Source organism: Podarcis muralis, chromosome 15 (assembly GCF_964188315.1).
Source record: "Podarcis muralis chromosome 15, rPodMur119.hap1.1, whole genome shotgun sequence".
Taxonomy (NCBI): domain Eukaryota; kingdom Metazoa; phylum Chordata; class Lepidosauria; order Squamata; family Lacertidae; genus Podarcis; species Podarcis muralis.
Window position 1 is genome coordinate 44296514 of NC_135669.1, and position 240805 is coordinate 44537318.

Sequence of the window (240805 nt, forward strand, 5' to 3'; positions counted from 1 at the left end):
CTGCAGTTTGGGCAAAATTTGCTCTGTACATCATGCTTTCGAGATGTTGACAGAGAGCAGGAGGGCTTTTAAAATTGTGACAGAAAGGAGCTGAGGTGCTCAGCCTTCTACAGATTCGCTCATTACAGCAAAGGTAGTGAAGCCCTCTGAAGAGCAGCCAGGACCCCCACCTCCAAACCTGACCTTTCATAGGAATGTAAGAAGTTCCCTGACACTGAGCCATCCCATTGCTCTTTCTGGCTCAGTACAGTCCACATTGACTGACAGCAGTTGGCTTTCCAGGGGTTCAGGTGGGAGTGTTTTCCCAACCCTCCCCCAAAACAAAGTAAAAAATAATTTTTTTTTTTAAATGATAGGGTGTGCAGAGTTAGCAGCTCTCCCTCTGTTGTAGACTTTGCTCCTGAACAGCAGTCAGACTCTGTTCCTGCGCGGTGGGGCAAGCAGGACTATTTGCGACTGCCAGCCAGGAGAGCAGATCTCGTCTGCTGACCAAGCACTGAAGCTCACCTGTTTGGTGCCCTTGGCAAGCCAGCATCTCTTGTCCTGCTCTGCTTCCTAGGGTGGTTGCAAGGTGAAGTGGAATCATCCCCCACAAGTCTCATTGGAGGCAGTGGGAGAGGATGACAATGTAAGTGTGATCAGCTACCCCTCCAGGCTGTTGTAAATTGTGAGGGTGTCAACTTACTGGCACATTGAATCAGCTTGCAATATTAACGTTGGGCCGTTGAAATCCGGAAGCCGCAACTAGTGGAAGGGCAACCAACTCAGGTTTCTTCTTTAAAAGAAAAAGAAGTTGCCAGGCGTCAGAAAGAGCCTGTTGATGTGTTTGTAGCAGACGTCCTGGTTGAGGTGTTGAGTGTTGTATGCAGCTGACTTTGGAGCCACAGGAGCAAAGGTGGGAGCAGGTGAGATGGGGCAGGTATGTGTGATCAAGCAGCTATGTATAATAACCCTTCTCCTCTCCAACTCATGGAAACACATCCTTTCCTTAGCTGGCTGGAAGAACAGCTTCAAATATATTGGTGATCTCCTTTTGCTTTTCCCTCTCTCTCCCACTGCCTTTCCTTTTTTCAATTCACATCTAAGATGATAAATTCAGCTCCCTTGAAATAGAATCTGCCAGAGTGGATGTGGGGTTTCTGCAACTGGCAGTGGGAGTTATAAAATCAGAATTGTCAAGTCGGAAAGGGACCTCAGGGGTCATCTAGCCCCCTGCACTACAGGAGTTACTGCCTTCACTGGTTCTGATTTAAAAGAGAGGTAGAGCTGGGTACCAACCTGGTCCTCTCCAGGTATTTAGGACCACAAGTCCTGGCTGGACTTATTTATTTTTATTGTTATTTTTTCAGTTTATATGCTGCCGGTTATTAAAAGATGTCAGAACGGTGTGCAGCATTAAGACTCCCTTATGGGCGTTTAGTCCCCAAACATCTGGAGGTCACCAGATTGGCAAAAGATGCAACCACTGCAGCATCACAAAAGCAGAGAGGCTTGTAAGAATTCGTATGGCCTAGTAACTTTTGTGGCCTTAACAGCAAGACTGACCTCAAAAGAATCTCAGCAGTATTGTGCACCCTTGTACGTAAGTCCACAAAAGTTACTAACCCACTTTTAAAAAGAAAAGAAAGAATGAATGAATTTAGTGGTGCCCTAAATAGAGAGCCAGCTTTTGTGAAATTTCCCTTCTTTAGTCTCCTGGCCATGACTCCATTCTCCGTAGGCAATCAGGCAAGCAATGATTTGCAAAAATTGTTCCATATGAAACTGTGAGGCAAGAAGGCTAAGCTGTGGCCATCCAGGATGTTGTTGGATTCCAGCTCCCAGTAGCCAGCTTGACTGTTGATCAACTATAATGGGAGCAGAAGTTTAGCCCAATATAGGGCAGGGCACAGGTCGGACACCCCTGCTGAACAGTCTTAGGTTGCAGAGAAGATGGGGACAAAATAATGATTCATGCTCCCACTCAGTGTCCAAGAGAGTAACTGTCTGGTTAAAAAGTCATGCTCATCATTGCAGCCTGTCTTCATCAGTGGCCTTTTCGTGAGAACACGACTTGCCAGGTAGTTTAAGTCTTCCCTTTGCCTTTAAACATTAGTGGTTTGTAACGTTTGTAAAGGAAAGAAAAAGGCCTGCTACAGCTTTGAGGTTCTTTCTTATTGTGTTTTGTTCCCGTCCCTTTTAAAGTTGTCATTCGGGGGGGGGGGGTTTACATTTAGGTTCTGCAATTTTTGAATAGCTTGTAGCTTCTGCTGCTTCTGACAGTAAATGCCTGTTGCATTTGTTTAAGAAGCAATCAAGGCCTGGTTTTATTTATCTTGTAGCATCTGTAGGGAAGAAGTATGGGAGAGGAATGCACAAAACTTCCTGTTCTGTGTTAAAGGGAAGATGTAATGGTCCTTCAGTTCTTTCTCTCCCATGTCAGAGGTGGTTTTAGGGTCACATGACTGAGGGCTCTTGGTCTTGTGGTTTGCAATCAGGGCTGTGTGTGTCCCCTCATTCACAAGAAAGTGGAACATATTTATGGTTGTCCTGGAGATCACTTTCCCAAGGATCTAGGAGCACAGGAAGCTGCCTTACACTGAGTCAGACCATTAGTCCCATCTAGCTCAGAGTTGCCTGCACTGACTGGCAGCAGTGTCTCCCCAGGATTTCAGGCAGGAGTCTCTCCCAGCCCTACCGGTTGGTGCCACTGGGGATTGAACCTGGGACCTTCTGTTTGTGCAACAGATGCTCTGCCACTGAACTTCTTCTCTGCTGCTGAAGGTTGCAGAGATACAGACCCGATGAAAGATATGCTTGGCAAAATCACAGGTGCCTGAGGTGGTAGCCCCAACAGGGTTGCCAGTAATCAGGACAGAATTTAAAGTAAGCAGGATAGGGTTTCCAGTAATTGGGATTGCACCTCATTTGCATAATTTATAAAGGTTGCGCCACTTGCCCTGCCTGGATTGCATTGGCCCAGGTTGCTCTGCCAAGCAGGGTGGGGCTCTGTGCAAAGTGGCGGTGGAGACACGTGCTGTAATTTGGGGAGTGATTCCCCACCTTCAAAATCACGTCAAGCCTGGAAAACTTCAACCTCCAGAATGTGGCGCTTTATACCCAGCCAGACCCAACTGCATAATTAACGGCGTAATGTATGCGCAATTAGGCCTTGGAGTTGCTGCCGTCAGGCTCTCTTCCCCACCCCCTCCTTGCCTTGCTGGGAAGGAGCAACGGCCTCAGAAGCATTGATCATCCAGCAGCAGCTTGGCTGAGTAATGTCAAGGGCGAAAAACAGAGAAGGCAAGGGAGTTTTTCAGGCACTTTGGTAAATATTAATTAAAGTGATTCATAGTCCAGATAGCACAGCCCAGAGGTTCTGAGGATCCCTGAAGCGGAGGGGCTGGTTGCAGCGGCCCTTGTTAATGCAGCAGAACCGAAGAGGCCTTCTGGTGGAATGGACTTTTCCTTCACTCTTTAACATTCTCCACCCCCAAAAGGTTTACTTTTAGGGCATGTAAGCATACAAAGTGCCTGCCCTCTGAAGAGTCCCCCCCTGCCTGCTATGTTCTCTGTGCGAGTCCCTGTTCTGGGTGTGCCTTCTGATGAGAGTGAAGCCGAGCGCATGGCTTCCTCTGAGGACAGGTAATTTTGCTGCCTCCTTGCGGGGAGTGGCTGTAGCCTCTTATTCAGCTCTCCAGATATTTCTGGACTCCTGGCTCCCATAATCCCTGGGACGAGTGGGCCTTGGGGGTCCAGCTACACCTGGGGGGGGGGGCACTTGCTCAATGCCCTTGTCAGCAGAGGTGGAGGAAGGTAGCTTTATCACCACTGCACCAAGGAGAAGAAAGCTAGAAGGCGCCGCCTCCCCCAAGCCATTGGAGCAGGAACAACCTATTTCCTCTTCTCCCCCCGCCCCCCCCCAATTCGTTTGAGCAGATAATAATAAAACAGTGAGTTGTTTTTAAAATCTTGACACTGAGAGCCAGTGTGGCATAGTGGTTAGAGTGTCGGACTAGGACCAGGGTTCAAATCTCCACTCGACCATGGAGCTCCCTGCGTAACCTGGGGGGCCAGTCCCTGTTCCTATCCCTCAGCCTAACCTACCTTGCAGGCTTGTTTGTTGTGAGGATTAAATGCGGGTGGTGGAGGGAGGCTATCCGCCACATTGAGCTCCTTTGCAGGAAAAAAGGTAGGGTAGAAATGCAAGAAATAAAAGCATATGAGAATAAAGGCTTCCTTCTGAGGAGGACTTAATTTTCACCTCCTGACATAGCTTCTTCATCTCAGGAAGAAGAAGGGCAGTGATTGGAAACCCCCCCAAGAGGGAGGTGAGTTGCCGGACAGTGGGCAAGCAGGAAGCACGGCTACTGCCTGTATTTTGTTAAGTTTTTTTAATGGCCACCTATGAAAAGCTGGGCCTGTGCGGTCGTTGGGTTGGAGCGGATGGTGACTGACACAGGTGCTTTCTGAAACTAGATAACATCTTTTTGAGGTTCAGAACTTGTGGGAGGTCTGTTTATGCGAAGGGAGGCAGCAGGGACTGTGTGTCTGTTTATATCCCTCCCAATAAGGAGGATCAGTAATAGTGCCCCCTGCCAGCTTCTCAAATCAGTTTAATCCTCAAGATGTCCACTTGCAGCCTGGCTCCGCGATGCCAGTTTGTGTGTTTGTTTTGTTGCCAAAGCAGCTTAAGTTAACAGGCTTGTTTCTGGGGATTGTGGGGGAGGGGGTGAGCCTGGTGGGCGCCCCACTTCCGAAACCCCTGACGTCATCCCCATTTCCTAAGTGAGATATCGGAGAATTAATTCAGGAAGTGGCCTGCGGTCCTTGCACCTCTCCTTCCCCCGCCCCTTGCCATCCCAGCCCGCAGAGTGGGGGCATTTGAGCTCCCTTGCCTGAAGGAAACGTGGCTCAATATCCTTCCTGTCTGGACTCCAGTTCACAGGCAGCGCAAGGGAGTGAGAGGACCCCTGAGAAGATCCTTCAGTGTATCCCCAACTCCTAAGCAGAGCTCTGCTGTTTAGACCTCCTGCTAGCCTGGAGCTGTTTGGGGCTGGCAGAGAACCCTCCCCTGTTGCGTGGCATGCACCTGCTATGGGTCAGGGCTGGCTAACATGAGGGCTGTATAGGGAGTGGGGGTGCTGGAGAGCATTTGGCCTCAGGTGTGCTTTCCCACTCCTGGTGTCCGTCTCCAGGGGACCACAACCTCCTAGGGCAGGGGTTGTGGGAGCTCTGGTGAGCCTCCAGATGTTGCTGGACTCCAGCTCCCATGTTGCTCCTTCCGGGTTGCTGGGGCTGATGGGAGTCTTGCTTCTTTTACTTCACGAATTTATGTCCTCCTTCATACCTAGGATGTCTCCCCAGTCTGTAGGAACCACTAGCTTGTTTTCAGGGCAGCCCTTTTTGCTTCCAAAGTGATGAGCTTCTCAGCTGCCCATGTTTGCTCTTGGAAAGAAAGAAAGAAAGAAAGAAAGAAAGAAAGAAAGAAAGAAAGAATGATATTTTCAAATCAGAGAGATGCTGAGGCTTGCAGGCCCTGCTGGTCCTGGGAAGGAGGGAGGGCGCATCCCTGTATATAATTTGCCTCCAAGGTGCTTTCCTGGGAGCAGCAGCTGTTTGCCAGGGGCAAATTATCAGGCAGAATTACTCAGTGGTTGTCTAGCCCTCTTAGAACACGCCATCTGTGACCAGCAGTGTTATTTCAAACCCTTTCCATTCAACAGTGTCTGCAAATCAGCAGCCAATTACTGCATAAATTGACTCCATTCCGCGGAGGTGATTTTTGCTGACTTACCGAATGGGCAGAGCGAATGCCAAGAGTTTATGCTGTAATACCTTCCCGCCCTCCTCTGACACTTCAATAGCTTTCGGCATGGATCAGCTGTAAGAACTGGACTGGGGCTGGGGCTGTTGGCATTGCAGTAAGAACATATGAACATAAGAAGGTCCTCTGGATTAGGCTGGAAGGGGCCCACCTAGTCCAGCATCCTTTTGTCACAGTGGCCAACTGGGTGCCTGCGGGAAGCCCACCAACAGCACCTGAGCTCAAGAGCAACTCTCCCCTCCTGTGGTGTCCGGCTACTGGTACTTAGAAACATGCTAGCCCTCTCCTCCATGAATTTGTCTAATCCTCTGCCTCCTGTGGAAGTAAGTTTCATAGTTCAGCCATGTGCTGTGTCTCAGCATTTCTTATTCTTTTCATCCCCCAAGCTGGGCTCCAAATGGAAAGTATTCCAGAAACGAGCATGCAGTAATTTGGTCACTTGCATGCTGATCTCATCTGTTTGCAGAGTCTGGCAGGGGATAGCTTGCCAGAAACTGGAGTCAAACCCTGACTTCCTGTGCCAGGACAGTTTGCACCTTGATGGATCTGATGGGTAGCCAGCCAGTCACCTGCTTCATTTTCTAAAAAGGCCCCAGGTAATGATTGACTGCTCTCTCTTTCTACCTTGGGGCTTGGGATTAGATTCCCCGCCTCCAAAGCCTTTCTCCTTGAGAGTGTCCCTTTAAGCATCAAGGGGTGGTGTGAACATGTGTTAAGAGACAGATCCAAGTCTTCAGAGCTGAGCTGATAAATTGCTTTTCATTAATGGGCAAGGAGGGCCCAGGAACTGAGGCTGGCTTTCCTGCAGAAGCTTTTATGTGTATATATCCATCTTGCAAATCGTGCAGGTGCCAGGAAAGGAGAGCAAGCCTCTTCTGTCACCTCCAGAGAAGCCAGCCTATGGGCCCAGCAGGTTTGCATGGAAGCCCGTGCCTGGACAAAGTCATTGGCCTGTTGGCTCTCTTGTCTCTTCCAGGACAGTGCCGTCTCTCTCAGGAGGAGTTTTGCTTTTGACCTTCCGTGGATTGCGCTTCTGTGACTTTCAGACACGCAAGGGCAGAATTGGGCACTTGTTGTGGCATTCATTTGCCATCTGGGGGCCAGACTGCTCAAAAGTCATCTTTTTCAATACAACATTTTGGCTCCTGAAATTCGTTCTGATTGTACACATAAGATACCAATGATAGAAGTTTACAGAATGTGTTGTTAGTGTGTGAAAACAGGCAAAGCCCAAGGAATCTCCAGGCATGCACCTCCAGATAGCGGAGACGTCAGGTGGCAATCCTGGCGCCTGGCAAATTTCAAACTCTGGTGTAGACAGGTGAGCTATTAACTTTGCTGGACTGAACTTGCAAAGTTGTCGTTGCAGCTTTGCAGAGAAGACATGGAGGGCTGAGAAGGGCTCCCACTGGCAGAGGGTGGGGGAGAGAGGTATCAGTGCTTGGCAGGGGAAGCTGGTCCATTTGGCCAAGTGGGGCTCTGCCCTTAGCCAGCCCTCCTGTTCCTGCCTTCTTGCAACCAGCCCTGGAGGTAGCCCTGCCTCTCAGCTTGCTCCTCCTTCGCCTCAGCACTGGAGCCTTCTCGAGGAGGAGGAGAACTAGAATTACGTAGTTAAGAGCTTCAGAAGCACCCTCCATCTTGCAGAATCCATCTCTGAACAGCCGTGTCCTATCGAAGTACCAGCTGGCTTTACTTGAGGCTGGTGTGCAGTACTGCCAGAACAGACAACAACTGGGGGGCGGCCAGTGCTGTGTGGGTTCTGGGTTCAGCCACTGGGGGCTTACCTGTTCATGTGCTCATGGCATTGGGATGGTGGTGCAGGCCAGGCTTTCCCCTCTGCAGAGTGCTTTGAACCATTTATCTGGGAAGAGCAGGGTGGTGTTAATAATTAAAAAATTAAAAGCCACAACTCGGGTGGGAGGGGGTGAGCAGCTATTTTCTGGTCTGTCGGTTAGCAAAAAACGAGGTGTGTGGGCAGAGAAGGAGGCCAGAAGCTTCCCACAGCCCCAAGCCACCTGCACCCAGAGCATGAGAAGGTGCTAATGTAGCTTCCTGTTCTCCACGGAGAGTGGGTGAGAGGCAGGCAAGCACTCCAGGCTTTCTCCTTGACAGATCATACTGTTTTCAGCATTGACCTCCCCGTCACCAGCACCTCTCAGACCCTTTCACGATATGGAGACATCCACATTGTGCATCATTTTAAAAACTTCCCTCACACTCAGGATGCTGCGCCTTTGGCTTGGTTCAGCTGCCAGGCTGTCCTTAGAAGCAAGCAGCTCAGGAGGAAGGGTTTCTCGGCCCCCATCTCTCCCTGCTTGTCAGTTTATGCATTTGGGCAGTTTTCTAGGGAAGGGACTCGGGTAGCTTGAAGCTACCCAGCAGAACTTTAAATAGCTTCCCTCCTGATCGCCTCTGGTGAGTAAGAACTGCCTTTGGGCAAGTCGGAAGGGGAGCTTTTGCAAACTGGTCTGCGTCTGTCTTCCTTTGCTCCTTCTTTCCTGGCCATCAGAATGCCAAAAATGTCATTGACGCAGATGCAGGAAAATAGTTTGTTTTATGGATGAACTCCCCCCCCCCCCAACTCCCCTTCAGATGTGAATTGATTTGCAAGGCTAAGCCAGGCAAGCACTGTGCCTTGGAAACATCATAAAGATCTAATGCTGCCACGTCAGGCAGAGGCTGAAGGAGGAGATAGCATCTCATTCAACCTGACTGCTTTCAGGCACCCCCACCTGGTGGAAACATCAAATAGGTTTCAGGGTTTAGGAGAACGGGGCGTGGGGGCTGCTGCGGCTTCCATATTCAGTAACCCCGCTGCTATTCAATCTTGTCATCTCAAACACCTTTATTTTTCCCAAGTCTGAACTTGGATCTTTCATACGCTCTTTCCTTCAGTGTGCTGCATTTCTCTCTCCCTCCCAAAGCAAATGCATTGATCAATGTTGGGGTGTTGAAAGTAAGATTCTTCCCTCGTTCTGTAACGGGAGATTCCGGGAGAAATCTGCAGTGGACCATGAAAAAATAATGTGTGAAGAATCTTCTGCTTTTTGCATACATCTTCACATCTGTAGAGACTCAGAAGTTGATACTAGATCAATAATCATCTAGAAACTGTGTGTGTGTGTCTGTGTTTGTAAGTAAGTAAGTAAGTAAGTGTAAATGTGGTCCTTTTCCTTCCAACCATCAGCAGTAGCTTCTGTTTGTTTTAAAAAGCAAATTAGATTTACTGTCCCATATATAAAAAAGGCACCTATGTTCTTGATAATAAGCAAATACAAATTGACCAATGAATTTAAAGGCAGATAACATTTTTGAAGGGAATCTTTCCAAAGAATGAAAGCCTTTATAATAGCCTGGCGGGCGGGCGGCCCTTGTTCCCCAGGCTGGACTGGATTCTCACCTGCCTGCCTTCTCTCTCTCCTTGCAGTGTGCAGAGGACTGAGGGCCCCATGTGCTAGTGACCGCCTGCCATGCTGGCCTGTCTGCCGGGACCAGGCGACCTCTCCTTCCAGCTGCTTTCTTACCCGCAGATGAACGCTGGACTTCAGAAATGTGAGTAGCTGCCACCACCACGAATCTGGACAGTGCGGCCGTGAGCTGGGAGAACCCACAGGAGGGGAGAATTGCTGTTGCGCTCAGGTCCTGCTCCAGGAGTTCCCATGGGGGCATCTAGGGGGTCACTGTGAGAACAGAAGGCTGCACCATGGACCAGTGGCCTGACTCAGCAGGCTTCTCTTAGAGTCTTCCATTCATTGTGGGTTGAACCCGGGTCCTTTCTCTGGGGTCCTTTCCAGCACTCACCCAGATTGACAGCAGCCACTCTCCTTGCGGCCAACGCAGACAGAGAGAGGTGGCCTTTGGGACCCTTCTTAGCAAACTCCCTCCCTGAGTGACTCTCCCATCATTTCAGAAGCCAAGATGGGGGCAGCCGTGACCCTTGGTCATGCTGCCTGAGGCTGATGGGAGTTGGAGTCCTCACAGTATCTTGGGCAGGCAGGACATACTTTCCTCCATCTCTATTCTAAAGTTGTTTTTAAAAGGAAAAAAAAGCTGTTTTAGTGAAATCTAAAAAAGAAGCAGGGGGTAACGGAGGAAGTGCTTACTGTTCTCACAGCTATTATTCCCACCGTGCTTTTCAGCACCATTGATGTGCTATAACAGTTGCCTTTGTCTTGCTGACACTGTGAAATGTGCTTTATCTGGGTTTACAACCCGCCCTGAAGCTGCAGTGCTTCGTGGCGGGTTGACAGCTTCCATACTCCCAAATCCTGTGCTGCAAGAAGGAAATAAGGCATTAGAGGCTCCTTTGAGCCCCAGCTACTCTTCCTCTTCTGGGTATGTGTGGACACAGAGGAGACTGCCCACCGCAGCTCTGTGTGCCTCCCTGTCCTCTCCTTTTCGATTGGCTGTGCCGGTAATTTTTGCCCTATCTGCATGTCCACTGTGGCTGGGGTGTTCAGTCACCCCCAGAGGGGTGAGAGGCTTGCCTACCGATGGGGGAGGCTGCCCATTGCCTTCTGCCCTCCCATCTGGGAACGGAGTGTTTTTTGTTCTTTTTCACACACCCGTTGTCTGATTCCAGGCAATACCTATGCTTGAAATTCATTTTAATCAGCGGGTAGTAACCTAAACTGCAGCTGCAGGGGGTGGAGTTAAGTCCTCATCCCAAATAAATAATAATAATAATATTTTTTTATTATTTGTACCCTGCTCATCTGACTGGGTTGAAGGAATGCTTCAGAGGAGGTTGCTTACATTGAGACAGGATGGTTGGATGGCTGCCTGTCAGGGTTTCTTCAGCTGTCTTCCTCCATTGCAGGGGGTTGCACTGGATGACCCTCTGGAGACCCCTCCCCACTCTACAATTCCATGATTCTGTGAAGCTGAGGAATGTCCCACCAAGAAGGGCTGGTGGGCTGCTTTCTTTTTGCTTTTGATGGGCCGATCTGATTCAGATTGAATATCTTCCTTAAGAGTTACACGCCTCCTCGTTTAGGGAAGGGCCAGGGAGGCAGTCATTGTGGGGCCCTCCAGGCATTTCTGGGCTCCCAACTCCGTGCATGGCTGCAGGATACTGATGGGATTTGGGAGCCCAGCAACAGTATGGGCGAAGGCACCGCCTTGGCTGCTCCTGCCTTAGGACTCCTGATCTGTCCTGGCCCAGCAGAAGTAAGCTTTGCTCCGTTTCTGTTGCCTCAAGCAAGAAGAGAGCCTCCATGTACAGGCGCAGTCTACCTTAGGGGGTGGTTGCCAGGTGCTGTGGGTAAACAATGGGACCGGGGTTGGGGGACGGAGAGCATTGCCATCTATGCCCTGCTGGTGAGCGTCCCAGAAGTGTCTCTCTGTCTATATCTGGACTAGATCAGGGAACCTGCAAGGCTCTCTGGACTGCAACTCCCGGCAGCCTGAGGATGACTGATAGCAGGGGACGATGGGAGTTGTAGTCCAGAGACATCTGGAGGGCGCAGGGTTCCCCACCCTTGGCCTAGACGGACCTTTCTGGGAGGGGCAGTTCTTTTTGTTCTTAAGAGACAGCACTGGCTGTTTGTTGAGTCAGTGTTGATGGCGTCTCTTTTCTTTCTCTCGTTTTCTTTCTCTCTCTCTCTGTCTCTCTGCCTTTCTCTTCTCCCTCTTCCTGCTTCTCTCCTTCCTCCTCCTCCTCCTCCTCCTCCTCTTTCCCACTCACCCCTCCCTTCCCCCCAACCAGGGGACACTCCACAGAAAATGAGAGCCGCACAGCAGCACCCTACTCCAGCAGAGTTGGACGCGTATGCTAAGAAGGTGGCCAGCCATCCTCTGACTATCAAAATTTTCCCCAACAGCGTCAAGGTCCCCCAGCGGAAACACATCCGCCGCACCGTGAACGGGCTGGACACTTCCGGGCAGCGCTACAGCCCCTACCCGCCGTCGCAGGCCTCCGTGAAGACGGGCCTCCTGGCCATCGTCCGGTCCCCGCCGGCCAAAGGGATCGTCAAGGACTTTGACGGGACCCGGACGCGCCTGCTGCCGGAAGCCATGATGAACCCCCCCTCTGCCCCCTACGCGGCACCCAGCACTTTAAGCCACCCGCAGGCGTTGGCCCGCCAGCAGGCACTGCAGCACGCCCAGGGCTTGGCGCAGCAGCAGCACCCTCAGGGGATCCCCACGGCCCTGCAGCAGCCGCAGCACCCGCAGAGCATGGCCCACCCGGCCCTGCAGCCTCCGCCCCACCACGCCAACCACTTGCTCCAGCAGCAGCAGCAGCAGCCGCCGGCAGCGGGCCTGCACGGGGGCCGGAAGATGGCCGACGCTGACGCCCCGCCGAATGTGACTGTCTCTACCTCAACCATCCCCCTCTCCATGGCTGCCACGCTGCAGCAGAACCAGCCCCCGGACCTGAGCAGCATCGTCCACCAGATCAACCAGTTCTGCCAGGCCCGCGCGGGCATCAGTGCTACCTCAGTTTGCGAGGGACAGATTGCCAACCCCAGCCCCATCAGCCGCAACCTCCTGATCAGCGCGAGCACCCGGGTGTCGGCCCACAACGTCCCCACGCCCCTGCCTTCCTGCGTGGTGGACCCTGGGGTCCCCCCCTCGGGCCCCGGGGCCATGGGTGTCCCACCGCTGGGGGGCGTCGTCGGCCGGGGGCCCCCTGCCTACCAAAGCGAAATGAAGCAGGTGGCAGCCTGGAACCAGCACCAGCTTGCTCACCTGCAGCAGATGTGCGGCGAGGCCGTCGGCCCCTCGGGCCTGATGGGGAAGCCCCCCGGGCGGGAGCTGCCCGGGCAGGGCTTTGCCGGCAAGGCCCCCGGCTACGCCCTGGACCTCTGCATGGGCCAGCCTTTCAACGTGAAGCCCCCGCTGGAGAAGCCCACCCCCTCACCGCCGGTCAACAGCTTGCCGGGCCCCGCCCCCTACACCAACGGGCACTACTTCCAGCCCCTGTGGAATAACATTCTGCCCACGCCCAACAGCGACAGCTCGGGCTCCCAGGACCTGGCGATGCCTTTCCACGGCGGAGGCGGGGGGCAGCCCCTGGGGGCCGGCCTGGAGTGCACAGGCGGACCTCACTACAGGGCCGGGGCCGGCGGCCCGCCTGCCCAGGGCGGCCTGATGCAGACGATGGAATACCTGAGCGGGGACTTCCAGCACTCCTGCCTCCGGGAGCAGCAGGGGGGCGGGGGGGTGCTGAGCAAAGCCCCCCGCCCCGCCATGAACCGAGCCCACGATCCCGCGGATAGTCGCAGCCTTCATATTCAGCACCCAGGGTATAGATAAGGCAGCCGTCACTTTTCACTGACCAGAGCGAAGATTAGGGTTAGTCTTAATTTGAATTAATAAGCAAAAGGTGTGTGGCTGTTTGTTTGGTTTTATTCCTTTTGGTTTATTGCTTATTTTTTTTAAACGTGCAAACTTTGGTGATCCCGGTGACCAACTGCCGAAGGAGGTTTTTAAGCGGAGGTCTAGCCCCCTGCAGTGCAGGAATCGTAGCTTGAGAAGCCCTGGCAGGTGGCTACCCAACCTCGGCTTAGAAACCTCCAGCGAAGGAGAGCTCACCCTCTTCCCAGGTAGTCCATTCCACTGTCAAACAGGTCTTACCCTCAGGAAGCTATTCCTAATGTTGAGCCAGAATCTCCTTCTTGTCATCACTTTGGGTCCTCCCCTCTGGAGCGGCAGAAAACAAGCTTGCCCCATCTTCCACGTGACAGCTATCTTGTCGCCTCTCAGAGCCTTCTTTTCTGCAGGCTATACATTCCCAGCTGAACTGTTTCTTGTAAGGCTTGGTTTCCAGGCCCTTTATCACCTTGGGATGCTCAACATGTTGATGCAGGCTAGACTAGCATTTGCTTTTTTTGCTGCTGCATCACACGGTTGACACATCTTAAGCTTGTCATCTACTGTGACCCCCCCCCCAGGTCCTTTTCATAGCTTATACATACAGCCCTGCAGTGCCCATTTGTGGGGAAGGCTGTGAGCTGGCTATTTTTGGAAGGGGTTTGTGCTGTTGGGGCACAGCCCTACAAGAAAACACCCACGCCCCAGGGTCCTGTTCATCCCCCAGACAGGCTTGTCATGGTCGTCATCATGCGTTTATTTGTATGTTGCTTTTCCATGACAGAGCCACACTCAGAGCGGCTCACGAGAACATGCAGAATACAGTGTTTCAACATAATACAATTAATACAGTGGTACCTCTGGTTATGTACTTAATTCGTTCCAGAGGTCTGTTCTTAACCTGAAACTGTTCTTAACCTGAGGTACCACTTTAGCTAATGTGCCAGAGGGGGATAATATTTTCCCAGTTTTCTTGCGTCCTCTCACAGCCTTGGCCTCCAAAGACAGAACTTGAGCATACAGTGATCACCATGAAGTTTGCAGTTTAAACAAAAATAATAATAATCACAATAATGATTAACAGCTGCATTTTTTAAAAAAATTCTTTCTCTGTACACTGGCTAAAGCGATTGCTGTACACTGTAAACTCGGACGTGTAATATTTCTGTGTGAATGTTACCTGGTAGCGTGGTGGGGTCTGAGTAGCACTCTGGGGGTCAGCCCACTGCCCCTTCCCCCCTCTCCCCCCCTTTCCCTTCCCACAGCCCCATGGGGGCTAAAAACACATTGATGACAAATTAATGAAGCCTTAAGCTGTTGCTCCTCCGGTTCTCCCTAACGAGCATGGATTAAACTCTGAAAGCTATCAGACAAAAACTTCTTTTTTAAAAGAAAGAAGAAAACCACGACAAAATTTCCAAATGTTTAAAAGTGACGTCCTAGTTGTCTTAGAGGTTCTTAAGGATTTTTCAGAAGTTGGGGAAATTAGGATCAGTTTTTAAATCTGTGTATCTCTTTTGATTTAGGTGTCTAGTTCTGGGCTGTAGGAAACCTCGGTAACCTTCTTGAGCTTAGCTGCCATCTCTCTCCGCCCCCCCCCCCCCGCCCCCCAACCTAGTGCAGGATCCTTTGGCTACTTTAAAAATCCCTCAATCAGGGTGTTAGAAGAATCGTGAGGTCCTTCCTTTTTTAAAGTGCTGTTGCGCTGTCTCCTTAGGACAAGATTCAGTGATCTAAAATACTTTTTTTTTTTAATTTAGTGGATTAAATTATGCGCCGGCTTGCGTTGCCTTAACAGGATGCCTGATCTGTTACGCCAAATCCTAGCGCCACAGAAATCCTAATTTATTGTTCTTAGAATCTGACCCCTGCGGCCTTTTTGCTTGCTTTTTTTTTAATTTGCTGGGGAGAGGGAGGAAGAAGATGGGGTCCACACATTTTGGTGAAAAAATGGGTGGTCTCCAATCTCACTTCTGCCCCCCATCCTACTCCCAGCAAAGGGTACTCCTGCAATCCCCCCCCCCCAGCAACAGGGCCAAAGCGCTCTCCCTGCTTCCCTCCTCAGCCTGTCAACCGCTGCTGGGTGCTCTTTTGTTTCGTTTCGTTTTTTAAGGTTCCTGTAAACTTCTGGTACCTGGACAGGTTTTTACTGAAAACCTTCCCTGTCCTCTGTCACCTCTCCAGGTACCAAGCTTAGACTGTTAAACTGCAGCTCCTTTTAACTCCCAGAGCAGTGCCAGAGCTAGCCTCCAGACCGACCCCCCCCCCCCCGCACGGCAGATCTAGTGCCCAGTCCTCTCCCCCCTCTCCCGACTTATCACTGTTGTTGCCATCGTTTTTGTGGAGAGGCACCTCCATCTACCTTCATACTTTTGTTTTTTCTGTTGTTTTCTGAGCTCCTAAATCAGGGGTCCAGCACAGCTCGCTTAACCACCGTGGCCCCTTTTTCTCTGGTGATGGCCAGGGCCTACACTAGCTCAGCTTTGAGGTGCTCCCTTCCCCGCAAAGTACCCACATGTTCTCCCTGCCCCCCCTCCTTGCAGAATTTGGGCTGGAAGTGAAGGGCCTGCGACCTGCTTTGGTGCTGCCCAATTCCCTCCTCTTTTCCCCAGCACCATCACTACAAAGAAACTAGTTTTAAACAGACTTCCTTTAGCAAAGGGACGGGAGCATTGGCTGTTGACCACATTGGCTGTTGACCACTCCGTTCTGGACCTGCAGCCATGTTTTTACAAGCTTGGTGCGGTGGGCATCATGCAGCGTGTTCACCTTGAAGAGGAGGAGGGACACGCTACTGTCCCTTTGCGCCTCCTGCTATTCCTTACAGCCCCCCCCCATTCATCCTCCTTGGGCCACTACTCAGAAACATGTGGGCCTCCTAGGAATGGGGGGAGAAGGATGTAGAGGCCTGTTGGAGCACTGTAGGAGCCCCTGTCCTATTTCATCGCAGTTCCAGTAACGCCAAGACAGCACCTCCCTCTTCTCTCCCCCCACCCCCCCTTCCCAGAATCAAGCTACAGGCCCACAATTTTGCTCAGAATGCAGAAAAGCCCTGCAGCTGCCACTTGGGAGAGATTCCCCCGTCTCTCTGCAGGTTGGGGTGTGAGGGGAAGCATTTGGGGAGCCCTCAGAGCAAAAGCAGTGACCCTTGCAGGTTCCCATGGAGTGTTCACAGTGCCCCTCACCCCCCAGGAGCAGGGAAGATCTTCTGCATGGGGGGGGGGAGGAAGGTTGATGGTCTTAAACTGCTGCTGTATTTTCCTTAAAAAACACTTCACTGATTATAATTACTGTTATTAATATAAGCTGCTGCTCATGTGCTACGGGTATCCAAACTAGAGTTTCTTCTCTCTTTCTCTCTCTCTTTATTTTATTTTTTTTGGTCTGCAGGAACAAAAAATAAAAAAGTGAAGCCAAAAAAACCCTTAAATCTCTGGTCACGCTTTCTCTGTCTCCCGCAACCCTTTCTGAAGGGTGCCTGAGTGTGGTCCGCCCACCTTGCCCAAAGCCCACCTGCGCTGTTGTGGGTGTTCTTGGAAAGTTGGGGGTGGGAAGTGTCTCTGTGCCATGAGGGGTTAAAGTTAAAAGGACCCCTGACCATTAGGTCCAGTCGCGGACGACTCTGGGGTTGCGGCACTCATCTCGCTTTATTGGCCGAGGGAGCCGGCGTACAGTTCCGGTCATGTGGCCAGCATGACTAAGCCGCTTCTGGCAAACCAGAACAGCGCATGGAAACACCATTTAACTTCCCGCCGGAGCGGTACCTATTTACCGTATTTTGCGCCCCATAGGACGCTCCGGCCCATAGGACGCACCTAGTTTTTTTGGGGGGAAATAAAGAAAAAAATTATTCCCCCCCCCCCGGTGCGGGGCTGGAAGAACCAGGTCGGTGAACAGCGGGAAGGCGCGCTCTGCCTCCCCACTGTCCCCCGAGCTTGTGGGGCTGGCGATGGGGAGAAGTGCGCTGAGCCCGGGACTGCAGGCAGCTCTGCGCAACCCTCGGAGCCGGTCTCCTGAGGGTTGCGCAGAGCTTCCTGAAGCCTGGAGAGCGAGAGGGGTCGGTGCGCACCAACCCCTCTCGCTCTCCAGGCTTCAGCGAAAGCCTGCATTCGCCCCATAGGACGCACACACATTTCCCCTTCATTTTTGGAGGGGGGGGATTGCGTCCTATAGGGTGAAAAATACGGTATCTACTTGCACTTTGAGGTACTTTCGAACTGCTAGGTGGGCAGGAGCAGGGACCAAGCAACAGGAGCTCACCCCGTCGCGGGGATTCGAACCGCCGACCTTCTGATCGGCAAGTCCTAGGCTCTGTGGTTTAACCCACAGCGCCACCCGCATCCCACCCATGAGGGGTTAGGGACCCCTTTACAGCCTGAGAGGACCCATTCCCACAAGCGCAAACAGGGAGCCCACCTGTCCTCAGGGGAAGTTATGGAAGTGACTTTGCCCTTTGGGTCCAATCACTCCAAAGCTGGAGTGGTTTTCCATGACTCGTGCTAACGCCGGCACCTCTCCCCACCCTGGCAAGTGAAAGAAAGGTCACCATTCAGCAGCACAGACCAGCTTGACAGAAGCATGCAAGGAACAGGGGGGAGGCCAGTGAGGCAAAAGTCCCAAGGGTGGCATAGAGAGAGCCCTGATCCTGACACCCCGCCCCCTTGTTGCACAGAGTATGAAAAGAGGATTGGACACATCCATGGAGGAGAGCTATTGAAGACTACCAGCCACAATGGCTGCGCTCTTGCCTCCACAGCTGGGAGGCAGCCATGCTTCTGAATTCCAGTTGCTGGAAGCCGCAGGAGGGGAGAGTTGCTCTTGTGTCAAATTCTGCTTGCTGGCTTTCCAGCAGAGGCATCTGGCTGGCCACCTTGAGAACAGCTGGCTGGACTGGATAGTCCATCTTGGCACCTATTCCCCCAATGGCAATTTGTTTGGAATAATTGGATTTTATATTATTGTAACCCACCCTGGGGTCTGCTGGTAAAAGGTCAGCTAACTTGAGTAATAGCAGCTCAGCTGTGCCTACACTGACTGGCAGCAGCAGCAGCTCTCTGGGGTCTCAGGCAGGGATGTCTCCCAGGATGCCGCTGGGAACTGAACCCGGGAACTTCGAGCCATGCTGGCTGCTGGGCGCTGACCACTTGATTTCAAGAAAATGCCAACAACATTTGGAGGGCCAGGCATTTCCCCTGTCTCTGCCTGAGCCGTGGCATGTGCTAGACCAGGACACTGAGTGTCAGCACAGACCGGACAGTGTTTCTTGGGAGTGAGGAAGCTGAGAGCTGCATTGTGTTGGTAGGAGCAAATTGGCAGAGGTCAATGATGCAGGGGAGCCTTTTGACTTTCTCTCCATCCAAAATCTTCCCCTACCCACGGCATCAATCATTCAATTGCATTTATATCCTGGCTTTTTCCTCCAAGGAGCTCAAGGAGGCATGCTTGCTGCTCCCCTTCCTCATTCTAATCCCCACAACAGCCCTGTGAGGCAGGTTAGGTTGAGAGGCCGTGACTGGCCCAAGGTCACACCCAGTGCGTCTCACAGCGGAGGGGGGATTTGAACCCTGGCCCTAGTCAAACAGTCTAACCACCACACCACACTGCCTCTCAGCTGCCGCCCAGGAGCTGCAGGTTTCCTGGTTCTTACTGCAGGAATCCTCGGCTTCCGTGGCCTCTGTATCAGAGTGTGAGCTTTGCGCACAGCGGGGTGTGGGCCACCGTGCACAAGCGCATGGCTGTTGCTCACTGCAGCTCTCAAGCTCGTACGCTAGAGGGCAGGCTCGCCTCGCACTGCGCTGCTTCTGCACTCTCCAGAGGCTGCCTCCAGCCTTGGGAAGCAAGCACTGCTCCATTCCTTGTTCACCTACCAAATGCCTTGTGACGTGGCCTTCTTTCAACCGCAAGCCAAGCCTCGCACTCGGCTCTCAAGCTTCTTGGTCTTCTGGGAAGTAAGCAAGCTGCCAGCTCTGCTCCGCTTTCCCCAAGGGCCTGGCTCCTGTGCTTGTACAGGTTTTTGAGCGCAGAGGCCCCTTTTGAGAACTCTCGCCAGAGGGTTGGACTAGATGGCCCTTTGGGTTCCCTTTCCAGCTCTACAGTTAGGCACATGGCCAGGGACAAGGAGGTTACGTGAGACAGAGAACTGCTTTTGGAGGCCCCTGAAGGAACATGGCAGTGTGAGTCGGTGCCACCCCAGGGGGGCAGCTGGAAGGGGGACAAGGGCTAATGCAGACTGTTTTTTAAATGGTTAAGGATCCACTTGCCACCTAATACGATTCCAAGCTGGGATTAGTCCAGAGCTGAGCTGGCCAGGCTCTTTGCTTATAGCTGTAGAGGTCAGTGGGTGGTTAGAGGCCTGGTGGTCCCATTCTGCCCATCTCTGCTGGCTTGGAGACTTGCTTGGCACAAGCCTCAAAACCTGCTTGGTTGACGAGAGTCCTAGGTTCCCAGACATTTTTTGAGCCGCTGCCTCCTCGGTTCCCACTTCCCCCTACCCTGTAAAAAGCATCATTCAGAACAGTGCTTTGCCCCAATAACACAATACAACTCAAAACAGTAGCGATTAATTGCCCATTTGTTCAAACCCCAGTTAAAACGATTTAGTTTAAGGATTTGAACAAAACGGATGAACTTTATCCTGGGACAGCAGCTTTTCAAAGTCTGATAGTCATGTATCCCTTCAACACCTCCTTGCCTCTTAGTGCCTCCCAGAAAATTCCAATACCCCACAGGGGTCAGTACTTTAGAAACCGCTCATCTAGAGGGAAGCCTTTGCAGCCTCTTCCAGGAAACCAAAGCTATTCTCCCTCTTCCACCACTTCAAATCCTAGTCCTCGTTGTTCCAAATAGAGGGGGACAGAGAAAACTGCTTTATACAGGCTCTGGCTGAGGTCTTGGTTCGCATTGTGAGACTCGGGCTCTGTTGCACGCAGGGCTATTAGCTGATGCTTCTCTTCCACCCATGGGCAGGTGATAGTATTTGGAAGATGCTGAACCTGAGATCTTCTGGACTGAGCAACAACCCACCCCAACTGTAGCTTGCCCCATCCCTGCCCATTTTACTGGTCTCCTTAGCCACCTGCTGCCTCTAAAAACAGATAATCTCCTGGCCAGCAGTTTCTACTAGCCATAGTGGCTTGGCTCTGCCTCCGCAGTCAGTCTGCAACACTTTGGAGCAGCAGCAGCAGCAGCTGGAAACCTCAGGAGGGGGCAGCCTGCTTGCGGGTTTCCCTGGATGGCCACTGTAAGAACAGGATGCTGGACAAGATGGGCCTCATCCAGCAGCCAGGCTCTTCTTGCCTTCTGGTAACCAGGGCAGGTGACTCCACAGTTGCTCACCCGGTGCCCTCCCCTCCAGGTCTGCAAAAACCGGGCTGCACTTCAAAGGCCTCTTTGGAGAAGAATATTGGCACCCAAATTCACACCTGGAGAGAAGGCTGCCAGGGATTTGATTGTCTTTCTCTAGAGCCGCTCCCACCTTCGCTGGCTCTGGTTTCAGCGAAGGAATAAAGCTGGAGGAACATTAAGGAGCAGCAAGACTTGCAGCCCCCAGCCAGCGCAGAGAGCCTGGAGGTTCTGGCCACCTCCCCTCCCAAAGGATATTGCAGAGTTGGAAAAGATTCGGAAAACAGCTCCCTTGGGAAGAAAGGTCCCAGAGTTTGGGGCTTTTTAGTTCAGAGGAAAAGCGAAGGAGAGGAGACAGAATAGAAGTTCACAAAATCACACATAGCCTTGGGAAAGGGGATAGAGAAGAGTTTTCTCCCTCTGTTGTAACACTAGAACTTGACGCTGAATGTTGGAAAATTCAGAGTGGAATCAAATAAAGGCAGGGCTTTTTTCCCCAGCCAGAACTCAGTTCCAGCAGCTCTCCGGTGGGTGCATAAGAGAACGAGGGAGGCGTTTGTGGCGAGTTCCGGCACCTCTTCTAGAAAAACAGCAGTGAATAAAGGACTTCATTACAAAGTTAAACTATGGAACTCCCTGCTGCAGGAGGCAGTGATGATCAACTTGGATGTCTGTAAAAGTCATCCATGGAGGAGGAGAGGGCTATTGATGGCCACTAGCCAGGGTGGTCTGCCTCCACCATTAGAGGCAGTGATGCTTCTGAATCCCAGAGGCTGGAAACCACAGGAGGAGAGAGTTGCTCTTGCACTTGGATCCCTTTGTGGGTCTCCCTTTGGGCATCTGGTTGGCCCCTGTGAGAAGAGGATGCTAGGTTAGATGGGCCATGGGCCTGATCCTGCACAGGCTCTTCCTGTGTCCTTATGGGGACATTGGTGGAGAGAATAACTGGGTCCGCTCTTCCCACCTTGGATCAAATCTACGCTTCCAGGTGCCATAAGAAAGCTGCAGAGATAGCGCAGGGTAGTGCGCACCCCGGAAATGATCTCTTTCAGCTTCTGCCTTCTGGAAGAAGGTCCAGGGTTATAAGGGCCAGGACTAGCCGCCTGAGAAACAGTTTCTATCCAAATGCAATTTTGGTTTTAAATGCAGTGTAAGGAGTCCCTATGGGAGTATATTGTATTTAAAAATGGGGTATCAGTTTTTAGGGCCTTAACCAGGCTGGGATAGCAGGCTTGTTGGTTTTTGAGTGTCTGGTGCAGATTTTTTCAATTTCGTTGTTCTGTATGGGACAAGGACAATAAAGATTATCGTATTGTGTGTGCACTGGGGGGTGGGATTCAAAGCTAGGGATCAGTTGAGGCAGCCCCCCTCCTGCACATCTGGGAGGGAGGTAGAGCCCAGCAGGGCAGGTTGCTTAAGGTAAGCTTGGCAGGGGATTGGGGGGCAGTGCTAGGCATATAAAGATGATTTAGTAGTGGCTGCCAGGAACCCCTCCTTGCCATCCCACTGCCGGAGGGTTGCTGTCATCATTCATTATTGCTTAAATTAGATTCTTTGCTCCATTTGGCTGCAACCTCCAACCCCCTGCGGCTCTGCAACCCTATAATCTTGGGGTGAGGACAAATGGGATCATCAGCACTGTCTCTTCCCCTCCTCCAAACACACACAAACATTATCTGGGTCTGGCGTTTCCTAACCCCAGGAAGGGAGACTTTAGACTTGCAGTATCTACTTAGGGTGGCTGTGGGGTTTTGTTTTGTTTTCATCAAAATCCCAAAGGTTTGCTAACCAGAGCCCGTGTTAATTACAATTAAAGAATTGTGAGCCCAGGAAGCTGCTGTTGTTGTTGTTTGGTAAAGTGGTAAAGAATAGCTGAAAATTCAAGGGTGGGAAGCCAAACTGTGAAACAGGCGCACAGAATGAGTCCAGTTGCACACACGGGAGTTTAAATAACAAAGTCCAAGTAAAGAATATTACCTGATTTATCAAATAAAGATCCAGGTTTGGGATAAGGGTTGCCTTTAACATGATGATTCCACCCCATGTCAAATCATATGGAAAGTGCCTGGGGGTTCTCAACCCTGTCAAAATCTCAGATTATAATTTCCTCCTTTACAGCTCTGTTCCAGAGTGAGGGCTGTCAAGTGTCCAGTGTTAAGATTTTGGGCTCTTTTCTATCAAGTTCAGGAAGTTGCTTTGAGCTCCAGAACTGAAGCGACTCCTCCGTCTTTCTGTACTACCACTTCTTTGTTAGTTAGTTATGACATTTGTAACCCCCCTTTCCTCCCAAGTTTCTCAAGGAGGAGTACATAGTTCTTCTCCTCCCCATTTTATCCTCAGAACAACCCTATGAGGTAGGTGCGGGTGAGAAGGAGTGGTTGTGACTCAAAGTCGCATGCAGGGAGTTTCATGGCTGAGTGGGAATCGAACCCTGGTCTCCCAGCTCCAATGCTAACCCAGGGGTTAGCAAACCTTTTCAGCAGGGGGCCGGTCCACTGTCCCTCAGACCTTGCGGGGAGCCAGACTATATTTGGGGGGGGGGGCGGGAATGAATGAATTCCTATGCCCCACAAATAACCCTGAGATGCATTTTAAATAAAAGCACACATTCTACTCATGCAAAAACACGCTGGACCATCCGAGGGCCAGATTCAGAAGGCGATTGGGCCGGATCCGGGGGTCCAGGCCTTAGTTTGCCTACTCATGCTCTAACCACTCCGCCACACTGACCCCCCAACACACTAATACCTCCCCAACTGTCTTCATGTAAACAAAATAATTGGGGGTGGGGAATCAGTGGTGCCATTGCTGAAAAAATGGCAGGCATTCATGTCTATAAATTCATGTATATAAAATCAATTAACAACAACAACACTTCAAATTCCTCCAGAGAGCTACCAGGAGAGCCCAGTCTACCTTCTGCACCCCACCCCACCCCACCTGTCCTAAAAGAAAAAAACACAAGCTACTGTCTTATCTTTATTGGGTTTGCCAGTGGCAGATGCAGGGAAGAGGAAGGGGCGCCCAACTGGGCCAAGAGACCAGGGTCCAAAAATCCCTATTCAGACATGAAGGCCGTTCTCTCCCTCCCTTGCCTGCCTCACAGGACAGGCCTGGAGAAAGCAGGCAGAGAAAAGCTTTTCTCCCTCTCTCATGGAAACTGAATGGTGGAGGGTTCAGGACAAAGGAACTCTGGAACTCCCTGCCACAGGAGGCAGTGATGGCCACTGAAATAAAAAAAATAAGGTTTATATCTATATAATAAATGTTCATAAATGCGCCAACCAAGCACATACATCGATATATAAACCACATGTCTGAAACCCCGCAGAAAGTCCTGAAACCATTTTGTCCCTCCCAAATTGACCTCAGACATTTCTCTGCAAGGTCAAAGGAAAATGGAAAAGCCTCTCCACCCCATTGTCTTTTCCTCCACAAATCCTGTCTTAAGGGTATGTCTGTGTTTGAATAGGGTGTGAGCCTGTGACCTGGCTCAGCAACTAAGTATTTATCATTACAAAAGACTGGCCAGTTACAGATGGGTAGCTGTGTTGGTCTGCCATAGTCAAAACAAAAAAAATTCCTTCCAGTAGCACCTTAAAGACCAACTAAGTTAGTTCTTGGTATGAGCTTTCGTGTGCATGCACACTTCTTCAGGCTCCCCAGGGTATCCAATCAAGTGACCATTAATAGGTAACCTGCCAGACAGGAGATAAACAACGCACTCAGATTTCTGTTGTAGACCACCCTTTCTGTGATGTATCTGGGGGGTGGTCTTGAGGTACACGCCTTTCTGTGATGTATGGAGGGGTGGTCTTGAGCTTCAGGGCGGGCAATTTAAAATGTCTATATAAGGGCGGACACACTTTTGTTCTGGGCCCCCCTCCTTCTCCTGCGTGTGAGGGGAGCACCCTGTTGCAACAGATCAATAAAGTTCAGACTTACGAGCTGCTTTGCTTCTCAATATTCTCTGGTTGGCCTCTGTTATTTTCTCCTACCAATAGGGAACCTACGTAAGGACTCTATATGGGCTCTTGGATACCCCTAAGGGGAAAAGGGCAGATTTCTGAATCCCAGTTGCTGGAAGCCCAAAGGAGGAGATCCTGCTTGTGGCCTTCCCCTGGGCCATTGGCCGGATCCAGCAGGGAGGTTTTTAAGCAGAGGTTGGGTGGCCACCTGACATGTATGACCTGGCTCAGATTCCTTCATTGCAGGTGGTTGGACTAGATGACCCTCGGGTCTCCCTCCCAACTCTACGATCCTAGAATGCTGGCGTTCTTATGGATGATGTTAGACACATTTGTGCAGGATGAGTCTATCAGTGGCTACCACATTCTCCCTCCAGTTCCAGAGGCAGACTACCTGGGAGCACCGGTTGCTAGGAATTGCAAGAGGGGAGATTTCCTGCTCTTGTGCTCAGCTCCTGCTTGCAGCCTTCGCAGAGGATTGGGGCCAGTCCCTGTGAGGACAGGATGCTGGACTAATAATAATAATAATAATAATAATAATAATAATAATAAAATTTTATTTATACCCCGCCAGAGCCGGGCTCAGGGCGGCTAACACCAATAAAATCACAGTAAAAACATAATAAGGGGAAAGGGGGGGGGGCAATTTAAACTACAGTGGTAACTCGGGTTAAGTACTTAATTCGTTCCGGAGGTCCGTTCTTAACCTGAAACTGTTCGTAACCTGAAGCACCACTTTAGCTAATGAGGCCTTCTGCTGCTGCCGTGCCGCCGGAGCACGATTTCTGTTCTCATCCTGAAGCAAAGTTCTTAACCTGAAGTACTATTTCTGGGTTAGCAGAGTCTGTAACCTGAAGCGTATGTAACCCGAGGTACCACTGTACAGGTTAAAATGCAATTTAAAATGCACCCTCATTTTAAAATACAGTAGCCGATAAATCAGGATGGGCCCCCTTTGGCCTGATCCAGCAACCAGGCTCTTCTTATGTTTTTATGGAACCTCCAGGTCCAGAGGCAGTCTACCTTGATTCCTAGGAATATACGGCCACTGTGAGAACAGGATGCTGGACTAGACCGGCCAGTGGCCTGATGCAGAGAGGCTGAGCTTGTGTTCTTACGAGAGAGAATTGTGGATGCCACCTTGAGCCTGGAGGAAAGCTGGGGTAGAAACGGGATATCAACTGAGAAAGGACTTGCCAGGCTAGCAACAACCTTGGGCTGCTTTCCTCAAGGGCTTTAACCCCCCCTGGAAGCTGGACTGCAGCAGCAAGAGCCCCAGGCTGTGCCCCAAGGATGCCCCCCACGGCCTGGCCCATGTTGCCTAGTTAGCAGCTTTAAAAATAGCCTCGTGATTGGATGATGCTAATCGGGCTTTAGGGCACCAAGGGGCACATCGCCCCGGGCAGCAGCCTCTGCGTGGCACAGCTAAGTCTCTCTGCTCAGAGGAGACACACCACCAGCTGCCTTAGCAAGACTGCATTCAAATAAAACAACAACAACAATTTTAAAGTCATATTCATATGCTGAATTAAGGTTTATCTATTGCTAGTCTGTCAGGGAAGGTCCGTAGCTTAGTGACAGATCATCTGCTTTGCATGCAGGAGGTTCCAAGTTCAATTCCCAGCATCTCCAGGTACAGCCGAGACAGACTGCCTACCTGAGATCCTGGAGAGCAGTTGCCAGACATGGAGCAAGATGATCCATTTATAGGGACGCGGGTGGCGCTGTGGGTAAAAGCCTCAGCGCCTAGGGCTTGCCGATCGAAAGGTCGGCGGTTCGAATCCCTGCGGCGGGGTGCGCTCCTGTCGTTCGGTCCCAGCGCCTGCCAACCTAGCAGTTCGAAAGCACCTTCGGGTGCAAGTAGATAAATAGGGACCGCTTACTGGCGGGAAGGTAAACGGCGTTCCGTGTGCTGCGCTGGCTCGCCAGATGCAGCTTTGTCACGCTGGCCACGTGACCCGGAAGTGTCTGCGGACAGCGCTGGCTCCCGGCCTATAGAGTGAGATGAGCGCACAACCCTAGAGTCTGTCAAGACTGGCCCATACGGGCAGGGGTACCTTTACCTTTATTGCTAGTCTAGTAATCCAACTCAAAGCATTAGTCAAGATTTTGCATTCTATTTTTGGTTTTGGTTCATTTTTTATAGCATCGTGATTTATTATTATTTTTTTCCTGCAGTTTGATTAATTTGCCACATTCTTCTATGGCTTGGCATGTTCTGTTGGCTTCACACCAGTTCAGTTACTGCATATGTTACTGCAACAGAAATTCCAGTCTTGGCCTTTTTACAGCTCCTGTTTTGGATATGTGATGTTTGTTGCTCTTTTCGTTACAAATGTAATTTAAAAATATATTATTATTATTATTATTATTATTATTATTATTATTAAATTCAGAGAGCTGAGAAACAGCAGGATGAACCACTCTGCAAAGTACTTTAGAAGTTGTAGACTGATGGGGGGGGTGGCTTTTAAAATTAAGCCTTCTGGGACAGTGGCCGGAGTGCTGGACTAGGACCTGGGAGACCAGGGTTCAAATAAATCCACACCATGCTGGGTGACCTTGGGCCAGTCACTGCCTCTCTCAGCCTAACCTTCCTTGCAGGGCTGTTGCAGGGATAAAATTGGGGAGGAGGGAGGCGAGGAGGGAGGCAAACTTGCTGCTCAACCCACCCTGTTAGATGATGAGACCACTGAAAGGCTTCCATCCCTCAAGTAAGTAAGGGTACCCCTGCCCGTACAGGCCAGTCTTGACAGACTCTGGGGTTGTGCGCCCATCTCACTCAAGAGGCCGGGGGCCAGCGCTGTCCGGAGACACTTCTGGGTCACGTGGCCAGCGTGACATCGCTGCTCTGGTGAGCCAGAGCTGCACACGGAAACGCCGTTTACCTTCCCGCTAGTAAGCGGTCCCTATTTATCTACTTGCACCCGGGGGTGCTTTCGAACTGCTAGGTTGGCAGGCGCTGGGACCGAACAACGGGAGCACACCCTGCTGCGGGGATTCGAACCGCCGACCTTTCGATCGGCAAGCCCTAGGTGCTGAGGCTTTTACCCACAGCGCCACCCGCGTCCCTCATCCCTCAAGTATTCAGGCCATAAAAGGATTTTGAAAAGGACCAGCCCTTTGGACGTAATCTGGATCTGGGTGGGGACGGATCAGTTCAGATATATTGTGATACAGACAGAACAGGTTACTGGTAATCAGCCTAAAGGCGGGACCCCTCTAATGCAATTGGGAGATTAGCAGGGCAGACATGGGACCAGGGTGCTCAGACAGATTTGGGGGGAGAGGGTGTCTCTGCAAAACAGGAAGGGGGGCAGAGGCAAAGCGAGAGAGGGGCTCTTGGAAGGGAAGTTTGCCCTCTTCTACGAAACCCTTGTGCCTTGCTGGCCTCCTTGGGCTTTGGGCAGGGGCTGAGGGTGGCTATTTGCTTCCCAAGCCGAGGCTGGCATCCCTAATGCCAAATATTTGCCCTTCTCCATCCCACCCCCCTACCCGTAAAATGCTGGAATTGTCACGACTTACGCTGGAGAGACAGGCCTCATCCAATTCTCCCTCCTTCCTCACACCAGGCAGTCATTTCCTTCGTCCTCACCTCCATCTGCTGTGAATTAGCACCCAGCTCTCAGCAAAGTGCACCTTAATTACAGATCCGGCTAATTAGCTGCTGGGATTTCAAACCCTGCACAGCTGCTGCTGGCTGTGAATTTGGGGAAATGAAGGAGGAGGGGGGACCACACTGAGTTCCAGCTGGTGACGCTGGAGAATTTCGGGGTGTAGAAAGGAGGAAATCATTTTCTGACCCCTTCCAACACTCTTCCAAGCCGCTGGTTGTGAATCTGGATTTTCCCCCTTAAAGTTAAAAAAATAAAGGGGGAGTTTGCTGGCACAGACAATTTGCAAATGACTTTTGCGCGATATAATTGGGGGTGGGTGCCGAGTGGAATTGAAAGCAACCACATTCTCTGTACATTAATGCACCAATTTCTTGACAATTACAGGGGGAGGGCTATATCGACTACTTCTACAGAAGCCGCATCACTGGGGGGAAATTATCACTTTTGCACTACAGAAAGAGGGGGAAAGGCCTTTCCTAGTTTGCCTTTCAAGAACGGAGATTTTATCCCCCACCTCCCTGCCCCCATTTGAATGCTTGTCAGAGGCTCCAAAGAACCATTCCCCCCTTTCTTCCCATACTGGGGGGCGGGGGCCTCCGGGCAGGATTGACTTACCAGCCATCTCCTTGTCTAAGCCCCTGTTGTCTGGGGCTGTATGTGGGTCACCGATTAAGGCAGAGCCTTTTGCCCCAGTTCCTAAGAGTAGGGATGGCAGGAAGCAGAGACACCCTTCTTTTCCAGAACAGGATCCCCATCTGCCTCTTAAGCCCACTGGCTGGGTCAGGGAGAACAGCACTCTGGGTTGCGACAGGACCACTCTGCACATCGGCAACAGCGGGTCTTTGAATGCCTTCTTGGCCATTCCTTCTCTGACCGTCCCTATAAACACCACGCGACAAATTATAGAGAGGCAGGAAGATGCTTGAGGCAGAGTCAGACCACTGGAGCCACCGAGCATTGAGTGTGGTCTACAGTCCTGGGCTGAGACCAGGGTTTGAATCCCTACTTGGGAAGAAGGCTGGGATTTAAATTCAAAATAGCTGTAATCATTTAGTGTCTGTCACAGAGGGCAAGAGAACTATCAAGGGAGACCTTAGCCCCTGAGAGGGTCTGTAGGCAAGGAGGCACTGGTGGCCTGAGTCGTTTAGGGCTTTAAACACTAATGGGAGCATCTTGGATCGGGCCCAGAAACCAGCTGACCGCTAGTTGATTTCGCACCCTTGAGGATTTACGATTGTGCCAGGAGACAGACAGGAGATTGCACGCCCTTTGAATGGACTGTTCTGGATGCATCCTGCGACAAGATGCAACCTGTGCCGTAGTATAATTCTGCAAGGAAAAGAAGATTCACCACTAAGCGCCTGGGTGGGGCTGCTTCGTTCCGTTTCCTCATTCAGTAAACTTTGTATCAGCAGTGGCCTAGGATTTTATTTGAGAGAGATTTGAATTCCCCCCAGACACAACCTGCTGCAAACACACCTTCTGTCTTTGCTGCTCTAACAGGCTCCCACGCCACTCCTTTGGCTTCGGAAAATAGAATAATAGAACTGTAAAACTTGGAAGGGACACCCAAGGCTCATCTAGTCTCACCCCATTGCAAGGCAGGATTTCAAAGCTTGTCTGAAACAACCTTCCTGCATTGGTTTTACAGATCACCTGATTTTAGGAATCTAGGATGCTGGTTTATCCAGACCTTTGGTCCTTCTGGCCCAGTATTGCCTGCTCTGACCGGCAGCTGCTCCCCAGGGTCTTGGGCAGAGAAGGGTCTTCTTTAGCACCTGAGACCTGATCCATTTCAACAGAACGTGAAACCTGCCTCCAGAGCTCATATTTTTTTAAAAAATTGTTAACCTTTCATGGGGCAAAGGATCAAAATGGCAAGGAACTGGAATGCAAAGGAATAAGTACGCCGACCGCAGGAATACCACCTTCGCACTACACAAAAATCAAAAACTGTTCCACCCAGGTCTGCCTGGCAGGTGACTCAGAGGTGAAGCATCTGGCAAATGCGGAAGAGGAACCTGAAGGCGGTGGCTGGATACACCCCAGGAGGGCAGAACCCACAGGCCAGGCCAGAGTCCAAAGAAACAACCACCTTCCTGCCTATAAACAGGAGATTACGCACACAAGGAGAGGGTAAAGGCTGGGGCACACAGGTGATCCGTCATAGATGGCCCAAGGCTACCTGCTGGCACAGTGAAGCTTTTCTTTCCTTCCTTGCTCTCTACAAGAAATTTCTAACCCTGCATGACAGCACCCAGGCAGCTCTCTGCACGCTGCACCCATTCACCTAACTCCAAGAATGTTGGGAACTGTAGTTTACAGGTGTGGGGAACTGCAGCTCAGAGAGGGGTAAGCCAAAGTGCCCAGGATTCCAGGCTACTCCGCAACAGATCTTCAGGGTCTCAAGTGGAGAGGGACCCGGTACTGGATCCCTTTTAACAAGAGATTGAACCTGGCACCTTCTGCATGATGCGCAGTAGCTGCTCTGAGCTACGGCCTTTGTGGGCCCCCACTCTGGGGAGAGGAGGCCCAGACACGCATCCTGCACCAATATGTTGCTGTGCAAAGCATGCCACAGACACATAATCCTTTTAACCAGTATTATTATCCCCATAGTATAGACAGGAAGGTCGAGGCAGGAAGGACATGTGGCTGGCTGGCTGGCTGCATTTCCAAGGCCCAAGAAACCCACACATTGCAGCGGCAGCTCGAAACACAGTGTGATATATTTGGAATTAAATTGCCATTTCCAGAATTAGAAGACCAAAGGCCACAAAGGCAGTTATTGCCTGGCACAACCGCTGCCGGCCTGCGGCCCCTTGGCACAGAAGCAGGAGGAAATCACAGCCCAAGGAGGTTCTGTAATTTAAGGAGCAGGATGTCAACCTCCCAGCCCCAAGGCAGGAGCAACAATGGCCAGCGCGGAGGAGCTGGGAACATGGCTGGCCCCCTCTCCCCTCTTCCTCAACACACAGCTGGAGAAAGGTCTGGCAACGGGGAGAATTAGGAACACGGGAAGCTGCCTTCTCCCAGACTGCCAGTCCATCTAGCCCAGTGTTGTCTACACTGACTGGCAGCAGCTTTCTGCAGTGACTCTCCCAGCCCCCTGGGATTGAACCTTCTGCACACCAAGACACATGTGCAAAGCCTGGAGGCAGCTCCCTTTACTGCTGGGAGCTAAATGGGCTGCCCCCCCAATGCAGCACAAGGGGGGGTACAGCACGACTACGAGGGCTCTCCCCCCCCCACTGGCAAGTCATTGGTAAAGGTAAAGGGACCCCTGACCGTTAGGTCCAGTCGTGGACGACTCTGGGGTTGCGGCGCTCATCTTGCTTTACTGGCCGAGGGAGCCGACATACAGCTTCCGGGTCATGTGGCCAGCAGGACTAAGCTGCTTCTGGCGAACCAGAGCAGTGCATGGAAACGCCGTTTACCTTCCCGCCGGAGCGGTACCTATTTATCTACTTGCACATTGATGTGCTTTCAAACATCTAGGTTGGCAGGAGCTGGGACCGAGCAATGGGAGCTCATCCCATCGCGGGGATTCGAACCGCCAACCTTCTGCTCGGCAAGCCCTAGGCTCTATGGTTTAACCCACAGCGCCACCAGCCAAAGGCCATCTAGTGCAGTGGTTTCCAAGTGGGTGCATCTTGCCTCCTGGGGGGGGGGCAGTGGATGACCTTGGTGGGATCTAAGAGGAAAGGGGTCGGCTGGAGGCATAAATGCCTCTCAGACTTTGAAAAGCTGGTATTACCGGATCAACTTCATCCATTCTGTCGACTTAATTAAACTAAATAGTTTTAACTGGATTTTGAGCAAATGTGCAATTAATTGTGACCGTTTTAAAATTTTATGGTGCTTATTATCCTCCTCAGTGGGTAGTAAGACCACTGTTCTGAACAATGCTTTTTTCAGGGTAGGGGGCACTGAGTTTCCACCCCCTCCCCAGCTGCCCAAAAAAGTTTGGGATCCACTGGTCTAAGTCAGACCTTTCAGAGTCAGCAAGCAGAGTAAGACCCTCACGTAAGGAAGAAGAGCCTGGTTAATAAATACACGAAATTGTTTATTTTAAAAAAACACACAGAGACTGAGAGAGGCAGAGAAAGGAAGTCAGGAGCAGAAATCGCAGCTGCTCCTCCCTAACACCCCTGCGGGAGAAAACTGATTCCAAAAACAGGACAGAGGATGAAGAGGACCAGATCCACTCAAAGACTCTGGGGCTCCCTGTACAAAATATGGCTCTGTGATGGAGTAGGGGGGCGGGGGGCTCCTCTCCCTGCCCTACTGCTCCCCCCGCTAAACAGGAGATCAATCCAGGCAACTGAGTGGGAGGCAAAGGGGTCTAGGCACAAGGAGGGAAGATTATTGGGGTCAGTAGCCTCGAGATGCTGACCGGTGGCCGTACCTGGAAGGTAGAAGGGGCCTCAACCTTCTCCAGTGTCCGTCCAAAGCAATTGCAGGGCATCCCTGAGAGACCACCGAGGGAGACAGACAGAAAGAAAGACAGACAGACAGACAGACAGACAGACAGGCCCCCATTTTGGGACACATTCTTCCCAGGACTATGGCTAGGAAAGCTGGCTTTTTTGGTGGGGGGAGAGAAGGAGGATCTGGTGGAAGACTGGCCCATCACAAAGCCAAAAGCCCCAGTGCTCTCTCACTGGGGGACCCCCCCTCCCCCCTGCACCCCCCAAAGCCAACCCCGGCGTTTGCCATGGGGGAAAGGGTCAAGCATTCTTCCTGCCTCTTGAACCCAAGACCCAAAGGAGAAAGACCAGGGCAGGATGCTCTGGAAGGAGAGCTGAGGAATTATTATTTTTTGGGGGGAGGAAAACAGAGGAGCTGAGGAATTATTATTTTTGGGGGGGAGGAAAACAGAGGCAGCCCAGCTGCTTTGGGGGGTGGGTGGGGGGGTGGGGAGGAGATGGTCTCAAGGCAGGCAGGATTTCCTCGTTGAGCTGTAGCAAGTTAGCACCATTTCAGGAGGTGGGGAGGCTGAGAATCCATCCAGAGGTCAGGATTACAAAGGGCAAGTTGGGCAAGACAAGAGTACAATATTTTCAGATGCAAAACTCCGATGCAGCACTCCGGAGAATCATAGTCTGAAGGGACTTCCAGGGTCCATTTAGTCCAATGCAGGAATCACAGCTAGAGAACCCCCCTACCCAAAAAATCTCTGCTTAAAAAGCTCCAGAGAACCATATAATCACAGACTTGTAGAGTTTCAAGGGCGCACCAAGGCTCCTCCAGTCTGACCCGTTGCAAAGCAGGAACCGATTTAATCCCGTCTTTCCAGGGACGAAGGCGCTCAGGAGATGATTTTCTGGGGGATCTCCACCGAGGCCTTGATGAAGACGGCGTTGTCCCTCACGTAGTTGCGCTTCTTGATGTCCTCGTGGGAGATGAACTTGGGGTACCCGAACCCCAGCAGGCTCTCGTCCAGGGACGTGCGCCCCGCCCCGGGCTTCTGGAAGTTCTTCCAGTTGGGGTCCGGCAGGAAGGTCTCGGTGATGTGCTGCGGCTTGGAGAGCGAGGGGTCGCTCTGGTCCAGCAGGGAGAAGGTGACCCGGTAGGCGAAGGGCCACTCCAGGAGGTTGTCGTACTGGCCGGGCAGGACGCGGATGTAGACCGAGAGGTGGCTGCCCTCGCCGCTGCCGTTCCCGTTGAGGAAGGCAGAGACCTGGAGCCGGTAGCCGTAGCGGTGGGTGTAGAAGGGAGGGCTGAAGGACTCGAAGTTGCTGCGGGCCTTGGCCTCCTGCAGCTTGCGGGCGTAATCAGCGATCTTCCAGATCAGGACGCCCTCGCTGCCCACCGCCAGCTCCTCCACCTCGCGGCGGAGGTCCCCCAGCTCCTGCCGCTGGCGAGCCACCAGGGCGCACATCAGGCCAAGGTGCATCTTCGTGCTTTCGTCCAGGTGGCGGCTCATGGAGAGCTTGGGGCACTGCGGGGAGGAGGAGAGAGACCGGGGACAGCGTAAGAACGAGAGGCCAGGCTGCCGGGATCACGGCAGCGGCCCGCCTGATCCTTACAGAATCACGAGGACTAGGAAACCGGACAAAAGCAAGCGTCTCCAAACACTGAATTCTGTAGTTCGGGTCAAGGGTAAGAAGAGGAGCCCGGGCAGGATCAGCCATGGTCCCACCTAGCCCAGCCTCCTCTTCTCACAACCAGATGCCCCCTGGAAGGAAGCCCGCAAGCAGGATTCGAACACAAGACCGACCTGCGTGTAAGAACAGCTCGCTGCTTCAGGCCAGTTGCTCAGCTAGCGCAACATTCCTGTTCTCACAGTGGCCAGCCAGATGATTATTATGGGAAACCTGCTAGCAGGATCTGCCTCTGACTGGTTGGTGGTCATCAGCAGCCTTCTCCTCCTCCCTGGATCTGCCTAGTCCTCTTTCAAAGCCAGCCAAGATTGTGGCCACCGCTTCCCCCTCCTGCCTTTCTTGCGCAGGGACTACTGCAATGAGCTCTAACCAGGGCTTCCCTCGCTCCTGATCCGGAAGCTTCCATTGCAGCAGGATGCTGCAGCCCAGTTGCTGACAGGAGGGAGGCCTTGTTGGCACTTAACTCCTGTGCTCAGAGAACTGCACTTGCTTTCGGACCAAGTTCAAGGCGTTGCTATTAATATACAAAGCCCTTAACAACTTGCGGCCAATTTGCCTGTGAGATCCGTTTACCTCATCCAGGCCTCTTCGATTGGGAGAACCAGAATTGCCACCTCTGCCATGTGAGACCCCTTCTGCATTTATAAGAACGTGGTCCTTTAGTGTGGCAGAACCTGCACTTTGGAACTCCCTGCCTCTTGAGATCAGGCAGGAGCCTTTGCCGTCCTCTTCTCGGCGCAAGCTGGAGACATTTTTGTCTAAACAAGCCTACCCAGATGTTTAGAAAGCTGGGAGAAGTTTTAACTTGTTTCTAGTTTGTTGTTGATTTTATCTTTGGGGTGTTTTAAAGAGCCGCTTTAGTGATAATTTTATTGTTTTATTTTCTTTGTAAAGGGTTGTTATCCAGCAACCAGACTCCTCTCGTTTCCTCCAGTGGCCAAGCAGCTGCCTTCTCCTCACTTGCCCCAGAATCTGGCATTCAGAGGTAGACTGTTCTGCGTCCTGGCGGCTCCACTGAGCCTCCACACCAAGCAGCCTTTGATTGCCTCTTCCCGTTCCACAAATTTGCCTAACCCCCCTTTATTAAAAGCCCTCACAGCCCACGGCCATTGTCAGACACATCCTGAGGCAGCAGCGGGGTCCAACAAGTCAACGACAGCCCTGCGGTGAAGGAGGACCTGTCCCAAACCTGCAATGATCTTTAACACAGTCCTCAAAAACCCTTCTAGTTAATTGAGAATGCCCACAAATAAAATGGGAACTGGGCACCCATTGCTAAAAGAAGGAAAATTGCTTCTGGGGACCAAGAAAAATGGATAAAACAGGTTTCAAAAATGGACCTCCCCATTTCAGAAAACCTGTCCCCCTTTTTTTTAAACATCCCTCTCATTCTCTGTTATTACATTCCCCCCTCGGAGCTGAAGGCAGTGTACACAGCTCTCCCCCTTAAACTCACAACAACCCTGTGAGGTAGAGCTGGCCATGGCAATGACTCTGAAAATAACACGGCAGTAACTCTGAAAGGGCAGCAGAGAGGGTTTTTGGATGCCGGGCCTTGTCAGAGAGCGAGACTGGGGTGAGGGGCAGGCACAGCAGTAAAGGAAAGGCTGCGCGAAGGGAGGAGGAAGGCCTTACCCGGTGCTTGCAGCCAGCTTCCTTGAAGGGGCAGAGCGCCAGCGCCGTGGTGCAGTTCTCTTTCAAGTGCCCGCTGAGGTCTTCCCTGGCGATGCTGGGCACCCCACACTGGTTCGGGCAAGGCACGGGGTAACGCGGGCACTGGTACTCGTGGTTCTGGGGGAGCGGAGGAAGAGGATTCAGACAAACTCCGAGACAGTTTGCAAGGGGGGTGGAATAGGCGACCCCCTGGGGGGGGGGTTCCCTCTTCAGCTCTGCAATTCTAGGATTCCTGGGAGGTTTCGAAGGTTGGGAGGCTTCTCTAGCTGCAAATCCTGCACTCTATTAACAGTTCTACTAAATCCTGATGCAAGATTTTTGTTAAGGTTTTTCATAATACAGTAAGATTTAGAAAACTAATGTAAATAAGAAAAAGAAAACAGCCCTGTATTAGGAGCTTTTTAATGCTTGATGTAAGACTTTTTTTATTAAAGTTTTTCATAATACAGATGAAATAATTTTTTTTAAAAAAATGTCCAGTAGCACCTTAGAGACCAACTAAGTTTGCTGGACAATTTTTAAAATTTATTTCTTCTGCGTCATACCAACACAGCTTCCTATCTGAATCTAAATTCATAATACAGTAAGATTTGGAAAACTAATGTAAATAAGGAAACGAAAGCAGCCCTGTATTGGGAGGTTTTTAATGCTTGATGTTTTTAGAAATGTTGTGAGCTGCCCAGAGTGGCTGGGGAAATCAGGGTATAAATAATAATAATAATAATAATAATAATAATAATAATTTAAAAGAGCAAATTAAAGGGAAAGAAGCCATTCTGCTATGTTCTGGAGCTTGCCAAGGGCTCCTCTGGTCCTCCCACCCCCCGGCGCCCCTGGCACAGCTCCCGCCTTCTCCCGGCTCCCACCTGGATGGTGTCGTACAGGAACTCCTTGCTGCAGTAGCCGCAGGGCTGCGTGCGCTTGGGGCACTCAGAGAGCATGTGCTGAGACAGCAGCCGTCGCATCATCCGGGCACCACACTTGTTTTCACAGTAGATGCTCTCCTGGGGACAGAGGCCCTGGTGGTTCTGGGGGGGAAGAGGGGGAGAGGCCACGGGGTTAATACAGAGGGAGGGGCACCAGAAGGACCCCTCCTGCCTGGGCATCCTCTCTGCGGGAAGGGCCACAGCTCAAGGGCAGAGCGGCTGCTTGGCAGGTTCAAAACAACTCCAGGCAGCGCTGGGGAGAGTCCCGGCCACAAACCCAGGACAGCTGCTGCCGGTCAGTGTGAACAACATCTCGCTAGGAGGGCCAAAGGTCTGGCAGCTTCCTGTGTTCCTTAACTGAGACCCATGAGGACCAGGAATCTCAATTATTATTATTTTTTTAGGCGAAGGTCTGTAGCTCAGGATCTCTCCCTGGTTTTCCAGCCACCCCCCCATTTATTTACATTTAAATATATGTTAGATCACTGGCATGCTGGCAGTGAAAACATACAAATAAAAATTTACTAAATCCATTTTTTAAAAAAATTCATTAAAAGTGCACAATAGCGAATCACTGCATGACAGTTATTGCACAGACATAGACCTGTTTTGTCTTTCTGACCATTTGCTCAACTCAAAAATCAGAAAGTAAACATACAAACAGACCCTCAAACTCCAAGCACTGCATTGTGACATTTTAATGAATTTTTAAAAAATAAAAATGGATTTAATAAATTTGGAAGATGAACGGACTTCTGGAGGTGACAGAGCTTCTCTTCTTTCTCTGGGCTAAATCTCAGCCAAACTGGCCTCTCGCCCCTTGCAAAACAAACCAACCTCACAACCCGTCTCCCCATTCTAATACCAAGCCTTTCCTCGCCTCTTAGATGCTCCTGACATTCCGAGGAGCTCTGTGACATCACAGCAGCTCAGCCAATGGCAGCAGCTCAGCAGGGCTGGCGAGTGGCCTGAGGCGGGTGCCTTTTGGACGAGGGTCTATCCTGACAACGGAAACGGGCCCCCCAGTTTCGCTCCACGGCTGCCCCATGGCCAAGAGGCCCCGCCCCATTTCCCAAGCCCCGCCCCTCCGGCCCCGCCTCCTCACCTCGTAGGCTTCCCCCGTGAAGTCGGCCCCGCAGAACTCGCACTTGAGGTGGCGCTGGGGGCAGTCGTGCTGCACGTGGGGCGGGAGGTCCCGGCGGCTCAGCTTGGCCCCACAGCGGTTGGGGCAGGGCACCACGTTGTAGCTGCACGTCCCAAGGTGCACCTGGGCAAGAAAGGGGGGGCGCAGGATTGGGGGGGGGGGTCAGCCAGAAAACTTCTTCCTTTCCCCAGCCCTCTTCACACAGGTCAGGGAAGCCAGGGCCACCAGGTTTGATTCCCAGGAAGGTCTAAGCTAAGATATCCTTTGTGGAGGGCTGCTGCCAGCCAGTGTAGGCAATATTGAGCTAGACAGGCCAATGGTCTGACTCTGCCAAGGAGATCCTATTTCAAACCCTTAATCCAGAACCATGAGGACTACCACCTTAACTTCCTAAAAGTTTTAGGACTTATAGGGACAGAACTACCTGAATTGTATAGAAATTTATTCATGTCAGCTACTACAGCAGCAAGAATGTCACTTGCCCAAAATTGTTAAAAAGATGTCCCAGCAAATGAAGAATGGATACAAAAACTTATGGAATAATGCAGAAGTGGCGAAACTCACTGGAAGAAGAAGAAATCAAGATAACAAACTTTTTGTAAAAGAATGGAAATGGTTGATTGAATATTAACAGATAAATTGTAAACAGAGAAAAACATTAGCAGGATTAGTGTAATAACCTGCAGTTTTAAAAGAGTATATATCTGCAGTAGATAATAAAATGAGCAAGTTAAACAAACTTGGATATGCAGAAGATATGAAGAAATAAATTTAAGGAACAGCCGAAAGAGGGGGAAGGAAGTCAAATGCTGGAATGTCAAATTGATTGTAAAACTAATGAAATGTATAAATTGGGAAAGTATAAATAACAACCTAAAAAAACTTCCTTTTTAAGGAATGGGCCCCAGCTCTGTGGTCCAGAACCGTGGGGACGACAGTCGTAACCTTACTTTTAAGGACTGAAGCCCAGCTCTCTGATCCACAGTGCTTTATGCAAAACCATGAGGACTACAACCTTAACCTTACTTTTTAAGGGCTGGACCACATTAGGTCAAGGGAAGACAAGCGCCATACCACACCAATACCAGGAGGGCTGAGGGCTCCCCATCTCTGGTTTTTCCAGCCTGTCTCCTCACCTGCAGATGGCGGACGGTCCCGCTCCAGCGGCACCCCTCCTCGCTGTGTATGCACCGGATGGTCAAGCTCAGGACCTGGGCCTCCAGTTCTGGGTCTGGGTAGATCTGGGAAAGGAAGGGGGAAATATGAGACGCAAAAAAGCACTTGCAGGATAGCCTTCTTTCCTTCTTTTGATTAAAACAATTATTTATTACAAAACAATTTACACGTAACACAAACAGGACATAAACTCCACAGAAACAAACACAGACACTAACTACCGTATTTTTCGCACCATAGGACGCACTTTTTCCCTCCTAAAAAGCAAGGGAAAATGTGTGTGCGTCCTATGGAGCGAATGCAGGCTTTCGCTGAAGCCTGGAGAGCGAGAGGGGTCGGTGCGCACCGACCCCTCTCGCTCTCCAGGCTTCAGGAAGCTATCCGCTAGCAGTGGGAGACCCAGCTCTCCCACCGCTAGCGGAGCGCTGCATTAATCCCGAAGCTTGGGGCGTGCGGAGCTCAGCGCGCCCCAAGCTTCTGGGTGCCGGCAAGGTCTCCGCTAGCCCTGGGAGAGCCCCGCGACGTCGCGCGGCTCTCCCAGGGCTAGCGGACCACTGCGCTAATCCCGAAGCTTGGGGCGTGCGGAGCTCAGCGCGCCCCAAGCTTCTGGGTGCCGGCAAGGTCTCCGCTAGACGGCTAGCGGAGACCTTGCCGGCGCCCAGAAGCTTGGGGCGCGCTGAGCTCCGCACGCCCCAAGCTTCGGGATTAGCGCTCTGCTAGCCGTGTCTAGGCTGCGGATAGCAGCCTGCTTCCCGGAGCGTCGGGCGCCCTGAAAGCAGAGCTCCCGGCGCTTCGGGAACACATCCGCAGTGTGGGGACCCTTGCAAGAGTTCCCCGCAAGGCTCCCCACGCTGCGGATAGCAGCCTGCCGCCCGGCGCGAGGGGCGCCCTGAAGCAGAGCGCCCCTCGTGCCAGGCATACACCCGCAGCTTGGGGAGCCCTGCAGCAGTTCCCCGCAAGGCTCCCCAAGCTGCGGATAGCAGCCTGCTTCCCGGAGCGTCGGGCGCCCTGAAAGCAGAGCGCCCGGCGCTTCGGGAACACATCCGCTGCGTGGAGAGCCTTGCAGGAGTTCCCCGCAAGGCTCCCCACGCTGCGGATAGCAGCCTGCCGCCCGGCGGGTGGGGCGCCCTGAAGCAGAGCGCCCTGCGCGCTAGGCAGACATCAGCCAGCCCCACAAGCTCGGGGGACAGCAGGGAGGCGCAGCGCCACTATCCCGCTGTTCCTCGACCTGGTTCAGTTTCCCTGACCTGCTTTTGGGGGGGAAATAAAGGGAAAATTTTTTTCCTTTATTTCCCCCCCAAAAAACTAGGTGCGTCCTATGGTCCGGTGCGTCCAATCGTGCGAAAAATACGGTAACAACATCATCTCATTAACTTCCGATTCATCTCATTGTACTTTTTACACTTTATTAATCTATACGCACTTCATTATTATTACTTTTCTGTTACTTATCAAAAGAAATTTTACTTTTATAATTTCCTTATACTTCAAATCTGTCAAGAGATTTGCATTATCATAATACTTTCTAAGGTATTCTTTCAATATTATCCAATCTTTGTTGACTTTCTGGTTTAAGTCTCCTCTTATTCTCCCAGTCATTTTTGCAAGTTTGCTTGCCACTGGGGATTAAGTCGCCTTTCCAGTTTTCGCTATTAAAATCCTAGCCACTGTGGTTGCGTACATAAATAGGGTTCTGTGGTGTGTTTTTTTGTATTTCAGTGGACAATACAATACAAAATACAAAATGCAGGACAGCTTTCAAGGGGCAGCCGGAGATGAGTTCTGAATGCAGAACCCACCACACGCAGAGTGCCTTGTTTCATTGATCCATTTATTTGTTTAAAAGTATTTATATATATATATTTTTTTCCTCTTTCCTTCTGTGACGGAACTCCTACTTGGGGACTTCCCTGGCTTTTTTCTGGCCCAAGTCGGACCAGTCTGGATAGTTGGCCTTGGTGAAGACTTGACGTTTTTATCCCCCAAAAAGTTTTTGAGTTTCTGCTGAAATGAGGCTGCATTTTAATGTTGTATTTTAATCTTGTTTTCAAGTTGTATTTCAATCAATTGTTTTATATTTGGTGTTAGCCGCCCTGAGCCGAGTCTTGGCTGGGGAGGGTGGGGTATGAATAAAAATTATTATTATTATTATTATTATTAATAATACAATCTCTCTCTCTGTCAAGAGTGACTGACAAGAAGCACCTTCTGTTCTAACATTTAAATGCCTGACAAAAGCGCTTCTATTCTGAGAGGCAATTAAGAATAGTATCTTTCCACAATGGTTAATTTTTAACTTTTTAAATATGGATTTTACTGTACAATCCAGGTGTCCTTAGGCGAGGAGAGAGGGAGGCAAGTGGGGGAGAGGAATAGGGCTCCCCTTGTAGCCCTCGGTGCCTACCAACGTTTCAGCTAGTAGAAGGAAGGGGTTCTTTGGGTGGGTGGGGGGCACTCACCTTGGCGTAGTCAAGGGGCAGCTGGTCCTCTGGACACTTGAAGACCCCCTCGCTGCAGGAGGAAAAGGAAGAGGTTGAGAAGCTGATCATCTCAGGAGCTTCTGTGACATCACAGCAGCTCACCCAATGGCTCTTCCAATTAAGCTACCCCCCCCAATAGACTATATTCCCCACTACAAAACCAGGCATCTCCCACATATAAAGGTAAAGGTAAAGGTACCCCTGCCCGTACGGGCCAGTCTTGCCAGACTCTAGGGTTGTGCGCCCATCTCACTTAAGAGGCCAGGGGCCAGCGCTGTCCGCAGACACTTCCGGGTCACGTGGCCAGCGTGACAAGCTGCATGTGGCGAGCCAGCGCAGCACACGGAACGCCATTTACCTTCCCGCTGGTAAGCGGTCCCTATTTATCTACTCGCACTCTGACGTGCTTTCGAACTGCTAGGTTGGCAGGCGCTGGGACCGAGCAACGGGAGCTCACCCCGCCGCGGGGATTCGAACCGCCGACCTGACGATCGGCAAGTCCTAGGCGCTGAGGTTTTACCCACAGCGCCACCCGCGTCCTCCCTCCCACATATATCATGCCAATAAAAACACATTCACCAATTTGTCCTCATTTTGCACGAGTTATTACTTTCCTTGGAAACATGAGGAATGGGAACTTGTTTTATCGGGGGGAAGGGCCAGTGTTAGGACACGTGTTCTGCATGCAGAAGGTTCAATTCCTAGCAGCATCTGCCAGTAGAGACCGCCCTTCCCATCTGTGCCCATGCACCCGCTTCGATTGGCGAAACTGGCACTGTTAACGGGTGCCACACAATGCCCGTTCCACATTTGCAAGAACTCAAATCTTTTTGGGCAGCAGCAGCAGCTGCACTTTGGAACTCCCTGCCTATTGATACAAGGCAAGCCCATTCCCTGTACCAGCTCAAAACATTCTCACTTGCTTTTCGGTCTACGGCTGTTTTAACTTTTTGAGTTGTCTTCAGCTATGGTTGTTAAATTTTGCCTATGTGATAATTTTACAGGTTTATCCTTTTCGTAAACCACTCCCCCCTCCCTTTACAATCATTTATAAACAAAATGAAATATAATAATACACGGAGACTGGCAAACGTCCCCCTGCCTGAAACCCTGGAGATTCGCTGCTGCCAGTCAGTGCAGGCATCACTGAGCTCAATGGACCTAACGGAAGGCAAATTCTTTCTAAAAGTCTCCCGAAACCGCTCTTGTGGCAAACGCTCCCTGCCTCTCTACCTGGGGAGGTCTCTGCCAGGGAGAGGAAGCAGCCGGGCTCCTCTAATCCCCTCCATCTGTCTGAAATCCTCGCTCGGTGGGGGGACACAGCCGGCCCCATAAACCACCTGCCGCGGCGGCAGCAGAGCCCCAGGAGTGGCACGCAAGGGTGGCGGGGCAATAAAACAAACAAACCTCAATAGTCGGGAGCAACCGGGCGGAAGCAAGAGCGAGCTGGGAAGAGGGCCAAATCCTGCTAATCCCAGTGTCACATCTGTCAGGCCAAGCCCTGCCCCATTTCCCACTGTGTGTCACCCCCCAGCTTCACGCCACGGGGGCCCTGCAAAGTTAACACTCCAGTCCTGGCTTTGCAGAGGAAATGGGAGACCCAGGGGCCAAAGTGGGGCATTTAAAGCCCACCTTTAGTCCCCAAGGAGCTAAAGCTGGTGTACAAAGTTCTCCCCGCTCCTCATTTAATCCACCCAACAACCCTCCAGGGCAGGCTGAGAGGCCGTGACTGGCTTCCAAGGTCTGGCTTCTGAGTGAGGATTCGAACTCAGGTCTCTCCCAGGTCCTAGTCTGAGACTCTTAACCACTAGGCCACCCGGGCTCCAAACTGTCTCGTGAGATGTTTCCTAATACACGCCCCCCCCCCCCCCCCAGGACTCTCTAACAGGGATTTCCTTTATTTTCTCTGATCTGTGTGGGGTTTTTAAAAAAGTGGTAACAGCAACAGAAAGTGCACACAAAACAGAAGCAAATAATTAAACCATAAAGCGTCACAGCCTGGAAGGACAAAAGTACTAGGATACAGCAAAGCTCCAAAAGGATAAATAAATATCAACTCGTACAACGATTCCTTTTACAAGGAAGATTAATATTCAAAAAAGTATTCTGCACCTGTGAGCTCCATTATTCTTGAGAATAAAGGTTCTATATAGTTTTAAATAAGCCAGACATTTGCATATACTGTACCGCAATATTTGTATAAGAAGTAAATTCGTGCCGTGTATTTGAAAAACGGTCACTCTGACCTATTTGTTATCACGTCTACATCCCACCTTCACACCAAGGACCTTAGGGGGCTGCCCCACAGAACTCTCTCCCCATTTCACAACAACCCTGTGAGGCAGACCAGGCTGAGAAAGCCCAAAGTTGCCTTGGCGAGCTGCCAGATGGGCGGAGTGGGGATTCGCACCCGGTCTCCCAGAGTCCTATAATCCATCGCTATCTACTACGCCTGCTGGCTAGGCACAAATTGGGAGTCCGCTGGGGTGCTCCTGGCATCTGAACTAAGCGGTGGTCAACCAGACACATTCAAAGCAAAGCAAAACAAAAATACTACATTTTAAAATTTTGCTACTGCAGCAAGTCTGAGGTGACCAGAACAATGCTGGTCTTTTGAAATTGCCACCCTGTAGATCAAGACCACCCCCAGAAACATCATACATACACGACAGAAGGGGTGTAACCCAAGACCACCCCCCAGATACATCATACCTACATCACAGAAAGGGCGGTCTACAGCAGAAATCTGAGTGCTTCGTTTACCTCCTGTCTGCCAGGTTACCTGTTTAATGGTCACTTGATTGGATTGCCTGGCCAGTCTTTTGCAATGATAAATACTTAGTTCCGGAGCCAAATCCTGTGCCCTTAAGACAGGATTTGTGAAGGAAAAGACAATGGGGAGGCATTTCCATTTTCCTTTGACCTTGCAGAGAAAACATTTGCTCAGTTTGGGAGTCAAAATGGTTTCAGGTCGGTCTTCCTGTGCTGATCTATGTACATGCTTGGTTGGTACACTTATGAACATTTAACTTATATATAAGACCTCCAAATTCCTATCACACAGGTGGGCGGCCATCTCTGCCTCCTGTGGCAGGGAGTTCCACAGTTTAACTCCGTGCTACGTGACTAATTCCTTCCTTTTCCCTCTCCTGGATCTTCCAGCGTTCAGATTTGTTCGACGGCCACATGGTTCCGGTGTTATGAGAAGAGCTTTTCTCTCTTCGCATCCTCCATTCGTAAATTTCCCGTCGTGTTGCCTCTTTACTCGCCAAACCCAAAACTCTGACCTCGCCTGGCTCTCACAATGTTCCGATTTGCAGGGCAGGCAGTTGGACTAGAAGACCTTTGGGGTCCCCCTCCAACACTCCGATTCTAGCACTGCTTATGGCTGTGTGTTTTAGAGCTGCTGAAACAAAGCCGGCCCGACAGATGATGAAAAACAACTTTGCCGGCTCCAGGAAACTTGAAACCGGGGGTGGCAGCTGTGGGAAAAACCAGGCAGCTGCTGGGGGCTGGATCCGAGAAGAGGCTGCCAGCGCAGGGAGAGAGCCAAGCCCTTGTCTGTGGTTTGGCCAGGAGACAAGAGAGCTGCTTCACACCAGAACAAGACGTGAGACTGCGGCAGGATGGAGGGGAGCCTGACGCCTGGATCAGGCCAAAGGGGGCCCCACCCAGTCCAGGATCCTGTCCTCACAGGGGCCAACCAGACACCCCAATGGGAAACCCACAAGCAGGATTCGGGCGCAAGAGCAACTCTCTCCTCTTCTGCGGCTTGCAGTAACAGGGCTAATAAATAAATAATAATAATAATAATAATAATTTATATTTATACCCCGCCCTCCCCGGCCAGAGCCGGGCTCAGGGCGGCTAACACCAATAAAATCACAGTAAAAACATAATAGGGGGGGAAAGAGGGGGGGACCAATTTAAAACACAGGTTAAAATGCAATTTAAAATGCAGCCTCATTTTAAAGTAGCCGATAGATCAAGACCATAAGGGGAGGGAAACATAAGGGTCAGACTGAGTCCAAACCAAAGGCCAGGCGGAACAGCTCTGTTTTGCAGGCTCTGTGGAAAGATGTCAAGTCCCGCAGGGCCCTGGTCTCTTGTGACAGAGCGTTCCACCAAGTTGGGGCCAGTGCTGAAAAGGCCCTGGCCCTACTTGAAACCAATCTAACCTCCTTGAGGCTTGGGACCTCCAAAGTGTTGTTATTTGTGGACCTTAAGGTCCTCCGCGGGGCATACCAGGAGAGGTGGTCCCGTAGGTACGTGGGTCCTGGGCTGCATCACCATCGCCGCCTCTGACCGTGGAGCCATCCTGGCTTGCAGCTATTAACAGTCTCCTCCTCTTCCATAAATTTGATCCTCTTTGAAAGCCATTCCGGTGGGTGGCTATCGCTCCAGTGGCAGGGAGTTACAGAGTTTAACTGTGCGCTGCATAAAGAAGGGTTTCCTTTTCTCCGTCCTGAACCTTCCAGCGCTCAGGTCCACAAGTTCTGGTGTTGGGAGAGAGGGAGGAAGACCCCCCCCCCCCGGTTGCGATTCTCAGTAACTTTACTGGGAGAGTGGAGCCGCTGTGGCTCTTGCCCAACAAAACACCAGCCGGCCCAAAGTTCCTCTCTCTTATTTGCACCCGGGGACTCTGACGCCGGCAGCCCCTCCAAACGGCATCGCCAAGCACACCAGGTTGCGCCACTTGTGCATGGTGCTGCCCTCAGCTTCTCCTCTGAGCCAGGGAGCCCATGACGGGCAGGACACCTGGCCCAGTGGGCTGTGGACCAAGCAGAGAACTTGGCTCCTGGGGGTCATGTGATCTGGGTCTCCACTAGGCCTATGTATCCATCACAGAGAAGCCACGATGGATCAGCAGCAGGGATCAAGCTAAGTCTGCCATGAGCTGTAAGCTCCCTGGGGCAGAGATTCCTCTGGAACTTAAGAATGTAAGAATTCACTTCGAATTGCACTTCGATTGGCAAGTCCTAGGCACTGAGGTTTTACCCACAGCGCCACCTGCGTCCAGGAGGGACCCAACGTTTATTTCTACAGCCGTACCTTCTCGAACGTTTTGGCTCCCGAATGATCAAAACCCGGAAGTGACTGTTCCGGTTTCTGAATGTTCTTTCGGAAGCTGAACGCCCGACAGGGCTTCCGTTGCTTCTGATTGGCTGTAGGAGCTTCCCGCAGCCAATCAGAAGCCGCACAGACTTCCAGAACGGATTCCGTTCGACTTCCAAGGTACGACTGGATTGCAATAGGACAGAGCTCAGCCCAACGTGCCAACAGAGGTGTGCCTATAAAAGATTATATAGTAGTTCAAACACGGCAAAGAGTCATAAAACATCTATGCATTCTTAAACATACGTCAGGAAAGGTTACAGGTTATGAGATACAAAGATCACAGAATCACAGGAAGGGATCACAAGGGTCATCTAGTCCCACCCCCTGCAATGTAGGAATCTTTTGCCCAATGTGGGACCCGAGATTAAAAGTCTGGTGCTTGACCGACTGAGATACAGGACTCCACACTGGCGTCAACTTTCTAGCAAGGTCCCAAAACATTTGGTCTCAACATACAGCTTATCGGACAGTTGCGTCTAGGCAGCCAGACCTTCAGTAAGAAGGGAGCAGCGTCATAAATTTCTCTCCCTCTCCTCTTCCTGCGTCTCACTGAGAGCTTCAAGGAGAGCAAAACATCCTTTGCCCTTTGAAGGTCAGGTAACGTGGGAATGGAGGTGGCGGGAGGGGGACAAACCGCAGGCGACAAATTCAAGCTGAATGCGTTCTAAAACTTACATAATCAAAACAGGAATTTGTTTCAAAATGGGAGGTTTTCAAAGAATATTTGAAAGATAAATATAGTAGTTTAAATTCTGTTGCAGCATTCGAGGAACTTCAGTAATAGTTGCAAGGTAGATATAAGGAATTAGATATATTAAGAAAAAGCTTAATTATGATAAAAGTTTGTATTGGCAATAAGTAATAGGAAATCGAAATATGGAATAGATGGGAGGCTGGGTCTTTGGTGTTAAGACCAATATATGTTTTATTGTTTGTTAAGAAAATTGTGTGTCTATGGTCATTCCTGTGTGTAATTTGGTATTTTTGTTTTTTCTTTTTTTCTTGCTTTATCAATAAAAATAAAAATAAATAAATAAACCGTTATATGCAAATAAAGTGAAACACTGAAATGTTATTAAAATAAAAAAATTACATCTTGGGTCTCTAATCCTTATATCACTAAGAAGAACCAATGGCCCACCTTGGCCAGCCTCCTGTTCTCACAGTGGCCAACCAGATACCCAAAGGGAAACCCGCGAACAGGATTCGCACACAAGAGCAACTGTCCCCTCCCGTGGTGTCCAGGAACTGCCATTCAGAAGCAAGACTGACTGTGGAGGCAGAGCAGAGCCACCCATCGCCCTCTTCTCCAGGAACTGGTACAGTTCACATTTAAAGCCACCCCAGTTTGTGGCCGTCAGTCCCTCCTGTGGCAGTGAGTTCCACAGTTTGGAAACTACACTCTGCATGACCAGGTCCTTTCTTTGACCTCTCCTGACTCTTCCTCCACGACTTCTAAGGTTATGAAAGAGGAAGGAAAACTTCTCTCTCTTGTCGCTTTCCTTGATGCCATGCAGAATTTGATAAACTGCCATCGCGTTGCCTCTTCCTCGCCTTTTCTCCAAGCTAGAAGGTCCCAAACGCTGCCCCCTTTCTTCAGAGGGGAGCCGCTCCCTCCCCTCAATCATTTCGGTCTCCCCTTTCTGCCCCCTTTCCAACTCGACAATCTCCTTCTTGAGGCGAGGCGACCAGGATGGTCCATGGCGTTCCAAACGTGGCTGCACCACAGGTCTGTGCGATGGCATTACGAGACGGCCAGCTTCATTTTCAGTGCCAGTTACTGCTCTGGCTCAACTCTGTCAGATCAGCTGCCACCCATGCTGCCCTCCCTCCCATGCCAAGCAGAGCCTGGCGGCCAAACGGGAAAGCGCAGAGGTCCTTTGGGGCCACCTCTGGCCGGGATACGCTGTGCCAAGCAGCTATGATCCTTGGCAAGGAAAAACTTGCAGCAACGGCCTGCGGGCACAGCGTGTGTGACCTGTCTGGGAAGGAACACACACATGTAGCCGGGCGACTGCCTCTCCTCCCCAACCAAGAGATGTGATTCAGCTGGGATTCCTGCGCTGCAGGGTGGGTTGGACTAGATGACCCCCAGGGTCCCTTGCAACTCCACAATTCTTTTTTTCTTCTTCTAAATCTTATTAATTTTTTTAATTTCACATAATTGTTACAAAATATAAGCAAAGTATTGCAGATGATAATGATGATGATAATAATAATATTGTTTATACGCTGCCCATCTGGCTGAGTCTCCCCAGCCACTCTGGGTGGCTTCAAATCAAGTGTTAAAAACAATACAGCATTGAATATTAAAAACTTCCCCTAAACAGGGCTGCCTTCAGATGTCTTTTAAAGAGAAGCTAGCTGCTTCTTTCCTTCACATCTGGTGGGAGGGTGTTCCACAGGGCGGGCACCACCACTGAGAAGGCCCTCTGCCTGGTTCCCTGTAACTTGGCTTCTCGTAGTGAGGGAACCGCCAGAAGGCCCTCGGTGCTGGATAAATACATACATATATATTTCAAATAAGCACATATATATATATATATATGAAAAAAGGAACAACAAAAGAAAAGAAAAAATAAAGAGAAAAAAAGAAAAGTTGGAAGAATTTTTTCCAAGTTTATTCTACAAATATCTCAATATGAAAATAATAAAATTTCATTGATTGACTTCCATCGCTTACACTGCACTTTCTATATACATTTTAAGCAACGCCACGATTCTTTGATTCCACATTTGTTTGAGTGTGATGACGGCAGCGGCACGGAGAGGCGGCAGGTTGCCCCAAAAGTTTGCTCTCTGAGGCAAGCCAGGCAGAATAAGAGAATCATGGCTGAGAGGGGCCCACGGGTCATCTAGTCCAACCCCCTGCAATGCAGGGATCGGGGCAAAGCTTTTGGAAGAATTGCTGGGGGGGGGGAAGACTGGAAGCCTTGGCTGAGCATAAAAGGACTGGCTTGGGACTAGCTAAAGGCACTAGATCAGGCTTCCTCCAGATGTTTTTGGCCTACAACTCCCATGATCCCTAGCTAGCAGGACCAGTGGTCAGGGGTGATGGGAATTGTAGTCTTCCTCGCTCCCTTCCCCAAGCACTTCGCACCTTGAAGGAACAGAGCACTGGCCTAGGGGTGTGCCCCCCACAATCTGCAAGTCCAGCTGGGTCTCGGGGCAAGGGGGCACCAAAAATGTGGGGATGCACACAGAGCTATGGCCCTTTCCTTTTTTTTAATAAAAGAGAGAACTAAGGTTCTAGTCCTCATGGTTCCGAATCAAGGCCTAATTGAAATAGGAACAAAGGACGCTGCCCGTGCTCAGCCTGGGGGTGTGGTGAAGCGGCCCCAGGAAGCCTCTGTGCGTATGCAGAGTGCATCTCCCTGAGCCGATGCAAACATGGGAGGGGAGAACTGCTGAAAGGCAAGCTGGAGGGAGCAGGCAGCCCAGCTGTGGGGCAGAGTGACCTCCATCTGGCATGGCTGAAGGTTGGGGAGGGGGAGAACCGGTTTTTCTGCCCTTCCCAGGCTGCTGCCTCAGCGCATTCCCTGCCCAGCCAAGTGTGATGGGCCCAGCAGGCTGTGGTGGGGATTAATCCGCAGCACCCCCACCTTGGGAATTTCCAGACCCTCTAGATTTAACCCTTTGCACCCCTGGAGCTGAGCTCTGCAGGGGGAGAGACACTGCCCCCCTCCTTTGAGCATAAAAATCACCTCCTAACCATTCCTTCCAGGTAAAATACCCCAGGAAGGGAGCCTGATTACATCCATTTTCCAAGTAGGAACAGCAAGGTGGCTCAATCGCCTGTCTTCAGGGTGCCAGGACAGCTGCTTGGCATGCAGAAGGGCTGGGGGTGCCCCTTGCCTGAAACCCTGGAGAGCCTCTGCCAGTCAGTGTAAGCAGTTAAGGAGCTAGCTGGACCTATGTGCCATTGAGGCAGCTTCCTTTGCTCCTGTTCAAATCAGTCGCCTACTCACAACGACCATGAGGACTAGAATCCTGCGTTCTTTTTAAAAGGTACAGGAAGTAAAGCACTTTCAGCTTTGCACACAGAAGGTGCCGGGTTCAACTCCCGACAACATAGCCAGGCAGGGCTGGGGAAACCCCGGAGAGCTGCTGCCAGTCAGTGTGGCTGGCGCTGAGCAAGATGGACCAATGATCTGAGTTGGTCTAAAGGCAGCTTCTTCTCTCCCCCTTCTTTCCACCTTCTGTGTCCTGACTCCAAGCTCAAGCCCAACCCACAAGAGGGGGCTGGATTTCAACTGCAATTCAGGGGGTTGGATTGGGTGACCCTTTGGTGTCCCAGGCACAGGATCTCCTAGCCTATGGGTGGAATCCAGCTCCTTGGCTTTGGGCTCTTGACTCTGCCCCTCCCCACACCTGTGGGCCTCTCCCCCTCCAATCAGCCCCCTATGGATCTGCTCTCTCTCTGGGGAGGCCACAGTGGAATGAAGGAAGTCAGGGGAGAAAAAATGCCTTCTGCATTCTTGAAAACACAAAACCCTTTTATGTCTCCCTCATTATCTCTCTCTCACACACAGTTGTGCATCAAGGGCCAGGCAAGCACAGACATGCCTAGTCAAATCCCCTCACCCCGCAAGGCTTGAACCCAGAACCCCAGGAAAACAGCAGCCAAAAAGGAAAGGTTCAGGGTGTTTGCAAAGGAGCAGAAAAAATTAGCTAGAAGGATGTTTTAAGAGAGAGAGACAAGAAGTGTCCCTAGGAAATTGCACACACCGGTTCACGGAAAGCCAGTGTGCAGTGTTCAGAGCATTGGATGAAAACCTGGGAGAGACCAGGGTTCAAATTCCCCCCCCCCCCTGCCATGAAGCTCTCAAGTGGTGACCTTGGGGGCCGGTCACTGACTCTCAGCCTGACCTCCCTCGCTGGGTTGTTGTAGGGACTAGATGAGGAGTAGGACCTGGGAGACCAGGGTTCAAATCGCCACAAAGTTCACTGGGTTTGACACTGGGGGCCAATCACTGCCTCTCTCAGCCTACCCTACCTTGCAGGGATGTTGTTGTGGGGATTAAATGGGTGGGGAGCCATGGGTGCCACCTTGGGCTCCTTGGAGAAAAACCCGGGATATAAATGCAGTAAATAAAACAAATGAACAAATGTATTGCATCGATTCAGCCTCAACACTTTGGGGAGAGAGGGTTGGAAACACGCAGAACTCACCAAAGGAGTGCCAAACCTGAGTCCCCCAAGGTAAGAGGAGGCTTGCAAAGACAGCTGTGAAATCGCACGAAACTGCCATGACCCAAACACACACGCAGAGTGCACCGGCCGACCCAAACGCCTGTGCCACACCCGGGAGACTAACGCAATTATTCTAGCAAAGGCTTTCCGTGGGTTTAAAAGGCTCGCCGGCCTTCAAGGTGCGCACAAGAACTCGGTTTTTGTTTTCGTAGCAACGCTCTGGAAACGGTTACGCAAGGACGGGGCTCTTGAACTGGAAAAGCCGCTGTCAATCTGCCTCGCGGGCGTCTTTTCCGCTCCGTGAATAAGTAGGCCCATGGATCAGACGCACACACTCATTCTCCGGAACACCTGGAACGGTCCCCGGCTGACTAACAGTTCTGTGAAACTCCGAAAGCTTGCCTACGTGCCAAGCAAAGTTGGAGCAATAAAGAAGCTTTGTGCATGTCTGCGTCCCCAAAGTGGAGGGGGGGGTCTCTGTTTGACTGCACCCCCAGATACCAGTTCCTGGGGGCAGGACGAGTGGTCTTGTGCTCACGGCACACTTCTGGGCTTGCCTTCGTTGGCTGCTGGGTGCAAATGTATCCTAAGGGGAGGGAAGTCTTCTAGATATATGGTTTTATTGCATTTTTATCCCCCACCACCCCAAGGAGCTCAAGCCGGTGTACCTCACAACAGCCTTGCGAGGTAGGCCGGGCTGAGAGTGAGTGACCGGCTTCCAAAGTCACACACCCAGTGAGCTTCGTAGCTGAGTGAGGATTCGAACGCTGGTCTCCCTGGGGTCCTAACCGGACATTCTGACCCCTGTACAACTTAAGCATAGGATTTAAAGGGGCTCGCAGCATTTACACCCTGAAATATCTCACTTAGTCGCAGTTTTGGGCCCAGCACAGAGCAAGCAGGTCTTTGTATCTCCAGCTGCTTCCATCTCAGCTCAGACCCAAAAACTCTGGCTATTGTTCTGCTACCTGGCAGCCAGGTGAAGCGGGTGGGGAGGAAGGGCCCCCGCCCAGTAGCCTGCAGGGTCCCCTGAACTAGCAATCCCAGGTGCAATGCTTGATTCTTACCCCACCTGCAGCCACAACAGCTGTAAGTCCTTCTCCCCTCAAATCCCTGGTTAATGCCAGACATCTAAGAAAGTTAAACATTACAGGAATGCAGGCGGCTTATCAACTTCCCCCCTTCTCCACCAAAGCTCAGATTCTGAGAAGATCAGGAAGTTTTTTTTGGGGGGGGGAGGAGCGCTGGATGATGCTCAAATACTGCCTCTCTTCTTTCCTTCCCTGCCTCTAAAATGCAAACAGCCAAGGCCAACCTGGCAGGGTTGTTGGGAAGCTGCAAGGAGGCTAACTGCAAAGCGACCTTTGTGCCAATATGCTAAGCACCTCTCCCGCCCGCCCCCCCTTGCCAGTCATGCAAGGGCCCCCCCTGCCTCGCAGGCCTCTCTGCCGTTACATACCCCCCCCCCCCCTAGCAGCTTTTCTACAAAGGCCAGAAAAATTCACTTAAGCAGACAAGCAGTCCCTGCTTGTTAGTTAGAGAGATCTTATTACAAGAGAGGTTGGCAGAAAGAGAGAATTCCCAGCTTTTTGAGGTGGGGGGTGGGCAGAGGAGATCAGTCGCTACAGCCCCTCCCAGATCCCCAACACTTAACTATTCAACGCCCAGGGAAAACTTACTGTCTTTACCCAGGAAACACAAACATATACAGAGTCACGCCTTTGCAGAGTCAAGGGAGCAGCCTGACCAGAGGGCACCTGAGCGGCGGGAGAGGCTTGAACCTTGGACTGGAAGGGAAGGGGAAAGGCAGATGTTTGTAATTGCAATGGGAAATCAGGGGTGGGCAAGAGCTAAATGGGATTAGGTGGTCTTTACGGGGTGGCGGGGAGGGGGATTAGAGGGAAGGAGGGAGCTAGCTGGTTAGCAGGCCAGGATTATTATTATTATTATTATTATTATTATTATTATTATTTGTAGAGTTGGAAGGGACCCCCAAAGGTCATCTAGGCCAACCCCCTCTTGCAATACAGGAAATGACAGCCAAAGGAGCCCTGACAGGTGGCTATTAAATCCGTTCCACTCTTGAACAGCTCCCTTCAGATATCTGAAGGGGGCTCTCGTATCTCTTATTATTATTATTATTATTATTATTATTATTATTATTATTATTATTATTTCTTTGTTGTCTTCCTTACAGAAATAGCTTTGCAACTGGGTTGTTTGGAATAGATCTGAAACATTCTTTTATATTGTCTGAGTTGACTTCAGAAGCTGCCTCAAGAGGGCTTTGCCCTGCATTTTTTCTGAGATTAAATATCAATAAATATTTGCCAGCCAAGAGCATTCTCATCTTCCCAGAGGACGGGGGAACAGCATGTGGCCCTTTGGACATCACCAGGCTCCTGCTACCCCATGTAGCTAATGTTGGGGGTCAATGGGAGCAACAGCTCTCCAGAGTTTCCTGAGAAATAAAGGTGCCAGTCCTCATCGTTCCAAGTAAAAGGGCTTATTTAAACAGGAACATGGGAAGCTGTTGTGTCAGACTGCTATTCCAGCTAGCTCAGCCGTGTCTGCCGACACTGACTGGCAGCAGTGGCTCTGCAAAGTTTCCTCCCCAGCCCTACTTAGGGATTCTGTGCCTCGGACCTTCTGCATGCAAAGCCGGGGCTCCGTCACTGAGCTACGGCCCTTCCCCAAACCAGACACCTGATCCATCTAGCTCAGTATTGTCTGCACTGGCTGGCAGCAATGGCTCTCCTGGATTTCAGGCAGGGAGGGTTTCCCAGCCCGACCTGGAGATGCCAGTGGGGACTGAAACTGGGTCCCTCTGCCTGCAAAGCAGAAAGTGCTTCATCACTGAGTTACGGCCCTTTCCCTAAAAAAGAATGCAAGACACTAGTCCTCATGGTCCTGAATTTAAACAGGAAGGGAGGACGGAAGCCGCCTTAATTATACGCAGACAGATCCAGCTAGCCTACTGCAAAAGGGGGGTGGGGTTCTGCACTGAGGACCCAACTGTGGCTCTCCGGCTCTGCTGGGTGGGTGCTGCGTCCAACCCAGCCGGACTCTGGTTCAGAGGTTCAAATCACGGAGTTAAGGGACAGATAACCCCAAACCTCAGCCACGCCCGGGGGGCTCAGAGCAGCCCCCAAACCTGTTTCCCAAGGCCCAGAACACACAAAGCAATGCTTTCTTTGGCTTGTCACCCTCGGACGAAAGGAGACGTCAATCCTTGCTGGCTTCAACAGGCAGAAGAGACTTATTGGATCAAACAGACCCCTCCGCAAAAAAAACCCACCCCGCAACCTAGCCCAGCATCCCGCTTCCAACAGAGGTCAGCAATAAATCCACAAACAGGCCCCAGCGTTGGCTCCCAACAGCAGACAGTTCGCGGTAGACTGCCGTTGCAGACAGAGGCTTTATCTCAGCTCATCGCCGACCATCCGCGAAGAAGGCGCCCCTCTTTTTCCGAGGCCCTTGACAACCGAGGACAGGAGGGACCCTTCAAGGTGAGACAACAGCAGGCAGAACAATAGAAAAGAGGGAGGTGGGAGAGGGAGGCAGCCCAGCAAGACTCCGCGCCGCCGCACTCTGCACACGCTCAGAGAAGCGGCCTATCCCGCTTGCCGCTGCCGAGCCAAGTGTTGGGAAATGGGGGGAGCCCCCAGCGAGGGAGGCGGGGGGGGGCCCCTCCAGTTCTCCCGAGGAATGAAGCGGGCGCGGAACAAAGGAGGCGGCGGCGGCGCGGTGCGCCCAGGGCGCGCGAGCGGGGCTCTCCAAGCCAGCGCGCTTTGGAGAGGCGCTCAGGGGCCGTGCGCCTCCGTCTCCCTGCGCCCGGATCGCGCCCCCTGGCCGGCCCGGCTCGGCTCCTCCTTCCGCGGGGACTGACCTGAGGAATTCCTGCAGGCAGGTGTCGCAGAAGCGGTGGCCGCAGGTGGAGACGCGGACGGGCTCGCGCATGGCCTTGGCGCACAGCGGGCACAGCAGCCGCCGCTTGGGCTTCTCCAGGAACTTGTAGTCGAAGCCCGGCATGGTCCCGCCGGCCTGGCGGGGAGAGGCGCCTCCGCAGGCCCCGCGCCGCCCCTGTCGCCTCCTGCGCCCGCCGGCCTCGCAGGTCCTGCCGGGCGACCCCTCTCCCTATTGTGTGCAGCGCCGACTTAGGCTCGCCTAGGCAAGGCAACGCCACGCCTCTCCGCCTCCTTCCCCGCCCCGCGCGCTCTCCGCCTCCCCTCCCCGCCTCGGGAGGGTTGCCAACTTCGCTCCTTTCCTCCGCTCCTCTGCCGTCGAGGGACGCTTCCCCGCTTCTATTGCAGGCTGAGCCTCCCCTCGCTTTCTTTCTTTCTTTCTTTCTTTCTTTCTTTCTTTCTTTCTTTCTTTCTTTCTTTCTTTCTTTCTTTCTTTCTTTCTTTCTTTCTTTCTTTCTTCTTTCTTTCTTTCTTTCTTTCTTTCTTTCTTTCGGCTTGGGAGGGCTGCCAACTTTGCTCCCCCCCCCCCGCTCCCCTGCTTTTGAGAGAGAGCATTCTGTTCCCCAGGTTTGGAGCGCTGGGGTCTTTCTTTTTCCCCAGCTGCAGGCGCCATACCCGGAAGGCAAGGAGAAGCAAATGACTCTTGAGTAGCAGTCGCGGGGAATCTCAATGGCAGAGAGTTGCTGCTGCTCACTCTGGTCCCTCTGGGGTCACCGTGGGAGCAGGAGTCAGGACTAGGTGGGCCATGGGCCCGATCCAGCTGCAGAGCTCTTGGGGCAAATGGGGAGGATCCGCCAGAAACAGAAGAAAAACCAGCCCTCCAAATCAGAGAAGCGTCCCTCTCCGCTGGCCAGTAATGGCCCACATACTACCAGTTGCTAATCCACCACCCAGAGAGGCAAATCTAGGCTTCCTTGCTCCTTTGGCAAAAAGCTGTATCAACATCCCTCTCCCTGGTACCTTTGGCAATTGCTGGCTCTCTTAAATTTTTTTGTGATTTTTGCGTCCCTGTGCCCTTAGCAGGGTCCAGCCTGGCCAATGCCTAGGTATGTCCCTGCCTCCAAAGGCATTGGTCAGGCAGACCCTCCTAAGGGCACAGTCCTGGGGCCGCAAATACCACATGGTTCCACCCTGGCTTGCATCAGGAGGTGACTTGATGTCTAAAAACAAACTGGGGACCCCCTTCACGTCCTCCTACTTCCCTACACTCCCATCTGTAGATAAGCAGACTCTTAATCTCAGGGCTGGGGGTTCGAACCCCACGTTGGACAAAAGATCACTGCATTGTAGGGAGTTGGACTAGATGCCCCCAGGGTCCCTTCCAACGATTCCACGGCCTGCGGAGAAGACAGCTGCTTCTCACTGAGCTTGAGTAAAGAGCTTCCCTTGCCGCCCCCAGTTTCTCTCTCTCTCTGTCTCTTGGTGGCTCAAGCACATGTGTGTGTGTTCCTCATCAGTGGTTGCCGTGGGAGGACTGCACAGCTGCAGGATGGGTGTCTAACTCCTCTCCAAGCCCCCACCCCCAGACCACAGCAGACCACCAAGGCCATGGAAACAGTACACAGCTGCTCTTGATTTCAGCTGGTGCAGGGGAATGTGGGGGTGTGTGTGCAATGTGGGCCCCCTGCCCTGTTTGTGACACAAAACTACATCTACACACAAAAACACAAACCCCCAGGGAAGAGAAGATGCAAATCTGCTGCAGTTTCCCTTTGATGCACCAGATTTCTGCTGCCTTCCTCTCCTGCTTCTCCAACTCTCACCTACTTTCTTTAATTAGCTAGCAGGAGATTCCTCTCCCCACCCCCATAGCAGGAAGAAGTTGGAGCCCCCAGATGCATATAGCATCACATACACACTCCGTTGCTGAACCATGTGATCTACTTAGAAGGAACCATCTTCACAACATGTATAGATTAGAAACTAGGAATTCGGATGAGTCTGTGGCCCTGGGCTCACTTGGAAGTCTATCAAAACACCCAGCAGAGGACAGATGCCACGGGGGCCAAGTCACTGCCCCTTGCCCAAAATTCCCCCAAAAGCAAAATTATTTTCTGATGCCACCACCGTCCAGGTGTGTTATTTCTGTTTTATTTATTGGGTTTATATTCCACCTTTTTCTACAAAGTGCTCAAGGTGGTTCATGTGGTTCTTATCCTTCCTCGTTTAATCCCCTGTGGTCTAGGTCAGGCTGGGAGGGGATTTGAACTGTGGTCTTGTCCAGGTCCAGGTCCAACACCCCTACCCTACACTGCACACGCTCATTAAGGATAAATTATTATTTGGAACGTCTGTTTTCATTGGACCCAAACAAGCCCGAAGGCATCAGTGGCGGCGAGGCAGGATGTCCCCTCACTTTTTCTGCAGCTCAGACACCAGCTTCGAAAGCAAAAAACGAGGCCTTGCGGATCACAGAAGCATAGCTGGAAGGGACCCTGGGGGCATCTAGTCCAACCCCCTGCAATGCAGGAATCTTTTGCCCAATGTGGGTCTCAAACGCACAACCCTGAGATTAAGATGCTGTACCAACTGCGCTGTTTAGAACATCCTGCTGGCAAAGTCAATGCAACAATGGACGTTTCATATTCCAACTCAAAGCCTATGTCCATCTAGCCTAGTTCTGCTCTCTCTGACTGGCAGCTGCTCTCCAGGGTCTCAGGCAGAGAAGGGGTGTGTGTGTCTTTTGCCGCTAAGAGCCTTTTAACTGGAGAACCTGAGGACAGGTGCTCTGCTACTGAGCCCTGGCGCACACTGACCAATGTGGCAGCCTTTTGTGGTCAGCAGCCCAACCTGGCAGCTTGGAGAGGCCGAAAGATGTGTGGAACAGTCTCAATTGTTCAAGAAAGGCCTAAATAGCGCAATAAAAGCCCAAGCTGCTGGATCAGGCCGGGGGGGGGGGTGGACACTTAGCCCAGGATCCTGTTCTCACAGGAGCCAACCAGGTGCCCACATGTAAAACCACCAAACAGGACCTGAGCACGACGACAGCAACTCTTCCCACCTGCGATTCCCAGCAACCTTAATCCAGGCGTACACTGCCTGGAGACACAACGCAGCCATTGTGACTGGAAGCCGCCGCTCGCCCTGCCCTCCAGGAGTTGTTCTGAGCTTTGTACCTCTTATCAGCTGGCCGTGCTGGAGGGGTCTGCTTGCTCAAAGTCCCTTGACCTTCTTCCGCTCGCTCCACACGTCGGTCGCACAGGGGGATCTGGGATCCGTGTCGACACACAGCCGTCAAAGCACCAGGCTCCATGCGCAGCTCGGGCAAGTTTACCCAGTTCAGCCTCCCTCTCTCCTGTCAGGGCAGTCCCAAGCACATCTCTCTCTCTCAAGCCCAAGAAGGGGAAGAGAAGCACGTCACAAAACGGTCCGATGGCAGCGGGGAAAGCTATGCAAATTGAGCATAGGCCTCGTGAGTTTTGACTAGTGTCTGGGTCTTGCAGCTCCAAAGAGTAGCAGCCTCCGCCCCACTACTCAGGGAATGAATGGGGCCTCCCCAAAAACAGGCCTGGACAGGACACTGTGGCTTGGGGCCTTTCCTGGGGTGGCCCTGAGGCCCGGTGGGGCAACACGGAAGTTGGGCAGTAGCAGAACGGCTTCTCCCTCTCTACGCCTCCTGCCCATCCACTGCAGCTGAAGGTTGGAAAAGTCAGGGCAGTTAAAAGGAAGTCCTTCCTCACGCAGCACAGTTAAACGGTGGAACTCACCGCTGCAGGAGGGAGGAACCTGGATGGCATTAAAAGAGAGTTAGACAAATTCATAGAGGAGGCGTATGGGTGGGTATTAGCCACAACGGCTCGTCAGAGGCAGCGATGCTTCTGAATGATGGTTGTTGGAGGGGAGAGGGCTCTTGTGGTCAAATCCTGCTTTGGGGGCACCTGGGAGAACAGGGCCTGCTCCAGCGGGATCTTCTAAGGTTCTGGTGGTCTCCTGTATGCACTGCGTCACTTTGGGCTACAGCAGTCCATGAGACCTCTGGTTCTTTCCCCCCATGGACAAGGCTGGAGCCTTCTTCCTTCCAGCAGTGCCTTTGCCTTGCCACTGAGCACCTGAAGCAAAATGCCTGCCTGGGTTTCCATGGTGGCCGAGACAAAGAATGTCTGTATGTGGGAAGGGGGGAGGCCGCTCCTCCACCCCGGCCAAGGATATGCCTCAACTTGCAGATCAAACAGATCCCTTTGCGGCTTCTCTCTCTCTCGGCAGGTTGCTGGGTTAGCCGACAACAGGCGGTTAATTTGGTCAATGGCCTCCGCCCAGGCTCTGCTGACCACATTTGAGGGTACAGAAGAACCTCTGTGCTGGGTCAGGCCAAAGGTCAGCCTGGGACAGCGCCCCGTCCCATGCCTTGGGGAGGCTCACAAGGGAGACAGAACAGATGAAAACCTTCCTGCTGGATCAGGCCCATGTCCCCTCTAGTTCAGCATCCTGTTCCCACAGGGGCCATCCAGATAGCCATTATGGGAGACCAGCAAGGAGGATGGAAGCGCAAGAGCAACTCTCCCCTCCTGTGGCTTCGAAAGCATCCCTGCCTCCAACTGCAGAGGTAGAGAGGGGCCATTGTGGCTAGTGGCCTCCCCTCTGCTGTGTTTGCCCGGTCGTCTTTCAGAGCCGCCCAACTTGGCAACCATCACTGCCTCCTGTGGGAGAGAGTTCCAAAGTCTATGCGCCGTGTGAAGCACTTTCTCTTTCTTGTCCCGACTCTTCCCCATTCAACCACATGGGATGCCCACGAGTTGGAGTGTTAAGAGAAATTTCTCTCTCTCCACTTTCTCCATTCCAGGCATCATTTTATAAACTTCTATCCTGTCGCCTCTTCCTCGCTTTTTCTCTCAACTGAAAAGTCCCGCATGTGTCCTCATAGGGGACTTGTTCTCCTCACCCCCAGATAATTTGGGTTGCCCTTTCCTGAACCTTCCCAGCTCTTCCTTTCAGAGGTGAGGCAACCAGAGGCCCCTTGTCCCACCCGCCACCTGCCAATCAGAGGCAAATGTGAATGACACAACCGGGGATGTTGGAGGGTTTAATTGTGCAGAGGAGGAAAGAGTCTCAGAGCATGTACAGAGGAAGCCGTTGGTAACTTGCAAAGCCACTGCTATCTTCCAGAATGTGGCAGCTAGACTGGTGACTGGGAGCGGCCACCGAGACCACGTAATACCGGTCCTGAAAGACCTGCATTGGCTCCCAGGATGTTTCCGAGCACCGTTCAAAGTGTTGGTGCTGACCTTGAAAGCCCTAAAGGGCCTTGGTCCAGTAGACCTGAAGGAGCGTCTCCACCCCCATCGTTCTGCCCAGACACCGAGGTCCAGCACCGAGGGCCTTCTGGCTGTTCCCTCCCTGCGAGAAGCCAAGTTACAGGGAATCAGGCAGAGGGCCTTCTTGGTGGTGGTGCCCACCCTGTGGAACGCCCTCCCATCAGATGTCAGGGAAATAAACAACCATCTGACTTTTAGAAGACATCTGAAGGCCGCCCTGTTTAGGGAAGTTTTTAATGTTTGATGTTTTATTGCTTTATTTTTATTATTATTAATATTCTGTTGGGAACCACCCAGAGTGGCTGGGGAAACCCAGCCAGATGAGCAGGGTATAAATAATAGATTATTATTATTATTATTATTATTATTATTATTATTATTATTAGTCGGTTTGGGTCCAGTCAATGCCTGGATGGGTGGCCCAAGCTTAGTGCAGAAGGTCCCAGGGTCAACCCCTGACAGCATTTCTGGGTAGGATTGGGAAGGACTCCCTCTCTGACACCCTGGAGAACTGCTGCCAGTCAGTGTAGACAATACTGAGCTAGATGGACCCCTGGTCTCACTCAGCGTAAGGCAGCATCCACTGACCACCTGGGAATGACCTCCATGCCCCCTGGGGTTCTGTGAGGTGTGGAGGGTGGCGGCAAAAGGACGCGGCCTTTTCAGCTGCTTCTGGGGAACAGGAGCAGTCAATTTGATTCCCTCCCCCTCTTTCTTTTTTCTTTTCCTTTCTCCACCTGCAATGAGGCTACATTTTTATATTTTAATGTTTCAATATTTAATGTTGTTTTTAAGTTGTTTTCAACTTGTTTTTATTATTGATTGTTAGCTGCCCTGAGCCCGGCCTTGGCTGGGGAGGGCGGGGTATAAATAATAATAATAATAATAATAATAATAATAATAATAATAAGCCACCTCGCACTCCTTGGAGGAAAGGGGAGATATACATGTAATAAACCAACAGAATAAGAAGATTTCGAGACCCACAAGTTTGAGGGATTGTACCCACAATTTGTTTGTCTTTCTTGAATTCATATACAAAACCATTAAAATTATGCAAATATAAGAATAATCAGCAACATGTGTTACAAATTGGAATTTTTTTAAAAAAAATACTTCTCGCTGTAAAAGCTTCATATTCAAGAACTATGTACATAGAGGCAAAGATCAGTAAGAAAACTCAGCTGGAGAGGTTGAGTCCTCATATGAAGGCTTAAAATAGGGAAAAAACAAAACATCCCACTTTTTAAACTCAGGGTGCTTCTTGATTTCAAACATTTGTCTTTTGTTTGCAAGCTTGTTTAAGTTTCCCTCCGACAAATGTGCTAATACCGTGACAGTTTGTGCTTGCTAATTAACTTGCATCCTCTCCCCATTTGCTTGCTCAGCTATCTCAGCTCCCCCCCCCCATGGCTGTGCTACATCAAAGAGAACCTTTTTGGGACCCCCTTCCTGGCTCCAGCGGAAGAAAAGCCGCTTCCTTTTCATGTCAAGGAGACTGAACAGGGAATCAAAATGTCGCTGGCTTTTCAAGGGAACTAGCTAGAGCTGGAACGGAATGCTGGCAAATCACAGCACAAGGGACCCTCCAAAGGTCATCCAGTCCAACCCCTGCAATTCCAAATCGTCCCAACGTTCTCCTCGAGGCCGGGCATTTCCCAAAGGCCCCTTTCTGCCCCCACAATTCACTCTGCTGCAAGGACACTTTGCCGCAGTGAGTTCTGAGCGGTTTCAAGGCCGGCAGGGGGTGAAAAGGAGAAAACTTCACAAGCAAGTTCATGGTCAAACGCATCCTGTGATTGAGACACAACACCTGGCCAGGTAAGACAACAGATGTGGAACTTGTCTACAAGGATCCATTACAATTGGAACAGGAGCCCTGAGTTAGGAGGCGCTGCTTTTAAGGAGAGTCCACAAGACGAGCTGAATGCCAGAGAAACGCAAAAAGAGAAACACAGAAATCCTTCTCCTTGTCCGCTCCAGGGATTTGATCACAGCATCATAGAGTTTGAAGGGATCCCAAGCGTTCATCTGGTCCAGTGTTTCCCAGCCTCGGGTCTCCAGCTGTTTTCGGACTACAAGCCCCATCATCCCTGACCATTAGTCTTGCTAGCTAGGGATGATGGGACTTGTAGTCCGAAAAAAGAGCTGGAGACCCAAGGCTGGGTCTGATCCAGTCCAGCCCCCTGCGATGTAGCTATCACAGCTAAGGAACCCCTGAGATAGGGCCACCCGGCCTCATTGCCTTAAGCAGGGATTAGCCACAGTGTGGGAGCTGTTACGGAAAAATCTGGGTGTGAGGCTGCTCAGTCCCCCAGCTCGTCGGACAGAGCCCCCGGGTCCCTGTGGAATAAAGGAAGGAGTCCAGCCACCAACCGGAGCAAGTAGCTGTAGACCAAGGAGTTGATTTTATATTATTTTTAAAGCTAGGTAACTTCCCTGAGCTGTCAAGTTGAAAGGATACATTCAGACATAATATTTGTAACACTGAACAACTTTAAAGATGTGCCCCCCCCATAATTTCCATAACACAGCAAAATATAAAAGTACTGTACAATAAAATGTCAAACATTAAAAACTTCCCTGGGGCCATGGGCTGCAGTCAAAGATTGACAACCCCTCGTGCGAAAAGTGAGCTCGGCTGGCAGGGGGCTGGTGGGAATTTGTAGACCAAAACATTGGGAGGGTGCCAGGTTTCTGACAAAACGTTAGGTGGAGAAAACTGTTCGATCATGGAGTGGACACCCTTGGAAATGGGCTCGCCTTGAGGTTGGATGGCCATCTGCCATGTATGATCTAGTTGAGATGCCTGTCTTGCAGGGGGTTGGACTAGAGGACCTTTGGGGGTCCCACCCAACTTTACAATTCTAGGTTGGCAAAGGCTGTTCTGCCGGCCGAGCGACCAGGATTGCAGACATTTCGCCAGGACTCTTAAGTATGCAAAGTCGGCATGCTGAAGGCACACATTCCTTTCCTTTCATAAATTCAAGCAAACAGGTGTGCGGCTGAGCACGGGCAAGACGGCTCTGTATCAGCTCCAGGCACTGGAAACAGAAAATAGGCCAGCGAACCCTCCGAAAACACGCACAGCTGCAGAGTGACGCAAAGGTCAGCCTCTGCCCTCTCCCGGACCTCGCCCTTTGCACCCGCCCCTCTGCTGGTATCCGAAATAGTCTCACCCAGCACCCCCTGCTGAGCTTTGTGTGGGGCCCAGGGCAGATCAACAGAAAAGTGTATTCCCTCCATCATCCACGGACTCCCTTGGAAGGTGGCAGACTCTCCTTCGTGGGGGGTTTTAAACAGCCACGTGTCGGGGATTCGGTAGCTCTGTTCCTGCATTGCAGAGGGTTGGAATGGATTATCTTTGGGGGTCCCTGGCACCTCTGCAATTCTATGGTAAAGGTAAAGGTAAAGTGGCCGACTCTGGGGTTGCGGTGCTCATCTCGCTTTATTGGCCGAGGGAGCCGGCATACAGTTTCCAGGTCATGTGGCCAGCATGACGAAGCCGCTTCTGGCGAACCAGAGCAGCGCACGGAAACGCCGTTTACCTTCCCGCCAGAGCGGTACCTATTTATCTACTTGCACTTTGATGTGCTTTTGAACCGCTAGGTTGGCAGGAGAAGGGACCGAGCAACGGGAGCTCACCCCATCGCGGGGATTCGAACCGCCAACCTTCTGACCGGCAAGCCCTAGGCTCTGTGGTTTAACCCACAGCGCCACCCGCATCCCGCAATTCTATGACTCTCCCATTATTTGAGGATGGCTCTCCCACCCGCCGCTTCCATCGCCTGTTCTCCCAAGCTCCTTTCACCTTTCCTCAGAGGACGGGAGGCTCCAGGCCCCCCCCTTGGGCAGAGCAAAGGCAGCAACATGAATCAGGGTCAGGCCTTGGAAAGCAGGAGGCGAGGGGGAAAGGAGGGTGGGGGAGAAGAGAGAGAGAGAGAGAGGCTTTCAGTGCCTCTGAAGAAGCCTGGCATTGACTCATTCCCCGAGAGCGCCTGGGGCTGTGACAAGCGGCGTTCAGCTCGCCCCCCCCCCCCAGCCACCTGGGCATGCAAGATCCCACGCAGCACAGCCTCTGAGTCAGCTCAAGAGGGAGAGCAGTAAAAATAAACCCAGGGCCCACTTCCTTGCCCCCCAGCCAAGTCACGCTGGAGAAGAGGCACAGAGAGAGAGAGATGGCTCAGCTGCGTGCAGAGAAGGGGCACAGCTTCCCAGCATGCACTGCTCCCTCCTGGGGGTGGCTGCCCAGGAACGCCTATGGAGCTGGATCCCCCTGTTTGGGGCAAGGCCCTGGGGAGGAAGAGGGTCCCGCCAGGTACCTGGGCCTGCAGGCAGGGGCTGAGTTCTCTCGGACTGAGCTTGGCCAGGCACTCCGCGTCGAAGGTCCAAAACAGGCCGCCACGTAGGCCAGAGGGGGAAAGGCCCACAAGAGGGGTGTCTGAGAAAGGAGGGGGCGACGGGGCCCTCTGGTTTCTCCTCAGTGAGGACTGGGTTCCTCTGCCGCAGCTGAAACACAAGAGACACAGAGGCCCAGAGTCAGTCTTGAGGGTGGGAGGGTTATAGATTTGGTCCTCCCTTTTAACATAATAACATCTAGTCCAGCTTCCTCTTCTCCCAGGGAACTACCAGGTGCCACTTCTGGAAAGTCCGCGAGCAGGAATTGAGCACAAGGGCAGCCCTCTCCCATCCTGTGGTTTCCAGAAACTGGTATCTGAAAGCCTTGCTGCCTCCAGGTGTGATTAGACGATTATATGATAATCTTTATTGTCACTGCCCCATACAGAACAACAAAATTGAAAAAATCTGCATCAGACATTCAAAAACCAACAAGCCTGCTATCCCAACCTGGTTAGCCCCCTAAAAACTCTGATACCCCATTTTTAAATACAATATACTCCCATAGAGACTACCTTACACTGCATTTAAAACCAGCATCGCATTTGGGTGGAAACTGTTTCTCAGACGGCTAGTCCTAGTCTTTATAACCCTGGACCTTCTTCCAGAAGGCAGAAGCTGAAAGAGATCATTTCCGGGGTGCGCACTATCCTGCACTATCTCTGCAGCTTTCTTATGGCACCTGGAAGCGTAGATTTGATCCAAGGTGGGAAGAGGGCACCTGATTATTCTCTCCGCAGTCTTTACAACCCTGGACAGCATTGTTTTTTCCCTGACAGTGCAGCTCCCGAAACACACACAGACCATAAGTTAATACACTCTCCGCAGTGCAATGGTAAAATGCCATCAACAGGTCCTTTGAGAGACTGTTTTTCCGGAGGATTCTCAGATCCAGCCCAGCCACCGATAATCCTCCACAAATTTGACCGATCCTCTTTTAAATCCGCTCCAGTCAGTGGCCGTCCCTGCCTCCTGTGGGAGGGAGTTCCACAGTTTAACCCTACAGACTTTCTTTGCCCTGAATCTTCCAGCTTCATTGGACGCCTACGAGTGAGAGCTCATGTTACGAGAGAGGGAGAAAACCGTTTGCCCATCCAGTTTCTCCACGCCATGAGTAATTTTATAAACTCCTATCGTTTTGCCTCTCACTCGCCTTTTCTCTCAACTAAAAAGTCTGTAACGCTGCAGCCTTCCTTCACAGGGGAGTCTCTCCCTCCCTCCCCTCGATCCTTTCGGTCGCCTTTTCCGGGTCCTCTTCCAACTTTCTGAAGTGAGGCACATCACTCGCATCCGAGGCATCGGAAATTAGCCTGGCACGAGGACAGTGGTTGGCACGAGCCTTGGGGGGGAATCAAAGACAGAGGGGCTTTGTCCCTGGAACTGGGGCTAAATGATTCTTTGTGGAATGGGGGGTTTGCTTTCTCTCTCTCTCCCCTTCCCCCCGCCTGGCCTTCCTTTTCACTCCCAGCCATCTTCCCCCCCCTTGCAAGCAACGTCCGAGTTACTGGGCAGCCTTCCCAGCCTTCTCACTGCCCCTCCATTCATGGGCCGCTGGCTTCTTGGCTATATGAGGTGCTGCCGCCTTTCGCAGCCGAGAGAGAATGTAAGAACATCGGCACCTGCAGGATCAGGCCAAAGGCAGGGGTGTAGGAAGGGGGGTTCAGTGGGGGCGGATCTTCCCAGGTGCCCTCACCAAGGGGGGTGACATTTGGCACACCACTCACCTGCGACTCCCAAGCCTACCCCAAGCTGTCGGGTTAAGGCAGGGAGATGCGCTGCTTTGCTAGCGACATTCCCCTCTTCCCACTTTGTTCTGACAGCTTGGGGGAGGCTTGGGAATCGCGGGCAGGCAGCACACCAAATGCCCGCCATGGGCAACTCACTATGCCCCCGTGAGCATCTTGCTCCGCCCCCGGCCGCAGGGCGCGCACGCCGCTTTGGGCACGCCCACCCCTACTCCACCACTGGCCAAAGGGAGCCTGTTTAGTCCAGCCTCCTGTTCTCCCCGTGGCCAGCCGGATGTCCCCAAAGGGAAACCCGCAAGCAGGATTCGAGCACAAGAGCCACACTTCCCCCTCCTGTGGTTTCCATCGTCAAGGATTCAGAAGCACCGCTGCCTCCGACAGTGGAAGTGGCTGGTAGTGGTGTAGTGTAGTGGTTAAGAGCGGTGGACTTGTAATCTGGTGAACCGGGTTCGCTTCCCCGCTCCTCCCCATGCAGCTGCTGGGTGACCTTGGGCCAGTCACGCTTCTCTGAAGTCTCTCAGCCCCACTCACCTCACAGAGTGTTTGTTGTGGGGGAGGAAGGGAAAGGAGAATGTTAGCTGCTTTGAGACTCCTTCGGGTAGTGATAAAGCGGGAGATCAAATCCAAACTTTTCTTCTTCTCTTCTGATAGCCACTGAAAGCCTTATCCTCCATGAATTATAACCACAAAAGAGCCTGCTGGATTAGGCCAAAGGGGAGCCACATAGTCATAGCACCACAGAATGATAGAATCGTGGAGTTGGAAGGGACCCCCAAAGTTCATGTAGTCCAACCCCCTGCAATGCAGGAATCTCAACGAAAGCATCCAAGACAGATGGCCGTCCAACGGAAGTCCAGCTTCCTGTTTCCCCAGTGGCCAACCGGAATCTTGTGGGAAACCAGCGAGCAGGATCTGAGCACAAGAGTGCTTCTCCCTCCTGCGGTTTCCAGCCCCTGGTATTCAGAAGCAGCATGGCAGAGGTGGAGCATCTATCAAGGCTGGCAGCCACCGAGAGGCCCATCAGGATCTTCCTAGAAAGCCTTCCTTGCCAGAGAGGGTGTGGGCCGGAGTGTTCCGCTGAGCCCCTTCTGAATCTCCTTCCTCCTCCATTCACCAGCCCCACTGCCAGCTGGCTCACTGCTGCCGCCACGGCTCCACGTGGGCAGGACTGTGGCAGGTACCAGAGGAGGGAGGGACGTGGCCCGTGCCTCTGACTCAACTCTCCAGCTGGCAGCAAGCGAAGCTGCAGCAAGGAAGCGTGAGGGCCTCTCAGGTACCTGCCTCCCGGGCCAAAATGCACCCTCGCCCAGAAGCCCCACACGAGGGGCACTGGAAGAGTCAGACGCAAACAGGGATGGGAGCAGAGACGGCTTGTGCTGGCTTATTCCTCGCTGGCCCTGAAGGGAAATATACCCAGCAAATACAAATGAACCGTAACCGGTTGTGTTTTTATCCCTGTTTGCAAGGTGTTTCCTTTGTGTTGAAATGAACAGTCACATTCACACCATGCACTGGAAGGGCTACGATGCGGCTTTAGATGGTTGCGGCTTTCCCCAAAGGATGCTGGGAAGTGTAGTCTGTTCTCGGTACAGAGAATCATTAGGAGAATCCCCAAAACCCACCCCGTTCGCCTCACAGAGCTAAGATTCCCAGAGTGGTTTTAATAACCAATTCCTCTTTCCCAGGGAACTCTGGGAATCTTAACAACTCAGTACCCTCAACCGACTACAGCTCCCAGAATTCTTTGGGGGTAGTCACGACTGGTATCACAATGCTTCAACTGTATGGCCTGAATGTGGCCCTAGTAATTAAGGGTGTCGGACCAGGACTGGGGAGACACGGGTTCAAATCTCCACTCTGCTATGACGTTCACTGACATTCAAGAAGCTTCAGGCTTTACCTTGGCTGAAACTGAGAGTTGACTGAGAGCTGTTTGGGGCTCCAGAGCTACAATTCTCAGAGTGGTTTAACAATCAATCTCTCGGCAATGGAACTTACAGAACTTTCCCACAATGGGACAAACCATGGTGCTTTTGGCGGAAGGCGCACTGCAGCGGAACGGAAGCAGCGCCGCACCTTGTGAATGCCGTGCAAATGGAAAAGGACACCTTCTTCCACCTGTGCACCCTTCGCAGACACACTTACGTTTCACGGCCAGCAGGGTGCTTCCGTGGCAGCAGGAGACGGAGGCCACGAGGCTGGGGTGAGTCTCTCCCAGCTGCACGGGACGAGGGCTCCGGGGCTCTTCATCCTTCCGCCCCAGGCGCCCCCTGGCACTTTTCCCCCAGGTGTACACCTCGCCATCTGGGGAGAGAGGACGTCCGCAGCAGGTTATGGTGACAGGGAGGCCAGGCCAGACCCCCTTGGGGCCCACTGCACCGGAAACCAAGCCCCAAACCCCGCTCCACCCCATCAGCTCACCTGCTCCCACAACGGTGGTGAAGGCGTCGCCACAGCCCACCATGGTGACTCGGACAGCCTGGAGCCCCTCCACCAGGTAGGGGGTGCGGCTGGCACGGCAAGGGATGGGGCCCAGCTGTCCGTGTTGATTGCTGCCCACAGTGTAGCACTGGCCCGTGGCTGGCAACAGAAAAGGCAGAAGGGCAGGGAATAGAGCAACTCCTTCCTGCTCCTGGGTGATTTCTGAGCCTTCACCCTGACTTTGCCCGGCGGGCTGCAATTACTCCAGGGCGAATTGAAGACTCTGCACATGCTCAGAGGCACCCTGGAAGAACCTCCAGCCAACGCGCCCCACCAGAATGCCGGCATCGTCCCGGCTGGCTGCCGCCACCCCCCAAGCGAGGTGTCTTCACCCGATGCTCACCTGTGACGACTGCTGAGTGAGCCGTTCCAATGTCAGCCCACACAATGGCCTCTTCACTCAAGGGTGCTGAGCAGGCACAGCTGAAGACAAGGGCTTCCTCCACCTGGTCGGTGGCGAGGGGCTCCCCCTGGGGCAAGATCCTGTCCAGGCCTAGTTTGTTATACCTGGAGGGGAGGGGAGGTCAAGGGAGGGCCAAGCTGCAGAACCACCCTCTGTTTGCAAAACTCTGCCTCCTCTGGATTTGGGAGACTCTGGCCTAGCAAAACACAGGATCCAACCAGACTTTCCTTGCCCCAATCCAGATTCAGGAACAGGAGTGAGCTGTGTCAGGTCCTGGAAGTAGCTGTTGATATGAAGCCTCTGGTTTGGCCCTGCCTGCAGGCCTGGCTTCCCACTCTGGCCAGGTCAGCAGGATCGGACCTTCTGCTTTATGGCATTTGTTTCACTACCCTCCCTCCCCGATACTCCTGTGACCCCACCACCACCACGACACGGTCCCCCCGCCCTACCTGTTGCTCCCACAGGCCAGGATCTGGTTCCTTCCCGTCAGAATCATGGAGGCGTCGATACCGCAGAGAACTTTCTGTGCCTCGTGGTCTGGTGGGATGGAGACCTGCTGCGGGGAGTTGTGGGACTCCTGTGTCCCCAGCCCCAAGCGCCCTGGGAAGAGAGGGAAGGGGTGGGAGGTAATAATAATAATAATAATAATAATAATAATAATAATAATAATTTATTTATTTATTTATTTATTTATACATACCCCGCCCATCTGGCTGAGTTTCCCCAGCCACTCTGGATGGCTTCCAATCGAGTGTTAAAAACAATATAGCATCAAAAATTAAAAACTTCCCTAAACAGGGCTGCCTTCAGATGTCTTTTAAAGAGAAGATAGCTGCTTATTTCCTTCACATCTGGTGGGAGGGCGTTCCACAGGGCGGGTGCCACCACCGAGAAGGCCCTCTGCCTGGTTTCCTGTAACTTGGCTTCTCGCAGCGAGGGAACTGCCAGAAGGCCCTCGGAGCTGGATCTCAGTGTCCGGGCTGGACGATGGAGATGGAGACACTCCTTTAGGTATACAGGACCGAGGCCGTTTAGGGCTTTAAAGGTCAGCACCAACACTTTGAATTGTGCTTGGAAACGTACTGGGAGCCAATGCAGATCTCTCAGGATGGAAGGGAGCCAAGGGAACAGGCAGCCCCACCAACCCAGTGCGCCACTGCCACTCACCATTGTCCCCTCTGCCCCACGCGAAGATCTCCCCTTCATTGGAAACAGCCAGGACGTGCGACGCCCCGCAGGCCACGTGCGTGATCTCGTAGCCCAGCAGGGCCTCCACAATCTTGGGCTGCAGAGGGGGAAGGCAGCAACTGTTCAAGCAGTCTCCCCCCACAAGATCCCCCTCTCTCTCCCCACCCACCCAGCCCCTTTCCTCCACATCCCCAGCTGGCGGACCTGCAGCCAAATTTGCCGGGGAAGCATTGCCGCCTCCCAGACACAGGAAACCCTCGTATGCCAGGCAATAAAACCATCAGTTCAACGTGTTTCTATCCTGCCTTCATTCTGTCTTTAAAACTGTGGAATGGCACACTAAGGAACTTGCTCCCGTGGGAGGCAGGTATAGCCACAAAATAGGATGGGTTTAAAATTCACGGGTTTGGGGGAAATTCATGGAGGAGACGGATAATGATGGCTAGTTGCCAGGAGGGCTGTGCTCTGTCCTAAGAAGAGCCGGCTGGATTAGGCCAGGGGTCAGTCCAGCATTCTCTTCTTCTTCTTCTTTTCTTTTAAATACTTTTATTTTGCTTTAAACAAATACAGATAAATATAAACAACCAAAATTACAAAAGAAAAATCCTTAATAATAATGATGATGATGATGATGAAAAAAGCTAAAAAACTACAAAAAATATCAAAGTACATGGCATAGAACATAAGCCATTATGGGAAAGAAAAAAGAAAAAGGAAAGGAGGAGAAGGAGGAGGGGGAAAAGGAAAAAAAGAAAAAAAAGAAGAAAAAGAGGAAGATGAGCCAAAACACAAGAAGGCTCATCTATTGTATGCTTCTGTCAAAGTCACAACAGATCATTATTCTTATCAATTCTCTCTATCTGCATTCCATAGAATCCCTCATCTTGGTATCAGGGAACATTTCCCTTTGCGGTATCATTCTAAACATAACCCGGTCTTTCTTGATGAACCCTAATCAAGAACCCATTTTCTTCTGACAGCCGCCAATCAGATGCCTGCAGGAAACCAGCAGGCAGGATGTGAGCACAAGAACAACTCTCCCCTTCTGGGGCTTCCAGCAACTGGCATTCAGAAGCATAATAATAATAATAATAATAATAATAATAATAATAATAATAATAATAATAATTTTTATTTATACCCTGCCCTCCCCAGCCAAGACCGGGCTCAGGGCGGCTAACACCAGGTATAAAAACAATTGATTAAAATACAAGTTAAAAACAAGATTAAGTACAACGTTAAAATGCAGCCTCATTTCAGTAGAAACTCAAATCAAAAACTTTTCGGGGATGAAAACGTCAAATCTTCACCAAGGCCAACTATCCAGACTGGTCCTACGTGGGCCAGAAAAAAAGCCAGGGAAGTCCCCAAATAGGAGTTCCATCACAGAAGGGGAAAGGAAAAAGGAAAGCGGGGAGGGAATCAAATTGATTCCAAGCCCAAGGCCAGGAGGAACAACACAGAACAGCCACTGTGTCGAGTAGCCATCGAGAGCCCTCTCCTCCACCCTTGGCAGGCACCCCTGCCACCTGTGGGAGTTTCCAAGTTGAACTATGCGCCACGTAAAGGACTTTCTTCTATCTGCCTTCAACCTTCCAGTGTTCAGTTTCCCTGGATGTCTCCAAGGTTGGTGGCAATAGATGCTTCTGAGTACCAGTTGCTGGAAACCCCCGGAGGGGAGAAGGCTGCCCTTGTGGCCATGCCTTGCTTGTGGGCTCCCCTTTGCGGGCATGTGGCTGGGCGCTGTGAGAACAGGAGGCTGGACTGGATGAGTCCCCTGCGGCCAGACCCAGCTCCTGTTCTTGTGACCAGGGTACAACAGCAGCCACAGGGAGGAATTCTGGCCTCCAGGGAATCTGGGGGAAGTGGCCAAACCAGCCCACCAGCCGAACGATGCTCAGAAATTGAGCCCTGGCCAACCTGGGTGACGTCTGTGAAGGTCTCGTGCCCCAGGCACCCACTGCTGCCGCTGCCAAAGGTCAGGACGATCCCTCGGTCTGCAGGGGGAAAGGAGAGCTGTCAGCACAGTCAAGAGCAGAGGTTGCCAAAGGAAGGAAGGAAAAATGAACCACCTTCGCTTCCTCATGATCAAGGGGGCAGTGAGTGTGAATGCATGCAATCCCCAAACAGAAATAACGGTGGGGCCAGATCCCTGTGCAACCATCCCTTACACAACTGCTGCCTTCCACTGACAAGCAGGAAAATAATAATAATAATAATAATAATAATAATAATAATAATAATAATAATAAAAAAATTTATTTATACCCCATCCTCCCCAGCCAGAGCTGGGCTCAGGGTGACTAACACCAATAAAATTTCAGTAAAAACATAATAAGAAAAAAGAAAAAGAACAATTTAAAATACAGGTTAAAATGCAAATCAAAATGAAGCCTCATTTTAAAAATCAAAACCATAAAGGTGAGGGAAACATAAGGGTCAGACTGCATCCAAACCAAAGGCCAGGCGGAACAGCTCTGTCTTGCAGGCCCTGCGGAAAGATGTCAAGTCCCGCAGGGCCCTAGTCTCTTGTGACAGAGCGTTCCACCAAATCGGGGCCAGTACTGAAAAGGCCCTGGCCCTAGTTGAGACCAATCTAACCACCTTGTGACTTGGGACCTCCAAAAGGTTGTCATTTGTGGACCTTAAGGTCCTCCACGGGGCATACCAGGAGAGAAGAAGAAGAAGAAGAGTTTGGATTTTATATCCCGCCTTTCACTCCCTTTAAGGAGTTTCAAAGCGGCTAACATTCTCCTTTCCCTTCCTCCCCCACAACAAACTCTCTGTGGGGTGAGTGGGGCTGAGAGACTTCAAAGAAGTGTGACTGGCCCAAGGTCACCCAGCAGCTGCATGTGGAGGAGCGGAGACGCGAACCCGGTTCCCCAGATTACGAGACTACCGCTCTTAACCACTACACCACACTGGCTCTCACACACTCTCCTCTCCTGTGCCCAGACAGCCCCCTTAGCTTGTTTTTGTCGTACCTGTCAGGCAGGTGGTGAAAAGGTCCCCACAGGCCACGAGCTTGATGGTCACCCCGGACTGGCCCTCCAGGAAGCGGCAGACAAACTGGGGCTGCAGCTGCTCAGTGGCCCCGGGAAGCGAGGGCCCCCCCGCCGTGCCAAGTGGGGGTGGCTGGTGGAGAGAGAGAGAGAGAGAGAGAGAGAGAGAAAGGGGGGGGGGAATAGCGGGAAGAGGGTGTGTTACATTCCTGCCCTGGTCAGTCGGAACAAACTGGGCTTAGTTTGAATGGGAGTTGGTGGCAACAGGGTCAGGGCTCAGCGATGCAGCATCCAAAGCAATAAGATGCTTGAGCATGTGCAGAACGCACTGAGGTGTCCTGGCTGCCACAACCCGCCCTTGGGGGGGGGGAAACATCTGGGGCTAACAGCAAGAGAATACAGGCCACGAGACATTGCCGCCAGGCATGTGTGAACCCCAAGGGCCTAGAATGAATTTTATTTATGCAACCTTAACTGGCTAGAGGGATGCGGGTGGCGCTGTGGTCTAAACCACAGAGCCTAGGGCTTGCCGATCAGAAGGTCAGCGGTTCAAATCCCCGTAACAGGGTGAACTCCCATTGCTCAGTCCCTGTTCCTGCCCACCTAGCAGTTCGAAAGCACGTCAAAGTGCAAGTAGATAAATAGGTACCGCTCCGGCGGGAAGGTAAATGGCGTTTCCGTGCGCTGCTCTGGTTCGCCAGAAGCGGCTTAGTCATGCTGGCCACATGACCCGGAAGCTGTACGCCGGCTCCCTCGGCCAATAAAGCGAGATGAGTGCCGCAACCCCAGAGTTCTCTGCGACTGGACCTAACCGTAAGGGGTCCCTTTACCTTTACCTTTAACTGGCTAGATTTCAACCACACAAGTTAACATTGCTCAGGTTAACTGCGCATAAGATGCGATCTTACTGTACAACAAAACACAGGGCCCAGGAGTTTCAAGCAGAAGGACAAGCTGGTCTAATGTAAGGCATATTTAGAGATTCTCAGTCAGCTTGCCTTCCTCCTTCCCATGATCCCCAGAGCTGGGAGGCGGATAGCGATGGGCTCCTCACCCACCCACGAACCTGTGGGACCCCTCCTCGGCCTCTCACCTCCCACAGGATCAACCGGCCAGATTTGGTCACGCCTGCCTTCTGGGTCCTTCCGGTGGAGACCTGCACCACTTCGGTGTTCAGCATGGGCAGGCGCAGAGGGAGGGTGATCCCACCCCCCCAGGTGTAGACGGAAGATGGGGCGGGGGGGATGCCTGGCCTCGCCGAGCCGGCTCTGGAGCCTGGGTCCAAGAGAAAAGCCCTGTGAGTTAGTGGACCTGGGGGGCAGGGGAAGTGGGGAACCTCCAGACTCAGGAAAGGGGAGGTTGGTGGTGTGGAAGGCCATTGTTATCCGGTTGGCCATTGTGAGAAGAGGATACTGGACTGGGTGGGCCATTGGCCTGATCCAGCAGGACAGAAAATAACAGCAGATAATAATAATAATAATAATAATAATAATAATAATAATAATAATAATAATAATAATATATTTATTTATTTACTTACTTACACACACACACACATATATATATATATATAACCCGCCCTCCCCAGGCTCAGAGCGGCTAACAACAATAAAAGTAACACAGCATTTTAAAATCAATTAAAAGATAACTTTCGATATGGGAAGGATGCACTTGTCAGATGTGGTGCCCCAAACTGAAGCCTTCACACACACCCCACCCTGGTCGTGCCCTCTGGTCCACTTCAGAAGGACCCCAGACAATGTCCCCCCTCCAAAAAAAATAAAGGGTGTGCAGCCCTCTTCCAAAGGCCTCCCACCTTACCTCTGGCTCTAGGGCCGACGGCTCCTGCGCCCACCCTTCCATGGGTCACTGGTGGCACAGCGGCCAGCGGCTTCTCGGGTCTGAGATGGGAGAAAGAGGGTGAGCTTCTCTCAGACAGCGGTGGCAGGGAAGGGCTGCAGCTCAGAGGCAGAGGATCTGCTTGGCATGCAGAAGGTCCCAGGTCTAACTCCCAGTGGCAGCATCTCTGGGTAAGGCCCGGGAAGATTCCTGTCTTGAAACCCTGGAGAACTGCCACTCAGTGCAGACAGTGCTGAGCTAGACAGGGCAATGGGCTGACTTAGCCTAAGGCAGCCTCCTATGTTCCTATTTCTAAAAGGAAAACGGAAGGGACTTCTGTTGAAGGATGTTGATAAGAGCTGGAAGGTGTGCAGAGGAGGGCGACCAGGATGATCAAGGGTCTGGAAACAGAGTCTTAAGAGGAACGGGTGAGGGAGTTGGGGATGTTTAGCCTGGAAAAGAGGAGACACTGAGAGCCATTTTCAAATATCTGATTCTAAAGGGCTGTCAAATGGAAGAGGGAGCAAGCTTCTTTTCTCCTGCTCTAGAGCAGGCATAGACAAACTCTGGACCTCCAGATGTTTGGGACTACAACTCCCATCATCCCTGACCACGGGTCCTGTTGGCTAGGGATGATGGGAGTTGTAGTCCCAAAAATCTGGAGGGCCGGAGTTTGCCTATGCCTGCTCTAGAGGGTAGGATTTGAACCAAGAGCAGTTTTTAAGCAGAGGTTGGATGGCCAGCTGCAACTGATCCTTTAGCTGAGATTCCTGCATTGCTGGGCGTTGGTCTAGAGCAGTGTTTCCCAACCTTGGGCCTCCAGCTGTTTTTGAACTACAATTCCCATCATCCCTGACCACTGGTCTTGCTAGCTAGGGATGATGGGAGTTGTAGTCCAAAAACAGCTGGAGGCCCAAGGTTGGGAAACACTGGTCTAGAGGACCCTGGAGTTCCCTTCCAACTCTACGATATTATGACTCTATGGTTCTTCATGCAGTGCATGGCTTAAGGACGGAACTCCCTCCTGCAGGGATGGCCACCAACTTGGATGCCTTAAAAGAGGACAAATTCCCAGAGCGGAAGGCTATCAATGGGCACCAGCCATGATGGCTGTGAAGCAGCCATGCTTCTGAATCCCAGCTGCTGGAAACCACAGGAGGGGAGAGGGCTCTTGCGCTCACGTCCTGCTTGTGGGCTTCTCATTAGGGCATCCGCTTGGGAACAGGATGCTGGGATGGATGGACCACTGGCCTCATCCAGCAGGCTCTTATGCTCTTCGTCTGGAACCATGAGGACTAGAATCTTACTTTACAGCTCTACAGCAAAGGCCCTTCTTTCAAAGCCCTGGGCTTGATCCTTGGTGGCATCTCCAGGAAAGGATAGCTCAGTTGGTATAGCATGAGACTCAATCTCAGGGTTTTGGTTTTGAGCCCCACACTGGGCAAAAGGATTCCTGCATTGCAGGGGGTTGGACTAGATGACCCTCGGGGTCCCTTCCAATGCTACAATTCTATAATTCTGTGACTAGGAACATCCCCTGCCTGGGAGCCCAGGGAGTCGCTGCTGCCAGCCAGTGCGAGCCCTACTGAGCTAAGTGGGCCCATGAGCTGAGTGTTCCTGGAGGAGGGGGCCCAGGACTTGCCTCCTCATCCTGACACTGCCGACGTCGGTGTAGAGGTTCAGGAGGGGCCGGGCGCAGATGGCCTCCGCCATGATCTCGTTGAGCTGGGGCCGCTTGGAGGGGTCCAGGTTGAGAAGGCTGAGGATCAGCTGGCGCAGTTCGGGGCTGTAGCGGTCCGAGATGGGGGCGAAAGTCCCACTCATGATCTTCAGGACCAAGGCGGGCAGGTTCTGTGTGCGAATGATGGCGGGACAGTTAGGAGAGAAGGCATGGAATGCCGCCTTGCCATATTGCCTTCCCCAAGAAGCGATAGGCAAGGAGCGGCCAGCGCCACCCCTGCAAGGCAGGGCACATAAAGGAGACGCTCTTTAGCTTATGAAAAAGAAAGGAAGGAAGATGATGATGAGGGGACGTTTGTGAAATCATTGACTAGGTTAGTGGTTCTCAAAGTGGGTGGTACTGCTCTCAGGGGAGGCGGATTCCCTGGGGGAACCCTAAGGGGCAAGGGGGGCACTGGAGGCGGGGCCCTCAAGGCAGGCTGATCACTTATTTACGATTGACCAGGCTGGAGCCTAGAGCGAAACACCTTCCTTGCTTTCTATTTAAAGGTTTACTGCTTTTATCACTTTCAAAGCTATTTCTTTGGGTCACGTCTGTTTGCCACAAGTCACAAGATAGCCAATTATTGCTAACAGATTGATTTTCTTAATAAACTAGTTAGAGCACATCTGTGATAGGTGAAGGTTTGTGTGTACCGTAACTTATATATTAAAAATTTTATGCTATAAACCTCCTTCATCCTTATGGTTTCGTTAGTAAGAATGAGCCCAATTTTTTCCATGCAGTATCTGGTATCAATGGATCAAGTTCATCAGTTCCGAAACGAAATAATTATAATTGGATTTTGAATAAACATGCAATTAATTGTTACCGTTTTGAATGTTCTTGCAATATCTTCCTCATACCGCAAACCAGTATTCTGAACAATCCTTTTTTATAGGGTAGGGCGGGCTGCACTGGGGAATAATTTAGGGAACCATGGGGTCAGTGGCCCCAAAATGCTTGGGAACCACAGGACTAAACTGAGGGCCGGTTAATCTGACCTGGCTGTCAAGCACTCTTCTGTCCAGGGGACCAGCTTCCTAGAGGCCTGAAGCTGTCCCCTCTCGGAGACAGGATGCTGGGCCACTGCACAGACCACAACACAATCATTTAGGGGACCAAGGCTGAGTTCAGGACACAGAGACTGGCCAGCCCTGCACTCCAACCAGATTTCGAAGGTGTCTCCTTACCGCGGCCTCAAAAGCCCTCTTCAGGCTGGCCAGCTCGTAGAGCACACAGCCCAGAGCCCAGATGTCACTCTTCTGGTTGTAAGGTTTGCCCTCGCAGAGCTCCGGGGAGATGTAGCAGGGGGTGCCCACCACCTAGGAAACAACACAAATGTATGAATGAGGCCCAGAACAAATGTGGAGGGGCGGGTATTACTTTCTATTTTTTCTTGAATAATGTTATTAACGTTCTAATATTACAATGCCAAAACTATTATATATCAAATATCCTCGTTTCCCAAGAAGAAAATGAATGAAATAGAAACAGGGGGAAAAGGAAATGACGTGTGTGACAGAAATTGTGTAACAAAACATCTGATAGTGCTGAGAATAAATTAAAAAGATATAATCATTTACAGTGTCATGCCAGAAATGTAAGAATAGGACCCACTTTTCAATACGTATTTGTTATCTTGATTATTTTTCTTATGTGTGAGTTTTACCCTTAAAATAAACTTTATCATTAAGTTTTCCTTAACCAATGCGTTATGGGGACACGGGTGGCGCTGTGGGTTAAACCACAGAGCCTTGGGCTTGCCAATCAGAAGGTCGGTGGTTCGAATCCCCACAACGGGGTGAGCTCCCGTTGCTCGGCCCCTGCTCCTGCTGACCTAGCAGTTCGAAAGCACGCCAGTGCAAGTAGATAAATAGGTACTGCTCCGGCGGGAAGGTGAATGGCGTTTCCATGCGCTGCTCTGGTTTGCCAGAAGTGGCTTAGTCATGCTGGCCACATGACCCGGAAGCTGTACGCCGGCTCCCTTGGCCAATAAAGCGAGATGAACGCCTCAACCCCAGAGTCGGTCACAACTGGACCTAATGGTCAGGGGTCCCTTTACCTTTACTAACCAATACGTTACGGTAGAAGGATTGTATTTTTCCATTTCTGTGCAATACTCTTTCTTTCGGGAGGGGGCAAAAAGCCCCTGCATCCAGAGACAGGATCAGTTTCTCCCACCCCAAGATCCATATCCACATTCAGGACCCTCACAGTGTGAGATGACAGCAGGCCTCCCAGCTCAGAGAGATCCTGGTGGCTCAAGCTAACTTTGGGCTATTCTATATTCATGTATTTATTAAAAGGTCTGTTCCCAAAAGATCTCAGGTTGGGCAAATGATAAAACAGCAAATAAACAAATCCACACCCCCCCATAAGAAATAATAAAAGCTTATCTAAAAGAATTTATAAACAATCAAATACCCTCACAGCTAATAATTTCAAGGCTGCTAGAAAAGTCTCTTTCACCCATTCAGTGCCTGTGAGAATGTTTGTTCTTTAAAATTCCTCTTGAATTTTTGATAATACGATTTGTTTTAAACCCTGGGACCATGCAGTGAAGGGCGAGTAAGAAACCAAATGAATTAATCCAATAATAATACCAAATGGCCTCATGAGGGAGAGCATTCCACAAACAGGGACCCACCGCTAAGAAGGCCCTGTCAAGGTGCAGTAGCACATTGGCTGCCCTGTGAATGACACCAAACCTGGCCAGTCCAGAGGATTCAAATCACCGGCCAATCGCAGGGGAAGGGATGTGGGAACCAGGAGTTGCTATCAGTTGTTCTCACTGTGTAAGCTTTGCTCTTGCTACTGAGGATCTTGGAGATGCCAAAGTCCCCAATCTTGACGATCATGTGGTGCTTGTCCAGGAGGATGTTCTGAGTCTTGAGGTCCCGGTGGAGGATCTGCTTGGCGTGGACGTGGTGGAGGGCCAGGAGGATCTGGACAAAGAAGTGGAGGATGGTCTCCTCGTCCAGGAGGGAGTTGCCCCTCTTGTGGATGAACTCGGCCAGCGTCCCACCTGGCAGGGAGCAAGCAGAGAGAGGCCAGCATAATACCTGGGGCATGGTGGGATTCCGAGGGGGCTGCTAAGAGCCAAGGGGCTGGCATTGGGGCACGGGAAGTGAAAACGACTACCAGACTTTCTCTGAAAAGCTGGTATCATTGAATCAAGTTCATCCATTTTGTTGAATTAAACTGAATAGTTCCTAAATACAGTGGTAACTCGGGTTAAGTACCTAATTCGTTCCAGAGGTCCGTTCTAACATGAAACTGTTCTTAACCTGAAGCACCATTTTAGCTAATGCTGCCGCCGCGCCACCGCAGCACGATTTCTATTCTCATCCTGAAGCAAAGTTCTTAACCCGAGGTACTATTTCTGGGTTAGTGGAGTCTGTAACCTGAAGCATATGTAACCCAAGGTACTACTGTAGTTTTAATTGGATTTTGAATAAACGTGCAATTAATTGTTACGGTTTTGAACTTGACTGTGTTATCAACTTCCCTACAAGGCTGTTATGTACTGAGTTGAATAGGATCCAAAAGGCAGCAGTCTAATTGGTCCTAGAACTATAGGATCCAGAATGCAGCAGTCTGATTGGTCCGCAGGAGCCACCCAATCCACCTCCGGGTGGAAGTGAATCTGCAACCTGATTGGCCTACAGGAGAATCTCAGAATTAGCCAATCAGGTGGGGCCCATTGTGTAAATAATGTGTATAAAGCAGACATTTCGGGGGAACTTCCATTCCTCACTACTCTGAGCTGAATAAAGAGCATGAAATCCACACTCGACTCGGAGTATATTTCAAGGGCCAAGCAAACTGCTCAGGGACGCGGACTTATAAAAAATATTGGGGGGGCCCGGGAAAGCTCATGAATAATAAATAAGCTCATGAATATGCAAATAAAGTGGCGCCGCCTCCTCGTGAGCGAATAGGGGAGAGCGTGCTGCGCCTATTAATCAGCTCCAAAGGAAATTGGGTGGAGCTTTTGCTCGGGAGGGAGGGCAGGAGGCATGCAGCCCGCCCCTCCCTGTGCATTTTGGGCTGGGGGAGGGGCGGCGATGGCGCTCTGCTGGAGGGGCGCCGGAGATTATTGGGGGGGCGGAGCCCCCCCAAACGAATTTTTGAGGGGGCTCGGGCCCCCTCAAGCCCCATGGAGTCGGCGCCTATGAAACTGCTATTGTGAACCATGTTTTTATTAGGGTAGGGGGCAATGGGGATGTGTTTATGGAACCTAGGAGGAATGGCCCCCAAAGCTTTGGGGCCTACTGGTCTAAACTGCTTTTGATATTGCATTTTAAATTGTTGTGATTTTAGATTTTAAATTCTTATCATAGAATTGTGGAGTTGGAAGGGACACACACAGGTTCTTCTAGTCCATCTCCCTGCAATGCACCATATTTTGAAGGGCTAGTGATATATTGAATAATAACAAAAATAACAGAAAGCCCCCCCCCCCCCCGGAAAACTACAGCACTTTCTCCCCTGAATGGGAGCAGAGCTACAGTTGTCCCTAAACGGGTTAAACCCTGTGCTCCTTGACAAGGGTGGAACCGCAAGGAAGAAAGCCATTTTTTCTCCAAGGGCAGAGCGAGCTGAACCTGTTCCTTCTGCCTCAAAGATATGGGGGTCTGTGGATCCTCCTAGTCCAGGAAGCACACCCCTGCCCCCCCCCTTGCGAAAAACAAACATGCCAAACAAACCCTGCGCTCTTTTGTTTCCAAACCACAAACCCAAAGCCAAATCTCAGGTTTGCAGCTTCCTTGCCACCTTTGGTGGCTTTGAAACCTGAAACCTCCTTTTCACCTGCCTGAAGGTGACCTGCAAAGAAGAGGGAGGGGAGGGGGAGGTGATGTGCTGTGGGCCAGGCCCTGGGAACAATGGTGTTCCTCTCCAGCATTCTTCCCACTGCCATAAGCCCAGGTGTTGCTAGGAAGCCGCACTTCCCCTCAAAGAACGCCTTGACCTGGAGGCTGGAGAGTGAGGGCTCCGTGCCTTTCCCCACAAACAGTTTTGCTCGAGCTTTAGCTCTCGCAGGAGAAGGAAGGCAGATGCTGGAAGTTCCTTTTGATTGTGTCAGGGCATTGGTCCATGTAGCTCAGTGCTGCCAGCAGCTCATAAGGAGAGCCTGCTGGATCAGGCCAATGAGCGGCTGCCGAGACCACATAACACCAGTCTTGAAAGACCTACACTGGCTCCCAGTACATTTCTGAGCACAATTCAAAGTGTTGGTGCTGACCTTTACAGCCCTAAACAGCCTCGGTCCAGTATACCTGAAGGAGCGTCTCCACCCCCATCGTTCTACCCAGACACTGAGGTCCAGCTCTGAGGGCCTTCTGGCAGTTCCCTCTCTGCGAGAAGCCAAGTTACAGGGAACCAGGCAGAGGGCCTTCTTGGTAGTGGCACCCACCCTGTGGAACACCCTCCCACCAGATGTCAAAGAGAAAAATAACTACCAAACTTTTAGAAGACATCTGAAGGCAGCCCTGTTTAGGGAAGCTTTTAATGTTTAATAGGTTATTGTATTTTGGTGTTTTGTTGGAAGCCGCCCAGAGTGGCTGGGGAAACCTAGCCAGATGGGTGGGATATAAATAATAAATTATTATTATTAATATTATTATCCCATCTAGACCAGCATCCTCTTCTCATAGGGGCTAGCCTGAGAGCAACTCTCTCCTCCTGTGGTTCCCAGCAATGGGGATTCAGAAACATTGCCGCTTCCAGCTATGGAGGCACAGCATAGCCATCATGGCTGGCAGCCATCGGCAGCCCTCCCCTCCATGAGTCTTTCCCAGTTTGGTCAAGCTGAGATTAAACCCAAGCGCGGAAAAAATGTTACTGTTTTCAAACCAGGTCAGCTCAGTCAATAGGGCACGAGACCCTTAATCTCAGGGTCAGGGGTTTAAGCCACGCACTGGGTAAAAGATTCCTGAATTGCAGGGGGTTGGACTAGATGACTCTCATGGTCCCTTCCAACTCTACGATTATATGATTCTAAGGAAATAAAAACAGACCAGGGGTAGGGAACCAGGGGCCTTCTAGGTGGGACTCCCAATTCCCAGCAGACCAGTGTCCGGGGATTATGGGAGTCCAGCAGTTTCTTGAGGTTCCCAATTATTTATTTATACATACATACATACATACATACATACATACCCTGCCCATGTGGCTGGGTTTCCCCAGCCACTCTGGGTTGTTCCCACCAAAAGATTAAAATACAATAATTCATCAAATGTTAAAAACTTCCCTAAACAGGGCTGCCTTCAGATGTCTTCTAAATGTCAGGTAGTTGTTTATCTCTTTGACATCTGGTGGGAGGGCGTTCCACAGGGCAGGCGCCACCACCGAGAAGGCCCTCTGCCTGGTTCCCTGTAACTTGGCTTCTAACGCGGTGAGGGAACTGCCAGAAGGCCCTCGGAGCTGGACCTCAGTGTCCGGGCAGAACGATGGGGGTGGAGACGCTCCTTCAGGTCTACTGGGCCGAGGCCGTTTAGGGCTTTAAAAGTCAGAAGCGACACTTTGATTTGTGCTTGGAAACGTACTGGGAGCCAATGTGTGGCGTTGAGCAGCTGCCTCGAACCTGGTACCCTCAAGACTGAATGATTTGGTGGGGTAGGGGAGCTGGCAGAACCACAGCTGTACTGGCTGGGACTGATGGGAGTTGGAGTCCAAAACATCTGAAGGGTGCTAGGATAGCTGAAGGGCAGCCTTCAGCCTGCAGGGCCTGTATTGCACCCCCCTTTCCTTAGAGATACGAGCCTTTAGGTGGCAGGAGTGCACCCTAAAGCTGCCTTGGGGACCCACAATCCTCACCTGGTGCATACTCCATGGAGATCATGAGCGCCTTGTCCTCCAGGAAGTTCTCGTAGTATTCGATGACGTGGGGGTGGTGGAGCAGCTTCAGCACTTGGCACTCGTTCTGGGCGGCCAGCCGCTCGTCCTTGGTCATCTGCTCCACGGGGATCTGCTTCAGGATCACCAGCTTCTGGTCCATTTTCCGAAGGCAGAGGTGGACGATCCTGAGGGACAGGGGAGCACAAAAAGACCAAGAAGGAAGTCAGCCCCTAAACATCGGAAGCCATATTGGTACACAGTCAGGCCATGGTGGAGTCACCCAGCCCAGGGCTGTCAGTTTTGACTGGCAGAGGCTCACCAGGGTGTCAGGGACAGGAAACTAATAATAATAATAATAATAATAATAATAATAATAATAATAATAATAATTTATTTATACCCCGCCCTCCCCAGCCAAGACCGGGCTCAGAGTGGCTAACACTGAATATAAATACAGTAAAAACATTAAGAACAAAACAAAACAAAAACAAAAACAAAAACCCAACAAACAGTTGATTAAAATATAAGTTAGAGTACAGTTTCAAATGCAGCTTAAAATGCAGCCTCGTTTTAGTGGTAGCCCATAGATCAAAGCCATAAGGGGAGAAAACGTCAGCTATTCACCGGGGCCAACTATCCATTCTGGTCCTACATAGGCCAGCAAAAAGAGCTGAGGGAAAAATTATATACAAAAACCTATATGAGGGGTTCCATCCAAAAATAAATAAATGAGAGGAGGGCTTAGACTGAGTCCAGCCCAAAGGCCAGGCGGAACAGCTCCGTCTTGCAGGCCCTGTGGAAAGATGTTAAATCCCGCAGGGCCCTAGTCTCTTGGGTCAGAGCGTTCCACTGGGCTGGGGCCAGAGCTGAGAAGGCCCTGGCCCTGGCTCTGGCTGAGACCAATCTAATCTCCTTGGGGCTCGGGCCTTCCAAAGTGTTGTTATTTATGGACCTTAAGGTCCTCTGCGGGGCATACCAGGAGAGGCGGTCCCGTAGGTAAAAGGGTCCTAGGCCTCATAGGGTTTTAAAGGTCAAAACCAGCACCTTAAACCTGACCCTGTACTCCACCGGGAGCCAGTGCGACTGGTAAAGCACTGGATGAATGTGATCTCGCAGCAAGGACCCCGCAAGGAGTCTCGCCGCGACATTCTGCACCCGCTGGAGATTCTTAAACAGTAGGAAGAACTTTCTGATGGTATGAGCCATTCAGTAGTGGAATGGACTACCATGGCCTCTCCTGCATTGGAGAGTTTTCAAACAGGTCGGTTGGCCAGGGATTCTTTAGCTGTGATTCCTGCACAGCAAGGGACTAGATGAATCTTGTGGTTCCTTTCCAGCCCTACAATTCTATAGCAGTAAGATCCTTTTTGAACCTGGGGTCTTCAGGACAAAAAGCAGGCATCTCCACCATTGCAGGGGGGAAAGCCTCAAAGCTGTGCCATGGCTGAAATATCCTGGATGAGTCATCATCAGTTAGCTCAGTTGCCCATCTGTGAAATGGAAGCAGTAAACATGGCCTACTTTCCAACTCTGGAAAAGCGTACAAATGAAAATGTAATGCACACATAATTAGAACACCCCCTTAGGACATTTTGCGTCACGGCTGTTTTATCTGGGAAGGGTAACATGTGAATGTGACTCACGCAGGAGAGAAGCAATGGGACACTCTTTTTTTCTAAAAAAAGTCGGAATGCGGAATCTGTGGCCCTCCAGATGTCATGGCGCTGTGACCCCCATCAGCCCCCAACATGGGATGATGGGAGTTGTAGTCCAACAACATCTGGAGGGCTGCAAACCCCCTGCTTTAAAACTGCTGCTGGCTTTATGGCATTTTGCTTTCATTATTGTGTATAATTTTTATTTCTTTTTAACTCTTAGCTGTCTTTATACTGATTGTATATACTAGTGTAGAGGGAATGCATTAATGAAAGAAAAGGTGAATTTAAGGCCTAGGGTCACACGATTCCACATGAGCTCAGCCATAGGCTGGCTCCAATTGCATTTTGTTCAGAGTAGACCTACTGAAAGAATGAATGGACCTCAGCCCTGAGGCAGCCTGCTGTGATTTAAATGACATCCAGCTTAAAATAACCACATACAATGTAAAATGCAGCAGATAAGCCATGCAGTGTTAAATGGGGAGAATATAAAAGAACCTCCTGAAATTAAGTGCAATTAAGTCTGGGAACGTAAGAGCGCCTTTAACGGGCGCCAAAACATCATTAAGGGTGGGGCTCAAACTATGCTCAGAGGAGACTGTTCTACTCAATACTTCCTAAACCTTCCTATCCAGTCATTTCCCTCCAAAGATAGGGAGGCTAAACTGTGCCAAGGTGACCCAAGGAACTTCATGGCTCCTTCAGTGCAGGATTTGAACCCAGATCACCCTGCATTCCTTGGCCACAATGCCACACTGGCTCTTATCCTCTGCATGCTTCCTTGGGAGTAAGTGCCACTTTTACTGTGAGTGGGTTAAATTGTGCATAGAGAATGGCAGATTGAGAAAATGCCTGGCCAATGGGAGAACGTGATTTATTTCATCCTAAATTGGGTTTTTTTTAAAAAATGCAGTCATATGCATTATACATATACATCTATATAAGCTCCTTTCATTTGCATATGCAATACACGCACATTAATATGCATATGCATATTTTTGTAGCTTCTTTCATTTGCATAGGTTCATTATTCGAAAATAGCATTTTTTTAAAAAAGGCTTTCTTAGGACAGGGCTGCGACCTTAGCAAGAGAGAGATGCGAGGGGGGAAAGGGGTGCTTCGTCGGGACGCCCCTTTCAAACTGGGGGTGAGGCGCCCCCAAAACCCTGATTGGCTGGAGGGAGGGGTGCGCCCCTCCCATCACCATGGCAACAGGGTCAGCGTGCCCCCGCAAGTGTGAGAGAAAGAGAGAGTGAGTGGGTGTGTTTTCCTCCCGCCCGCGCGCCCCGGTGCTCACCCGAACGCCCCCCTCCCGACCACCCGGATTCGCTCGTATTTCTCCATCGCGCTTCTCCTCTCCCCGCCAGGCCGCGGCCACGGGGTCTCGCGTCGCCATGGAGACGCTTCCGGGATGAGGGTTACGGCGGCCACCGAGGGACAAGGCTGGCCGGGCAGCGCCGTGCCACGTTGCTTGGCGGGGAATAGGTGGGTAGCAAGAGCCGCCGGCAGCGAAAGAGTTAACGGGAAATTCGCTCCTAAAACGGCCCCCACCATCGGGAATTGGGATTTAATAATTATTACATTTAATTTTTATTTAATAATTATTGCATTCGTATTGATTGAATGATTATTGCATTTCATAGAATCATAGAATCCTAGAGTTGGAAGAGACCACAAGGGCCATCGAGTCCAACCCCCTGCCAAGCAGGAAACACCATCAGAGCACTCCTGACATATGGTTGTCAAGCCTCTGCTTAAAGACCTCCAAAGACGGAGACTCCACCACACTCCTTGGCAGCAAATTCCACTGTCGAACAGCTCTTACTGTCAGGAAGTTCTTCCTAATGTTTAGGTGGAATCTTCTTTCTTGTAGTTTGGATCCATTGCTCCGTGTCCGCTTCTCTGGAGCAGCAGAAAACAGCCTTTCTCCCTCCTCTATATGACATCCTTTTATATATTTGAACATGGCTATCATATCACCCCTTAACCTCCTCTTCTCCAGGCTAAACATGCCCAGCTCCCTTAGCCGTTCCTCATAAGGCATCATTTCCAGGCCTTTGACCATTTTGGTTGCCCTCCTCTGGACACGTTCCAGTTTGTCAGTGTCCTTCTTGAACTGTGGTGCCCAGAACTGGACACAGTACTCCAGGTGAGGTCTGACCAGAGGAGAATACAGTGGCACTATTACTTCCCTTGATCTAGATGCTATACTCCTATTGATGCAGCCCAGAATTGCATTGGCTTTTTTAGCTGCTGCGTCACACTGTTGGCTCATGTCAAGTTTGTGGTCAACCAAGACTCCTAGATCCTTTTCACATGTACTGCTCTCAAGCCAGGTGTCACCCATCTTGTATTTGTGCCTCTCATTTTTCTCCCTGTTAAAGTTCATCTTGTTTGTTTTGGCCCAGTTCTCTAATCTGTCAAGGTCGTTTTGAAGTGTGATCCTGTCCTTTGGGGTGTTAGCCAGCCCTCCCAGTTTGGTGTCATCTGCAAATTTGATCAGGATGCTATTGAGTCCATCATCCAAGTCGTTGATAAAGATGTTGAATAAGACCGGGCCCAAGACAGAACCCTGTGGCACCCCACTAGTCACTCTTTAAATTATTTAATGATTTTAAAAATTATTGTTGTTATTATTAACAAGACAAACCTGAATGGTATTTTCTTTTTCTTTCTCTGCTTAAGGGACCCTTGCTTAACTTCAATAGTCATAGCATGAATAAATAATAAACCAGCTTCCAAACAGTAACAGCAAGATGACCATAATCACATAGCTGTCAACTTTTCCCTTTTCTTGCGAGTAATCCTATTCAGAATAAGGGGATTTCCCTTTAAAAAAGAGAAACGTTGACAGCTATGCATAATCAATCAATAACATAACAATCAGAATCGCAACAGCAATAGCAAACACTAGCAAAACGCTGACAGCAAGATTTTTGTTGTTGTTTAGTCGTTTAGTCGTGTCCGCCTCTTCGTGACCCCATGGACCAGAGCACACCAGGCCCTCCTGTCTTCCACTGCCTCCCGCAGTTTGGTCAAACTCATGCTGGTAACCTCGAAAACACTATCCAACCATCTCGTCCTCTGTCGCCCCCTTCTCCTCGTGCCCTCCATCTTTCCCAGCATCAGGGTCTTTTCCAGGGAGTCTTCTCTTCTCATGAGGTGGCCAAAGTACTGGAGCCTCAGCTTCAGGATCTGTCCTTCCAGTGAGCACTCAGGGCTGATTTCCTTCAGAATGGATGCGTTTGATCTTCTTGCAGTCCGTGGGACTCTCAAGAGTCTCCTCCAGCACCAGAATTCAAAAGCATCCATTCTTCGTTGATCAGCCTTCTTTATGGTCCAGCTCTCACTTCCGTACATCACTACTGGGAAAACCATGGCTTTAACAAGACAACAAGATTACCTTCCTCCCATTCTCGTTCCGTTCCCTGCCGACCATTCTCACAGCAAGCCTGTGAGGTAGGCTCACATTGCTGAGAGGTGGTGACTGGCCCAAGGGTCCCCATCGCGACCAAAGGCTTGCTTCTGTGAATTTGAAGACCCACCCGAGGGTCTCTCTGGAGCCCGAGGGTGCAAGCCTTAGCTGCTGCCCTCTTGCTCCTGGGCCTTGGAAGCCTCTTCACCTTCCTGTTGCCCTCCAGATGTTTGGGACTACAGGCAACCCAAAACATCTGGGCCAGCAAAGGCTGCATTCGGACTTTTCTCTAGGGTGCATAGGCAAGGGTGGGGCGCTCCAGATGCAGCTGGACTCCAACTTCCACAATCCATAGCTGTCAACGTTTCCCTTTTTTTTTAAGGAAAATTCCCTTATTCCGAATAGGATTTCTCGCAAGAAAAGGGAAAAGTTGACAGCTATGCCACAATCCCTGACTGGCCAGAGGCTTGTGGGAACAGGAATCTAGCCGCATCAGGAGATCCTGTCAGGTTCCCCACAGACTGAAAGATAAAATTGCTTTCCGTGGGGCTTGGTTCGGAGACCCAGCTGTTCCAAAATGCCACAGCTAGACTATTGAGGGGGGCAGACCGTCGCCAGCACAGAATTCAGGTGCTCAAATCTCACAGAATTTGTGATTTTGACAAGGGAAAATCTGGATGTATGGCAGCTCAGAAACTTTGCCAAAAAAAAAAAAGCAACCAGATGTTCACTTTAGCAAACCTATTAAAATATGATTTGGCATTCCTTTATTACATGTATGACAGAAACATCATTTTCAAGCCAGGAAAGTCTGGAACGAGAGCTGATAATCAGATGACACTAACATTCTTTACTTGGACTTTTTTATTTGAACCCACATCCTGGTGGACTCACTCTACGTGCCCATTTTATACTTCTGTTTGCCATCTTTTAATTTTCATCTGTTATTATAACTGTTCTCTCTGTTTTATATACATTATAAAATGAAATATCTTTACTTAAAAAAAAGGTCTGCATTGGCTGACCATATACTCCCTGGGCAAGTTCAATAAATAAACAAATAAATAAATGGTTCTTCTGACTATTTTTTCTTTTTTGTGGTTCTGACACCATTATAATTATAATTTCGATAGCGCCCTCCTGGAGCAAAGCACTTTACTAAAAAGAAACGAAAAATGAGAGGACAGGTCTCTGCCCCAAGGGGCTTCCAATCTACAGACTGACCCCAGGGAGTCAACAGAGTACAGGAGAGAGAGTCAGGCTAGAATGTGCTGTTTACTGTAGTTACATGTACTTTGCAGTTTTATGACTAAGGGGAACCTTTGCCCACCCCAGTATGGTCCTAAACCACAACTCTCATGAGCCCCAGAGCAAGCATAGCCAATAGCCAGGGTTACTGGGAGTAAAAATTCAGCAACATCTGAATGGCCAAAGGTTCCCCACATCTGGACAAGGGGATTAACTATGGCTATTTCTGTTGCAAACTGGTTTAAATATGACAATTAGCATGGTATATAAAGCATTTTAAAGGCACCACTCAGGCCCTCTGTGATCCAGGAGGTTCATCGCTAATTATTTGCCTATTTTGCCACCTCTGCACCTAATGGCTAGGTCCCCCCCCCCCAGGAGACAGGTCTCCCTCCCCCAAACACAACGCAGCTGAGGTCCCTTTCAGGCAAATTAAATGCCCCATCCCTTTGGGGCAAGGAGGAGCTGTTGTTGAGGCATAAACAGCTGGGGAGGTGGTTCCTCTCCAGACAAAGGAAGCTTGTTGTTGGGCTCCTGGTGGGAAGGATGCAAAGAAAGAGGGATCTTTGGAAAGTGGGTCTCTGCAGGGACCAGGTTCGAATATTGGGGACAGAATGAACCATCCACACCATCCATCTCAAGCCCTCTTATACCACTTTAACAGTCATGGAGAAGCCTGGGAACTGTAGTTTGTTAAGGGTGCTAAGAACCTAAGAAGAGATTGCTGGACCAGGCCGAAGGTGGGCCACCGTCCAGCATCTTGTTCTTACAGTGGCCAACACAATGCCCAAATGAGAAACCTGCAAGCAGAATTCAAGCACAAAGTTTTCTCCCCGGCTGAACAGAGCCATCATGGTGCCGGGAATTGTACGTGCGCGCACTCAATGCCCTTAATCAGCTAGAGTTCCCAGTTTTCTCCGTGACTGTTAAAATGCTTTAAGTGTACAGTGTGGATGTGATCTTCACTTGAACACACCAGGAGTGTGCAAGCTTTGGGGCTTAACAGACCTTTTCATCAGGCGCTAAAACAACAGAACAATTTAATCAAGCATATGTTTCATAGCTCTCTCTTTTCTCTTTGGCGATCACTCGTAGCCGAGTAAGATTGTCTTCTATAAACACGGTTTTAACAATGAGTCTGTAAGTGGCTGTGGAGGCCAGTTCTGGATCCACACGTCCTCACACAGTGGAGACGTTGGTTTCCGGATTCCGGACAGGAGTTGATCACAGTGTGGATTTGCCAAGCATGCCTTCCTCTTAGTGCATTTCTTCCTTGCATCCTGAGTTTGAGTGTCTTCAAAGCCCATGACACTTTTGGTAAAGGCTGTTCTCCAATTGAAGCGCTCAAGAGTTTCCTAATTGTTTCAAAGCATCTGGATTAAGAACATAATCACTCGATGTCAGGGGGGGCAGAAACACCTCTCTTCCCTGATACAGTCATTCCTGGGCCAGTACGGCATGGCCATAGCTGTTTATGCCCTTTGTGTGGGGCTACCCTTGAAGATGGTCCACAAGGTTTTGCTCTAGTGGCTAACAGCAATTGATAGCAGATTCAGGTAGGTAGCCATGATGGTCTGATGCATGCACACGAAATCTTATACCCAGAACAAACTTAGTTGGTATCTAAGGTGCTAAGGGATGTGGGTGATGCTGTGGTCTAAACCTTGCAGGGTGAGCTCCCGTTGCTCGTTCCCCGCTCCTGCCAACCTAGCAGTTTGAAAGCACGTCAAAGTGCAAGTAGATAAATAGGTACTGCTCTGGCGGGAAGGTAAACGACGTTTCCATGCGCTGCTCTGGTCTGCGGACAAACATCAGTTCCCTCGGCCAGTAAAGCGAGATGAGCGCCGCAACCCCAGAGTCATTTGCGACTGGACTTAACTGTCAGGGGTCCTTTACCTTTTTAAAGGTGCTATTGGACCATTTTTTATTTATAGCTTAATTGATCTCCCTGCAAGCAACCCACAGCTTATATATGAGGAGTTGGAAAGCCTTATCAAGTCTAGACCTATTTACCAAGTCAGGGCAAACAGCAGATTTGTAAAGAACACTGGAAGTGCTTACGAGGGGCATTTCCTACAAAGCAGTCAACGTTTGCAAGAAGGGGGGAAACAAAACTCTGAATGCAACTCACTAATCTTTGGCCTTGATTCAAGCTGCCATCTGCCCTGTTTGGAGAGGCAAATGTTTTGTTTCCAGGCACACCTCTGGAAGGGAGATGCATGGATTTCCTTTTCCAGCAAAGCCCACAGAGGCTTTCAAGGTCTTGAGACAGATCCTCTGAGATAAGGTGGATGGGGTGGCTGATTCTCCCTGCAAGGTCATTCCCAGCCAGCCAGGTGTCCTGCAAGGCTGGTGCTGTCTCTGAGAAAGAGCTTGGCTTCCCCTCTCCTCACCTTAGAATCATAGAGTTGGAAGAGACCACAAGGGCCATCGAGTCCAACCCCCTGCCAAGCAGGAAACACCATCAGAGCACTCCTGACATACGGTTGTCAAGCCTCTGCTTAAAGACTTCCAAAGAAGGAGACTCCACCACACTCCTTGGCAGCAAATTCCACTGTCAAACAGCTCTTACTGTCAGGAAGTTCTTCCTAATGTTTAGGTGGAATCTTCTTTCTTGTAGTTTGGATCCATTGCTCCGTGTCTGCTTCTCTGGAGCAGCAGAAAACAACCTTTCTCCCTCCTCTATATGACATCCTTTTATATATTTGAACATGGCTATCATATCACCCCTTAACCTCCTCTTCTCCAGGCTAAACATGCCCAGCTCCCTTAGCCGTTCCTCATAAGGCATCCTTTCCAGGCCTTTGACCATTTTGGTTGCCCTCCTCTGGACACGTTCCAGTTGGTCAGTGTCCTTCTTGAACTGTGGTGCCCAGAACTGGACACAGTACTCCAGGTGAGGTCTGACCAGAGCAGAATACAGTGGCACTATTACTTCCCTTGATCTAGATGCTATACTCCTATTGATGCAGCCCAGAATTGCATTGGCTTTTTTAGCTGCCGCGTCACACTGTTGGCTCATGTCAAGTTTGTGGTCAACCAAGACTCCTAGATCTATTTCACATGTACTGCTCTCAAGCCAGGTGTCACCCATCTTGTATTTGTGCCTCTCATTTTTTTTGCCCAAGTGCAATACTTTACATTTCTCCCTGTTAAAGTTCATCTTGTTTGTTTTGGCCCAGTTCTCTAATCTGTCAAGGTCGTTTTGAAGTGTGATCCTGATAAAGGGGTGTTTTTTTTAAAGCAAAACATAGGAGGGAGGAAATCATGCTGAGTAGTGCATGTTTTCAAAGGAAAGCTGGGGAAGATTCTGCATATATACACAAAAATAAATATCAGAATTCATCAGAAAAGGAAACCAAGGGGTTAGCTAATAATAATAATAATAATAATAATAATAATAATAATAATAATAATATTACTTATACCCCTACCATATAGCCGGGCCTCCCCAGCCACTCTGGGCGGCTTCCAACAGAAGAAAAATACATTAAAACATCAGTCATTAAAAACTTCCCTAAAGAGGGCTGCCTTCAGATGTCTTCTAAACATCAGATAGTTGTTTATTTCCTTGACATCTGATGGGAGGGCGTTCCACAGGGTGGGCGCCACTACCGAGAAGGCCCTCGGAGCTGGACCTCAGTGGGCTGAACGATGGGGGTGGAGATGCTCCTTCAGGTTTCACATTTAAACATGCACTGCTAGGGTTTTGATAGCACAAAAATGGAAATCATCAGAGATCCCTACTGTTATGGTTTGGCAAGTAAAATTTTTGAATATGCAGAATTAGCAAAGATGACACATAAAACTAGACACGAAAAAAGGTACAAAGTTTATTGAAGAATGGAGTAAATTTGTAACATATATTGAATATAATTGTAGAAGTTTAAGAACTACAGTAGGATTAACATAAACCTTGTGATGCGTACATAATTGGGAAAGAAACTGTAAGAGAAGAGGTATACCAAGAAACCTGCAACTGGGAGGGAAGGAAGTCGAGGCGTGATATAACGCAATGTAAATAAGATGAAGATACCAAAGAATGAATGTAAAGATGATTTTATTATAATTTGTTTGTTTTTGCTTGGTTTTGTTTGTTTTTTGTTTAAATGAAAAAGCCAATAAAAAATATTTAAAATAAACAAATAAATAAACATGCACACACACCATTGCTCCAAGGAACCCAAAGCAGCAGACACAATGTCTTCCCCTTCTTTGATTCTCACAACAAACCTGCAAGGTAGGCAAAGAGGTGGTGTCAGCCCAAAGTGAACCAGAGGGAGCGCAGATCGGACCTGGTCTCTGCCACCAAATAGGACAATACGTTAGATCAGGAATGAAAAACCTCCATCCTGTGTGCTCAGACCCTATGAGAAGATGCTGGACCAGAGGGGCCCTTGGCCTGATGCTCTCCTGATGTTCTTATGTAGCCTTATCCCCCATGAATTTCATCTAATCCTCTTTTAAACTGCTCAGGCTGGTGGTCGCTGCCAATATCTCTTTGCAGCAGATTCCCGAGTTTACGGCTGAGGGGCATTCGGCCAGGGCAAATCGAGTGAAATAACTATCCCAGGTGCCTCGCAGAAGCCTTATCCTTCTTCTCCAGCAAGGAAAGGCTCCGAATAAACAAAAAAAAAAAATGGCCCATCAAATATTGCGGTGTGTTGCTGCCACCCAGTGTCAAAGGGCCCACTCTTCACATCAGTGGCTCAGTGACAACTCAGGCTAACGCTCTGCGCATCTGGTGACGTGGACTGTCGCTCTGGCCGTAATAAAAGAAGCCATTTTCGACCTCTAATATATATTTATATCCTGCTTTCCCCGCTGACAAGGCACTCAAGGTGGCTTACAGCCAAAATAGAGACAGCTAAACAAATGGGGTGGGGAAGCAATCCTTAAAAAAAATTAAATAGTTACAGAGTGTGTATGCATTATAATATGTTTACAACATACAGATCATTACAACAAAACAGCCCTTTCCTTAAAAGCAGTCAGTTGCCAAAAGCCTGGTGGAACAAGAAAGTCTTCAGCTGGAAGGAGAACAAGGGCCTGTCGCAGTATACAATTTAATTAATAGTCACCACAATACTGTTAGCATTCGTAAGTATCACAAGGCTAGTTTCTATTTTTAAAAAAGAGGTGTTATTGCAGGGCCAATTCCATATGGCGAGGCCACTAGAAATAAAGCCATAAAATGATAATAAAGTCCTTGTTATGTGGCAGCTTGAGGATGAAGATGATACTCTCCTTATCGCTGGGGTGATGATCAGGGCTAGGTTTATGTATAAGCTAAACAAACTATAGCTTTGGGCCCCCCCAAAAAAACTTAAAGAAAAAATTCTGGATGTACATTTCCAAAATATAAGACAAAAACAAATAAAATAAACCCACATACAGCAACAGTGGCAAATGGCTTTAGATACCTATTAGGTCCATAAATTACCATATAGCATATATTCAACACAAAAAACAGCGGCAATTTGTTGTTGACAAAGGACAGCTGGACATATAAAGGGCTCCATTCCCTTCAGTAGCTGAGGGCCTCATCAAACCTAAATCCGACCCTGGTTATGATGGGGGAAAAAGACTAATAATAATAATAATAATGATGTTATTACTCCTTGGCAGCTTGAGGACAAAGCTGCTAATATTACTGGGTGATTAATAATAATAATAATAATAATAATAATAATAATAATAATAACAACAACAACAACAACAATAATAATATTATTACTCCTTGGCAGCCTGATGATGAAGCTGCTAATATTACTGGCTGAATAATGATAATGATAATAATAATAATAAATTTTATTTATATCCCGCCCTCCCCAGCCGAAGCCGGGCTCAGGGCGGCTAACAACAATCAAATAATCAAACAGTCAAATAATCACACATTCTAAAAAGATTTCATTATAAAATTAATTAAAATCAAATTGATGGCAACCGATTAAGCAAAATTCTGTGCAGGTTGCCAGAGGAGGGAGTCAGGCTGCGCCCTGACCCTGATAATGATAATAATAATAATAATTATTAATGATGATGATGATGATGATGTTATTGCTCCTTGGCAGCCTGATGATGAAGCTGCTAATATTACAGAATGATTAATAATAATAATAATAATGATGATGATGATGTTATTACTCCTTGGCAGCTTGAGAACGAAGCTGCTAATATTACTGGGTGATTGATAATGATGATAATAATAACAGTAATAATAATAATAATACAGTAGTGCCTCCGTCGCGATAGGGCTGCAGCGCCGCCCACCAACAATGGGGCGACGGTGACAATCGCGCCGCGGGCGGGGGGCGGGGCCTGGCGGCGGGGGCGGACCTTCCGGGCCCTCCCCGGGGCGTGGCCTGCGGGGCTCCTCCCCTGGGCGGGGCTCCTGCCGGCGGGCGGGCGCGCACGTGGGCCGGGGCGGCGCGCCGGGAGCGGGGAGGCCGGCAGGCGGGGAGGCAGCCGGGCGGGCGGGCGATGGGCCCGTGGCTGCGCTCGGCGGGGCTGGTGGCGGGCTCCACGCTGGCCTTCGCCGCCCTCCGCCAGGGGCTCCGGCTCAGCCCGCTGCCGGCGCACGTCCGCCTGGACGCCACGCGCACCTGGCGCTGGAGGAACCTGCTCGTCTCCTTCGTCCACTCGGTCGTGGCCGGGATCTGGGCCGTGGTCGGGTGAGTGCGGAGCAGGGCCGCCCTCCGCTCCGGGGGCCGGGCTGCCTCGGAGCATGCACAGAGAGACCTCACCGCCGGGGGAAAGGGGTCTTGGAAAGCCCGGGTGGGGGTGGTCTCTGAGCATGCACAAAGTGCCTTCCCCCCCGCCGCCGCCGCCGCCGCCGCCCCTGCCTTTGCACTTCCTGGAGCCTGCTTGCCTGTGGACATGCCCAGAGAATGCTCCTTACATAAACAGCTCTCAGGAATGATGCATTTTGCAAGGCTGGCGTTGTGGTGGCTGGGAGTGAGGGGGTGGTGGTGCTGGTTTCTGGGCATGTACAGAGTGCCCTACCTCCACGAGCGGCGCCCGGGGCGAGGCTGCCTCTGAGCATGCACAGAGAGACACCCCCCCTTCCCATCCCCCCCACCAGTCCACCGCCGGGGAAAAGGCGTCTTGGAAAGCCGGGGTGGGTTTGTAGCTGATGGTGGGGGTGGTCTCTGAGCATGCACAAAGTGCCTCCCCCGCCGTTGCCTTTGCACTTCCCGGATCCTGGTTGCCTTTGGACATGCACAGAGAATGCTCCTTACATAAACAGCTCTCAGGAATGATGTATTTTGCATGGCTGCCGTTGTGGTGGCTGGGAGTGAGGGTGGTGGTGGTGGTTTCTGAGCTTGTACAGAGTGCCCTCCCTCCTGCAGCCTAGACAGTGCATTGCAAAACAGAGGACATTTTCTTTCTTGTCTCTTTTTGAAAGAAGAAGTTGCTCCCCAGGGTGGGGCTACCAGATGCGGCTTCTGTTCCCTGCCCTCCCCTCTCCCAGGGCAGCAGCCTGGCGCCAGCGCCGCTCAGGTTAAGACCCGGCTCCTGTTCTCAGCCTCCTGCCAAGGGCTGCCTGCCGGGGCCTTGAAACAAGGCTGCTTTTGTCCTTGGAGATGATGGATCTTCCCTTTCCTGGTTCTACCTGTTCCCTAGAAGGTGCTTCCTGGCGAATTTCCTCGAGGTCAGCCCTGTTCCAGGAAAACTGGAGGGACCAGAAATGCCTCTAATAATTCTGTGGAAGGAGAGGGTGCCCCTGAGTGCACGCAGAGTGTGGGCTGCCCTTCTCTCAAGGAAGCCCACACAGATTTTGGGAGGGAACCTGGCGAACCTCAGCGGGGTTTTGCAACGTCCAAGGAAGCCTGCGGCTGGCCAAGCCGTTGCCTGATGCCCTGCTCTCCCACACTGCCAAGGTGTGGCAACCTTCACCTGTTCTTTCCCAGGTTTCCTAACTCACCTCCGAAGGAGAAAACCGGTCCGTCTCCCCAAGAGGAGGCCGCAGGCGGTGCCCTGGATGTGTCGGTCCCTGCCTTGGCACAGCCTCTCTTAGCAGGCTGGGGTTGCCCAAGGGGGCTGGCGCAGGTGGTCGCCCCCTGCCACTAAGCACCTGTTGTGGGTCTCCAGCCCCTCCTCCTTCCAGCAGGTGCTGTCAAGACGCCAGCCAGAATCTCTCGGTTGCAAAAAAGGACATCTGTCCGCTTGTGTGTGTGAACGCAAAGAACCTGGTTTCGGATATTCGTGCATTAGGAAATCCCTAATAATGGTCTTCGAGAGAGAGAGGCCATGAAGTTCCCCACGCCACCCCATGTTGCAATAAGTGGTTATTCTTCGTAATGCTGTGTTGTTTTTATTTAGCAATATTTATATACTGCTAAAAAAAATAATCTTAAGCATTTTACATAAAACGGGGCAAAACATCCATTTAAAAACAGCAAATGAAAACAGACTTTAAAGAGTGGCAGACATTGTGCTAAAAGCAGACTTGGTTTATTTAGTAGCAGCTAATAACGACAAACCAATTTATTTGTTTTTTGGAGTTTTCTCTGTTTCTGTCTGTCTCTCTTTTTAAACACTTGGGATTTTGGAGAAGGAAAGAACACCCCATTTTGAATTTAGGGAAATTCTAAATGGTATCTGTGCTGGATTTGAGACATCTAATCTTGATTATTTTAGTTTGCATTTGTGTCTGTGTGCAAGAGATCCCTTTTTGGGTCTGGGAAAGAGCCTAGCTTTCCCTGGCCAGTAATTCTGGTGGTCTGTGCCTGTCATATATCCCCTTAGTTCCATGATCTACCAGTTTTGCTCAGGGATCTCTTCCTTGTAATATGACATGGATTTTGTGGGTTGATGAAGGAACGGGACTGGCCCTTAAGAGTGTGTGACCCTGGTAAGGCTTAGGTCAGGAGGAACTTGTATCTCCTGAATTTACTCTTTTAAAATGGCCTGTCCTAACTTGTGAATCTCTTGTTTTCCATCCCAGGGTGTGGAAAATGCCTGGGGCTTTTGCCGACCTCATCAACTCAACCTCTCCATCCGGGCATCTGCTGCTGTGTGTTTCCGCAGGTGAGAAGCAGGTGACGCTAGTGGTGCCGGGCTCAGGCGGGCAGCAACCCAGTGCCTTGTCTCTGATGGAGTAAGGCAGCCTAATGGGCAAAAGACGGCGCAGAGTAGATTTGCCAAAAAAGGAAATAATAATAATAATAATACAGTGGTACCTCGGGTTAAGAACTTAATTCTTTCTGGAGGTCTGTTATTAACCTGAAACTGTTCTTAACCTGAAGCATCACTTTAGCTAATGAGGCCTCCTGCTGCTGCCGCGCCGCCGGTGCACAATTTCTGTTCTCATCCTGAAGCAAAGTTCTTAACCCGAGGTACTATTTCTGGGTTAGCAGAGTCTGTAACCTGAAGCGTAGGTAACCTGAGGTACCACTGTAATAATTATTATTATTATTATTATTATTATTATTATTATTATTATTATTAATACCCCGCCCATCTGCCTGAGTTTCCCCAGCCACTCTGGGCAGCTCCCAATTGAGTGTTACAAACAATAAAGCATTAAATATTAAAACTTCCCTAAACAGGGCTGCCTTCAGATGTCTTCTAAAAGTCAGATAGTTGTTTATTTCCTTGACAACTGGTGGGCGGGCATTCCACAGGGCGCCACCACTGAGAAGGTCCTCTGCCTGGTTCCCTGTAACCTCACTTCTTGCAGGGAGGGAATTGCCAGAGGGTCCTCGGCGCTAGACCTCAGTGTCCGGGCAGAACAATGGGGGTGGAGACGCTCCTTCAGGTCTACTGGGCCTTTGAGGCCATTTAGGGCTTTAAAAGTCAGCACCAACACTTTGAATTGTGCTTGGAAACGTACTGGATTTCAGTAGCGACAAATGTAATAATTGGGAATAATCACATGCGCAGATATAGGATGGAGGACACCTGGCTTGACAGCAGTCCCTGTGAAAAGGACTTAGGGGTGGTAATAATAATAATAGTAATAATAATATAGATGCTATTCCTGCATTGCAAGGAGATGGACTGGATAACCCTTGAAGGCCCTTTTCAACTCTCTGATTCTCCAAGATGCAGATCAGAGAGATGGAAGGTTTAGCAGGCTTTTCCCACAGAAGATGAGCAACTGCTGGATATGTGGTTTTTGGATTGGGTAGATAGGATAATGGCTCACATTTCCCGTATTTTGATGCATATACACTTAATGCCTTTGCTCCTAAGTTAAGAGCAGTTGTAAGCTGAAATAATGAGCAGGGCTTTCAGAAGCTTTTAAACTGCAATGTACCTAAACATTAGTCGGATTGATTGCCAGTGGGGGGGGGGCAAGAATCGAGGGTGGCTTTTGCCAACCGCCTGACCTCCAGATGTTTCTGAAACGACTCCCAGCTAGCGGTCAGGGACGATGGGAGTCTGTAGAGGAGAGGGCTATCGAGGGCTGTTGTTCTTCTTGTTGTTTAGTCGTTGTGTCCGCCTCTTCGTGACCCCCTGGACCAGAGCACGCCAGGCACTCCTGTCTTCCACTGCCTCCCGCAGTTTGGTCAAACTCATGCTGGTAGCTTCCAGAACACTGTCCCACCATCTCGTCTTCTGTCGTCCCCTTCTCCTTGCGCCCTCCATCTTTCCCAACATCAGGGTCTTTTCCAGGAAGTCTTCTCTTCTCATGAGGTGGCCAAAGTCTTGGAGCCTCAGCTTCACAATCTGTCCTTCCAGTGAGCACTCGGGGCTGATTTCCTTCAGAATGGAGAGGTTGGATCTTCTTGCAGTCCATGGGACTCTCCAGAGTCTCCTCCAGCACCAGAATTCAAAAGCATCCATTCTTTGGTGCTTTTCAATTCTGGTGCTGGAGGAGACTCTTGAGAGTCCCATGGACTGGGCTACTAGCCGCAGTGGCTCTGCTCTGCCACCATGGTCTGAGGAAGGGATGCTTCTGAATACCAATTGCTGGAAATGTCAGGAGGGCAGGGCTGCTGTTGCGCTCAGGATGGTGGGTTTCCCATTGGGGCACCTGGTTGGCCGCTGTGAGAATAAGAGGCTGGTCTAGGTGGACCTCTGGCCTCATCCAGCAACCAGGGTCTTCCTATGGTCTTATGGAACCTCCAGGTCCCAAGGCAGTCTATCTGGATTCCTAGGGTCTTTGGGGCATTTGGCTATGGTGGGAACAGCATGCTGGACTAGATGGGTTCCCTTGGGCCCGATCTAGAAGGCTCTTCTTAGGTCATGGAGGAGAAGGCTCCCAGGACGTTTGCGAGCACCATTCAAAGTGTTGGTGCTGACCTTTAAAGCCCTAAACGGCCTCAGCCCAGTAGACCTGAAGGAGCGTCTCCACCCCCATCGTTCTGCCTGGACACTGAGGTCCAGCGCCGAGGGCCTTCTGGTGGTTCCCTCCCTGCGAGAAGTGAGGTTACAGGGAACCAGGCAGAGGGCCTTCTCGGTGGTGGCACCCGCCCTGTGGAACTCCCTCCCATCAGATGTCAAGGAAATAAGTAGCTATCTTATTTTTAAAAGACATCTGAAGGCAGCCCTGTTTAGGGAAATTTTTAATGTGTGACATTTTAGTGTATTTTTGGTCTCTCTGGAAGCCGCCCAGAGTGGCTGGGGAAACCCAGCCAGATGGGCGGGGTACAAATAATAAATTATTATTATTATTATTATTATTATTATTATTATTATTATTATTCTGACGCTGCTTTGGGTTGACCTTACGCGCCCCCGTGATTTCTCCGTGCAGATATTTTTCTGCTGTCCCTTGGCGTGCAAACCCTCCCGATAATTGCGTGCTGCAGCAAGGTAGTTCTGCAGGTCAGCTGTATGGAAATGAAATCCACCAGACACTCAGGGCTGCTGCCAACTTCCCTTTTTGCTCAACAGCGTAACGGAAACACGGCTGGTGTTGCTAATTTTCCCCCAGCTGAGAGTTGGGAGCTGCGCTCTGTATTGTGGAGTTTGAGGCTGCCCTGATTCTGCTGGGTGCCCATCAATATTTGGAGCCTTCTCTGTGAATGGGAGGTTTTCCTGGGCCCAGAAAGAAGGGATTGTGAGCAGGCTGGACCGCTCCCTCATGTGCCTTCCTTGAATACAGGGTAGCTCCGTGGCAGAGCCTCTGCCTTGCGTGCAGGCGATACTAGGTTCAATCCCTGGTGTCTCCAAGTAGGCGAAAGACTCCTATCTGAAACCCTGGAGAGCTGCTGCCAGTCAGTGTGGACAGTACTGAGCTAGGTGGATGACGAATGGTCTTGAGTTAGAAAAAAGCAACTTTTGTTCCGATTTAAAACCAACTCTGAGGACTGGAGTCGATGTATTTTAAGGCTCAATGGCAGAGGCTCTGCTTGGCATTCAAAAGGTTCGGTGGCATCCCCAGGTCGGGCTAGGAGGGACCCTAGAGAGCCGCTGCCAGTCAGTGCAGGCAGTACTGAGCTAGATGGGTCAGTGGTCTTCGATGTAAGGTACCTCCCCGTGTTCCTCTGTTTAATACCCCAAGGTCACAGTGTTGTCATTTTCGTCCTTTTATTCACAACGTTTTCACAAAATAATAATCTCAAAGCGGGTTAGATCATTTTTGGGGCAGGAGTTTTAAAAGAGCTGAAATTCAAGGGGGTTGGGGTGCTATCCTTTCAGGGTAAAAGGATAAAAGTTTTGGGCCTTTTCATAATTTTAGGTGATGGTAAGATGGGAACTGGAGTCCTAGCACCAGATTTAGAGCAGTTCCTCCACACAAAATGGAGAAGATTCGTTTTGGGGCACCAAATTTTGGCCTTGCTCAGGGCGCCATATTATCAAAAATGACCAGAGTCTGCTCCTGGGCACCCGGAAGGCCACACCGCAGGTTCCCCCATCCTTGGGGGGTGCAGAGGGTGGGGAGAGCGAACCTCTTCCTGCTGGGGGTTGGGCTGGATGACCCACGGGTCCCTTCCAACACTATAACTCTTCTTATTCCTCCCCAGGTTATTTCATCCATGACACTCTGGACATCATCGTCTGCCGCCAGTCTCGGGCCTCGTGGGAGTACCTGGTCCACCATGCCATGGCAAGTACCGGCCCTCGTGGGCCAGGCGAGGCAACTCAGAGGCCGGTGGCCGCCCTCGGCTGGCTCTGAGTCACAGAGATGCGAAGCAGGAAATTTCCCTGGTTTTTCTTTTTTTCTTTTCCCCTGCTGGAAAAAAAGTCCCGTTTCACGAGTTTGTTAGTAAACATGAATGGGTGCCGTTTGCAAATTGTGATATAAACGAGCTTGGTATTGTCAGCGTTTTTAAGCTTGCTTTACTAAATATGAAAAAAATAACTTTTAAAAAGGTAGAATGAGGTCACGCAAGGACAGAGTTTCTGCACATGCTCTCCACCCTCTATCAAAGCAGGCAGGAGGTTTTGGCAGACTCCAGAGTTTGCGGGGCCTTATCTGCTGTGGCTTCATCCTGTGTTCCAGATCTTCCCTTGACCAAGGGGGTGAGCTGGATGCCCTTTGGGTTCCCTTCCAACACTACAGTTCTGGGAATCCCTTGATTTGCTAATCTCTGCTACTCTGATAGACCAAAACGATCAAGGGAGTGGAAGAGCTCTCTTCAGAGGGATAGTCGCTGCATTTGGGACTTTTTAGTTTAGAGAAAAGGTGAGGCAGAGACAACGCAATAGACATGTATAAAATCATGTCTGGAATGAAGAAAGTGGATAGTGAAAAGCTTTTTTCTCTTAACACTGGAACTCTTAGACATCTGTGAGAACAGGCGGCTGGGCTGGGCCCGGGGACCCCTTGAGTCTGATTCAGCAGGCTCTTCTGATGTTCTTTGACACTGCAGAATTCAGCTTTCAGAGAAACTTGCTTTTGTTTTTAAGTGGCGAGTTCCTAGTCCTCATGATTCCGGGACAGCAAGAGCGCTGGGCAAATGAGCCCACTTTGGCCTGATCCAGCAGGGCTGCCTATTATTTTGTTTTGTTTTGATACAATTTATTAATTTTATGATAACAAAAGAACAGACTAAAAAAATCACACTTCTTAATTGACTTCCCGCATACTCCCCCTCCTGGTTCCATTTTTTCTACTCATTCATACACGTCCACTGAGTCTTATACACTTAACTATCCAATTTTAAAACCTTACGCATATTATTACAAGTGACCTTTAAGAGGTCAACTAATGTAGAAGCCAATACGCAAAGCTTACTAATTATGCCTGAACATTTCTCCCTTTTTTTAAAGAAGAGAGAAAAAGGAAATAAAAGAAAAACAATGTCCTTATTCTTTCTAGGGTTTCAGATTGTCTGGTGTGTCCTGCATAGTTCATTACAGTGGTACCTTGGGTTCGAAGGGACGTGGGTGGCGCTGTGGGTTAAACCACAGAGCCTAGGACTTGCAGATCAGAAGGTTGGCGGTTCGAATCCCCACGATGGGGTGAGCTCCTGTTGCTCGGTCCCTGCTCCTGCCCACCTAGCAGTTCGAAAGCACGTCAAGTGCAAGTAGATAAATAGGTACCGCTCCGGCAGGAAGGTAAACGGCGTTTCCATGCGCTGCTCTGGTTCGCCAGAAGTGGCTTAGTCCTGCTGGCCACATGACCCGGAAGCTGGACGCCGGCTCCCTCGGCCAATAAAGCGAGATGAGCGCCGCAACCCCAGTCGGCCACAACTGGATCTAATGGTCAGGGGCCCATTTACCATTTTATTTTACCTCGGGTTACAGACGCTTCAGGTTACGGACTCCGCTAACCCAGAAATAGTAACTCGGGTTAAGAACTTTGCTTCAGGATGAGAACAGAAATCGTGTGGCAGCGGGAGGCCCCATTAGCTAAAGCGGTGCTTCAGGTTAAGAAAGTTTCAGGTTAAGTATGGACCTCCGGAACGAATTAAGTACTTAACCCGAGGTACCACTGTAGTTTGTTTTGCCAGTCTCCTTCATCTTCGCCTATTATTATATTTAAAGACATGATTCCTCCCTCTCCTCCTCTTTACTTCTCAGGCCATCATGGGACTGTTTTCTGGGATCCTCCTAAACCGCTTTGTGGCCGCCGGCCTAGTGACCCTCTTTGTGGAGGTGAGCAACATCTTCCTGACGCTCCGCATGATGATGCGCCTGGGCCACCTGCCCTTCCCCACCCTCTACCTGGTCAACAAGTACGTCAACGTGGTGGTCTACTTCCTCTTCCGCCTCGCCCCCCAGGCCTACCTGACCTGGTACTTCGTCCGCTTCGTGGAGATGCGCGGCCAGGGCGCTTTCCTCATGGTCAACCTGGTCCTCCTCGACGGCATGATCCTCATCTACTTCTCGCGCCTCATGCGCTCCGACTTCTGCCCGGGCGCCCGGGGCCCCGACAGCGAGAAGAAGTTCCTGACGGACTGAGTTCCTGACGGACTCTCGTGGTCTCTCCCGGACTCCTCGGCGGGTGGAGAGGACGGTTTGGGCGGTGCCAAAGGGAGAGCCGTTGTCGTCGCGCTCCTCCGCTGCCCGTGTGCCTTATCCGCTGAGGACCGCGCTGTTCTCACTGTGATGTTCTTTCCAAGCCTTTTCCTGTCCTTGTTCTGGGCCCGGTGGGGTTAGGGGGCTCCCCACCCCACCCCACCGGGCCTTGCCTTACTAGATGAGGGTGACGCCTTCCGAATTCAGATCCCGAGCCGATCTGAGCTCAGCAGGAAGCAAGAGAAGATGGGAAGATTTGGCGGTTGGGGTTGTGTTTTTGCCTTGTTCGCTGTTGGTGGTTTGGAAAACGGAAGGGGAAAGGGTAGTTTCATGCATTAAAAGCTGTTCTCGATAAAAGCCACCCCCCCCCCCCGAGGTGTTCTTTCAAGGGGGCAGCGATTCCACACAAATGGTCTCACACGTGTCTCGCCATCCTCCGTCCAGACAAGAAAGGGGTTGGACTGGATGAGACATGGGGTCCCTTCCCGTTCTTTAAGTAGTAATAATAATAATAATTTTTATTTATACCCCGCCCTCCCCAGCCAAGGCCGGGCTCAGAGCGGCTTACAAGCAATAATAAAAACAAGTTGAATGAATACAACTTAAAAACAAAATTAAAATACAGCATTAAAATATTGAAACATTAAAATATTAAAATGCAGCCTCATCACAGGAGGAAAAGGGAAAAAAAAGAGAGGGAGGGAGGGAATTAAATTGGCTCCAAGCCAAAGGCCAGGCGGACCAACTCTGTCTTACAGGCCATGCGGAAAGAAATCGGATCCTGCAGGGCCCTGGTCTTATGGGGCAGAGCGTTCCACCAGGCTGGGGCCAGTGCTGAAAAGGCCCTGCCTCTGGTTGAAGCCAATTAAGCTTGGTCAGCTTCAAGGACACTTCCCAGCCTGGCACTTGGGGGGAGTGTTTGTGGCCTGGGGAATGTCTCAAGGGCCTGATGGAGGGGAGGGCCACATTGAGCCCCAGGCTTGAGGTTCCCCACCTCAAGCCTACAATGTTTGGAGATTCTTTTAGTTTAGTAGAAGAGTAAGAAGAGGAGGTTTATAAAACTCCCCAATGAAAAATATAAACTTCCCTCACCCAAAGCATAACAAACTTTTAGAATTGCTGCCACCAGGTAGCTTCAGAGGTCTAGACAACTCCGATGCGCAGGAGAAGGCTCTTGAATGCTTCCGGTCAGGCTGGCTAGATGGAGCCTCCATCTTCAGGAGCAGTGTACCCCTGAATTTCAAGCTGCTCTGAAGCAACAGCGGGAAAGTGCTACCGCAGTCAGGTGACCTGCTTGAAGGGTTCCCATTGGACCATCTGGTTGGCCGTTTGAGGAAAACGGGATGCTCATCAAGCGAGGTCTAATGCGGTCTTCCTGTTCATTAAAAAAAAGTTTAGGGATTTTCACATTTTTCTGCAGTCCTGACAGTGGGACCTGGGAAGACACCTGGAGTCCTGTGTCCAGTTCTGGGCACCCCAGTTTAAGAAGGATATTGACAAAGCTGGGAGGTGGGCAACCAGGATGATGAAGGGTGTGGAAACCAAGCCTGATGAGGAACAGGTGAGGGAGTTGGGGATGTTTAGCCTGGATGATAGGAGTCCGAGAGGAGATAGGAGAGCCATCTTCAAATATCTCACATGGAAGAGGCAGCAAGCTTGTTTTCTCCTGCTGTGGTGGGTAGGACTGGAACACATGGCTTCAATTTAAAAGGAGATTCCAGCTCACCATCAGGAAGAACTTTCTGAGAAAAGTTGTTTGACAGTGCAACAGACGACGTGGAAAGTGGTGGGTGCTCCTTTGATTGAGGTTTTTGAGCAGTGTTTGGATGGCCTGGTAGGGATTCTTCAGCATTGCAGGGGGTTGGACTGGATGATCTTGGAGGCCCCTTGCCAACCCTACAGTTCTAGGATTCTATCAATGGCTCCTGGCCCTGGTGGCTATTTTATCTGGAGGCAGGGATGCTTCTGAATGCCAGCTGCTGGAAACCCCACTGTGAGAAGGGATACTGGACCAAATGGGCCCCCTTTCCCCCCAAAAAAGTTTTATTCATTTTATAACACAACTAAACAACGCAAACAGAAAACCAGACAATACAAGCAAATTCTTGTCTTACCCTTATTTTTTCTAAACATTGTCAGGTGAGCTTCCCCAAGTCCCCCCTATCTGATTTTCATTTTACCTCCTCTTTAGCAGTTTACATATATCATACTTTTTAACCATATTTTTTTTAATCGCACTTACTTTTACCATAAAAACCTTGACATTTTACCCCTTACAAGTAATACTATTTTAAAATACACTATCTCCTCCTCCTAACCCTACGGCCTATATCCACTTCCAAAGCTACTCTAAGATTTAAATATTAGTATGTTTTTTCAAATATTCTTTCATCTTCTTCCACCGTCTCTTCTCTCTGGTCTCGGAGTCTCCCGGTCGGTTCGGCAAGTTCCATATAGTCAGAGGGGGCCCCCTTTGGCCTGACCCAGCCAGCTCTTAGGCTCCTTTTGGACATTAGCGGTGGCGCAAAGGAGGGAGCGCAAGCCTCTTGTCAAGCAGCAAACTCTCTGCTGCCCTGAAAATGCGCCTCCCAGCCGGCCTCTTGGGGCTGAGCAGAGCCGACAGGGTGCTGCCGTTGCCTTGCAAACGGTCCCACAGCGAGAGGCAGGATCTGCTTGGCTGGCCGGCGCCTCACCTGAGACGCCCATCCAATCCCTGCCTTGGGATCCAGGCCGGGTTGAGTGGAAAAACCAGCCGGTTGCCATGGGGAGGGCCTCGAAAGAGGCACTGCGGGTTTTGAGGCTGGGGTGTGTGTGTGTGGCAGCAACAACAAAGGACTCTCTTGCCCCCCCCCCCCCACAGCATATCCCCGAGATCTCGGCTGCTGAGCCACAATGAGCTGTGCTGGGAATTGGAAACTGTTTTCTCCAGGAGGGGGTTGTTGCATCCCTGCCGGCTCTTCTCCCTGGGCATGGTGCCAGCTAGCAAGGGCACAGCTCAGGCAGAGAAGCACACCTGGCAGCAGCTGAGTGGTGGAGCTGCCCAGGTTTAGTCCACCCTGAAATCTCCAGGGAGGGGTGGGAGGGACACCGTCTGCCATAAATCCCAGAGAGCTGCTGCCAGTCAGTGTAGGCATCATCATCATCATCATCATCATCATCATTATTATTATTTTATTAATATCAGTGCTTTTTTCTAAAAAAAATGTTTAGGGGTACTCTCACTTTCCTTCTCGTATTGAAATACTGCCCCCCAATGAGGCCAAACTTAGATTCACAAAATATTTAGGGGGTATGCGTACCCCCAGGAAAAAACCCCCATGGATTATTATTCAATTTATATACTTTAAAGCCCTAAATGGATTTGGACCTGCATAACTAAAGGAGTGTCTCCATCCCCATCACTCAGCCAGACAGTGTGATCCAGCGCCGAGGGCCCTCTGGCAGTAGCCCTCGCTGTGAGAAGCCAAGTTACAGGGAACCAGGCAGAGGGCCTTCTCGGTGGTGGCGCCCGCCCTGTGGAATGCCCTCCCACCAGATGTCAAGGAAATAAACAACGACCTGACTTTTAGAAGACATCTGAAGGCAGCCCTGTTTAGGGAAGCTTTTAATGCTTGATGCATTTCTGTGTTTTAATATTTTGTTGGAAGCCGCCAAGAGTGGCTGGGGAAGCCCAGCCAGATGGGCGGGGTATAAATAATAAATTATTATTATTATTACTATACCACCCTTTATCAAAAGATCTTGGGGCGGTACACAACATTAGAAATACACTACAAAACATCAATGATCGAACAATAATAAAAAGCATGCTGACAGCCTAATAGAAAAAATAATCATCAGAATAACAGCCTCCCCCTCCACCTTTTTACAGGCTTTAGATTATTTAAAGACCGAAGGCCTGGGCAAAGAGGAATGATTTTTCCTGGCACCTGAAGGCATGCAATGATGGCGCCAGGCAATCCTCTCTGGGGAGAGCATCCCACAGTTTTGGAAGCCACTACCCAAAAGGCTTGTTCTTGTGTTGCCACTCTCCGAACTTCTCCAGGAGCGGAGACCTCGGATGACAAGTGCAGGGTCAGGGTTGGACAGTACGGAGCTGGATAGACCAATGGGTCTGATTTGGAATAAGGCAACTTCCTATGTTCCCATTTAAGTCACTTCCTTATTCCAGATCATGAGGACTAGAATATTTATTTTTTTAAGTGAAGAGCTGCTGCTTAGTGGCAGAACATCAGCCTTGCATGCAGAAGGACCCAGGTCCAAACCCCGGGGCATCTCAAGGTAGGGCTGGGGGAGGACCACCCCCAAAATATGAAACCTTGGAGAACTCCTCCAGTCAGTGCAGACAATGCTGAGCTAGCTGCAACTCAGTATGCCTTCGACATTTAATTTTTTTTTTAAAGACTCCTTCCTCATTTCTCAACCCTGAGTATCTGACAACAACAATGTTGGCATTGCATAATTATTTTTGCTGCTTATGCATTTGCCTGAAACGAGTTAACTTCCGAAAGTCTCTGCCGCAAGATGTGACAATGGCCATGAAACTGAGCAGCCTTAAAAGAGGATTAGACAATACAACATTGGTGAAGGCCGTGTCGTGCCTCCAGTGTCCAGCACAGTCTATTCTGAATAGCAGTTGCTGGGGATCACAAGTGAGATTAGGTTTATGTTTCCATCCAAGTATTTTTAAATTGAATGAATAGAGAAGGGGAGAGAGCCCAGTTAAATACAAAGCAAGTTTGCGGCGTACGCAGTGGAAAGACTATAACCTTCCAGATGTTTGTGGATTGCAACTTTATCTGCCCCAGCCAGCGCTGGCAATGGGATCAGAGAGAGCAGGAGTTATAGAAGGTAGGAGGATAAGGCCAGAGAGTGCATTAATGGCTTTGGCCAGATAAAAAGAGGTGGAATGCTGCTATCACACCAGTTGTATCTCAGCACAAGAAGTTACTGGTTGTCTGCACTAAAGCAGGGCAAGTTATTCCCATCTGGGTCCCAGCAGGAGCTCAGAAACAACCACCAAGCGAGGTAGATCATTGTGAGACCCAAGGAGCAGAGAAGGGACTGCGAATCCATCTCCCAATACATTTCCCGTTTCCCAGCATAATCATAAGGACAAGGAACTTGCAGGAAGAAAATGAAATGTTAAAAAGTTCGGCTGATTCAAATTACAAGGAGATTATGACTTGAAAATTAGGAATAACTTTATGACGGTAAGAGCTGTTTGATGGTGGGACTGCCACAGAAGGTGGTGGGTTCTTCTTCCTTGGAGGTTTTTAAGCAGAGGGTGCATGGCCTCTTTAGCTGTTATCCCTGTATTGCAGGGGTTGGACTGGATGACCTTTGGAGGTCCCTTGGAACTCTACAATTCTGCAACGGCTTGTTTTGGAAGGATCTCTGCCCAGCCCAGCCCAGCCCAGGCAACCCATATTTGTGTTGAATTTGGACAGATTTCTGGCTCCAAGGATGGGGAGGACTTTATGGGAAGAAAGCGAAGATTCATCAGGGAACTTTGCAAGCCCAGCTTGTGCAAAAGGGACACTGGCAGGCGGTCTCACCCCCCCCCCAAGTCCTTTTCCCACCAAGACTGGCCAAATAAATCTGGCCCTGGCGCTCTCTGCATGCCTGAACTGCTAAATGGGATGTTAAGTTTTCTTTCTTGAACGTCAAGGAGGTTTTGCCATGGACAAGGCTGCCATGCAGACGCAGCTCCAGGAGTTTGTTCTGGGTTCACGGACTCATGTGACCACGGAGAGCGCACACAGCCTTCATTGAATTGCTTCTGGTTGCTGTCAAGGGCGACTGAAATGGTCCGAGGGAAGGAAGCAAATCCCCTGCTGGAATCGTAAAACCGTTGGTTTGGAAACTGACCTTATCGGAGCGTCAGGAAAAGCAGCAATTGGCTGTGATGGCTTTTTATAGCATTTATGTACGGCGCAAGCAAAGGGCAGGGAGAGGGTTTTTCCTGTTTTCTGAACCTAAGTGCTTGCTGGATCAAGCCAGTGGCTCAATTAGTCCAGCAAGAATCCTGTTTTCACAGTGGCCAACCAGCTAGGGTGGTATCCTGGTGGAAACTGACCAGGGTTCAAATAGCTGCTCAGCTATGGAAGCCGCTTGGGTGACCTTGGGCCACTCAGTCTCTCCTACCTCACAAGGTGGTTGTTGTAAAGAGCTCCTTGCACGAAAGGTGGAATATAAATGCAATGAACAGAATGGAATGGAGGAATCCACAAACAGGATTCAAACACAAGGCCTCGAATCCAAGGATTCGAATCCGAGGTCTCCAGCACCTGGCATTCGAAAGCCTTGCTGCCTCTGACTATGGAGGCAGAGTAGTCTCATCCAGGAATTTGTCCAATCCTCTATTAAAGCCATCCAGGTTGGTGTCCATTATCCCTGCCTCCTGTGGCAGGGAGTTCCACTGTTCAACTCTGTGCAGCGTGAATGACTTTCCCCCCTTTCCTTTCCGTCCTAAACTCTCCTTCCACAATAACAGAACATTGAATCATCTAACGAAAACAAGAGATTCAGAACAGAGAGAATGAAATGGCAGGGCGTGGAGAACCTGTGGAACTGGCTGCCACAAGGCGCGCTGCAACTTGCTTGCCTTGATGGTTCTGAAAGATTAAGATAAATTAACAGAGAAGAAATCTGCTGGTCACGAGGGCTGGATGCTCTCCAGCATCAGATGCAACCTGCCTCTGAACACCAAAGACTACAGAACAGCAGGTATTTACTGTTCTTTGTGGAGATTGAACCTCCAAAACAGCCTGCTCAGGCATGTGACCCCTTCAGCTGAGAGGGTCCTTGTCTCAGTCAACTTGGTGACGCCTTGTTCCCATCCTGGGACTCTTGAGGGCCCCAGAAACCCAGGACGTGGCAGTGTTCCAGCTGCAAGCTTTTGCCACAGAGTGATGGCTTTCCTTCTCTCTGCAGTGTGTTAAGAGGGTGCTCACAACCTGCATCTGATAATAATAAATAATATTTTTATTATTTATACCCTACCCACCTGGGTTTCCCCAGCCATTCTGGGCAGCTTCCAGCTCGGTTCCCCCACGGTTAAGCGGCTCTGTTCCCCAGCGCTTAGTTCAGCTGTGGAACTCCCTGCCACTGGAAGCAGTGACGGCCAACTTGGATGGCTTTAAAAGAGGATTGGACAAATTCGTGGAAGAGGAGAGGGCTCTGGAGGGCTGCTAGCCATGATTTCTCTGCGCGGCCTCCACAGTTGGAGGCAGCAATGCTTCTGAATACTAGCTGCTGGAAACCAGTGGGGAAAAGAAGGCTCTTGTTTCAGGCCCTGCTTTCGAGTTCTGCTTTGGAGCATCTGGGTGTCCCAACAGGATGCTGGGGCCCTTTTCATGAAGCTGTAGCTGCTGCGAGGATCTATAGCAAATCCACCTCCTTGCACACAAGCTCCTTAAAATGAAGCGATTTGGCACAAACCCATCCAGGGCCCCCACTCCAACAGCTCCACTTTCACCCCACTCCAAACTCTCTCCCCCACCCCACGTCCCAGATCCAAACAGGCACTGCCCTCCCTTGCTAAAGCACCCAGCCCCACTTGCAACATGCCTCCCACTTATGGGGAAATTCTTGGCAGCCAAACCCATTGCCAAATGGAAGGCAAAGGATCTCTTGTCAGTTAATCAAAAGAAGTTTGCTCTTCAGGCTGAGAGAGCTCCGAGGCACCAACGCTCCAGGGAGTCCTTCAAGAGGCGCTTTGTTAAACTGTGGAACTCACTTCCCCAGGGAGGGGGACCAACCCAGTGTCTTTAAAAGAAAAGGCAGATTCACAGAGAATGCTATGAATTGCCACTAATAATAATGATTTATTATTTATACCCCGCCCATCTGGCTGGGCTTCCCCAGCCACTCTTGGCGGCTTCCAACAAAATATTAGAATACCGTAATACATCAAACATTAAAAACTTCCCTAAACAGGGCTGCCTTCAGATGTCTTTTAAATGCCAGATAGCTGTTTATTTCCTTGACATCTGATGGAAGGGGGCCACCACCGAGAAGGCCCTCTGCCTGGTTCCCTGTAACCTCACTTCTCGCAATGAGGGAACTGCCAGAAGGCCCTCGGAGCTGGACCTCAGTGTCTGGGCAAAACGATAGGGGAGGAGACGCTCCTTCAGGTATACAGTGGTACCTCGGGTTAAGTACTTAATTCGTTCTGGAGGTCTGTTCTTAAACTGAAACTGTTCTTAACCTGAAGCACTTTAGCTAATGGGGACTCCTGCTGCCGCCACGCCACCGGAGCATGATTTGTTCTCATCCTGAAGCAAGGTTCTTAACCTGAAGCTCTATTTCTGGGTTAGCGGTGTCTGTAACCTGAAGCGTCTGTAACCTGAGGTACCACTGTACTGGGCTGAGGCTGTTTAGGGCTTTAAAGGTCAGCACCAACACTTTGAATTGTGCTCGGAAATGTACTGGAAGCCAGTGTAGGTCTTTCAAGACCAGTGGGCTGTGCCCTGCGTCCCCAGTTGGAGTCAGCAAAGCTTTTTGATACCAGTGGATGGCAACTGCAGGAGGGAAAGAGGGCTCTTAGGATCAGACGCAGCTTAGGTGGTTTCCTTTGGGAGCCTCTGGTTGGCCCCTGTGAGGGTGTGGGAATAGATAGGCTATTGACTCGGATCTGGCAGGCTCTCAGGTTCAGAAAAACGTCTTCCTGTCCTCCTCTTGCACCATACAGAAGTTTCATAAAAGCCATTGCATCCTCGCTTATCACTGCTGCTTTCCCCAGCTCTTTCTATGATCTTTGTTCTGGGTAATGGTACCAGGATGTCTAGGGAAAAACTGGGTAATGGGCCACAGGGAGGGTTCAAGCTTCAACCCCGGCGTCCCCGAGTAAAACAGCACCTTGGAATAAATGGCAAACTGAAGGCATGTGCAGATGAGCAGATTTCCTGCTGCTGCTGCATTGCTAACAAAGCGATTTGGGTTTCCAATCAGGCCAGGCACAAAGGCAGATGGGAAGGGCCTCTTGCATTTCGCCCCAAGACAGCTGTTGACTAAAGCGGCGTCTTCTCAACTCTCCCACGGGTACAATGCGTTTGGCACAATGGGAGAAACCGTAGCTTTGAGACGGAGCCCCACGTTGCAGCAGGAAGAGGGTGCCAGGTTCCACCCTCAATAGCATCTCTAGTTAAAAAGGCTCTGGCGACGGGAGAGTTGGGAAAGGTTCAGAAAAGGGTGGCTGAAACAGACGGAGGGAAGGCTGCGGTGTTTGGGTTTTCTCTAGTTTAGAGAAACAGTGAGGAAGAGGAGACATGATAAGGAATTTAGCATAGCATGGAGAAAGTGCTTTTCTTCCTCATAAAACTGGAACTCGTGAACAGCCAATGAAGTTGAAGACTCAAGATAGAGAAAAGAAAGTCCTCCTTTCTTTCTCAGAACAGCTAAACTGTGGAACTCCCTTCCGCAGGAGGCAGTGGTGGCTTTAAGAGAGGATTAATATTATCATTAGGGACGCAGGTGGCGCTGTGGGTTAAAGCCTCAGCGCCTAGGGCTTGCCGATCGAAAGGTCGGCGGTTCGAATCCCTGCGGCGGGGTGCGCTCCTGTCGTTCGGTCCCAGCGCCTGCCAACCTAGCAGTTCGAAAGCACCCCCGGGTGCAAGTAGATAAATAGGGACCACTTACAAGCGGGAAGGTAAACGGCGTTTCCGTGTGCGGCTCTGGCTCGCCAGAGCAGCGATGTCACGCTGGCCACGTGACCCGGAAGTGTCTCCGGACAGCGCTGGCCCCCGGCCTCTTGAGTGAGATGGGCGCACAACCCCAAAGTCTGTCAAGACTGGCCCGTACGGGCAGGGGTACCTTTACCTTCACCTAATATTATCGTTATCATTATCGGACACATTCAAGGAGAAGGCAGCTACTTATGGCTAGTAGCCGTGATGGCTATGGTCTGTCCCCACAACCAGATGCAGTAATGCTCCTGAATTGTGCTTGGTGGACCAATGAGCCTCTGGTCTGATCTAGCAGGGTCCTTCTTAAGTTCTTATGACTTTTGACCTGTAAAATTCAGGGGGAGCAAGAATTGCACTCCAGCAGCATCCAGAGGGTAAAAGCTGTTCTCCCACCCTGACAGGTACCCATGGAAGAGTTCTGACACGGTATACCAAAAGGCTATATGGTATATTGTAACTGTTTCTGGCAATATTATATAATATTGGATGACCCAGAAACTGCAGTTAGTGCAGAATGCTGCCCCACTGATGCTGATAGAACATCTGTGCTCCAAGAACATCTGCACTGGTTGCCAGTTTGCTACCAGATCAGGTCCAAGGCATTACGGCTAGAATCTAAAACCCTTCACTTGGGACCAGGTCACCTGCAAGATCGCATCACTCCTAGAGCTCAAGCGCTCTGATCTTTCCAATACCAGCTCTGCAGTTGTAAGGAAGTGGCGCTCTAGTGTGGTGGCACCTGCCCTCTGGAACTCCCTGCCTCTTGATAACAGGCAGGTGCCTTTCCTGAACTCTCTGCCATGTCTGCCTAAAAAGTTTTTGCTTAGGGAACCCTAGCCACACACAGGTAGATGCTGGCATGCATTTAATCTCTTTTACTTGATCATTTTTATCTGTAACTGTCATCTGCTTAGAGGCTTTACTACAATCAAGCGGCATATACATTTTGCTAAATTACATATAGCTAGACGGACCCTTTCTTTATTCCTTTCCCATTTTCTTGTGTGCGTGTCTGCATGGCTTATTTTATCAAAATGCACGTACCTGGTTGCAGAAGAGTGTGGGTGGGCCATATGGCCCCAGAGGAACTGCAATGAGCCCATGCAGCCCTTGGGCTAGAAAAAGGGCTAACCACCTCAAGGCTCCAGTCTTTTGCCAAACAGATTTTGGCACTAGCTTAACTGCCACTGAAACACTGGGTTGGGGGGCAGACAATGTTGTTTATGCTTGAAAACCTGTGTGGACCCACAACCCTCCTGTTTTCCAAAGGAAAGTCTCTTTAGTTCTTCACCCTTATAAAAAGAAAACACTAAACGGCTGCGGTTTCAACCTGCTTCCGTCTCTCGCAACATCTGCCTCCCCGTGGTCAGAAAGTGGAAGTGCCCAATTTTGAACAGATTTAGAAATGGCTTTAAGTTGAAAACGGCAGCTTCCGTCTTGGATTTCTGCAGACAGGCAGCCATCATTCTGCTCCCAAAGAACGAGAAGACACATAAGCATTGGTTCAGATGCCTGCAGACCCACAGGCCAAGCGCTTGCCTGGTGACAAAGCTGACCCCTTCTCTCCCCCCCCCCCCCAACTTTGGCATTTGTTTGAAAGCATGTCTGGAGTTACTTATGGAGCCCAAGATGCAATTTATTGCAAAATCCTTTTACAGACACTGGTGGGATTAGACTCAGGAGTCTATAGGAAACATTTTGTACAAAATGCATTTCAGAGACGGGAGGTCTTTTCGTACAATGCTGGCAACAGGCCACTTAGATGATACCAATCTGGAAACACAAAAGAAAAAGCGAAGAATTGCATTAGCCGTCTGATCTACCCCAGCTTTCCTGCCCCTTGGGGATTCACACCCACCCACTGCGCTGCTCCCTCCTTGGGGGGGGGGGGGGACCTGACATCTTCTAGCAAAGGAGCTTCACAGCGGCCTATACAACTCAGCCTCATAGTGCAAAAACTGTCCAAGAATTTGAGATCTGGGGCTATTTCCTAGAAACCCAGTAAGTATTCTCAGCGATAACACAAAATCTAGCAGTAACGACCAGAATAACAGAACTGTAAAGGTGGAAGGGACCTCCAAGGCTCATCTAGTCCAACCCCCCCACCAAATGCAGGAACCACAGCTAAAGAATCTCTGACTGTTTTAAACCCCTCAATGAAGGAGAGTTCATCACCTTCTGAGGAAGTCTGTTCCAACTCTCAGAAAGTTCTTCCTAATGTTTACTAAGGTTAGGCTGGCCTCAACCAGAGCCAGGGCCTTTTTGGCCGTGGCCCCGATATCTTTCCGCAGGGCCTGCAAGGCAGAGCTGTTCCACCAGGCCTTTGGCCAAGGCACAGTCTGCCCCCCTCCTTTGGTAATCCTCACAGAACTCTAGTCCAATGGTTGCCATTAATTTGATTTTGAATTGATTTTAAAATGAATTGATTTTAGAATGCTGTGTTACTTTTATTGTTGTTAGCAGCTCTGAGCCCGGCTTCGGCTGGGGAGGGCGGGATATAAATAAAATTTTATTATTACTATTACTCAAAATTTCCTCTTTTTCAATTTGAACCCATTGGTTTACACTGTCCATGTGACAGCCCTTTCGATATGTAAAGATGGCCATTCTGCCTCCTCTTCTCCTGGCTGGTAATTCCAGGACTCTCAAGCGGGGAGAGCGCTCTTGCACTCACGTTCTGCTTGTGGGCTTCCTTCTGGGGAATTTGGCTGGCCTCTGCAGGGACTGGATGCTGCTCTAGCCAGGCCCTCTTTGGCCTGATCCAGCAGCCAGGCCCTGCCTGCCCTTACTCCAAGGCCCCATTATGGGGAAAGGGTCTATCAGCCTCTCCCTCCTTACCTTGTTGGCAACATCTAGCGCGTCATAGTCTGGAGCAAGGCGGACATAGGCTTTCTTCTCACCGTCAGGCCTGGAAGGAGACAGGTGGTGTTAGCTCTCAAAAGCAGTGGTGCTGCACCATTCCTACTCTCCAGCCCTGGTGCACATTTGTTCCCTAGGATAAGTGTGGTGTGTGATATTCTTGCTTCAGCTTATTTTACTACCTTGAGCAATTAGAACTTTTTTTTATATTAAAAAAATCAAAATCCATGCTCTTCCTCTTAACAGCACCTGTTCCTCATTTAAATTTTAGGTGTGTGCTTTGAGTTACTTTACACTGGCAAAAACAATCCTTTCCCCGTTGCAAGATGCTAAGATGTTCAAAGAAAACCTTATCTTCCGGTCCAAAACCTTACACTGGACGCTTGGTACCACCCACTCTGGAATATAGTTATCAGGAGAAAATTGTGCATAATCTGAGATGTCGATAAGGACTAGAACGTCCAGACACTTTTTATATGATTTGGCATTCCTTTTATGACATGTGCAATGGAACCATCATTTTCAAGACAACCTCGTCACAAGCCTGGCAAATCTTGGACAATGCTTGACAATCAGATAATATTCTGTACTTGGAATGTTGTTGTTTTAACCCACGTGCCACTGTACTCATTCTATGTGCCTGTTTTACAGCTTTGTTTTCCATCTTTTTAATTTTAATCTGTTATTATTGTTCTCTGTTTGATATACTGTAGATTATAAAATGAACTAAAGCTTTACAGATGGCAAATACCCTCCCCTGAGAATTCTTACACCTCTGTCGATCCCTGGAAGGGCATTTTTTGTGCATCAGTGGTTCCTTTGAAAGCATCACTTTCTTCAGTCGATAATGTTTCCATCATTTGCACAAGAGAACCTGCCTCTCCCTGCTTGCTTGCGCGCTCTCTCTCTCTCTCTCTCTCTCTCACACACACACACACACACACGGTCTCTGCTCACCTGATAAGCGTGTTGACCTTTGCCACGTCAATGTCGTAGAGCTTTTTGACAGCCTGCTTGATTTGGTGCTTGTTTGCTTTCACATCCACGATGAACACCAGGGTGTTGTTGTCTTCAATCTTCTTCATGGCCGATTCAGTGGTCAGGGGGAACTTGATGATGGCATAGTGGTCCAACCTGGGAAGGAGGGCAGCAAAAGGTGGATTTATCAGTTACTCACAGAAGTGGTGAGGGTGAGAGGTCCTCAAATACAGATCCAGGTGCATCAGTCACTATTAAGCTGTAATCACAACCAATCAGGCTTTGGTCGCTAAATCATCATCCTCTGCACCTTTGATCCTTGGCCAAAGGGGAAGGCCATGGGGAAGGCTCAGCAATGGAACCCCTGCTCTGCATACAAAAGGGGGTCTCCAGTTCAACCCCCAGCATCTCCAGTGGGGCTGGGGAATAGCCTCCCTGCCTGAAACCCTAGAGGGCCTCTGCCAGTCTGTGTGCTTAAGATAGATGGGCCAAGAGCCCGACTTGGCAGAAGACTTGGGAAGCGCCGGAGGTCCCAGATTCAATCCCCAGGGGAATCTCCAGGTAGGGCTGGGAAAGTCCCTCCTGCCAGTACCTCTGCCAGTCAGAGTTGACAATGCTGAGCTAGAAGGGTCAGAGGTCTGACTCTGGATAAAACTGCTTTCAACATGCCTGTGTAGCATTCATAAAGAACTGAGATGAGAACATAAAAAGAGCTCTGCTGGAGCAGGCTAACAGCCCATTTGTCCCGCATCCTGTTCTCACAGTGAACACCTGGATGCCTGTGGGGAAACTCTCAAGCTCCCTCAACAATTTGGGGGAGGAGGAGAACAGGAGCAGCAATCATCATTCATGTATCATCCTTAAGTAACCATAAAAATAGACTACATCTAGTTTTATCCTCCAAATATTTTACTAAAGACATTGCACTCAATTATTTCGATGATATTTTCTATGTGTAAATGTTTTACTTTTCTTCAGAACTGTTTTTTTAAAAATAAACAAAACTGTCAAAATAGACTGGAGCTGAGAGGGACAGTGCAGAAACTGATCAGCAATTTTTAAAGGAAGACACTGTGGAACTCTTTGCGGGAAGATACTATATGCCATTAAAAAATCCATTTTTAATACATGAGTAGACAAGTCATGGGTATTTTGCCTGGCTACCAGAGCTTGGCGGGCCATGTTGAGCATCTCTTGGGCCGACTTACTTGTTCCTCCTTGGCGCGCTCTTCCTGGGATACTTGGGCTGCCTCCGTAACCGCAGTGTTTTCGGCCTTCTGAAGGTAGGGGACGTCCGGATCTTCTTCTTCTTGTGACTGTGGACACCTTTCAGGACTGCCTTTTTAGCTTTCAGGGCTTTGGATTTTGCCTCGGTCTTGGCCGGGACAGCTGCAAGGAGAAGACAGAGCTGAGGATGAGCAGGGAGGTGGGGGGAAATTCCTCTGCACATCCCATACAGCTTCAACAGGATTGTCGGCACATGGCCTTTAAAGCCTATGCAATTTACTCCACATCAATTCAAGTAACAGAAAGACTGCTTTTAGTGACCCACAGGGGGAAGGAAATATTTGCATAAACTAACGGGCTCTGAACTAGCAGTGAATGGTCAAGAGAGGTCTTGTGGTTGTGGTACCACAATGAAAATGTTGACCCAGCGTTGAGAGGCTGTGGAAAAGGCAAATTCCACATTAGGGATCATCAGGGACTGAAAATAAAACTGTCCTTATACAAATCTATGGTGCATACTCTATTGGAATATTGTGTGTTGTTGTGGTTGCCCACCCTCATTTAGAAAGGTGGGTTACCCCAACGTTAGAGGATTCAGGACAGGCAAGAGTACTTCTTCACCCAGAGCACAGTTAAATTATGGAACTCATTTTCACAGGAAGCAATGTTGGGCACCAACCTAGATGGCTTTAAAAGAGATTTGGTCAAATTCAGAGGGCTCTGAGTGGCTATTAGCCAGGACAGCTATGTGCAACCTCTTCTGAATACCGGTCACAGGAGAACACAAGTAGACAGTGCTGTTGTGATCATGGTCTGGTTGCTATTTGGTTGGCCACTGTGACAACAGGATGCTGGGCTGGCTATATGAATGTTTAGTCTGATTCAACAGGTCTCTTATTATGAGAACGGGAAGGGTAGATTTATAGTGTTTGCCTCAACACCATCTTAGTCCACTGGTAAGTCAGGATCTATTGGGTCACAACCTGATTTAGGAGTGGGCTGCAACAGCAACACTGCAGCTGTACAAAAAAATATTTCATGAAGTTAAAAAGTGGGTCCCTGGGTGTCTCTTTGAGTAAAGGGGGGGGGCAGCATTTCTGAAAAGGCCAGATTCTACTGATCTAGAACATGCAGAATAACATGTAAAGAAATCTGCTCAGGGTTAATAAAGATTTGGGGGGTGGGGGCGAAAGCTACCTGTTGCTATAAAAACATATTTTGAAAAAGAAGGAAGCCTACAAGCTTTCTAAAAGCCAGAAATGAAAGCCACTCAACAGTAGGTCAACTCTTACTTCACTTGTTAGATGGGTCTGGCTGCCAGGTAGGTATAAAACACAAACACATGTCACCCTACAGCCTCAGCCAGGGCTGGGTGTCCCTCAATGCCCCTTCCAATTTGGACTGTCCTGAATCTTTCAACATTCAGCTTCATTGGGTTTCACCATTACAAGAGAAGGAGGGAAATCTTCGTATCCCTGTGATTCCGAGCAATCGAGCAATCATTATTCAGAGGCACTTGCTGCCTCTGACTGTGTGGCTAGTAGGCCCAGGTAGCCCCCTCCACCCTGATGAATCTGTCAAAATTTCTTTTAACGCCATCCAAGCTGGTGGCCAATACTAACTCCTCTTCTTTATAATTTTTTCAAAATATAACAGTAATTTTACTGTTGCTACGACAATTGCTTTGGACCTGTTTTATATTTATTTTATGGTTTTCTTTTGTAGACTATAAAATAAAATATTTTTAAAAAATCAGAGGGGGAAAAGAAAGAAAGAGAAAAAAGAAAACATTTCAATCTATTCATTAAATAATTTCTTTTTAGGTCGACTTCCATTCCATGCTTCCATGGTTTCCTCAAATCATCTATTTCTGCTGCATATTCTAATTTTTCTAATCATTCTCACATCCAAATGTGGTGGCCAATACCATGTCAGTCTTCCCAAACCACTTCATCCAAACCACCTTGGGGGGGTGGGCAGTGCTAAGAGAAGGGTGAACGAACCAGCAGCCTTCCCCCCCCAGGAAACAAGCCCTTTTGACCCCCCCCCAATTCACCACCTCCTCCCTACCCATAATTTAGCCCCCTCCCCTATTTGAGGGCTGCCTTGCAGCCAAACCACTTCCAACTTAGGGGGGGGGGAGAGAAACCAGCAGCCCCCCCCGACAGAGAAAGTTAAGTAACAGAGCTATAGCAATTATAGGAGGGTGAAATAATAATATAATAATAAATTTTATTTATACCCCGCCCTCGCCAGCCAACTCCCTCCCCGCATTGCAGCCCCCCCCCCCAGGTCCACGGCTGCCCCAGAGAGGGCGCCCCCCCGAGCCCCCACCACGAGGCTCACCCTCCTTCTTCACTTTCGGCGCCATCTTGGAAAGGAAGGCGAAAAAGAGAGAACCACGTGAGCCCCGCGCCAGCTTATAGCGCCAGCTCTCGCGAGGCTACGGCGTCCAAAGGCCGCGAGAAGTCCCGCGAGCTGCCGGGCGGAAGAGATTTCCGGGGCGGGCCTCCCGCACCCCAGCCAGGCTGGAGGGAGCATGCGCGCCACGAGGCCTCGCGAGGCTGCGGAGCGCCGCGGTGCGCGACGGGAGTTGTGGTTTAGCTCGCCTCCCCGCGGCCACGTTTGGAGTGGCAGTCAAGAGCGGAGCCTTGGAAATCAAGGGGCGCAGACAAGGCTTGTTCATTTATCTCAAGTAAAAGAGATATGTAATATTCGTCAGGGGAAAGAAACATGAGCATCATAGCATAAAACACCAAAGCTCGAGGCACAGAAGGTTAACCCTTCACTACACCCAACAAAGTATAAAACAAAAATCAGTATTTTAACACTTTAATTGCTTTAACCATGACACTTGTCATTTATGGATGTATGTTAATAAGAATAATTAATAATAATTTATTATTTATACCCCGCCCATTTGGCTGAGTTTTTATTTTTATACTTTAAAAATAATAATAATGGTGATGATTTTTATTCAGTCTCTTCAAGGACATACAAAACAAACAGCACCTGCCCTGTTTTCTGGAATGCCAAATATACCACCAAATAAAAGTGATCTAAAATAGGACAGAGAGCAAGACTGCAGCCATGTCTGACCCCTAGTCCAGGGGTTTTCAGCATGGCACCCTGGAGTGCTTTGAATGATGGGATGCCGCAGGCAACTCTGGCCTCTGTCCCTCTTTCCTTCCTTTCCTCCCTCAAAGCATAATAGAGCATTAGAAATACAGCATAAATCATACCTAAAATTTAACAAATCATCAATAAAACATTTGCAATCCATTCACAAAGGGGCAACTAGAACCTTGTCTCAGGCAGGAGGAGATAGACTGCTCCTGGCCATGGAGGCACCACTTTCCGCTATCATAGTTGGCAGCTACGTCATAAAGATCTTAGGGATTTATTATTATTCAATTTGATTTGAATTAAGTTTATAATGAAATGATTTTAGAACGTTGTATTATTTTATTGTTGTTAGCCGCCCTGAGCCCGGCTTCGGCTGGGGAGGGTGGGATATTATGCCAACGTGAATAAAATATTGGGGGGGGGGGGCTGGTAAGCACTGCCCCGCATAATCCATCACAGGATGTGGAGCACGCACACTATTTGAATAGTAATGCCCATCAACTTGGGGGCGGCTCCCAAAATGTTTTATCGGGGGGGCCGCGGCCCCCTCGGGCCCTCAGAGTTGCCCCCTTGGAAAGATCTGCTGCCCCCGCGCGCCGGGGGAGGAGCTTTCGGGACAGTGACGTAAGTTGCAAGACACTCTGCTTCCGGAAGTTCCTTCTCCGAGTTGTCAGAGACCCTTCTTTCCCTGCCTAGCTCTAAGCCCCCGGCCGTGACGCAGAGCTATGACGTTTCAGCAGGATCTTCTCTCTCTCTCTGTCCCCTCCCCCCCCGCCCAGAGGGCTTCCGGTCGAGCCCACCGTCACTTCCGGGCGGTGAGGCGCGGCGGCGGCCATCTTGGGCGGCTGGAGGGCGGGGGGAGGGAAGCGGCGGCGGCGGCGGCGGCCGGGCTTGCGGCCCCTCCTGCTCCTGCTGGTGCGGCGGCGGCGGCGGCCCGAGGCGGCGCCCATGGCCGGGCAGTTCGACGCGGAGGACCAGGCGAGCTGGTACTGGGGCCGCCTGAACCGGGTGGAGGCGGTGGGGCTCCTGCAGGGGCAGCGCCACGGCACCTTCCTGGTGCGGGACTCCAGCAGCATCCCCGGAGACTTCGTCCTCTCCGTCTCCGAGAGCTCCCGCGTCTCCCACTACATCGTCAACAGCCAAGGTGCGCCCAGGGAGGAGCGGGGGCCCCGGGGCCGGCCTCCCCCGCCTCCGCCCCTCTATGTGGGCGAGGGGCCTGCAGCTCCAGCGGCGCGGCTTGAGGCCTTGTCGGGCGCTGCCTTGGGCGGGGCCGCCCCAGCACGAGGCTGCTTGGGCAGACCGACGCCTCCTCGGTTTCCTGGCGGGCTAGGCCGCGCCTCCGTTTGGCCTGAGACGGGGTGGACCCCAGTCCTCAGTTAGCTGTATACTGGGAGAGAGGGAACTTTAATCTTCCTGACTCCACCTTCGCTCTTCTCTTATCCCCCCCCCCAAACAAAATTAGGAGCGACCAGAGGGTCCGCAAAAGGATCCTGCCTCGCTCCAGCCAGCAATGTTTCTGATTCCTTGCTTTCTGCTGGGAACTTCCTGCTGTTGCGATTGGCCCCCGAAAAGATGTGCGCTGCTCCTACGCTTGGCTTTTTATAATTGTTTCAAAGTTCCAGTGTTGTGTTTGTTGCTGCTTGCTCGGTTCACCTGCACCTGCTTTGAAGGCATGAAGCGCCTTTGAAATCTTTTGGAAGAGCAGCAGTTGCCGAGTTTGCAATCAAGTGTTTGTTGACAGTGCTGTAAAACCGCTTGGCTTGGTTACTTTGGTGGTTGGGGCTCAGATGGTGCCCTGTAAATTGAATGCACAACTTTATGCATGCATTCTCTCCATAATGCATTCCATTATGGAGAGAAGATTGCGCAAGTGATGCTTGCTTTGAGGATGCAGGACAAGGCCCATTTGTGTGGTGACCCTCCATAACACTGGAGAGTTTTTCTGTTTGCTTTTACAATGAGGTATTAGATATTTTTAAACCCTGCCTTAGTAAAAAAGAGTGCTTTTACATGGTTGCATATAAGGTAAATATTTAAGACGGTCACAAATTGAAAAGTTGATTGTACTGAAAGAAAGCTAGTTACAGTCAGAGTTATCTGTTTGGCCATGCTCATAGCTTTTGGAGTAAGTAATCTGTAGTTTTCTTTCTCCCCTCCTCCTCCCAGGGTCAAATAATCCTCCTAGGTTTCGAATAGGGGACCAAGAGTTTGACTCCCTGCCAGCTTTACTGGAGTTCTACAAAATACACTACTTGGACACTACAACCTTGATAGAACCTGTTTCAAAATCCAAACATAACAGTGATGTGCAGCTGAGGCAGGAAGAGGCTGAGTATGTGCGTGCTCTCTTTGACTTTAATGGCAATGATGAGGAAGATCTTCCATTTAAAAAAGGAGACATACTGAGAATCCGGGAAAAGCCTGAAGAGCAGTGGTGGAATGCAGAAGACAGCGAAGGCAAGCGAGGGATGATCCCTGTTCCGTACGTCGAGAAGTATAGACCTGCCTCTGCTTCAGTATCTGCTCCGATTGGAGGTAACCAGGATAGTGCGCTCCCACAGCCGCTGGGTGGGCCGGAGCCAGGTCCCTATGCCCAGCCCAGCATCAACACTCCGCTCCCCAACCTCCAGAATGGCCCCATTTTTGCCCGGGTTATCCAGAAGCGGGTCCCTAATGCCTACGACAAGACAGCCTTGGCTTTGGAGGTACATAATGGGCAAAAAGAGATTGGTTCAAGCAATTTCTCTTTCAAATAGCCTTGCATCCTAAGAGGTTAAGAATCCTTTTGCTGTTAATCAAAAGTAGTCATGTTTTTCATGCATTCTTTGTTTAAAATATATGAAAGGGGTGGTGAAAACATACCATTAAGGGGCCAGTCCTCACCTTGCAGCAATATGTTGTCCTGTATCCTTATGCATCTACAGTGCAGTGGTGCCTTGCAAGATGAAATTAATTCGTTCCGCGAGTTTTGTCGTCTTGCGATTTTTTTCGTCTTGCGAAGGACGGTGTCGGGAAAGTTTTGGAAAAGCTTCAAAAATCACCAAAGTCTTTAAAAACCTCAAAAAAGGCTACCACACCGCGTTCTATGAGTTGCTCCTCGAAGTCGCAACTGTATTAACAGTGTTAAGAAAAAGGAAACAAACTTGCAAGACGTTTCCGTCTTGCAAAGCAAGCCCATAGGGAAAATCGTCTTGCGAAGCAGCTCAAAAAACAAAAAACCCTTTCGTCTAGCGAGTTTTTTGTCTTGCGAGGCATTCGTCTTGCGAGGTACCACTGTACTAAATGTAAATGGCGTTTCTGTGTCTCTGGCACTTGTCACGGTGCCCCATGCGCTAGAAGTGGTTTAGTCATGCAGGCCACATGACCTGGAAAAGCTGTCTGCAGACAAACACCGGCTCCCTAGGCCTGAAAGCAGAGATGAGCGCCATGCCCCATAGTCAAATTTGACTGGACTTAACCATCCAGGGGTCCTTTACAAAATGTGACACGTGTCTAATGTTGGAGCCTTGGGCAGGCAGGGTGTGCTTGCCTGCTGTCTCTAGTGCATGCGATGGCCACTTTTGTTTTTTCCTTAAAGGTTTAATTATGCTGAAATCTGGGAGCAGCCTATACTGAACTTTAGAATTGTTTCATTCTGCAGGCTTGTGCATCCAAAAGAATGAGGATTCTGTGTTGTTCAGAGACAAGGGGGTTCTCTACATCCATGCAGTTTTCTGAAAGGCCTGATTAGACACATTGCTTTGGCAAACAGATTGCTATGCCAAATGTTGTGGGTAGCACACTGCTATGCAGTTCAATAAGGTCTACTGTCTCCTTAGAGGTTTATGTTTTCATACTACAGTGGTACCTCGGGTTACAAACGCTTTGGGTTACAGACTCCGCGAACCTGGAAGTAGTACCTCGGGTTAAGAACTTTACTTCAGGATGAGAACAGAAATCGTGTAGCGGCAGCGGTAGGCCCCATTAGCTAAAGCGGTACCTCAGGTTAAGAACAGACCTCCAGAATGAATTAAGTTCATAACCAGAGGTACCACTGTATACAGCATTTCCCTTATGTGAGTAGATAAAACCCTAACTTCAGTTGTTCAAGAGCAAGAGGTTGGAGCAGTAAATGGCAAAGCAGACTTTTGTAGGGCAGCTGCTTTGGGAGAGGCTCTTTGCTCCGTCTTTCAGGTGACCCAGGTGATTTGCAAGGCTTTGTCCTGCTTCCAGGGAGGAGTCTGACCGTAGAGAGGCCTGCCTGACGGGAGTGTTACTGTTTCCACTTAATATTATTGGGAGGCTACACTGTTTCCTTAGGCTCACCAGGTAGTTTTCATCCTGATCATAAATTTGGCGCTAAATCCAAGCCCCACTGGGATTTTCAGTTCCTGCAGCAAGTGGGATTTGCCTTCTGCTCTTTGCATGTAGTTAATCATTTGACTGAGTGGTCCTTGGCTTTATGAAAGCAATAAAATGGGCCAGTTCAAACCTGAAACCTTTTGTGATTGTAGGCTGCCTGTTAAATGAGCTTAATTTTTCCCCAAGTGACTTCACTTGCTTTTGAGCAGCACCTGAGATGGTGCCGCTTTGTGTTTTCTCCTGGACACAGTGGAACGGAAATATGCAAGCAGCTGTGCAGGCTGCACCAGGACGGCCATTCTGTGGTCTTGGAAGAGTCAAGCCAAGAGTCTCCACTGATGCTTGGCTGGTTGTGTGACTGAATTTCACCGCTTCCCATTCTCCTTGGTGCTTTTGGAAAGGGGTTATTGGCTCAGTATAGTGTTGTGACTGACTACTTTGACCAAATAATTGTGGACTCTACTTGTCCAAGGAGTTGTTAACAGTGGTGCTTTCATTCTTGGCTGCAGGTCGGTGAGCTGGTAAAGGTCACCAAGATTAACATGAGTGGCCAGTGGGAAGGAGAGTGCAATGGCCGGAGAGGACACTTCCCGTTCACGCACGTACGGCTGCTCGATCAACAGAATCCCGAGGAAGACTTCAGCTGAGTATGGCTCAACGGTTCTGCTTACAGATGGGAACAAACACACTGTGTTCCACTGCAGCTGCCATAGACTGTTCCTAGATGTCAAAAGCAGTGTCGCTTCTGCAAGACACTGATATTGTTGAAATATCCCTGGGACCCGACACTTAAAAGAGGCTTGTGTTTTCAGGGTACGAAACTCAATGGCTTCTGTGCCAAAAGTGGCACATAAGGATAGGTAAATCAGAGACATCACTTCCCCTCTCCCCTCCCCTCCTCCCTGCTGGAAGTAGGATTTGGCCACCTCAAGAGGGTTCTTGTGTATGGCTTTACCAGTCCCATTGCTTCGTCTGTAGGCAGCAAACCTGAATGGTTAAGTAGGAAGCTCACAACTTGCTAAGCCAAGAAAATTTCCTCTCTTTGGATTTGATTTGCAACTCCTGCATCATAACTGCTTGTTGCATAATAAGTACAATTTGCACATTGCAGGTGACTGTTTAAACATACTATTTTGATACTGGGGTAGCTGTTGCATAACTACCACCATTTGAACGGGTTAGCTATTGTATAACTATTCTGTGTTTTGGCTATTCCCCAGAGTTCCCAAGAAAGGGGGATTCAGAAATCAGTCTCCAGTACAGGCATAGCAAGTTACTGATTTAATTCCAGAAGTAGAGATTAAAACCTAAAAAATTAGGTAGACTGACTGGCCTTCTTCTAAGTGCAGAGAACTATGTTTGTTGCACTTTATTCACTAATATGGGTAACGACACAAGTTGCTGAATCTGTTACAGATCTGAGCACTACACTCCAGATGTAACCTTTGATGCGCTGCAGGAAGGAATGGAAGTGCCTCAAAGTCTTTGCGTGCTTTTATTCATTCAGTATAGTAAGATAAGTATTGCCAGTGCTTTTTTCCTAAAAAAAAAGGTTTAGGGGTACTCTCATTCCGTCTGAGACTCAGGAAACACCGTGACAGGAAATGAGGCCGCCATCGGGGGTACCAACGGAACGGACGATTCACCGTGCTAGAGAAGAAACAATTTTTTTTTTTAAAAAAAGTTTCTTTTCCTGTTAGATTCACAAAACGTTTAGGGGTGTGCATACCCCCAGAAAATAAGCACTGAATATTGCCATCAGAAATCAAAATGCCAAAACCTTTTTTTAAAACCTGCTATTTAGGTCTGTTTGTTTCCATTTGTAAAGCATTCACATGATGGCTCCATGAAGATCTTATTTTTAATAAACTAATGGAAATACTTAAACGCTTTGGGATTGATTCTAATACATTCGTAATTCACAAAATTAATTTTTATCCCTTCACTTTTTCCACTACTTAAACATCCAACTTTTGTGCTAATATTTCCCAGGCTGCTTTCCCCCCCACATCCTTTTTTAAACAATCCAACCATCCACCCAGATGCAGCAATTGTAAAGAAGGCTTTTCTTCCTAAAGGATAAAGAACTGAAATGTCCTTTGGAGGATCCCATATTGTCTTGTTACACGTTGCAGTGGAGTAGCTGGATCCCAGTATGGAGACCATGTGCAGAATACACCACTGTGTGTTAGGCCCTTGGGGCTGGAACACTGCAGTGGTCATGTTCTTCACTTCTGCTTAAGTGCGATTGCTTTACGTTGAAAGGGCAGTGCCTGCAGAGTAATGCAAATTGGCTGTAGATGTGTGACAGCATCAGACAGTTTTTAGCAAAATGCTCTTGCTGATCAATAATTCAGGTTGGCAGGTAATATTCCTTCTGATGGTGCTTGTTGCGTGTTTTATCTAGATCAGTGTTTCCCAACCTTGTGCCTCCAGATGTTTTTGGCCTACAACTCCCATCATCCCTGACTAGCAAGACCAGTGGCAAGGGATGATGGGAATTGTAGGCCAAAAACAGCTGGAGGCACAAGGTTGGGAAACACTGATCTAGATCATGCTTCCAAATTATTGGGCAAGCCGTGAACACAATCAGTTGCCTTCATGAACCTTCTTGGATTTCTATGGGGAACGCAGATTATTATTATTTAATTCTGCTCCTTAACTGGAATTTGATAGTTGAGACCTACCTGACTGTCTCTGTAAAGTTGACCAATTCCTCAGCAAGTTCCTCCCTTTTCTTTTTACAGCATTTCCTGTAAGATAACATAACTCCTTATTAAACAGCTTTAGTACATGCTACAGTCTTAAAATCCATAGACCTTTCTTTGCTTTTGTTGATTTTAGTAGTTCCTCTTTCACACTATTAAATTTTGTCATGGAACTGTATTTTACAGAGAAATGCAATATTTTTAATTAAACCTCGATGTGCTGCATTTTTAAATAAAAAATATAGGTATTACAGTCCATTTCAGTTTGGAACTGATCAGCTTGGCAGAAGGAAGGGAACCAGCTTTTGTGCCTAAGTCAACAGTCCTCCGGATGTTGCTGGCATTCAGTTCCAGTCAAGCCCAGCAAACCCACCCAGTAGTGCAGAGGTGATGGGAGTTGTCATCAAACAACATCAGGAAGACCCCCCCCCCCCTCTCTTAAGTTGTGTGGGGAAAGTCCCTGTGTTTAAGAATGCAACAGTGATTGAGACGGAACAGAAAAAAAACAAAATTCCATTTGCTTCAATGTTTGTGCTGAGTAAGGCTGGAAGGCAGGGAAGCATGGATGACATTAAACTCCTGCACAAGATCGGAGGCTGCTTTTTCTTTTCCACAGTGAAGCTCCTTCCTTCCTAGTTACTTCAGAGATTTAAGACTGCGTCACTTGGTCAGTGTTGGGTGGTTAACTTGTGCTACAGCTAGCGTAACTCATAAAGGTTTCTAACTACAGCACCGCCAGCGGCTGCCCTGTTTTCATTCTCTTTGGTGCAGTTTTGCATCGGTATACTGAACTCTCTTTGAATGGGCTGCTGTGTATCCTGTCTTCCATCTGTGTCAAACCCAGCCTTTCATACTAAAACTTGCTGTGGTTTAATCTTGTTAATCTGTTGGAATTCCTAATACTGCAAGTATTTTAATCATCTTTAATAACATGCCATTTGGATGAAAGATACTAAGTAAGCGAACAAGAATCAAAAACATGTAAAAATGTGCCACTGTATTATATAACACTACACACTTTCTTGACAGTTACTTTTTGTAGTATGTAATTGACATGTGCATAATACGTGAAGTAAATAAAAATTGCAAAAACCGTATTTGTGACTCATTGCTTTAAAAATATAGACGTATGGATATGTGAGATACCTAGGGTGATTGTAACAAAATTGAAAAGGTACCTCAATATTTTCTTACGTGCGTTGCACATTAGGATCAATTTCTTGGTAGATGTAGGATGCAAATTGAATTGCTATTAAAAGGACATTATGTGTCCCCAAAGTTGATGAGTTTCAGTTTTCCTGCCAGTTTAAATTATATATAACTCACATGGCATATAAGAGTTTTGACACCGCTTTGATGTGCTTGAAAATTTAGATTGCACTGTGGCTATTGGGACTATAGCTGACAAATAAACTAGTTCAAACCAACTTCTCCCTGTGGACATGCCAGCTGCTCACGGTACCGAATATTCACTGTAACTGAGCTATTTCTACCTCTTTGCAGCCTACTTGTGCACTGCGCTAGTCCAAAGTTTCTATGGGCCTCTTGGCAGGCGTTGGCATCGAGTGCCTTACAGATGAAAATTATAAAGATACACGTCGGGGAAGTCTGAAAATTTGTGCCATTGGGCTCTCCACCCTCCTGAGCTCTTTATGTTGTGTAAATCACCCTGTGATCCTCAGATGAAGGGTAGTACAGAATAATTCTTGTGGAAAGCTTTCTCCATCGCACTTATGCTGCCAACCAGGTTTGAAGCCAGTCTGCCAATATTAAGTCAACTGGTTATTTTTATTTAAAAATTCTAAATTTATTACAAAGGTGTACCCAGATCTGGGCAGCAGATCTTTTGAGAAATAATTATTTACTACTTTGCCAAAGTATATATTTGTATACGAAGGGACGCGGGTGGCGCTGTGGGTAAAACCTCAGCGCCTAGGACTTGCCAATCGAAAGGTCGGCGGTTCGAATCCCCGCGGCGGGGTGCGCTCCCGCTGCTCGGTCCCAGCGCCTGCCAACCTAGCAGTTCGAAAGCACCTCTGGGTGCAAGTAGATAAATAGGGACCGCTTACCAGCGGGAAGGTAAACGGCATTCCGTGTGCGGCTCTGGCTCGCCAGATGCAGCTTTGTCACGCTGGCCACGTGACCCGGAAGTGTCTCCGGACAGCGCTGCCCCCCGGCCTCTTGAGTGAGATGGGCGCACAACCCCAGAGTCTGTCAAGACTGGCCCATACGGGCAGGGGTACCTTTGCATTTACCTATATTTGTATACATTTGTATACCTCCCTGCATCCAACAGAAAAAGTGTGAGTCCTTTTGAGAAGAGCAGGGGCAAGCCTCCTCCCTGACATTGCATTGCCATTTGAGCGGGGGTGGGGGGGTGGCTGTGCAGGGTGACAAGGGTCCAGCCAGCAGTCGTGTGCCTGGGAAGGATGCAAGCGGGGCTGTGAGGCACACCAGTGATGCCGAATGCAGATGCCGCCCCCCCTCCCGAATGGAGTGCTCTTCCCCAGGACACACCTGCGGGCTTGATTTCATTTATTGTATTTATACAGCACATTTTTCTTCAAAGGAGCTCACAACAGCCCTGTGAGGTAGGCTAGGCTGAGAGGCAGTGAGTGGCCCGAGGTCGCGCAATGAGTTTCAGGGTTGAGGGACGGACTCGAACCCTGCTCTCCCGGGTCCCAGGCCGGCCCTCTAACCCTTACGCCACAGGCCAGGGCGGAAGCGGACGCCGCGGCTCTCGCGGTTGCTAGGGAGCCGCTGTTGCTATGGACGGGAGGGGGGAGGGAGGGAGGGAGAGCGCGCGTGCATCGCGGAGCGGTGCGCCTGCGCGCGCGGCCCGGAGTGCCCGGATGTAGCGGGAGGAGGCGCCGCCGCCATCTTTGCCCGGAGAGCAGCGAGAGCTGATCGTGGTTGAGCCCCCCCCGCCGGACCATCGGTCTCCATCCGCCCCGCGCAGCCCCCGCCGCCCTCGCCCGACGGACATGGACGACCGGGAGGACCTCGTCTACCAGGCCAAGCTCGCCGAGCAGGCCGAACGCTACGATGGTGCGCGCGGGGGGCGACGACGACGCCGACCCTCTGGCCGGCGGAGGCGGAGAGGGACGGAAGGGAGGGAGGGAGGGAGAGACGGAGGCAGCAGGCCGGGGAGCCAGAACAGACAGGGCGGCGGCGACCAAGGGCCAGCGGAGGGAGGGAGGGAGGGGCGGGCGGCTGCCTCGCTGGCTGGCGGAGGGGAGCGCCGGGCACAAAATGGCGGCGCGGGCCGGCAAGACGGGGCGGGCGGGTGGGGAGGCGGCGGCGGCGGCGACAGAGGGAGAAGCGGCGGGGCGTGGGGGGGGGGCGCACACAAAATGGCTGCCGCGCGCGACAGGCGCTGAAGACGCCGGCGGGGGAGCGGGGCGGGCGGGCGGCGTGAGGGTCTCCTGGGCGGGGAGGACAAAAGCCCCACGCTGGGCCTGGGCGGCTCCCGGAGGTCTCGGCGGCGCAGAGGGGCGTGGCGGGCGGAGGCGGAGAGCCAGCCGGAGGGCGACGCGGCTCCTTGTTCCGGGCGGGCAAATGGGCTCCCTCTCTTACGTCCACCCATTTCCCCGGTTCCCGCAGCCCCCGATCGCCTGGCGGGGGGGGTGTGTGTGTTCACTGGGTACGGGCTCCCGAGGGGGGTCTTTTTTTTGCCCCAAGCTGGTTAGTTCAAGCGAACCCTCTCCCCCCCCCCCCAACGTGTTCCCTTGGAAAAGACCGGCAGAATTTTTGGGTATTCGCCAGGCTCCACTGCCCGTTATTGGGCAGGGGGAACAACCATTCTGAGACTCGCAGGAAGATAATCGGGGGGGGGGGGTACTGGGAAATAATAGCATGCTTGGTTAGCTGCCATCACTGTCCCTTGCTGGGGAACTGAAGATGTGGGGATTGCTTAGGTCCATTTGCTCTAGTATTTAAAAGCATCTGCTGCTGTGAAACCCGGAAGCAAAAGTACACTCTCCGCTTCACTCAGTTTCTCCTTAAGCTTTACAACCTGTCGGGAGTAAGCATTTACCTGGGTTTGTGTGACACTGGCCCGTATCTTTTCTCCATGCTGAGGGGCAGGCAGAGAGTGTGGGGTGGTGCCCTCGTTCCTGTGGATAGCACACATTGATCGCAGTGCAGGGAGGTTCTCTCCAAAGCAGGGGAGGGTGGAGCTGTCCAAGGCAGAAAGCCACTTACTATTAGGTGGCCTGTTTCCATCCCATCCTGGCCCTGACGGCTGAGCTTACAATACAAGGAAGGCTGTATTTATTGAAAAGGAGCTGGGCTATTGGCGGTGACGTGTGGACACTGGGAGTTGTAAACGCTTGACCCAGCCGGCTTTTTGCAGTCTTTGCATAAAGTGCCTTTTAGCTCCTTGTAGACCATGGAAGCCGCCACCTTTGGAGTTTATCCCTTGCCTGGGTAGCCGCAGCTTGGGCAAAGGAAAGTGGCAATGGCTTAGAGTGCTGAACAGCTTGTGACTACCACTCTTGGGCATGCCTGTGTGTTTTTTGTGATGACCTGGTTCCGTTTCCCCTGTCTGCTTGAAATGTTAAGGCTGAGCTGACTTCAAAGGCTCCCTGCAGACCACAGGAGCTGAACATCACAGGTGCTCTTCTTCCTCCCCCTGCCCCTTCCAGGTTACAGCTGCTCTCCTTCCTTAACACCAAGAGGCAAGAGGTTCTCCCAGAGCAGGAGGCCTTTCCTGATTTTGAAAACTGAGCTTCAGAAGTGCAGTATAAGGTCAAAGGCACTCCCTGCTTGGCAGTGGCCTGGCAACCCCAGATGTTTGGGTGACTTCTAAGCCTAAATGGGCATGAGACCATGAAGGTGCCCTGAATATACTTCATTGCCCAATGTCTTTCAGGTTAAAACCTGTACTCAACTCTAGAAACATGATACATGCATATTAGCATATTTTCAAGACTCCCGCCTGAATAACAGTATTGCTTTAAATTCTTTGGGGTAAATGTCTCCTGAGCATTCTTAGTGTCTCCCCTTTTGGTTCCTGCATTTGTTGCCTCTTCATCTTTCCTCTGCTAAAGCAGCCAGGTAGCGCCTCTTGTCCCCTGCTTCTTAGCCTTTCCAATGCTTCTGTTTCTGCCCTCTTCCCCTCCAAATTTAGAAACTTATATTTTGGAAGCAGAAGGAATTATGCAGTGTAAACATGTGACAACAGATATCAGAATACAATCCGGTCATTTTCATCACTGTTCTCCAGCACACATCTGGCTCAGCATAGCTTGGAATGCCTCATCATCTATCATATAGCAGATCTTCACTGCAGCTGGTGCCCAGTGATATGTGATGGTTGCCCCAAAGCAGCTTTACATAAAGGGCTTCCCTTTTAATAGGGATACAATTTGGAGTTGGTTGATATATTTGTGCTCCATTTCTGATTATTGTTCTTTGCTACAGTGTGTATAAATTCACTGTAGTGAAGGCACCTTCTGTTTTCATACTACATGTGCATGAACAGGAGAACACTTAAGGGCTGAAAAAGTTGTATGATGTACATCTAATCTTGAGTAGCTGACCTGAAATCACAGCCCTGGTGGTTTGTAGCTCAGCACGTCAATGGTGCAGCTCATCAGTGCCCTTTCCTGGCTCCTTGGAATAGCATAATGGATGCAAAATGAAAGTGCTTTGGTGATAACAATGACACCACTTGAGTTCTTGTAGGTCTGTGAGGCTGTCCTGGGTTGTGCAAGTGGCTGCCTGCCTCCTGCCTCCCCTGCTCAGGTTTGTCCAGACTGACATTAATTCAAAGCCAGGCTTGTGTCTGGTTTGGTGATGGTTTTGAATGGAAGGGCATGGAGAGCAACTCTGCTCAAGCACACACAGACACACCTATTCTCTCTTTAGAAATGGTTGAGTCAATGAAGAAAGTAGCTGGGATGGATGTTGAACTGACCGTCGAAGAAAGGAACCTGCTGTCTGTTGCATACAAAAATGTAATTGGCGCTAGAAGAGCTTCTTGGAGAATAATCAGCAGCATTGAACAGAAAGAGGAAAACAAAGGTGGAGAAGACAAATTGAAGATGATCCGGGAGTATCGGCAAATGGTGAGTGCTCAGGAGAGAAGGGACCCCTGGGACGCTTGAGGGGCAGCTGGCGGGGTTTGCAACCCTACATGCAACACAGTCCAGTGGGTGGGGGGCTCACAGAATTCTGTTGTCGTTGAAAGCATCAGTGTGTGAGTTTTGGATTGTGGAACATAACTTCTCCAGCTGCACAGCCATGCTGTTTAGGGTAGCCCCCAGGTAAGGGTTGCTTCCTGATTTCTCTGTGATGGCTGTGTTTGGGATTGAGCAGGACTTTTCCCAGTGTAGACTGAGGCATGGGTGAGCTTGGGGATTCCCCTCCCTCCCCAACATCCCAGCTGCATTGTTCTGTTGGGCTCTTTGCCAGCAAAACTGTGTGGACCTTGCACTGGTCTTTTGCTTGCGCTCTTCAATCCCATTCAAGGTGCACTTGGACCTTTCCTTGACCTGGGCAGCTGCTTCTTGAGGCACCTGCTCTCTTCCTGGTCTCTGCCTGTTCCAGTCAAGGTGCTGGCTATAAATGTGAAAGAGGAATGAGGAGCTGTCTTCAGGGCTGCTGGTTATATCACAGGCACACATTTCATCCTCCGCTGTGTAGCAAATCAACCAGGGTTGCTGGCGTTCATACTAACAACCGCAACTTTCACAGAAGGGACAGATCAGCTGGTTTGAGGGAACCCTAAGATTTACAGAACTACCAAAGAGGGTAAAAAGCCCTGAAACAGCCCATTGGGAACAAAAACTTCCCAGCCGCTGTTTTATCTTTTTCAAGGGATGGGAAAGATGGAAAAGTGATGCTCGGGTACAGGGGTGGGCAGAAAGGACCTTCTTAGAAAAGGGCTAGAACCCGAAACTGGAATCGCTTCACCTTGGAGAGTGTTGCTGCCCATCCTACTTGCTTAGACTGAATCCTGTAACAATAAGGCTATCTCTGCTTGTGAAATGCCTTTTCTGCTTTTAGAAGACAGTGGATTTGGTTCTTGGGCTTCTGGCCCTCAAAGGCCTTGGGTGCTTCTCTAGGAGCCCCAGTAGATTCAGGAAATGGGATTCTTAGAGCACAGGGCAGCTGCAAGGCAAGCGTTCATTCGAATAAAAAAGGAATAAAAAAACCCCTTCTGAAATCTAACGGACAAACAAGCAAACCCATGACTATCCTCTTCCAGTTAAGCATACATTTTCTGAACACAACTGCCAGCTTTATGGGGTGGCTGTGAATTTAATTCTTTATATTTGCAGCCCTGTAACAAGGTCACATGGTGTCTCATTAAATAAATAAATAAAAAAGAAAGACATTGTGTTGCATCTGATACAATAAAATAAGCCATTAATAAGCTCCAAGGATAGCTCAGTTGGTTGGAGCAAGGTACTGATAATACCAAGCTTGCAGGTTCAGTCTCCATATGGGACAACCGCATATTCCTGCATTGCAGGGTGTTGGACTAGATGGTGCTGGGGGCCCCTTTCAGCTCTGTGCCTATGATTGGATGAAAACCATGGGCAATATAAAAGTCAAAGCAAAGAGCAAATCATGGTTCTGGAATTATGTGGAGGAGAGAAAAGTATCCACTCCCTTCACAGCACTTGTTACATTTCTCCTTATCTTTTCAGCTCTCTAAAGGCTGCATCCCATGGTGTCTCTTTCACATGGAGGCTTCTATGCATTGGAGGGAATGGGTGGTTCCCTTTTCCTCTGCACCCTCCTCCTTCTCACATTGGCTCCAGAGGGGCAGTATTCATGGGGCATGCAGGAGAAAGGGGGAATTGCAACAGTTGGCTCCTGATCCTGGAAACCCCTGCGGGAGCCAAGTGTAAAAGAGCACAAATGGTTAGCCAACCTTTTGGAGTGTGAACCTTTCCTCCTTGTGAAGATCTGCCCACTTCTCCAGTGCTTCGATATCCTTTTTGAAACCAGACAACCAGCCCTGTACCTGCATTTCAAGCACAGACAGATCATCTCTTTATATATAAGGCATTTATTATATCCATCCCTTTCCTCATAATGCCAGATATTTAGTTTGTCATTGACTGCTGCAGCACAGAGTTTGGCCAACCATGGAAAGCCTGCAAGCAGGACATGAGCACAATAGCAAACCCGCCCCCCAGTGGATTCCACCACAGCACCAGGCCCGAATGGTCTCATTTTGTTCCAAGTGGACAATCTTTGGGGTGGGCGATCCTTTGTTTGGCACCCATACCTACAATCGAGCATGCTGCCCTTTGCATAAAGATGATGGGAATCGCTTGAACTGGAATTGTAAGGGAATAATGGTGGTGCCTCTGTGCTGTGGAAATGAAGCTGCCTAACAGTGGGCACCCATAAGTCTGCACTGGAGCACAGTGAAGAATTTGCATCTTAGGCAAACCAAGCTCTGAAAAGTTCCCTGGATCTTTAAAGGGCTTTGTGTGTTGTATTCAGTTCATAACAGTAGATACATTGGTAAGGTAAAGGTACCCCTGCCCGTACGGGCCAGTCTTGCCAAACTCTAGGGTTGTGCGCTCATTTCACTCTATAGGCCGGGAGCCAGCGCTGTCCGCAGACACTTCCGGGTCACGTGGCCATTGTGACAAGCTGCATCTGGCGAGCCAGAGCAGCACACGGAAACGCCATTTACCTTCCCGCTTGTAAGCGGTCCCTATTTATCTACTTGCACCCGGGGGTGCTTTCGAACTGCTAGGTTGGCAGGCGCTGGGACCGAACGACGGGAGCGCACCCCACCGCGGGGATTCGAACCGCCAACCATGCGATTGGCAAGTCCTAGGCGCTGAGGTTTTACCCACAGTGCCACCCACGTCCCTAGATACATTGGTACCTCGGGTTATAGACGCTTCAGGTTACAGACTCCGCTAACCCAGAAATGGTACCTTGGGTTAAGAACTTTGCTTCAGGATGAGAACAGAAATCGTGCGGCAGCAGGAGGCCCCATTAGCGAAAGTGGTGCTTCAGGTTAAGAACAGTTTCAGGTTAAGAACGGACCTCCGGAACGAATTAGGTTCTTAACCCGAGGTACCACTGTAGTGTCTCAACCTTGGATTCAAATAAGAGTTTAGGGTGAGTTGCTGGATCAAATAGCAAATCATTCAGTGGTCACTGGGAAATTAGGAATAACTTAGATCGCCCTATTGCAGTGATCAGTTGGGCATGCATTTGCACTACAGTGAATACACATATAAGGGGGTATTGTTTCTGAAAGCCGAAGATTTTGGGATCAGGGTGAGGTGGAAGGATGTCGCTGTGAACAACAGCTGGGGGGAAAGTGGGCAAAAAGAATTCCCTACAGGCTCCTAGGTTGAGATCTGTGGGACACCTGATGAAATTTGGGCATCTCCCCACCCAATCCCCGCCTTGGATTGCAAAACAACAGCTAGCCCAGCAGGCCTCTTCCTTCAGACCCTCCATTCTGCCCCCTGGTGCATTTAAGTGGGGCACGGGGTGCATCGTGGCCTCTCTGCTCCTACTTTGTAAACCTCTTGGGCTTGTAGGGGAGGGAGGTAAATCCTTGAGTCAGAAACTTTACCTGGGCTGGAGGCAGGGATTGGAAGGCAAAGCAGCACACTTTTCCACAGGAGTGAGACTGATGATTATTCAAAAATTCTGTTAAAGTTCTGTTTGTTTATTCATTGGCAGCAGTTTTCTGAACTGGCCATTCTTTTTTCCTCTCTCCCCCAAGGTTGAGACTGAATTGAAACTAATCTGTTGTGATATTCTGGACGTACTGGACAAACACCTCATTCCAGCAGCCAACACTGGCGAATCCAAGGTTTTCTATTATAAAATGTAGGTGTAAAATGGGGAAGGTGCCTTAACTATGATGCTTGTGGGTAGAATGGGTTCTTCTCAAAGGTGACGGGATCCTCCCTAGTGGTGTAACATGTTGGGAGGCAGGGGCAGGAGGGGATGAACAGTTCTCCTCCTGCCCCCTCCAGAAGGAAGCAGAAGTCCAGAGAGAAATGGAAGCGTTTAGTAATATTTTTCATCAGTTCTTGTATAATATTGTTAAGAACATAAAATGTATTGTGAACAACATAGCAAGCATTAGTTAGCACATAAAGTTATACTCCTATATTTATTAAATTTGACATGAATGAACGCCTTGCCTTTATTCAGACAGTAAACTAGCTACTTCACCATAAAGGAACAAACATTTCATGCTTTTTTCTTGGGGGGGGGGGGGGAATTATGTTTAAGGCAGAAAACTATCAGTAAAGAAAAGGAAATTGTATTATTTGAGCTTAGAAACAAATCTGTCTCTACAGTCAACAGCCTGCATAGCTGGTTATTTATTTATTTAACTTATATATTTAAATTTCTGCTTAAATGTTCTATATAGAATGCTATGCCAGCTGGTAAGCTGTTGAAGTAAGCAATGTTTTCTTCTTTCCTTCCACCTGCCCCCAGGAAAGGGGACTACCACAGGTATCTTGCAGAGTTTGCCACAGGAAACGACAGGAAGGAAGCTGCTGAGAACAGCCTGGTGGCTTACAAAGCTGCTAGTGACATTGCAATGACAGAACTTCCTCCAACACATCCCATCCGCCTAGGACTTGCCCTCAACTTCTCTGTTTTCTACTATGAAATCCTTAATTCTCCTGACCGCGCCTGCAGGTGAGGAGCAGCCCCCCGCATGGGAGGGTTGAGGGGAGGTGCAGCTCTGAGCAGGGGTGAGAAGCAGAAGATGTCAGGGCAGAGGGGCGGGTGTTTCAGCTGCCACTGCTTCTGGGACTCTGGGCCTGTTGGAGTGTGCAGCCAGGTAGGCATGCAAAAGGGTCGCCCTTGTGTGCCCGCCCATACACCCCTGGTCATCTTTGTGGGTTAACACTTTGCTCCCCTGGTAAGAGGCAAAAGGTGGAGAGAATCCTGAGAGTGCTGTAGAAGTGGGCAGTGGCACCTCAGTGGCGGTTTTGCATAAGAGCCCTGCAGCCAAAGGGAGGCCGCCTATTCTAGCCTCCTGTTCTCACAGTGGCCCAAGGGAAGCCCACGAGTAGGACTTGAGTGCAACAGCTCTCCCCTCGCACAGTTTCCAGGAACCGGCATTGAGGAGCATTGCTGCCTCCGACCATTGTGTAGCCTTGTCCTCCGTGAATTGGTTTTGATTTGTTAGATCTGGTACCTTGGAACACTTTGTCATCTGTCTCCTTGTAGGTTGGCAAAAGCAGCTTTTGATGATGCTATTGCAGAACTGGATACGCTGAGTGAAGAAAGCTATAAGGATTCTACACTTATCATGCAGTTGTTACGTGATAACCTGACACTATGGACTTCAGACATGCAGGGTGACGGTGAGTAGCTGATGATGCTCCAGCCTTAATCTTAACATGGGAGAGAGCAAGTGGGGCAGGAGGTTGCAGTGCGTCCCCATGGTTCCAGCTAGCCTGGAACAGGAAGTCTGTCACATTGGTTAGGCCGTTGTGGGGGGCACGGTATTTATGAAGTAGGGAAGAGATAGGGGACACTTTTTCTCTCTCCCAGCTGAGCACCTTGGGACTGTCAGCCTCAAAGCTGAGTCTTTTAATGCTTATATTTTGGAGGACATGCAGTTGTGATTCCCCATCTAGGATTCTTACTGGCATGACACCAGAAATGCTCCAGTTCTTCTTCTCCATATTTCCAACTGACACATGGATAGTCTCTTGTCTTTTTCCAGGTTTCAACCATAAATGATTGATTGATTGATTGATTGATAGATAAACGGACACAGTCTGGCTTCCAGTTTATGTTGACCCCTTTCCCTTTCCCATGGGCTCAGCTGCAAGCATTTTTTAAAACTACCTTTTCCTTTTAGTTTTTCCACAGTTTTTAATTGCATACTTGCATACTTATGTGTGCCCAAGGATCTCCGTAGTATGTATAAGCCTCTGCATTGATATATGCTCAGCCACTTGAATTTACTGTTGGAGGGGTGACTGCTGTGGCCTCCCCTTCTAGCAGGGCAGCTCTTGTTCAGGGTGCCAGACATCTGCTCCGCCCTCCAAGTTACTAGGAACTGTCAGGAGCCCAAGCAGGGCTTTTCCTCAGCACTCCTCATTTTCTTTTCCAGCTCTTCAATGTGCTCATGAGACTGTTTTTCTGGGGTTGCATTTGCTTTTTCCTTTCAGCTGCACTCCTGTGAGCCTTGTTCTCATTCTTCTGTGGCCTTGTTTTGGGCTCATTCAGTGACTGCATTTGCTACTGCAGTGAGTTGTCATCTCTGGGTGACAGGCAGGAGGAGGGTGTTTCTTATGTACCTCAAGCATTTAGTTTGAGAATCACAATTTTTAAATTCATTACAAGCAACCCACTCCCCCACTTACGCAGAAGATACGTCCCGAGGCACTGCACTCATCTGCAAAATTGCATATATTTGAAGCACCATTGAAAAAGCCTGCAAACACCACCCCCACCCCCCCGGCCGCCTGTGATGCTTTTGAGTCACTTCTGGGTTCAGTGTGCTCCACTATTGCACACACATTTAGCACGTGTAAACGGGTGGGGTGCCTGTATTATGCATATTGCTGATTGCCTCAGAAAAACATTTCTCTAGGCAAAAATACATTGGGTACAAAACAATGTTAAGGCAGCAGAAATGCAGTCACTTCAATATTGAATCCAGGCCTAGCATTAAAAAGCAAACAAGGACAAGCCACAAAATACGTCTCAGATAAAAAGAGTTCAAAAGGCCATGAGGGCAGAAAGCAGCCAGTTGCCATCATGAACTTTGCATGTCAGCTGGGGTCCCACGGAGAAGCCTTGGTTCCGCATAGCGGGCAGTTTGATTCCCTCAGTTTAGCTGTGAATGCTGGAAGAAACTTGTTCAGTCCCAGACTAGTTGCAAAGCGTGAAGTGAAGTGAGGAAAAGAAAACGATGGTCATGATCGCATGAGATGTTTCTGTTGAGACCACCAGCCTCATAACGGGGTGTGTTTATTTATAGGGGCTAACCTTTAGTTTCAGAATTATGATCAGTCTTTTGAAAAAGACAAAATTCACTTTCCCAGCTGGAACTTTGCTGCTGTTTAAAATCAGGAATGCCTGGCCATCATTGGTTTGGTCCTCTGCAACAAAATAAAAGTGATGAGATTGTTTCCTCTTTGTTGAAAAAGAAGCATCGTCATGATTTTTCACAATTCACGTGGCAGATCTTTCATCTCATGAGATGGAAAAGTGTTCTGGTAGCTTGACTTGGCATTGGTAAATGCAGAAGTGGTAACAGTGCAGAATGTTGGTGGCTGGAAGGCGGCAAATGCGCTTGTGCTTGGTACATGATCCAGACAAGGTGTGGGGTGGCATCGCATGGAACCAGAACAAGTGAAGTGGAGCTGAGCACCTTGTCTTGGGTCCTGTAGGAAACCGACCCTCCTAGCCACTAATAGTTGGAGTGCTAATGTGGCACCCAGCATGCTCAGAGGGGTCCTGAAGTTTTCAAGAGTACAAAGCAGCATGTGTTGCTGATAACCCACCCCCCCCAAAAAAAGAAGCCCCAAGGCCAGTGATGAGGGGGAGAGGAGCAAAAGAAGCTCCATACTGCGTCAAACCATTGATCCGCCTAATTTGATAATGTCTGCGCTGACTAGCATAAGCTCAGCAGGGTTTCAGGCAGGGAGTCTTCCAACCCTACTTGAAGACACTAAGGATTGAATGTGGGGCCTTCTGCTTGCAAGGCCAGGTGCCCTGCCACATTTTTACCCCAAATGGACTACATGTTTTTCATCACAAACAGGGAGCACTCCATGCTGCAGATGCCAGTGCAATAAACGTAGCAGTATTTGGTGTCAGATACTTCCACACACATTCTCAGGTAGTCAGCAAATTGTCCAGATTTGGATTCCAACAGTTATTTTTTCTAGACGGTTGGTATGTTAAAAAAAGGGGGGGGAGCACATGGCCCTTTCCCAGGCAGAATTAAGGAAAAGCGCTTTTAGGACAGGTGGCCTTGGGCTTCTTTTTGTCAGACTTGGACGCCCCACTCCCAGCTAGAGAACAGACCCCGTCTCCAAAACCCTGTACTGGTTCTCCACCCAGCTCTTCACTGTTGCAGCACTCCCTGAGTCTTACCACAGGCACACCATTCAGCACCAAGGTGGGGTTCATCTAGCAGAAATGGTTTTGGTGGTGAAGCCAGTATTTCTCTTCTCAGGGAAATCTTAAGTGTTGCTGTCAGCCCTCATTTTCATTCAGCTCAGTATTAAAAGGTCCAGTACCTTTCTGGGTCAGGAGTGTGAGGCGGCAGCAGGAGAGAAGGGCTTTTTAAAATCAATTTTTATATGTCCTAGCTTTCTTTGTATTTATGCAACACATAAAATTTATGCTTTTTGTATTGTGTACATACCATTGTTTATATGGTTTTGTAATTTTTGCAGAAGTTTTTCTATGTTGTTACCCACTCTGGAATTGGTTGTGTTTTTTTTAGTGGAGTGGACTATAAATACTGTAAACGAAACAGAACAAATCCAAATTAGAATAGTTTAACAATAATAAATCAAAAAGTTAAAACCACTGCAAGCACAGCAACTTAAAAAATAAAATAAAACCAGTATGGAGCGTTGCATGGTGCACAGATCCCAAATCACTAAAATAGATGCACCCGTTACAGTGAAAATGCCTGGGAGGACGAAAAGGTATTCACTGGGTACTCAAAAGGTCATCCTGTGGACTGCCACCTTCCAAAGGCCCTGCCCCCACCTCAGCTGCTCAAGGAAGTATCAGAAGAGCAGCAAGGGGTAATCCATTCCTCCTTTTCAGCTTTTGGGGGAAGTTAATTGGTTTTTCATTCAGTAGTCCTCTGTATTGTGAAATACAGGCAGCAAGCATTTCACATGGGGTGTCCTTTCCCAGCCCCTATGCTCTGCCCCACTCCAGTCTTCTTTCGGGTCCAAAAGGACCAGTGCGCCTGCGATCGTGTGTCAATTAGACCTGCTTAAAGTGGACACTACCTGTGTGCTAAAATGACACCCAGGGGAAAGATGCATTCTTAGGAATCCACTTCAGGATGACTGATTCTACCTCAAAAGTTATTGGTTCGAGTTGTGAGAAAGTGTGAAGGGTGAAAAGGGAGCATCAGTGCACAGTGGCAGTTCCCAGATGTGCCTGACTTTTGTGTGTGCTGGTATCTTTGCAGTCCCTTTCCTAACCAGCCATATTGGGCTTGCCACATTCCCATCTCCTGCTTTCCGTCAACATTGTACCTGGGCTCATTTGCTGCCTTTCTCTAACTCCTGTTTCCCCCCCCTTTCTGTTGTGTAGATTCTTAAAAGGAACTTCACCTGTTCATTTTCTAAAACTCTACTTTGTAAGTCTTCATGGTTACTTGGGGAGTGACTGTTTTCCTCCTTGGCACTAATGCTCGTGGTCCTGCTTGCATATCTTGATTCTTTCAGGGCTGTGCACCAGCTCACCTGCTTCCCATAGGTTCTGAATATGGGCCATTGGCATTGGGTTTCTGGAGACCTGGGCAGGCCCCCTTGAGCGCTTGCTCTTTGGGCAGTTTTCAACACGTTTCTGTGCCTCTCAAAATGGCAAAGCTTAACTTCTGCACTGCCAGGGTTCCCCTGAGCTTATCATTTCAGTGGCCCCCATGAAAGGGCCTGGCACGTGCAGTGACGCATCCCTTCCACCTCTTGCAAGAGGAGTGCCAGGAGGGAGAGGCACAGATGGCATTTTGGCCATCTTGTTCTACTGGTTGATCCAAGTCCTGCATGTCTGGGGCTAGATCTATGCCATGTTAGGCGTGTTCTCCTTTGGGTGTAGGGGTCCATGCTTGTGTGTGTAAGGTCAGGCACCAACTGGTTAGTGGCAGAGGGCAGTGGAGCAGTCTGTGTTCATTGCATGCTTCAGTCTGAGGAGGTGGCTCCAAATTAACGCCAAGCATGTGAACAGCCTTGGTCAAAACAACCCTTTCTGTAACCTTTGGCACAAGGCTGCTTGTGTTGGAGTTGCAAAGTAACCATTAAAACAGTGTTTGCCTTCTGCAGAGCAGGTTTGCAGGGTAGACTAACAGTGTGTTGCTGTAGAGATAGGAGCCACTGAAAAGAGCCATGGTCCTAGGGTGAAAGGAGGAAGGCGTTTCTTTTGGCTGTAGAAGTTACTTGGTTATTTTGGATGCTTGTTTTGATGGCCAGCATTTGAGATTTCACCAATGCTGTGGGGGGGGGGCTGCTCTCGTCACTGTCAGGCACTGCCCACTTGTCCTGCCGCTGCTGTGAGGGGCCAAGCTCTGTAGGTGAATCCTGGCAGGCAGAGGCCTCAACGACAGGGTGATCTGCTGTCCTACAGCCATGGCCTAATTCTGTTGTTTTCCTTCCCAGGTGAAGAACAGAGTAAAGAAGCGCTGCAGGATGTGGAAGATGAGAACCAGTGAGACATCAAGGCCAATAAGAGACCCCCATCTTTGTCCCCCTTCTACCGCACCTACTCCCATAAGCCCCTCAGTGTCCCTGGGAACCATCTGATCTGACGTTTGTGATGGGCCCCAGAATTTAGGTTCCTACCCTGTTGGTTTTTTTACACAGTTGAAAAGTTCTTTAAAAGGCAAGAGTGAATGTCTGTGGATTTTACTGGTGCCAGCTTTCAGTTTCTTTTAAGACACTAACCGGACTGGCTGCATAGAGGCTTTTTCTGCATTCCTGTGTTGTCTTCTGTCAGTGTTGGAGGTGACATCTGGAAGCCATTAGAATTCTAGCAGAGGCTTGCACTGTAGAGTGCATGTGTTGGCATTTTTCATTTTTTATAATTGTTTAAACAATTTTATATGAGTGTTTAGAATTGGGCGTTTAGCTTGAAGTTACCGGTTTCATTGGGACAGTTCTTGTAGTGGTTTTGCTGTAAAAGAAAAAACAAAAAGCAAAAAAAAAAAAAAATCCAACTGTGCTGAGATGATGTTGCTGCAACAGACGGTGCTGGTAACGGTTCAACAATCCGTGGCTGCTCATTCTTGCCTTCTCTTTACTTTCCCTCCAAGCAGGTTAGCATTGAAGGTGGCGTTGAAAGCCTGCATGTGTGTTCAATATTTTTCTCTCCCTCCCCCCTCCCTTTTCGCTAGCTCAACCTCTTTTGTTCAGTATGTGTAACTTGAAGCTAATTTGTACTACTGGATATCTGACTGGAGCCACAGATACAGGATCTGTATTGTTCTTACTGAAACACAGCATGGAATTAACATTAAACTTAAATAAAACAACCCTAAATTAAAATGATGCCAAATACTACTGCTACTTTACCCTGGTAAATGTTTAGCAAGAGCTGCAGACCGAACAAGTAGCAGGAAGAAAAGTGTTACTTAATGGAAGAGAGGCTGGCTGTAGCATAATGGAGAGGGAGGCCATCACCAGAATTTGTGGGTCTCAATTGGCAGCTGCCCAGAGAGCGCAAACTTGGGCACTGAATCAATCTGAGGTGGATCAATCTGCTTAATTGTTGCATTGCGAGGAAACAGTTTTTATCAGGGAAGCAGCAAGGCAGACGCCTGCCTAACTGGGTCAAAAATTTGTACTCTGGTTGAGCTAGAACACCTTTTTGAAAACCAAGCCATGCTCCCTTTCATTTCTTAATGGCTCTGTTTCCTTTCAAAGTTAAACTCCGCTGTTAGCTGTGCTCAGACCTTTTGGTCACATGCTGACAAAACACTGAAAGGATTGTGGGGAAGCCTTCCGGCCCCCAAAACTGTTCCTTGGCTGCTTCAGCCTCCTTCTGCTAATGCCTTGTACTCTCCTCCTTCTGGTCTGAACTGTCTCCTTGCCTTTTAGCTTCATCTGGGCTTTCCCCTCTGGCTGAGCAGTGAGTCTGTTGGATAAATAAAATACTGTGTCAAGATTCTGCACCTCAGGCTGCTCTCTACTGAACCCTCTCAAAAGTGGGAAATGCTTCAGCACTCAACCAGCATCTGCCAGGCCCCCATCAGTCTCCATCCCTTCCAGTAATATGCTTAGTGATGCCTTTCGGTACCCTTCTTGGTGAGTGGGTAGGGGCTTGGGGCTCTTAACAGTGTTTCCCTCTTGAGTGATGCCAAGAAGTGTAGTTGGTACTGGAGGGTTAAAATGGATTGCTTGATTCAAGTGCCCATTCCTTTCAGCAGCCGCCCATTTTCATTTTTGAGAGCTGTTCCCTTCTCCCACCCCCCCATTTCTCAAAATGCCAAATGAGCCAGTGGTACGGCGAGTCTGCACATTAACGGATTTGTTTGGGGCAAGCGAGGTTCTGGCATTGCCCTTGTGCTAACAGCTGCTACTGCTCCTACCTGCAGATAGAACTGAGGTTAATGGATCCCTTTCCTAGGGGGATATCTGAAAAGAGTGAGCATCTAGCCTGCCACAAGAACCACCCGTCCGTTGAAATGCAGTCTGGAGCAAATGCCTGGTCCCAGGACCCCTTTTCTTTGTATTGGCCATGGAGTGGCCATCTTGGGTGCCTTGTTTGGCGATCAGAGCCAGGAGCCTGGTCCTCCTCCTGTGTTCCTAGGGCCTTCAGCCCCCTCCAGTCCACAGAAACGCAATGAACAGATCATACTAGTGTTGTGTGAAAGGTGTGCAGTTGCACAAACGGTTCCTTACACTTGCATGGGCTCTTCATACTTTTTAGCTATTTATACTTTAGTGGGTGCAAGATGAGGGAAGCTGCTTTGCAGCACCAACTGTACTACAGCTCTGATGAGAAACAGGTCACACACCCGTAATACTTGTGCCCTCCCCTTTCTGACTGAACAGGTGACAGCAGACGGTTTCTACCAAGGACTGCACAGCAAGGGGGATTGCAGTAGTTTGCCATTAGGCCTCATTCTGAGGCTGCTTGCTTCCTCTTTCTTTGCTGCTAGCTGGAACCATGTTGGACTCTATAGAGGGAGAGGCTGGCACGCCAAGCTCCAGGAGCAGCGAAGTAGAGGCAGACAAGGGCAAGAAATTTTCTGCTCAACATCCACCCCATCCCTGGCTGCCATTGCAGGCACCCTCACTTAGCGATCTGCCACTTCCCTCAGTGCTGGGCAGCAACGGATCTTGTTACAGTGGTGCCCCGCAAGACGGAAAAACTCGCTAGACGAAAGGGTTTTCCGTTTTTTGAGTCGTTCCGCAAGACGAATTTCCCTATGGACTTGCTTCGCAAGACGAAACGTCTTGCGAGTTCTTGCGAGTTTGTTTCCGTTTTCTTAAAGCCGCTAATAGCCGTGCTTCGTAAGACGAAAAAACCGCAAGACGAAGAGACTCGCGGAACGGATTAATTTCGTCTTGTGAGGCACCACCTTACATGAATTTTTGATACAAGGAAGGAAAACACCAAATGGTGCCCAGCTGCTGGCTGCTATTGCATCTTTGGGGTCCCCATCAACTATTCCCTAGGAAGAGGTTGGAATTGGGAGTTTCTAGTTTCTTCACAGGTAATTCTGCTTCATGGGACCAGTTTTCAAAAACTCAAACCAGAAAAGAAAGACCATTGCCACTTTTGGGTTATCAGTTTAAAGCAAGAATTGAGCACACTAATGGGAAGATTTGAGTTGCCACCACTGTCCATCCCAAAATGGGTTGTCTGTGAAAGTCACCCCAACTCCTCCTCTTCTACCTTCAACTACCCTCTGAACTTGTATTGTGTACTGGTATATATATTTTACAAAATAAAGGGTTTTCCAGGCCAATGAAAGCCACACAGGATGCTGCCTTATGTAAGGTGAGAGTAATTCTCCATCTGGAGTATTTGGCATTGTGTCTGTTTCAGGGGTGGTGGGCTTCTGGCCCACAAAGCCAAGGTAATGGTGGTTTTGCGGGGGGGGGGGGGGATGCTGCAGCCTTGGGCTAGGTGGACAAAGCCCAGCCCAGCCCCAAACTGCAACGATGAGGAAAATCATCGAACTCTGAAGGAGGAACAACGAGGGTCATTTCCTTTATTGGATGAGGCTGGGTAGGAAAATGGTCTCCTGGATGTGCATCTTAAGAGCCAGCCAGCTCTACTCCAGTCTGCCTACCAGTGGCTTCTCTGGATTTCAGCTCCTTTTAAACTGACAGTGCTGTGATTGAGTAGCTTCCACAGAGCTGTCGTTTCTAGGCTAGGCCAAATGCACACCTCCTCCTGCAGCTTTTACATCTGACCCAGGCTAAGAGATCTCCATAGCTAAAGCCACAGTCTGCCACCTGTCACTCATGGACAATGTCCCAGTGCACTTTAAAGCTAGTTCGTAATGCAAAGAAAAATCTGATTTTAGTAAAAATTTATTTGGCATTTATATAGCAATAGTGCATTAAATCTTATATACACTATAGCATGGACAGCATTCCAGGCCTGGTGCAACATTTATTCCCGTCGGAAAAGAAAATCTAATGGGGCTTCTGAAGGTCAGCAGCAGCAGCAGGATGCTAAGGATACAAGCACACCAAGTTCTACATCTTGCCCATCAGTAATGCAAAATCAAATAGTGCCTTTAAGCTTGTCCAGTCCAACCACAAAAGTGACTCGTATTCACATTTTTACACTAAAGAAGTTTTTCCTTTATCTTGAGTAAATTGTCCTTGAAAGCACTGCAGCTGCTGTTACTGATGACTTGTAACTACCTTCAAAAGATATCATAGCTCCTCCTTTTTTGTTTTATGGGATTAAAGAAGTGCTCAAACTTTTGTGGGTCCTGTAAAAGACAACTCATGCCTCCACATGGCAATTAAGAAATGAAAAGAATTCTGACTCAATGAATAGGGCTTTTCATATAATTTGAACATTCAGATTTAAAACGATATTTGGACACCAGATGGAACTGTTTCACAAAAAGCTTACCAAAACCAAAAGGTTGGTTTAGTGTCTTAATGGTGGTAAAAAAACAATACTTTTGCTTCCAAAACCCAGGGGTTCCCACTGCAGCAGCCAAACACTAGAGCCTAAATTAAGCACCTTTGCATTCTTAAAACTGCACTTTATTTGAAAAGGCATTTAAAAAGCTCTGGTTCTGTTTCCATGCTTGTCACTTCATGATAAAATACCCTGCAAAGGCTGGGGGTAGATGGGATGAAAGTTCATAGCGGGGAGGGCAGTAACTTACAGGGGGAGAAACCCCAGAGGTAGCATGTGGGGGAAGGAAGCCATCATTGCCAACTGTCCCAACTAAGCTGGCTGCAATAAGGCCTGGGGCAGACAGATATTCCAGGCAAATAGCCACGAAGGACCAGAAGCCCCTCCCAGCACAAATGGATAGAGGTGCAAGCATGCCAGTCCTCTCTTGCAGCAAAAGCAGCCCACGTTTTTGATGCAAGATGCCACAAGACTGAACTGAGGAAATGAGAAGGTCAGGGCAAGGCAGACGGGCATTGATTATAGATTGCTATCACAGCTCTTCCAATTAAAAATAAGAAAATAGTTTTCAAAGTGCAAACATCCCATACAATGAGCTAGGGCATACTAACAGAATTACACACATGTATTATGGCTTTTACATTTTCATACAAAGCATCAAAAAATCTAGGAGAAAACATCTTCATAAAATATTTTTAGTATAAAATTTGGCATTTCGTTTAGTTGGCCGGCAGCTCTACAGGTTCTCTCCCTGCTGCTGCTGCTGTTCTGGGTCTGGCCTTGATGTGGCACACAGCCGTTCGATGCCCAGGGGACAGAGCAGCCACCACTGCTGTGACAAAAGGTTCCTGCCTGGTACGATGGAAACCAAAGGACATAATTAGAGGGTAATTCTTTGGATCTGCAGGTCTTTGGTAGCTAGAAAGAAGGTCTGCAAAGCAGCCCCCACCCCCAAAAAAGTTGGCAGGGAAAGTGTCCAGCCAGGATTACAGAATGTCGTCCGACGAAGAGGTCCCTTGCGGAAGGGCAGCTTTTGTCATCGAGAATTCAGACGAGGAGCCACCTGAGAAGAAGACAAAGGTCAGGTGTGGAAGGAGAGCGGCAGCTAGCCCAAAGCAGCTATTCCTGCTCAGAACTGAACAAGGTGAGCTGGCAAGGAGCCGGGTCAGCACTGAGCAGGAAGCGAGGCAGGGCTTTGCCAAGAGGGATGAGAGGCTTCTGGTGCAGCAGGAACAGCTGCATGAAGCCCATGGCACCTGCAGGGTCACAGGGGAGGGGGGGGGAAAGCTGCCATCATAGCACCTCACAGAGACTGGCTTAGGAGCCGCATGGAGTGACCCCTGGGGGGTGGGCAGGAGGGTGGAGCCACTCCCAGCTTGGCCAGCCCAATGCTACTTACAACCGCAAGATGGCCGTTCTTGGCTTTGGCGACCAGCAGTTCGGATCCCGATGTGAAATCAATGATGCCCTCTTTGCCTTGCCCAACAGTGAACTTTATGCTGTAGAGAAAGGGAAGGAGAAGAGTTGGGGCAGCTCTATTGAGGCATCTTGGCTCCAAGCACAAAAGCGGAACTTGGGACCTATAGCTGAGCCACGTCAAATCCATGTCACCACATACCCAGGGGTGGGATTAATAGATGGAAATTGGTATAATAATTTGACAATAAAAGGCAGGATTAAAATCAAAACCAACAAGCAAGTCTTGTCACTAGTACTGCCTCTTAAGTACAGTGACCCAATCTTCAACATGCTTCTCGTACATTCTTTTTGCAGTCCTAACATCCCTTTAATTCAGGCCATGGCTGTCTGCAGAGGAACAATCTGAGGCTGAGAGACTGGCCTCTGGTGAGCTGGGATTTGATATCAGGGCTTCTTGTCTGCATTGCCCAATGGCCTGGTGTGGCACTGGCTTTCCACAGCGGTGCAATACACAGGACATTCTTCTGGCAAAGCCGCTTGATCTATAGACTGCCCCTTCCCTTGATAAAGCAGGAGCAGGCCTGGAGGCCTTTACTCTTAAGAGAAGCAGGAGGGCGGTAGCTCATATGACCCACATCAGACAGGCACACATTTGAAAATAAAAGTATAGCAAGCTCACCTGCCCTGGTTGATATTCACACTGTTTACTTTGTTGGCACAGATTGCAATTTTGGTCAGAGTCTCAATCACAAAATCACTCTGTAGCACCACGTCTCCCTGGAAAACAAACCAAATGTCTTTCAGAGAGATTTTCGAATTCCCACAAGGTACAAATCTGTTGGGAATCTGGCTGCTCATCACTGGACTGAGCCACCAAACCCCAAATCCAGCATGTGCCTGGTCCCTCACCCAAATTCCCTCCCCTCCCAAGCCCACAGCTAATAGAGCAGAGAAGCTACCTTCTGCTTGTTATCCTCCCGGACCACGTGGAGAACGAAGAGGCTGTCACTCAAGCTGCTGACGGACATTCCTGTTGAGACAAGAAAGGGCCATTTTGCTTGGCAAAGTGGGCTCACTCCAGGCACGGCCACCTTTCTCTTCTGTGGCAACACTGGCAGCTCCAGCCCTCTGGGCAGAACAGGCCCCCCTTGCCACCTACAGAGCTCCAAGCTAGGAAGCTCCGTCAGGGACCTGGGCAGGGGAGAGAGGCCCACAAACAGGCCCCACAATGCCAGCAGCCAGCCACGTTCTGGAAAGTGCATCTAAAATCTCAGAGGACAACAAATTTCTCTGAGTTGGCCGCATGCATGTTTGGATTTGGATTTGATATCCCGCCTTTCACTCCCTTTAAGGAGTCTCAAAGCGGCTAACATTCTCCTTTCCCTTCCTCCCCCACAACAAACACTCTGTGGGGTGAGTGGGGCTGAGAGACTTCAAAGAAGTGTGACTGGCCCAAGGTCACCCGCAGCTGCATGTGGAGGAGCAGGGAAGCGAACCCGGTTCACCAGATTACGAGTCCACCGCTCTTAACCACTATACCACACTGTGTCACAAACAACAGCTCCCAACAATGGGGACCAGGCAACGCTTGCTCCAAAAGCAGCTTCTCTCTCCCCCCCCCCCCAGCCTCCAGGCCAGCCAAGCGCTTGTTGGTCACCATCTCCGCACCTGACAGGTTGCCGTAGTCAATCCGCTGCTTGACCTTGGCCTCTTCAACCAGCAGAATTGCATTCTGGGTGAGCAGCAGCTGCCGGGGTCTGGCCTTGTAGCCTTTGCGGTCGTACTTGGTCACGGGAACGGCATACTGAAAGGAGCAGCGAGAATCCCAACAGCAAATTTCCACAGTGCCTGAAGCAGCCTCCAGACAAGAGGCTACGGGGGGCAGCAGGGAAGAGCGGCAACTTCCATCCCGGCCAGCCCTTCTGGGCCGGCTCGGCCTCCTTGCGCCCTTCCTTCAGAGCCCCTGAGCCGCGGCCAGAGAGCCTCCGGAGCCCTTAAAAAGGATCCCCCGCGAGTAGGGGGGCGCTCCAGGTGCCCTGCCGAACCCCCACGTTCCCGGGCTTCCTCCACCTGAGATTTCTGACGGGTCCCCGCCTTCGCCGTGGCGGGCGACCCAGTTTTCATGGAGCTAGTTCCTCCGCTTAGAGGAGCTCCGCCATTAGCCGCTGGCGCTGTCCCCGGAAGTTCCGGCCAGCCCTTCTGGGCCGGCTCGGCCTCCCTGCGCCCTTCCTTCAGAGCCCCTGAGCCGCGGCCAAAGAGCTTCCGTGGCTCACTTACCTTGAGTGTCTCATTTCCCAGCACTTGAAGGATTTTGGCATTAATCTCTTCGCTACCTGCCGCAAAAAGGAAAGAAGGGGGGCAGTTGGAAGCAGCTAGCTGGAGAGGGCAGCCCCACCCCTGGCCAGCCTGAGAAGCCCCACTCACCAAGGCGGGTGTTAAGGAAGAGGCGAGGGACGCTCTGAGGATAGTTGTCCTTCTTCCCCTTGAAGATCTCGCTGGCCACCACTTTCTGCTCCAGCTGCGGGAGAGACAGGCGGAGTCACAGCGCTCCCCAGGGAAAGGAGGAGCCACTGGGAAGCTGCTCCCAGAGAGCCCTTCTCCTTGGGGTGGGACAGGCAGGGAAGGAGCCCCAGCGCTACCCACCTGCAGCTTCCACTCGGGGCTGATTCTCTTGCAGTAGCTCCACACCATGTTCTGCATGCAGAGGTCTCTCAGCAGCTGAGATGCCTGAAGAACAAGGAGGAAAGGCAGCTGCCAGATGGAAAGGGAGACCACAAGGGGCAGCAGGAGGGCAAAGACATCCCCCCGTCACACCATACGAGGAAGGAGGAGCAGCTTTTAAGCTCTCAGGACCTACGCAGACACCAGCTCACAGATTTAACTGGCCCCAAGCTGGGAGGGCCCCCTCTGGACATTTGCACAGGGTTCAGGGCAGCCTTGCGGCCTGAATAGGAGGTGGTGGCAATGGCACAACTTCAAACTTAAAGGTTTCCTTAGATAAAAGCTCCCTGCCAAGAGGACCATCTCTTCCTCCTCCTCCTGAGCCAGATATTTTGAGGTCAGAGCAGGAGCTTTCTCCCCGCTTCATGCTTTTGCCTGCCTGAATAACACTTTGAGAATGAAAGCAGGCCTCCACCTCTTGAAGAGATGGGCCTGGCACTTGTGGGGTCTCCAGCTCCTTGTACATCACATCTGAGGGAGGGAGAGAGAGGAGGGAGGGGCGGTGTCTGGCACCAGGTCAAAGGCGTCAAGAATCTTCCCTCTCCTCTCCCTGCCAAATGTCCCACAATTCCCATGCTGGGTTGCAGAGTCTGTTTTGCTGACTCCCTTTGGAACATTAACAACAACAACACAACATTTATAAACTGCTTAATATTTGAAAATCTCTTCGGACTGCAAGGAGGGGGAAGCACTATCACAATGATCCGGGTTTGTCCATTCGAAAGCAGAGCATCTCATTCAGCCAGGAGATGGTGGCCTAGACACTCTTTTGCTGTCACCCACAACTGCTGATGGACAAAGGACGTGGGACATGCAGGCCCCTGCTTGGATCCAGGCCCGGGACAGCAGCAGGAGGAGGAGCTCCTTGGGCGAGGCAGGGCTCCCACCCACCCCACCCCACTGCACTGCCCCTGGAGCTACCTCTCTCAGGGAGGGCGGAGGCACCGGCCAGGACTTGTCCAGAACGTTCCGGGGCAGGTTCCGCTTCAAGTTCATCAGGAAGGAATAGCGGATGTAGTCAAGGAAGTATTCATTCTCGGGGCAGCGAGCATAATTCCGGTAAATAAACCCCTTGATGAACCTGCAGGGAGATCCAGGGAAAGGCTTCTTAGGAGAGCAGAGTGGCACTAACCCCCCCCCCCCCAACAGCCCCCACCTCCCCTCACAAGCCCTGCAAGGGGCAGGGTGCGCCCGCCCCCCCCCCCCGGCCCAGGGAAGGGAAAAGGGAGCCCAGACGCACCGCCGGACGGTCTCCACGGCCCGCTTCTTCTTGGCTGCCTTGCGCCGCCCCAGTGTCCCTCGCCACCAGGACTGGATAGTGATGGCTGGAGGGAGCAAAGAGGGGGAGACGGGGGGTCAGGGGCACAGGACAGTGCTGGTGAGGGGGCAGGAATGGTGGAAGGAGCCTGGAGAAGGGCGGCCTGGGAGCCTGGCACAGAGGCGGCCACTCCTTCTCCCCTGCTCCAGAGGGCACCACCTGCAAGGGTGTGGCTGGTTCTGGCCAAAGGGAGGGCAGAGAAAATCCCTAAGAGCAAGGGCTCTTCAGTGGGAGAAGAGGCTGCCGCAGGAGGTGGCCAGGGGGGTCGTTGCCAGAGATGCAGGAGGCTACCCAACACTCTCTCTCTCTGGGCATTTTGCGATTCCCAACCTTTCCTCCTGAAATGTTGCTGGCCGGCCTTTGCTGGACCCGCAAGGGAGGTATCTGGGCTTCCTGAGGTGAATGAGATGAATCCCCGCTCCCTGGCCGTTCCAGATGCAGAAGCCAATGGGGCTGGGCCTGGACTCTTCAACACAGGCCAGTCATGGGCGGCAAAGCAGTGGGTGTGCCGCCCTGTCCCTCCCTGCCTCTCGTGGCAGGAGCTGCCCTGAGGAAAGGCGCAGAAGCAGACCCACCGCCTGCCCCACCTGCAAATGGCTGCTGGAGCAAGCAGAGCACAGGGCCCAGAAACGCCCCTGGGAGGGAGGCCCTTGCCCTGCCCACCCCCCTGCTGGCCTCAGGGGCTGCTTGGAGCGCCAGCCCTGCTGCTTAACTGGGGCCACCTTGAGCAGGACTGCTCCTGCAATGGACGGGAAGGGAGGGTCTGTCCCTAGAGGAGAAGCCAAGAGCCGTCGCTGCTTCTTACCTGACAGCTTCATCTGCCGAAACTTCTTCCGCCGGTAGTAGCCTCTCCAGCCTGCCTGGAGCTTTGTGGCTGAAGCCAGGGAGGGAAGAGGCACATTGAGCACAGAGATGCACCCCCCCCCCGGGCAGCCTCAAAGGTTGCTGGGGCCCAGCACCCACCTTCCTTGACCCCCGGAGGGCCCCAGGCATTCCCTGCCCCCAGACTCCCCGATGGGCAAACTCACCCAGACTCTGCTTCCGGATCTCCAGGCTGTCTTCTGTCGCAAAGAGAGTCTTGGGGAAACGAATAAATATTTTTGTCCTAGAAGGGAAATTATCCGTAAGAGAGAGAGAACGTTTACCCCCCACCCCCACCCGGGGCAGCACCCCAAGACTCAGCCCCCTACCTGCCCATCTTGAACTCCTCCTGCTTGTAGCCAAGGTGTTTCACAAGCACAGCCACGCCGTCGTGGGGCCTCCCGTCCCAGGTGGGCCACGTGTCGGGACACAGAGACTTGTACCTGGCCAGGGAAGGGATGGTAGCCTGGTCACATGACCAAGGGAGCGCCAGGCAGAGCCCCAAAGCCCCCAGAAGCTGTATGAGGATCTTGCTGCCCTTCTCCTCTGAGGGGGCTGGAGCTGCCACAGCACAGCAAGCAGACACAGCCCCCCTCCCTTGGCGCAACATTGCAGGCAGAGTGACCACCCTTCATTTCGCCCCCAGGAGCCACCTGCTCCCTCCGAATCCGTTCCTGCGCTGTAATGTTCCTGCACAGGGTTTGCACGCACACCTACCTCTGGAGGAAGACTTCGTATTTTCGCCGATAAGCAAAGCCAGCCCGACGCACTCTCAGGTTCTCCATCAAGCCCAAGTACTTCACCTGATGCCGGATCAAAACTTCATCAAAACGGCCTAGAAAAGGATCAGAATGAAGGAATAAAGGTAAAGGGACTCCTGACCACTAGGTCCAGTCGTGGCCGACTCTGGGGTTGCGCCGCTCATCTCGCTTTACTGGCTGAGGGAGCCAGAGTACAGCTTCCGGGTCGTGTGGCCAGCAGGACTAAGCCGCTTCTGGCGAACCAGGGCAGCGCATGGAAACGCCGTTTACCTTTCCGCCGGAGCGGTACCTATTTATCTACTTGCACTGGCGTGCTTTTGAACTGCTAGGTTGGCAGGAGCAGGGACCGAGCAACGGGAGCTCACCCTGTCGTGGGGAATCGAACCACCGACCTTCTGATTGGCAAGTCCTAGGCTCTGTGGTTTAACCCACAGCGCCACCCGCGTCCCCAGAATGAAGGAGAGTAACCCGTAAAAAAGGGCAGTTGGGCCAACGCCCTGCCCAGCGCCTGGGTTGCCCTCTTGGTGTCCATGGAGCTATTCTTCCACAGTAGACAGTGCCCCCCCCTTCAAGAACAGGGCAGTGCAATCCAGGCAGCATCAGAGGAGGCCTAGGCGGCAGCCAGAGCTTGTAAGTTGGGAGTTTTTGAGAAACTTCAGAGATGAGAAACCTGGAAAGAGTGGATTCCAGCCAAGGCTCAGAATGCCCCCAGACCCCCAGACCAGCACTCCCCGCCCTCTGGGAAGGAAGCGGGGACAGAGGCTGAGACCCACCCGCCTGCTTGGCGTCGTTGGGCTTGATGCAGCGGATGTAGGAGGGGTCCTTGGACATCAGGATTTCCATGAGCTTCGCGAGGCTGTTCTTGAACTGTGTCACTGCCTGCAATGGAGGAGAAGAGAGGAATGGAGCAGAGGGAAGGATCGCGGCCACCTGGCCTTGCAGCAGGGCCACCACCCACCACCCTCCCACCCTCTTTCGGCTCTTACTGTCTCTGGCCTCTTCTTGTCCGTCAGCTCCGACCGGTCAAAGCACTGGTTGACAATGGGGTTCTCTGAGTTGCACATGGCCTGTGGGGGCAGCGAGAGGGAGTCAAAGTGGGCCTGGCTTAGCCCCAGGAGCCCTTTGCATGGACAGGCACCTTCCTGCCCAGGGCACAGGCCCACTTCCAGCCGGGACTCACCTCTTTGAGGTTCCTGAAGAGGAGGTCGTTGTTCTTGTCCAGGAAACCTGGGGAAGGAAGCACAAAACCAGTGGCATAAAAGACCCTGCCAGGAGGAGCTGGAGGGAGGGTTTCCTCCTGAAACAGCGTCTGTATGGGAAGGGGGGCACAGGCACAGACGCCCCTCGCTGCCCAGCACCGCTGCCTGGAGACGACCGCCATCTACCTGCCACGTTGTAGGTGACGTCCCCGGCGTAGTGCTGCAGGCGGAACTCCTCTCGGCCCAAGGACTTCCGGGTCTTGGCATCTGCCAGCTTGTGTCTGTGGAGAGGGAAACCCCATTAATAATAATAATAATAATAATAATAATAATAATAATAATAATAATAATTTATTTATATCCTGCCCTCCCCAGCCGAAGCCGGGCTCAGGGCGGCTAACAACAATAAAATAGTACAACATTCTAAAATCATTCATTATAAAATTAATTCAAATCAAATTGATGGCAACCATTGGGCTAGAGTTCTGTGAGGATTGCCAAAGGAGGGGGACAGGCTGTGCCCTGGCCAAAGGCCTGGTGTAACAGCTCTGTCTTGCAGGCCCTGCGGAAAGATGTCAAGTCCTGCAGGGCCCTGGTCTCTTGTGACAGAGCGTTCCACCAGATCGGAGCCACAGCCGAAAAAGCCCTGGCTCTGGCTGAGGCCAGCCTAACCTCTCTGTGGCCTGGGACCTTCAAGATGTTTTTATTTGAAGACCGTAAGTTTCTCTGTGGGGCATACCAGGAGAGGCGGTCCCGTAGGTACGAGGGTCCTAGGCCGTATAGGGCTTTAAAGGTTAAAACCAGCACCTTGAACCTGATCCTGTACTCCACCGGGAGCCAGCGCAGCTGGTATAGCACCGGGTGAATGTAATCTTGCAGTAAGGACCCCGCAAGGAGTCTCGCCGCAGCATTCTGCACCCGCTGGAGTTTTTGGGTCAGTCTCAAGGACAGGCCCACATAGAGCGAGTTACAATAATCCAGAATGGGCAGAAGATGGGAGGGAGGGAGCCAGAACCAGTGGCTCAGGGTCCCAGAGGACAAGGTTGAGCTGGGGGGGATTGGGTCCCTGTAGCAGGAGCAGATTGGCTGCTTCTGTTCTCAAAGAAGCTGCTGAAACCAAAGTGGAGCCTCCAGTCCTGGGCTGAAGATGGAGGGGCTCCTCCGGCCCCCAAGGTGACTCACGTGAGGAAGTGGGGGTGGTTCTTTATTGTCTCCTCCAGTTTCACCAGGAAGGTCGTGTCGGTGGCGTCTCCAGGCCGCAGGCACTCCTCATCCTGCAGGGCGGAAATGGAAGGACTTGGGGGTCTAGCAGGCAACACCACCCTCCTCCCCCCGCAAGACCATCACTGGAGCCTTTCAGAGCAGATGGAAGCCTCCAGAGGATCGGGGGGGGGGCTTGCAGGTGTCCCCAGGAGTCTGCCCGCTGACCAACTTGGCTAATGGGCCCAAAGGAGGGAGCAGAGCAGTGGGGGTGGGGGCCCAGGAGGGCATTTCCTGTGCTGTGGGGCTCCCTCCCAACAGAGGGGCCTCTCTTGTGAAGCTGCAGACAGACAATGTATGTTTTCAGAACCTTCCCTATTCCTTTGACGGTAAATTTTTTCCACCGATTAAAATCTTGCCTTTTTGCAGCCCTGGGACCTTTGGGGAAGGACGGGACAGAAATGCTATTCCACCCCGCAACAACAACAACAGCAGCAGCAGCAGCAATAATAATAATAATAATAATAATAATAATAATAATAATAATAATAATAATAATAATTCTTTTATTTATACTGCAAGCATCTGGCTAGGTTTCCCCAGCCACCCTTGGCGGCTGACAGCATATATAAAAACATACTAAAACATCAAACGTTAAAAGCTTCCCTCTGCAAAGCTGCCTTCAGATGTCTTCTAAAAGTCAGATAGTTGTTTATTTCCTTGACATCTGAAGGGAGGGTGTTCCACAGGGAGGGAGCCACTACCGAGAAGGCCCTCTGCCCACAATCTTCTCACACGTCCTTGAGGACTTACCAAGACTGAAATGATGCCTTTGAATTTCTCTTCCACTAAGTCACAGATGATCTTGTTGTTGAAGTACTGGACAGGTTCCCACTGCAAAAAGGAAGCGAGAGAGTCTGAGGGAAATAGGCCCCGCTCGGGAGGAGAGGCGCATGGGGGAGCAGCTGGAGGCACCAGCCGGCTGGTCTCCCCCTTTGGCCTTAGGGGGCCCAAGGGGAAGCCCCTCACTGACAAGAGTCAGGCATTAAGGCCTCAACTCCTTGCCCTTCAAAGGAGAAGTGATGGCTGCCATGTTCTTAGGCACCTCTCATTCAACAGAAACGTGGCCAGTAATCCAAAGGGCAAGGGCTCACCAGAGGCCGGCTGGCCAAAGGGCTGACTCTTTTCAGCCTCCTCAGGTGTAAATGGCAGCCCCTCCCTCGCTGGGAGAGCAGAGGAGCCCCCCCCATCACCACTCCCTGCTCTTACCGCAATTCCCTCAGCCTCGTATTCCTCCTGCTCCGACTTCAGCGTGAGCTCGATGAAGAGCTGCTGCAACTTTTCGTTGCAGTAATTGATGCAGAACTGCTCAAAGCTGCAAAGGAGAGAAGGCAGAAAAGAGCTCTTGGCCCCAGCCGAGACTCTGACCCCCCTCCCCCTCCAAGCAACCACTTTTACTGAAAGGGGAGTCACAGTCCCCCCTGCCACAGTCATGGGTGGCAGAGCGAGACCCACCTCCCTGCTGGGGCTGGTTCTTCTCACAGCCCTGCTGGCCTGCAGCAACCGGAGTTTCAGTGGCACAGCACAAGGTCAGAGACAAACCCTGGAGGAGAGCAGCCTGAGGCCAGCCCTGTGCCAGGCAGCCCCTCCTCTTCCTCCACCTGGGCAGGAGCCAGGAAAACCCACCTGTTGTGCTGGAAAACCTCGAAGCCGTAGATGTCGAGCAGACCCAGGACGGAGGCGCTGCTTCTCCAGCCCAGGCGCTCCGTCTCCTGCCAAAAGGCACAGGGGAGTGAGAGGCCCCCTGGGAACGGCCCCCTCCCCTGGCCCCCCTGCCCTGCCTGCCTGCCCCCCCCCCACCCTCCCCTGGCCCCCCTGCACTGCCTGCCTGGAAAGCGGGGACTCTGCTCCTGTCCCAGCAAAGCCACCCTTGCAGGAGGAGGCCTGCTCCTTGCAGGCCCCTTTTCCGAAGCAAGGCCTCCTCCACGGAGGGTGCCGCCCAGGACCCAGCGGCCGTCAGGGGGAGAAGAGCCTGCTGACCTTGTAGGCGAGAGACTTGTTGATCTTGCCCACGAGCCACGAGAAGGTGCGCCCGTAGATGGCCTTGGCGAGGGCGTCCCGTGCGTAAGCCGCCTGCTCCAGGTTGAGGGGGCTGACCAGCTGCAAGGAAGGAGCTGCCGTCAGCCTCTCTCCGGCCAGCGGACTTGGGAGGGAGGGCAACCAGGTACCCGAACCACCTCCCTTGGAGATGGCCACAGTGACCATCACCTGGAAACGCCCCTGGGTTGGCCTGGCCGCCTCCCCCCCCCCCCCACGGCAGTCAGCCGGCCAACCCTCTTACCTCTTCCCCCTTGGCGATGATCTTCTTGTGGGTCAGAGCCTCTCGGAGCAAAGACCCTTCAACCCCCAGGAGCTGCAAGGCAGAAAAAGGAGAGCCACGGCTGAAGAGCCACCGCCAGAGCAGCCTCTGCCCACGGCAGAGGAAAAATGTCCTTCTCAGCCCTGAGAGGAGGAGGAAGGCAGAGACCCAAACTGGGGGAGGAGTGATGGGTGCAATGCAGCCGGGAGAGAAGAGAAGGTGCCACCTGCCCCAGCCCTGCTTAGCATCAGAGAAAGGGTGTCATTCTTTCTCCTCACTTTAGAGGAGAGTGGAAGTCTGGGGGGTGGTTTGGCCTCCTCTCTTCCAGCAGCTGTGACTAATCCTCACCCCCAAAACATACTGAAGGCCTTATTCACACTTTTCAAGTACTCCCAAGTCATTTCCTCTGGCATTCCGTCTTCTGACTCCAAGAGCTGCAGGAATAAAACTGTGGCCTGCCTTCGTATTCACTGGACGTTGATTCCCCCAATGTTACTTGGCCATCTCTCAGACTCATTCATTTCTTTGATCCCTTCTAGAATATAACCCTTTCTCTAGCCTTTATGACACACACGTCCCCCCCTAAAAAACAGCCTCCAAGGGATGCAGCTCAGGCCCATTTCCGAAGGTACCTGGGAGCCTTTCGCTCCCCTCCATGCCCTGCTCCCACTGCCCCCTCCCTGCCAGCTCTGCCACTCACCCTGGCCAGGTACTTGATCTGGTTCTCTGTGGTCACTTGTGCGCTGCCCTCTTCGTCGGCAGCAAACTGCACGTTGCCCAAGTGCAAGACGCTGGCCACAATGCTCAGGAGGTCCTGGGAAGGGAAGAGGGGAGGGCCAGGGAGGGTCACTAGCAGAAGAGCACCACAGAAGGGGGCGCGGGACCAGCCCCCTCCCTCCCAAACACGGGGAGGCAGCAGCAGCGGCAGCCGCAGGAGCCAAAGGGGCCTCTTACCTCCACTTCGTTGTCGCTGAAGTTAATGACGGACAGGGCCCTGCACACGCCCTTCCAGTCGCTCTTGTCGTTGATGGAGCTGACTTTTGCACACTGGCCCTGGCAAGACAGATGGGGAACGTGGGGAGGAGACCCTCAGCAGTGGAGAGGGGGGATGCAGTGGCTGCCCCCAAAATGGACAGGCAGCAGGCAGGCAGGCAGGCGGTCCTCCGTTACTGCTCAGCCCCACTGCAGGCACCAGAAAAGCTTGTGCTGGGGGTGTGCAGGGCTTTACCTTCACCAGGTACTGGTACTGGTGGGGGCTCTTCTCCAGGCCCAGCCTCCGCAGCAGGTCCTCCTCGCCCCCTTCCAGCAGCTGGTAGAAGATGTGGAAGTTCCTCTCGCCGTGGTTCTGGTGCACCACCCGCGACTTCTCAAGGAGGTAGTTCAGGATGTGGCCCCCGATGGGAGCCCCCTAAGGCAAAGAAGGCAGCAGCTGTGGCTGGCGAGGGCAGAAAGGGAGCCTGCTGCTCAGGACCCCTTTGCAGAGGGGCAGAGGGAGCCTGGAGCCAGGCAAGAAGGCTGCTGCCAAAGCTCTCAGGGTTTCCCCACCAAGCGCCTGCAGACCGTCCACCAGGGGTCAGGCCTGCATGCAGAGCCGCCTTTCCACAGGGGACAGGGGAGCGCCCTGCTGCTGGAGCTGTCCTCCTCCTCATCTCAGAAACCAGAGCCCACCCTTTCCGGGACAGGCCGGTCTTTCCTCTCCAAAGAGAGATGCTCCGAAGGACGTGGATCAGAGAAGCTCGCGTGCATTTTCCACAGGGGACATGATGAAAAGCTTTGGGGGCTGGGGGAAACCTGGCTCCACATGATGACAGAGAGAGGGGCTCCCCCTGCTTCTCCGCAGCTCAGAAGATGGGGCTTTTCAGTGGCCCAGTGTGCGCATTGCAATGCAGAAGGGTCCAGTTTCAGCCCCCGACATCACCAGGCAAGGTGGGGAGAGCAGGACGGACCAGGAGGCTAACTCGGTTTGCCCTCCTACGGACTCACCTTATAATCGAACTGGACATCCATGTATTTCCCAAAGCGGCTGGAGTTGTCGTTGCGAAGGGTCTTGGCGTTTCCAAACGCCTGTAGAGGAAGAAGAGGACAACTGATCTCCAGACGTGGGGAGAGGACTCTGGCTCAGGCACAGCCCCTCAGACTGCAGGCCTTGCCTGGCTTGACTTTCTAGCCTGGTCCCCAGCTGGCCTCGACTCGGACCCAAGTGCTGACCACTGCAGGGCCTCTCCTGCCTCCACACAGGCATCCTGGGCCAGGGGCTGGCATATGGGCTCCCTTGGTTGTTGGCACCCAGCAGAGCAAACCAGGCCACAAAGATGGGGCAGGTCTACCGGGGAGGAGCAGCTGTGCTGTGTTGTGTCCACCTCTCTTCCAGACCCAAAAGCCACAGAGGGGAAGGAGCAACTGCAGCCCGGGCACCTTCTGAACTGGGCCTCGTGCTCTTACCTCCAGGACTGGGTTGGACTGCAGGAGCCGGTCCTTGATGGTCTCCACCTGCTCGCTGGCTGGGCAGGTGACGGCGTAGTACTGCAGCACCTTCTTGGTGGCTTCCGTCTTGCCAGCCCCGCTTTCCCCCGAGATGAGGATGCACTGGTCCTTCCTCTCCGTGCGCAGAGAGCGGTAGGCATTGTCTGCAATGGCGTAGCTGAGGAGAGAAGCAAAGGGCCACAGTCGTCACCACCCGGCCAGCGCCACCATCCGGCGCTCCCGGGGCCTGCAGGGGGTGGGGGAAGGAGGCCTGCCAAGGGGCGACTGTGCCAGAGTTTTGCTTCTACTTCTTCTCTCTTCACCCGCCTGTGCCTTAAAGAGTTTCTGCTGAGGCCCTTTCTCCAGGCACCTTCCTCCTTTATTCCAAAATGTCTGCCGTAAACCCAGTACGCATTGCCATTAAAACAAAATGTAAAACAAGTGTAAAAGCTGGGACTGAGACTGATATAATAATAATAATAATAATAATAATAATAATAATAATAATAATAATAATAATTTATTATTTGTACCCCGCCCATCTGGCTGGGTTTCCCCAGCCACTCTGGGTGGCTTCCATAGAAACCAAAAATACATTAAAATATCACTCATTAAAAACTTCCCTGAACAGGGCTGCCTTAAGATGTCTTCTGAATGTCAGGTAGTTTATCGTTTTGATATCTGATGGGAGGGCGTTCCACAGGGCGGGCGCCACTACTGAGAAAGCCCTCTGCCTGGTTCCCTGTAGCTTTGCTTCTCGCAATGAGAGAACCGCTAGAAGGCCCTCGGAGCTGGACCTCAGTGTCTGGGCAGAACGATGGGGGTGGAGGCGCTCCTTCAGGTATACTGGGCCGAGGCCGTTTAGGGCTTTAAAGGTCAACACCAGCACTTTGAATTGTGCTCGGAAACATACTGGGTTTAAAGATCGGTGTTATGTGGTCTCGGCGGCCTCTCCCAGTCACCAGTCTAGCTGCTGCATTTTGGATTAGTTGTAGTTTCCGAGTCACCTTCAAAGGTAGCCTCTTGTAGAGCGCATTGCAGTAGTCCAAGCGGGAGATAACTAGAGCATGCACCACTCTGGCGAGACAGTCTGTGGGCAGGTAAGGTCTCCGTCTGCATACCAGATGGAGCTGGATAGCTGCCCTGGAGACAGGATTAACCTGCGCCTCCATGGACAGCTGTGAGTCCAAAATGACTCTGAGGCTGCGCACCTGGTCCTTCAGGGGGACAGTTACCCTATTCAGGACCAGGGAGTCCTCCACACCAGCCCGCCCCCTGTCCTCCAAAAACAGTACTTCTGTCTTGTCAGGATTCAACTTCAATCCAACTTCAATATTGACAACTACAGGGTCGGATCCCATCTGGCCAGGGAAAGGCTGTGGCAGCATCTGATTCCCGTGATGCAGCCGCAAAGGGCTGTTTGGCTGTGGCACCCCAGCTGGGGAAGGACGCCCCCAAAGAGCCTTGACCAGGGCCCATGTGGCAAATGTTTTGGCACTCAGGGAGGCACTTTCCGCTGCTACAAATACTCATCGACGTTTCAAGGATTTTGTCTGCTGGGTCATAATTGAGAATTTGTACTTTTTTGCTGTACGCTGCCCTGAAATCCCAACATGGTTTTGGGTGGTATACGGAGAGCAAACTATTTTAATAAATAAATAAATAAAATTTGACAGGGTTTGGGAGAGAATAATTCCCGAATTGAGTATTCTTTTCCACTCCCTCCCTTCTTTGCTTTCCCTCCTCTCAAGGAGGCTGATGCTTGTGATCAAGAGCCTTGCAGATCCAACAAGTGGGAAGGTGGGAGGCAGCCTGTCCATCTAAAAGACAGAGCTCCGCCCACTCAGCATTTCCCTTGGGCCAAATCCCAGGGAACATGGGTAGGGGGGCAGAATGTGACCTGGGATATCCCCTCCTCCCCTCTCTTCCTCCCTCCCCTCTCCCAAAGCAAAGGCACTCCCTGGATTTTGTACACACACGCCCTGCAAGCAGGGCGGCCGGGTGTTTCGCGCACGAAGGGCTCTTTTGTCTTACGAACCCTCCAAAATTGTGCTCAGAATCAGCGCTCCGTTCTCTAAATGAGGAGTGTTCACCCAGCTATGCAAACAAAGATACTCTGGCGGGTTCCTGGTCTCTTAGCAACGTGGGAAATGTTGGGCAGAGGGAGCAGGAAAAATCCCACCCTCTGCCCTCTCGTGCACATGCACACACACAGATTTTCCTATCCTTTGGGTGTGGCTGGCGGCCTGCGGCTCCAGAGGCCCAGGACAAGCAAGGGGGGGAGGGGGGGCTGGCTTGACCCCTGGCGTTACCCACAGGTGAGGAGAGACCTCGTAGAAGCTGACGCCCCGGTAGCGCTCCATGTGTTGCTTGCTGTAGATCTCCAGGTCCTTGTAGGGATTGACGGAGACCAGGACGGAGCCGATGTACGTCTGCAGAGCGAGGGAGGGAGGGGAGGTCAGGAGGAACAGGGAGAGGGAGAGAGCAGCCTCTGGGACACCTGACGATCCTTCATAGTGACGCTCTTCTTCTTTGCCTTGAAATCTTCCTCCAAGAAATGTTTCCTGCATCCCTCAAACAACTTTGCTTTCAGCTTAGGAGGGGAGGCTTTCTCAGGGGGTTATTACTGGATGCCATGAGAAACTGGGGGTGGGGGCAGAATGGTTTGCCTCCCTCAATGTTTGCCTGCGGGGCTGAGAGCAGCTGCACCTCAGGCCCCACTCCAGCCTGCCCTCCTGGACCCTCTGCTCCAGAACATGCAGTGGGACCGCCCAGCACCCAAAGAGAGGGGCTCTGCGGGGCCACGGCTCCTGTCAGGCAGAGCCCCACAGGGAAAGAGGTAGCTGCTGGATGAAGGGGGCTGCCCCACCCACTCCACTCACATAGATGAGGTTCTCCTTGAACCGCTTGCGCAGATTCTCGATGAAAGCCGCTTCGCTGGTGAAGTTCTCCAGCAGGACAAAGTCCTGGACTCCCACGCGGTCGCGAGCCGTCAGGGCGCTCTCCATGGCTGTGAGCCGGACCCCGTCACTGCCGACAGGCTGCAAGGAGCAACAAGAGGGGAGGTAAAGCCAGGCGGCCAGAGGTGGACAGGGAGGGAAGCCTCGCTGTGCCTGGGCTGGCTGTCAAGGAAGGGCCAAAGGACGGACGCCAGAGAGAGGGCTGGCAGGGCTCAGGGAGAGGCATGTCCACAACAAGGAGGGGACAGAAGTCCCCGACCCACCGGCAGAAGTCCACACGCCCCACTCCAGCCCAGCCAACGCCCCTCAGCTGGTTCACTACCAAAGTTTTGACATCTCCTCGAGTAAAGGAGTCCAGGTCTCAGAAGCCACATCAGGATCCTTCCCAGGAAGGCTGCGAGGCAGAAGAGAGCGGCTTTTCCCAACCCCAATACACACACACGCTCCACTGGCATCCCCTCCAGGCCTCCAGGTCCTGCCCTCGGCCAGCAACACCCTGCGCACGCCTTGGGGGCTCACCACATGGCTGGCCAGGTGGAAGCCCATGGGGATGAGAGACCTCTTCTGCTGGATCTGGGCCAACAAGCCCTCGACGTTCATGGCTGGCGTGAGAGGGAACACAGCGTCCCCACGTCCTTCGCTTGCTGGGAGTGGAGCGGAGTGAGCCTGCCGGCCTCTCCCCAGCACTGCGCAGAGCCCCCCCCCCCCATGGAGGAAACTTTCCATGCCAACAGGAACATTTCCTCCCCTAGCAAATCCCCGGGAGAAAGGAGGCGCACCTGCGCTCCTCAAGCAGCACCCTCTTAGCCTCTCCCTGCCACTCTCCCTGCTCAAGCCCCGCAGGGAGCCTTTGGGGGCTGGCTACTGGGAGGGGCTCTTCCAAGGGGGGAAGACCAGGAGTTTGGGGGGCAGAGTGGGGAGAGAAAGGCAGGTGCCTCAGAGACAGCTGAGCATCTCTCTCTCTCTCTCTCTCTCTCTCTCTCTCTTTCCTCCCCATGCCTGCAGGGGCTCCTGGCACTAGCCAGCCCCACCCCACTGGCCCCCTCACCAAAGGGAGCCCAGAGGTCTTCCTCCAAACACTGGCTGGCCAAGGAGGGGCAAGCAGCAGCAAGAGGTCACATCCAAGCCGGACACAGAGACCTCTGAGTGAAGGACACCGCCCTGTCCCCCACCCCGGTCTCCCCAGGTGCCACAGGTACAGTTGGGGGACAAGGTGGTGGCTCTGTGGGGGAGGAGTGCCAAATGGCCCCTTGAATCTGGGTCACGGTCACCACAACGGAACGTCTGCTCGCCAGGGGTTGGACTAGATGACCCCCAGGGTCCCTCCCAGCGCTACAATTCTACGATCCTATGATCCCAACTGCACTGCCTGATTGTACTTGCTCTTACAACACTTCACTAATCCCAGCATGCAAGGAGGAGAAACAGACACATGGATTAAGGCAGAGGTTTTTAAACTGTGGTTGCCAACCTGGCGCCCAGAAATCTCCACACAATCACAATTGGACCTGCGTCAGTAGCAAAACGTGCCTGGGGAATTTTGGACACTGGAGGAGAGGGCAGTGGGGGAGGGGACTCACTACAAACCAAGGGAGACAAGGCCACAGTGATGCCCACCCCATGGGAGGGTGGAAGGAGGGGGAGAAGGGGAGAAGCAGGACCCTCACGGGACCCTCACCCCCACACAAATCCTGAAGGCTCATCCCTGGCAGGCAGCCCCCTTGGCCAGCCAGATCAGCTGATGGGCCTGTCTGGGACCAGCCAGCAATGCTCTGCACTGGCTGGCTGCCTTCCCTGGGAGGAGGAGGTGGAGGCAAAGGCCCCAGGGCTGGCTGGGAGTGGGCAGCCTCCCCTTCCTCCAGGACACGTGGCTGGCATGGCTGGCCCACCTGCAGCTTGTCTGCAGACGGGACTCAACCTGCCCGTGGTCCTGAGGGTCCTGGGCCTCTGTCCACCGGAAGGAAGTGCTAGATAGGGGAAGCGGAAGGCAGGCAGGGTGGTTTTTTGACTGCCTGGTGATGCAGGCAGTCAAATTCTGGTGCAATTCTGGTGCTAAACATGATGCAGACGTGTTCACTGTTTACCCCCCCCCCCACCTCTCTCTCTCTCTCTCTCTCTCTCTCTCTCACACACACACACACACACACACATTTTGTGCCAGGATCTTACATGCCTTTCTTGCCTCTTGGATTGGGTAAAAGCAAATAAACGTAACGTTTAAAAATAGTACCGTTAGGCGTCTTTCTGAAGCAAACAAGTGTAAATTCTGCAGTATTTATTCAAACAAGAATTATAAACATTCCCATCATCGGAGGCAGAGCTGTGAGGCCCAAAGGGCACCCAAAGGCACATTGTTTTGTTGGGGTGGGGTGGAGAGATATGGGGGGGGGGGAGGGAAGGAAGGAAGGAAGGAAGGAAGGAAGGAAGGAGGGAAGGAGGGCCTTTTGAACACACAACCCGGGTTTCCCTTTGCAAAGTAGAAGGAACTTGGGCATATAGAGAAGAGGTTCAGGCTGCTGCAGCCTCAGGAATTTCCCTCCCTGTCTCTGCTGGACCACAAGCAGTGATGCCGGGCAGAGGAGAGCTTGCCTGCTCCCCAGCAGCGACCCCCTTCCGCACCCCATAGAAAGGGGTCCTGCTTTCCACCAGCCCCAGAGGCAATTTCCTCCAGAGGCACAATTGACAACAGAGATGGAAGAGGCTGAGCCTCTCCCCATACTCCAGAAGACCCCCTTCAGAGGATAGGCTGGCCAGCTCCACTGCTCCAGTCAAACCATTCGCTGGCCTTTTGCAATCTCTGCAGGGCCCCTCCCTCACCCAGACAGATGCAGGCACCCCCTCCTCAGCTGCCAGGAGTCTCACGGGGCGTGGCAATGGCACCATTGCCCCAGGGGGTCCCTGCCCTGGCTGGCAAAGAGGCCCCACGTCACTCTTGCCTGGCTGGGGCAGCCTAGCACCCAGGCCAGGGGTCAAGAGGACCCGTGGGCAGCCAGGGAGCCCTTCCAAGGTGCCTGGGCCACCCTGCTCCCTCCCTCCCTGCTTGTTGCTCTGGCCGTCCACTAGGCAAAGCTCCCCTTCCGACTGCAAGACTGAGCATGTCTCACGAGTCGACTTCCTCCTGGCGCGCAAGCCCAGGCCGAGAGCAACAAGAGGAAAGGCAGCAGCAAGGTTTCTCCAGGCCAGCTTCCCCATTGACTGGCGAGCGCTTCTGCTCCCAACTTCCCTTGTCTTGCTGCCCTGCCCCTCGGGCTGGGACTTAGGAGGGGCGCTGTGGGTGTCGCTCAGCTGCTCCCCTGCCTGGCTCAGCCCCCCAAAGGCACCTGAAGGCAAGAGGCCCCAGTGCCCCCAGAGGGCCCTCCTTCAACACCCTTCGGAAGGCTTTTTCGACTGTTTAATGGATTCACAATAACCCCCCTTGCAAGACACGCAGAGCAAGGAGACAAGGCAACCCAGAACCGTCCCAGGGGCTGCAGCTGAACAAATGGCTCAGGCCTGTTTGTAAGGGCAGGGCTAGCTTCCTTGGAGGTAGGCTGTGTCTGGGGAGACTCAGGGGCCGGCCGGCCCTGACAAGGCTCCTATGATAAGGGAAACTGAAGGAGGAACATTGCCTGAGGCAGAGTCCATGGCCCAGGATAGAGAGGGGGGTCACCTGAGGATGATGAAGGCTCCCCCTCCACGCCAGTCCACCCAGGGACATCAGGCCTAGCTTTCCTGGGTCACTGCAGGACTGGGGGGGACGGGCTGACACCAGAGCCTCACTGCTTGTGGGCTCCCCTCCCCATGTCCTGATCCGGCCAAGAAATAGGCTCCCTCCCCACACCAGATCCAGGAGCCCCACAGAGAAAACCTCCTGAGCTTTGTGGCCACATTGACACCCCCCCCCCTCCTCCCAAGTCCAGGTCAGGCCCTGCAGGACAGGGCCACAGGGAGGGGCATCGGCCGGAGGCCAGGATCAACCCCCAGGAGACCCATGGAGGAATTTCCTGCCCCTCCTCGCCCTCTCCCCACCGCAGAAGAGCCTTACCACAGCCCTGAACTTCATGGCTGCCCCTCGCCAGAGTCACGGGCCTCAAAGCAGGGATCCAAAGGATGTTGCCTCTACTCTCTGCCGCCTCTCTCCTCCCGGCAGCATCGCCCTGGGCCCTCCAGAAGGCCTTCCCTCATCGCCAGCAGCAGCAGCAGCCACCACCGCCGCAGGAGCCCCCCTCCTGGCTCCCCGGTGAGCAATGGGCAGCAGAGGCAGGCGGGCAGGCGAGTGGGCACACCCTAAATCACAAGCTGCAGCAAAAGCCTCTGCCGGCTGCCTTGGATGAATAGTTCCCTCTCAGCAGGCAAGAGGGAGAGAAAAGGAATACAAGTGGCTGGGAAAGTTGGGCCCCAGCCCAGCACTCCTCATAAAAAGCCACAAGGAGGGGGGGGAGGGAGGGAGGATGGCGGGCCCAGCCTGGCTCCCAGAGGAGGACGCCAATGGTGAGATGCCCAGGAGGGAGGAGCAGGCGGCCACATCCACGGGGCAGTGTGAGAAACGCAAATATATAAGCTAGGGGCTAATGGCACCTTGAATTCTGGGCACCCAGAAGTCTCCACACGGTCGCAAACTGGAGCAAAAGGTGCCTGGCGCATTTCGAAGACTTCCGTGAGGAAACCCACCGAAAGGCAACGGCTGACCCTTTGCCGCCTTCTTTCCCCAAAGTCCACAATGTCCTGCACACACTTCCCTACACCTTGGCCCTCTGGGCAACAACACCCTGTGAGCATCACACACTCACAAAGCACGAGAGGCTGGGGGAGACCTGGGGCCCACCCTGCCAACAGGAATTTGCATGGGGGCTTCCGGATGGGGGGCTGTGCTGGCTCTTCTCCTGCACCGTCACACGGCCCAACCTCCTCTGGATCTCCACATGGCCAAGCCTCTGGGAAACAGTGGGGGGGGGGCAAGGGCAGCAAAGGCAACTGAGGGGGTCTTCTTCAGCAGTCTCTTCTTTGCCCGGGGGACGGGGATGGTGACAGACAGCTGCATGGCTCCCCTTGGCCGTGGTCGGATCCCGGCCTTCCTGGCCAGACTTGCTCTACTCAGTTGAGAAGCACCTGTTTCCCAGCAGGCCTGGAAGGGGCCAGGTGGAATCTCTCCCTGGGCTGGGCGAGGGGGCAAGGCTCTGCCAGCTGCGCCACCAGCCAAGCGTCTCATGTTGCAGGCCACAAAGGGCAGGATTCAGAAGGGGCAGAAGGGCCTTGGGGTCCTCGTCTGTCTGTCCCGACTCAGGATTGCCACGCTCACACCTGAGAGATCAATCAATCAACTGCTTTGCCAGGATGAGTCCTTTGTATCCTGACCCCACAGCTGCTTGAGAAATGGAGGCCACAAGGGAAGGGAGGGGTGGCACCCTTAGGTGGGGCGGGACAGCCTCCCATGTGGCCAAAAGCAGCCAGGCAGCCCCCAGGAGGGTGAGAGGAGCCCCTCAGTCACCCTGGGCCTCCCTCCCAGGTAGAGGCAGCGGGTGGAGGCAGAGTGTCTCTCCGCAGGGAGCTTTGGAAGGAGAAGCGCCCCAAACATGCCAGTCAAAGGGGTTTGCTGGCTCTCAGCTGCCCAGTTCCCTGAGGCCTGTGAGTAGGCACCCGGATCAAAGTCAGCCCCGCTTCCATATACAACAGAGGTGCACAGCATCTGGTGCCAAAAGGCCCTCAGGGTGAGGAAGACCGGGGACAGGCGGGTGGTGGGGTCCAGAGCCCATGCGGAACAAAATGTCAGATTGGTGCCCCTTGCACCGGACCCTGCTTTCTTGTTTGTTGTTGTGCCTTGATCCCCCTCGCCACCCCCAGAGCGCAGCAGCCACGCAGACCCCCGGCTCAGCCCAGTCGCCTGCGGAGCTTCTCCCTCTCCTGCCAGATGTGGCACTGAGGAGAAAGAGCTGGATTCTGCTCAGCCAAAGCCTCTCCTCCTCCCAGCAGCCAGGCCGTCATTTTCCTTTTAAGGAGAAAATATGTTTTCACTGGGAAAGTTCAGTGTCCAGAGCCTGCGGTTGCTGGAATCCTCCCCTGCTGGAAATGCCTCCTCCCTCAAGAGGCTCGGGAGAGCGGAAAGACTCTGGGGTCCCCTCCTGCGCCCCCCCCTGCCCCACTTGAGGCGTTGGGCTGATCCAGGCCCTGGTCCTGAGCCGCAGCAATGGGGCGAGAATGCCCTGCAGACGGGGCCTCCCAACGGTAGAGAAGGCTCTGCTCCTCTGCCCAAAGTCAAAAAGCAAACCTGCTGACTGCTCTGTGGCGGCTGCTGCAAAGGACCTAAGGTGGGGAGGACGGGCAGGGCCTGCCCCCTCCATCCAGGGTCCCCTCGGGGACACCAGATAGGAAGTGAGAGAAGTGGCGCTTGCAGCCCTCCATTTTTCAATGGAGGAAACAGGATTTCCTCTGGATGACTCCCCCAGCACAATCCCAGGGAAAAGCTTCTAAGAATAGGAAATGACTGTATAAGGGCAGATTTGCACTGGGTGCCTGGCAGTTTGGGAGGGGAACTGAGGAGAGCAGCAGAGCAGCTTTGCTGCTGCAACACAAACACACACAGAGAGAGGCAGGATCTGTCCAGGAGGGAGGAACTGGCCACTTTTCAGCAGCCTCTTCGCTTTGCACAGATTCAAGGGCACTCTCTTTTCCTCCCGCTCAGCAATGCTTTTGTCTAGGGCTAAGCACCTTGCTCTGACCCCCTGCAAAGCCAGGATGCTTCCTGACATCTTTCCCTTGGGCCTCTTCCACACCTGCTCCACATGCCAAAGGTCCCCAATGGCAGAGCCAGCCCTCCCTCTCCACCACACACACACACACACACACACACACACACACACACACACCACTCCCAGCAAAAGCTGAAAGAGGACGCCTCTCCCACAGAGCACTGGGGCCAGGGAAGTCCTCCTGGGGCCCCAGTGGGGCAGAGGAGGAGGACCAGTTGCCCCCCAACAACAGGTCCCCCTTTTCCCTGACAGGGACAGTACCTGCAACCCTGTACAAAAGAGCAGTCTCAGCTGCTGCTGCTCCTGCTGCTCAGAGCCAGTCTGTGAGAACTAATTAATTGGAAGGGGAAAAGCCCTCGCCCAAACCCGTCCTGGGGGGCCCCTGACAATGAACAGAGAGCGCTGATCAGGCGTCCCTCGTGGCTCCTGGCAGGTTGGCACAACGTCCCAGCTCTGAGCCCAGGCGCTGAGCACGCCGCCTGCCCTGTTGACGCCTGACGCCCAGCCCCAGGAGGCGCTTAATGGCTTGTTTGTTCAGCTCCAGACACAGGCCTCTCCCAACGCAGGGGGGGGGGGCGGCATGGTCGTGCCACCCCCAGCCTCACGCCCAGGGAGGGGCGCCCCAGGAAGGCTCGTGCTTCTCTGCTTCTCTGGCTACTTGCTGCAAGGAAGGACAACGAGGTCCAGATCCTGCTGCTCCGAGGGGCTCCCAGGAGCCATTGTGGGCTCCTGGAGGAGCAGAGGCAGGCAGGCAGGCAGCTGGGAGGCAGCTGGGGGCTGCCACTGGCAGACCAGGGCCAATTATTGATTTGCTGCCGATTCCCACACAAGGCCCCTGGGAATTAAGGGAACGGGAAGCCTGTGGAGGAGGCAGGGAGGTGGCAAAACGCAGCAGCTGCTCCTACTCCCCTTCCTGTGGCACCCAAGGACCTCCTTCCCCAAGAGCAGCCATGGGGAGAAGGGGCTCTACTGGGGGCTGGGTGGGACCAGGAGGCCCAAAAAAGCCACCCTTCAAATTGCCTGGTGGCCAGGTCATTTCCAGGCCCCATTCAAGGGGTTTGCATGGCATTTGAAGCGGTGAAAGACTTAGGCCTTAAATATCTGGGAGGCCACCTCCTGACCCTCTTGGGGAGGAGTAAGATCAGGGGAGGGGGACCTTCTTGGTAACTCCACTGCCCTTGGATGTTGGGGGGTGGGGGTGGAAAAAGGCCTTCTCTGCGCCAGCCCCCTTAGGGAGGGACGTGGCCCAGGGGGAGAGGACCTGTCCTGCATGCAGAAGGCACCAGGCTCTGCCCCCAGAGGCATCTCCAGGGAGGGCTGGGAGAGAGAGGCCTGCCTGAAGCACTAGTGATGGCGCCACAGCTACCAGTCAGTGCAGGTAATACTGAGCTGGGTGGCCACCTTCCCTTGCTCCCTCCCCGCAGAGGTGCAAATATCTGGCACCTTCATCGCACAGTGTGCTGAAGATGCGCCTCTGCACCCTGGCCTTGAACACTCGAGGTGTGTATTTTTAGAACCCGGCCTATTCTTGCCATTGTAATTTGTTTTAATCTGTTTTTAATCTTGTGTTTTAAATTCTTGGAACCCACCCTGGGACCTTAGAAGAACACAAGAGGCTGCTGGACCAGGGCGGCGGCCCATCCAGCTGGATGCCCCAATGGGAAGCCCACAAAGAGGCCCTGAGAGCAAGAGCCCTCCCCTGCAATAGGACTCAGGCGAAGCACTGCTGCCTCCCTCTGTGGAGGAAGAGCACAGCCATCCATTGCCTTTCCCCCCTTGTATTCCTCTAATCCTCCTTTAAGGCTGGCTGTCTAATCCTCTTTTAAAGAGCAGGTAATAAAGTGAATAAACAATAAGCTACAGAAATGTTCATCCCATGGGGAACAGTCAGGGGAGCCAAGGATAACGCCCCCAGCCTCTCCCAGCAGATGGGTGTGGAAAACGCACCTTGAAGCAGCCCAGATCCTCCCCTCCTCCCCTTTTCCGGTAAGCAAACATGGATGGCTCACCCAGGCCCTCCTGGCTCTTGCTGCTGCTTCTGAGGAGACGGCACCTTTGCACGCCCTAAAGTTTGGAGGAGTTCCCCTCTCTCTGTCTCTCTCTCCACAACCTGGGACTGCTCAGCACCTGCCCAGGAAGCGAGGCCTGCCGCCAGAGCTCTCCAAATTCCTCTTCCTAGGAAGGCTCCCCTTATTGGTGCTGCTGGCCAAACACCCGTGACTCATTCTTTATTGCAGGATCCCAGCCAAGGCACACGGAGCAGAACAAACACGTCTCTGGGGACCAGAGTGCCAAGGCAGTGCCCTACCCAGACAAGGCGAGGTTCGCCCTGCCGTCTCGTGAACTCTGAAATGCTGAAACCTCCTCGGAACAAGCACCACCAAGTCCCGCAGGGGCTTTTCTTACTCAACGTGGCTCGGCGGGAAGTGTCTGCTTGCCGTGCAAAAGGTCCAGGCCCAGCGGCGTCCCAGGCAGGGCGGCCAGCAACCTGGAGAGCCACCAGGCGGCCGGCCAGAGGGGCCAAAGGTCTGACCGAGGCAGCTTCCTGCCCTCAGCAGCTGGGGTGTGGCTGCCGTTCTGCTCCACCATGCCAGCCTCTTTCCATCATCATTCCTTTCAGATTGTGCGTCTGCTTGACTTTAAGTCCCAGATGAAGAACCAAGCTGAGCTGTTCGGCTGCCTTGCTGCCAGCTCTGTCTGGCCAAATAAAACCAGGTCCCCTTCCGATTCTGCTTGTGTCCCCCCCCCCCCATCTCACATTACACACAATGTGGCGGAATCCGAGACCAGGGAGAAGAGTCGGTGGAAGAAGACTGGAAGAAATTTAAAGACTACCTACAGAAATACTGTAAAATTAATGAATGTTAGAATGATGTTGGATAAGAAGTTAAGTGGTTTTTAGCTATAATGCTATAAGGAATATGAAAAAATGGATTATTAATAGGTTAAAATTTAAGGTTAAAATATTTTAAGATTAAAGATTAGGATAAACAAAGAGGGAAAGGATTTGCTGAATTAACAAATTGAATTGGAATACAAAAAAGGGAGGTGTGAGGAGGTCCGGGAAATAAGCAAATGAAAGATAAGTAATGGAAAGATGGAATTGTTTTTAACTATTTTTATTTTGTATTTTTCTTTTTTCATTTTGTAACACTTTAAAAATCTTAATAAATATCTTTCACATTACACAAAATGCAGAAACCAAAATGATCTCAGTCAACCATCACACGTCCCCTGCTAAATCAGGGATGGGAAATCGGCAGACTGTCAGATGTTGCTGGACTCCAACTCACATCAGGGCCAAAGACGATGGGAACTGTCAAAACTTGCCAGGCGCTGGGCACATTTTGCCCCTGGCTACTGGCCACTTGCAATGAAGTGAAGGTGCCTGGGCGCCAGGATGACACCTGACGTCTTCTCCATCTGGAGGTGCCTGCCTGGGGATCCTTGGATCTGGACTGTTTTCACACACTAGCAACGCAACCTGTTAAGATTCTATCTGTGATATTTTACCTGCACAATCAGAATGAATTTCAGGAACCCAAAAGTCATATTGAAAAATACGACTTTCAAGGCGTCTGGTGCCCAAATGGCAACTAGGCGTTTAGTTTTGGCGACTGTAACCCTGGTTTAAAGAGCCATTTGGCGCCTGGCGTATATATCTGAGTTTCTAACACAGTCCAGCGTTATCCGGAGGACCACTCAGGCAGTGTTCAAAATTCCCCAGGCGCAAGGCGCATTTTGTGCCTGGCACAGGTCCAATTGCAAACAAGTGAAGATGCCTTGTTGCCAGGTTTCATGGCTGACATTGCCACCATCTGGCTGGTGTGCAGCAGTTTTCTGCTCCTGCATGCGCACGCCTCAAAAGACGTTGCTGCATGCCAGCCAGCCTGCCAATCTGTGGCGATGTCTTGTTGCTATAATAAACTTCATTGGGGGGAAAGGCAACTGGACAGTGCATTGTGGTGACTGTAACCAGGGTTTGAAATTAGCAGAGCGCCAGGCGCATTTTGCGCCTAAAGATTCTCCATTTGCGAGCACCTCAAAAAGTCTGGGTGCCATTTTTGCGCCTGGATGACACTCCAGGATTCCTGAAATGTACCGTAGTTTTTGCTCTATAAGAAGCACCAGACCACAAGACGCACCTAGTTTTTGGAGGAGGAAAACAAGAAAAAAAATATTCTGAATCTCAGAAGCCAGAACAGCAAGAGGGATCGCTGCACAGTGAAAGCAGCAATCCCTCTTGCTGTTCTGGCTTCTGGGATAGCTGCGCAGCCTGCATTCGCTCCATGGGATGCACACACATTTCCCCTTACTTTTTAGGAGGGAAAAAGTGAGTCTTATAAAGCAAAAAATACGGTAGTTGCTTTGAAGCCTTGAAGCATACGTTAAGAATAGACAATACGTTAAGGAGTTTAACAATAGAGTGTTTTGAAAACTCAAGTATGGTACCAATACTTATATCGTCAACACCAAATTAAACATGCATCAACAGTGTTGCTGACCCCCCCCCCCAGTGGTGACTAGACATTCTGTTTTAACACCCACAACCTAGGTCTCAGAAATCATTTGGCTCCTAACTCTCCTATCCCAGTTTCTCACACTGACCGTAACCTAGATTCAAGGTGCCATTTGGCAATAAGCTTATCTACCTGAGTTCCTAATCCTGCACCCCGACACTACAGATTTGCTTTGCGCCCACGATATATACACACATGAAAGGCTCAGGGAGCTACGGACACTTCTGATCCCAGAGGCTGGACCCGCAATTGCAACAGCCCCCTGCACCTTTGACGCTGTCCTTACAGAGGCGCTGGGGAGTGGGGCAATCCTGCCGCGCCTTCTCCAGGAAGCGTTATGGGGCAAGGCGGTGGGGGGGGGGCAGGCCCTGCCTGGGCTGCAGACTGAGATGGCAGCTCTGCTTCCAGCCTGTCATGGCAAGCCCCCCCTCCGCACAAGTCAGGCCCATGGAATGAATGGAATGCAGTTTGTGTCGAGATCTGGCGAGGGTGGGAAAGAGGGAGAGAGCTGACTTCAGTCCTACTTTCCACAGTGGGGAGGAGTGGCAATGCCAGCGTGTGGAGAGTCTTGCTGAAATTCCTCTCTTGCACGGGACCCAAGTGGGGGAGAGGGAAGCAGAGGAGAGGAGCAAGGGAGGGAAGAAAGAAAGAGCGCAGGGCCCTCCGCAACAATGCTGGCAAGGAGACGAGAGCAGGAAGCACCCAGGGACAAAATGTCAGGAGGGAGGCTTTCGTACTCCCAGAGCCCCGAGTGCCTGGAACAAGACACAGCTGCTGGTTCTTCCTGCCATCCCCACATGCAGGGAGCAGGGCCTGGGTGGGGGAAGCTGGAAACCTCCTTTCTCCAAGGAAGAGCACAGGAACCAACCAGCCTCACAGGTCCCAAGCCCTGAATCCCTACAATTCAAACTCCAAGGCAGTAAGTGGGACCCAATTCCCAGGGCTGCGCTGAGTTGCAGGCCTGGAAAAGGCTGGGATTTGGAAGGTTTTATGTCCTGCATGTAAATGGTTTCTATTCTTAGCAGCCTTTCCCCTCAAGAACCTTCTTTCTCCCTCGGCAGAAGAATCTCCCTTGCCAAATATTAAAGTGTCTCAAGTGCTCTTGTTCCAGAGGACTTCAGCCTCACCCCCACCCCACCCAGGAATTTCCCATGCCCCCTTCAGCTGCCACTCCCAGCAAACAACCCACAGATGTGGGTCCAAGCCCCACCCCAGAGGGCAGGTGGTCCTCCTCTCTCTGACAGGCCGCATTCTCATCCCACAAGCTGGGGGGGGGGGGGAGAGGGGGGCAAGGCCAGCCAGGGACAGGCGACTGCCTAAGGAGCCACTCAAGCCAGCTGGAGGGTTTGCTCTTGACAGAGCGCACACAGGGATCCCAGCAACCTTCCTGGGCATGAGGATGGCGATGGCTCACGTGGGGGAGAAGACACATCCAGGCACCTTCAGTTTGCAGCAGCTTCATGATTATCGCCTGGAGTAAACAATGTCTTCTTTTGCTTCTCAAAGGCACCAAAGGATGAGAACAGAAGAAGAGTCTGCTGGGCCAGGCCAAGAGCCCACCTAGTGCAACAAACTGCTCTCACAGGGGGCCAACCAGATGCCCATTGTGGGAAGCCCGCAAGCAGGATCCAAGCACAAAACCCTCCCCCCTCCCGCGATTTCTAGCAATAATAATAATAGATTTTATTGCATTAGCCGTGTGGCCATAGCATGATATACATAGAAATAACAACATAAAATGGGGGTGGGGAGGTAAAAGTAGATATCGTCCTGGGCGAATACTTTAAAAAAAAAAAATGGGGATAACAAAAATGACAGGGGATTTAAAACATCGAGTGACAGATAGTACAAAAACAAAAACAAAAACAACTGGCATTCAGAAGCATCACTGCCTCTGACCTTGGAGGGAGAACACAGCCCTCCTGGCTAGTAGACATTAATAGCCTCCTCCTCGTCCTCCATGCATCTGTCCAAGCCTCTTTTAAAGCCCCCCACATTGGTGGCTACCCCTGCCTCCTGCAGGAGCGAGTTCCACAGGTTAACCATGTGGCTTGTGAAGGACTTTCTCTTGTCTTCCCCAATTCACTGGATGTCCACAAGTCCTTGTACCACGGGGGGAGAAAAACCTCTTTTGCCAATATGCAAAACGTCCCATCGTGTCCTGCCTCACTCACTTACCTAAACCAAAAAGGCCCCCCAAAGTTGTGACCTGCCCTGATAGAGGAGTCTCTCCACACACACCCTGTTCATTTTGGTGCCCCCCTCTCCTTTTAAAATCACCGTTCATTGTTATTACCTGAAGTCCTGCGCAGCACAGTTTGAGCCCACCGCATTTCACACACAACAAAACATCCCCCTGGCCTTCAGTTTTGGAGACCCCAATGTGAGACTAGCATTTCCCTGACCGCAGGAGCATATTGCTTTGTGACAGAAGGCAAAAAACAAAACACAGGTGATCATTTGTTGCACTATCCACAAGTTGGCAGATACCTTTGGGAGGGGGTCCCTCATTTCCAGGACTGTGTGCATAATAAAAGTTATCCATAATAAACTCCACCACTCTCCACCAAATGTGTTTGGCTGCCTTCTTCTGAACCCTTTCCAGCCTGAAAATACCCTTTTTAAGGCAGGGCAACTGTACACCATATTCCAAATGTTTTGTATAATGGTACTGTGAAAGCGGGAGTTTCATTTTCAATCTCTTTCCTAATGGCCCAGGCATGGCATTTGCCTTGTTCACGGCTGCTGCTGCTGCTGCTGCACACTGGGGTCAACATCTTCATAGAGCTATTTGCTATGTCCCAAGGTTTCACTGCTGGTCCGCCGCTGCCAGTTCAGACGCCGTAAGCGTAGATGTGAAATTTAGATTATTATTTGCATCCCCTTCCACTTGCTTACAAGGAATTGCATTTCCCATTTCACTTCCCACTTGCTCAGTTGCAGGGAGGGGGGGCGGAATCAGTGGGAAAGAAAAGTAGGAGAGAGGACTCTGCCTTGCACATCCTGCATAGAGAGAGATGGGCCTGAAGGCTGAAGCACTCTGCATTTGAATCCCCATGCAGCCATCCTGGGGCAAACATGAACCAGGCGCCTCCTCTCAGTCTAATCTACTCCACAGGATTGTTGTGAGAATAGGATAAGCCCCTGCCTGCTCGCACACACGCTTACTGAAGGAAGAGCAGGATGAATGAAAAAGCACCCGAGTTCAAGGAAGGGAGTGCTCAGCAAGCTTTGTGTACAACCAGCCAGCGGGCTGCCCCTCCTTGTGGGAGATTTTGGCTCTGTTGTGACAAGCACTAGACAAGGACGCAAATAAATGTTAGGCTCCATCTGTTTAACCTGGGGAGGAAGGGAGGCTGGGAGGGCAGAGAGACCTGCAGGACTGCATCTGAATAAGCACCAGCCTCTTTCCAGGATTAGAACGGCACCCTCCCTCTTGTATGAAGTGCTAACGCTTCATTCTGCATTGTCTCGGGGATCTCTCAGTGGTTCTTCATTGGGTGAGACTCAGGCAAGTGAAGAGAGGAAAGAGAATTGACCCAAAGGGCTCCAAAAGTGGTCACCCCCCCCACCTTCAAAATGGCAGTGGGACAGGAGGCTCTGGGCGGGGAGAGGGGGCAGGAGGGGGGAGAAAGGAAGCCCTGTGCTTTTCAGGAGTGAAAGCTCTGCCCAGGCCCAGCCAAATGCCACCGAGAAGGACCTGAGATGCAGCAGGTGGTGTGGGAGCAAAGCACACAGCCCAGGATATAAAAGGCAGTTCAATCTAAAACCAAAAATCCACTCCCTTGGAAAAGCCACCAGGCAGGACTCCTGCCAGGCCCTCTAGGGAGGCGAGGGGCGGGGCTGGCTCCAGGATGCGGGGAGGCCCCATGGAAGCCCTTCACCTGTCAACAGGATAAGGGCTTCCACCCAGAAGCTGCTCAACTGGCCCCATCGGCAGCCAGCGCTGCCTGTTTAACCGACAGAAGCCAGGAAATTAGCCAGGCTGCAGCTAAGCGAGTTAGAAGCACTGTAAGCTTGCTCTTATGTTATTAAACCAAGCTGGCCAGGGAAACAAAGGATCAGAATGTGCAGGGCAGGCATGATTTCGGGGACACCAAGTCTGGCCAACAAAATGCATTTTTCCTGCACAAAGAACGGCTCAGGACTGACTGCACCGGACCAGCAGCATCAGCCGCTGGTGGCGAAGGAAGCCCACCCAGAACATCCAGCCAGGACTCCGCTCTCCTGGAGCAGCAAAGGCTTCCTGCTGGAACCACAGCAGAACAGGCTGCAGCTGAGACAGTCCCTCCCGCTGTGTCTCACTAGCAAAGAGTCACAGCTCCAAAGTCCTCCTGGGATCATCCATGAGCACCACGGAAGTGGGCAAGGCCTTCCTCTCTCAGCAGCAGCAGCAGTGCTGCACCCAGGTGCCCCTCCCTCAAGGGCACCACAGAAAGCAGAATCCACTTCTCCCAGCACTTCCGGACAGGCCTGAGAAAAGAGTTCCATCGCTCTGCTCCCCTCCATCACCTTCTGAGAAGCCAGCCATGGTAGTTTAGGTACCAGCTCTGCATCAGGCTGGCAGAGGCTTCAGACCTGCAAGCTGGCACCAGCATCCAATCTGCAAATGTTCTGGCAACCTGACATATGGGGTTTTCCCCCAGCCCAACTCACAAATGTAAGATAAGGGGTTTTTTTAAGTGCAGTGAATTCAAAAGCTGTGATCGGGAACCAATGCTGCTCTCCTCCATGCCACCCAATTTCTAAGGAGAGGGGGGGACTCTGCAGATCTCATCCATTTATCCAAGGCACAAATGGGTAGGGGGGAGGTGGAGAGAACCCATGTCTAAGAGCTTCTCATGCAGACACAGACCCCCTTAGCTGAGACCCCCCAACCCTCCGTTCCACTGCGCTGCAACTGGGGGCCAGGAGACCTTCACGCAGCCTCCGCAGAGGTCACCTGCTATGCTTCCTTTCCTCTTTGCATCAAGCCACTCTTGGCAATGCTGATTGTGACTAAGAGCTTCCATAACACTCATAAGCAACAGGAAATCAGAGCCCAGCAGCTCAGCCCAGAAAGATTAGGTAGCCCACCCTGAGAACAAAAAAAATCCCCTTTGGGGCAGTTCTTGACTTTCCGCTCAGAGTCCAGCTTCCCTGACCCAGCAGCTACTTCTGTAAGCCAGGTCAAAACCCTGGGGAAGGGGGGAAGAGTGTGTCTGTGTGACTCCTCCTAAGGCCACGGGGTTTCCCTGCAATCACCAAGCACTGGAAAGCAAAACGGAATATGAAAATGTACACGCCTAAACCCTGAGCAGAGCAAGAATACCTTCCCCTCTCCCAGGACGTCCACTAAGTAAGCATCCCGCCTGCCCTCGCAGCTGTGGATTTGCTGACCTCAGGTCACTGTTAATTAATGCCAAATTCACTCCAAGGGCTCGGCCTGCTAACAACCTTGACAGAGACACAAGTTGCAAGACACCCATACAAAGGTGCCAGAGTCCAACTCATTTTCCTTCCCAAGGTCACTGGAGGTTTCATCCCTTCTGGCAGACCCTCACCCTCACTCCCACTGCACTGAACAGCGACCCCAACTCTCACCAGGCACTTGGAAAGCCACACACACACACACACACACACACACACACACACAGATGAATCTCCACTCCCTCAACAACACAACTGCAAGCCTGGTCAGCAGGTTATACCATTATGGGACCTCGCCTGGAGTTGAGTCCCAAGATAATCAAAGAAACACAAAAACATAACCCAGTATAGGAATCCTCCTGGCCTGCATCTGGGATTTGATGTTCCCATACACTGTTATATACTGCTTATGCACATTTAAACTACATTATGAGTGGTTCCCAATTGGTGGTTTGTGGACCCCAGCAGATCCATGTAACCCACCCAGAGGATCCTTGGCTCCATTCACATAACAAAAACTACCATAGAGATATCAAAGTTTTCAAAAGTAGGAGGTCCATGGCTTGGCTTTTGAAAAGCATGTTACTTTGGAATCACTTATAATGAGGCTTTTTTTTTTTAAAAAAAAGAAATATTATTAAAGCGACTTGCCCAGTGGAAAGTTCAACATGGGAGTATAATATGCTGCATATGGGAGCAGAGAGCCGCTTGCCCGTTTCCCACAGGCATCTGGTTGGGAGAAGGTGCTGGACGGGATGGGCCATGGGCCTGATCCAGAAGGCAGCTTGAGGGGCTACCCAGGAGAAAGTCCAGTTGAGGCTGAATCTGCCAGGTTGCCTTGCCTTGTCTCTTAACACAGCCAGAGGCCCCTGCTGCACCCAGAAGGGAGGTGGGCTTCACACCTGAGCTCAGAGTGGGGCTATTCACGTGTAGCTGCTGCCTGGCATACAGGACCCGGGGTGGGGGTGGAACGGGTGGCAGCAAGTGGGCATGCCGTGCCATGGCCTGCTTCTCCAGAGCCACTATCCCCCTGTGCCTCAGTTTCCCCGCCTTCCCTCCGGGGGAGCAGCCTCTGCTGCCTCGTCTTCTCCCCAGGGGAAGGCGAGCGAGGCAGCGGCTGGCTGGCAGCAGACGGATTAGGCTAAGGAGCAAGAGCCACGCTTCGCCGCGGGCAGCCCAGATGCCCTTCCGCTTTCGGGCGGCGGCGGTGCCCTCGCAGACCCGCCCCGCCCCGGGGCAGCCGCCTCCCTCCTGCTCCGGCGCAGCCAACTCCGGCGCCGAAGCGAAGTTGTTGGAGCGGGGCCTCCTCGGGAGAAAGCGAGACCCGCCGCGGGGAGCCCACCGGGGAGGGGCCGCATTCCCACGGGACACGCGGACACGGGACTCCTCCTCTGCACGTGGAGACCTAGCTGCTCAGGGTCGGAGAGGCGGGGCTGCGGAGGGGGGAGAGGAGCCCCGCCCCCTCAGCCCCTCCGGTCCCGCAGCTCCGCCGGGCTGCCTTCGCCCCCGGGGGAGACCCAGTCCAGCGGGCGGCCGGAGAGGCGCTCTACCCATGCTCAGAGGTCCGCCCTCCGCCCCTACCTTGCTGAGTGCGCTGCTGCTGCTGCCGCCTGGCCCTCCCGCTCCTCGTGCCCCGTCGGCGACGCTCGCTCCAGCCGCTCGGTCGGATCGGCGGCGGCGGCAATTGGGGCTCCCGTCACGGGCCGGGCGGAGCCGTGGCAAGGGCGGAGTGCGCCTGCGCGGCGGGGCTGGCGGGCCGGCCTGACTCGGGCCCTCCCGGGGGGGGGCGGGGGCGGGGGGGCAGGAGAGCGGCTGGCCACGCCTCTCCGCGCCTGCGCGACCCTCTCTGCTCCCCCGCCCCCGCCGGCCCGTTTGGGCGGGAAAGGCGCGCGCGCGAGAGAAGCCGTCTCCGTGTCCCTGAGGGAACGTCCTCCGCCGCCCCGCTAGGTGAGGCGTCTCCCCGCCTCGGTCGCGCTCGAGGGGCCCTGGGGGACCATCCGGGGTGGACACCCGCCCTCAGAGCCGCCGCTGCTGCCCGTCCGAGTGGGCAGCGCTGAGCGAGGCCGGGCGAAGGCCTCCTCGCCCTCCGTGCCGGCCAGCTCTTCCCAGAGGAGCCTCGTCCTTGTTGCCTCTCCGGGGCACGGCAAGCGGCGGAAAGGCCAGGCCTTCAATGCTGGCCGTGACTTTTCAATTCAAGTTCTAACCTTTGTCGACTCTTGGAGGAGGAAGAGAGCTTGGGATCTGCTCTGCTCACATGACAAAAAAGGAGAGAATTGCAGTTCGCTGCAGCCCTTCCCAGGTGCCCACTGCAAGGAGAGCAAACCCTAGAAAATAGTCAAAACAAAAAAAATTCCTTCCAGTAGCACCTTAAAGACCAACTAAGTTAGTTCTTGGTATGAGCTTTCGTGTGCATGCACACTTCTTCAGATACACATGCACACGAAAGCTCATACCAAGAACTAACTTAGTTGGTCTTTAAGGTGCTACTGGAAGGAATTTTTTTTGTTTTGACTATGGCAGACCAACACGGCTACCTATCTGTACCTAGAAAATAGATGAGGGCTCTGCCATGCAGAAGCCCCAAAGAGACTTTCAGTGGGATTTAGACATATGCTGCGGGTTGCACAGCACATACACTATTGTTGTTTAGTCGTGTCCGACTCTTTGTGACCCCCTGGACCAGAGCACGCCAGGCCCTCCTGTCTTCCACTGCCTCCCGCAGTTTGGTCAAACTCATGCTGGTCGCTTCGAGAACACTGTCCCACCATCTCGTCCTCTGTCGTCCCCTTCTCCTTGTGCCCTCCATCTTTCCCAACATCAGGGTCTTCTCCAGGGAGGCTTCTCTTCTCATGGCCAAAGTCTTGGAGCCTCAGCTTCAGGATCTGTCCTTCCAGTGAGCACTCAGGGCTCATTTCCTTCAGAATGGAGAGGTTTGATCTTCTTGCAGTCCATGGGACTCTCCAGAGTCTCCTCCAGCACCAGAATTCAAAAGCATCCGTTCTTCAGCGATCAGCCTTCTTTATGGTCCAGCTCTCACTTCCATACATCACTACTGGGGAAACCATGGCTTTTACTATACACTATACTTAGGGGCAAAGTGGAAGGGTGAACTCCCTTGCAAAAATTGCCTTTTGCAGTTCCCCGCCACCGGCAGTCTTTGCCTTTGCCTTGTGGTTCATTTGAGCCCAGCCCTGCTTGCAAATCTGACCAGTTTACAACGTGTCAGGCTCTGGCAGTTGGCAAGTCCACAGTTTGTTTGTAAAAGGTTGTGGGTTAAGGCTCGGACTTCTCCAATGAAAGGTCTCGGGTAACAGAACTGTAAGAGACACCTGTCTGGAGAGTTGCTGCCAGTTAATGTGCCCAGTGCTGGGGCAGATGCAGCTTTAGCCTGCAAGGGAGCACCTTGTAACACCCATTTGCTCACTTTGCCCGAAGGTCTGCAGATTTCTAACAATGATGGGGGATTGCGAGGGCAAGGACAGTACTGCACTGGAAGGACTAACAATCTAGCTTAGGATAAGACAGCTTCCAGCATAAGGGTAGCTGACAGGCTTCTGATAGGGTTAAGTCTTGCCTGTTTTCAGATGCTCCCAAGTGAGTTGTTGGCGGCTAATAGAGCAGTAGAGGGTTATTTTAGTAATAAAACATTTCAAGTTTCTTATTTTGAAGCATCTGGAGACAGGACATTTAAAAGTTCTAAGTGCATTTATGCTCACAATGGCAGGATCTTCAAACTACACAGCTCTTATTCCCCAAGAATCTCGAGTGTCGTATTCAGAATAGTAGAAGACTGACTGTGGGTCCATGTCAGAGCTATGCGCAGCACTTCAGCTAAGAGGTAAATTCTGTGTTGCTGACCTGGTAAGGATTTCTCTCCCCCACCACCACCCCTGAATTCACCAACAGTTGCACTTTTCTGCTATTTTTAGAAGGACCTAATGGACTCAAAAAAGCTGTGCTGCTTCAAAGCCTTGCAGAGAATTCCAGCCCCCCAACCCACAAAACAGATATGTCACCTAGGTCCCACATGAAGTAAGAGTGCATGTAGACCCCATTACTCTGAACCCCACCACATCAGGTCACATCGCACACAAGATCACATGTATAACACAAACAGCAGTGCAGCGCAGCATATCAGCTAAAGGAGAGATAGGCATTCTAGGGAACGTGCCTGTTTTATAGATGGGGAACACTGAGGCTGAGGAAGTAAGCATGTAGAAAACATTTACCCCATACATATCTCATACAGTATTTAACCAATCCATAAAGGCAGCCAGGGCGGGGGGTGAGGAGGAAGGCAGAATAGAAGATGGCCTGGTGCTGGAGGAGAACACAAGAGAGTGGGGGCAGGCTCCCCCACTCTCCAGCACAGGCTCCAGCATGTGGGGGTGGGGAGTCTGATCTACATGGCATTCTCCCAGCTACTCCCAGATTAAGTCTTCCAATGTTGCCACAAGTGTCCTGCCAGCAGCAGCCTCCAGCCTTTTCATGAGTGGAACTGCTGCCATCGGACTACAGTGGTACCTCGGGTTAAGTACTTAATTCGTTCCAGAGGTCTGTTCTTAACCTGAAACTGTTCTTAACCTGAAGCACCACTTTAGCTAATGGGGCCTCCTGCTGCCGCTGTGCCGCCGGAGCACGATTTCTGTTCTCATCCTGAAGCAAAGTACTTAACCCGAGGTACTATTTCTGGGTTAGCGGAGTCTGTAACCTGAAGCATCTGTAACCTGAAGCGTATGTAACCCAAGGTACCACTGTACAGTACTGGCAAGCCAACCCTGCTGCTGTCACCACAAGCTCCATCAGCAGGCTGTGGCAGCCCAGAATGTTACCTGCCCTCTGAGTCCTCTTACCCACAACCATTGTCATTTCACACTGGCGCATTGGCTGGTACTACATGGGCACAGGAGCTGTCTGAGAGGGCAGAGATAAACAACCACAGCAGAGCCAAAGAGGGGGGAGAGAGAAATCCTGCCGTTATGACAGGGCCTAGCCCTTCTTACTAGGAACATCCTGGAGAGTGGGGAAAGAGTCCCAGGGCAACTTGAGAGCCAAATCTTGTCGCTAGAGAGCACAGGGCAAGGAAGACTTTCCCCTGTGGCTCCCACATTGGGTATAGCCACTAGTGCCCCACAGCCCAGCCCATGGTGCACCACAATGGACACTGGAGAAGACAAACTGCAGGCAGAGCAATAATCATTCATCTGGACTGTATAAAGCTAAGAGGCAACATCCTTTGGCAATGCAGGCCGTTAGCTTTTGGAGGTCCCAATAAAGCCAGAAACGTCCACTCCAACCTTTGTGACCTCTTGAATTTGGAATCCTGCCTATGTCACCTGCACAGAGAGTTAGAAACCTGCAGGCAACCTTAATTTAAAGCAATAGAGCGGATATTGGGAGAGATGTGTAAAGCCCAAACCAACAAATGCCTCCTCTTCACCCGTATGGTATTCCAGATCCAATCATTCACCAACATAGAGATGGCCTGAAGCCCAGCTAATTTTACACAGCTCTTGGAGCCTTTTCCTTTATGCCCCCACCCCTGCTACTTGACCACCTTGACAGATTTCACTGTGTTTGCTTTTAACTTGCTATAGCATCAGTCCAGTGGTCTGAAATATGGACACCGTTGTCTCCTCCTTCCTCTGGCCTTGCAAGGGCCAGTTTTCTCAAAGCTCGAAGTTGTCACTGGGTATTGTCCTCATTCTCTTCACAAGCCATGCTAGACTGTCCCTTTCCATAAATGCAGCAGTTCCCTCGCACTGATAGAACCCTTCCTGACTCCTGACTCCCTCTTCTTGTTTGTCTGTGCCAAGTTACCAAAACAAGAAAAGGAAAGCAGGTTTAGGCAGCACAAGAAGAGCCATGCTTACAGGCTTAGCCCCTCGATCCTGACCAACCTGGCAAATCATTTCTCCGGTGGCGATAAACTTGGTCCGCAGCTCCATCCTCCCAGGGCTCGGTCTCTGGTTTGCACCATCCCTCTGCAGCCGGCGGACATCGAACAGTCCTGGCATTCTCTGAAGGAGCAGCAGCACAATAAACAGCCGCCTTGGCCCAGCAGCGGAAGAACTGGAGGCCTGTGTTTGTACAAGCTCTAGGTGTGAGCTCAAGCAACAATGCAGTTCAAGCACTTGTTTCCACGTCCTTTCAGCTGTTCCAAGAGCCTTTAATTTATGTCTTTGCTTATTGCTTTTAACTCCAATGTTTCTTCTCTCAGACCCAGGGGACTCTGGAGACCTGGATGGACATCTGCAATTTTTGGCACCACCTTTGTGACCTTGGCTGTTCTGCCCTGAGAAGCTGCAGCGGAAGGGCTCCTTTCCTCTCTGGGTACATTAGCCCTCCTGGTCCCCCTTGCCCAGCCGGCACCAGGTGTGTCTTTCTTTCTGTCAGACCTCTTCCTAAGGGGCAAAGCTTTGTTTGTGTGCTAATTTGGTAAATTATATGGGCAACTTTTCACCCAAAGGCTCCTGAAGTCAGCAAGCTGTTTTATTAATAAAAAACAGTGGAAACATCATAAAAAGAGCTGCAAACACATAAACTATATAAAAAAGGCCACCACTGGCAGTAGGCAAATACATGGCAGTGATAATCCGATCTGAACACCTGCGTGACAGTCTTTACCAGTCTGTGAAATGGCCAGGAAGAAGAGAGGCTGCACCCAAAGGAAGGAGGACCAGAGTCTGCACTGGTACCACAGCCAAAAAAGACCCTCCCTGCATGTGAACAGCCTCAAGGTCTATGGATGAAGGGTGATATACAAATTTAATAAATAATAATAACGTGTCCTCCATGTTTCTGCTGGAGGGGAAGGAGGGATGTGGAGCAGGGCCTCCCCAGCAGATCTCAGAACGGCAGGCGGGATAACCAGGTTTAACAACACTTGGGACCAGAGATGATAACCAGCACTTTGAACTGGGCTCAGAAAGAAATCAGGAACTGATTAAGAGGGAACAACAATTTGCCCTCTCCTTATCTGAGAGGTCTTCTATGTCATCAGCCGTTCCATGACAGGCAGAAATTCTACATGCTCGCATTTTGCCTGCCACCACGTCTCAATGCTAACAAAAAACAAAAACAAAAAAAGCATTTTGAATTTCTGCCTGTTTTTATGTAAACCACCTTGGGAATTTCTTCTGGAGGACATTATATTGATATCTATAAACAGATAGAGAGGAACAGAGGAAATCCTATAAATCTCTACCAGCTGCAAAGCCCTTGTCAAAGATAGAGTGGTTTACAGTAGTTGAAATATGTGACCAAGACATCATGGGTGATGAAAGTGGCCAGATTTGCCTTCTCCAGGACAGACACAGCAGCCAAAGCCCAGCTACTGCCAGCATCTGACCCCAGCCAGGCTCAAAAGAAGGAACACTACCCCTTCCAGAACAGGCTGTGTCACCGCTTCTGAGTCTGCTTATGTCTTTTCCAGAATAAGTTTCCCATTTCCAAAGCAAATTCCTTGGTGGGAAGTACTTGCCAACAGTTTCTCCTATTCCTAAAAACATGGAGCTGGCTTGAATCTCTCTTTTCCTTCAGAAGTGGTTTAATGGATGTGCCTTAAGACCCAGGCTGAAACAAGATATAAGAACAGGTTTTAAGAAATAGATGTAAAATGGGGGGGGGGGGGGAGGAACTAAACGAAGGTGGAAAGGAGCCAAAGAGCACACTGAGGAGAAAGGGAGGCTGGGACACAGCTGTCCAAATATATTCCCCCGAGATAAGCAATCCAAAAATAAAACTAGTTTATTTTTGTTTGGAAAAATGTACTTTTAAGTAATTTACTTGCTGAAACTTTAAATGTTGAGGGGTGATGAGCATGCCCAGAAATACATATGTACTGTATTTACTTGAATCTAATGCTCACTTTTTTGGCCAAATTATGTTGCAAAAATCAAGGTGCGTTAGATTCGACGGCACATTTACATTCGCCAGCAATTCCTTTTTTTTATTTCAAGGTTCTGAAAACTGAGGTGTGCATTAGATTCAATGGTGCCTTAGATCTGAGTAAATATGGTATATGAAAAAGAAAAACTCTCAGCTGTTACTGTGGGTTTTTGCTACCCATCTGCAGCCTTTGCTGATAAAATTGAGCTTATATTAGTGCTAGAATCACTCCTGCTAAGGGTTCAAGGTGGAGTTAGGGTTAATTGGTCTGATTAATCAACTGAATCCTTCACCAGAGATTGAAATCCCACCTCTCTTAAAAAGAGACTGGTATCAGAAGCTCAGCTGTCATGTACACTACCCAAACCAGGGTGGGAAGAGGCACCCTCGCCCAGGTATCAAACTTGTGTTGAAAGAGAAAAGTTGCCTTCTAGTATAAAATGACAGTGTCCTTTCAAAGACTTCATGTTTTCCAAGATGTCTCACAGTTCTGATGAATCTTATATTTATTTATTTATGGAGCCACCTTGGCTCTGGTGTGTCACTGGCTGTAACAGGGAGAGTGGCATAATCCCAAATGCAATGGGACAGTGAGGAGGAGGAAGAAAGGGAAAGGTTTTGAACTTGGTGGACTTAGGTAGGAAACCTATACAGAGGTAAAAATTTCAAACTCCCGTTGACTTCAGCATGATTTAAACAGCTTACCTTTTTGCAGAAATCAGAGTTAGTTAGGCATCCAGTGAAATAGCTAAATATACTTCAATTCTTGACAGTGCAGTTGAGAATGTAAGGGCGTCACAACTATGCTGCAACCTCCCTCCACCTCTTGGTGGGGTACCTGGTCAGTCCCCATTCAGGTTTTGAAGGAAGAGAGAATGAAGGAATGATCTGGTGGACATACACTGCTGATTTCCTCCCACGCTGCAGTGTTACCCTGCAACTGCTTCCTGATGGGGAGTGCTCTGGAAATTCACCCACAAGGGCTGTAACTGCCTCTTGGTGATGAGTCCCGCCAGCCTCCGTGAACTTTGTCTCCTGCCCTTCAGAGAAATTGCCTTGCTTGGTCCACGTTCCAGGATAATCAGGTAAGACAGAAGACAATGTTCTGGGACTCTAAGGCTGGGCCGTCTCAAGGAAATCATAATTTAGTTTGCAGGAAGCAGTGGAGAAAGAAACAATGGCTCTTATCAGTGGATATTTTAGGGTCCAGAAAACATGTGAAATATCTTGGAAACATTTCCTGTTTACATAAAGCTGTGCTATGTAAATGCAGAGGTCCACTATTTATCCCCAAGAGAGGGGGTGACCATTGATGGCTCCTGCCTGCATTAACGGATGGAGAGGGGGGAGCCTGAAGAAAACTGCCTGAAGAAACCTGCAATGTTTCACTTGCTACCCCTCTGGCTGAATTGTCCTCAAGTGATTTCACTTAGGCAACTTGAAAGCAGACAAATGTTTTCTTTGAGAAACAGCCTATGGAAGACTGATGGAGCCAGCAGCTGCCAAGTATCTGACAAATGGGCGGGGGGGGGGGGGAGAGCAGGGAAGGGTTATCTGGCAGGAGCTCTTCCTGCCCAAGAGAGAGCTTGGCCTTCCTCATCCACACTGGCAGTTGCAGCATGCTGGCCTCTGCAGGTATTTGTCATTCTTTCATGCTATTGCTTGGGACACACATACGCACACACTGGGAGTCCCCTTGCCATAGCATTTTACCCACTTTTGGAAGCCACCCGTCAGAATGCAAGGACTTAATTGTAGAGCCGGAGTCTCCCAGCCTGTCTACCACTAACAAGGAGAAGCTTGAAGGAGCCTGGAGATTTTGAATTGTTGGAAGACGGTTGACTCAACCTCCTTGCCTAAGAGGAGTAAAAAGAGCAGGGGCTGATTTTGAATGAAGGTTTGAACAGCCACAATCATGTGAAAGCCTCCCAACGCAGCACCATCAAATTTGACCCACTTTAACAGAAAGGTTGCTCCCAACTCTGCTAACATAATTAAGTCACATTACTTTTCCTGGTCACCCAAAAGTTCCCTCGGAGTCTAGTTTTTCTGCTGCTCTTAGCTGAAAATGGGTGTATTCCCCCACACACCCTGCCACATGATGATGATTTTGGCTGTCTTTGGTTCTGAGGATTTCACTAAATAGCTGATAGTTAAGTTAGCAAAAACTCCTATTGCAAGTCATTCCCGATGGTGGCTGGTGCCCCCACCCTCAGGCTCCCATTCCCTACTTGCTCCTGCTCCAACTCTTCCCAGCAAACCACACCAGCTACTTCTCATCAGAGTGGGGAGAAATGGCTGGTCCAAAGCCAAAAAGCAAGCCCATGGCAACTGGAAAAAAGAAAACCCTTGGCCACAATCAGTCCATGACTTCTTGTTACTTCCCTAGTACAGCTTGGTACCTAAGACTTAAACAAAAGACAGTTATGAGTCTGTGGCTTTCTGATGCAGTGCCAGAAAAAGGACTCCTAGGCCTTAAGCAGTTGTGCAAAAAAGTTGCAGATTGATGTCGGTGCTGGATGTTTACAGAGGAGCTGCAGCTTGGGTGAGAGAAAATCAGAATCACTTTGGGAAGAAATCCTTGAAAGAACATTCTGCTCTGTCCCAAAAGACTCCCCCTGCCCCCTCTACACGCACCCCCCCTGCCCAACCCTCTAGCTTCTTTCCAGGCCCACACTGGGAATTAAAAACCCCACAAGACACCTCATAGACTGCTCTCGTGCCTCTAACATGCAGCAGCCAGCGAGGCAACTTTACCTGTGCTGCTGCCCACAGTTCAGGAAAGAGAGCAGAGGAACCCTCACCCTTGCTGCAAAATCTTTCTCTGGCTCTGAAACCAGGAGGATTGGGAGCGGAAGAGAACTTGCAGAAATACTGTCTCATTGCTCTCAACACTGATGGCCCACTTTGCTGCCTCCAGGGCATGTGTAGTCGTCTGTCAATCAATCGGGTCAGGGGCCAACCGTCTTCTTGGCAGGCAGCCATAACTGGCTTCTAGGGCAGGGCTTTGTAGGAAGATTTCTGCAGGCAAGGAAGGAGGAAGTGAAGCAGTGTGGAAGCAGCTTTATCTGGAGGATGTGTTGAGTGGAGGGGGGGGGAATAAGGAGCTGCTACCACCTGCTAGGCCCAAGTCCCATTGTGCCAGGGAGGAGCTGCCTGCTGCTCCCCCTTGCAGTCAGGTGGACAAACCAAAGGCAATGGGACAGGAACAAACAGCAGCTTCTGCCACCACCTACCTGCCCGCCCCTCTCAGCAGCGCAAGAGGTGGGAATCAGTGGCCACCACTTCAAGGGGTGGGAGGCTGATGGTGCCGCAAGACAGAGGGCGGGCCATGGGGGTTGCTGCTCCAGCATCTCTGGGGCAGTGAACTGGGTTAGGTTTCGGGGCCTTGGCAGCTGTCGCAGAATGCCAACCCTGTCAGAAGTTTTATCTCCTGACGCTTCTGCTTGTTTCAAGTCTACTGTACTTCGTTTCAGTAGTACAACCCAGCTTTTTTAAACACATCAAAACTCTTCCTCTTTGCATTGTGAACCTCAGTGGTGATTTCTCCTCCTTGCTTTGCATTGGCGATTCTGCAGGGCTACTAGTGGGGGGGGGGGAGAGCTGAGCCAGGCCAAGGAGTTCAAAGCATCTTACTAGATCACAAAAGAACACAAAATTGTCTTAGCAACCCTTGCCAGCTGGTGCCCTCCAGATGCCTGGTGCTGAGAGCTGCCAGGCCATCCTATCCTGAGGGTGCCAGGTCACAGAAGGCTGTGTCGAAGCAAATGTTTCCTATCATTGTAGCCCTGCTTTTGGAGGACACCATGAACAGGATTGTTTCAGTTCATTAACCAGTGAACAACAGTGCTGGGAGGGGGAAGGACAGATGTGAGAACTCCTCCCAGTTTTCTTGTATGCCTAGCAGATTTTTAAAAAGTTGCCTAGTTGTTTCCATGTTCAAGCCTCTCCTCAAATACTTTCCAGTCTCCCTCCCCTCCGCCTCTGGCTCAGTCATCTCTTCCCTCTCAGGCTCCCTGCGCCTGCCCTGTGGAGCCAGCCGCTCCCTGCCTGGTTATCTGCTTCCATCCGCAGCACAGGCCCTCTTCCTCCTCCCACCCCAGGTTGCACTCCGCCACAAAGGCATGGAAAAGCCACAAGCTGGGAAGATTTAATTAGACGACTTTCCACTGCAGCCGGTGGTGGTAGCAGCATTGTTCTGCCGAGAGATTAGCTTACTAAAGACAGATCCACCCACTCAGTTCAAAAGTGTCAGCAGTTTTCCCTGGCACATTTCTGAACGGGCATTTCTGAAGCAAGTGATCAATTCCTGTCTTGTTTTGAGGTCTTGAGGATCTGTTCTGCCTTTGCCAATAGGAGCCAAAACAGCAGACTGTTTTGTGAAAAAACTTTTCGTGAAAAAATATTCCCACTTCCTTTGCATCCCAAGTTTGAAGCGGGGAATGGGGGGAACCTTCCCAGATAGGCGTCCCCTGCCAATGGCAGTGAGCGGGGCCATCTCTTTTCACGTTAACAATCTCCACGTCTCCCCAGCAACCCGCATGCACCAGGGTTCAGGACACACACAAGCCTCGTTCAAAGGCAGGCACACCCTACTGATGGTGAAGACTTCTGCACTGCTATCACTCAGAAGAGCTTCCAGAGGAGAGACCACGCCCGAGAAACAGCTGGAACCGTTTCAGCAGAATCTGCGTCCTCTGCAGTGCCCCCTTGTGGCTCAGAGACAACAGCAACAACAACAATTGGGAGGCAGAGTAACTATCAGAGTTAACATTTATTTTAATATTTCTTCTTTAAACCATTTGCGATTCACCTCAAGGGCTTCAAGACAAGTTACCATCTAAAATAAAATAGTATAGAAGCACAATACAAACTAAGCAGGGAAGACAAATAGCAGCAGCCGCAAAATACAGCAAAAAACAGGTGAGGGGGGTTGGGGGAAATACAGTTGTTACTTGGTACCTAAAACATGATTAAAAAAAAAAAAGTTGATGCACTTGAAAGTGTATCACAACAGCAAGGCACCAGCACAGAAAACACCCTGTCCCAAATCACCACCTGCCTGACCCGTGACAGTGAGGTGCCAGGAGCTGGACCTTAAGACACTGGTCTCCAGGAACCGGCAGGCTCATATGGGAGGAAGCAGAGCGCTCCTTCAGGTACCCTTTAAGGAACCGGGCTTTAAAAAACAGTAGGAGAAGCACCTTGAACTGCACCCAGAAACCAACAGCAACCCAGTGGTAGCCTTGCAAGTATTGCCGATACATATTCAGTAGCTTGGACATTCTTCCACAGTTCTTGGATGTTATCAGCTCCAGATGTGGCCAAGTAATTACTCAAGAGGAGATGCACGCTGGATGGAATCAAAGCGGATGGAAAGTCTTTCCTACCACTTGGGTGTCAACACCAGGACTAGATTTAATGGCAGATTTAACTGTGAACCAGTTTGGTATGGAGAAGTGTGACCCCTCGGCCACAAGACTCTTTGGCACAGTGAAAGGATGGAACACCTGACTGCCAAACAATTTCCGGGGTGAATCTCTCTCTCACACAAAAATGATGTCATGATACAATGACACAAATACGATGCTTATCCTAAATTCACTCAGCAAAGAACAAAGGAAGTGGATGGCCAGGATGATTAAAAGAGGAGAAAATGAAATTCCACTGAGGAAGCTGCCTTATGCCCCTGGTCCATCTAGCTTAGTACTGTTTGCACCGCCTGGCAGTGGTTCTCTAGGGTTTCAGACTCTCCCAGCCCTACCTGCAGATTGAACCAGCAGCCTTCTGCATGCAAGGCAGGTGCTCCGAGCTATGGCCCTTCCTGAAGAGGGTCCTTTCCCAGGCTGCGACAGAGCTCTCAAACAGAAAGATTAAAACAAAAAATATGTCCGTCACAGCAATGACCCCAGACAGTATCTCGAGGGTGTTTACCGAAAAGACAATAAAAAACCTCTCTCAATATATCTTCACGCATGTAACAAAGTGACATACAGAAAAGCACCTGCCACCACTGGCTCCCAAGGAAGTTCCTGTCCCAGCTAGAATGCCAAGGCTCAAGCGAAGAGTCAGCCTCTTACAGACAGGGTGCCCGTCTTGTGGGCCAATTTACATAAGAATCCTGCTGTCCATCTGCCACAATTTAACTTTAAATCCATTAGGCAGTGACTGAAGCTCACCTGCTAACAGGCACGGGGAAATCTGCCCCATTCAAAAACCTCCCATACTTACACTTGGTCTGAGTCTAGAAGAGAGCAAGATGGCCACCTTCTCAGAAACAGAAACTGCATTGGGAGAAACGGAAACTAGTCCAGATGCAACAGGAGTAATTAAGACAAGACAAATTGAAAGTGCTTGTACATAAGGATTTTGGTGGGTGCATCTGCCTTATCTCAGAGTTCAAAGGCTGCCCACCATGATAACACCCACCACTCATTATTTCAGCCCAGGTTTCTCCTATTGGCAGTTTGGTACCTTTTCTCCATGGAAAACCTTTGAGTCACAGGAGCAGTTGACAAGTGCCCAGAGGGCAGGGGCATCCATATTTCTCTCCCTCCCTTGTGAGTGCAAAGGATTGGCATGAGCAGCAAAGGGAATCCCTGCAGCGGCCAAGTCATATCCACACACAACATGCTGCCAACAGCAGCAGCCTCCACATCACTTGCATGCAGAGGAGAACTAGCTGGCTTTGCTTTATGAACTTGGGCATCCTGACAGGGGCCTTGAGTGCTGAGTGGAGCCAGAAACTGCAGAACCATGGGCTGAAGGAGAAAGGCCAGTTCCACAGAAATTGTGCAAAGGTGCAGGAAATCCGCATCCAGATGAGGACTGGCCCCAGGAAGGTGCCAGCAAGGCTGTGTTACTGCGGAGCTTGCTCCAGAAGGGGAAGGGGGAGATAACACCTGCCCCTGTTCTTTCCTGACCTTTGGCCATGCTGGCTGTGGCTGACGGGAGTTGGGGGGCCAACATCATCTGGACGGCACCACATTGGCTTCCCCTCAAAATAACCCCAGGTGGAATCACCAGCATGGCTGGGGTTTTTTATGCGACAGGCCATCAAGAACTCCCACATTCCAAGCAAAAGTCAGCTGGTTGGTTGGTTGGGTGTAGATTTACCTCCAGAATTTCAAGCACTGAACTCTTGGAGATTAAAACTACCACAGGAAGTGGGGCAGCTGGAAGTAAAGATAACAGAAGCCATGAGCTGCTCAAGTCCCGCCCTCTTCACTGCTCTGTCAGGACTGCTCATTTCCAACCAACCAAAATGTCACAACTGACGGCATACTCTCTTCGTCTACGATAGAAAGTGTATTTCAGCTCCCAAGTAAATTCTAAGTGCATTTCATAAAAATAGGGAGCTGAATCCTGGAATGCTGGTTTTTAAAAAACAGGACCAACCATCGACTACTTAATATTGCAGTGTATTGCCTGGGCCCTAAAATAACCCCTAGGAAAAGGAAGCAGCAGCAGGCCTCAGGAATAAGTGCCCCCTGCCCTGCGCTAGGCCACTGGAAGGTGGATCCTCTTGGGAAAGCTACAACTAGTCAAGGTTCTTTAGTTGCTGAAGGTAGGCACAGCCTTGTTCCAGCTTCCTGGGACAGCAATAGAACTATTTATTTCCTAGGAAACGATGCTCTGGGCTGCTCAAACTCACATGCCCACCTGTGTTTCTAGCCTCCTTCAGAGAGAGGCCTGTTTCTAAGGCAGAGGAAGGAGGTTCCCTCCTCACAGACCCCGCTGCAGGGGCACGTGGCACAGTTCAAAAGTCACACGGTGGTTTCTCATCACAGAGCTGCTCCTGCATCCTGCTGACTCCATCCCAGGCCAGGTCCTTCTCTGCTAACATTCTCCTTGGCTGAATCTGAAAGGAGAGATCAGTCTTTGTTTTTTATTATTTATTACAGTTCTCTCCCACCTTTCCTCAGGGCTGCATATACGGTTCTCTTCCCCTCTCTATTTTGTCCTCACAAGAACCCTGTGAGGTAGGCTAGGTAATCCAAAGAGGAGAACCATTTCCCCAGGTGATTCCAGGAACATCGGGAAGAGCTCCCTGGGGGTTCTAGGAACCCAGGAAGCTGGCTTGTGCTGAGTCAGCCCATCAGCCCCATACCTGAAAGGGCTGGCTGATGCCAACCAGGGATTGCATTGTGTTGCTGTAATAACCCAGGAGAAACTCTCCTCCGGTTGCTGGAAGCTCCTCAGCACTGAGATAGACCTGGGGAAAATAAAGAAAAGGCAGTCAGCATTCAGCAAAACATCTGGAACGAAGCAGCCAGCAGTGATAACCTCAGGCTACAGTGATAACCTCACCTGCTTGGCATCCTCCTCCGAGGAAATCTCGTTGTCTTGCACCCAGGCGTACATCACATAGTCATTTGCATGCTTGAAGGTCACCTGCAAGGGGAGAGAGCTGCCTTGAGCACAACTTGGTTGTCAGGGGAGTGAACATGTGGCTGTCTAATATGTGAGAGCTATTTGCTCTGGTTAGCTAAGGAAATGGGCTGCAAACTCTGAACTGTTTCACACTTCAGTATTGCTGAGAGTGATACAAGGTTTTAGAAATGAGGAAATATGACAACAAAAGCAAGATTAAGCCAAGGCCACACAATGATTTATCACAAAGTTTGTAACCTTTTCTCTAAGGAAATTATGGCAACACATGTGGTATTTAGAGGGTTAGACAAGGACACAAGAACTGGCCTAAATAATCCAAAAGATTCCCAGACCAAAGACCAAGTCTCTCATCAGTCTCCTGGCTTCTGACAGCTTCCATCAAAATGAGAATTTTCAGGCGCAAGGAGGTTTGCCACTCACCAGCCTCCTCTTGTCTCTGAGCCTTGCCTTTGTTTCTGGGCCAGGGTCTGCAGCCTGTTCTTTCCCCCAAGGGAACCAGACCCTTTGCTCAGGTCACTCAGTGCCCTCCCACCCTGATACCTCGGCTTCACACAACCCACCACTGCCTCCTTTTAGTCATCCTTGGCTGCAGGGTGCCAAAAATCCTCCTGGAACTGTGGGCACTCTGGGCAGGAGGAAATCTCTGACACTGTCAGGAGGGACCAGGAGAACCTCTCCTTCACAAGGAGAAAATGGCACATGACCACAGCACACCTCACCCTCAAAGGAGCAGAGGAAATGGAAGACAGGCCATTGGTATGTTGGCTCTGTGCTGTCTCCAACAGGCATCTCCAACCTGCGGCCCTCCAGATGTTTTGGCCTACAACTCCCATGATCCCTAGCTAACAGGACCAGTGGTCAGGGATGATGGGAATTGTAGTCCAAAACATCTGGAGGGCCGAAGGTTGGGGATGCCTGGTCTACACTGCAACAGCTCTCCAGGGTTTCAGGCAGGGGTCTTTCCCGGTTCAAGAGGCCAGGAATTCAACTGAGGACTCTTCTGCATGTCTCTGCTGTTGAGCTACTATCCTTCCCCCCTCAGTACACATCTGTGGCAATGTCACCTTGTAGAGACCAATCCAATCCCAGGCACTGCTTGGGAATTCAGGAGCTGTGGAGTAGCGGACGGTGGCATCTTGCTCAGCATCCCAGTTGCCCACAGGATGCAGCCTGACCAGTGGGACAGGGGGCAGAGGCTTCATCTGGAAGAAAGGAAAGAAGTTGTATCTCATAGCCACCCATTCAACAGAAGTCAAAAGCCGCTCTTCATGCTCCCAACTCTGAAAATGTTAATAATCCTCAAGTGCTGCCACTTAAAGGTAAAGGGACCCCTGACTGTTAGGTCCAGTCGCGGACCACTCTGGGGTTGTGGCGCTCATCTCGCTTTATTGGCCGAGGGAGCCGGCGTACAACTTCCGGGTCATGTGGCCAGCATGATTAAGCCGGTTCTGGTGAACCAGAGCAGCGCACGGAAACGCCGTTTACCTTCCCGCCGGAGCGGTACCTATTTATCTACTTGCACTGGTGTGCTTTCGGACTGCTAGGTTGGCAGGAGCAGGGACTGAGCAACGGGAGCTCACCCCGTCGTGGGGATTCGAACCGGCGACCTTCTGATTGCAAGTCCTAGGCTCTGTGGTTTAACCCACAGTGCCACCCGCGTCCCGTGCTGCCACTTAAGCTATCCTAAAAAGGTTGTAGAGTGACCCTCAAAAAAAAAATTGGGGGGTGCGGCAGCTTCACAGGAGACCTTCCCAAATCAGTAGACTGATGCAGTTACAGTTTGCAAGCACTTACACAAGAGAAGAGTTTAAACGGGCCTGGAAATCAAAGGCAGAGTCAATCCTGTTTATCTCCTTAGGGTGCAAGGGCTCTCTCTCCACCAACCATAAGATGGTTCGTGATCTGTCTTTGAGACACAGAGCAGGACTGCAAAGCGTCCATCAGAAAAGACACCTTTGGTAGCTGGAAAGCTTGCAAAGCCTTCCCAGGACTTCTGTAGCTGGGCTTCATCTGCCCAGCCACTTCTCTGATGGAAGGGACCGGAGTCGTGGCCAGGTTCCCTTTTCCAAGAGCCAATTCTGCACTCAGGGAGAGGAGAACATTACCTCAAGTACAAAGGTCCCGGTGACAGGTTTGTGGTCGCTGATGCCGTAACTCATGTGGCTGATGTAGCTGTGCAGGGACACAGAAATTGCCTCCTCTTCTGGCATCTCTCCTGCCTCTGAGGCCAACTGCAAAAGGTGCTTCACCCTCCAGAGGATCCGGTCCGTCCACGCAGGCTTCCGCTTCTTCCCACTGCAAAAGGGGAGGCAGTGAGAACACACCAACGAAGCAAAGCTGCTATCCATGGTGGCAGCAGCAGAGGCATTATGGGGACAAAGCAAACCAGTGCATACACTGCCCCCCACCCCCTTCATTTTATAGCTCAATCAAACGACGTCTATCTGTACGTTAGCAGATCTAAAAGAAAGGCAGACGAAGAAGAAGGGAGGTTAATCAACTTCGTATCAGAAAACAACACGAACTAGCAGCAACCAAGTGTTAACCAGGCTGCATCAGCTGGAGGCAGCTTTACATTTACAGTGGCCCACGTCAAGTGCTCAGGAGAGGTTTGCCCACATTGAAGTTTGTGCCAGCTGCATTTCTGGCCCTGATCCTGGGTAGTTTTTCAAAAGCTCTGCTGTCTCTTCAGAGACAAATACAGCCTGGGCTGCCTGGTCATTCGCAGAGAACTCAGAGCATGAGGCTTTTAATCTCAGGGTCATGGATTCGAGCCCCACTTTGGGCAACGGATTCCTGCACTGCAAGGGGGTGGGCTAGATGGCCCTTCAGATCCCTTCCAACTCTATAATTCTACAATAGAAAGATGTGGGAAGAAGACAGTTTGCTCGGCAGCACTAAACTCTTATTGCCACCGGAGTTACCAGTAGCTTAAGATCTGACCTGTTCACTCCATTCCCCACCTGGGTCTCTTTGAAGGGATGAAGCTACCCAAGGGGCAGCTGAGCAACCTACGAATCCCGTTTTAAGCTGCTGAGCTGACTAAATAGCAGCCAGCAGAGCCCTTTTGTGCCTTGTGGAAGCAAGTGCAGCAGAAGCACTTCCTATCCTGACTTCTGAGGAGCCCCAGCAGGCAGGCGAGAAAGCAAACCTAGTGAGCCAACAAAATTGAATCCACAAGGGCTATCATGCTGGAGAACAGCTGCTTCCTTCATCCCCATCGGTCACTGTGGGGGAAACTCTCCGTTGCACCCAGGTGCAAGAGGCTCTTTTTTATTTCAGGTCCATCACGCCAATTAGCAGGTTAGGATCAAGCCTCCAGCAGCTGGAGAGAATAGAGCAGCAACAGTTTGAAATGCTAATAGTCTAATAGTCTAAAATGCTGAAGATTTGGAAAGGAGGGCATCAAAATCTCCTTACTTAAACCAAAAGAGCGTCTTCTGCCCCCTGAAATAGAAACAGACATTAGTGCAAAAATCCCAAACACCAATTCCGCTGGAGCTCTTTTGGAGGACTGGGCCAAGACACTGATGAAGCTCTCTCCTTCCCCAAACTAGCTCCCACTTTCTTCTGCTTATTCACCTTCACCAGCCTGGTCATACATCCAAGACATGTGTGTTGTGGGGGGTAACCAGCATTTACCTGGTGTCATAGTCATTTGAGTACAGGTCAAACTTGTAGGTGGGTTTGAACTTCAGGGGCCCCTCCATGAATTCTTGAAGAATGGGTTCCTTCTTCTTAGCGATGTTAAGCTGCATAAATAAAAAGAAAGGAATAACAGAAACGCAAAGCAGCAACCAGGCCCAACTAAAAGAATCCTACATAGGAGAAGTTCTGCAGCCTCCTCTTCGAGGCTTCTTTCTTTCTTTCTTTCTTTGGGAAAGGAGATCCACATGAAGGTCATTTTACTCCACAGAAATCGATACGGAATGGGACAGGCAAATTTCACAACTTCCCAGGAGGAAATTTAGAGCCAATTGTGAAATAGATATGGACCAGGAATAAGGCAAAAAATTATGGGAACAAAATGTAAATATCCACAGATTTGTTGCCAAGTGACATTTGGGGGGGGGTGGTGGTGGAATCAGCAGGAGAAATTGTAGGGTCTTCCATCAGGGGAAGCCAGAAGAGAGAAGAAAGCGGAAGATCCTGGTGGCGGCACCTGCACAGGAATGACGAGAACAGAACTTGGAGGTAGTACCTGGTCCTTTTCCCACAAAAGGCTGAATCGGCTGTTATTGATCGATTCTCGAATGAAATGCAGGCCGTAATCTTCAATCCGGAAGTTCAAGTCACCAAACCAGAAGAGAACGCTTCACAGAGGAGAAACGAGAAATAACTGCTTAAGAAAAAACAGGAGAAAGCTGCAAGGCAGACATCAGACGTAGCAGATTCATCCCCACATATCATCTCAGGAGCACATTTACTCTGTAGCTCTCCATTATCTTTCACCACTGTGCAAAGTTATCTGTCCTCTTGCTCGCTTTGGACTGCATGGCTTTTTCCCATTAGAAAGCATCACTTAGTCTTGAAAGTGACACAACGGGAGGCGGGGGGGGGGGGCGGAGTCAGGCTCACTACTTACAGTGGCTCCCAAAAGAGCTGCCAGAACAATGCTCAAAATGGTCCTCCCTCTCTGGTCCAGGCACCTTACCTCCCTCCCTTCGCAGAACCAGGTGCTTTTTCGCAGAACCAGGTGATTTTTGTTCCCTTGAACGGGCTTCTGTGGAGCTCTGAATAAACCCTAAACTACAAAACTCCACAACCGCTATCTCTTTTTAGGAGCTGGGCAAAAAAAATTGTTATTTACCTGGGAATTTGGAGTGCCAATTAAGTTTGTGGCCTTCTGCTCAGCTTTTTATTAGGATAAGTTGAATTGAATCCACATTTTATGGGTGAGCATTTTAGATTGTTTTTAATGTTCATTTTTGTAAACCACTTTGAGTTGCTTTTGTGGAAACAGCAACAAATTAATCACCACCACCACCTTCATGAAATAACCCTCTTCCGGATGCTCTCACTTTGGGTTCAAAGCTATCAGAGGGGCTCCCTAAACTAAATGGACAATGACCTATGTAGCAGAGGCCAAGCCAAGCTGGATCCTCTTTTCCTAGAAGCAAGCCAGCAGGGCAGCCTCGACCAGATTCAGTTGCCACTCACTCGTGATCCAGGACGTTGGGAATCTTTTCGCCTTCAAACTGCTGCATCTCCAAGATGCGCTCAAAGTCATCCAGCCGCTGTCCTGCGTTCTCCATGTGGGCTGGCAGGTGGCAGTTCAGGAAACAGATGGTATGTCCATAGACAGACATGCGAGTGGTGACACCCCCCTTGTTTCCCTACAAGACATAAGAAGCCAAGGCACCGACGGATCAGGTCCCCCAGATCACACAACAACAGCGCTTGAGGCTGTTTTGGGACTTGTTTCCATTGAACTTGTTTCCATTTACGGGTACATTTCAGAAGCAACACCTACCATTCATAAATATCAAACACAGTGCTATTTTTCTAGAAAAAGAGGTGTCGGAACTTATCAGGAATACCTCCTTTGTTCTCTTATAATGGCAACGGCGCCCACCTGAGATGTGTCGGAACTGAGTTCCGGTGAGTTTCAGCTAAAAAAAGCCCTGGTCAATCCCAAATTTATTTGAAGACAAGAAAGGGACTGGAATCCTCAAGACAACGGAGAAGTAAGCCACCATGAGTGTTAGATAGGTAGCCAGGAATCAGACTGTTCTTTGGGTACAGAACCGAGGAGCAAATTTGCTAGCACCAGGGATGGCAGCACTTTTTGCTCTGATGTGGTCCAATCCTGCATCATCATACAGATTAATCTCTGTAGCCCTTGACAAGTTTATAACTTCAGACAAAATGTTTCAAAACTTTACTAAAAGGAGTAAAATTCTATACGTTCTTTTATTCCTCACTGAAGCCATTGCTGGCAACATGCAGAAGCCAAGACTAAGTTGCAATTTGAAAAAGCCATTAAAAGGTCTGGAAAACACGGTGAGCTGCTTACCCAATATCCGTAGAGACCCGTGCGAGTGAACTGGCTCTGAATGTCCCGTATGAAGGGGACGTGAGGCTGCTTTGCAAAGACCAGGAGGAGGAGGCCCTGCATGCGTATGGAAGATACCTGCGAGCGGAAGAGTTTTTTAAAAACAAACACTAGCGACCCCCCAGAAAAGGTTAGGTTGCCCCAGGAAATCCCAGGCCTGGGAAGGGAGTCCAAACACTGCTCAGTTGGCTAAAGAAAGGGGATTGCATCTCCCCTGAGGGCCAAGGAAAGCTTCTGCTTCCTCCATTCTTGATGGAATTTGAGATAAATGGAAGTCAGGCAGTACCAAGAATCTCTTCCTGCCCAGCCCTGATAAAGGCACTGGGAAGCATCTGACCAAAGCCAGTGCAATGCTCAACAGAACTCTGGCCGTGGAGTAGTGTCTGAGGACCAAACACAGGAAACATCAAAATTGTAGCCTTGTCTTATTTAATTTAATGCGCAGCCACTGCAATTCTAGGTGGTTGGTAGGCCTTTTGGAATCAAACCAGACTAGAACATTCTTGAAATCAAAAGAACATAAGAAGGTCCTTCAGCAACTGGATTGGGCCAAAGGGGTCCTCTAGCCCACTGCCCTGTTTCCCATAGTGGCCAACCTGCTCCCCATGAGCAGGACCTGAAAACAGCAGAAATACTCTCCACACTTGTAATTCACCGTATTCAGAGGCACTTGTTGTCTCCAGACCAGTGGAGGGAGCACAGAGCCACTGTGACTACATTACTTCTTGCATCAGAGACAATTCTAGAACACTTAATTCCAAAAGCCAGCCTTGAATGGTTTCTGCTTTGGCGAGTCCCTGGGAGGAGCAGGTAGTCACTGAGAATGCCTCCCCAACGTGCCCTTCCTATGCTGAATGCAAACTCTGGAACACTTGCAGCAGATCTATGACTGTCTCCTGGTCAGGAAGGAGGCAGGGCCACGCCCAAATGACAGGACACCTCACACGAGAGAATATTCATCAGGAGAATGTAAGCCAGAGACCACCAATAGACAAATCAACATGATTACCTTGACATAGCGCAGAGGAGAAAGAACATTCATGAAGAAAATACTCCAAGGATCATCAAAGGCCATGTCGGATAGGAAATTCACAATCTTGGAGTTCACCTCCTGTAAACTGAACACTCCAGGGTTAACCCAGGTAATCTTACATCTCATTTTGACAAAAAGTACCCAGACCTATTGGGAAACACTAAGAGCAGGAGCGGCTGCTGTCCAATAAAATGTTTGTTCATCTTTTAACCCATCGCTTGCATCCACATGAAAGCAGAGGAAGGGAGGGTGCATCACTACACGGTGGCACAATTCTGGATACCATCTTAGCACACTGAGTACTGACTACTCAGTGAAATCACACACCAAGAGCATTCTTTCTTGAAGTCCACACAATCCTGAATGGCTGCCCCTTTTCTTGAATGAGATCTCTCACCTGTGCCACATTCCCCTACGTCCAGAGACCTGCAGAGACCTTCTGCAAAAGATCTCAAGAAGCACCATGCTCGTGAAGGCCGCCCCCTCGCTTCTGCAGATGGCATGACCAGGATGATATCCCCAAGAAGAGCCCCAGTTCTAGTTCCCAAAATACCTACCCAATGACATACATGTCCATTTCCTGGTCTTGCAAGTTGAGCTGCAGCAAAGAGGTGACATCAGGAGGGGGAGAAGCTGTGCCCACGTTCCAAGTCACCAAGTGCAACCTTCAGAGACAGACAAAAGGCAGTGCAGCTGAAGTACAAACAGGTGGGGACAGGCTCCTGTCCGGCACAGCTACCTCGTCATCCCATTAATCTCTCCCCTCCTCGTGCCTTATTATCTGTAATCCTGCCCTAAAAACACCAAAGCCCCGCTGGAGAGAGCCTGTCTGCCTGGGAAGGGCACCTGATCCCTAGAAGCTTCTGCTTCTGCATCTTCCCACAGATCAGAAAAGCCTCGTCGATGGTGCGTGAGACTTCCTCGTGGATCTCGTCATCGGAGCTGACGTCCTCCACGCAAGCCATGAGCTGTGCCACTCGCTGCCGCAGCTGCAGCCGCCCGCTGGAGCCCGTGCTGCTCACACTGGCCGAGCGGCTGCGCAAGGCAGAGGGGGTGCCCTCCAGGTCCAGCAAGGAGACGGAGAGCAAGTCCTGGAGCGGCTCTTCAGGCTGCAAAGATGCCATGGGGCCAGAAGGAGAGGGGCATGCCCCACTCCCCACCCAAGGCGCCCCCCAGCCAGAGAAGGGTCAATGTAGGCAGAATTAAGCCTCGCTTCTGGCACAAGCTAAGCAAGGAAGCCGTCAACCGCACCAGAAGGCAACTCTGAGGCAGGAAGGGAGGTCCTTTCCTCTCCTTGCAAGCCCTCAAGGTGCACCCCCACACCCATGCCACGCGCCAAGATTTAATGCCCCTGGAGCCTGGAGAGTTATGAAAAGCTATTGTTAACTGAGGCCAATCACATGTTTCTGCCACTGTGTCATGGAGGTATAATCACTGGTTTTGAGGCACGTGCCCCACATGGAGGGATTGCCAAGCCAGGGACCAAATCTGACAAGTGACTTTTATTTCAGGAGGCTTTTATTAACACAGCTTCTGGCTAGGAAGGGGTTTGGGGGTTCAGAGGTGGCTGTTGGAGCTCAGCTTGTGGTCAGAGAAGTGTGGGGAAGGGAAAAGATATTTGGCCTGTTTCCCCACCCAAGTCAGCCCTCCAGAAGCGGGATGACAGGATGGGCACAGGATGTAGCCCAGAGACAGGTGGCCTTCCAAAGGCTGCCAGACTACAGCTCCCATCACCCCCGAGCACTGACTCCGCTGCTTGCTGGGAACTAGAGCCCAACATCAACTGGAGGTTCCCCGCAAATACAGGAGCTGCAAAGGCAGAAGGCGGATGTGCCGCGCAGGGCCGCGGTTAGGAAGACCCCCGTCCCGCGGGAGGAGGGAGAAGCGCCACCGGCAGGCAGCCCGGCATCCCCCGATCCTGGGCGTGTTCCCGGCCGCCTGCCTGCCTGCCTTTCCGCGGGCGCGCCTGATCACCGCCCCCGGAGGATGTGGCAAGTGGGGGCAGGAGAGCCCCTTTGGCGCAGCACCTGCTGAATAAGCGGCCCACCAAGGACTCAAATCCCAGCCGGTGCTTTGCAAGCCGAAATCGGCTTTCGCGCTTCCCGCGGCGATTAGCAGAACTCCCGCTCCGCATCCGGGGGCTTTGCTGTAAGAAGGAGCGCCTGTCGGCGGGCGGAGGCCGGTCACGGGGCCCCGAGATCCGTCGGGAGGGGTTGCTGCCTCCTCGCGGGAAACCCCAAGGGGGCGGAAGAGCCTCCGGGGAGCAGGAAGGCTCGGGCGCGCTCTGCACATGCCCAGGGACTCCCTTGACTCGGCCGGGGGCACGTGGGCCAAAGGGGGTTTTTCCCAAGACGGGTCCCCCGCGCGCCCCCCCCCCCGCGTCCTCACCTGAGATGCCGCGGTCCTTCCTCCGCCTCCATCGCGGCTGCCCGAGAAAGCAGAGGCGGGCGAGAGCGGAGGAAAGAGCTCGCTCCGCTCTTGTGACCGCTCCGGCCAATCGGGGCAGGGGACGAGGTCGGCGCGCCTCCTGATTGGCGGGGATGCCAAGAGGCCGCGTCGTTCTGAGCACGTGATGCAAACAACGGGGAGCGAACGCAGAGCTACCCAAAAAGGACAGAGTGTCCTCTCCCTTGCACTTCCGGGTAGAAACAAGAAGCTGGCCAGAGAAGTCAATGGGGTTTCGAGGGTCGCTGCGACCCTGGCGCCTGCTGCTCTTCATGATTTGAATTAATTTTATAATGAAATGATTTTAGAATGTATTATTTTATTGTTGTTAGCCGCCCCGAGCCCGGCTTCGGCTGGGGAGGGCGGGATATAAATAAAATTTATTTTTTTATTATTATTATTATTATTATTATTATTATTATTATTATTATTATTATTATTATTATTATTATTATGGGGCCTGACCCCAACCCGCAATATCCGCGCGAGGTTACCCTGCAAGGCTGTTGCAAGCGGCTCTCTCCGCTCTGCTGCAGCGATGGCCGGCGCAGTAAAATGAACGTATTTCTCGCAAAATAAAAACCTGCACTTCACGTGTCTGCGGCGTTTTGTGCGTGTGCTTCTTTTGCGGGGGGGGGGGGCGCTTGCCCTGCGCGGTCCGGGCTGCCCCTGTTTTCTGCGTGCTGCTCTCACAAGAGGGAGGAAGATTCAAACATGGTTTCTCAATGGGATCCAGGGAGTGGCCCATCCCGGCAGCAAAATGGTCCCCTCTGCTATTTCATATCTCCGGGGGAGCGCGGCCCCGACGGAGTCCCTTCGAGAGCGGGCCGTGACGTCCTGCAGCTGCCTTCCGGGTCGGCTTCGGGCCCGGGAAGCCCCACGGAGCGCAGCAGCGGGGCTTTCATAAATGCAACCTCGATGTGAGTGTCCCTTTCGTGACCGGCCTCAAAGCCCAGAGGAGCTCACAAGAATGCAGGGAGCCTCGCCTTGTACTCGCTTTATATCTAAATTAGGGCTGTCCCACTAGGAAAGGCCGGACACCCGAGCGCGAGTGCCAATGCGGAATAAGGGAGACCCAAGAACATGTGCAGAGCGCCCCTTCTGCGGTAGGAAGGCATCAGGGGCTCCTGCCTTGCCTCCGGGAAACTGCAGGCTAGGAGACGCTTCTCCCGTCGCTCCTTCGGCTCCTGCCGCCTTCCCCGCGTCTTCTGGGAGGGGGATTCATTCACTCACTCCCCAAGTCCCACCCCACCCCGGCTCTCACCAACTCTACTGAAATCATGGTCTCCACTGTAGGCTTCTAAGAGGACAACCAGGGAACCCCACCCACTCCCTAGCAGCATCTCTCAACCTGTGGCTCCCCAGATGTTGTTGGACTACAACTCCCATCACCCCTAGCTAGGAAGGCCAGAGCTCAGGGATGATGGGAGTTGTAGTCCAACAACATCTGGAGACCCACAGGTGGAGAACCGCTGCAAGCACTGCTGTGTCGTCCTTAGAGATTTCCCCCTGGTTACTGGAGTCCAGCTGCTCAGTAAGCACGGCAGCTGTCACAGCTTTCCTGCCTGCTTCCCTCCTCCAGTTAAAGAGAAGTCATTCACACTGGCTGACACACATCCTAAAAGATATCAGGGGTGGGGGAGAGGCAAAACAACCCCCCCTTCCTTCCTTCCTTCCTTCCTTCCTTCCCTCCCTCCTTCCCACCCACCCAAGAAAAAGCCAGACTGCAGGCCAATGCTCTGTCTATGATTTTATTAGATTTGTTTCCAATATGCCTGTATTGGAAGATTGGGAGACAAAAAAAGGCACAAACTCACATTAAAGAAACAATAAGATCATCTAATCAAGTCTACAAAGTGTTTGCCATAAAAAGGAGTTGCACTAGGAACCAACCAAAACAGATCAGGGAGTCCCTGCAGAGGCCAGCAGAGGATGAGCCCAGAAAGGCAAGAGCATGCTGGTGGGGTGGGGGGCTTCTCTCCCCCCACTGGGCTCCAAGGATGGAAGCCCAGGCAGGTGTTGGGAGAAAGCAGCTCAGCTCAGCAACCATACCCACCCTCCTCCTCCAAGCCAACAGGGTGGGGTGGGGTCTGGGTGGTGAAGCCAAACACAACATGTTACGCAGTGCCGCCGCAGCACCCTCTCTGCTCCCATTGCTGGGCTCCCCCCCCCTCCTCCCAAGAAGGAACAAAGAGGTCAGTCGTCACGGGGGGGGGGCAGGGGAGGCAGAGAGAAGGCTCAGAAGATGTGCCTCAGCTACAGTTCGGCAGGAGGCGAACTCTAAAGAAACGCAACACGCAAAGAGCAGAACAAAGGACACACAGAGTGGAAGTTTGCTGCATTTTTCTCGCTCTTACTGCTAAGCAGGAAAGCTTTGTGTTTTAATGAGAGCTTTCACCTTCGTACCACAATCTTCCCTTGATTTTCTCCCCCGCCCTTCGAAATGTCACCATCTGTTTCCATAGAGATGTGGTGTCACCAGCTACAAAGCCTCTCGGCTAAAAAACAAATCTTTAAGCAGCAGGAGTGATAAGAACAGCCACAGAAACAGTTAACACATTCAAGCATAAGAATCCTCTTACACTTCATTACCAAAAGGGAAAAAAATGTTCAGTGTTTTAATTCCCAATTCTCAGTATTTTACAGTACAGGAAGATTAACCAGGGGGCCTCCTTGCCCTGGAGGGGAGGGAGGAGGGAGCACCCGACACATTCCTGGTCCCACAGACTTTGCCCCAACCCCTGGGCTTCTCTTTCTCAGGCAGGCAAGACAGGCCCAGTGCTGAGCCATGTCTCCCGCTCCACCTGGGGAGCTTGCTAAAAGCCCCTTTCCCCCAAAGCCCCTCAAGTCACCTGTCAAGAGAGCGCGACCAGAACGGATCAAGCTTGCTTATTGCACTTGGACATCGATAAGGCAAAAAATGGACAAAACAAGAGGACAAGAGGGATAAACTGCCTCCTCTCAAGGCAAAGCTGCCCGTCGTCACCCTGCTTGTCTCCCACCCTCTCTGTCTGGCAAGGGCCACTGCTTCAGGCGCAGAGAAAGGGAGGAGACCTGGGTACAGAGGCTGCCACACCAAGGCATGGCCTCAGCCCTGCTTCCGCCAGCTCCTGAGTGAAGCCGGCAGTGTTTGTTCTACCCGCTCTTTCTCCTGTGATTGTCTTAAGCAGCTGCCAGCCCACAGGCAAGTGGGCTTCAGAAGCCCCTCCTCAGCAGCAAAGAGCTCAGCCAGCTTTTTGCCATGACCCCTGCAGCTCCTGGCAACCGAGAGAGACAGATCACCCCCTCTGCAGTGCCACCGCTCCGTGCTACGGGCCTTATTGCTCAGGAGCATCACAAACGCCCAACACAAGCAGCGCCTGAGCAGGAAACAACCAAAGAACGGGATTCTGCTTGTGCAATTTGTTTGGTGGTCGGGTTAAGAGACCATTCAGCTCGTCTACTGTAGTAAAGGGGAAGGTGGAGGATACCCAGGACAGTTTTCTTAGCAGGCCAACTAAGTCACCTGCTCCCACCACCCCACAAGCGGCAATGTGGACCTTGAGGACCACACTGGAAGGGGCTCAGCAGGCAGAACCTGGGCAAGGAGCAGAGGCTGATGCAGGTGGGCACTGCTAGTAGCAATCTTCCCTGCTCCTTGTGGCCAGGAGCCCTGCCCATCACCGTGATATTCAGGGAGCCAAAAGGTTGGCCTGACACCCTCTAATACTGAGTTCCCATCTCCACAAATGGACAAAGAAAGGTGAAGAAACAAAGGCAGCAGTTTATCCCAGTGTTTCAAAGGAAAAATATAGATATATACATACATATGAAATCTAAATCACCACATCACAAGACTATTTCAGCTAAAACGGTCACTTGGAAATCAAAGAGCCACATGGGAATCGGGCTGAACACTCTTCTGGGGAAGGCGGCTGTGTCACAGGTGCAGCCATCCCCCAGGAAGCGCCTCCAGCCCAGGTGCCAAGGCCAGAGCGCTCAGGACCAGAGGACTGTCTATTTGCTCACGATAGTAAGGGCCACTAGAGTTAGCTAGGGAAGGTTGGAAGTCGCCTGCTGACTGGATAGAGGAGGGCTTGATCCAGAGATGGTCCGTTGGTCAAGAGGGTGGAGTTCCTGGGCCTTCCTGCTGGCTGTTTTGCAAACTTAAGGAGAGAAAGAGAGAAACTGGGTTACTTCAGTGGCTTGAAAGCGATCTTCCAAATGGGGAAACTCTGCTGGGTAGCTGGATTTATTAAACACTCCTGAGTATATTGGCAGTCATTTTTGAAGAAGGGGGAGTGCCTTTTCTGTCAGGGATGACATTGCAGGGTTTGAACAGTGAGGGTACAGTCAACTGTGCAATCCTGGAGAGCCAGCAGCAGATTTATTCCATGTCCTGCTCAGACACCCCACGCACACACCAAAAGCCTCCTGCAGCCGAGCCCACAAAGAACATTTGCACCAAGAATTTATTGCACTTGGCACAGATGTTTCTCTTGATATTTATGCTTGGAGCCAATGCAGGATCCTTAAGAAGGGACAACACAGCTCATGTCATAAGCACCCTGTCCCCGTGGCACCACCTCTTTTCTAACCTTTGAAGGCAGCCCCGAAGATGTGGACATACCGTGCAAAGAGAGGAATCCACGCTAGTCATCTGCAGCCGACGTTCCTTTCAAGGGGTCCTTCTGTCTCATCTGCAGCAGGAGAAAAGGGAGATTTTTTTGGTCTTTTGCAAAGTTAGGCCAAGTGGGCAGATCTCCTGAAGTGAGAGACCTCAGCAGAGCCTCGTGTCACACACAAAGCTTCCGACAGAGAAAAGGAGCAAGAACTTCAGGCACTCGGGCGAGGAAAGCAGAGCTGCTGGCCACTTGCCCGCCCCCAGTCCCTGATCACTCTGGGGTACATGAGGCCCAGCAGACCAAGTCCCTTCCCACTTGCCTCATCCAGCTGCCTCTTCGTCTCGTCCTCCATCCTGCGAATGTCCTCCATGGTCAGGTCAACCCATTTATCAAGCCAGCAGAACAGCTGCCGGTGGAAATTTGTGAAAAGCCGTCTCTCTTGCTACAAGAGAAGGAAGAAGAGCTCAGAGCTCCAGCGCAAGAGCCAGCGTGCAGCAGGGCATGCTGAGCCATGCAGCTGAGTCATGCCTCCCTGCTCCCCTCAAGGGAGCAGCACCACGTTGCTCCCTGCCAGAAGTCAGTTCCAATATTCTTGGCCTCATTCAGCGACGGAACATTCTGAGCTCTTGCAGGCAAGCGCAAGAGTGCAAGAGCTCCGATGCACAAAGCAGAAGGAAGATGGGCCCTACAGTGCCTGTTCATCTTGCTGGGCACAAAAGGCCATCTCAGCCCTTGGCTTGTAACTATTCTGAGACAGGCACAGGTTTTGCTGGCTGTAAAGGAAAGCTGTGTGCACTCGCCAAAGCAACAGCAATCCAGATATGAACAGGACAGAGCTGACTGCTCTGGCCTCACGACAAGGAGGGCAACGTAGCAGGGCTTCATTTGCCTGCCTGCAGCTGGTGTGTGGCTGCTCCACCTCCAAGAGAATAATGTGGCCTGCCTGGCAAAGCCACAGCACACCAACACCCAAGCGATGGAAGGGACGTTCCCCCACCCAGCCCTTTGTGAAGGCTGATGGCTGCACCGTCTCACCCGCCTTCCCCAATTACGTCCTGTTGGCCTTTGGGGATGACCTTTCACTCACCTTCTGTATAAAGTTTTCGACTTTGTTCTGCAGCCCCCACCACTTGAACTTGACCGTTACTAGCTTGTAAGCACACATGTATGGACAGTCGGTTTGCTTGCCCAGCTCCTTCTGCAGACGTAAGAGAGGAATCCTCAGAATGGAGCCCTTGGCCCCAAACCAGCCCTCCCCTCTTCCTCCTCTCCGCTCATTCAGCGTTTATACTTCCGGCAACCCAACCCACAATAGCAGGTCCAGCATGTCTAGATTATCGGCTGTGAGTCAAGAAGCCCCCCATTTAAGTCTCAAGGAAGACAGTCCCGAGCCACCTTCCATCAGCTATGAAGCAGCCTGAACACCTGGCAGCTACAGAGCCCCTGTTCTCCAAGGAACACTGCCATTTGGCACAGCACCCAGAATGACGCCAATGCCCATACGTACCCTCCAGTTGGGCCCCAAAGGGCCACGCCCTGTTTTGGTGGATTTAAACTTTGATGGGTCTTCTTCCGGCTTGTAATCCTGAAGCAGATACAACAGGGAGCAGGTTACAGCAAAGGAAGGTACAGTGGTACCTCGCAAGACGGAAAACTCGCTAGACGAAAGGGTTTTTTGTTTTTTGAGCTGCTTCGCAAGACGATTTCCCCTATGGGCTTGCTTCGCAAGACGGAAACGTCTTGCAAGTTTGTTTCCTTTTTCTTAACACCGTTAATACAGTTGCGACTTGACTTCGAGGAGCAACTCATAGAATGCGGTGTGGTAGCCTTTTTTGAGGTTTTTAAAGCTTTTTGAGGTTTTTGAAGCTTTTCCAAAACTTTCCTGACACCGTGCTTCGCAAGACGAAAAAAATCGCAAGACGACAAAACTCGCGGAACGAATTAATTTCGTCTTGCGAGGCACCACTGTAACACCTACCTCCAAAGAAGGGTGCAAAGCAGTCTCCTTTGCTTCCTGGAAAGCAAGGAGCTCAGGGGAGTTCCCTTTCCCCCCTTCCGCTGCAGTATCGAGGGCCACAGCAGCTGCTCAGGGGCAAGACATCCCAGGCTGCCTTGTAGCTCCCTGCACTGGGGACCAGGAGGAAGAAGCCCCAACCCAAGCTGGGCATTTCCACCTTGGTCTGAGCTCCTAATCCCAAAGGCCCCCCAGGGAATGGAAGACGGACAGCACCCCCCTTTTCTCTCCACTCAATGCATGGCACAGCCGCCCTGCCAATTAGAATCCTGAGCAAGGGAACAGAGCGATTTATGCTGGGATTTATGGTCCCTTCTCAGCGCTCGCAAATAAAAAGGAAAGGAAAAAGGAACCTCTTACTCTCCTAGAAGCCTGCACAAAATGCCCACAGAAATTAGAAGTCTTAAGTGGTTTTTGTGGCTAAGCCAATTCTTTCATTTGCAAGCTATGCCGCTGCAGAGCTCTGAGGGAAAACTCAAGGTCACAGTCAGCCAGACAACTCTGAAGTGGCTATTTGTGGCTATGCCCAGGGCCCAGTTCGGCCGACTGGAAACAGCCCCCGACAGAGGCAGCTGCTTTTCTCCAGCCAAGCAAAGCGCGCGCCCCCCAAAAGCCCCCACCCCCCGCCTGCAGCCCAAGAGGAGCCCTTCTCCTGAACACCCACCCCAGGCCAGCTCTCGCACTCGGCTGCCGTACCCTTGAAAGCACTTGGCTCCGGTCTGCAATGTCGATATAGACGGCTTCTACGTTCTTCCATTCATTCGGGTCCAGTTTGTGAACCTGCAGGCAGCAGAAAGGAGGAGCGTTTGCGTGATGTCTCAGTGCCCCCCTTCCAAGTGTCAGTGCTCTTCTTTAAATGGATTTCTTCCCCCCACCTTCAGCCGTTGGAGCTTTCAGGGCAGCCAACGCAGGACAAGAACATAACAGCAAAGGTCTTTAAACACACAGAAACTCATCGCCATGAAAACAGTTTTTATGAAAGGGCAGAATATTTATAGTAAGCTATATTCAACTAGTTAAACCACAGAGCCTAGGACTTGCTGATCAGAAGGTCAGCGGTTTGAACCCCCGCGACGGGGTGAGCTCCTGTTGTTCGGTCCCTGCTCCTGCCAACCTAGCAGTTCGAAAGCACCTCAAAGTGCAAGTAGATAAATAGGTACCGCTCCGGCGGGAAGATAAATGGCGTTTCCGTGCGCTGCTCTGGTTCTCCAGAAGCGGCTTAGTCCTGCTGGTCACATGACCTGGAAGCTGTACGCCGGCTCCCTCGGCCAATAAAGCGGGATGAGCGCCGCAACCCCAGAGTCTGCCACGACTGGACCTAATGGTCAGGGGTCCTTTTACCTTTACTATATTCAACTAAGTTCCACTCAGAGTAAACCCACTGAAATTAATGGACCCAAGTTCACTATGCCCATTTGCTTTGGTGCTCCAAGTCCGACTAATGTTGGATGCTGCTCATTAGTTTTATACATTCTTACTGTTACATTATGGTTTTGTACAACCCCTCCTTGCACATCACTTCAGAATTAATAGTTTTCTAAGTAAGACAAATCAGATAAACACAGCAGCAGCAAGAAAAGACATGAGAGAAGCTGAGGGGTGGCTCATGAAGAGCCAGGTCCTCCGGGGCCCCAAAAGCAACCTCTCCTCAGCCCCAGACGGAAAGAGCTCCTGTCCAAAAGCAAGCTGGAAAGTGAAGAATCCCCCCATTGCCCGCAAGAACAGGCTGAGGGGACACTTCACCCCACAGCCTGTGTGGTCCAGGGAGAGGCATTTTAAGATGGACACACACACTCCTGGGGGAGCCCCAGCACACGCACTGGAGGCGTATCGTCTTGTGGCGCTCCTGAGCAATGCATGGGGAGGTGGCTGGGGAGGCTTCACTTAGGGACGAGCGCTCCCGGCTTAGAATTGCTCCAAACCAGCAACATGCCCGAACCTTCTTTGCCCCTGGCCACCTCCAGAAGGCAAGCTCTGCAGAGCCATCTCTTTGCCACCCGCTTCCGGGACGCAGAGCCAGCCACAGGGGCCGTCCCTGCCAAGGGCACTTACGTTCTCCTGCATGCCAAGGTCCGGTTTGTGCCAGGTCTCAATTTTGATCAAGAAGTCGTCTTTCATGTACTCATTCTGCCAAAGAGAGAAGATTCCGTTACCAGCCGGGAATTAGGAAAAGCAAGCGGGAGCATACACCTTTCCCAGACTCAACCCTTGGGGCAGCGGATCTGTCTGCTTGCTCTCCTTTCCCCATTGGCTTCTGAAGTTGGGCCAGGCAACTTTCTCTCACAGGCTGAGATCACATCCCAGCAATGGAATTCCAGGCCCTTAGAAACATTTTGAGAAAACTTGCTCTTACATTATTTGGCAAATATCTCAGAACTCTGTGCCTGCTAACATTTAACCTGCACTGTTTTATATATCACAAAATGAGAATGGAGTAGTTTTAAAGATGTTGCAGTGCTCTTCCAGCTAAGAGACAAACAGTCCCTGTTGGGGGCAAAGGGTAGTTGACTAGAACCCTCAAAGAATGCCTGGAGCTGCCAGTCAGAGCCTTGGTCCCCTGCCCCAGGACAAAGGCTGGCAGAGGCTCCCCAGGGTTTTGGCTAGCAGGCCAGAGCCAGAGGGAGCCAGCCCACCCACAACTGCTTTGCCCTGCCTGGAATCCATCGCCAGGGCAGCCACTTCCTAGAGGGGCTGATCGAGGGCCTGCCAGGACTGGCTAAGACACCGAGTCTATAAACCAAAGCACTCTGGGCACAGGATTCAGTGGCCAGGGAGGGTCGGTTGGTACAAGTGGCCCGGGAGGATCTCAGCTGGCCCAGGATGAGAACAGGGCTGGGGGCAAGAGGCTGTGGAGGGGCATCAACTGTTGAATTCAAAGAAGCAAAGTTCACCCCTGAAGAGAGAAGGGTCTTCTGCCAGCTGGGACCTTCTGTGTGCAAAGCAGGGGCTCCACGTCACGAGGGTGCAGTCCCTCTGCAAACCCCACCTGGCTGTGGGGCATCCCAGTAGCCTCCCCAATCACTCATACAGCTCCGCTCTGAAGGAGGGAGGAAGCCACACTTACCGTAATAACTGCTCCAGAAATCGGCACATGGAAAGAGAAAGACAGCTTTCATGAGAGAGAGAAAAGTTTGGAGATGCAGCAGGAACTGTGCCACACTCCCCCCCCCCGCCATCCCCATGCATGTAGCCCAGTGGTGCCTGGGGGGGACGACAAATGGACTGCCAGAAGGAAGTGCTCCTGCTGCCCCAAACACCCCCACAGCCCTGGAGATGCTCCTGGGTCATTCTGGTCCTGCCTGCCTCTGAATCAACAGCACTGCCTGGGGCTCCTGCTCCAGCCCCCACTTTTCAGAGGGGGCACCAGCTCTATTGCTGTTTACAGGGGCGGGGGGGTCACATCTCAGAGCACGAGGGGCCTTGTGGGTTCACCTAGGAAGCTCCCGTATAACAAGGTGGACCACAGCCCTTCATGGTCTGCACTGACAGAGGCCCCAGCTTGTGGAGACACTCCTCAACTCAACCCTTACACTAACCAAACATGCATCACAAAGCCATCCCCATCCCTGGGGTGGGGATCCCCGGCTCCCTCCTCCTCCTTTCCTCTGCTGGCTGGCTGCGGCTGATGGACATTGGGAGTCCAGCAACATCTGGAGGACCACAGGCCCCCCCCCCACTGCTGCAGGATGGGGAGGAAGAAGTGTTCTCCACAGGCAGAGGGATGTGGGAGACTTTGCTGCCCTGGGAACTGGCTCAATCCATCCCAGAGTTTCTGTGCCTAGAAAACAGGCGCAGTTGTTGAGGCCAGAAGAGTCTTCCTCTGGAGGGAGACAGTGCACCACCCTGGGGGAAATGTCCCAGCCGCCTGGTGAACCAGCCTTGAGGCTCTGTTGCCATTTGCTTCCAGCTGGATGAGAAGATGGAATAAGTTTGGTCAGGTGACTGCTGCCTGCCAGGCCTTCTCCACTTTGTGCATAAGGACATTCTCCTTCTCTCCTCGCTCCAATCCTGCACAGGGGGAAGGAGCCGCCTCCCAGGCCAGGCCAGCTCTTCACATTCCACCGTGTGGTAACCAAAACCAGCACACCAAGTCCAGCGCCGGCTGCCAGTAATCAGATGCTTCTGATAGCAGAGCTCCATTATTCATGAGCCAGGCCACGGTGGATCTGGTGACAGGCCGGGCATCTGCACCAGCCACTGCCACTCTTTCCATTCTGAAGAGGAGGGGCGGAAGCTCACAGGGCAAACGCCAGGGTTTCAACGCCCCGCGTCAGACGGCTGCTCAAAGCGCAGCGACTTCTGAGGAATTAACGCCACCTTTTCAGGACCGGCCAGGTTGCTTGGCCCTACAAGTTTTCACAAGGGAACACCCGGGAATGTACTGTGACAAGAAGCCGCCATGGCAGCTCCCTTGGCGCACAGTCCCAGAGCATTCTGGGTGTGTCGTTCCCAACTTAAAGCAAGGAAGAGAGAGCGGAGGTTCACAGGGCCGGGCTCCTGAATCAGAGCACCGCCGCCCAACTCTCAAGGTTGGGCCTCGCACAGTTTGCTAGCTTCTTCCAGGAAATGAAGAACTGCAGTGTCCCAAGATCCCCACTAAGTCATCCCTAGCCCTGCGCAGCTGCCACAAAGTGTGGCCTGCCCTGGATGCAGCACTGCTGCAAGTCCAGGTGGAGGTGCAGCTCCCCCTCCCAACTAGGCTGCCTCCACAGACTCTGGTCCAGGGCAGGAGCAGCAATGGATGTTTCCCAGAGAGGCCAGAGCAATGCAAGGACCCACGGCCAGAAGAGGCCACGGCCTGGGCCCCCACCCAGGGTGCCTTCTCTGCCCTTGGAAAACTCAGGCGAAGGCAGCAAGGCCCCCTGTGACCTGCGTGAGCAGCAGCTGCAGCTCCTGCACCAACCAAGCCTTGTGGCTACACCGTCCTCCCACCCAAAACGCTAACATGGCAGGCCTGGAAAACAGAAGTGCTGAGCTATGTGCTGGCCTGCCAGAGGCACAGCTTGGCAGCTGCTGGAGAGGAACAAGGGTTGCTGTTTTCCCTACATGAGAAGCTCCTTAGTCCATGGTTTGGGGGAAGCACCTGAGGCCAAGGGACCCTGCGAAGCTTTCAGGGGCAAGAACATTTGCAGCCTCACCCATGCCCAGAGGAAAGCCAGCCGGGCAGCCGTGAAATGCTGGGCAGGAAAGGGGCACCAATTAATGCCAGGGCACACTGGCCATGCCCTGGCAGGAATCCCGATGTCTCAGGCAAAGTGCTAATGTGATAAGTCAGAGACAAACTGTGATCCTCGCCAGGACAGCTGGCCTAAGCTCTTCCCCCAGGGCTGCCAAGGCAGATGTTCCTCCTGGCCACGGCACCAGGGAGCCAGCAGCTGCTCTAGGGCTCCAGCCTCGCCCTCACCTGCCAAGGCAAGAAGAGGACCCTCCGCAAGCTCCTCCAAACTGGCTCACTCAGCCCTGCCTGATCTCCAGGAATCTTCCTCTCGAGGGCTGATTTGGAGCAGGGAGAGTCCTGCCTGGCTGATCAACCAGGCAGGACCAGCCCAGGTATCCATCAGACAAGCCCTGTTGTGGCTTAGCTTCTCTCCAGCACCAAAGCCCTGGAACTCCGGCTGGCCTCACAAGACAGCTGCCCATCCCAGGGAGGGAAAGTGATCTCAGTTGCAGCTTAGGAAGGTCTGTGCAAAAGGTCCCCAAAGCCTGGCCCTGCCTGCACTTTTCCAAATAGATGAGGGGGTGTCCCACCCCACAGAGTGCAAGGCTACTCACCAGTCCGGCAGTAAGGGTAGGCATTCCAGGCTTTCTCGTGGATATTCAAGGCTCCCTCTGGGGCCAGCATCTTCACAAAGGGAGGGACTTTGCTGCAGGAAACGAGCAACAGAAGACAGCTGTCTTTGAACGGCATCTTGCACACACAGCTCAGCTCCAAAGACAGACAAGCCCATGATCTTCTGACTGACTACTGCAACAGCCAGCGAACATGTGTCAAATGCCACAAACACAATGCCCTGCACCCAAAGGCCGAAACAACACCCAGAAGGTCACACAAAGCTGAGAAGAGCCACCGGCCCTGCAGAAAAAGGCAACTGACTTGAAACCACCCCCAAGCCAGCAGTGCTCAGGCCCAGGACCTCAGACTGACCCCCCACCTCCACTACTCACCTGCTGCTCTCCACAGTTGCAGGTAAAGCCCAAGGGCTCGCTGCACAGCAAGCTGCTTTGTAAAGGGGTCAAGAGGGAGCTCCTCTCTGTGGACTCCCCACGTCCTCCCCCCACCCAGCTGTGACTCCTCCTCTCTGTCTCCCCAGTCTGCTCATCACCAGGCCAGAAAGGGTGGATGAGGAACCTCAGCTCACAAGTGCCTGGCTGTGGCCGTCTCCAACGGGCCTGCAGGCTTCCTGAGGGTCACTCGAACAGGTCACAGCAGCTGGGATCAAAGCAATACCCCCACCCAAAAAGGAGCTGCAGCAAGGAGTGCCACAAGAACAGCAGCCCAGAAGCTGAAGCAGGAAGGGGAGCCACTGCTTTTCTTGTGCACAAGCAGCAACAAGCCCAACATGCAGAAAAGCAGAACTCCTAGGGCTGAACAAACAGCCAGAAGAGCTTCCTTACTGCAAGGGGGAGGGATGAATCTGTGTGTCACTTGAGGGGCCAAGATCCAACCCCCCCACACCCAACAAGCACTTCCTCCAGCCACCCCTGAAGCTCACTTGGAAGGCTGCTCAGAACTCTGGCCAGAGGGCTCCTTCCTCTGACAGGGTCTGCCTTCCTAAGACAGAGCCTGGGGTCAGCTACCCTCCTCTCCCCAAAGGCAAAGAGACTGCAAAGCAGTGGACCTCACCCCTTCCCCAGGAAGACCAAGCAAGGCCTCCGCTGACCAACACCCACCCTGCCTACAGCATCTCTGCCACATACCTCTGCAAGTGGTAGATCTTGTGTGTGTACTGCCCACGTTCCCCGTCGCGCTCATAGGGCTCGTTCACCAGGACCTCCACCCCTTCGCCACCGCCAGTTTCGTTCTTGCTGGCTTCTGCCACGGAGTACAGCTGCCCCACTTGGTACTGAAGGAGGAGGGACATCACAGCATCACTGTAGATTCGGCAAGCAGGTAGGCAGGGACACAAGAAGCAGCCCTGGACTGGGGCAGACCACTGGTCCAGCCAGCTCAGCATCACCTGCCCCACTGGGTCTCAACCGGTGGGTCAGGAATGATCCAAGGTGGCTTGCGACAGGAGCATGAGCGCCATGCAAAGATACGGCAAATGATTGGAGGCGCTGGAGAGATCCTGCGTAGGGCAGTGCTCTTTAGCCCTGCGCCCCCAGATGCTGCTGGACTACAACTCCCATCATCCCTGACCACTGGCTGTGCTATAAGTATAGGCCCAGCCCTACAGGCAACCCAAAACTGGACAGAGGAAGGTCTGAGGAGCCCTGTATTGGAAGGCTTTTAACGCTTGATGTTTTATGTTTTTAGATATGCTGTAAACTGCCCAGAGTGGCTGGGGAAATCCAGCCAGATGGGTGGGGTATACATAATAACATTATTATTAATTAGTCTTATTCTTATTGAGCTTGTGTCAGGCAGCTTGCTATGTTCCTGACTGCTTTACACTGTGCAGACCATTAGCCTCTTTTTTACCTGGCAATGCTGCCAGGGACTGAGCCTGGGTCGGGTGCTGGGCACCCAAGCTGTTTTTCTGCCTATGTGCCGCATTTGCTGCCAGGACTTTGCAGAGCCTGTGAGGGAGCCCTGGGTCATTCCACCGGCCAGAAGCAGGGCCTGCTCTGCAGAGTCCTTCAAACAGGGGTTGACCCAGCCCTCCAAAGTGCCCAGCGCCCCCCATTTCACCCTCGAAAGGATTAGGCCGCTAAGAGGAAGCAGCACTAGGTGCTTAGGGGGATTTGAGCCTGGCTCTACCCAGTCCTAGTCCAACACTAAACCTCCACGCTCTGCAAGCGTTTTAGGCCATCTGCCCCATAATTGTGAGCACAGTGGTGAAGCCCCTCCAGTGCAGGGCTGGCATTCACATACACACAGAGAGCAGAGAGAGCAAATACTGGGGCAGAACCAAGTGGCTTTGTCCCAGGGGGTGGGTGGGGTCTCCCAGACGGGGTCCCCTGGGGACAGAGAGCAGCGTGTCCCCAGCGCTGACGCACTCTCCGGTCACTCTCCCTCTCCTGCATCCTCTCGCTCCACAAGTTAGAGTTGAGGCACTAAGAGGATCAGGCTGCTGGACTGCCATCTTCACCCCTTAATCTTCCCTGTTATTTCTGATCCCCTAATCCCATTGGAACAAGGAAGCAGGCCCAGATAAATTGCTGTGTTAAATAAGAGCAGGCCCCGGGGGAATCCACCAGAGAAAGTGTCCAAGAGGGCAAGAGGCCCCGTGCCCAGGAAGGAGGGTGGTGGGGTGGCTGGAAGGAGCCGCTCAGCTCAGGTGCTCAGTCCAGCAGGAGCAGCTCAGCGCTCTGGGAGGCCTGGCGGTCAGTGGCCCTGTGCTCTGCTGGGGCTAAATCTTCAGACTCAGGGCCCTGCTCAGGGAGACACGATCCTGTAGTGAAAGCACCCCTCTTCCTTTCCACCCCTCAGCCAGGCTCCTTGGGGGCCACTCATCCTCCTGGAAGCAGCTTTGCATTCAGCTGGGAAAGGCAGATCCTCCAGCTCACAAGCAGGAAGGGGGATGGTTTGGGGGGGGCACACAGAGAGTGGGTACAAATGATGGCACCATGTTAGAAGTAACAGCTGAGAACACACCCACACATCCTGCCAAAAAACACCAAGCAACTGATATTTGGGGGAGGGGTTAGATCCAATCCTAAATCGCCTCTGGATATTAAAGATGGCCCATCTTGTTTATATTCTACAAAGGTCCCCCTCCCCCACTGAGGCTCTTGCAGATGCCCCTACAGAATACAGAGAACAGACACCTACAAGCCCCACACGGAACCTTGGCCATGGGACTGTAGGACTGTGAGGCCTTGGATTTTTAATCTGCCTAAGCTGCCTCATTGGGAGGAAGGTTCCTGCTTTCCTCCCCTTTGCCGCCATTGCTTTCCGGGGGGGGGGGATGCTGAGGGGTTCTGTAGGCTCAAGAGAGAGCACAGCTGGCACCCAGCCCGCTCAGAACAAATCCTGCTCTGCAGCTCCCCCTCTTGGCGTCCCTTTACACAGCTCCGGAGAACCCGCTGCTGCCCAGGCCCACCCCCTTCCCCATCCCAGTAGCCTCAGGGCTTTGGCTCCTACTCTCAGCTCGCGCCTGCAACTCCTTCCTAGGTCCTCTGGCTTCCTGGTCTCTTTAATGGAGACGGCACCTGCCTGCATTGGTTGAGTTGTGCTTTGGGACCAGCCGGACCTTGCCAAAGCCACAAGCCAGGGATGGGAGTCTCCAAGAGAGCTTGACCCAGGGGGCTCCCTGTCAGGCCCCGTCCAGGGAGACAGGAAGCCAGGCTGCTCAAGGGGTGCAGCCCCAGAAGCGGCAAGAGGCCAAGCTGCACTTGCAAGGTGTCAGGAGCCTCCTTCTCCCTTCAAGGCACTCTGTAACCCGAACTCTGGGAAACATGAACCCAACTCTGCTTTGCCCCAATTCTGACAAGGCAGCACCGGACTCAGGACCCCAGCAGGTGCAGAGCCTGAGGCAGCCAGGCCAGCCCTTGCTCAGGAGGAGCCACCCGGGCGCCAGAGCAGGCTAGCGGGCAGCCGTGGGGATTTCAAGCAGACATATTCACTTCACACATATTGTCTCAGTTACCTCTGCAGCAACTGTACAGGGTTGGCCAGCATTACTCTCCAAATATTCCACATGGGGAACCCAAGCAGAGAGCGAGTCAGTGCCCCAGGAGTGCCATGTCAGAAGACCAGGATGAGCCCCGTCCAATCCAGGCTGGAGGAAGGGCAGCACCCAAAGACCTGGCCAGGAGCAAGGAGCACTTCCAGCAAGGCTCCCCAGCTGGGTCTCCTTCCGTGGGAGAAGCTGATACAGAAGACGCACGTGTGTGCTTCAGGCCACTTGGGCTGACCTACATTCTCCTAGCTCTGCCTCCATTGTCCTTTGTTACTGCCATCCCCAGGGTTGGGGAAGCAGAAAAATGGACCTGGAAGGAAAGTCAAGCAGAGCTCTCTGCTCAAGCTGGCAGCCCCCTCCACACTTGTGCTTCAAAACAAATAGTTGGGGGAAATGACACACGCTTTTGTGCAATGTGCACATTTGCCACAGGCACCCAGGTATGCCCCCAGTGAGGGCCTGACACTTCCCTGGAGCGCAAAGCGCTGAGAGAGAACAAGGGGAATAACAAGCTATGCATCCTAGGGATGTCTCCACCTCCACGCAAAAGCCCCTGGCAGGCAGGCAGGCAGAAGTTTATGGCGCGGTGGGAGTTAGGCCCTCACACAATGCTCACTAATCTTGCTGCAAATGCAGGAACATTCTTTAGTCATCAGCTTGTTCCTAATAATTCAAATAGTCTTAAGAAGGAGGGCAGGCAGGCAACAGAGCCCAGGGGCCGGGATAAATCTTATAGATTCTTCCATCCATAACTGATGCCAAGAGTGGAGCAGGGAACTGGATTGGTGGAAAGATCTGCCACACACTTGAGACTTGTGGGTGCTCTGACCATGAGTGTTTAAACAGTGAGAAGAACATTAGAAAGCTTGCAGACAAATGCCAGACCCTCACACCTTAAGGAGAGTTCCAGAAACTTGTCCAATGTCACTCAACCCCTTGCAGAACTGGTGACAAGTTCCTCTCCACAGCACGAAGCACCCACCTCCTCCCCGCTTGCAGCAAAGTGGCCCCTACTAAAGCAGAAATGAGCTAATCTTTAAGTAGCCACAACACACTTCTCACTGGCCACAAATGGAACCAAGACTAGATTTAAGGCAGGTATTGAAAAAGAAGCAGCAGAGAAGTTGGCACTTACCTCCTCCACAGACACGGGCAAAAGAACACGACTGCAAGGGAAGAGACAAAAGGAAGTTCACTAAAGGTCCAGTAACCAGGATCACTTGCACAGTGCCAACAACAACTCACAGTCCCACTGGAGGATGACAGCCCAAGGGGTTCCAGTGGAGCTAGGACACCCCCCCCTCTGTCCCCGCTATTGCCTGCCACCCCCATTGCCAATGCTGTCTCTGCTGGGGAGTTCATTTCTGCAGCCTGGGGCAACTCAGGCAAGGACCTCCCAGAACAGCAATGAAGTTCCCCGTTTCACAAATGCTGTGTGGATAAACAGAAAGAGAATATATGTGCCTGTCACTTCCATAAACAGAGAAACTAGAACAGCAAAATGGACTCTGCCCAAGCCCCACCAAGGAACTTTCAAGAAAGAAGACACATGTAAACCCCAACCCAAACACCACAATAATGTTTCTGTCTCTCTCTCTCTCTCTCTCTCTCTCTCTCTCTCTCTCTCTCTCTCTCTCTCACACACACACACACACACACACACAACGGCTAGTTAAACATTAACGTCAGATGCAAAGATGTTTGCTTTATCTAATGCGTTATGATGATGGCATCACAATAGCAGCTGTCACCAAAGCCTACCTCTACTAAAACAAAGAGACAAGAGTTTCTTACAACTATGCCAGTAATCTCCATACTAGGACAACTTAAATATTTGGCAAAGCTCTTGATGTTTGGCAAGGCCAACTGATGAACTCCAGAAAAGTCAAGACAGTGTGGACTGGAACGACTCCAAACTGGGGAAGGGCTCCAGGCACAAAATGTGGCAGTCTCTCTTCCCCAGCAAGGCAGTGCACACCCAGTAGCAACCCTGGGAGATGCCAGCCCTCTTCCTCTAAGGAAGGGGAACTTGCTGTGGCCCTTCAGGGACAGCTGGATTCCAGCTCCCAGCAGGCAACCTGGCAACAGACTGGGATGGCGGGCGTTGGGAGTCCAGGAATGTATGGAATTCTGCAAAGAGACCCCTCTGTACTAGCCGGTGGGACAGCAGAGCTCACGGTGGTCCACAAACCAGGCCGAGGGCAAGATGCCCTACTGAGTGAGCTCCCTCACCAAACCAGTCTTGGGCGAAGGTACCTTAAGGGGAAACATGGAAGTCAAAGGGGAGGAGAGTCACCTGGAAGGGTCTGCGTGGAAGATGAGGAATGAGTAACTTCCTGTGCTTCTGGCAAAGAGGACAACAAAGAAAGAAGTGCCTTATTTTGTTCTCTGTCATTGGTCAGAGCCAGAAATATATTTCCAAAATGGCTGTTAAAGGCAGGAGCCTGTACCAAAATATTTAGAGCCCAGCCCTAAACTTGGTCATAACAGACCAGAAGGCGGGAACAAGGAGACAAAAACGTTGTCCCCATCTTCAAAAAAAGGGGGAAAGAAGGCCTAGGAAACTACCCACCAGTCAGCTTGACATCAAAACCAGGAAAAGTCCAGAACAGATAATTGAACAGCACTTAGGGAGGATATTTTGATTACTAAGACCCAGCATGGGTTTCTCAAAAACAAGGTGAATGTTGTGGACATAGTGTATCTTGATTTCCATAATACTTTTGACAAAGCTCCCCATGATACTCTTGCAGAGAAGCTAGTAAAATGTGGATTGGACGAAGTAACTGTTAGGTGGTTTTGTTGTAGGTGATTGACTCAATCCAAGTAGTGCTCACTAAGGGTTCCTCATCATCCTGGAATAAAGTGACAAGTGGGGTGCCACAGGGTTCTGTCCTGGGCCTGTTGTTGTTCAACATTATTTATAAACAACTTGGATGAAGAAATTGAGGGGATGCTCATCAAGTTAGCAGAAGACAACAAACTGGGAGGGGGTAGCTAATGCCACAGAATACGGAACTGGAATTCAAGATGACCTTAACAGATTGGAGACCTGGGCCCAAACTAATAAAATGAATTTCAAAAGGGACAAATGCCAGGTTATAAACTTAGGAAGGAAGAACCAGCTGCATAAATGGAAGATGGGGGACACCTGGCTTGCCAGTAGTACATGTGAAAAGGATCTAGGGGTCTTAGCAGACCTCAAGCTGAACATGAGTCCACAGTGTGATACAGCAGGGGGGAAAGCTAATGCTATTCTAGGCTGCAGTAACAGAAGTCTAGTGTCCAGGACAAGGGAAGTAATAGTACCGCTCTATTGTGCCTTGGTCAGACCACACCTGGAGTCCTGCACCACAATTTAAGAAGACCATTGGCAAGCTGCAACGTGTGCAGAGGATGGCAACCAAGATCATCTGGGGTCTGGAAACCAAGCCTTATGAGGAAAAGTTGAAGGAGCTGCGTATGTTTAGCCTGGAAAAGAGGAAAACTGAGAAATGACCCTTCAAACATCTAAAGGGTTGTCACATGGAAGATGAAGCAAGTTTGTTTTTTCCTGCTCCAGAGGAGAGGCTCCGAAACAATGGATTCAAATTGCAAGAAATTAAACATCAGGAAGAACTTTCTGACAGTGAGAGCCATTCAACAGTAGAACAGATTCCCTTGGAAGGTACTGGTCTCTCCTTCCTTGGAGGTTTCTAAGCAGAGGTTGGATGGTCATCTTTCAGGGATTATTCAGCATTGCAAGTGGGTTGGACTAGATGACCCTTGGGGTACCTTCCAACCCTCCAATTCTATGAGCATTTGGAATAAAGCAATGCATGAGATGAGCCAGCAGAGGCCAGGATGTGTGTCTGTGTTTGCAAAGAGACAGACAGGAGACAATTAGTAATTTCATACTGGAGAATTTCAGTTCATCATCAAGCGACCTGTCAAAATGCATATTACTTGGGAAAACCAAAACTTGTCCAGAAGAAGCAGACTCTGCGTAGCCAGCTGTCATTTTCCAGACATGTCAAGGAGTCAGCAAACAGGTAAAACCACCTCAATAACGAAAATACTTTCTTTCAAAGCTCTCTCAACTAGAAACCTATAATGGAGCACGATCAAGTCATACTTTCATAACTGAGTAGACTTTGGACCAAGCATGGCTGATTAGCCATGGCTCACTTTCCTTGGGGCCACAGCGGAGGATTGGTCCAGGCTTAAAAGAAGCTCTGCTGCAGGGTCTGTCTGCCTCTGAGGTGAGGCAAACTTTGAGCAATATATGAAACAAGCTCTAGTCTGAAAGCTCTTTCAGGAAGTTCCATGTGCTTTCAGAGAGGGGAAGAATTAGGGAACGCTGTCCTCGTTCCCCCAAGACGTGAGCAGGACCCTGGAGCAGGGAGGAGAGCAGCAGGGCATCCCAGACTCTATCCCACACTGCGGATACACAGCGCTGCAGAAGGACAGAAGTTTAACTCCAGGCAGGTCAAGGAAGGAGCAGCTGCTCTTTGCTGCCGGCATCTAGCTCTCCTCCAAGGAAGCCCAGTCAGCATCTGATGGCTGTGGCCATGTTGCCAGGGAGAGCAAATGGTTTGTCCCATCTTCTGGGTCCCTGCTCTGGCGTTTGGCAAATCCCTGCACCTGGAAGGCACCAGCCAAAGTCCTCCCCCCCCCCCCCCCAGCACTCGCTGGCAAGGCAGGACTTCCAGCAGCAGCAGCAGGAGGAGGAGGAGGGGGAGGAGGAGGGAGACCCTGTTGCCAGAGGCCCAGGGAAGGGCCATACCAAGGAGGTTTTGCAGGCTGACCTCAGGCAGGGTCAAGTGACCTTAGCCAAAAAAACCAATTCCAAAACAACCACCACCACGGTGCAAAACAGAGGCACTCATCTCAAGTTAACCTTGCGGCAAGCCCGCACCTTGCTGTGCCCCGTCCGGACGAGCCGGTCCTCCAAGGCAGCCGCTTGGCCAGAGAGGGAAGGTGGCCCCCCCAGGGGCCGGGGGGGGGGGAGGAGGGCGGCCCGCTTCTCCCTGGGGGCTCCCGGCGGCGGCGGCCTTCCGCTCTTCCTCCTCTTCCAAGGTCCTCCTGCGAAGGAGGATGCCGGGCGCCGGGGAGGAGGAGGAGGAGGAGGAGGGCAGCGCGGCTCCGCCATCCTCATCCCCATCCCGGCCTCGGGTGACCTTCACCGCCCTCGTCCCTCCTCCTCTTCCTCGGACCCGCATCCCTCCCAGGGGGGGGGGGAGAGAGAGAGACACCCCCTCCCGGGAGGGAGCACAACCAGCCCCGTCCCTCCGGGCAGTGGGTCTCCGCCTGCGGAACTCCCTGCCACCTCCCTCAAGCCCTTCTGAGGAGAGACCCCCCCCCCGGGCGGCCACTCACTATTCCTTGACGAGCACCATGGCGGGCGGGCGGGCGGCGGCGGGGGCTCCTGGCGGCCCGTCCTGCTCCTCCTGGTCCCGCGGGGCTGCGCTCCGTCTCTCCTGGCCGGCCGTCCGCCTCTCTCTGGGCTCCGCGCGCGGCCCGGACGGAGCGCCGAAGGGAGGGAGGGGGGGGGCGGGAGCGGGAGGGGAGGGGGCGGCGCGCCGAGAGGGAAGGAAGGAGCGTTCCCCGGCAACAGCCGCTGCGTCACTGCGACGCGTCCCCGGCGCGATGGCGTCACGCCGCGGAGGGAGAGCGGGAGGGTGGGGCGCGCGAGCGGCGCCTGCGCAGGAGGCGCGCGGGAAGGTTGAGGCGGGCGGCGGGCGGCGCTCTGCGTATGCTCAGAGGCATGCCTTGCTTCCCGGGATAAGGGCGCCAGCCGCCTCTTTCGCTCGCTCGGCAACGCGCCCCCCACGTCACGTCCCTCTCCTGGTGCCTCGGCTTCTAGCCATGATAATTTTAGGTTATATGTTAGTGGCTTAAGTTTCAATTTTTATATTTTTTAACTGTTGCTATATCTGTATTCCCCTTCATGGATCATCACCTCCTGGCAAATAGAAGGGGAAGAAATGGAGGCAGTGAGAGATTTTACTTTCTTGGGTTCCGTGATCACTGCAGATGGTGACAGCAGCCACGAAATTAAAAGACGCCTGCTTCTTGGGAGAAGGGCAATGACAAACCTAGACAGCATCTTAAAAAGCAGAGACATCTCCTTGCCAACAAAGGTCCGTATAGTAAAAGCTATGGCTTTCCCAGTAGTGAGGTATGGAAGTGAGAGCTGGACCATCAAGAAGGCTGATTGCCGAAGAATTGATGCTTTTGAATTCTGGTGCTGGAGGAGACTCTTGAGAGTCCCATGGACTGCAAGAAGATCAAACCTCTCCATTCTGAAGGAAATCAGCCCTGAGTGCTCACTGGAAGGACAGATCGTGAAGCTGAGACTCCAATACTTTGGCCACCTCAGGAGAAGAGAAGACTCCCTGGAGAAGACACTGATGCTGGGAAAGATGGAGGGCACAAGGAGAAGGGGGTGACAGAGGATGAGATGGTTGGATAGTGTTTTTGAGGTTACCAGCATGAGTTTGACCAAACTGCAGGAGGCAGTGGAAGACAGAAGTGCCTGGTGTGCTCTGGTCCAGGGGGTCACGAAGAGGCGGACACGACTAAACGACTAAACAACAACAACATAGTTCCCAGGTTTCTTTGGGGGAAGTCGTGTGTGGATGTACCAGCATAGTCAGGGATGGGGCGATGGGAGTTGTAGTCCACCAACACTTGCACTCCTTCCCCACACCTGCCTATTCAATTCATCAGTTAGTTGGTGGGACTTTTTCCATCTTTTTTGGGGTGGGGTGGGGGAAGCACCCTTTTGAAAAGGGTTTGGCTGGACGGAAGGTTCAGCTGCTGAAAGGTGGTTTGGAGGGCTGAGTCTGCCCGCCCTTTGCCAAGCATGACTCATCTGCCAAGGAGGAGGAGGAGATCCCGGCCCACCCTGAGCCCTGGGACAGCCCTTTCTGCATGGCAGGGCAATCTGGTGCCTCCACCCTGCACGGAGAATGAAGCGAGCCTGGGATAGCCGCCTGCTGTCATCCTCATTTCAAGGGTTGCTAGGTTTCCGGGTTTATACCGGCTGAGCTGGTTACACTGGTTGTTCCTCAGCTGCCTCTGATAGTAGGAGAAGTTTCTCATCGTCTTTGCAGGATGTCACCCTCTCCATGGCCCAGTACAGCCCTGGGAGGGAATTCCAGCAAAAGAGGAGCCCTGCAGGATCAGGCCACGGAGCCCAGCCTCCCACTTCCTGCAGGTGCTTCTGGGAAGCCCAGAAAGGGAATAAAAGCATGGGCTCTCCCTCCCTGCTGCCCTCCAGAATCTGTCATTCAGAGGTAGACTGCCCTTGAAAGTGGAGGTTCTACACAGCCATCGAAAGGCTGCTGCTTCTTCCTCCTTGGATTTCCCCCTTCTAAAGCAACTTGAGCTAGTGGCCATCTCCACTTCATGTGGCAATGAGTTCGGTTACATGTTGTGTGAAGGACTTCCTTTTGTCTGTTTTGAATCTCTGGCTCAGGAACCTTTTACAGTCTAAGGGCTGCACACATGTGGGGAGCGGGGGCCAGAAGCAAAATGGGCATTTGCCTTGCTACACAGTTTCTGCACATATAGGCACCCCTCCTGTCCAGTGCCATCAAGAGACATGACCAGAGTTCATGGGCAGAGTCCAGTCAGGCAAAGCACTCAAGGAGGGCCCAAAGCAGGGCAGGGAGTTGTGGACTGGGAAGAGGGTGTGTGATCCGAGGGAAGTTTAGGGGGCCAGAGAGTGAGAGAGGCTTGGAGGGCACCAGTTGACCCCTGGGACTGAGGTTCCTGCCCACTGCTCTACCTGATCAAATTCACAAGGTGACCTTGAATTTAAAAAAAAAAAATTGATTTTCTTGCCTTACAAAAATATGTGCATTGTCTCAGGTTGTAGAGTCTTTTCTACAGATGGGTTACATTTGATGTGAGACAGTGTATACAGGATAAGGTTGGGGAAGAAGAGGGGGAGAGGGGTGGGGTGGTAAAACTTATATTATTTTACTAAGTGTATGTGGGGGGGGTCTTTGTGTCAGCATCACTTGAGTAGGTTCTCTTTCTATTTGTTTTTTCTTCTTCTCTTTTTTCTCTTTTTTTCTCTCTCTCTTTTTTATTTATTTATTTATTTATTTATTTTTCTCTCTCTCTTTCTGTTTGTTATATTCCCTTGGTAGTAAGGCCCTGGGGCAGTGTGTGCTTGGTTGTCTTTAGTTGTCTGCAGTGAGATTTGTTTATGTGAGCGGGGAGGGATTGTTGGGTCAAGTTAGCCATATTAATGTGTATGCTGTTGGTGGGTTCTTGTTGAGCTGTGTATGTAATAAAGGGGAGCCATTCCAGGGTGAAGGCATCCTCGTTTATTTGTTCCCGTGTCAGTTTCAGTTTATTGGTTAACTTTTATGGTAAGGCTTCTCCCAATACGATTTTGTACAAGTGGTCCATGTTTATACTCCTGACAGGTCCATCTGGCTATGAGGTTTCTGGCTGCTGAGAGTAAGCTCTTTATAATGTGTATGGCCATTACGGTTTAGACCACATTCTAGTCCATTGGGTGGGGTTAATTTCGTAACCTATGTTTATGTCATCAGCATTACTGTCTTTTGATTATGTCACGGGGGTTTGTGGGGTTTTGGAGCAGTATTTTGTCATCTCCTTGCTGTGTCCTTTTGCTGTTAGGAGGAGGTTTTCAAAGGTGGTCAAGGGCATATTGGCTGCTGCTTTTACTTTGGGTTTGTTTAAGGCGGCGTGCAGTTGTTGGTGTGTTAGCCAGGGCATTTGGGTGTCACCTAGTTTGTATTTTATTTCTTGTGTCAATATGGGTTTGTTATTTTTGTAGAAATTTGCTAGGTGAGGTTACCTTGAATTTTAATATTCTGGAAGAAATCTCAGGAGATCCTTCAGGGATGCTCCTTTTTGCAGCCGCCTTCTGTGCAAAGAGGAGGCATTTATTCCTACTCTTGGTTTTCTTTTGTTTCAGCCAGTGACCAATCTGTCTAGAGGAATCCACCCTCTTAACCCATGACGGCTGAGTTTACTTTCTGTTCCTGTGAACCCTCTGAGGAACTTACGCCCAAAATCCAAGGCTCCTTATCTAAGGGCTTTTCTCCGCCCTTAGACTTGGTCCCTGGAAGTCAGTGGGGCTGAGGGCTGGCAGGACCCCTTGTGGATGAGAAACCTTCCCCACCCACCTGCCTGCCTGCCTGCCTGGGTTGCTCCCTTGCTCCTTTTGACTGGCTTCAGCGGGGTCTGCCTTGACCACGCCTGCCCCCAGAGGGAGTGTGTTTAACTAAGAGAAGGACGTCATCTTTGGGGAAAGATGCTTCGCTTGCAAAGGTGTCCGAATGGGGAGTGAGCAGCAGCTGCAGCCTGCCTTGTGCTCAGAGCCCAGGCCCCTTCCCTGGAGCCACGGCAGCGAATGTTTGGCTCTGGGGACCAAGCGCAGGCACCTCCCTGGAGGAAGCCAGCATCCTTCATTTGCCCCAAGAGCAAGTGGGGCTTCTTCACACCGCTTCCCAATGGGACATGGTCCCTTGTCACAAATGTGCATTTATTACCTTTTTATACCGCCCCCCCTCCTTCCAAGGACCTCAGGGCGGGTGGCCTAGGCCTCCTGTTAGGCAGATTAGGCTGAGAAGTAGCAGCCCCTGTCAGTTTCATGGGCGAGCAGAGGTGTGATCCTGGCTCTCCACGGTCTTAATCTGATGCTCTACCCCTGGGAGCCAATGCGGCCCTCCAGCCTCTCTCTCTCTGGCGCTTGGGACTCTGCTCAGACCTCCTGAGACCCCCTGAGACCAATCTCTCAGTGCCCGCCTTGGGTGAGCTCTTGAACTGGGATCCGACTCTGGCTTGCCTGGGTGGAGGGTGGAGAGGCAGGTTCATGGGTGTGCACACACCACCTCTTGAGGGAAGGTACCCTGCAGTACCAAGGTGGCAAGAGTCACCGCTGTCCTTCTGGCATCCAGCCTCTGGAAGGATCCCCAAGAGGGAATGTGGCCGGTGGGTTCCATGCCCCCGTCTTCTCTAACCAGTAGACCACTGTCTTTTAGGGGCCTTCAGGAAAGTAAGGATCCTAACTATATGAAGGGGACACAGATCAAGAACTAGCTTGGCCGTGAGTCCCAGAAGGCCTGCTCTCTTCCTTGCAAGTCTTTTTCCACCTGGCCTGGGAGGGTGGGGGTCAGGACTGACTCCAGCTACAAAATCTGAGAATGCTGAACAGACTCAAAGACTGGGGTGTTGTTTAAGGGGTTTTGTTGCAGGGCATTGCTGGTGGTGATGTGGGCTTTTTATATATTTATTTTAGATCTTTATGTGCAAAGCATTCAGTTTGGTTGCTTATTTTTTAAATGTTTTATCATTTAGGACTACTTTTGTTATGTTGAAGTTGTGTATTTTTTCATGTTGTAAGCTGCCTTGTACTGTGGAAAGGTGGTAAACAATAAAATTATGTACGTATGAAGAAAAGATCCAGTCTCCTGTTCTCACATGGCCAGCCAGATGTCCCAAAGGGAATTCCAAAAACAGGACCTGAGCAACTCTCCCCAATTGCAATTCCCAGACGCACTCCCTGCCTCCAGTAGCTGAGGGAGAACAGATGGGAAGGAGGCCTGGGGGCTCTGACAGGGTCCTAGAGTCCTGCCTCCCCAGCTTTGGGAAAGAGGTAGGGGGTCTCTAGGACCCTGCCAGAGCCCTCACATCTTCCCAAAGCAGCGGGAGGGACCAAATATTCTCCTAGCTCAGGGTGCCTTAGTATCAAAGTTTGCCCCATGGAGGACATTTGTTAATGGCTGTTGGGACTCTCTCTTCAGGAGCATGTTGCCTCCAGGGGGGGCAGCCAGTCAACCCCTCCCTGCAGGCTTCCCAGAAGCAGCATCTGACTGAGCGCTGTAGGAAATGGGATGCTGGACTAGATGGGGAAACGTTTGGCCTTCCAGATGTTGATGGACCCCCCTCCTATTGCCTCTGGCCATTGGCCATGCTGGCTGGGCTACTGGGAGACCATCACCTCTGCCGTGTACTCACAGCATAGTCTTGCCCCCTTTCAGCTTCAGAAGTTGTTGGGGGTCCGGGACCTGCAATCTGGAGGATAGCAATACTTCCTTTACCTCCCAGGGATGTCGCCAGGATGCCAGTGAGATTACGCATGAGAGCAGCATGCAGATTCCGATTCTGGGCTTCCGGTTGATGGAGCTCCTTTTAAAAGCATGTACATTTTGGTGCCGGCGGCTTTCCTGTGAAGTTTGCGCGCACACCTGGCATTAAAATATTTCTCTCGCTGTGTCATTTTCTGAAACCTCCCTCGGAGGGAGTCCCTGGGCTGTGCCAGTTTCAGCTGTGTGGGGTGGCTGCTCTGGCATTTGCCGAGTCAAGTTTTCCACGTCTCCGGCAAGCTTGAATCAGGGCCGCTTCCTGCCTGGCTGCCCTCTTGCAACACCCCAGGCAGGCTGTTGCTAGGAGATGGGGCCTGGGAGGGAGTAAACAGCCACCCGCCCAGTTCCCTCCACTCCAGCCTCCATGTGCGCAAGGGCTCTGACTCCACCTGGAGGTGATCCTGCCTCTGTCCTGTGAATTAAGGACAGCAGAGACAAATGCTTCTTTAATTGCCAGGAGGATTTCCTCACACAGCTGTCAATGGCCGGGCAATGAAAATAATGTAGTTTACGCAGCATGGCAGCTTTTCTCCCAACTGTTGGGTTGTCGAAAAGCAGCAGCAGGGAGAAGAGTCAAGGAAATGGGCATATCCCTGGCGGAGGCAAGGAGGTAGGGCCTTCTCGGTGGTGGGGCCTCTGCTCTGCCCAAAGCAGGCTGCCTGGTTGTGTTGCACTTTCAGCTCAGCCCATCTCTTCCACCAGGTCCTGCCCCTCCAGGGGGGAGTGGGGGGTGTATTTGCTGTGGTGATGAAATGTTCCTGTTTTAGATGTTTAATCTTTGTAAATGTTTGGGTACTTAATCCCATCCATTCTTAGCAGCCTTTTCTGAGAAGGTAAGAGAAAAGGGAGGGGGAAGCAGAACAAAGCGGCACAGTGTCAGGGTGTGAGAGTGCTGCTGCCCAGGGAGGGAACAGGCCAGCCAGTCCCTTCTCCAGGATACTCCATTCTGTTCCCCCTCAAACTGAGCATCCTTAGACATCATTTAGCTGTTTTATGGGGGGGGGGTTATGAATATCGGCTGCTCTGGGGCCAAGAAATGGGGTGGAGGAGCATCTCTCGTCCCTTGACAGCTCTTTTAGCACAGCCCAGGTGATGGAAGACCCACCAGAGCTTCCCAGTGTTATGCCCAAGGACAGATGCAATGCTGTGGCTATTGAGCATGTCCAGCCTTCACTGGGCTGAGCTTTCCTGGCACAGGTGAGACACTTTATTCTTGTCCTGCAAATGTCAGGGTGCCTGCTGGCACCTCTCGTGTTCAAAGGGGCTCTCTTCCCATCAGCCCTTACCTCTCTCCCCGCCCCCAAAGCTTACTGCTGGCAGAGGTGGGCCCTGCCTCTGCCGCTGGGCAGGCCTGGCAGAGGGTGCCAGCCTTTGCTTGCCAGGACAAGAGAGCAGGGAGGAGCTGGCAGGTGGCAGCCCTGAGGGTGACAGGGCAGGGAGAAGTGTGGGGGCGTGTGAGGCTCGGG

The 240805-nt window shown here is 51.3% G+C and overlaps 10 protein-coding genes, 1 long non-coding RNA gene and 2 other non-coding genes across 26 annotated transcripts in view; 5 read left to right on the plus strand and 8 right to left on the minus strand.

The window, feature by feature from the left end:
- FAM222B (family with sequence similarity 222 member B) overlaps positions 1–16550 on the plus strand; it is a 25123-nt gene extending 8573 nt beyond the window's left edge. The window contains exons 1-3 of one of the 4 annotated variants that reach the window (XM_077919924.1): positions 356–628; positions 9234–9358; positions 11514–16550. In XM_077919924.1, coding sequence (XP_077776050.1) covers positions 9277–9358; positions 11514–13063 — 1632 coding nt within the window. In that variant the 5' untranslated portion in view covers positions 356–628; positions 9234–9276 and the 3' untranslated portion in view covers positions 13064–16550. Of the gene's footprint in view, positions 1–355; positions 629–3372; positions 3625–9233; positions 9359–11513 lie in introns of those variants that run through there. The other 3 variants (XM_077919925.1, XM_028707502.2, XM_028707503.2) reach the window with 3 other exon arrangements.
- A 15541-nt stretch (positions 16551–32091) lies between these two features.
- On the minus strand, positions 32092–56026 carry TRAF4 (TNF receptor associated factor 4). Its single transcript, XM_028707467.2, has 7 exons — positions 55754–56026; positions 41533–41584; positions 39034–39138; positions 37859–38020; positions 36694–36855; positions 35789–35944; positions 32092–33990 (listed from the first exon to the last, which is right to left on the minus strand). The coding sequence occupies exons 1-7, from the start codon at positions 55894–55896 to the stop codon at positions 33358–33360; spliced, it is 1413 nt and encodes a 470-aa protein (XP_028563300.2). The 5' UTR covers positions 55897–56026; the 3' UTR covers positions 32092–33357.
- Positions 39102–89085, minus strand: NEK8 (NIMA related kinase 8). 3 transcript variants are annotated; one of them, XR_003703826.2, is made up of 17 exons: positions 89009–89085; positions 84680–84885; positions 80653–80885; positions 79051–79182; positions 77780–77988; positions 76120–76199; positions 75392–75573; positions 74281–74431; positions 73217–73293; positions 71276–71393; positions 70558–70708; positions 70049–70212; positions 69646–69804; positions 69370–69528; positions 65404–65590; positions 41533–41584; positions 39102–39138 (listed from the first exon to the last, which is right to left on the minus strand). XR_003703826.2 is itself a non-coding variant. In XM_077919327.1 (15 exons), the coding sequence occupies exons 1-15, from the start codon at positions 87700–87702 to the stop codon at positions 65562–65564; spliced, it is 2097 nt and encodes a 698-aa protein (XP_077775453.1). In that variant the 5' UTR covers positions 87703–87813; the 3' UTR covers positions 65404–65561. The 3 variants fall into 3 exon arrangements, 2 of the variants coding, with proteins under 2 accessions (XP_077775453.1, XP_077775454.1); XM_077919327.1 differs by lacking the exons at positions 39102–39138; positions 41533–41584; positions 89009–89085 and adding an exon at positions 87656–87813; XM_077919328.1 differs by lacking the exons at positions 39102–39138; positions 41533–41584; positions 89009–89085 and adding an exon at positions 85238–85301.
- Positions 89086–97467: 8382 nt separating this feature from the next.
- On the plus strand, positions 97468–106742 carry TLCD1 (TLC domain containing 1). The gene is made up of 4 exons (XM_028708472.2): positions 97468–97695; positions 99972–100054; positions 103942–104024; positions 105944–106742. Exons 1-4 carry the CDS (start codon positions 97505–97507, stop codon positions 106322–106324), a joined length of 738 nt encoding a protein of 245 aa, XP_028564305.1. The 5' UTR covers positions 97468–97504; the 3' UTR covers positions 106325–106742.
- A 10943-nt stretch (positions 106743–117685) lies between these two features.
- Positions 117686–123634, minus strand: RPL23A (ribosomal protein L23a). The gene is made up of 5 exons (XM_028707463.2): positions 123481–123634; positions 121116–121296; positions 119887–120063; positions 118909–118978; positions 117686–117843 (listed from the first exon to the last, which is right to left on the minus strand). The coding sequence occupies exons 1-5, from the start codon at positions 123503–123505 to the stop codon at positions 117829–117831; spliced, it is 468 nt and encodes a 155-aa protein (XP_028563296.1). The 5' UTR covers positions 123506–123634; the 3' UTR covers positions 117686–117828.
- Positions 119732–119795, minus strand: LOC114586020 (small nucleolar RNA SNORD42). Its single transcript, XR_003704035.1, has one exon. It is a non-coding gene; the product is annotated as a small nucleolar RNA SNORD42 (small nucleolar RNA).
- Positions 120146–120218, minus strand: LOC114586021 (small nucleolar RNA Z17). Its single transcript, XR_003704036.1, has one exon. It is a non-coding gene; the product is annotated as a small nucleolar RNA Z17 (small nucleolar RNA).
- Positions 123635–125103: 1469 nt separating the features above from the next.
- On the plus strand, positions 125104–130488 carry CRK (CRK proto-oncogene, adaptor protein). Of its 3 annotated transcripts, none has more exons than XM_028707462.2 (3): positions 125104–125404; positions 126427–126795; positions 129111–129249. In XM_028707462.2, the coding sequence occupies exons 1-3, from the start codon at positions 125209–125211 to the stop codon at positions 129116–129118; spliced, it is 573 nt and encodes a 190-aa protein (XP_028563295.2). In that variant the 5' UTR covers positions 125104–125208; the 3' UTR covers positions 129119–129249. The 3 variants fall into 3 exon arrangements, with proteins under 3 accessions (XP_028563295.2, XP_028563294.1, XP_028563293.1); XM_028707461.2 differs by having other exon boundaries at positions 126427–127032; positions 129111–129244; XM_028707460.2 differs by having other exon boundaries at positions 125108–125404; positions 126427–126965; positions 129111–130488.
- A 3665-nt stretch (positions 130489–134153) lies between these two features.
- On the plus strand, positions 134154–148525 carry YWHAE (tyrosine 3-monooxygenase/tryptophan 5-monooxygenase activation protein epsilon). Of its 2 annotated transcripts, XM_028708082.2 has the most exons (7): positions 134154–134357; positions 137181–137380; positions 141028–141134; positions 141756–141962; positions 142500–142636; positions 146577–146622; positions 147638–148525. In XM_028708082.2, the coding sequence occupies exons 1-6, from the start codon at positions 134294–134296 to the stop codon at positions 146582–146584; spliced, it is 723 nt and encodes a 240-aa protein (XP_028563915.1). In that variant the 5' UTR covers positions 134154–134293; the 3' UTR covers positions 146585–146622; positions 147638–148525. The 2 variants fall into 2 exon arrangements, with proteins under 2 accessions (XP_028563915.1, XP_028563914.1); XM_028708081.2 differs by lacking the exon at positions 146577–146622 and having other exon boundaries at positions 134155–134357.
- A 2981-nt stretch (positions 148526–151506) lies between these two features.
- MYO1C (myosin IC) lies at positions 151507–192059 on the minus strand. 4 transcript variants are annotated; one of them, XM_028708078.2, is made up of 32 exons: positions 191906–192059; positions 169274–169432; positions 168708–168823; positions 166371–166569; positions 165912–165992; positions 165157–165336; positions 164883–164981; positions 164629–164742; positions 163911–163982; positions 163610–163729; positions 163256–163341; positions 162839–162944; positions 162383–162463; positions 161552–161643; positions 160556–160650; positions 160351–160397; positions 160157–160237; positions 159944–160049; positions 159127–159244; positions 158739–158852; positions 158577–158653; positions 158354–158422; positions 157471–157555; positions 157152–157311; positions 156153–156236; positions 155934–156027; positions 155787–155842; positions 155178–155313; positions 154469–154539; positions 154189–154286; positions 153490–153589; positions 151507–153153 (listed from the first exon to the last, which is right to left on the minus strand). In XM_028708078.2, the coding sequence occupies exons 1-32, from the start codon at positions 192020–192022 to the stop codon at positions 153127–153129; spliced, it is 3240 nt and encodes a 1079-aa protein (XP_028563911.2). In that variant the 5' UTR covers positions 192023–192059; the 3' UTR covers positions 151507–153126. The 4 variants fall into 4 exon arrangements, with proteins under 4 accessions (XP_028563911.2, XP_028563913.2, XP_077775695.1 ...); XM_028708080.2 differs by lacking the exon at positions 191906–192059 and adding an exon at positions 187587–187705; XM_077919569.1 differs by lacking the exon at positions 191906–192059 and adding an exon at positions 178086–178220.
- Positions 187910–194383, plus strand: LOC114585428 (uncharacterized). The gene is made up of 3 exons (XR_003703896.2): positions 187910–187952; positions 189730–189843; positions 192226–194383. It is a non-coding gene; the product is annotated as an uncharacterized LOC114585428 (long non-coding RNA).
- A 4267-nt stretch (positions 194384–198650) lies between these two features.
- On the minus strand, positions 198651–211885 carry INPP5K (inositol polyphosphate-5-phosphatase K). 3 transcript variants are annotated; one of them, XM_028707882.2, is made up of 13 exons: positions 211766–211885; positions 209935–210042; positions 209354–209462; positions 208306–208422; positions 207450–207625; positions 206491–206602; positions 205932–206041; positions 205710–205736; positions 204395–204584; positions 203354–203491; positions 202206–202289; positions 202006–202110; positions 198651–201756 (listed from the first exon to the last, which is right to left on the minus strand). In XM_028707882.2, exons 1-13 carry the CDS (start codon positions 211795–211797, stop codon positions 201655–201657), a joined length of 1410 nt encoding a protein of 469 aa, XP_028563715.1. In that variant the 5' UTR covers positions 211798–211885; the 3' UTR covers positions 198651–201654. The 3 variants fall into 3 exon arrangements, with proteins under 3 accessions (XP_028563715.1, XP_028563713.2, XP_028563714.2); XM_028707880.2 differs by lacking the exon at positions 211766–211885 and adding an exon at positions 211405–211705; XM_028707881.2 differs by lacking the exons at positions 205710–205736; positions 211766–211885 and adding an exon at positions 211405–211703.
- A 1674-nt stretch (positions 211886–213559) lies between these two features.
- On the minus strand, positions 213560–233731 carry PITPNA (phosphatidylinositol transfer protein alpha). The gene is made up of 12 exons (XM_028707846.2): positions 233584–233731; positions 229361–229391; positions 225359–225504; positions 224213–224304; positions 221505–221512; positions 220493–220567; positions 219137–219220; positions 217934–218011; positions 217514–217624; positions 216746–216868; positions 216432–216501; positions 213560–215967 (listed from the first exon to the last, which is right to left on the minus strand). The coding sequence occupies exons 1-11, from the start codon at positions 233601–233603 to the stop codon at positions 216454–216456; spliced, it is 816 nt and encodes a 271-aa protein (XP_028563679.1). The 5' UTR covers positions 233604–233731; the 3' UTR covers positions 213560–215967; positions 216432–216453.
- Between the last annotated feature and the right edge of the window lie 7074 nt (positions 233732–240805).

Coding starts and splice junctions, on each gene's coding strand:
- RPL23A (XM_028707463.2), bottom strand. CDS start 123,505: ATGGCGCCGAAAGTGAAGAAGGAGG. Junction 120,064..121,115: donor AGCGCGCCAAGGAGGAACAA/GTAAGTCGGCCC, acceptor CCTCCTTCCCAG/GTTGGACCACTATGCCATCA. Junction 118,979..119,886: donor AAGGTCAACACGCTTATCAG/GTGAGCAGAGAC, acceptor GTCTCCTTCCAG/GCCTGACGGTGAGAAGAAAG.
- INPP5K (XM_028707880.2), bottom strand. CDS start 211,511: ATGCGGAGCGGGAGTTCTGCTAATCGCCGCGGGAAGCGCGAAAGCCGA. Junction 210,043..211,404: donor GTGGGCCGCTTATTCAGCAG/GTGCTGCGCCAA, acceptor CTGTCTCTGAAG/GTTGCACTTGGTGACTTGGA. Junction 207,626..208,305: donor CGGGTCTCTACGGATATTGG/GTAAGCAGCTCA, acceptor TATGTCTTGTAG/GGAAACAAGGGGGGTGTCAC.
- TRAF4 (XM_028707467.2), bottom strand. CDS start 55,896: ATGCCGGGCTTCGACTACAAGTTCCTGGAGAAGCCCAAGCGGCGGCTG. Junction 35,945..36,693: donor TCCTGTACGACACCATCCAG/GTGGGAGCCGGG, acceptor CCGCTCCCCCAG/AACCACGAGTACCAGTGCCC. Junction 33,991..35,788: donor AAGCTGGCTGCAAGCACCGG/GTAAGGCCTTCC, acceptor TCCTCCCCGCAG/TGCCCCAAGCTCTCCATGAG.
- YWHAE (XM_028708081.2), top strand. CDS start 134,294: ATGGACGACCGGGAGGACCTCGTCTACCAGGCCAAGCTCGCCGAGCAG. Junction 137,381..141,027: donor TCCGGGAGTATCGGCAAATG/GTGAGTGCTCAG, acceptor CTCTCCCCCAAG/GTTGAGACTGAATTGAAACT. Junction 141,135..141,755: donor AAGGTTTTCTATTATAAAAT/GTAGGTGTAAAA, acceptor ACCTGCCCCCAG/GAAAGGGGACTACCACAGGT.
- NEK8 (XM_077919327.1), bottom strand. CDS start 87,702: ATGGAGAAATACGAGCGAATCCGGGTGGTCGGGAGGGGGGCGTTCGG. Junction 73,294..74,280: donor TTTCACCACCTGCCTGACAG/GTACGACAAAAA, acceptor TTCCCCCTGCAG/ACCGAGGGATCGTCCTGACC. Junction 69,805..70,048: donor TCACTCAGCAGTCGTCACAG/GTGAGCATCGGG, acceptor TTCTGTTGCCAG/CCACGGGCCAGTGCTACACT.
- PITPNA (XM_028707846.2), bottom strand. CDS start 233,603: ATGGTGCTCGTCAAGGAATA. Junction 229,392..233,583: donor ATGGTGCTCGTCAAGGAATA/GTGAGTGGCCGC, acceptor CTTCCCTTGCAG/TCGTGTTCTTTTGCCCGTGT. Junction 217,625..217,933: donor CTTTGGGGCCCAACTGGAGG/GTACGTATGGGC, acceptor TTACGTCTGCAG/AAGGAGCTGGGCAAGCAAAC.
- TLCD1 (XM_028708472.2), top strand. CDS start 97,505: ATGGGCCCGTGGCTGCGCTCGGCGGGGCTGGTGGCGGGCTCCACGCTG. Junction 97,696..99,971: donor GGGATCTGGGCCGTGGTCGG/GTGAGTGCGGAG, acceptor TTTCCATCCCAG/GGTGTGGAAAATGCCTGGGG. Junction 104,025..105,943: donor ACCTGGTCCACCATGCCATG/GCAAGTACCGGC, acceptor TTTACTTCTCAG/GCCATCATGGGACTGTTTTC.
- CRK (XM_028707460.2), top strand. CDS start 125,209: ATGGCCGGGCAGTTCGACGCGGAGGACCAGGCGAGCTGGTACTGGGGC. Junction 125,405..126,426: donor CTACATCGTCAACAGCCAAG/GTGCGCCCAGGG, acceptor TCCTCCTCCCAG/GGTCAAATAATCCTCCTAGG. Junction 126,966..129,110: donor AGACAGCCTTGGCTTTGGAG/GTACATAATGGG, acceptor TCTTGGCTGCAG/GTCGGTGAGCTGGTAAAGGT.
- MYO1C (XM_028708078.2), bottom strand. CDS start 192,022: ATGCCAGGACTGTTCGATGTCCGCCGGCTGCAGAGGGATGGTGCAAAC. Junction 159,245..159,943: donor CAACGACGCCAAGCAGGCGG/GTGGGTCTCAGC, acceptor ATCCTTTTCTAG/GCCGTTTTGATGAAGTTTTG. Junction 155,314..155,786: donor TGGGAAATGAGACACTCAAG/GTAAGTGAGCCA, acceptor TGCTCCTTTCAG/TATGCCGTTCCCGTGACCAA.